This window comes from Chamaea fasciata, unplaced genomic scaffold, assembly GCF_029207755.1.
Source record: "Chamaea fasciata isolate MVZ Bird 193981 ecotype frontalis unplaced genomic scaffold, bChaFas1.0.hap1 SCAF_3, whole genome shotgun sequence".
Taxonomy (NCBI): Eukaryota; Metazoa; Chordata; class Aves; order Passeriformes; family Sylviidae; genus Chamaea; species Chamaea fasciata.
In genome coordinates, this window is record NW_027094088.1 from 113,116,159 (window position 1) to 113,338,185 (window position 222,027).

General features: G+C 53.4%; 8 protein-coding genes across 13 annotated transcripts; 2 read left to right on the forward strand and 6 right to left on the reverse strand.

Annotated features, from left to right (window-relative positions):
* Positions 1 to 30,411: 30,411 nt before the first annotated feature.
* On the reverse strand, positions 30,412 to 43,124 carry LOC136287910 (interferon-induced very large GTPase 1-like). Its single transcript, XM_066180601.1, has 2 exons — positions 43,073 to 43,124; positions 30,412 to 37,715 (listed from the first exon to the last, which is right to left on the reverse strand). Exon 2 carries the CDS (start codon positions 37,711 to 37,713, stop codon positions 30,412 to 30,414), a length of 7,302 nt encoding a protein of 2,433 aa, XP_066036698.1. The 5' UTR covers positions 37,714 to 37,715; positions 43,073 to 43,124.
* Positions 43,125 to 53,299: 10,175 nt separating this feature from the next.
* On the reverse strand, positions 53,300 to 80,574 carry LOC136287430 (interferon-induced very large GTPase 1-like). Of its 4 annotated transcripts, none has more exons than XM_066180178.1 (2): positions 80,513 to 80,574; positions 53,300 to 61,216 (listed from the first exon to the last, which is right to left on the reverse strand). In XM_066180178.1, the coding sequence occupies exon 2, from the start codon at positions 61,212 to 61,214 to the stop codon at positions 53,919 to 53,921; it is 7,296 nt and encodes a 2,431-aa protein (XP_066036275.1). In that variant the 5' UTR covers positions 61,215 to 61,216; positions 80,513 to 80,574; the 3' UTR covers positions 53,300 to 53,918. The 4 variants fall into 4 exon arrangements, 3 of the variants coding, with proteins under 3 accessions (XP_066036275.1, XP_066036274.1, XP_066036273.1); XM_066180177.1 differs by lacking the exon at positions 80,513 to 80,574 and adding an exon at positions 79,086 to 79,186; XM_066180176.1 differs by lacking the exon at positions 80,513 to 80,574 and adding an exon at positions 62,024 to 62,084.
* Positions 80,575 to 86,853: 6,279 nt separating this feature from the next.
* On the reverse strand, positions 86,854 to 90,909 carry LOC136287432 (sterile alpha motif domain-containing protein 10-like). Of its 2 annotated transcripts, XM_066180180.1 has the most exons (4): positions 90,558 to 90,909; positions 89,853 to 89,951; positions 89,068 to 89,320; positions 86,854 to 88,200 (listed from the first exon to the last, which is right to left on the reverse strand). In XM_066180180.1, the coding sequence occupies exons 2-4, from the start codon at positions 89,910 to 89,912 to the stop codon at positions 88,196 to 88,198; spliced, it is 318 nt and encodes a 105-aa protein (XP_066036277.1). In that variant the 5' UTR covers positions 89,913 to 89,951; positions 90,558 to 90,909; the 3' UTR covers positions 86,854 to 88,195. The 2 variants fall into 2 exon arrangements, with proteins under 2 accessions (XP_066036277.1, XP_066036276.1); XM_066180179.1 differs by lacking the exon at positions 90,558 to 90,909 and having other exon boundaries at positions 89,068 to 89,909.
* An 845-nt stretch (positions 90,910 to 91,754) lies between these two features.
* Positions 91,755 to 108,141, reverse strand: HADHB (hydroxyacyl-CoA dehydrogenase trifunctional multienzyme complex subunit beta). 2 transcript variants are annotated; one of them, XM_066180184.1, is made up of 16 exons: positions 108,034 to 108,141; positions 106,125 to 106,199; positions 105,737 to 105,778; positions 104,892 to 104,988; positions 103,844 to 103,888; positions 102,858 to 102,957; positions 101,588 to 101,675; positions 99,127 to 99,314; positions 97,426 to 97,606; positions 96,062 to 96,183; positions 94,359 to 94,438; positions 94,232 to 94,279; positions 93,857 to 93,944; positions 93,701 to 93,775; positions 92,928 to 93,092; positions 91,755 to 92,322 (listed from the first exon to the last, which is right to left on the reverse strand). In XM_066180184.1, exons 2-16 carry the CDS (start codon positions 106,189 to 106,191, stop codon positions 92,287 to 92,289), a joined length of 1,422 nt encoding a protein of 473 aa, XP_066036281.1. In that variant the 5' UTR covers positions 106,192 to 106,199; positions 108,034 to 108,141; the 3' UTR covers positions 91,755 to 92,286. The 2 variants fall into 2 exon arrangements, with proteins under 2 accessions (XP_066036281.1, XP_066036282.1); XM_066180185.1 differs by having other exon boundaries at positions 107,995 to 108,095.
* A 238-nt stretch (positions 108,142 to 108,379) lies between these two features.
* Positions 108,380 to 133,993, forward strand: HADHA (hydroxyacyl-CoA dehydrogenase trifunctional multienzyme complex subunit alpha). The gene is made up of 20 exons (XM_066180183.1): positions 108,380 to 108,492; positions 113,028 to 113,069; positions 113,163 to 113,233; positions 114,299 to 114,432; positions 116,428 to 116,566; positions 117,508 to 117,627; positions 117,710 to 117,812; positions 121,855 to 121,977; positions 122,617 to 122,735; positions 123,453 to 123,509; positions 125,697 to 125,806; positions 126,044 to 126,178; positions 126,714 to 126,885; positions 127,768 to 127,854; positions 129,271 to 129,411; positions 130,489 to 130,557; positions 130,784 to 130,979; positions 131,419 to 131,533; positions 132,356 to 132,501; positions 133,469 to 133,993. Exons 1-20 carry the CDS (start codon positions 108,405 to 108,407, stop codon positions 133,612 to 133,614), a joined length of 2,313 nt encoding a protein of 770 aa, XP_066036280.1. The 5' UTR covers positions 108,380 to 108,404; the 3' UTR covers positions 133,615 to 133,993.
* Positions 133,994 to 134,745: 752 nt separating this feature from the next.
* GAREM2 (GRB2 associated regulator of MAPK1 subtype 2) lies at positions 134,746 to 142,080 on the reverse strand. Its single transcript, XM_066180181.1, has 6 exons — positions 141,964 to 142,080; positions 140,502 to 140,642; positions 138,702 to 138,832; positions 136,890 to 137,996; positions 136,214 to 136,377; positions 134,746 to 135,849 (listed from the first exon to the last, which is right to left on the reverse strand). The coding sequence occupies exons 1-6, from the start codon at positions 142,073 to 142,075 to the stop codon at positions 134,994 to 134,996; spliced, it is 2,511 nt and encodes an 836-aa protein (XP_066036278.1). The 5' UTR covers positions 142,076 to 142,080; the 3' UTR covers positions 134,746 to 134,993.
* Positions 142,081 to 144,925: 2,845 nt separating this feature from the next.
* On the reverse strand, positions 144,926 to 187,180 carry RAB10 (RAB10, member RAS oncogene family). The gene is made up of 6 exons (XM_066180186.1): positions 186,711 to 187,180; positions 160,969 to 161,029; positions 153,222 to 153,360; positions 150,680 to 150,769; positions 149,610 to 149,711; positions 144,926 to 147,869 (listed from the first exon to the last, which is right to left on the reverse strand). The coding sequence occupies exons 1-6, from the start codon at positions 186,835 to 186,837 to the stop codon at positions 147,786 to 147,788; spliced, it is 603 nt and encodes a 200-aa protein (XP_066036283.1). The 5' UTR covers positions 186,838 to 187,180; the 3' UTR covers positions 144,926 to 147,785.
* A 10,918-nt stretch (positions 187,181 to 198,098) lies between these two features.
* KIF3C (kinesin family member 3C) lies at positions 198,099 to 215,574 on the forward strand. The gene is made up of 8 exons (XM_066180188.1): positions 198,099 to 199,526; positions 206,417 to 206,518; positions 206,609 to 206,731; positions 206,822 to 206,940; positions 208,742 to 208,858; positions 210,822 to 210,930; positions 211,856 to 212,031; positions 213,450 to 215,574. Exons 1-8 carry the CDS (start codon positions 198,114 to 198,116, stop codon positions 213,541 to 213,543), a joined length of 2,253 nt encoding a protein of 750 aa, XP_066036285.1. The 5' UTR covers positions 198,099 to 198,113; the 3' UTR covers positions 213,544 to 215,574.
* Positions 215,575 to 222,027: the final 6,453 nt, after the last annotated feature.

Genomic DNA, 222,027 nt, shown 5'->3' on the forward strand with positions numbered 1-222,027 from the left:
ACAGTGGCCTGTGAGCAGCAATCTCCCTCTGGAGGAGGGACACTTCTCAAAGCCAGCAAACCCTCAGGATTGCAATTCTTGGAGGATTACCAAAACACGACGTGTCCTGGGCTGATACCCTCACTCCTGGAGGCCAAATCCTTCACCCACCGGGAGATGCAAAGGCTTCCAAAGTCAGGATTTCAGTGACATCTGGGGGGAATTTTTCACAGATACCTTGCTTGCACTGACTCTTTCTCTCTGGGTGCATAAAGATGCACATTTGCTCTAGCAAATCAGGGAACAATGCGGCTTTCTTGGATCTTGAAGTATCTCAGATATCTAAGTTAGTTAGGCCAGTGGGTAAGGTTAAGTTATATGTAGAAACTTACTTACAAGCTGCTAAGTGTGGTTCTTCTGCTAAGTTGTTGAACATAAGCAAAGTGTTGCTAAGTGTGCTTTTGTTAAGTTGCTAAATTTGACACTGAAGTTATAATTCTAAATTAGGTTAAATGTTAACCGTTATTCCTCTGTTAGATTGTTAACTTGAAGCTATAAATTGATTTACAAGTTAAATGTTTCCCTATGTGAAATGACTAAACTTAAGGTGTAATTTGAGTTAAAGTGCTGTTAGTTTTGAGTGTTGTTAAGCTTTTGGGCCATAATCCTTTTTTATCCTTGTCTGCACTGTCTTTACACACACACACTAGCTCCTAGATAGTTGTCAATTAATTTCTCTTTTGATTGTCTGCATTTGCTTTCCCAGCCTTAGCTGTCCTTTGTAAGTAGAGGGAACCTTGCCAACAAACCTGTTGTGCTTTGTCAGTTAATCTTAAATCTGATTTTTGCTCATACCCTTGTCAGTGATTTTTTAAGCCATCTCAAACACACTAATTCAGGACAATTTGGTGCAGCCCACAGGATGACAAGTAATATCACTAACTACTTACAAAGGCATGGACCAAGTCCAAGTCTCAGTTTCTGGGACAAATGGCTTCAGGATAATTGGCATGACTGGGAAGCTGTGGAAGAACATTTCAACTTTGCTAGAGGCCGTTCAAAGGACAGGAAACATTAAGGAATTTTTTGCAAATGTTAGATGCCTGTCTAGAATCTGCTTACCAATACTAAAGAGATAGTACTGAAGAGAAACAAGATGTGAAAAGTGAAGTGGAAACACAGAAGCAAATGAGTTATTGTTGTCTTCGCAGACAGAACAGATGAGGAAACAGTTGCAGGAGGAACAGGAAGAGGGAAAAAAGCTGGGAGAAAAAGCTGAGCTAGTGCAGACTTATAATTCTGTGTAGGAAGCCAGACCCAGTATAAAAACTAAGGCAACCACTGTGGGAATACAGCTAGAGAGCCGAGCTGGGAGCACTGAGCAGCTCGTGACAGAAATGGACATGTTAGCATGAGTAGGCTGCAGGCCTTGGCAACCGAAAGCTGAAGTTTGAGTAAGGAATGCCAGAGACAGCGATGTGCCTGGTATGATACCTGCTAAGCAAGCAGAACTTAGATATGACAGTACATACCTGTGTTAGTTTGCACAAGGCGTGGCTTAAGCAATGTACTTGGCAATCCTACTTGTTATATAATGAAAAGGTATATAAACTCAGCTGGGTGCATCAATAAATGGCTTCATGTGTGCAACCCATGGAGTCCACGTCTCTGTCAATTGTTGATTAACAGGATTTGAAGAACTGTAAAAAGGTTCAATAGATGCATCTTTCTTGCCCCTGAGCCAATCCCTGTAAGAACAGCAAAGAAGTTTCTGGCTTCTTTTCCTTATAAGAAATGCAAGGGGTGAGTCTTAAACTTTTCCCTAGATGAAAAATATTTGCTGAGTGTGGGAAAGGCATTCCTACAAGAGGGAGCTCTGAGGTGTCCCTGTGAATCCTTCACCAGGAGAACTTCACAAGCTCTCCCAGACTAGCTCCAGAGCAGAGGGATAAGGAAGGGGAGGAGGAAGAAAGCAAAAGGAAGAAGAGAACCTAAGAGTAAAATTGGTGCTCTCAGAGCTCCCCACCTGCCCTTCCATCCCCATCCCAGCTCCTCCCAGCCAGGCACCCCAGTCCTGTGCCCCTCCTTTGCCAGCCCCGTGTTTCCCAGCGTGGGCAGCAGACAGACCCCACTGGAGAGTTCCTGCTCCGCCTTACAGTCACATCCCAACACCAGCAGCTCTCCTTGGGACCCTGCAGGGTGTCAGAGACTGGAAAAGGTTGATCAAATTCCTGAATTTTCTATCTTTTGCCACCAAAGTTCTGGGTAATTTTGACCTCTTGAGAATGTTTGGTCAGTATTTCTCCTGTGTCTCAAGCCAGAGTAAAGGCACCTCAATTTAGCCCCTTACATGTAAATGTTCTGGCTGTTACACAGGGTCACCGCACCCTTAGTCCAAACTGGTGCAGCCTGGGAGAGCTGCTGCATCCCGGTGTCACTGGAAGGCACCGCATCCAAGAATTGTTGAGGTTGGAGAAGACCTTTAAGCTGTTTGTGCTCCTCCCCACAGCAGGGCCTGCAAGGAAAGAGGTGCCAGATGATCCCAGCGAGGGAGACTTTGGCCAAGGGGTCCTGGCAGAGACAGGGAAAGGTGCAGGGAACAGTCTGGCTGTACTGCAGAGGGAGCTGGGACAGCTGGCACAGGTGAGGGACCCTGCAGCCTCCTGATACCCCAGCCCAGGCCTGAGGCCATCCCCCCTTGCTGCACTGGGTCCTCTCCACTGCACCCAGTTGCGTCACTGGGTTCTCCCACTCACTCCAGTGGCTGCACTGGGGCATTCCCCACACAGCCCAGGGGGTGACACCACGGCCAGGGGCACCTCCACTCCCAGTGTGGCTGGGGGATCCAGCCCAAATCCCCTCCCAGCCCAGCTGTCCCCAGTCCCTGGCACTCAGCCCTTGCAGCACACGCTCACACGGCCCAGCTCTGGCTCCTGTCACTGCCTCTGGCTCTGCTTGGCCAGGGCTGGGCTGGGCAGAGTTTGGGCCTGTTCCCCTTTTTTCCCACAGGTTCCCAGCTGAGCAGCTCCAGAGCACAGAACCTGGCTGGGATCAACCTTCTCAGCCCTCTGTGTGTGTGGCAGGCCAGCCTTGGTTCCCAGCGCTGCCTCCCTTGGCACCTGCCACTGACATTGGTTTCCCTGGATGTTGTACTCCATTGGCATCTTGCTCCTTCAGGTTCACGTACTCCTCATGTGCCGCTTCCATTTCCTTGGCCATGTACTGAATTTCTGGGTGTCCAAGGAGGTGCTGGAAAGTGCTGCTTTCCATCTGGTACCCCGTGCTGGTGGCAATCAAGAGCACCAACAGTTCCATGTCCTTCTGAGCCTGTTCCTGGAGAGACTGGAGGAAGGATGAAATGGCGAGGCTGCTGCTCATGGTGGCTTCTATCTTTGCTTCATGAATGGCAGAAGCAGAGCTTCCTGGTGCGTAGGTGACAGCATGGATGTGCTCCTTCATTTGCTTCAGTGTTTTAATGAGCTCTTCAAGGTGAGTGACTTTGGGAGATTTGGGAAGTGGTTGCTCAGCCTGGAAGATGCATTCCACATTGATGGTCACACTTTGTCTGTTATTTTCAGGAGTTTCTGGAGTGTTTTTGTCTCCCGGGGTGCCGTACTTCGCACTCCAGCTTGAGATAGTCTTCGTATTCCAGATGTTGCAGGGCTTCTCTGCACTTTATTCCCAGAATCTGTGATGCTTTGGGCAGCCAGTATCCAGCATCCAGTCCTTCCCTCTGAAATGCCTCTGCCAGGAGCTGTGCCTTTGCATCCCCCTCTTGTGTATCCTCCTGTGAAGCCATGTCTGTGGAGGAAGAAAAGAGACTTTCCCTAAGGTGCTGTCAGAGGCCCCAGCCTCCTGGCAGAGGCTCTGCAGCAGCTGCAGCCCTGGGGATTGCTCCCAGCCGGCTGCTGGAGCCCAGCCTGGGATGGCACAAGAGCCAGGGTCCCATTCCCAGCACACTGGATGTGCCTGTTGCTCACAAGCTCCCCCCACGGGCACCCCACACTCCCCAGACACACTCCCCCCACGCCCGGCATGGCCACACGGGCTCTGAGCTGTGCTCCTGCTCCAGCTGCCAGAGCAGCCCCTCCCTCGCCCCACTCACACCTCTTGCCAGGAGCTGCTTCCTGGCACGCTCAGGGGGCCCAGCCCAGTGCAGGGGGGAAATCCACCTTGTCCCTGCCCACAGCTGTGCCTGGGGCATCCTGCTGGCCCACCAGGAGTGACTGGAGACTTTGGGAGCCCACTCGGAGAGGGGCCCTCCGTGATCTGCTGCTCGTTAGCACAGAGGGTCTCGTCAGCCAAGTGCCCATTGGTGGCCATCTGGGCCACAGCCACCATGGAGCCACGGAGCTCAAAATGTCTGGTGACAGGAGGAAAAGTGCCAGCAAACCTTCAACCCTGGCCTTGAGATGATAGGCAGAAATACCAAAACTCAATGACAAAGTGAGTTCTTAAGTAGTTTTGTAGTTTATTCAGTTTCTGGGCACATGGGGGATTTTTCTCCCAAGGCATGAGCAATCTCTCACTCTCTCGAATACTCTTTTGTCCTCTAAAATGTTACGTATGCATCAGCTTTTGCAATACAGCCATGCATATTCATTCCCTGGCTCCACCCTCCCCTGCTTGATACGCTAATTGTCTTATCAGTCCTTCTTGATACGCTAATTGTCTTATCAGTCCTTTGCGCTTCTGCACTTGTCTCTGGTGGTTGCAGGTGATGAAGTAATGTGGTCTTTCTTGGAGTTGAACTTCTTGCCCCATTTCCTTGCACATGCTCCCTGGTCGTTTGGTCAGAATCCAAACCATCAGGCTGGTTTCATCTGCTTCCAGAGGTCCAAGGAGCCTTGTTATCTCAGTATCCTTGGCAGTTTAGCATACTTGCGTCCTGTTCTGGTGTACATCCTTCTCCTTATCACCTATCCTTGCACTCCTTCATGCTGTTTTTGCATGTACACCCTGTCTTTTCCCTCACAAGCAACTTGCACTGTAAAAAATGCACCAACTATTAAGCAATACACATCATCTAAAGGATTAAATACTGGAATTGTCTGCCCGGGGAGGTGGTGGAGTCACCATCCCTGGATGTGTTTAAAAGGAAACTGGATGTGGCACTCAATGCCATGATCTAGTTGAGGTGTTAGGACTGGGTTGGACTTGATGATCTTGAAGGTCTCTTCCAACCTGTGATTCTGTGATTCTGTCTGTTTCTAATCAATACCTTCTAGTTTCTAACCCTGTGTTTCAGACCTCCTTTTTCAATAAAGCAATAAATTCTTCTACTTAGTATGAAGATTCTTGTTCCCAATCCCTGCAATATGTATCTCTCAATGCCTTGCCATGTACTTGAGATGAGGAGGCTAATATTTCCATTTGTCGCAACGTTTTCCAATTCCAAATGAGTATTGCAAAAGACAGTGCTAAACTTATACCAACTAGTATCAGTAAAACAATAATGGGATGACATAATGTATTCAGGATTCCAGTGGCAGTGGGCGACCATCCAAAAAGTGAATCCCCCCAATTGTGGCTTGCATCTTGTTTAACTCTTTGCAGGACCTTGTTTATTTCTCTTCTGTCATGATAGACAGAAATTAGAGTTTTTTCTCCAGTTTCTTGAATATCTTTCAGAATTTTGGCAAGGTCCTGATGCTTAATTAATTGCCTCACTAAGGTGAGGTTCATTCCAATAGGTGTGGGTGGCAACCTGTGATGCATTGTATTATTCGACTTAATTAGATGGTGGGATACAACTGGTGCTAAATACAAAAAGTCACACCCTACTATCTTAACAAAATTACAAACACAGAAGTTAGAATGATTCTTGCTAAGCAAAGTTACATTATTTTTGTCTATTTCTATAAAAGCACAAGCAGTTCTCAAACACACACAACCTTGACCAATATATACAAGTACAGTTCTTTGACTAGTATTCGGATGAATTTCAAAGTGGCAAATCCCCTGTTCGGTATCGAGACATATATCTTGGGTGTCAATTGTATTACTTTCACAAATAAATCCCTGTTGTTCCCGGGTAACACAAGATTCTAGATTCACAGTTTGCCATTTCTCATCCACTTTCCGTGCCCATGTCCTGTGTTCCATCGGGTAGAGCACTGATCTCCCATGATTTAATCCTAATGATACAATGGGGTGAATAACATAAACTGTGGCATTACGTACAGTGAGCACAAAGGCAGTAGCTATGTTAGCACTTGGATCATAGGTGAAATTTACCAGGGTCCACCAAGATTGAAATTTCCTTTCAAAATCAGTAGCATTGTCCCAGACAGCCTTTCGAATTTCTATCGGAAAGGCTCCTTCACTTCCTTCTCTTATGATTAAGGCAGCTGTTGATTGCAGCCACAATTGTGCCTGTATACAGCTAAAAGCTAGAGACACGTTATTCTGGGCCATACCAAGTGCGTCTATGATTAACCTATGGTCTTGGTCTTCTGCTTTTTCCCACCTTGGCAGTACTTTTGAGACCTGCCACTGACTGGTACTCAGTGCTAATAAAGATGATTGTAAGGGTTGTTTCAATTTTGTTAAGTCACTTGTTGCAGTGGCTAGCTTATTCATTAGTATCTCTGAATCTATTCCGTTCAAAACTCCCAACCCTGTTCCTAATATTCCAGTTAAATTCCTTCGTATTCTGTCCTTTGAGTGTGTTTGTTTTTGCAACCATGTCGTCCAGCCCTCAAAAGATTTTAGGAAAGAGGAGCAGGCCGGTTGAAGTTCGGAAATATTAGTTTGCATTAGCAGTTCAACATGCTTGAGGGACCATTCTGGGTTAAACAGCATTTGCTGTTGGCCTGTTCTCCTCACTACATATGGACCTATCTCATAAATGTTAGATTCAGAATTGGATGCCACGGTTGGGGTTCGGGTGCTTGGGGCTGATTCAATTGTTGTTTCTGTAGTCGTAGTTACGGCAGGTATGGCATTTATCCTAAATTTAAATGAAAGCCCCTTTGTTTCCTGGCCCCAAATACACACTACTGTAACATTTTGTGTCAGCGTGAAATTATGCCAACATTCCAATTCCTTATTACACATCCCATCAGCTGCTGGAGCAGATGAGACATAAATTTCCCTTGCCTTCCTATGAACAGTTCCATTGATCATTCGACATCCCACTTTGATAACCTCCCCCATAGTCCCTTGAAGTGTCCATCCTAGCCACCACCTTAACTCTTCATGCTGCCACTCATGTTTTTCATATACCCGCTCCCCATGCATGACTACAGTTGATAGGTTCAGATCTTTTATATCCATATAGTTTCCCATATACCCAGTAAACTTTTTAAAAGCTTTAGACCAAGGCCATTCAGCATTGTTCTGGCTAGAAATGCTTCCTTGGATTACTACTAGAGTTATAAACAAGGTTAGCATGCCCATCCACAATTTATTCATTTTTTCCGAGCCAGTTTTAGTTTCAGTCCATTATCACCCAGTGTTGCTCTCCAAGGGGCCTCTGGAGCTTTCTTTACTCAACAGTGGTGAATCCAGGCGTTCTGTTCCTTAATCTTAATTGCAGTGCAGGCAGTAAGGAGCACTTGGAACAACCCTTCCCGCTGCAGCTCCAAGGTCTTTTCTGCAAAAGACTTGACATACACATAATCCCTGGGTTGTATGTCATGCACTGGCCCATCTAGCCCTCTGCTCTGAGTTCCAGCCACATACTTTTCAATTTCTCCGAGTTGTTTACCTTGGGCCACTATATAATCAGTCAACCTCTCCTCCCCAATTTGAGTGGATATCCCTTTTTGCACACCATATGGTCTCCCATAATGCATTTCAAAAGGGCTCAGCTTTTCTTTAGTTCTGGGCTTAGTCTGAATTCGTAGCAATGCGAATGGGAGGGACTGGGGCCAAGGCAAATTGACGTCTTGCCCCAGTGTCATAATTTGTTGCTTGATCAAATGATTAATTTTTTCAGCTTGAGCACTTGACTGAGGGCAGTATGGCGTGTGGAGTTCCCAATCTATGCCCAGATGCTGGCTGATCTGCTGTACTATTTTTGAAACAAAATGTGGCCTCCTATCTGAGGATATCGTGGCTGGAACTCCAAAGCGTGGTACTGTTTTTTGCAACAGCACTTTAGTTATCTCCTGGCCTTTGGCAGTTCTGGTGGGGAAAGCCTCTGGCCATCCTGAAAAGGTATCTGTTAGTACCAATAAATATTGATGCCCCCCTTTTCTTGGTTATTCTGAAAAGTCAATTTGCCACTGCTGACCAGGCCCATGACCCTTTCCAACTTGGCCAAGTTGTGATTTAGGACTATTCTTGGGATTAGTCTGGAGGCAAAGATCATGGGGCAGCTTGAGTGACGGTGGCATGTAAGTTCCTGGCAGCAATCCTTTCAATTAAATAATTGTACAAAGAGTCAATTCCCCAGTGTGTTTTCTGATGCTCTTCTCTTACTAATGGCCGTAACAGGTGTGAGGGGACAATTAGTTTCTTCTCTGCAATAAAAACCCATCCCTCCTGGTTATAATGTTTCCTTTTGGTCCTAAATTAGGTTTCTATCCTTTTTATCATACACTGACTTACCTTCTGGGGTTATCTGGCCATCAGGAATTAAGGCTCCCTCTATTGTCACCTCACCTTTTGCTGCTTCTTTTGCCTCTCTGCCTGCCAGTTCATTTCCTTCCTCCAATCCTGAGCTCACCTTCTCATGTGCCTTAATGTGCACGATTGCCACCCTCTCAGGCAGTTGAATTGCTTCCAGCAGTTGTATTATTTCTTGCACGTTTGATGCTTTATCTTGTGAGTTTAGCAGTCCCCTTTCTTTCCAGATGGCCCCAGGAGTGTGCACTACCCCCAATGCCTATCTTGAATGTGTATAAATGCTTACTCTCTTTCCTTCTGATAACTCCAACGCACAGGTTAGGGCAATTATTTCTGCCTTCTGTGCAGAGGTACCTGCGGGTAGTGGTCCTGATTCGATTAAGTCTCGTGACTTAAGATGTGGTAACTGCACGTCCAGCATGTCGTTTTCCATTGATGACATAGCTGCTTCCATTGGTGAACCAGGTTTTTGCATCCTCCAGAGGAGTGTCCTTCAGGTCTGAGTGACTGGAATAAGCTTCAATAGCCTCCAGGCAGCCATGATGAATTGGCTGTCCTTGGTTCCCGCTAAGGAAAGAAGCTGAGTTGACAATCTCTATCATCCACTATCTCTACATCATCTTGTTCTACCATGATAGTTTGGTACTTCAAGGAACCGTTGTGGGGAAAGCCAGTGGCTGTCCTTTGTTTCCAGTACTGTGGATACTGTATGAGACGCTAGCACAGTTATTTTCTGGCCCAAGGTGAACTTATGGGCTTCTTGGATGATCAGCATCACTGCTGCAACTTCTCTGAGACAACCTGGCTATCTTTTACTGTTGCATCCAGCTGCTTGGAAAGATAAGCAACTGCTCTTCTATACAGGCAGTGTCCCGTGCCAGTATCCCCAAAGCAATTCCCTGTTTCTCAAGGGAAAAGGGGAAAAATGGTTTAATCACATCTGCAAGTCCTAAAGCTGGAGCTGACATAAGAGCCTTTTTCAGTTGACCAAAGGCTCATGTGGCTTCCTTTGTCCCCTCAAGGTCTGCAGCACCCCGAAGATGGACTAACCGACTAATTATAGATTCATCAGGTGATTCAGTGTAATCATTTCTTAGGCCACCAAGGAAAAAGGACTCACTAGTGGCTTCTGATCTTGTGCCAGTTGGTTTGGCTTCTGATTTTGTGTCAGGAGTTTCAACTTTTGATTTTGTGTCAGGAGTTTCAACTTTTGATTTTGTGTCAGGAGCTTGCGTTGAGGGTCCTTCATCTGGACCATCGTCCACTGGTCGATCGATTTTGCATGTGTGCTTCTTTCCCGTAGCGACTGCCAGTGTCTAGCCCAGGTAGATCACCTTTTGTGTTACCACCTGAGCCTTTTTCTTTGATACTCTGTACCCCTGAAGATCCAAAAAGTTTAGAAGGCTTACTGTCCAGGCCATGCAGCCTTCCTTTGTCGGGGTAGCTATTAGGATGTCATCTACATACTTCAAGAGTTTCCCTTCTCCTGGTGGAGCTTCCCAGGATTCCAAATGCTTTGCAAGTTGTTCTCCAAACAGGGTAGGGGAGTTTTTAAAACCTTGAGGAAGAACTGTCCATGTGAGCTGAGTTTTGCATCTACTTTTGGGATTCTCCCACTCAAATGCAAAAATTTTCTGGCTGGCTTTGTGGAGAGGGAGGCAAAAGAAGGCATCCTTCAGATCTAAAACAGTGAACCAAGTTAACTCTGGCGTCAGACACGTTAAAAATGTGTATGGGTTAGCCACCATGGGGTAGAGATCTTCAGTGATCTTATCAACAGCTCGTAAATCCTGTACACCTCGGTAGGACCCATCAGTTTTGCAGACAGGCAAGATAGGAGTGTTAAAATCAAACTGACACTCCTTCAGCAACCCTAGCTGTAAGAAATTCTCAATTATTGGGCTAATTGCTTCTCTGTCTTCCTTTCTTAAGGGGTACTGCATGATTCTGGCTGGTTGTTTTCCTTCCTTAAGCTTAATTTGTATTGGAAGAGCATTTTTCACCCTTCCTGGGGCAGTGGAGGCCCATGCTCCTGGAAACACTTGGTTCAGTATTTCCTGGCTAATTTCCTCTTTGGTCTCAAAAGCTGTCAGTATTAAACTGAACACTTCTATGTATTTTTGATCATTCACCTCCAGAGTAATTTCCCCGTTTCTGAATGAAATGATTGCTTGTAATTTCTCCAGTAAGTCTCTCCCTAGGAGTGACTTGGGAGAGTCGGGTATATATAGGAATTAATTGATGCCCCATTGTTTTCCATAGTTGTATTTTAGTGGCTTGCAAAAATGTGCTATTTCAGATTGGCCAGTTGCCCCCCTTACCCTAACGTAATCGTTTCCCACTGGCACCAAAGCATGATTTAAAACTGAAAACGTTGCCCCCCTATCCACTGTAAGTTCCACCTCCTTCCCCCCCTTGCCCAGTTTCACTTCTATAACCAGCGGATCTCCTGGGGTAAGATCCTCTGATCCCCCTCAGTCGCTTTTTTGCATGAGCAAACACCACCTCCCTTCCCCCGTTCCCTTTCCCATTTCTTCTTTGTTCAGGGCACTCATTTTTCCAGTGTCCAAATTTTGTGCAAATTGCACACTGATCTTTGCCCAGCCGGGGTGGTCCCTGCCTAGGTGATTCTTGACCCCATTTTCCTTTCCATTCCTCTTTCACTACTGCAACTAATTTCCTCATCCCTTGCTTGTATCCTTCTTCTTGATTGCTGAAAAGTCTCATGCGTCATCTTATAAGGCCTCTGGGTTCCTTCCTTCTGGTCCCTGGATCTTCTGAAGTTTCCGTCTAATATCTCTGGTAGACTGCCCCAAAAATAAATTTACTAACTGCTGTATCCCTATCTCGCATGCAGGATCTAATGGTGTATGACAGCATATTGCGTCCCTTAGACGATCTAAAAACTCACATGGGGTTTCAGAGGGAGTCTGCTTAATTGTGTACAAAGCTGACCAATTTATCGTTTGGGGGGTAGCCTCTTCCATTCCCTTTACTACCCATTCCTGATACTTTTGTGTCCTAGGGTGACTTTATGATGCTTGTTTCCCCAGCTGTCGGTTCTGTTTATGTTGGATATTATCTCCTGTACCTTTAAGACTGGTTCTGAGAGTGACGCAAGGAGAAGCATGCAGTTTATTTTCAGGAACTGCACTCACTCCTCCACATTCTGCTCCTGGACTGTGTTGTCTGCAGCATGGACAGACAGTGGGACAGGGATCTCCTGTGCCTTTAGTTAGTTCAGCTAGCTGAGGTAGAGAAGTTCCCTGGACTGTTTTGGTTTTTTTCCTTTTTCTTAAGACTTTTTAAACCTGTCCTGGACTGAAAAATCCAGAGAGACACCAGGATCTCATGTCTGCAGCCCACCGGGGCCTGGACCTCATAATTTTTCCAATGCCACAGGGGCTGATAAGAGACTGGGCAAGTTGAGATACACCCGCAAAGCCTTTCTGAGTTTGCCATCTCACTTCAGAGCAACGAGAGGTTTGATTGTTTCATATTCATTTTTGGCGCTTGTGGGCACTTTGTTTGTTAAATGAATAGGTTTTTCCCACTGTTCTCTAAGGAGATTTTTTTTTCCCACACCGACTGGGGAAGGGGCCGTTTGGGTTTGCTTCCCAGAGGCACCCTATTCAGAGGTCTCCTCCCAAATTTGCCCTAAACCAGGACATTTTGTAATTTCACCAATTGCTCTGGTTCCTTCAGATTCCAATTTGGATCCTGGAGAGAGAAAACATCCTTAACATCCTCTCATGTTGTTCTACAGACGCTCTTTGCTAAGTCCCCTGCTGTTTTCAACACCAACTGTTTTTCTGTCTTCATTAATGCTTCCAACAATAGTTGTAAATCAGACCAATCATGTCTATGCTGCTCAATCATGTATCTTAGCCTTTTGGCTGTTCCTATCAGATCACTTCTATACTTTTTAGCAACTCTTTCCCAGCCCTCTAAGTCAATTGTAGAGAAAGGAATTTTCACTAACATTGTTTGCTTCCCAGGTCCTACTGCCTCCCGTAAAGGGGCTTGGTATAACTTTTCATTTGTTTTCTAGTTCAGGATGCTATGGGGCCTCTCGTGCTCATGGAAGGTCCCTCATCATCACTATCACTATCAGGCAAACAGGGATACAACACTGTTTGTAAATTAGGAGGTGGAGGGGCAGCTGGTCTAGCATGTCCCCCTTGCACCTCAGGGGGTGGCTCAAATAGGTCCAGTAACTCTTGCTTTTGTGTCTCTGCTTGATAGACCTTGTCATGATGTGTGCAGCACTGGGTAATTGAACACGTACTGCAGCACTGCTTAGGTTTTCCTCTATTAGATTTACTTTCCTTTTCAAGGGCTAATACCAGAGGATTGGAGTGGGCTCTAATTCCACAATCCCTCTGCCATTTAGGGTGATTTCGGAGGGAGAAAAACATGCCCATGATACTTCAGTCCATTTTCCCTCACGTCTAACAAAAAGCATAAGCTACAATAAGGTGTTATATTCTAAGGTTCCAGTCCGAGGCCATTTGGCTGCGCTTTCCAGGCCGTATAAGGGCCACCACTGGGTGCAGCACTTCACAAGGGTGCATTTGGATCCTGTACCTCCTGGGCCTGCAATCTCCTTCCAGTGGGCTAAAATACAGCCCAGAGGACTTGCCCTAGGGATTTCTTTACTCTCTCTTGATACCATTATTCTCTTCTCCTGTTTCGTTTCCACCCAAATCTCTTCTCACACTTTCATACGGTCTCTTCCCGATCTTTTCCCCTTACACTCTAAATCTCTGGGACTAAGTGTGATCTTCCACAAAAATAATTGAAAATCTCTGGTTCAGGGTCCCCTTCACCCTGTGCCCCACACTGAGCACAAGCACTATGTCTTCTACCCGAGGAGGAATACCACCACTCTCCACAGGACCCACACTGAACCTCACTAGATGCCGCCCTTGCCTGCAAAAACAAATTATCCCACTCCTTCTGTTTGTCTGGATATTCAGATCTTTCAGCGCAGGTTGTTTCAAATCTAGAGCCACCAACGTTCTCGCAGAAGTCCTATATAACCTCTCTAAGCAAACCCATTCATTTTCCCTTATCACCCAATTACTCTCGGGGGTTACGAACTCCCAAGGGTCAAGCCCAAACCACTGGGGGAGAGGGATTCCTTCCACCTGTCTTGCCACGGTTAGAACAACCGTCACCAATGCACTATTCACAGCAAGATGCACTAAACAACTCTAAAAGCAGCACTTCACAGCAAACTAGCCTAAAACAGTATTAGACAAACAGCACTAACTTAAAACAGCACTTACCAAACAAGCCTAGAACAGCACTCACAGCAAAAGCACCAAAGTAAGGCACAAGGGGCTCACAAGGGGCTCGCTCATAGCTCCACTGTGCTGGAGCATGGTGTGGGCTTGAGAGAATTTTAGCCTGCTTGGCAGCTGCTAACATTTTCCCAAGGAAAATTTCTCAGGAAAGTTTTTTCTCAAAACAAGCTTTGGTGTTTTCTGTTTCTGTAGTTTAACCAATGATATTAGAGAGGGGTCGTTTCTATTCACCTATCATGTTAAGTCTGTATCAGAACACCTTATAAAAGGTAGTAAGAATTATACAGTAAAGAGTCTTCTTTTTCTATACTTTTGCCTTCTGAATTATTTGGAGCCTTTCGTGTCCTACAGCGACAGCCTGGTGCCCGTGGGTTCTGCAAAGGGCTACTCAAGCCCGTGTGCTGAGCTGAGTTACGGGGAACGCCGTCCAGTCTCTGGAACCCACAAGTTCTGTACAGAGCCGTGATTTAACACCAGGGGTTCGGGAGTTCCTAAGTAACTAAATAACGACACTTATCTGAAAAGACAGCCACTCACTGACCCCATAGCCCTCACAATCTTTTAAAGAGCAAAAAAAACCCAACAAACCAGTCATCTCCTGATAGCAACAATAAAACAGAATTTTGGTTACACACTTGTGCTGTGCTTTTCAGCACACTTCACTTATAACTTGTGCTTTGCTTTTCTCTAGCCATCCCAGCCACCCAGGTACGGAACCATAGGTAGAGCTCTGCTATCGCTTTGCGCCAAAGGCGCAACTCAGGCACGCACAATCAAAAACACAACATGAGTCCGCACATTTAACACTCGCACACCACCAAAATAGCAGCAATAAACAGGAAAATAGCAGCAATAAAACAAGGAAAAAGTAGAAATAAACCAGGGGTTAGCTCAATTCACCCCTAGAACTGCTACTGGCCACATCACGGTTCAGTGAACCCCCTCTCCAGTGCCTTTTGGTCAGCGAGCCCTACCGCTGGCTGTGCATGTGGCCAATGGATGCTTGCAAGCCCAAAAACCCACCAGAACTGTATCTGTGTTCCAGACGTCTCTACATAGCTTACCAGTCCCTATGGGGCGCCTTTTTAAACAAGATACATACTGTTTCTCCACACTCCGGGAGGTCGTTTTCTGTCCCCACAGTGAGCGACCAAGAAGTGGAATCCCTTTCCAAGGAAAATCCTGACGCGCGCCTTTGGGAGGTCTGCCGCTCAGTAAATCTTTCAGCCGGAAGGAGAACGTCCCATCTGGGTGCCAAACTGATACACGGGAAGACTGTAAACTCAAAGACAAAATGAATTCTTAAGTAGGTATGTAGTTTATTCGGCTGCCGGGCGCACGGGGGATTTTCCTTCAAAGGCATGCGCAATCTCTCGCTCTCTCACATTCTCTTTCATCCTCTAAAATTGACATATGCATCAAGTTCCACAATACACCCATGCATATTCATTCCCTGCCTCCACCTTCCCCCGTTTTGTATGCTAATTGTCTTATCAGTCCTTTGCGCTTCTGCACTTGTCTCTGCTGGTCATCCTGGTGGTTGCAGGTGATGAAGTAATGTGGTCTTCCTCGGAGCTGAACTTCTCACCCCATTTCCTTGCTCATGTTCCCTGGTCGTTTGGTCAGAATCCAAACCATCAGGCTGGTTTCATCTGCTTCCAGAGGTCCAAGGAGCCTTGTTATCTCAGTATCCTTGGCAGTTTAGCATACTTGTGTCCTGTTCTGGTGAACATCCTTCTCCTTATCACCTATCCTTGCATTCCTTCATGCTGTTTTTGCATGTACGCCCCATCTTTTCCCTCACAAGCAACTAACACTGTAAAAAATGCAGCAACTCTTAAGCAATAAACAGCATCTAAACGTCTGTTTCTAATCCATACCTTCTAGGTTCTAACCCTGTGTTTCAGAGGGGAGCAGACTTCAGGCTGCTCAGGGGTGACTTACAGAGAGCCCCTGGGAAACGGCTCTGGAAGGTGCTGGGGTCCTGTCTTGGGGATGGTTCTTATCCCAGAGCCAGTTTGGGTTTGGGTTTGGTTTGTGCCTGGAGCTCCCCTGCCCCTACTCAGGAATATCACAATGGGTAAAGGGTGTCCCAGGATTCTGTGTGGGGCTGGGGGCCAGCGGCTGCTCTTCCTTCCAGCAGGGGTGAACATCACAGGGGCCATGCGGCACAGTGGGTCTGACCTGACATCCTGCTGCCCTATGGTTTTTTCCTTTTTCTCCCCTCTTGGTTTTTTCTTGCTTCAGCACTGTGGCCAGGGCTTGCCAGCTTGCTTCTCTGCTCTTCTGCTCCTTGGGAGCCCGAGCCAGTGCGTGCTGTGCTGAGACCTGAGAGCAGCCCCAGCCCCACCAGGCCTGACCTGAGGAACAGCCATCGCCGGTGAGCTGTTATTATAAATAACTATGTAGTCATTTCCCTATTATCAACATTTGTAAATTATTTTGATAGAGTACATTAGGTAACCTCTTTTTAACTGCTTTTGATATAGTAAAATGTGTCAGCCTTTTACGGTTAATACCCTAATCTCTGTGTAGATTGTATATCTAAGTGTGATAAATATATATTTTAAACTTTTGCAAAATATTAAAATAGAGGATATGTACTGTATATTATAACATTAACTTTTGCAGAAGTAGTAGTAGTTGTGAAATAGTAACGGATGCCTTTATTTCTGTAACTAACTGACAATAGTGAAATAGCTAATGTTGATTGAAAGTGCTTGTAAAAATGCCTAGAACGTCTGTATGATAAGGTGACATTGAAAAAGCCCAGGAAAATACCACCAAAAGAGCAAGGAGGAATCTTCTCCCAACCTTTCAGCAATCAATAACTGTCAAACCACAGACCAGGGAGACTCGAGAGGAAATAAAATAATCTCAAAATCACATCTGCATTGTGGCACATATTATAGGAAGATGAGGTCAAGAGTTGAAGAAAGATAAAGAATTCCGGGAAAATGTAAATTCAAAGAAATGTTTCAATATGTATAATCTTCATAAATATGCACTTGACCAATGCAATGAGAAAGTACATAAGAAGGGTTGTTATAGTTAACTGTGTGTTTTCTGGCAGTTTGCCAGACACTCCAGCATGGGATACTGTTCCTTTTATCGATTATTAAACTTTGAAAAATTTTATAGAGTGAGCTTTGTTTCTCATGCTGTGCAACTGTGGCGACTCCTGGCCCAGCCCCCTCTGCTTCTGCCACTGCTTCGGGGTGTTTTGCTACACTCGGATTCCCCGCCCCGGCTCTGCAGGGGCGCTGAGAGCGGCTGCTCCCCGTGGGCCGTGCAGGGGAAGCCAACTCTCCTCTCCCTGTCCCCGAGCCGCCATTGCCGGCCCAGAGGCGGCCGAGCTCGCGCCACAGCGCCCCCTGCAGCCAAGGAGGAATCATCGCACCCACCCTGCCCGGCCGGGAGCCACCAGCGCCCCTGCTGGCTGTGCCCGGAACTGCACCCAAGGGGCGGTGCCTGACAGGTGAGACAAGGCTGCCATTGGGTGTCTGCCTTTCTTTGGTGCTGCTGCTGCCGCTGTTTGTTTCTCCTGGTAAATATAGATATATCCTCTAGTAAATACTGCTTATTCCTTTTCCCATATCAGACACCGGAAGTCGAGGGCCCCAGCTCAGGGGACACAGCACAACAGCAGTGCCAAGCCTAGGGCACAGGGCACGGTTTTGAGGAGAAGATGGGAAACACCGCAAGAACTCAGGAGTAAGAGCAGCAGGACAGAAAGGCAAAAACTCCTAAAGGAAAAGAGGAGACGGGAAGGAGAAGGCAACCCATGAGCATGGGGGATTCATTCCAGGGAGCACTGGAGGCCAACCCTTTGTCTCCACTGGGGAAAGCAGAAGCAGGAAAAGCCACTGGCTCGAGACAAGGGCAGTTCAGCAGCAGAAGAAAGATGGGCGTGCTGGCAGAGCACAGGAGAGATTCCAAATACCCATTGTTTTCTTTGGGCACATGTCCAGCTGCTCCCTGGACAACAGAGCCTCACTGCAGGACAGCTGCTTGGGAAGGGATCTGCTGGCTCTGGGTCACTGCTGGAGCTTGTCCACTTGAGCCACCTGTCCCAGCCCTGTCCCCACCCAAATTTCCTCCCACAGGAGTACTGCCAGGGCTGGTTCAGCCTCAGGAGCCAGAGGCTGCCCTGGGCAACATTAACTCCAGCCCACCCACTCCCTGAACCTGCCCCCAGGCACCCTTGGCAATCCCTGCACGGCTTCCCGTTGCTGCAGGAATAGGGAAGCAGCAAGGGAGGCAGCAGGACCTGCCATGGGAATGCCTGCACCCCGTTTCATGGGAACAGCCCCCGAGAGTGTTTTCCCAGCCCTGCCCCAGGGAAAGGGGCTCTGGGAACACTGCTACCTCTGTGGGGCTGTCCCAGGGACCAGAGCGCTCTGGGTGCTGGCGCTTGGACTGTAAGAGAGGAGAATCCCACCCTCCCTGCACGGGGAGGAAGAGGAAGAACTGAGCCCCTGGGCTTGGGGACAGAGCAGGATGTGCCGTGCCTGCCCCTCATCACCACGGAGCTGCCCTGCTCCCCAAGGAGCGGCTCGGGGGCCAGGAACCCCCAGCAGCAGTCCCATCGCTCCTGCCTTCAGGGCAGCGCAGCCATCCGGCCCCACCTCTGAGCCCGGCCCCCTCCCAGCTCAGCCCCGCAGCGCACACGGCTCCCCCGAGCTCCCCCAAAGCGGCTGCCAGCAAAGGCGGCTTCCTGCAGCCCACGGAGGAGCACACACCGCCCGCCCGCTGCCCTCGCACCCCTCTTCTCCTGCCCTGCCATCTCCCCAGCCGTGCCCAAACACCGGCAACAGGAGGCACGAGACCCACAAGATCCCGCTGCCTGCTGCTCCCGGCCCCACAGCTCATCCCCAGGGCCCTACCTTCTCCCTGCGTGCCCCGCAGCTCCTGGCATGGGAGAAGCCCAGCACAGCCCCTCCTTATGTAGCCCTGACTGTTAAATGGGTGCGGCTTCATAGTTAATTAGGGCAGCGAGGTAATTCCCGTAAATCAGGCTTTTTACAGCAGCACAGTGGGAAAGTGGAACCACTTTTTGGGAGTTAGCTTATCTGAACTAGAGTCCAATTTCCTCCCCAGCCATGGTTTGAGTTGGTTGAAAGACAACTCACCTCTTTGCACCTTGAACTGCTGTGCTGCTACCTGGAGGGCAGCTGAGGCTCTCAGCCCTTTCTGCAGCTGGTGCTCCATCTGGAAAAGGTGCAGGGGAACCACAGCAGCATTGTTATAGATATATTTATGCATAAATTCATCCTTCATAAGTTTATTTACAGGTACATGATGTAGAAGTTTGCTTCAGCAGTGATAACACTGAGGTGACTGTGGTGGTGCATTCCCCCACCTCCCTCCTTTCCAGGCTGCAGTGGGATCTGAGAAAATGCTTGTTAGGCCTTGGCCTTGAGAACAGCACCTGGCCTCAGCTCTTCCTGAACTTATCAGAAACATTGTCTGCTCCCAGGAACTGCTAACAAGCTCCTGCTTTTCTTATGACCAGCCTTGGAGAATATTCCTCTGGCCTGAATGGCAAAGCATCCCTGGTCTCACACTTTTAGAGAAAATGCCAACAAAAATTCTGGCCACGATGAAAGACTGTTATGACTGAAGCCCGCTGTCTTGTGACCCTCTAAACAGCAGTCCAAAATGAGACCCTTTTGAGCTCTCCTGGGACCACAGTGGGCTGTGAGCAGCAATCTCCCTCTGGGGGAGGGACACTTCTCAAAGCCAGCAAACCCTCAGGATTGCTATTCTTGGAGGATTACCAAAACACGACGTGTCCTGGGCTGATACCCTCACTCCTCCAGGCCCGATCCTTCACCCACCGGGAGATGCAAAGGCTTCCAAAGTCAGGATTTCAATGACCTCTGGGGGGAATTTTTCACAGATACCTTGCTTGCACTGACTCTTTCTCTCTGGGTGCAGAAAGATGCACATTTGCTCCAGCAAATCAGGGAACGATGCGGCTTTCTTAGATGTTGAAGTACCTCAGATATCTGAGTTAGTTAGGCCAGTAAGTAAGGTTTAGTTATATGTGGAAACTTACTTACAAACTGCTATGTGTGGTTCTTCTGCTAAATCGTTGAACATAAGCAAAGTGTTACTAAGTGTGCTTTTGTTAAGTTGCTAAATTTGACACTGAAGTTATAATTCTAAATTAGGTTAAATGTTAACCGTTATTCCTCTGTTAGATTGTTAACTTGAAGCTATAAATTGATTTACAAGTTAAATGTTTCCCTATGTGAAATGACTAAACTTAAGGTGTAAGTTGAGTTAAAGTACTCTTAAATTTGAGTGTTGTTAAGCTTTTGGACCATAATCCTTTTTATCCTTGTCTGCACTGTCTTTACACACACACACACGCCCACCCCCCTAGATAGTTGTCAATTAATTTCTCCTTTGATTGTCTGCATTTGCTTTCCCTTAGCTGTCCTTTGTAAGTAGAGAGAATCTTGCCAACAAACCTTTTGTGCTTTGCCAGTTAGTCTTAAATCTGACTTTTCCTCTTACCCCTGTGAGTGATTTTTTAAGCCATCTCAAACACTCGTCCCTGACAATTTGGTGTAGCCCTCAGGATGACAAGTAATATCACTAACTACTTACAAAGGCATGGACCAAGTCCAAGTTTCAGTTTCTGGGACAAATGGCTTCAGGATAATTGGCATGACTGGGAATCCGTGCAAGAACATTTCAACTTTGCTAGAGTCCATTCAAAGATAAAGAAATTATATGCAAATATTAGTTACCTGTCTAGAAGCTGCTTACCAACACTGAAAAGATAGTATTAAAGAGAAACAAGATGTGAATACTGAAGTGGAAACACAGAAGCAAATGAGTTATTGTTGTCTTCGCAGACAGAACAGATGAGGAAACAGTTACAGGAGGAACAGAAAGAGGGAAAAGAAGCTGGGAGAAAAAGCTGAGCTAGTGCAGACTTACGATTCTGTGCATGAAGCCAGACCCAGTATAAAAACCAAGGCAACCACTGGACCTTGGGGTGGACAGGGAAATGTGACCCAAAAGACAATCCAGCATGATCCGATTCAGGTGGCTGATTTACAAGAATGCTATGGCCATAAGACAGGTGAAACTGAAACTGAATATTTGTGGCATGTTTGTTTAACTGGAGGAGACCGAATCCTGTTAAGTGGTGAAGAAACCAGCAGATTCTGGGGTCCTGGTGTTATTTTATGTTCTAGCCAGCTTCCCCCAAATGATCCCCATTCATTAACAAGCAGGGTGGCATTCTGGGCCGCAGAATGGATGTGCAGGAGAGAGGAGAGCCTCTGCTAACACCTATGAATTCTTTGTCTGAGCTCTCCCCTGCTATTACCAAAGCTGCCTGCATCCAAGCCATGCATGAGCATCGACCTGTGAATGCTCCTATTGCTGCAGCCGTGGACTGTAATATGTTAAATCCACTAATTAAGGGGGGGGGGGGGGGGAGGGGGACGGACGGGGACACTGCTTTACTCAAACCCTACCTTATCACATGTCTTGGTTTGCGAAGACAGGTGTCTGCCAGGTAGTAAAAAAAACAACTGGAGGTTTTTTTGGAACGGAGAGTGTAAACTCCCCTACACTCCTTTTTTTCTTTTTCAATTATAAATTTACAATCAGAGGCTCTTAGGTAAAGATTTGGGAAATAGGAATAGCAGTTCTTTACTAGTATGTATTACAAAGCAAACAAACACAAAAAAACCCACCAAACAACTACAGCATTAATAACAAACAAAAATAGTACCAAGAACCTTGAGGGCTTTGTTTCACAAAACCCAGGGCAGTTTGGTTTCGCTGTCCCTGCAGGATCCTCAGAGCACCAAGCTGAAACAGTGGAAAAGTCCCGGGCTGGTAGCTGGGATGGCAGGGTGTCCCAGCAGGCAGGGGCAGGATGTCTCGGCAGCGCAGGGGGTGCAGGGTCACGCTGTAGCAAGAGGAACAGCGCCGAAGGAGCTGAAGGCGAGGCAGGGCCTGGACCAGCTCCCTGCGGGTGGCCGGGAAAACTCAGGATTCAGGCCGAACCGGTGACAGTAGATTTCCCAGGACTGGATCCCTTCGGCCACAGTGAAACTCTTCCAGCCAGCAACAGCCGTTCTCTCTGTTCTCTCTCTCCCCGAACGCAGGAAAAAGAAGAGCCCGAAGCTGCCTCAAGCTCTGTCTTTTACCTGCGTTATCTCCCCCTTCCAACTTTGTCCACCTCTTTGTTTCGGTTAAGTACTCTCACGTATCCAATACTTGGTCTCCTTGGTAACTCATGGGGAAAAAATTCTTTAGAGAGAGAAGGAACAAACCTAACCCCCAACATCACAAAATGACATGAAATCAAAAAATGAGATGAAATCAAAAGAGACGCAGCCTTTAATGCACAACTGGTCAGAGGTGGAGGAGCAGCCTTAAGCCCTTGGGAAATCCCCACCTGGGCAACATTAATGCATGGTAGAATAAACCATGCCCGAGAGATGGGCTGGAACAATCTCCCCAGCAATACCAAACACACTGGCCATAATTTCAGACAAACCAACTGTTCATAGCAACCAGGACGTACAGACCATCCACCTAGAAGTCAGAGGTGGAAGGAATTATATAGTCATGCTTTGTCAGTAGGGATTCCAAAAGCTGTACTTCAGAGACAGTCTATAAGTAATAGTCAGAGCTTAACAGATGCATTTCTGAAAGGAGATGACAAGAATCAGGGAGAACATACTCTGAACACACAGACACTCACACCAGCACCAGCATCAGCTCCCAGGAGGAATAGTAACCCTTCTTCTTCCCAAAATCAGAACTCAAAAAAGGAATAAAATCCAGATGGCATTTGGACCTCCCAGTCTGGCAAATGGAGGCTTATCAGTGGATAGATAACAATGTCCCCCATGTTTTAATTCCAGTCAGTCCCCATCATAACTTCACTTAATTTCTAATAGATACAGGAGCAAAAATTTCAGTATTCATACAGCAGGATGCCAAAAGGATGGGTGTACATCTCAGATGGCAAAGAGTTAAAATCACTGGAGTATACAGAGCCAGTGTTGTGTGTAAAACCAATAAAGTTAATTTATGGCCACACCCCCCTAGAGGTGAAGCTGTATCAATAGAGAGATGAAATCCTAATTGGGGCAGATTCCCAGGAAAAGCAGCAGCAGCCGTATGGGGAGCATTGCATGAGGCAGCAATTGAAATCCTACCTGAAAAATGTCAGGGACCAAGTCAAGAAGTAAAATGTTGGGGTACTTGGTGGATAGCTGGCAGTGCAGTAGCTCCTCCAGACACTTTAAAGGAAGTTGAACAATGCAGACGCCCCAGCCCAAGAAAGAATTACAACAGTTAATGGGCACTTGAGGATGCTGGAGTAGAGAGGTACCTGGATTTTCTGTCATTGCTCATCCCCTGTACTCACTTTTACACCAAAGAAAGCAGTGGGAATGGAATTCAGAACTTGAGGAGGCAGTCCAAAAGCTGGTACTGGAATTAAAAAACATATCAATCACTGGGACCAGTACATCCCCACCATGCTGTTATAGCAGAATGGAGTTTTGCAGAGCATGGTACCCACTGTGACTTGTTTCAAACCGGCCCTGATGGACCAAAGACTCCTTTGCTGTTTAGTTCTACAGCATTTAAAGTGATAGAACAGAGATATTCTGAATGGGGAAGGAGACTCTTATCCTTAGTTCAAGTAGTGAAAACAACCTGAGAAAATACATCAAGAATAGACTGTACAAACCAGAGGAGCCTTAAATTTGCTGGAGTCTATTTGAAAGCATCTGCTCCCCCAGAAGGAGTTGCACAAAAATCCACCCTCAAGGAAATCCAGTGCCTATCTAATGGCAGTTGCAGAAGGCATGAAATTCACAGAAGAACCCGCTAAAGTTTCTAAATTACGAATGACTATCAATGCAGATCCATTAGCATTACAACAACCTTTCAAACCCTCACCAATTTTAGCTGCACCTCCCCTTACTGAGGGCATGCCAACAGAAGATATTTGGTTCACTGATGCCTCAGCAAAGAGGGTAAGTGGCAAATGGCAATATAAGGCAGTTGCATGAAGCATCAACAAACAAACAAGTAATACAAAACAGTGAAGGTACTGCACAAGTAGGAGAGTTAAGAGCAGCAAACAGCTAAAATTTCTATTTTTAGCAATTCAATCTAACAGCTCAAAATGGAGCCAAAATCATTTATGTGGACTCACATGCTGCTTGAGCTGGTGTTGCCCAGTGGCTCTGCCAATGGGAATCACTAAACTGGGAAGTAAACAAGTCTCCCATCAGGAGATCGCAAGACTGGCAACTATTATATATAGCCAGAAAAACACCATTCAAAACAGGATGGGTCAAAGCCCATGCCAAAGATAACAAACCAGCCACAAACTGGAAGAGAAAGGTGGATGAAGTAACTAGAATCAGGGAAATAAAGATAGAAGACTCCGCAAATGAGGAATGCTATCGACTGGGAGAATGGTTACATCAGGAATTAGGTCACACTGGCAAAGAAGCACTTTGTTTTGCCGCACAGAGTAAAGGCTGCCCCCTAAAGAGGAAAACTTGTGAAACTATTCTTACAGAATGCCCTCAGTGTAGATTAAAATGACAATTGGACCATCCTGCTAAAGCTCCACACCCACACATCAGTACAGGAAAAGCTCTATGGCCCACCAGGCAAATTGTTTACACGGGGCCACTCCAACCCTCTGCAGACACCACCACGTCCTCACTGGGCCACCAGGGGAGAGTGACCTGACCGCGTGTGGCACGAGGAGCCGGCGCCTGGCTTTCCCTGCGCGGAGCTGCATTGTGGTTTGCTGCCGGGGTCTGGGGGGGTTTCTTTGCCATTCCTACCAGATGCCAACATGGACTGCTGCTCAATTGGACCTGCCTGCCTTGACCATTTCTGCCAGCGGCTGCAGAGTGAGGCCGAGGGCCAGTGCTGCGGGATTGGGCCTGCCTGCCCACACTGCTCCAGGGTCATTGCAACACTTTGGTTCATCGCCATGGGTCTGCTCGCCTCTGCTGTTCCAGCCCACTGCTCCGAGGTTCCTGCTTCAGTCCAGCTCACCACCAGGAGCGGCACTGACAACGGCTGCTCCCTACGAGTTTGGCAGGAGGAACCATCTCCCCTCTGCCCTCTGGCCCGAGCTGCCATTGCCGGCGGCAAAGCTGCTGAACTTGCGCCACAGCGCCCCCTGCAGCCGCGGAGGAATCATCGCCCCTGCCCCGCCCCGGCCACCGCCCTCTGCCGGCTGCAAGGAGTCACTGCAGCCATGGTCTTGCCGGGCCCGCCAGTGCCCCTGCTGGTTATGATCACAACTACACTAAAGGGGAAAGAGCTGGACGGCTTTTCTGGTTTTACTGTTGTTGCTGCTGTTGTTCTCTTTGTCTTTATATATACCGATGTATATATATATATAGTGGCTTTTCTGGTTTTATTGTTGTTGCTGCAGTTGTTGTCTGTTTGTCTTCATTTATGTGTGTGTAGATATATTATAGTAAAGAACTGTTATTTCTTTTCCCACATATATGCCTGAAAACCGTGTAATTTTACAGTTGTAATATTTTGGGAAAGGAGATGGGGTCATCTTTTCCCTCCCAGGAAGATTCCTGCTTTCCTTTGCAGACCTGCCTCTCAAACCAAGACAGCCCCCAAGGCCAGAAGGGTCCTGATGGAACAAAGCCATGTGGGGGGACACATGGTGTCCACAAAGAGTGCAGTACCCAGGAGGCAAATCCTCCCTTTTCTCCATCCTTACTGATCATCTTGTGACCTCCAGATAATCGTTCTCAGCTCTGGCCACAAACGGCCACCAGCCCTTGACCCGCTTCTGCTTGAAGATGGAGATCATGGGCAGCTCCGCCTCATTGGTCACCATCTCCAGGCTGCACTGCTTGGACGTCTTGGCTCCCCGGGGAAAGCGGTTCAGATCCAGCTCGATGGCCCCTGGCAGGATAAAGGGGAGAACAGAGGTTGGCATGCCAAAAAGGCCGACTCCTTGGCTGGAGATGGGCTGGACCAGCATCTCCTGTCCTGGGGGGCAGCTGTGAGCCAGCTCTGGGAAGGAGAAATGGGGTGTCTTGGCTACAGGAGCACTTGAGAAATAATATTCATAATTATGAATAAAATCTGGTTACCCTTACTATTCCAATTTGTAAAAACCATTTGCTCCATTGCATAGAAGGGTATGTCCTAAAGACTTCGGGATGGTAATAATCCATGATTCAGGATCTAATCCATCAAACCAGTCTCATGGTTGCAGAGATTGAAACTATTCTCCTGTCTGATCACTTATTTCTCACATTTTAGCTCTTGCCTCCTCAATGGAGGATGAGGCATTGTCAATAAGTTTTCAACATTCTGCTTAAGAGAGTTTTAACATTCCACATACACCTTGTTCTTTCAACAACAACATATCTAGAGCTATCTTATTTTGTAATGTCAATTTGGAAGCCTGATGGACAGGGGTGTTTAGCTCTCCAAACACGTTGTGTCCAGTTGCTTGGCAAATGAAATTGTCAACTAATGTTTTCTAATACAATTTTTAGAATAACTGAAGGGAGTGAGAATGTTTTCAAGCATTAGTGCCATTGTTTATTAAGTGGTATAATAATTTAGAATTTGCCTTTTTGATCTTTGTGTTGCTTCTGAAGAAGGGAAGCTACAATAATTGTGTCTTTTGGATGCTCCAGCAAAAATGAAGATGCACTTGGGACAGAGGGAGGGGATTCTGACTCTACACCTCTGTCCAGCATTCTCTGCTTCCGGAGATAGGTGGGAATAAAATTTTCCATTGGAGCACCCCCAGGCCATTCCTAGGGGAGCTGAGTATTTGATTTCTTTACAACAGGTTTTATCTTTAAAATCAAGAACGGTGATTTTTGGCTCTGTATTTAATAAGGCACCTTGGATTGGGAAACAAGTGGCAGGAATTCTGCATTGGTTAATTAGATGTGAGCTGTAGTGCTCATCCTGATTTTTCCAGCTTTTTGAGGCGTGTCCCCAACAACTACATATGTCCCATGTTAATGTTCGGACTCAGGACAAAAACCTTAAGCGTTTCAATTGCTTTGCCTTCCCCAGTAACCGACATCTCACTTTAACTGTCATTTGGGGTTGTGGGTACCCCCAAAGCATCCCCTACAAATATACCCTTACACAAGGGTACAACACCCGAGGAGGAAGTGTCTGACTTTGAGGGTGGACACTTGTGCCCCAATATCTGTGAAAAAGGTTGTGAGGACTTTGCAGGGACCAACAGCACAAGTGATTGGTAAATCTCCTTTTGAGTTTTTAGTGAGACTTCTGATTAAAAGGGACCCTTTGTCTCCTGGCTCGCCTGCTGGGGATGAAGAACAGGCTTTCCCGACATGTTTTCCTTTTGTGGATCTTCTAAGGGAGGAACTGTAGTGGGGCAGCAACTTCAGCTGGTCCCTCCTTTGTCAGCCACTCCTTTCACTACTAACTCCAGGTTATCACTGGGCTGACCATCCGTAAGTGTTTTCAGAATCTGTTTTGCAAACCAAACATCCAAAGACTATTTCTTTTTTTCTGTTCATCACTCGTGTTTACCCGTCCTCCCTGTCCAGGAGAAAGTGCCACTTTTTTGGATATTGTCAGAGGCATGGTTGTTTTCCATTCACACCCATCACAAGACTGATTTGCAGTCAGCTTTACTGGGAAACAACAGACTGTATTTTCTGTTATAATTCCTAGTCATAATTCATAATCAGTTCTTCTGCCACTGCTCCCCAGGCCCAGATTTTACACTCTCTGTGACTATGGTCAGTGGTTATAGCCCCTTCCAGGGTGGCAGCAGCTCTTTCCCCATTTGTGAGGCTTACTCTGTGACCTTGGAGCTGAACACCCACAGGTTTTAGGGACTCTGGAAGTCCTCTGACAACAGTGCTGAGTCTTTCTTTCAGAATCTACTGGCATCACCTTGGGAGATTCATGTTGAAGTTTTCATTCTTGGTCATGCATCATTTGCAAACAGGCAGCTTTTTGAACATTCTTTGATCAGTAGTTCCTGCTGTCACCAGGGCATTTCCCCTTTCCTGGGGATTTAGTCTGCCAGCCCTGTAAGCTGCTCCCTCTGTAAGAGACCAGGGAGCTTGGTTGTCTCCTGCAGTCAGGAAGACTCTGAATCCCCAGTACCCTTCAACCTTTTTATTTGTCAATATAACGTGATCATCTCCACTGAGGGACACTCCCCAAGATACTTGTTCTCTGACTCCTTAGAGGTTTGACCATATTCTTTTATAATACAGCTAATTCAGTAGCTTTGAGCCGTCATAGACATTTTCAGTTTTAATTAGTGGTCATTGTTACCAAAATCAGCTTGAGAGAAAATTTCTAACACAGTTTTGGTATTAGAAAGCAATCATTCTTTATTGCAGCACTGGTCACTCAGGGGATCCTGCTTCTAATCAAGTGTGCTGAGCATGCAGTGAACAGTTGTTCTCATACACATTGATTGCATATTCATTAGCTGTCACACCTGTTCACCACAGTTCAGCCCCCTTTAACCTTATTTATTTATTTTCTAGAATGTTCTTCTGACCCCTATTGGCCCTGGTTTGCTGCAGTGCTCCAGCCCTGTTACCCTATTGGTTCCCCCAGTTGCCTGCCCCTCCTCTGCACCACTTTTGCCTGTTCCCATTGGCCCTTGACTCTCAGATCCGCCCCTTCTTCCCGCTATGTAACCCTGTGCCCTCAGCCCAAAGTTGCCTTTGTCCTTGGACTCCCTTCGAGGCTCAACAACAAGCTCTGGGATTTCCGTACAAAGACTTGTCCTTCGCCTCTTTCATCAACCATTCCAGCAAGTGTACTCAGGACCTGAAAAGCGCTGATTGCTCTCTGGGACTTATTGAGGTGCACCACTTGAGGTAAACCTAAACACGTAACTGGGACCCCTCCACTCTGGCAGCAGCACAGTGATCTCACTGAGCCCAAGAGCTGACAATCTTGGCACCTCCACTCCCAGTGTGGCTGGGGGATCCAGCCCAAATCCCCTCCCAGCCCAGCTGTCCCCAGTCCCTGGCACTCAGCCCTTGCAGCACACGCTCACACGGCCCAGCTCTGGCTCCTGTCACTGCCTCTGGCTCTGCTTGGCCAGGGTTGGGCTGGGCAGAGTTTGGGCCTGTTCCCCTTTTTTCCCACAGGTTCCCAGCTGAGCAGCTCCAGAGCACAGAACCTGGCTGGGATCAACCTTCTCAACCCTCTGTGTGTGTGGCAGGCCAGCCTTGGTTCCCAGCGCTGCCTCCCTTGGCACCTGCCACTGACATTGGTTTCCCTGGATGTTGTGCTTTGGGGCTCCCTGCCCTCTCTGCTGGCCCTGCAGAGAGTGAAACTCCTCCTGGAGCAGAGACCCTGAATGGAGCAGAGCCTCTGCTGCCACAACTCCTGCCCCAGTGCCACCCCCCTGTCCCCTGCCTGACTGCAGCACACAGAGCTCCAGTCACCCCCAGCTGTGGCTGCCCTGAACACAAAGGAGACACAGCAGCACAGTCCAAATCAACTCCTGTATCAGCAGAGCCTGCAGGGGATGAGGCTGGAGCAGCCCTTCAGCCAGCTCTCCACGAGGGCTTGGCCCTCACATTGCCAGCAGGGTTGCAGCACCTGCACAGCAAAAGCCCCCACAGCTCCCAGGGCAGAGCCAGCTGGTGCCACCTTCTCCAGAGCACGGCTCCGGCGCCACCAGCCTGCCTGGACAGCACCAGCACTGCCCCCAGGGCTGCTGCACAAGGTGCTGGCAGACAGGATTCTCCCCATGGGGCATTCCAAAGGCTTTTGCTCAGCAGAGGGGCCAAGGGCAGGAGCAGCTCCTGCCAGGGCTGAGGGCTGGAGGGAAGGGCAGCAGCCCCACGCACCTGAGCAGGAGCAGCTGCCTGGGACAGAGACACAGCACCTCAGAGTCAGGGAGTGAAAGCACTGTCTGAGCCCCCGGGCAGTCATGTCACTGCTTTCCTGTACCTGGAGGCACAACAGCTCCTGCTGGGAGAACGGCCTCAGTTGATCCAGGAGGCTGCAATGAGGGAGGGAAGGATGATGCCCAAAAGCCAAGCAGCCCAGCTTGCAGCCAGCATGGAGCTGGCCTCAGGTCCTGCAGCCCTTTCTCTGAGCAGGACACCTCCTTGCTGCAGGAAAACTGCCTTTGGGGCACTGTCCATTCTTGTCCCACAGCAGCTGATCCAGGGGGTGCTTGGATTGCTGCCTTTGCCCTGGCCCTGGCCCTTGGGCCCAGGCTTGGCCACGAGGCCGATCACCCCAAAGAGGGGGTTTGGTTTGGCACTAAGACAAAGCAGAGGGAAATGTTTATGGCAAGAAGGCAAGAGGATTCTGGCTTTATCTTGAATAAGGAAATTAATGAGTAAAGGCTGCAGTAAGGTGCCTCATTTCATGAAATCTGGGAGTAATTGGATACCATTGTCTTCATTAAACTTGAGAGAATCATCATTGGAACTGCATTTTGTGGGGAGCCTGGTACGAAGTTTTCCTAAACTGCAAAGCTGATTTGGTTCTTCCTTCCCACGGATGTGGCCTAATGCCTCTCCAGCTCAGACAGTGCTTCCTGCTTAGTAACTCTTTGCCATGCCTCAGGAATTTCTCCTTTGCCCTCAAATTTCCTGTTGTACAAAGCTTCCAGCTCTGTCTTGAAATGAGACACAAACCATTTCCAGTACGCCTGCATGGAAGAATCTGGAAGAATGTTCCAAGTCGAAACAGGAGGTCCTGCATCCCGGTATGTCTTGTACAGGAACCATGGGCCACCATCAAAATGGAACTTGCAGTCACTTGCAACAAGACTGGAACAAATATCAATGCTCAGGTGGTCTGTCCCATGCCACTTCCATCCCGTCACACCTTGTGGGCGATGAAAGATCAGCTGATGGTCTCCGTCATGTTCCTGCATGGTGTTTGTGCAGACAGCCCCACAAAACGGACACTGTTCCCAGCACCCCGAAAAATGCTCTGCCAGGATGGTGTGAGGCTGTGTTGAAAACGAGCTCATGTCAGCACCAGCAAATTCTGTCATGAGCCTGTCCCTCAGGGCAGCAAGAGCTTCTGCCGTGGCACTGCTCAGGAACTCAATGTCTGTGACCTCCTGGTGCTCGATGCCCTTCAGGTCACTTCTGGGCAAGCTGATCACCTCTCTCAGTTCCCTGCAAAATTCATCCAGCCAAAGAGAGACTTTGTCTTCTCTGTCCTTTCTGTCTTTGACAATTTGGGTTGATAAAGAAACAGCTGACTGGATGTTTCCATAGAGAAGACTGAGGGAGGAACCTAAATACTTCTTCAGCCTCCTGCTCCCATCTAAACAGTGACTCTTCACTCGTGTCTCAATGTAACTCTGAAAAAACTCTTTTGGAAACTTAAGGTACTGCTTGAAATACTCAAAATTTTCTTCTTCTGCCAGGTATCTCAGGATGCAAACTTCCAGATTGGCTCTGTTGCCCTGGAAATCTGGGAATTTGCCCTGCATGTCCTCAGCAATGTCTTTAGCCGTCCTCTCATAGACTGCCCGGCGAAGAGCTGGTTCAATCTTGTCACAAAGGAAAACAGCAAAAGTTGTGATCGAAGTGGCTCCTTGGCAGGAAATCTGGAAACACTGGAAGAAATCTTCTCTCTTGCTGCTCAGGTACACGACTGGGTCATTTGCCTTTTGGAATGCTTCATGCATGGCTTTAAACCTCTCTGCTGCCATTTTGCACAGGTACAGAGACAACTCTATGCTGTACTCTCTGTTAAAAGTACATTTTGCATTGCTGGGGACAGAGTTCACACCTTCCTGTACTTCATTGAGTATTCCATGAATAAAACTTTGACTGTAATCACGTTTCTCCCGTTCCCTCTTATCAATGTTTGCCCTCACACTCGCTATGATGTTGTCTGTGATGTGTTGCAAGTTGATCACATCAGCATTGGAAATGCTCCAGCGATCTGGCATAAAGCGATAATACTTTGTCTTTGTGATGTGTTTTTCCTTGTCAAAAGAAAATCCTCTGCCTTTATGAAATGATCTGATCCGTTCATGGAAACCTGGCTCCTTAAAGTGCTCTAGAAGGACATCCTCAATTTCTGCATCGATATTCACCCGTTCTGGAGGAGGAGCAGCATTGGAGACTTCGGCAATCCACTCATTCCAGAGAAAAGTAAAGTTGTCTCTCAGTTCTCTCTCACTGAGGCTCTTCCCTTTCACAGTCACAGCCAGCTCCCTACTCCTTCTCAGGAGCTCATCTTCATATTGCAACTTCCTTGCATCCAGTTTCCTCTGCTCCTTCTGTAGCTCAAGAAGATTCTCACATTTCTTTTTCGTTTCATGAAGAAGAGTCTCTTTTAGTTCTTTCAGCTTCAGCTCTGTGCTTGATTTCCACTGCACCAGTATCTCATGGTCTTTGTCTTCCCTGAAATACTTTTCCACTTCTTTTGCAATGCCATCACTTGTCTCTTGCACCAGCCCTTCAAGCTGTTCTCTGGTCACATTCCACAAGTCCCCATTTCGAATTTTGTTGTCCAGTCTCATCTGGACGTCTAAGATGTGACTCCTCAGCCTCCAGGTCCACTGACAAAAGGCACTTTCCAGTTTCCTGTATGCAGCAATCTCCAGGGAATTCTTGAAGCTGAAAACAAAGTTTTCATCCAGCAAAGCATTCCAGAGGTCACCAATACGAACTTTCAGGCCCGAGAGCCTCAAAATGCTGCGCTGGGACTGCTTCTGGGCAGCCTGGAGGATTTTGCTCTTGAGTTGCTGGACATTCTGGCTGTAGGTGGGGTTGGGTGGTGCCATTGGGGGATTTCCTTCCCACAGGTGAGCAAAGTAGTGAATGTGGGTCTTCACATCAAAGCCAATGACATCGCTGAAGGAGAAGATGTCACAGAATTCCTGCTGAGCAGCTACGACCGTCATTTCATCCAGCTTTTCCTGCAAACGCCTTTGTCCTTCCATGTTCTGCTCCTTGGCAGTTGCTTCTCCCACGTTTTGGTGGACAAAGAGGCAGCTTGGGGAAAGATTGACTTTCTTCATCCTCAGGAAAGCCTGCACAGCGATCTGGAGAACATCTTGCATTTCCGACGGATTTTCTCCAAAGACATTGATCACAGTCAAGTTGCCAACACCAATGACAAAGGTGGCCAACTCATTGTCATGGTTCAGGGACTGTTTATTGGCCATCTCGATGGCACGAAGTCCCTCTGTGTCAACCACCAGCACAAAATCAAAGCCCAAGTCTTGCTGCAGCTCCTCGCCCACTGGGATCAGCTGCATAAAGGCTCCGCGGGTGCATCTCCCCGCGCTGACGTTGAACTGCAGACCAAACATGGCATTCAGCAGGGTGGACTTGCCCGTGCTCTGGATGCCCAGCACGGAGAGCACAAACACTCGTTTGTCCCCCAGCCTCTCAATTAAGCTGTCAAAGATTGCTCCCACCCAGCGCAAGGGCAGGTAAGAAGCGTCCCCATCCATCAGCTCCAAAGGATATCCCAAAACCATCAGCTCTGCTGCAATTTGTGGCAGTTTGGGAAAATTGTAATTCTTTGTCTTCATTAATTCCAGAGCTTCATAAATCTGCCCTACCTCTCTCAGAAGGTGCTCCAGGCTGATGGATGAATCATTAATTTCATCAGAGAGGGCATCTAAACGACTCTGTAATTCAGCATTCACAGTGGGGTTTTCCTTGCTTTTCTTTCCTGTCTGGATTTCAGACCATAACTCGTGATAGTCTCTCCTCAGTTCTTCAAGGGGACCACAAGACAGCTCATCCATAAAGACCTTCATCCACTGCAGGAAGTATTTCTTTGTAGCTGCAGGCTGAGTCGGGAGAAAGCGAAGGAATGATTTCATCAGTGGGTTGAGAGGAAAAGCTTGTTCAAGTTGCTTTTCTCGTATTGCTTTCTTCTCGCTTTCAATTTGGCTGCGATGATGCTCAATGCTCTTGTTCCTCTTCTCCTGCAAGCGAGTGAGTTCTTTGTCCTTTTTGCACCACTGGTACCACAGTTTTCCTTGAAGTGGCAGCAGCTGGGATTTGATCTCAGACAGCTTCTCTTTCTTCAGAAGGTCCACCAGCTCCTTGGCCTTTGCTTTGGCTGTCACACATGCAGGTTGATCTGCATCCACTACGAATCCGTGCTGGCGGGCTTTGTCCACACAGGCGTCCAGGCTAAAATGTGGATTAGAGCCTTCCAGGAGATTCCCAATTGTCTCAGTCAGCTGATCCATCAGTTCTGCTTCATTTCTATTCTTGATCCCTATTTTTATGTTTTTGCTGGCTTGTCCAGCTGCAACATTCTCCTTTTCTGTGAGAAGACAAACCAAAGGCCTTTGTGACTGCCACAAGCCCTGCAGAAGCTCTTTCCCCCAACTGTCCATGTGCTCCAAATCAGACACAAGAGCCACGTTGACAGCAGATATCTCCTGCAGGAACTGCAGCTGTGCTCCGTGATCCCTGGCGTCTCCATGCAGGTTACAGAAAGCCACGCAGCACTCAAAGGTGTCATCGGGGCTCCCGCGGGGGCAGTACCAGGCGATCTCCACCACCCCTTCCATCAGCAAACGCTCTCTGGTGCTGCCCCTGCAGTGGCGGTGGAAGAAAGTGTCGTGTTTGCGTCTGCTCAGCAGAGCGTTCAGCAGCTGAGACTTGGAAGAGGAGGCCGAGCTGCCAATGCGGATGAAGGACACGATGGGTGTCTGGGCCTGAAAGATGAGTTTGTTATTGTAATTCCTTGTTCCGGCCTGCTTTCCTGACTTCCCCGCCTCTTTCCAGCTCCTTTGGATTTGGCTGAGGGCGTAGAGCGGGAACTCGATGTCTGAGGTGCACGGGTTGGGCACCAGCAGAGGCAGCGCCAGTTGGCAGAAGGCCAGCTTGCTTGCAAGGGTCTGTCTCAGGAAGTCATCAGCACAATGGAAAATGGCCATCTGCAGGTCCATGGGGTGCACATGGCTGTCCCTGCTTGCATGTTCAGGGGCTGCTTCTGTAAGATTATCTAGAAAGTTTTCAAAGGAGTCTGAGTGTTGGTCCTCTTGCTCTCTGCTTTGTGGCATGGGTGCAATGCCTGGGTTGTTCTGCTCCCTGCAAGTCAGGTACCTCACCCCATAATCCACGGTTAACAGCTTTTGCAAGTAGTATAATGGCAGTTCTGTGTCCTTGCTGGGCTGGCTGTCCTGCAGAGATGTCTTGTTGATGGTGTGGAAATCTCCCATCCCCATTTTTCTTGGATAGTGACTTTCGAGTCCAAGGCGCTTGAGCAACTGGAGGAACTCCTGCTTTGCAATGGCTTCTTTGGCATTGAATTCACTGCTGTCTGACTTGGACGTGGATTGACTGATGGACTCAGGTGTTGGAAATGTATCTTCCAGGTCACTGACTATGTTTTGCATCCTCTGTTCATCCCATTTTTCATCCAAACAGCCATTGATGAAGGAATGCAAGTCCCCTTCCAGCCTCTCCCAGGCTTCACCTTCACTGAGCTTTTGGAGGAGATTCTTTATCCGTGGGGACCACAAGCCTTCCATGTGATCTTTCATCAAAACTAAACGCTCCCTCTTCTTCTCAGGGGACAGCTCTTGACTTTCAGGTGTCACAGTCAGACCCGTCAGCAGAAGGGAGGCCTCAGCTCTGTCGGCATCTCGCTCCTTCAGGTTCACGTACTCCTCAACTGCCACTTCCATTTCCTTGGCCATGTACTGAATTTCTGGGTGTCCAAGGAGGTGCTGGAAAGTGCTGCTTTCCACCTGGTACCCTGTGCTGGTGGCAATCAAGAGCACCAACAGTTCCATGTCCTTCTGAGCCCGTTCCTGGAGAGACTGGAGGAAGGATGAAATGGCGAGGCTGCTGCTCAAGGTGGCTGATAGCTTTGCTGCATGAATGGCAGAAGCAGAGCTTCCTGGTGCGTAGGTGACAGCATGGATGTGCTCCTTCATTTGCTGTAGTGTTTTGATGAGGTCTCCAAGCTCAGACACTTTGGGAGACCTAGGAAGCAGGTGCCCAGTCTGGGAGACCCATTGCATAATGAAGGAAGCCTCAGGGAAGTCCTTGACAGAGTAGATGTGAGGATCCAGAAGGCTTCTCAACATTACCTTGATAGAGCTGATGTTTTCTGGAGGTGACTCCTGGCAGCTCCGCACGGTGTTCACCAGGAAGTCCTGCAGGGCTTTGTCCGACAGGCACACGTTGATCCACACACTGGGGTTCCTGGTTTTTGCATTCAGATCATCTTTTAGCTGCATCAGCATGAGCAGCTTCCTTTCATCCACTGTCACTTCCCAGGCCTTCACAGTCTCCATGAAGTCTCTGGCCTCTTGCACTGCAATTTCTATTTCCCCTCCAAAAACGGTGCCAACACTCTGATTTGTTAGCTCTTTGTACGCATCCCTGAGGGCTCTGCTCATCTGACCCACGGACTTAAAATCCCCTCTGTGATTGCACAGGATGATGTCCCACACTGGGATCAGCTCAAAGCCACGGTCGATAACGCACCACGTTGTGTTATGAGACACGAGCCCCGTTTTCCACTGAGGAAAAGAAGCTGTGTCTGGTGGGCCTCCTGTGTTGACCACATTGAGCAGAATTACTGTATGGGAACTCTCTCTGGCTCCCCCCAGGACAGAAGGCTTTGAGCTGGATTTAGAAACATCCAAGGCCCACGTAGCACTGGCTCTGAAACCACCCCAGCTGGCCCCAACAAAGCTGTTCAGTGCTTCACATGTTCGTCGCTTCATCTCTTCCCTCTGCTTGGCTCGGAATCCTACTGTTGATGCCTTCCACCAGAATATTCCCCCAAAGTGGAGCGGACCTTGGTTTACGTGGGACCCAAACCTGCTGAAGAACCTCTCACACCTATCCAGCAGGGCAGCCTTGTCTTCCTGAGTGAAGCTCAAGAGCTGCTCCATGTCTTGCAGCTCCTGCAGAGCCACATCCGAGAGGAGAAGCTGATGCCTTTGGAAGTAGCAGGAAGCCAGAGGGATGTACTGGTACATGGTGGTGCAAAAGTAGCTCTGCTCAGAGCGGGACTGGTGGGTGTCCTGGGACTGTGAGGAGGTGCTCTGATCCACACCCGATCCCAGATTAATCCCCAAGAATGAGGCTTTGGCAGAAACGCTCATGCTGAACCCCAGCTGCTCCATGGACTTGGTGAAAGTGGATTCTGCTGCAGAGGATGAGAACTCTTTCCTCTCAAGCAGTGATCCTTGCTCTGGACTGGTGAGCTGGAATCCCTCAGGAACCCTGAGGAGCTGCTCTCGCTTTGCCAGCACATCTTCAGGTCTGCTGGTTCTGTAGATGCCCTGCAGGGCCAGTCCCCCCGACGCCCGCCTCAACACCTCCTTGTCAGGGATGTTCTCTCTCCTGCCTGCTGACAACTCCTGCTGCTCCAGTTGCTTCTGGATGCCCTCCAGCATATCTGCCAAGGGTTTCTTTGGTGGTGGCCAGAACTCTTTGGGAATCTCCATGGCTTGCCACAGAGTCTCTGCTTTCTCCCTCACAGCATCCTGGCTGTGGCTGTGGCTGTTGAGCATTTCTTTTAGATCCTTCAGGGCTAGTTTGGCTACTTTGTGTCTTAGCTTTGTCTTCTCCAAGTGCTTCTTCTGCACCTCTTGAGCAGTTGTTTTGTCATCTGTTATTTTCAGGAGTTTCTGGAGTGCCTTTTTCTCCCAGAGGTGCCGTACCTCACACTCCAATCTGAGGTAGTCTTTATACTGCAGATGTTGCAGGGCTTCTCTGCACTTGATTCCCAGGATCTGTGACAACTTGGGCAGCCAGTATCCAGCATCCAGTCCTTCCCTCTGAAATGCCTCTGCCAGGAGCTGTGCCTTTGCATCCCCCTCTCGTGTGTCCTCCTGTGAAGCCATGTCTGTGGAGGAAGAAAAGAGACTTTCCCTAAGGTGCTGTCAGAGGCCCCAGCCTCCTGGCAGAGGCTCTGCAGCAGCTGCAGCCCTGGGGATTGCTCCCAGCCGGCTGCTGGAGCCCAGCCTGGGATGGCACAAGAGCCAGGGTCCCATTCCCAGCACACTGGATGTGCCTGTTGCTTTCCTGTTTGCAGGATCAACCCTGAAGCTGAGTGTGTATCCCAGAGACAGCACAGACACACAGACAAACAGACAGACACACACACAGAATCTCTGCCACACAACCTGCCCTGGACAAGGTGCTGCCTTCACCATCGCCCACATCCTCCCAGCAGAACTCCTCAGTCCACAAGTGCAGACAGCCAGGGACATTCCTGGCTCCCTGGAGCACTGGCACAGCCCCTGTGCCCATCCAACAGCCCAGCCTGCATCCTGCACCCTCTGCCCAGCCCCACGCCTGCCCTGCTCGCTGCCACACACTCCCCCCACGCCCGGCACGGCCACACGGGCTCTGAGCTGTGCTCCTGCTCCAGCTGCCAGAGCAGCCCCTCCCTCGCCCCACTCACGCCTCTTGCCAGGAGCTGCTTCCTGGCACGCTCAGGGGGCCCAGCCCAGTGCAGGGGGGAAATCCACCTTGTCCCTGCCCACAGCTGTGCCTGGGACATCCTGCTGGCCCACCAGGAGACACTGGAGACTTTGGGAGCCCACTCAGAGAGGTGCCCTCTGATCTGCTGCTCGTTAGCACAGAGGGTCTTGTCAGCCAAGTGCCCATTGGTGGCCATCTGGGCCACAGCCACCATAGAGCCACTGAGCTTAAAATGTCTGGTGACAGGAGGAAAAGTGCCAGCAAACCTTCACCCCTGGCCTTGAGGGGAGCAGACTTCAGGCTGCTCAGGGGTGACTTACAGAGGGCCCCTGGGAAATGGCTCTGGAAGGTGATGGGGTCCTGTGTTGGGGATGGTTCTTATCCCAGAGCCAGTTTGGGTTTGGTTTTGGGTGGTGTCTGGAATTGTAACCATTCCCCCCTCACTACCCCAGAATATCACGATGGCTGAAGGGTGTCCCAGGATTCTGTGTGGGGCTGGGGGCCAGAGGCTGCTCTTCCTTCCAGCAGGGGTGATCATCACAGGGGCCATGCGGCACAGTGGGTCTGACCTGACATTCTGCTGCCCTATGTTTTTTTCCTTTTTTTTCCCCACCGGTTTTTTTCTTGCCTCAGCACTGTGACCAGGACTTGCTGGCCTGCTTCTCTGCTCCTCTGCTCCTTGGGAGCCCAGAGCTGTTTTGTGTGCTGTGCTGAGACCTGGGAGCACCCCTGGCCCCACCAGCCCAACATCAGGCCCAACAATCACCGGCGTGATGTTGTTATAAATAACTATGTAGTGATTGTCTTTCACTATTATTGACTTCTGTAAATTACTTTGATAGAGTACAGTTCATAATCTCTTTTTAAGTGCTTTTGATATAGTATAATTTGCCAGCCTTTTATGGTTAATACCTTAATCCCTGTGCAGATTGTATGTCTTAGTGTGATATATGTATATTATAGTTTAAGCTTTTGTAAAATATTAAAATAGAGGATATGTACTGTGTGTTATGACATTAACTTTTGCAAAAGTAAAAGTAGTTGTGAAATAATAACTGATGCCTTTTTTTCCATAACTCACAGTAGTGAAATAGCTAGTGTTGATTGAAAGTGCTTGTAAAAATGGCCAAAACATCTGCATGATAAGATAATTTAAAAAAAAAAATTTTAAAAAAGGGGCACAGAACACTGAAAGAGCAAGGAGGAATCTACCCCAACCCTTCAGCTATCAATAACTGTCAAACCACAGACCTGGGGGTCTCATGAGGAAATAAAATACAAGACTCAAAATCACATCTGCATTGTGGCAGGTACTGTAAGAAGATGAGGTCATGGGTCAAACTAAGATAAATAATTCCTGGAAAATGTAAACTCAAATGAATGTTTGAATATGTACAATCTTCATGAATAGGCATTTTACCAATGCAATGAGGAAGTACATAAGAAGAGTTTTTGCTGGGATACAAATCCCCTGTCCCCCATCGACACAGGCCCTGGAGTGTCCAGAAATGTGAAGACTGAATTAAAACCTTCAGAGAAATAAATACATAAATCCACACAGACATGTGGAAGACATGCAAGTTTCGTTTTAAATAAGTAGAAAACATTTTAAGTGCTTTAAGCAAATAAGAGACTGAATTAGTAAGGAAAGGACCTAAAACCTAGTTTAAAGTTCAGTAGCTTTACCTTTTATGAAGTTAGCTAGGTTCTAGACATAATGAAAACACTGTAGCCTTGCTAAGTGTTCCTAGATGGAATAGGTAGAGTTATATGTGTAGAAATTACATAAAAATTGCAATTGTTTTCACACATCAATCTTAGCTTGGGAAAGGTCCAACGAGACAGTAGAAATATTGGGTTTGAACCTGACTGGCTGAAAATAGAATAAAATGCACTACTCTGAGAATGCTAGTACGCTCACGGGACACAGATTACGGGTGCTGTTGCTGCTGCTGCTGGTGCTGCTGCTGCTACTACTGATAAGATGCTGCTGCTTCTGCTTGGGACTTAGGGACTCTGTGTTAGAAGGGTTCCTGCATGCTGGCATGGACTGTAACAACTTTGCCTTCATGAGGCTGATTTAGCCATGCAATAGAGGACTTCTGCTTTTACAATTACCCAGCTTTTGGTCTTCAATGAAGACGCACCAACATCTCGATATCAAGTTTTTATAATTAACTGTGTGCTTTCGGGCGGTTTGCCAGACACCCCAGCCCTGAACACTGTCCCTTTTATCCCTTAGTAAACTTTTATTTCAAGAGTCAGCCTTTTTTCTCATGCTGTGCAAAGGAGCAACTCCGTACCCAGCCCCCTCTGCTTCTGCCACTGCTTCGGGGTGTTTTGCTACACTCGGATTCCCCGCCCCGGCTCTGCAGGGGCGCTGAGAGCGGCTGCTCCCCGTGGGCCGTGCAGGGGAAGCCAACTCTCCTCTCCCTGTCCCCGAGCCGCCATTGCCGGCCCAGAGGCGGCCGAGCTCGCGCCACAGCGCCCCCTGCAGCCAAGGAGGAATCATCGCACCCGCCCAGCCCGGCCGGGAGCCACCAGCGCCCCTGCTGGCTGTGCCCGGAACTGCACCCAAGGGGCGGTGCCTGACAGGTGAGACAAGGCTGCCATTGGGTGTCTGCCTTTCTTTGGTGCTGCTGCTGCTGCTGTTTGTTTCTTCTGGAATATATATATATACACTCTAGTAAATGCCCGCTATTCCTTTTCCGGTATCTTTGCCTGAAAGCCCCATAATTTCAAAGCTATTATAATATGGAGAGAAGGTGATCATAGTCTCCATTCCAGGAAGGTTCCCGCCACCCTTGGCAGACACCTGTCTTTTAAACCAGTACAGGTTCATCACTGCTCGTCACTTGTTATTGAAAAACCCCTGAAGGACAAGGCAGTCATGGGTCACAGCCACTAACGACTCAAAATGGAAAGTCCTGATCGTCATCCTAAATTGCCTTCCAGAATACTTTAACCCATGGCGTTGGTCAAAGACAGCCAGTTAATCTGAGCTTTTTGGATTGCAGGAAAGCTTTTGATCCTGCCTCTCCGAGGACCCTGGGTGTGTCCCTTCCAGCTCAGGCCATTCCATCATTCCATGATTCTCACCCTAACAGACCTAGAGCTTTCACTGGACACCTGCCTTTAAACCTTTTGGGGTTTTTGACACTGTCACACAACCCAGAAAATTTTCCCAGTCTCAGTTCAGTCTCAGTTCACTTCATTACTGCAGAGATTTAGTCCTTGCAAAAAATCCTTCGGAGCATCCAGCTTCCATCCCACCAAGGCCACAACACGCTTACCAGCACAGGTATTGATCCCAGGGGCTTAAACTCAGACATAGATCCAAGGTCTCCTGTACCCTTCCAGAGCCTTCAGGGGCAGCTTTGCCTCGGGAATCCCTGCAGATCTGGGCAATCTGTGCAAGGGCTGTGGGCTCTGATTCCCCTCACCCACCTCACAGCAGATGCTCCCGTTGCTCCCAGCCTTGGCTTCCCAGCAGACACCAGCAACCGAGGGCCCAAGCTCAGGGGACACAGCACAGCAGCAGTGGCAGGTCTGGGACACACGGCAGGGTGTGGAGGAGAAGATGGGAACCACCTCAAGAACTCAGGAGGAAGAGCACTAGGAAGGAAAGACCCAAAAACCAAAAGGAGAGCTGACAGTCAGAAGAAGGCAACACATGAGCAGTGAGGATTCATTCCAGGGAGCACTGGAGGCCAGCTCTTCTTCCTCACTGGGGAAAGCAGAAGAAGCAAAAGCCACTGGCTCGAGATAAGGGCAGTTCAGCAGCAGACGAAAGCTGAGCGTGCTGGAAAAGCACAGGAGGGACTTCCAACACCAATTGTTTTCTTTGGGCACATGTCCAGCTGCTCCCTGGCCTGCAGAGCCTAAATTCAGGACAGCTGCTCAGCAAGGGAACTGCTGGCTCAAGGTCACTGCTGGAGCTTGTCCACTTGAGCCACTTGTCCCAGCCCTGTCCCCTCCCAAATCCTCTCCCAATGGAGCAGGCCCATCATTGGTACAGTCTCAGGAGACAGAGACTGCCCTGGACAACATTAACACCAGACCAGCCACACCCTGAACCTGCCCCCAGGCACCCTTGGCAGTCCCTGCACGGCTTCCCATTGCTGCAGGAATAGGGAAGCAGCAAGGGAGGCAGCAGAACTGGCCATGGCAATGCCTGCGCCCCGTTTCATGGGAACAGCCCCCGAGAGTGTTTTCCCAGCCCTGCCCCAGGGAAAGGGGCTCTGGGAACACTGCTACCTCTGTGGGGCTGTCCCAGGGACCAGAGCGCTCTGGGTGCTGGCGCTTGGACTGTAAGAGAGGAGAATCCCACCCTCCCTGCACGGGGAGGAAGAGGAAGAACTGAGCCCCTGGGCTTGGGGACAGAGCAGGATGTGCCGTGCCTGCCCCTCATCAGCACGGAGCTGCCCTGCTCCCCAAGGAGCAGCTCGGGGGCCAGGAACCCCCAGCAGCAGTCCCATCGCTCCTGCCTTCAGGGCAGCGCAGCCATCCGGCCCCACCTCTGAGCCCGGCCCCCCTCCCAGCTCAGCCCCGCAGCGCACACGGCTCCCCCGAGCTCCCCCAAAGCGGCTGCCAGCAAAGGCGGCTTCCTGCAGCCCACGGAGGAGCACACACCGCCCGCCCGCTGCCCTCGCACCCCTCTTCTCCTGCCCTGCCATCTCCCCAGCCGTGCCCCAACACCGGCAACAGGAGGCACGAGACCCACAAGATCCCGCTGCCTGCTGCTCCCGGCCCCACAGCTCATCCCCAGGGCCCTACCTTCTCCCTGCGTGCCCCGCAGCTCCTGGCATGGGAGAAGCCCAGCACAGCCCCTCTTTATGTAGCCCTGACTCTGAACTGGGTGTGTCCTCACCTTAACTGGGGCACGGCATCCAGTAAATCATGTTTTTTACTGTAGCACAGTGGGAAAGTGGAGCCGCACTTCTGGAGTCAGATGATTGAATTACGGTCCAAATTCCACACCAGGTGTGGTTCAGTACGCTCACGGACAATTCTTTCCTGTTATAGATCTCTGGCTCCTAAGTACTATGCTGATTGATAATAATATTGTAAACTGTGATAGTTTGATATGTGTACATATAAAAAAAGCTGGAGAGGGACTTCAGACAAGGACCTGAAGGGACGGGACAAGGAGGAATGGCTTCCCACTGCCAGGGGGCAGGGATACATGGCATATTGGGAAGGAATTGTTCCCAGGGGAGTTGTAAGGGGCTGAGATGGAATTCCCTGAGAGGCAATGGCTGCCCCATTCCAAGACAGGGACACCTTCCACTATCCCTGGTTTCTCCAAGCACCATCCAACCTGGCCTTCTTTGGACATGTTTCCAGCAAGGGAAGCAAAGCAGAAACAGTGCCTGGCTGTAGCTTTCTTGGCAGGGGACATCCCACACCTGACAGAAACAGAGTGCTGGGCTTTGGCAAAAGGACATTCAACACCCAACCAGAGCAGGGTGCCTGGATTGCTTTCCCCTTGGCTTGTGGACACACAAATCCTGCTCCACGGTCTCAAAACAACCACTGGAGTTTGGATATCAAGACCTGCAGTCCGCCAGGACCAGCCATCCCCTGCCCCAGGCTGACAAGTCACAAGGGCTGGAGCAGACACCCCTGGCATTTGTCTGGCCTCAGGGGAAGCCTCAGCAGCTGCCAGGCAGGGCTGGCACACATCACCTACAGAGCATGGATTTGGTCCCTCCCTTCCCAGTTAAGTTTAGCCTGTCTCCAGAGGGACATTTCCTACACCCACAGAATTCCTCTCCCGCTGCAGGAGTGTTACAGGCACAGAATCTCAGCATCACTGAGGCTGGAAAAGCCCTCCCAGACCCTCGAGTCCAACCTGTGACTGATCCCCACCTTGTCACCAGCCCAGAGCACTGAGTGTCACATCCAGGCCTTCCTTGGACACCTCCAGGGATGAGATTCCACCACCTCCTTGGGCAGCCCCTGCCAAGGCCTGACTACTCTTTCCAGCGAAAAATTCCTGCTGCTGTCCCACCTGAGCCTGCCCTGGCCCAGCCCGAGGCCATTTCCCTTTGTCCTGTCCCTGTTCCCTGGGAGCAGAGACCAACCTCCCCTGGCTGTCCCCTCCTGGCCGGGAGTTGTGCAGAGCCACCAGGTCCCCCCTGAGCCTCCTTTTCTCCAGGCTCAGCCCCTTTCCCAGCTCCTCAGCCTCTCCTGGGGCTCCGTTCCCTGCCCTGGACACGCTCCAGCCCCTGCAGGTCTCTGTTGTCAGGAGGGGCCCAGAGCTGCCCCCAGCCCTGGAGGTGCCCCAGCAGTGCCAGCACAGGGGACGGGCACTGCCCTGGCCCTGCTGCCACCCCAGAGCTGGCACAGCCCAGGGGCCAGTGGCCTCTTGCCCACCTGGGCACCCCTGGGCTCCTGTCCAGCTGCTGGCACAGCAGCCCCAGGAAATCTTCTCCAGCACCATTAAACCATGACACCCTCTCTGCCAGCGCTGCACCTGGTGCTGCACGGCTCCCTTGGCCTCAGGAGCTCCTCAGTGTCCCTTCAAGAGCAGCCAGACGACCGTTCCCTCTCCGCCCCTGCCAGCCTGGGACAGCAGGAGCACACTCCTGCCTCACCCCCAGCCGGCAGGAACGTGCACACTGCAAACTGAAACCATCTGGACTCCTGACTCCATGGCAGGAGTGACTCAGCCAGGGATGGACAAAGCCTTATGTACCTAAATAGGTCAACCACGGAAAATAACAACAAACGTGCATCCACTCTGGAAACATGCAAAGATATTCCCAGAAGTAATAAAGGGTGATACATCTCGGGAAAGTTCACTTATGGGAGACACTTCCGTCTTGATTCCCTAATCTAAATTGGTTAACACCTTTATTCATGAGAGTCTTGTTGTTAAGAATTATCATGTTGTGAACATGCATGTTTAGCCAGTGCTTTTTGTGGTCTGTCAGCGAACCACAGTGTCATGATGATTGGAAGATATATAAACTGAAATAGAGAGTAGGAAGAGGAACGCATTTCTGGAGAATAAACACATGAAAATTTGGGAAAGAATTCACAAAAGGAAAAATAAAGGGAGGATTGAAACATAAGTGGCATGTAACAAAAGGTTAACCACAAGTAATATTGTAACAAGACATGCAAATCAATCAAGATAGCAGAGCAAGCAAGATAGCAGGGCAAGGGAGATAACATGTGCCATAAAGTGCAAGATAGCACTTTTTAATGAAACGTGCAAACTGTGAGATAAAAACAAGTTACACTGATAAACAAGAAGCACCAGGCATGTGCTGAAGATAGAGGTTAAATGATCAAACGTGAGGAAGACTACGGGAGCCTTCATCAAGAGACCACCAGAAGACTGACGACCACCACAGAACGAACTGATGCACGCTTGAAAGCAACCAACTGCTATAAAACCATGAAACAGCTTTATGCAATTATGAGTATGCCAACGATATGCTGTAATTGTGACATTGAGTGGAAGGACTTTTAAGATGTAACTGTAGGCTAAAGAAGACTGAGTGAGACTTTGGCCGAGAGATCCCCCTCACTCCCAGCGCTGAATAAACCAACACCTGCTCTGTAGCCATCTGACTATAGAGTTTTATTTTCATGACCAGTTTTGGGTGTCACAAGCAATGATAGAAAATCCAGGTAGCTGTTTTCTCCAGGATCCAAAAGTGCCCATTAACTGTTGTAATTCTTTCTGAGCTAATCATGGCTCCATATGCATGATTCCAGCACTCAGTCCAGACTGAAGACACTGGTGTGGAGGAGCATCGGGGCCAGACTGGGAGGGCTGTGGAGACAGCAGGGAACCGAGGTGCCACAGACAGGGAGCAGCTGCTGCTTTCCCAGCTGTGCTGTGAGGTGGACACGCTCCTCCACACCCTGGAAGAGCTCTGGGAGCAATGGAGCCCTGGGAATCCTCCTCATCTCCTCCCTCTCTGTGACAGACACCAGAGAGCCCACACAGGGGAGTCCCTGCCCAGCTGCCCCCTGGACCAAGGCAAAGGGAAAGGCAGCAGGAATTCTGAGAGGATGTGCCCAGGAAGCAGCAGGACAGAGCAGAGAAGGACAAAAGGGCTGGAAAAGTGGCCAGTGCTGAGGGGTTCCCCTCTGCATTGGGTTTTCCATGGCCTGGTTGCTGGTGGGGAGGGGCCAAAGAGGTAGTTTCTGTGAGAAGCTGCCAGAAGCTTCCACCATGTCCAGCAGAGCCAGTCTCTGATGGCTCTGAAGATGGACATACTGCTGGCCCAATTAGAGACGTTGGTGACACCTCTGTGATGACTGAAACACGACGGAAAGAACTCCACAACTAATAATAGTTGTTAGAGCGGTATGTATTTATTGACGTAGAGATGCGTGGGGAATAATTTCACCAAAGACACACATAACCACCAGAGACCTTGCCCCCCTTATTATTCCCTGAGATCTTACATATGCAGGACATTCCACCGTCCCCCTTCATACATATTCATTCCCTGTCCCCGCCCGTCCTCACTTTGTATGGTAATTAACTCCACGCCCTTCTGGCCATGCTCAGTTCATTGTGGTGGTCTCTAGGGGACTCCAAAGGATGAAGGAACAAATTCTTCCTCAGTTCATCTCTTTACCTTTATCTCTCCCATTTGTGCTTTGGCCCTTTTGGCGTGTTTTCAAGGGAACACACCATCTAAGAGTCTCTGTTCTTTTCTGTATCTGCATTCTTAGTCCTGTTATTCTGCTGTTTAGGCTAGTTCTTCTCATTATCACAGAAGGCTCCTGATACTTGTAGTGCTTAAAAATATGCAAAAGGGTAACAGACACAGCGTTCGGTATTCACTGAATGTCTTCTAAAATGTGATCTCATATATATATTCTAAAGCACTATATGAAAAGCATTCTAACATACAGAGCATGATCTTAAATTTACTGTAAAGGGTCAGCTGGAATTTTCAAATCTCTGTCTCAATGACATATTTAAGAAGAAAATGAAAACAGCACTAGTACAGTTTTTTCCAGGGGCTGGTGAACTGTCCCCCCCCGGGGCATCCCGGAGCAGCTCTTGGCGAAGCAACCCAGCCACTCTTTCGGCATGGCCCACGGGGAGCTCTGTCTGCCTGGCCGCCCTGAGCCAGCCACACCGCGGGCAGAAGGGAAGGGGCAGCTGCAGCTTCTCCTTCCCGGCGCCCTGCAGGAAGAGAGGTGTTAAATAGCAGAGGCCACAGGGCAAGCAGTAGAAATACGGCGAGCGATTCCCCGACACAGAACCTAAATGAAATCAAACCTCTCAGCGCTGCGGGATCCTGCAGGAATCTGAATTAGTGGAACTTGCTGGCAATGGTACCTGTGGGCAGCAATTTTTCTTTTAGATGGAGGAGAGGAGGAAGTGAGGACATGGAAGAGAAAACAACTTGGCAACACCATGATCAGGGGAGAAGGAGGGGGAGGAGTTGCTTCAAGAGAGGGAACCGAAATTCTTCTGCAAGCTGTGGTGAGGACCACAGTGAAAAAAACCTGTCCCCCTATAACCCATGAAGTCCTTGGGGGACGCAGAGATGCACTCACAGCTTGTAAGAAAAGTGCTCACGTTGGAGAGAGTGGATGCCAAAGGAAGGTGTGATCCAGTTGTAGGGGGTTGAGTTGGTTTTTTGGGTTTTCTTTCCTTCTCTCTACTTGTTACCGGTGGAAATTTTTCCCATTGTGTTTCTAAGAAGCACTGATGGCTGGGTGCTTGAGAAAGCTGTGAGGAGGGGAAACTCACACTCATTCAATCTCAGCCTTCGGAGGAGAGCGCTGTAGCCGCTGCCTGGGGAAAAGAACTCACTCCTCCTACAGAAGCCCAGCTTGGTCCTGTTTCTTCTGCTGTGGGGTGAGGGGAAGGCGGGGCGGCCGCAAGGCCCAGCACCATGATGGGGGTGGGGGCGGGGCGAGGGGGGAGTGAGAACTCTCCCCTTCCCCCCCAAAGGTCAGAGGTCATGGGGTCACAGGGACGAAGGAGAGGTCACCAAACCTCCTCCCCTCCCCCCCCCAGACCCCTCCCCTCCTGACCCCCGGCCCAACCCCCCCGATAAATAAAGCGACCCCTCCCCCCCCTTCCCGCGTATAAATGTAAAAAGAGGGAAAAAAAAACCCAAAAAAATCAGAAAAATATAATTTACAAAAAAAAAAAAAAAAAAAATCAAAAAAAACCCCAAAACGAGGCTCGGGGAGGCTCCTGCCGCCCCCCCGTTTTTGGGGTGAGGGGGTAGCACAGGCCCCTCCCCCCTTTGCACCATAGTTTGGGCGGGAGCCCCTCCCCCCCTTAGAGATCTGAGCCCCAGCCCAGGAGGGGGGAGGGGCAGAGGGGGCATCCCTCCCCCTAAAAAATCCCCTCCCCCACCTCGGGCCGCTCCCCCGCCCCCCGAACCCTGCTCTTGGGAGCAGCCACTGAACTGGGACCTTGTTATCTCCTGCCTCGCTGGAGGAGGGGCCTGTCGCCGTGCTGGGAGGGGGTCACTGTTGTTCCGCCCCCCTGCTGCTTCTTGGGCACTGCTCAGAGTCTTTTTGGGGCTCTGTAGCCCACACCCCCTGCCTGCCGAGACCTCTCACATCTTCAGCCTCAGCTCTGGAGTTTCTGATCCATCCCTTCCATCTTTTCCCGTCTCGGGCAAAGCCGCCATCACCGCGTGCTCCCCGAGCCCGCCCCACAGCGCCCCCTGCAGCCGCGGGGGAATCATCGCGCCTGCCCTGCCCGGCCGGGAGCCACCAGCGCCCCTGCTGGCTGTGCCTGGAACTGCAGCAAAGGGCAAAGTGCCTGTGGTCAGGGGAGCTGTTACTGGGTTCCTGGTTCTGTTTATTGTTAATGCTGGAGCTGTTGTTGTTTTGTCGCCTTGCTATACATACTAGTAAAGAACTGTTGTTCCTATCCCCGTATCTTTGCCTGAGAGCCCATTTAATTTTTAAAACTATGATAATTCAGAGGGAGGGCGTTTGAATTCTCCATTCCAAGGGAGGCCCTGCCCTCCCTAGCAGCCACCTGTCTGTCAAACTAAGCCACCAGTGAGAGACCCAAAGGGAGAGAGAGGGCCCTTGCTTCCAAACTACGGCAGCCTGTCCTTAAAAGACTACAGCCCATGGAGCAGTGACCCACGCCATATCAGTTCTGAGAAAACTGCTTTGCCCGTGGGAAGGACCCCACAGGATAGCAAAGAAAAGCCTCCTGTCCCTGAGGGAACTGAATGAGGTCTCAAGTAACGAACTGACCAAAACCCCCCAAGCCCTGTCTCCCTGCGCTGTCAGTGGGAAAGTGTAGAGAGATAAGAAGGAGCTGGGCTCCAGGCTGTGGGACACACCTGCAGAGCACCACGGCAGCGCAGAGAAGCTTGTCTCTGCCTGACCTTGGGGGGAGAAAATGCAACATGGCAGATGCCTTATGGGTGAGGCCTTGAGTGTAAAAAAGTATAAACAGCAGCAGATTGAGGAGAGCAAACTGGGAGGATGGGACTTCATCACCTGAAGCTGTCATTGGACAATTAACCCCAATATGGAAATGGACAAAAACTTACAAAAGTGTGAAAACTCGTGACCTGGGGTCCATCTTGGGTAGAGTTTTGCCCAGGGTTTTGTACTGCCCAAGGTGTATCCTTTGAAGGCCTTTTATAAATACCCACTTTATTGCTTTAACTCTGTCTGGCCTCTGTTCCAGGCAGCCTCTCCCAGCATCACAGAGAGGAGCCTGCTGAAGCCTGCCAGCACATGAGCACCCACGAATAATGACGTTAAGGTGTGTTGGTGACGTGACAAGTGAAGAAATATCTTATAAGGAAACACTGTCTTGAAGAAGTGTTTAAAACCAATTTGTTTCTCACTATAAACGTCTCAGTATCCCCCCTGATCTGTCTGTGCATCAGTCGTTCACAGGGAAGAGAAAGGTGCTGAGGGGGAAAAAGTGTGTTTTAAAAGCTTCTTTTATTTCTCATTATCCTCCTCTGACTCTGTTAATAATAACCTGACCTCATACCTTTAAATTTGAACCTGTTTACTCTTAGAGTGTTTTTCTCCCAATCCTCATCTTAGCTCATCAACCCTTTGCTAATATCTTTTTTCAGGCGGAACAGCTTTTGTAGGTACCTGGCGTTAGGTCCGTGTCAAACCACAACACCCACTACCATGAGAACCCGGACGTGAAAGCTGGTTTTTATTGACTGATTGGAATAGTAATATCCACATTAAAACATCTCTGAGATGTCCTCAGTTCTTCAGTGGGGGTCTTGCACACCGGGAGCTGAGAAAGGCGGCTCTGCAGCAGCTGGATATCACGGAGAGCTGAGGAAAGAGCCATTCCCGAGGACACACGGCCAGAAGGACTCCAGCCACAAGAATTACCAAGCCAAACAAAATACACGGAGAATCCAGAAGGACACTGGGAGCTCACACTGTGGCAGAGGATCTGTGAGCCCGGGGATGTCCAGCCACAGCCACCTCTGGGTGGGTGATCTTGGGAAGACGTTTGAGCTCTGGGACACGTCCCTGTCCCTGCTGGAGCGGTGGGAGGAAAGGGCAGAGCCCAGCCCAGGTCTCTCAGCAGGGCCTGCTGGGGCACCATGTCCAGCATTCCCGAGGTGGGACAGATCCCTGTGCCAGGCAATGTGACCTCCAGAGCTCCGAGTGGAGCAGGACAGCAGTGGGGACAGGCACTGGGGATGCTCTGTGCCCTCACTCTGGTGGGGCTGGCATGTCCCCAGCTGCTCCATCCCAGCTCCCAGCTCCATCCTGGATTCTGAACACCCCTCTGAGGAGCCTTCCTGGAGCACTCCCACAGCTTCCCTCTCCTTCTCCTGATTCCCAGCAAGGCACCAGCCATGACCCCAATGGGCAGAGGCCTTGGAGACTCCCACAGGAGGCAGCTGGGCACCTCTCCCAGCCCCGGTGCGGGATGCAGAGTGTGGGGATCTGTGCTGTGCTCCCGCCCCATTTCCCTGGGACTGAAGGCTGAATGGGACCCACAGAGAAGGAATGCAAAGGGGACACCCAGCAGCAGCAGCAGCAGGGAGGAGATGCCCCCAGGGCTGCCCAGAGGTCACGGGGAGGAGAAGGACATGGAGCTGGGAAGGTCGTGCAGGGGGCTGGGGACACGGGAGAGGCACTAGAAGGAGCTCTTAAGTGTTCCTGGATCCTTCACCAGGTGAACATCCCAGGCTCTCCCAGCCTGGTTACAGAGCAGAGGGATGAAGAAGGAGAGGAGGAAGAGAGCAAAAGGAGGAAGGGAAACTAAGAGTAAAATTGGTGCTCCTAAAACTCCCCACCTGCCCTTCCATCCCCATCCCAGCTCCTCCCAGCATGACACCCCAGCTCTATCCCCCTCCGTTGCCAGCCCTGTCTTTCCCAGTGACTGCAGCAGACAGACCCCACTGGACAGTTCCTGCTCCGCCTTACAGTCACACCCCAACACCAGCAGCTCTCCTCGGGACCCTGCAGGGTGTCAGAGACTGGAAAAGGTTGATCAAATTCCTTGATCTTCTATCTTTTGCCACCAAAGTTCTGTGTAATTCTGACCTCTTGAAAATACCTGGTCAGCATTTTTCCTGTGTGCCAAGCCAGAGAAAAAGAACCTCACTTTAGCCCCTTACATGTAAATGTTCTGGCTGTTACACAGGGTCACCAAACCTTTAGTCCCAACTGGTGCAGCCTGGGAGAGCTGCTGCATCCCGGTGTCACTGGAAGGCATCGCATCCAAGAATTGTTGAGGTTGGAGAAGACCTTTAAGCTGTTTGTGCTCCTCCCCACAGCAGGGCCTCCAAGGAAAGAGGTGCCAGATGATCCCAGCGAGGGAGACTTTGACCAAGGGGTCCTGGCAGCGACAGGGAAAGGTGCAGGGAACAGTCTGGCTGTACTGCAGAGGGAGCTGGGACAGCTGGCACAGGTGAGGGACCCTGCAGCCTCCTGATACCCCAGCCCAGGCCTGAGGCCATCCCCCCTTGCTGCACTGGGTCCTCTCCACTGCACCCAGTTGCGTCACTGGGTTCTCCCACTCACTCCAGTGGCTGCACTGGGGCATTCCCCACACAGCCCAGGGGGTGACACCACGGCCAGGGGCACCTCCACTCCCAGTGTGGCTGGGGGATCCAGCCCAAATCCCCTCCCAGCCCAGCTGTCCCCAGTCCCTGGCACTCAGCCCTTGCAGCACACGCTCACACGGCCCAGCTCTGGCTCCTGTCACTGCCTCTGGCTCTGCTTGGCCAGGGCTGGGCTGGGCAGAGTTTGGGCCTGTTCCCCTTTTGTCCCACAGGTTCCCAGCTGAGCAGCTCCAGAGCACGGAACCTGGCTGGGATCAACCTTCTCAGCCCTCTGTGTGTGTGGCAGGCCAGCCTTGGTTCCCAGCGCTGCCTCCCTTGGCACCTGCCACTGACATTGGTTTCCCTGGATGTTGTGCTTTGGGGCTCCCTGCCCTCTCTGCTGGCCCTGCAGAGAGTGAAACTCCTCCTGGAGCAGAGACCCTGAATGGAGCAGAGCCTCTGCTGCCACAACTCCTGCCCCAGTGCCACCCCCCTGTCCCCTGCCTGACTGCAGCACACAGAGCTCCAGTCACCCCCAGCTGTGGCTGCCCTGAACACAAAGGAGACACAGCAGCACAGTCCAAATCAACTCCTGTATCAGCAGAGCCTGCAGGGGATGAGGCTGGAGCAGCCCTTCAGCCAGCTCTCCACGAGGGCTTGGCCCTCACATTGCCAGCAGGGTTGCAGCACCTGCACAGCAAAAGCCCCCACAGCTCCCAGGGCAGAGCCAGCTGGTGCCACCTTCTCCAGAGCACGGCTCCGGTGCCAGCAGCCTGCCTGGACAGCACCAGCACTGCCCCCAGGGCTGCTGCACAAGGTGCTGGCAGACAGGATTCTCCCCATGGGGCATTCCAAAGGCTTTTGCTCAGCAGAGGGGCCAAGGGCAGGAGCAGCTCCTGCTGGGGCTGAGGGCTGGAGGGAAGGGCAGCAGCCCCACACACCTGAGCAGGAGCAGCTGCCTGGGACAGAGACACAGCACCTCAGAGAAAGGGAGTGAAAGCACTGTCTGAGCCCCCGGGCAGTCATGTCACTGCTTTCCTGTACCTGGAGGCACAACAGCTCCTGCTGGGAGAACGGCCTCAGTTGATCCAGGAGGCTGCAATGAGGGAGGGAAGGATGATGCCCAAAAGCCAAGCAGCCCAGCTTGCAGCCAGCATGGAGCTGGCCTCAGGTCCTGCAGCCCTTTCTCTGAGCAGGACACCTCCTTGCTGCAGGAAAACTGCCTTTGGGGCACTGTCCATTCTTGTCTTAAAGCAGCTGATCCAGGGGGTGCTTGGATTGCTGCCTTTGCCCTGGCCCTGGCCCTTGGGCTCAGGCTTAGCCACGAAGTCAGTCACCCAAAGGAAGGGGTTTGATTTGGCTCTAGGACAAAGCACAGGGAAATGTTTATGGCAAGAAGACAAGAGAATTCTGGCTGTATCATGAAGTGAGGAAATTGATAAGTGACGGCCACAGTAGCGTGCCTTCTTTCACCAAATGTGGGAGCAATTGGATAACACTGTCTTCAATAGGCTTGAGAGCATCATCATTGGAACTGCATTGTGTGGAGAGCCTTGAAAAATGTTCTCCTAAACTGCAAAGCTCTTCTGATTCTTCCTCCACATGGACATGGCCTAATGCCTCTCCAGCTCTGCCAGTGCTTCCTGCTTGGTAATTCTCCGCCATGCCTCAGGGATTTCTCCTTTGCCCTGAAATTTCCTGTTGTACAAAGCTTCCAGCTCTGTCTGGAAATGAGACACAAACCATTTCCAGTACGCCTGCATGGATGGATCAGGAAGAATGTTCCAAGTGGAATAAGGAGGTCCAGCATCACGGTATGTCTTGAAGGGGATTGATACATTGCCATCAATTACAAAACTGCAGTCACTTGCGACATCACTGGAACAAATATCAATGCTCAGGTGGTCTGTCCCATGCCACCTCCATCCCGCCAAAGCTTCTGGGCGATGGAAAATCAGTTGATGATCTCCATCATGTCCCTGCATGGTGTTTGTGCAGACAGCCCCACAAAAGGGACACTGTTCCCAGCACCCCGAAAAATGCTCCGCCAGGATCGTGTGAGGCTGCGTTGAAAACGAGCTCATGTCAGCACCAGCAAATTCTTTTTTGAGCCTTTTCCCCAGGTCTTCCACAGCTTCTGCCATGACACTGCTCAGGAATTCAATGTCTGTGACCTCCTGGTGCTCGATGCCCTTCAGGTCACTTCTGGGCAAGCTGATCACCTCTCTCAGTTCCCTGCAAAATTCATCCAGCCAAAGAGAGACTTTGTCTTCTCTGTCCTTTCTGTCTTTGACAGTTAGGGTTGATAAAGAAACAGCTGACAGGATGTTTCCAAAGAGAAGATTAAGGGAGGAATCTAAAAACTTCTCCAGCCTCCTGCTCCCATCTAAACAGTGACTCTTCACTCGTCTCTCAATGTACCTCTGAAAAAACTCTTTTGGGAACATAAGGTACTGCTTGAAATACTCAAAATTTTCTTCTTCTGCCAGGTATCTCAGGATGGAAACTTCCAGAGTGGCTCTGTTGCCCCGGAAATCTGGGAATCTGCCCTGCATGTCCTCAGCAATGTCTTTAGCCGTCCTCTCATAGACTGCCTGGCGAAGAGCTGGTTCAATCTTGTCACAAAGGAAACCAGCAAAAGTTGTGATTGAAGTGGCTCCTTGGCAGGAAATCTGAAAACACTGGAAGAAATCTTCTCTCTTGCTGCTCAGGTACACGACTGGGTCATTTGCCTTTTGGAATGCTTCGTGCATGGCTTTAAACCTCTCTGCTGCCATTTTGCACAGGTACAGAGACAACTCTATGCTGTACTCTCTGTTAAAAGTACATTTTGCATCGCTGGGAACAGAGTTCACACCGTCCTGTACTTCATTGAGTATTTCATGGATAAAACTTCGACTGTAATCGCGTTTCTCCTGTTCCTTCTTATCAATGTTTGCGTTCACACTTGCTGTGATGTTGTCTGTGATGTGCTGAAAGTTGATCACATCAGCATTGGAAATGCTCCTGGGATCTGGGATAATGCCAAAATACTTTTTCTTCGTGATGTGTTTCTCCTTGTCAAAAGAAAATCCTCTGCCTTTATGAAATGATCTGATCCGTTCATGGAAACCTGGCTCCTTAAACTGCTCTAGAAGGACATCTTCGATTTCTGCATCGATATTCACCCGTTCTGGAGGAGGAGCAGCATTGGAGACTTCGGCAATCCACTCATTCCAGAGAAGAGTAAAGTTGTCTCTCAGTTCTCTCTCACTGAGGCTCTTCCCTTTCACAGTCACAGCCAGCTCCCTACTCCTTCTCAGGAGCTCATCTTCATATTGCAACTTCCTTGCATCCAGTTTCCTCTGCTCCTTCTGTAGCTCAAGAAGATTCTCACATTTCTTTTTCGTTTCATGAAGAAGAGTCTCTTTTAGTTCTTTCAGCTTCAGCTCTGTGCTTGATTTCCACTGCACCACTGTCTCATGGTCGTTGTCTTCCCTGAAATACTTTTCCACTTCTTTCTCAATGGCATCACTTGTCTCTTGCACCAGCCCTTCAAGCTGTTCTCTGGTCACATTCTGCAAGTCCCCATTTCGAATTTTGTTCTCCAGTCTCATCTGTACATCTAAGATGTGACTCCTCAGCCTCCAGGTCCACTGACTAAAGGCACTTTCCAGTTTCCTGTACGCAGCAATCTCCAGGGAATTCTTGAAGCTGAAAACAAAGTTTTCATTCAGCAAAGCATTCCAGAGGTCAGCAATACGAACTTTCAGGCCCGAGAGCCTCAAAATGCTGCCCTGTGAGTCCTTGGCAGCCTGGAGGATTTTGCTCTTGAGTTGCTGGACATTCTGGCTGTAGGTGGGGTTGGGTGGTGCCATTGGGGGATTTCCTTCCCACAGGTGAGCAAAGTAGTGAATGTGGGTCTTCACATCAAAGCCAATGACATCGCCGAAGGAGGAGATGTCACAGAATTCCTGCTGAGCAGCTACCACCGTCATTTCATCCAGCTTTTCCTGCAAACGCCTTTGTCCTTCCATGTTCTGCTCCTTGGCAGTTGCTTCTCCCACATTTTGATGGACAAAGAGGCAGCTTGGAGAAAGATTGACTTTCTTCATCCTCAGGAAAGCCTGCACAGCGATCTGGAGAACATCTTGCATTTCCGACGGATTTTCTCCAAAGATATTGATCACAGTCAAGTTGCCAACACCAATGACAAAGGTGGCCAACTCATTGTCATGGTTCAGGGACTGTTTATTGGCCACCTCGATGGCACGAAGTCCCTCTGTGTCAACCACCAGCACAAAATCAAAGCCCAAGTCTTGCTGCAGCTCCTCGCCCACTGGGATCAGCTGCATAAAGGCTCCGCGGGTGCATCTCCCCGCGCTGACGTTGAACTGCAGACCAAACATGGCATTCAGCAGGGTGGACTTGCCCGTGCTCTGGATGCCCAGCACGGAGAGCACAAACACTCGTTTGTCCCCCAGCCTCTCAATTAAGCTGTCAAAGATTGCTCCCACCCAGCGCAAGGGCAGGTAAGAAGCGTCCCCATCCATCAGCTCCATTGCATACCCCGAAACCATCAACTCTGCGGCAACTTCCGGCAGTTTGACAGAATTGTAAATATTTGTCTTCACTGATTCTAGAGCTTCATAAATCTGCCCTACTTCTCTCAGAAGGTGCCCCAGGCTGATGGATGAATCACTGATTTCATCAGAGAGGGCATCCAAGTGTCTCAGACACTGAGCATTCACACTGGTTTTTTCCTTGTTTTTCTTTTGTGCCAGGATTTCAGACCATAACTCATGATAGTCTCTCCTCAGTTCTTCAAGGCGACCGCATGACAGCTCATCCATAAAGACCTTCATCCACTGCAGGAAGTATTTCTTGGTATCTGCTGGCTTGGCCTGGAGAAAGCTGAGGAATGATTTCATCAGTGGGTTGAGAGGAAAAGCTTGATCAAGTTGCTTTTCTCGTATTGCTTTCTTCTCGCTTTCAATTTGGCTGCGATGATGCTCAATGCTCTTGTTCCCCTTTTCCTGCAAGCGAGTGAGCTCTTTGTCCTTTTTGCACCACTGGTACCACAGTTTTCCTTGAAGTGGCAGCAGCTGGGATTTGATCTCAGACAGCTTCTCTTTCTTCAGAAGGTCCACCAGCTCCTTGGCCTTTGCTTTGGCTGTCACACATGCAGGTTGATCTGCATCCACTATGAATCCGTGCTGACGAGCTTTGTCCACACAGGTGTCGAGGCTAAAATGTGGATTAGACCCTTCCAGGAGATTCCCAATTGTCTCAGTCAGCTGATCCATCAGTTCTGCTTCATTTCTATTCTTGATCCCTATTGTTAGGTTTTTGCTGCCCTGTCCAGATGCAATGTTCTCTTTTTCCGTGAGAAGACAAACCAAAGGCCTTTGTGACTGCCACAAGCCCTGCAGAAGCTCTTTCCCCCGACTGTCCATGTGCTCCAAATCAGACACAAGAGCCACGTTGACAGCAGATATCTCCTGCAGGAACTGCAGCTGTGCTCCGTGATCCCTGGCGTCTCCATGCAGGTTACAGAAAGCCACGCAGCACTCAAAGGTGTCATCGGGGCTCCCGCGGGGGCAGTACCAGGCGATCTCCACCACCCCTTCCATCAGCAAACGCTCTCTGGTGCTGCCCCTGCAGTGGCGGTGGAAGAAAGTGTCGTGTTTGCGTCTGCTCAGCAGAGCGTTCAGCAGCTGAGACTTGGAAGAGGAGGCCGAGCTGCCAATGCGGATGAAGGACACGATGGGTGTCTGGGCCTGAAAGATGAGTTTGTTGTTGTAATTCCTTGTTCCGGCCTGCTTTCCTGACTTCCCCGCCTCTTTCCAGCTCCTTTGGATTTGGCTGAGGGCGTAGAGCGGGAACTCGATGTGTAAAGTGCACGGGTTGGGCACCAGCAGAGGCAGCGCCAGTTGGCAGAAGGCCAGCTTGGTTGCAAGGGTCTGTCTCAGGAAGTCATCAGCACAATGGAAAATGGCCATCTGCAGGTCCATGGGGTGCACATGGCCGTCCCTGCTTGCATGTTCAGGGGCTGCTTTTGTCAGATTATCAAGAAAATTTTCAAAGGAGTCTGAGTGTTGGTCCTTTTGCTCTGTGGTTTGTGGCACGGGTGCAAATTTTGGGTTGCTGTCATCCCAGCAAGTCAGGTACCTCACCTGGTAGTCCACGGTTAACAGCTTTTGCAAGTAGTATAATGGCAGTTCTGTGTCCTTGCTGGGCTGGCTGTCCTGCAGAGATGTCTTGCAGATGGTGTGGAAATCTCCCATCCCCATTTTTCTTGGATAGTGACTTTCGAGTCCAAGGCGCTTGAGCAACTGGAGGAACGCCTGGTTTGCAATGGCTTCATTTGGTTTGGATTGGCTGCTGTCTGACTTGGGCTTGGATTGACGGGGTGGCTCAGGTGTTGGAAAAGTGTCTTCCAGGTCACTGACTATGTTCTGCATCTTCTGTTCATCCCATTTGCCATCCAAGCACCCACTGATCAAGGAACACAAGTCCTGTTCCAGCCTCTCCCAGTTTTTGTCTCCCCTGTGCTTTTGGAGGAGATTCTTTATCCGTGGGGACCACAAGCCTTTCATGTGATCTTCCATGAAATCTAAACGCTCCCTCTTCTGCTCAGGGGACAGCTCTTGCCTTTTGGGTGTCACAGTCAGACCCGTCAGCAGAAGGAAGGCCTCAGCTCTGTCGGCATCTCGCTCCTTCAGGTTCACGTACTCCTCAACTGCCACTTCCATTTCCTTGGCCATGTACTGAATTTCTGGGTGTCCAAGGAGGTGCTGGAAAGTGCTGCTTTCCACCTGGTACCCTGTGCTGGTGGCAATCAAGAGCACCAACAGTTCCATGTCCTTCTGAGCCTGTTCCTGGAGAGACTGGAGGAAGGAATAAATGGCGAGGCTGCTGGTCAGGGTGGCTTTTTTCTTTGCTTCATGAATGGCAGAAGCAGAGCTTCCTGGTGCGTAGGTGACAGCATGGATGTGTTCCTTCATTTGCTTCAGTGTTTTAATGAGGTCTCCAAGCTCAGAGACTTTGGGAGATTTGGGAAGTGCATGCTCAGTCTGGAAGATCCATTGCATAATGAAGGAAGCCTCAGGGAAGTCCTTGACAGAGTAGATGTGAGGATCCAGAAGGCTTCTCAACATTACTTTGATAGAGCTGGTGTTTTCTGGAGGTGACTCCTGGCAGCTCCACACGGTGTTCACCAGGAAGTCCTGCAGGGCTTTGTCCGACAGGCACACGTTGATCCACACACTGGGGTTCCTGGTTTTTGCATTCAGATCATCTTTAAGCTTCATCAGCATGAGCAGCTTCCTTTCATCCACTGCCACCTCCCAGGTCTTCACAGTCCCCAAGAAATCTCTGGCCTCTTGCACTGCAATTTCTATTTCCTCTCCAAAAGTGGTGCCAACACTCTGATTTGTCAGCTCCTTGTACGCATCCCTGAGGGCTCTGCTCATCTGACCCACGGACTTAAAATCCCCGCTGTGATTTCTCATGATGACATCCCACACTGGGATCAGCTCAAAGCCACGGTCGATAACGCACCACGTTGTGTTATCAGACAGGAGCCCCATTTTCCACTGAGGAAAAGAAGCTGTGTCTGGTGGGCCTCCTGTGTTGACCACGGAGAGCTGAATTGCTGTATGAGAACTCTCTCTGGCTCTTCCCAGGATAGAAGCATTTGAGCTGGATTTAGAAACATCCAGGGCCCCTGCAGCACTGGCTCCGAAGCTGCCCCAGCTGGCCCCGACAAAGCTGTTCAGTGCTTCACATGTTTGTCGCTTCATCTCTTCCCTCTGCTCAGCTTGGAATCCTACTGTCGATGCCTTCCACCAGAATATTCCCCCAAAGTGGAGCGGACCTTGGTTTACGTGGGACCCAAACCTGCTGAAGAACCTCTCACACCTATCCAGCAGGGCGGCCTTGTCTTCCTGAGTGAAGCTCAAGAGCTGCTCCATGTCTTGCAGCTCCTGCAGGGCCACATCCGAGAGGAGAAGCTGATGCCTTTGGAAGTAGCAGGAAGCCAGAGGGATGTACTGGTACATGGTGGTGCAAAAGTAGCTCTGCTCAGAGCGGGACTGGTGGGTGTCCTGTGACTGTGAGGAGGTGCCCTGATCCACACCCGATCCCAGATTAATCCCCAAGAATGAGGCTTTGGCAGAAACACTCATGCTGAACCCCAGCTGCTCCATGGACTTGGTGAAAGTGGATTCTGCGGCAGAGGATGAGAACTCCTTCCTCTCAAGCAGTGATCCTTGCTCTGGATCGATGAGCTGGAATCCCTCAGGAACCCTGAGGAGCTGCTCTCGCTTTGCCAGCACATCTTCGGGTCTGCTGGTTCTGTAGATGCCCTGCAGGGCCCGTCCCCCCGACGCCCGCCTCAGCATCTCCATGTCAGGGATGTTCTCCCTCCTGCCTGCTGACAACTCCTGCTGCTCCAGCTGCTTCTGGATGCCCTCCAGTGTATCTGCCAAGGGTTTCTCTCGTGGTGGCCAGAACTCCTTGAGAATCTCCATGGCTTGCCACAGAGTCTCTGCTTTCTCCTTCACAGCATCCTGGCTGTGGCTGCGGCTGTTGAGCATTTCTGTCAGATCCTTCATGGCTTGTCTGGCCACTTCTTGTCTCTCCTTTGTCTTCTCCACGTCATGCTTTTGCAACTCCTCACATGTTTTGTCATCTGTTATTTTCATGAGTTTCTGGAGTGCCTTTTTCTCCCAGCAGTGACGTACTTCACACTCCAGCTTCAGGTAATCTTCATATGCCAGATGTTGCAGGGCTTCTCTGCACTTTATTCCCAGAATCTGTGAAGCTTTGGGCAGCCAGTATCCAGGATCCAATCCTTCCTCCTGAAATGCCTCTGCCAGGAGCTGTGCCTTTGCATCCCCCTCTCGTGTGTCCTCCTGTGAAGCCATGTCTGTGGAGGAAGAAAAGAGACTTTCCCTAAGGTGCTGTCAGAGGCCCCAGCCTCCTGGCAGAGGCTCTGCAGCAGCTGCAGCCCTGGGGATTGCTCCCAGCCGGCTGCTGGAGCCCAGCCTGGGATGGCAAAAGAGCCAGGGTCCCATTCCCAGCACACTGGATGTGCCTGTTGCTTTCCTGTTTGCAGGATCAACCCTAAGTAGAGTGTGTATCCCAGAGACAACACAGACATGCGCCCACACACAGACACACACGAGGCAAGAGGGTTATGAGTTAAACCCTCATAGGTTCACCCAAGCGGTTATAGCTTCGGAGTAGCAGTCCAGACAATGTATCCTGCTTGACATTTACTGTGCTTGCAAAAGCAGGATGAAAGCATGCAAGGCTATCACTGATAAGAAAGAACCTGCTTGTAAAAGCAGGATGAGACAATGCAAGGCTCTGATAAGGAAGACTGCTTGGACCCCTAAACTGGCCAAGAATGGCCTTGAGGCTTAGACTGAGGGCACGAGACCAGGGAATATGCATAAAGAGGCAAGGCGAAGAGTTCAACCCTGAAGAAGACTTCTTACTTCATCCACCATGCGACCACCAGAGAGCCCTGCGCAGGCACAGAAGGAATTTAAGCTCATTGTAATATGAAGCAAGGCTAGGCTAAGCTAGGTAATGAATATGTATAGGTGTGTTGTAATACTTGATGCATATGCAATACTTTTGAGAACAAACAGGAGTATTGCTAGAAGCGCAGATGTCTTTGGAGAAGCTATCCCCCACGCATCTCAGTGCCGAATAAAATCATACCTACTTTACAACTTTCACGAGTTGTGGAGTTTTTCTGCGTATCCTTTGGCGAGCCAGCCAGGAGGCTCTCTGTCCGGCTGCAGGAATAGCAGGCAGGTGGATGTCCCAAAGCACACCCCAGGATTTTCTCCGGAGGAACTCCGCTCCTCAGTTCGCTCGCTGCGGAGGCAGACAACAGCCTTTTGGAACTGTGGATCAATGATATGTTTCAAATCTAAGTAGCCTGTAAGTTGTACGCTTGGCTAGGGCTGCTGATAAGCCGTGAGAGACCCCTTACACACCGCGTAGTCCCTGTTTAGGTAAGGTTTGGGCCTGCAAGCAACCACCGCTGGCAGAGGGATTCATGCTGACGGAAGGATTTGCTGACTGGTAGCACAGTTGCTAGCGATCCTGGGGAGTGGATTGAGTGAATCCTGGGTTTTGTCTGAATTAAACTTTTGTTGCTGCTATTAGAATTGTGATTGTGAGATTGCTGATTTCAGACGTTTTGGTTGTGTGAATGAGTGAGACATACCCTCGGTACGAAGCAAGTGAGGAGCTCTGTCCGTGTTTCCAACCTCAAGTGAGCCAGAGAAAAGCAAAGCCATCAGACTGAGTATGAATGTGAAGAGTGTTGTGTTTGAACACGGTGATCGCATATGTTTTAACTGTGGCTAGACAAATTGAAGGAACCCCTTTCCCCCAGTGGTTTGGACTTGATCCTTGAGAATTTGTGAATCCAGTGAATTGTTGGATAGAAAGAGATGAATGGGTTTATCTAGAAGGAATAGAAAGGATTTCTGTGGGGAAGCTGGTAGTATTAGATTGAGATTAACCTGCGCGAAAAGATTTGAATGTTTCAGAAGAAATAAACAGGATAGCTTGTTTTTGTGAGAATTGTAGAGTTTTCAGTTTGTCTAGAAGGTTGCATCTCATGTGAGTATTGTTACAGTGTAAGATTTGTGCAGGGCATTGGTATTGTTCTTCTGCTAGGTGACACAGTATGTGGACCCAGTGCGAGCAGGAACAACTTTTTAGCCAAATAGACTTTGAACCCGAGATTTTAAAGCTTGTGTGTGTGTTGGGGGTTGGGTTTGTTCCTTCTTTCTCTGGGGAATTTTTTCCCCACGGGTTGCCAAGGGGACCGGGTGTTGGATACTTGAGAGTGCTTGGCTGAAACAAAGAGATGGACAAAAGGTGGAAGGGGGAGATAACGCAGGTAAAAGACACAGCTTGAGGCAGCTGCGGGCTTTTCTGCTTCCGGCGTTCGGGAGACGCGTGTCGGCCGCTCCTCGAGGATCTCAGCCGCCGCAAAGCACTGCCGAGCAGAAGCTGGGCCGCTTTTCTGCCTCGTCTTCAGCTTCTTCGGCGCTGCTCCTCTTGCTGCAGCGTGACCCTGCACTCCCTGCGCTGCCGGGACATCCTGCCCCTGCCTGCCGGGACACCCTGCCATCCCAGCTACCAGCCCGGGACTTTTCCACTGTTCCAGTTTGGTGCTCTGAGGATCCTGCAGGGACACCGAAACCAAACTGCCCTGGGTTTTGTGAAACAAAGCCCTCAAGGTTCTTGGTACTGTTGTCGTTTGTCATTAATGCTGTAGTTGTTTGGTGGGGGGGGAGTTTTTTTTGTGTTTGTTTGCTTTGTATTACATACTAGTAAAGAACTGCTATTCCTATTTCCCAAATCTTTGCCAAAGAGCCTCTGATTGTAATTTTACCTAGCAGATACCTGTCTTCCTAAACCAAGACAGATTTTGGCGCCCAAGTGTGGGGCTTGAGGGCACTGAGAAAAGAAAAGGGAAGAGAAATAGCAGTTCTTAACTAACCTAGTACTTTCTTTTGTGTGCGTTGGATATAAAAACCTCATTAGGCTGCATCATGTGGTCTAACTTAGCCTGGTTTGGGTGGCATGTGGTTGTGGCTGTATTCCTTCCATTTGCAGGCCCTTATCTAAACATGGGCCCTATAACTAAGGCTACTGTGACTGTCATCCAGTTTATTTTATGGCTTAATAAGGTGAAGAACTCATGGATTTTTAATTTCCTCTGGAAGGCAGGCACATGGATTCAAGGCTATCGTACACTAACTGTGTGTTTTTGGAGTTACTTTAACAATGGTACCTACTGTGAGGAAATGACACCGAGGGAAGTTTCTTTTTCCCAACCCTTTACCCATCTCTTTGGGTCTGCCCCACCAGTTTTTGAAGGGTTTAAATCCTCTCTGAATGCTAATGATATCATACAATGGCTGGTGCTGCTAATATGCGTATTCTGTTTAGCATTCAGAGATAAGGGAAGATTGACCTGGATAACCACCCTGATACCTAGCCCACAGAATAGGGATGATACCCCAGAGCCTGACTCTGCCCCACAGCCTGCCTCAGAAAGGACCCACCCGGATTGGGTTGAGGCTCTGGTAAAAGAGATACATGAGATGGGCCAGATGCTGAGGGAGTACATTTCCCCAGCTCATGAAAAACCCTCCCCCTGCCCCGAGAAGGCAGAGACTGATGGTGCAGCAGTGGAACCCACAGATGTTACAACTGTCCAGGTTCCAGCTGAACCACAAGGGCAGCCACAGCCAGCAGCAGTCGCCCCTGTGGAAACAAGGAAGTGTAAAGTGAAATCGTCAGATCCTGATATTAAGGGTAAGAAAGGAGGGTCCTCACAGCCCACAGAAGAGCCACAGGTTGAGATCATCACTGAGTCCCTGACATATGAAAGTCTACGTAATCTGCAAAAAGATATTGCACGACGAGGACGTGAGGCTTATACAGCCTGGCTACTTCGAGTCTGGGACCTTATGGGTACAGGTGTGCAACTGGATAGTGCTGAAGCAAGGAATTTGGGACCCTTGACCCAGGACTCAGGTATAAATCAGGTATTTGTAAGAGAGCAAAGGCCCCTTCCCCTTTGGGAACGACTTCTAATGAGTGTGAGAGAGAGATTTGTCCACAGAGACAGAATGCAAGAGCACAACAATAGAATGCGATGGAAGACCCTTGAGGAAGGAATCCAACAGTTGAGAGAAGTGGCAGTATTGGAAGTACTTTTTGGGAGGACCGGACAGCATGATAATGACCCCGACAAGGTTAAATGCACAGGGCACATGTTGTGGAATCTGGCAACTCATGGACCATCCCAATACGCCACATTCATCGCAACAATTAATGCCGAGGATAACCGAGAGACAGTGGGTTCTGTTGCCAACAAGCTCAGAAATTATGAAAGTATGATCAGTGGCCCAATGCAGGCTCATGTCTCTGCGGTGGTGAAGGAACTCAAAGAGGAGATAAAGGAGGTGAGAGAGGAGATGAGAAGGAACAGTTCCCATGTAGCACCGGTGCGAGTCACAGGCCCCAGAATCAGAGCCCAACATCCCCCAGCAAGAGAGAGAGGGTACACCCCTCGAGCTGACCTGTGGTTTTATCTGCGGGACCATGGGGAGGACATGGGAGCGTGGCATGGGAAACCTACTTCTGTCCTGGCAGCACGGGTACGTGAGCTCAAGGAGAGAAACGCTAACAGAGGGAGTTCCACTAGAATGAAGGTAGCCTCAGCCTCCCATGAGCAAGCTGCCAGGTATTACGGAGGTGGGAATGCTGTGTCAGATTCCCTCGAAGGAACCTCTACCATGTATGTCCAAGAAGGGAATAATAACCAGTGCTAGAGGGGCCCTGCCTCTAGCCAGGAAGAGGCACGGGAAAATCGGGTTTTTTGGACTGTGTGGATTCGGTGGCCTGGGACATCAGAGCCACAAAAATATGAAGCTTTAGTAGATACTGGGTCGCAGTGTACTCTAATGCCATCAGGACATGTGGGGGCAGAACCGATTTCCATTGCCGGGGTGACGGGGGGATCACAGGAACTGACTCTGGTTGAAGCCGAGGTGAGCCTGACCGGGAAGGAGTGGCAGAAACTTCCGATTGTGACCGGCCCAGAGGCTCCATGTATTCTGGGCATAGACTTCCTCAGGAATGGATATTATAAAGACCCTAAAGGACTCAGATGGGCTTTTGGAATAGCTGCTGTGGAGACAGAGAACATTAAGCAGTTGAACACCTTGCCGGGACTATCAGAGAACCCATCTGCAGTGGGACTCCTGAAGGTAGAAGAACAACAAGTACCTGTTGCCACCTCGACAGTGCACCGTCGGCAGTATCGGACAAATCGAGACGCCATGATCCCCATCCACAAGATGATCCGTGAGCTGGAGAGCCAAGGGGTGGTCAGCAAAACCCACTCACCCTTCAACAGCCCCATCTGGCCTGTGCGCAAGTCTAATAGAAAATAGAGACTGACTGTAGACTATCGTGCATTGAATAAAGTGACTCCACCGCTGAGCGCTGCTGTGCCGGACATGCTAGAACTTCAGTACGAGCTAGAGTCCAAGGCAGCGAGGTAGTATGCCACTATTGACATTGCCAATGCATTTTTCTCCATTCCTCTAGCTGCAGAATGCAGGCCTCAGTTTGCTTTCACCTGGAGGGGCGTGCAGTACACCTGGAACCGGCTGCCCCAGGGGTGGAAACACAGCCCCACCATCTGCCATGGGCTGATCCAGGCTGCACTGGAGAAAGGTGAGGCTCCGGAACATCTACAGTACATTGATGACATCATTGTGTGGGGAAAGACTGCAGCTGAAGTGTTCGAGAAAGGAGAGAGGATCATCCAGATTTTGCTGAAAGCCGGGTTTGCCATCAAGAAGAGCAAAGTCAAGGGACCTGCCAGAGAGATCCAGTTCCTGGGAGTAAAGTGGCAAGATGGACGGCGGCAGATCCCCACTGAGGTCATTGATAAGATCACAGCAATGTCTCCACCGACCAGCAAAAAGGAAACACAAGCTTTCCTAGGAGCCATAGGTTTTTGGAGGATGCACATTCCTGAGTACAGTCAGATCGTGAGCCCTCTCTACCTGGTTACCCGCAAGAAAAACAATTTCCACTGGGGCCCTGAACAGCAACAAGCCTTTGCCCAGATCAAGCAGGAGATTGCTCATGCAGTAGCCCTTGGCCCAGTCAGGACGGGACCAGATGTGAAGAATGTGCTTTATTCTGCAGCCGGGAACAACGGTTTGTCCTGGAGCCTTTGGCAGAAGGTGCCAGGGGAGACCCGAGGCCGACCACTGGGATTCTGGAGTCGAAGTTACAGAGGATCTGAAGCCAACTACACTCCCACAGAGAAGGAGATCTTGGCCGCCTATGAAGGAGTTCAAGCCGCCTCAGAAGTGATTGGCACAGAAGTACAACTCCTCTTGGCACCCCGACTACCAGTGCTGGGGTGGATGTTTAAAGGAAAGGCTCCCTCCACGCACCATGCCACCGATGCCACATGGAGCAAATGGACTGCCCTCATCACACAGCGTGCCCGTATTGGAAACCCAAATCGCCCTGGGATTTTGGAGATAATTACAAACTGGCCGGAAGGAGAAAACTTCGGTTTCACGGACGAAGAGGAGCAAGTGACACGAGCTGAAGAAGCTCCTCCATACAACCAACTGCCAGCAGAAGAAACACACTACGCTCTCTTCACTGACGGTTCCTGTCGCATCGTGGGAATGAACCGTAAGTGGAAAGCAGCCGTATGGAGCCCCACACGACAGGTTGCAGAAGCCACTGAAGGAGACGGGGGATCAAGTCAGCTTGCTGAACTCAAAGCTGTTCAATTAGCCCTTGACATTGCTGAAAGAGAGAAGTGGCCAAAGCTCTACCTCTACACTGATTCGTGGATGGTAGCCAATGCTCTGTGGGGCTGGCTGGAAAGGTGGAAAAAGGCCAACTGGCAGCGTAGAGGAAAACCAATCTGGGCTGCTGATGAATGGAAGGACGTTGCCACTCGTGTAGAGAAGCTGCCTGTGAAAGTCCGCCATGTAGATGCCCATGTTCCCAAGAGTCGGGCTAATGAAGAACACCAAAACAACAAGCAGGTAGATCAGGCTGCCAAGATAGAAGTGTCAAAGATAGATTTAGATTGGCAACACAAGGGAGAGTTGTTCCTAGCTCGATGGGCCCATGATGCCTCGGGTCATCAGGGCAGAGATGCCACCTATAAGTGGGCCCGAGACCGAGGGGTGGATTTAACCATGGACAGTATTTCTCAGGTTATCCATGACTGTGAGACATGTGCTGCAATCAAGCAAGCCAAGCGGGTGAAGCCCTTATGGTATGGTGGGCGGTGGTCCAAATATAAATATGGGGAAGCCTGGCAGATTGACTACATCACCCTTCCCCAAACTCGCCAGGGCAAGCGTTATGTGCTAACCATAGTGGAAGCCACCACTGGATGGTTGGAGACCTACCCTGTGCCTCATGCTACTGCCTGGAACACCATCCTGGGCCTGGAAAAACAAGTCCTGTGGAGACATGGCACCCCTGAGAGAATCGAGTCGGACAATGGGACTCATTTCAAGAATAGTCTTATAAGCACCTGGGCTAGAGAACATGGCATTGAGTGGGTGTACCATATTCCTTATCATGCACCAGCGGCCGGGAAAGTTGAACGGTGCAATGGCCTGCTTAAAACTACCTTGAAAGCACTAGGTGAAAGAACCTTTAAAAATTAAGATACTAATTTAGCAAAGGCCACCTGGTTGGTGAACACTCGAGGTTCCACCAACCGAGCAGGTCCTGCCCAATCTGAGCCCTTGCAAAAGACAGACGGAGATAAGGTTCCAGTGGTACACATGAGAGGTATGCTGGGAAAAACTGTTTGGATTAATCCTGCCTCCAGCAAAGACAATCCCATCCGTGGGGTTGTCTTCGCTCAGGGACCAGGTTGCACCTGGTGGGTGATGCAAAAGGATGGAGAGACCCGATGCATACCTCAAGGGGACCTTGTTTTGGGGTGAACTACCCATGACAATGTGGCTGCATCCATATTTGCATATATATATATGTATTTTTAATAGTTAAAACTCAATGTAATATGTTTGTATGGGAAAAAAATTCGGGGTGGATAATGTTGGGGGTTGGGTTTGTTCCTTCTTTCTCTGGGGAATTTTTTCCCCACGGGTTGCCAAGGGGACCGGGTGTTGGATACTTGAGAGTGCTTGGCTGAAACAAAGAGATGGACAAAAGGTGGAAGGGGGAGATAACGCAGGTAAAAGACACAGCTTGAGGCAGCTGCGTGCTTTTCTGCTTCCGGCGTTCGGGAGACGCGTGTCGGCCGCTCCTCGAGGATCTCAGCCGCCGCAAAGCACTGCCGAGCAGAAGCTGGGCCGCTTTTCTGCCTCGTCTTCAGCTTCTTCGGCGCTGCTCCTCTTGCTGCAGCGTGACCCTGCACCCCTGCGCTGCCGGGACATCCTGCCCCTGCCTGCCGGGACACCCTGCCATCCCAGCGACCAGCCCGGGACTTTTCCACTGTTCCAGCTTGGTGCTCTGAGGATCCTGCAGGGACAGCGAAACCAAACTGCCCTGGGTTTTGTGAAACAAAGCCCTCAAGGTTCTTGGTACTGTTGTCGTTTGTCATTAATGCTGTAGTTGTTTGGTGGGGGGGGGAGTTTTTTTTGTGTTTGTTTGCTTTGTATTACATACTAGAAAAGAACTGCTATTCCTATTTCCCAAATCTTTGCCAAAGAGCCTCTGATTGTAATTTTACCTAGCAGATACCTGTCTTCCTAAACCAAGACAGTGTGAAAAGTCACATTTAGTACCTGAAACCAGGGGTATGTGGGAGGAACACTGGGAAAAGACTGTGAAAGGTTGTGAAGAAAGATTTGGGTGGAAACGAGATAGGACAAGAAGAAGGAGATAACAGGGACTGGACAAAGCAAAGAGATTTCTAAAGCCAGCCTGCTGGGCTGTATTTTGGCACATTAGAGGGAGATTGTGGGGACTGAGGGTACAGAGAACAAACAAACTCTTATAAAATACTGTAGTCATTGGTGGCCTCTGTATCGATTGGAAGATGGAGTGAGATGGCCACTTGCTAGAACTTTATAATACAACACCTTGTTACAGTCAATGTTGTTTTTGAGACAGGAAGGGAAATGGGAGACAACGTTTCTTATGCAGATATGTTTTTCTCCCTTCAAAATCACCCTGAATGGCAAAGAGACTGTGGAATTAGGGCCCCCTCTGATCCTTTGGTACTTGCCCTTGAAAGCAGAATAAGGCAAATAAAAGAAAGCTTAAGAGGTGCTGTACAGCATGCAGTATAGGAGAAAGATGCACAAAACTAGATAAAGTTCATTGTACTGTAACCCAAGAATAAGATTTAACAGACTTATTTAAGCCTCCCCCTAGCAGACAGGAGGAGGATGCAGACTCAGAAGGAACATCAATTCCAGCCCACTCCTCTCCTAGTAGTCTAATTTCATCTCAGACTAGAAAGCATGTATTGCAAGCACCCCTACAGGACATAGCAAGGTCAGAGGGAGAAAAAGTATTAGTTAAAGTACCCTTTTCCACAATTGACCTAGAAGCATGGCAAAAGATTGCTTAAAATTACTGAAGCAAGACAGTAAGCACGGCTAAACATTTAAGAGATATAATAAAGCAACATAATTCAGATTGGAGTGATATGCAGTTACTATTAGATGCGCTGACTGAAACAGAAAAGCAATCAATTTCAAAAACAGCAGGGGATTTAGAAGAAGACTATTATAAAACCCAACAACTGGATGTAAAAGATTATTTCCCACTTCAAAATCCACAGTGAGACCCAAATAAAACAGCTGAAATGAAAAAGTTGAAAAGCTGTCAAGAATGGATAGCAAAAGGGATGGAGAGAGCCATTCCCAAAACTATTAACTGGTCAGCCTTGCATGCAGTTAAACAAGGTCCCTCTGAGTCACCATTCGAATTCCTGGACCACTTCAGAGACGCAATGTGCCGTCACACATCACTGGGCCTTGGGTCTGAGGTAAGAATACAACAGCTAGTCTATTTATTTTTGGGGCAGTCCATAGGAGACCTTAGATGTAAACTTCAGAAGCTTTGAGGGGCAGATGGGAGGAACCTAGAAGCCCTATTAGATGAGGCATGGAGAGATTTTAGCAGTGGAGAAGAGGGTTACAGGCAAGGAATGAGAAAACTGGTGGCAGTTGTAAGTGAAGAAGGGAGAGGTAGACAGACAGAGACCACCCAGACAAGACCCATCTTTGTTGGGTAAAGAACAGTGTGCAATTTGCAAGAAATTTGGTCTCTGAAAAAATCAGTGCCCAGAAAGGAGGCGAAATAACTGACAAGAAAAAGGGAACCGGGGAAGAGAGGGCGTGGTCGCACACGTGAAAGAAGATTGAAGAAGACTGAGGGATTCTACCCCAGTGGATTCACTGGTTATAACAATAAAGCTGGGAGAAAAAAGGAAAAAGGTGAAATTTTTGATCGATACAGGAGCGACATGTTCAATTTTAAATAAAGCTTTAGTGCCTGTGGGGAATGATTATGTTGTGGTGCAAGGGGCAACTAGTCAATCTGAAAAGGCGTATTTTTGCAAACCATTGAACTACAAGCTTGGGAAACAATGGGGCATTCGTAAGTTCTTCTATATGCCCAATTCTCTGAAAACACTTTTGGGTAGAGATTTATTAGAACCATTACAAGCAACCATTACTTTTAAAAAAGGGGAAATTACTCTGGAGGTAAATGATCAACAGTAGGTGGAAGTGTTGGGTTTAATGTTAACAACTATTGAAACAAAAGAGGAAATTAGTGAAGAAATAATTAGCCACGTGTTTCCTGGGGTGTGGGCTTCCAGTGTATCAGGGAGAGCGAAAAACGCAGCTCTTTTAGTAATTAAACTTAAAGAGGGGAAACAACAAGTTAGAATTAAACAGTACCCCTTGAAGAAGGAATCTAGGGAAGGAATTAGCCCAGTAATTGAGAACTTTTTGCAATTAGAGTTGTTAAAAGATTGTCAATCTGACTTCTACGTTCCCATTTTACCTGTTCCAAAACCCAATGGGTCATATCAAGTGGTGCAGGACTTACAGGCTGTCAATAGGATAACTGAAGATCTCTACCCCATAGTGGCAAACCCAGCTACTTTGTTAACGTGCTTAACACCAAAGCTAACTTGGTTTACCATTTTAGATCTGAAGGACACCTTCTTTTGCCTTCCTCTCCATTAAGCCAGCCAGAAAATTTTTGCATTTGAACAGGAGAGCCCTAAAAGTAGGCATAAAACTCATCTCACAATGCACAGTTTTGCCTCAGGAATTCAAGAACTCACCCACTTTATTTGGAGAACAACTTGCAAAAAACTTAGTCCTGGGAAGCTCCACCAGAGGAAGGAAAGCTGTTGCAGTACGTAGACAATCTCCTCGTAGCCACCTGGGCAAAAGTGACGTGTGTGGCATAGACAGTAAGCCTCTTAAACTTTCTAGGACTCCAGGGGTACAGGGTATTCAAGAAAAAGGCTCAAGTAGTAAAGCAGAAATTGATCTACCTAAGTTATGAGGTTAGTGCTAGACAACAGACTTTGAGGCAAGACCGTAAAGAAGCGATATATCGAACCCCAAAACCTCAGACAGTAAAGGAACGGCAAACCTTTTTGGGAATGACTGGATAGTGTAGGTTGTGGATACACAACTATACATTGCTTGTAAAATCTCTGTATGTGCTCATTACAAATGGAAACAGAGACCTTCAGTGGACAAAGGGGGGCCACATGAGCTTTTCACCAGCTGAAGAAGGCTCCCGTGTTAGCTCCAGCTCTAGGACTTCCACACATGAGTAAACCATTGTTTCTGTTTTCCCATGAGAAACAGGGAATTGCCCTGGGGATACTAGCACAGGACCTAAGCCCATCTCAAAGGGCAGTTGCATGCTTTTCTAAGATGCAGCAACTGAGGGATGTACAGGGTGCCTCAGAGCCATCGCAGCAGATGTGCTAAATATCCAAGAGGCATGCAAATTCACCTTGGGCCAGAAAATGACTGTACTAGTGTCTCACACAGTGTCCGCAGTGCTGGAAGTGAAAGGTGGACATTAGATTTCCCTACAAAGGTTCCTGAAATACCAAGCCATCATGGGAGAATAAGATGATGTAGAAATAGTGGTAACTAACATTGTCAACCCAGCTTCTTTTCTCAGCGGGAATCAAGGGGAGCCAGTATACCGCGACTGCCTAGGGACCATCGAAGCCACCTACTCCAGCCATCCAGATCTGAAAGACACCTATTTGGATGATGCAAAAACCTGGTTCACTGATGGAAGCAGCTCCCTCATCAGTGGAAAATGACATGTTAGGTATGCAGTTACCACCTGCAGAGAGGTAATAGCATCTGGGCTTTTGCCAACCGATACCTCTGCACAAAAGGCCAAGATAATTGCTTTAACCCGTGCCTTAGATACAGCAAAAGGAAATAAACACTTATACAGACTCAAGATATGCATTTGGAGTTGTACATGCACATGGAGCCATTTGGGAAAAAAGGGGATTGTTGAACTCCCAAGGAAAGACCATCAAACATGCACAAGAGATAATGTGACTACTAGAAACAGTGCAGCTGCCTGAGAAGGTAGCAATTATGCACGTTAAGGCACACCAGAAGGTGAGCTCAGAATTGGAGGAAGGAAACGAGCTGGCAGACAGAGAGGCAAAAGAAGCAGCAAAAGGTGAGACAGCAGTTGAAGGAGCCTTGATTCCAGACTGCCAGATCTCCCTTGAAGGTAAACCTTCATTATATACTTCAAATCTTGAAATATATAATAAACAAGATAGAAAACTAATTAAAGACCAAGAGGGAACATATAACCAAGAGGGCTGGGCTGTTATTGCAGTAGGGAAGCTGGTCATCCCCTCCCATTTCTTATGGCCACTAGTAACGGAGGAACATCAGAATACACACTGGAAAATAGATGCCTTGTATAGCTATCTAATTGAAAAGATTACTGCCAGGGATTTATATGCTACCATTATTCAAGTGACCCAGCAGTGTGACCTTTGCCTCCAGACTAACCCCAAGAATGCCCCCAGCCCAAAACTTGGTCAAATTGGAAAGGGCCAGGGGCCCTGGCAACAGTGGCAAATTGATTTTTCAGAACTTCCAAGAAAGGGGGGTATCAATATTTGCTGGTGTTAACAGATACATTTTCCGGGTGGCCAGAAGCTTTCCCCACCAAGACTGACAAAGCCCAGGAGGTTACTGGAGTATTGTTGCAAGAGATAATACCACGCTTTGGAGTTCCAGCCACAGTATCCTCAGATAGAGAAATACATTTTATTTCAAAAATAGTACAGCAAATTATCTGTCACTTGGGCACAGATTGGGAACTCCGCACTCCGTACCACCCTAAGTCGAGGGGCCAAGTGGAGAAAATGAACCATTTAATTAAACAGCAAATTGTGAGGCTAGGACAAGATGCTAATTTACCCTGACCCCAATCTCTCCCACTGGCATTACTACAGATCCGGACTAAACCCAGAATTAAAAAAGAGTTAAGTCCTTTTGAAATGCTTTATGGTAGACCATGTGGGCTGCAAAAGGGAATGTCTACCCAAGCTGGGGAAGAAATGCTGGCCAGCTACATGGTGGCCATGAGTAAACAACTCAGAAAAATTGAAAAGCATGTAGCTAGAACTCAGAGCAGAGGATTAGATGGGCCAGTGCATGACATGCAGCCTAGAGATTATGTATACATTAAGTCTCTTGCAGAAAAAACTTTGGAACCACAGTGAGAAAGACCATTCCAGGAGCTTCTCACCACCTTCACCATGATTAAGATCAAAGAACAGAGCTCTTGGATCCACCACACTCGAGTAAAGAAGGTTCCAGAGGCCCCTTGGAAAGTAACACTGAATAATAGTGAACTAAAACTAAAACTTACCCAAGTAAAATGAATGCATTGTGGACGGGAATATTTAGCAATTTAGCTTGCAGAAGTTTAATCAAGTTTGTTCAAGGCTGTGTATGTTTAAACACTGCTTGTGTTTTTGTAAAAATTGGTGACAATGTAATGTTGCCTGTTAAGGATCATTCTACTTTTTGTATTTGTAATTTTGTTGAGATTGTTAAGCATGATTTTTCATATTTGGCACCAATTATAGCCCACCAGTTGATAAAGTCCAACAACACAATGTATCACAGGTTGTCACCTACACCTATAGGGATGAACTTTACATTAGTAAAGTGATTAATAAAACCTCAAGACCTGATAAAATTTTGAGAGAAATTCAGGAAAATGGAGAGAAAACTCTAATTACTATTCATAATGGTGCAAAGAAAATAAGCCGAGTTTCACAAATAAAACAAGATGCAAGCCGTCACTGGTGAGATGTGCTCTTTGGATAGTTGCCAACTGGAACTAGAATTTTAAATACATTATGTCACCCCATAATTGTTTTATTGATATTAGTTAGTGCATATCTAGTATTGTCTATTATAATACTGTTTAGAATTAGAGAATGTTGCAACGAATGGCAATATATTACCTTCCTTGTCGAAAGTACATAGTAAGGCATTGAAAAATACATATCGTAAGAATTGCGGAAAAGAATCTTTGTATTAAGTAAAAGAATTTACTAATTTTCTAGAAAAGATTTTACTAATTATCTGAGGCAAGAAAGTTAGGAGTCAAGGGGTGATTGATTAGGAGTAGCAGTCCAGACAATATATCTTGCTTAACAAAAAAAGCAGGCATGCAAGGCTATCACTGATAAGAAAGAAACTGCTTGCAAAAGCAGGATGAGACAATGCAAGGCTGTGATAAGGAAGGCTACTTGGACCCCTAAACCAGCCAAGACCAGCCTTGAGGCTTGGAACGAGGGCATGAGACCAGGGAGCATGCGAAAAGAGGCAAGGTGAAGAGTTCAACCCTGAAGAAGACTTCTTACTTCCACATCCACCACATGACCACCAGGCAACCACCAGACAACCACCAGACAGCCCCGAGCAAGCGCAGAAGGACTTTAGGCTCATTGTCCTAGGGTGACTTTATGATGCCTGTGTTCCCAGTCGTCTGTTCTGTTTATGTTGGATATTGTGTTCTGTACCTTTAAGACTGGTTCCGAGACTGAGGGCAGGGGAAGAGAGACACGCAGTTGGTTTTCAAAAACTGCTCTGACTCCTCCACATTCCGGCTCCTGGACTGTGCTGTCTGCAGCAGAGATGGACAGCAGGACAGAGATCTCCTGTGCTTTTAGTTAGTTTAATTGCTGAGGCAGAGAAGTTCCCTGGACTTTTTTTTTTTCTCTTTTTCTTGGGGCTGTTTAAACCTGTCCTGGACTGAAAAACCCAGAGAAACACTGGGATCGCACACCTGTGGCCCACCAGGGCCTGGACCTTGGTGTTTTTCCAGAACTGGAAGGACTGATAAGAGACTGAGCGAGCTGAGCTACCCACAGCAAAGACTTTCTGAATTTGCCATCTCACTTGAGAACAACAAGAGCTTTTATTGGTTTGTGCTATTCATTTTTTTCATCCTTGTTGGCACTTTGTTTGTTAAATGAATAGCTTTTTCCACTTTTCCCTAAGGAGATTTTTTCCCAGACCAGCTGGGGGAGGAGCTGTTTGGGTTTTCTTCTCCCTGAGGGACCCTATTCAGAGGTTTCCTCCCAAATCTGCCCTAAACCAGAACACTCATTATAATACAAAGCAAAGCTAGGTGGAGCTATGTGATGAATATGTGTAGGCATATTGTAAAACTTAATGTGCATGTAATACTTTAGAGAATAAAGAGAAGGACGAGTAACGTTAGAAGCGCACGTGCCTTTGGAAGAGCTATCCGCCATGCATCTCAGCGCTGAATAAAAACATACCTGCTTTACAACGTTCATGAATTGTGAAGGTTTTCCAGGTATCAGACACAGACACGCAACGACACACACTCAGACACACACACAGATACACACATAGTCTCACTCAGCCACACAACCTGCCCTGGACAAGGTGCTGCCTTCACCGTCACCCACATCCTCCCAGCAGAACTCCTCGGCCCACAAATGCAGACAGCCAGGGACATTCCTGGCTCCCTGGAGCACTGGCACAGCCCCTGTGCCCATCCAACAGCCCAGCCTGCATCCTGCACCCTCTGCCCAGCCCCACGCCTGCCCTGCTCGCTGCCTGGCCCAGCCTGCTGCTCCCAGCACCCGCAGGCAGCGCTCACACGCTCCCCCCACGGGCACCCCACACTCCCCAGACACACTCCCCCCACGCCCGGCACGGCCACACGGGCTCTGAGCTGTGCTCCTGCTCCAGCTGCCAGAGCAGCCCCTCCCTCGCCCCACTCACGCCTCTTGCCAGGAGCTGCTTCCTGGCACGCTCAGGGGGCCCAGCCCAGTGCAGGGGGGAAATCCACCTTGTCCCTGTCCACAGCTGTGCCTGGGGCATCCTGCTGGCCCACCAGGAGTGACTGGAGACTTTGGGAGCCCACTCGGAGAGGGGCCCTCCATGATCTGCTGCTTGTCAGCACAGAGGGTCTTGTCGGCCAAATGCCCATTGCAGAAGTAATAGTTGTTGTGAAATAATACCGGATGCCTTTATTTCTGCAACTAACTGACAGCAGTGAAACAGCTAACGTTGATTGAAAGTGCTTGTAAAAATGCCTAGAACACCTATAGGATAACATTGAAAAGAAAAAAAAAAACAACAAAACAAACCAGGCAAGTAACACCAAAAGAGCAAGGAGGAATCTACCTCTGACCCTTCAGCTATCAATAACTGTCAAACACCAGACGAAGGGGCCATGTGAGGAAATAAAATACAGGACTCTGAAGATCACACCTCTATTGTGGCACCTACGGTAAGAAGATGAGGTCAGGGTTTGAACTAAGATAGACAATTACTAGAAAATGTAAACGTAAAGGAATGCATGAATATGTACAACCTGTACAAATATGCATTTGACCAATGCAATGAGAAAGTACGTAAGAAAAGCTGATATAGTTAACTGCGCTCTTTTTGGCAGTTTGCCAGACACCCCAGCCCTGGACACTGTACTTTTTATCTCTTATTAAACTTCGAAAAATTTTAAAGTGAGCCTTGTTTCTCATACTGTGTAAAGGAGTGATCCCCAGCCCAGGCCTCTCTGCTTCTGCCACTGCTTCGGGGTGTTTTGCTACACTCGGATTCCCCGCCCTGGCTCTGCAGGGGCGCTGAGAGCGGCTGCTCCCCGTGGGCCGTGCAGGGGAAGCCAACTCTCCTCTCCCTGTCCCCGAGCCGCCATTGCTGGCCCAGAGGTGGCCGAGCTCGCGCCACAGCGCCCCCTGCAGCCAAGGAGGAATCATCGCACCCACCCAGCCCGGCCGGGAGCCACCAGCGCCCCTGCTGGCTGTGCCCGGAACTGCACCCAAGGGGCGGTGCCTGACAGGTGAGACAAGGCTGCCATTGGGTGTCTGCCTTTCTTTGGTGCTGCTGCCGCCGCTGTTTGTTTCTCCTGGTGTATATATATATCCTCTAGTAAATACCTGTTATTCCTATTCCTATATCATTGACTGAAAGCCCCATAATTTCAAAGCTATAATAATACGGAGAGAAGTGGGTCATATTCTCTTTTCCAGGAAGCTTCCCACCTTTTTTGGCAGACACCTGTCTTTTAAACCAGTACAGGTCCATCACTGCTGGTCACTTGTTATTGAAAAACCCCTGAAGGACAAGGCACTCATGGGTCAAAGCCACTATAGACTCAAGAGGCAAAGTCCTGCTTCTCACTCTAAAATTCTTTTCACATCGCATTAACACGTGGAGTTGATCAAGGACAGCCAGTTAATCTGAGCTTTTTGGATTTCAGGAAAGCTTTCAATCCTGCCTCTCCCAGGCCCCCGGTGTATCCCTTCCAAATCAGGCCATTCCATCATTCCACAATTCTGACCCTAACAGACCTGGCACTTTCACTGGACATCTACCTTTAAACCTTTGGGGGTTTTGATACTGTCACACAACCCTGAAAACTGTCCAGTCTCAGTTCACTTGGATACTGCAGAGATTTATTCCTTGCAAAAAATCCTTCTGAGCATCCAGCTTCCATCCCACCAAGGTCACAACACGCTTACCAGCACAGGTATTGATCCCAGGGGCTTAAACTCAGACATAGATCCAAGGTCTCCTGTACCCTTCCAGAGCCTCGAGGGGCAGCTTTCCCTCGGGAATCCCTGCAGATCTGGGCAATCTGTGCAAGGGCTGTGGGCTCTGATTCCCCTCACCCACCTCACAGCAGGTGCTCCCGTTGCTCCCAGCCTTGGCTTCCCAGCAGACACCAGCAACCGAGGGCCCCAGCTCAGGGGACACAGCACAGCAGCAGTGGCAGGCCTGGGACACACGGCAGGGTGTGGAGGAGAGGATGAGAACCACCTCAATAATTCAGGAGGAAGGGCACCAGGAAGGAAAGGCCCAAAATCCTAAAGGAGAGAAGTAGACAGTGAGAAGAAGGCAACCCATGAGCAGTGAGGATTCATTCCAGGGAGCACTGGAGGTCAACACTTCTCCTCCACTGGGGAAAGCAGAAGCAGGAAAAGCCACTGGCTCGAGATAAGGGCAGTTCAGCAGCACGGGAAAGCTGGGTGTGCTCGCAGAGCACAGGAGGGACTTCCAACACCAATTGTTTTCTTTGGGCACATGTCCAGCTGCTCCCTGGACGGCAGAGCCTCAGTGCAGGACAGCTGCTTGGGAAGGGATCTGCTGGCTCTGGGTCACTGCTGGAGCTTGTCCACTTGAGCCACCTGTCCCAGCCCTGTCCCCTCGGAGATTCTCTCCCACCGGAGCGCTTCCAGCACTGATTCGGTCTCAGGAGCCAGAGACTGCCCTGAACATTAACTCCAGCCCAGGCACCCCCTGAACCTGCCCCCAGGCACCCTTGGCAGTCCCTACACGGCTTCCCATTGCTGCAGGAATAGGGAAAGGGCCACAAGCGACAGTGTCAGTGCCCGCAGAGAGGCACTAAGCACATTCAGGGCATAACTCTGGATCGACTTTCTCCTTGGAAGCAAACACGGGAAGCAGCAAGGCTGGCAGCAGAACCTGCCATGGCAATGCCTGCACCCCGTTTCATGGGAACAGCCCCCGAGAGTGTCTTCCCCAGCCCTGCCCCAGGGAAAGGGGCTCTGGGAACACTGCTACCTCTGTGGGGCTGTCCCAGGAACCAGAGCGCTCTGGGTGCTGGCGCTTGGACTGTAAGAGAGGAGAATCCCACCCTCCCTGCACGGGGAGGAAGAGGAAGAACTGAGCCCCTGGGCTTGGGGACAGAGCAGGATGTGCCGTGCCTGCCCCTCATCAGCACGGAGCTGCCCTGCTCCCCAAGGAGCGGCTCGGGGGCCAGGAACCCCCAGCAGCAGTCCCATCGCTCCTGCCTTCAGGGCAGCGCAGCCATCCGGCCCCACCTCTGAGCCCGGCCCCCTCCCAGCTCAGCCCCGCAGCGCACACGGCTCCCCCGAGCTCCCCCAAAGCGGCTGCCAGCAAAGGCGGCTTCCTGCAGCCCACGGAGGAGCACACACCGCCCGCCCGCTGCCCTCGCACCCCTCTTCTCCTGCCCTGCCATCTCCCCAGCCGTGCCCCAACACCGGCAACAGGAGGCACGAGACCCACAAGATCCCGCTGCCTGCTGCTCCCGGCCCCACAGCTCATCCCCAGGGCCCTACCTTCTCCCTGCGTGCCCCGCAGCTCCTGGCATGGGAGAAGCCCAGCACAGCCCCTCTTTATGTAGCCCTCTGAACTGGGTGCGGCTTCCCCTTGAACAGGTGCAGGGGGGTAATTCCAGTAAATCATGTTTTTTACTGTACCCCAGTGTGAAAGTGAAACCACTCTTTTGGAATCCGCTTATTTGAACAAGAGCCAAAATTCCTCCCCAGTCATGGTTTGAGTTGGCTCACAGCCAGCTCTCAGCGCTGTGCACAGACCTTTCACCTTGAACTGTGTGCTGCTACCTGGAGGGCAGCTGAGGCTCTCAGCCCTTCCTGGCGCTGGTGCTCCATCAGGAATATAGCAGCGGGGGGCACACCAGCATTGTTATAGATATATTTATGCATAAATTCATCCTTCATAAGTTTATTTACAGGTACATGATGTAGAAGTTTGCTTCAGCAGTGATAACACTGAGGTGACTGTGGTGGTGCATTCCCCCAGCTCCCTCCTTTCCAGGCTGCAGTGGGATCTGAGAAAATGCTTGTTAGGCCTTGGCCTTGAGAGCAGCACCTGGCCTCAGCTCCTCTGAGCTTATCAGAAACATTGTCTGCTCCCAGGAACTGCTAACAAGCTCCTGCTTTTCTTATGACCAGCCTTGGGAATATATTCCTCTGGCCTGAATGGCAAAGCATCCCTGGTCTCACACTTTTAGAGAAAATGCCAACACAAACTCTGGCCAGGATGAAACATTGTTATGACTGAACCTGTCACTCTTGCAACCCTTTAAACAGCAAAATGAGACCCTTTTGAGCTGTCCTGGGACCACAGTGGGATGTCACCAGCCTGCTCCCAGCCCCACAGCTCATCCCCAGGGCCTTGCCTTCTCCCTCCGTGCCCCACAGCTCCTGGGGTGGGAGAAATCCAGCTGAGCTCACCCAGCCTCGCTCTTTTGGAGGGAGCTGTTTCCCCTTTATTGGGGTCTTTCAGGGAGCAACCACTGCTTTCCTCTAAGTCGTATGTTTTCCTGCAGCAGTACAAGAGTGAAACTGCTGCTGCCTGGTTTGGAGTGAAAAATTTTCTTGGTGAGAGGCAGACTCAAGTATGTTCAAGGTCTTTTCCAACCTTAATGATTCTACTTTTCCATGAAAGGCAGCAAGAGCTGGGCAGAGCCTGGGGCTCCTGGCTGGAAACCACCCACCCTGCTCCCCTTAGCCTGGATCATGGAATCCCAGAACTGGACATCCTGTGCCAGGGCCTGTCCATCCTTACAGGGAGGAAATTCTTCCCAATATCCCCTCCATCCCTGTCCTCTGGCACTGGGAAGCCATTCTCTGTGTCCTGACCCTCCATGCCTTATCCCAAGTCCCTCTCCAGCTCTCCTGGAGCTCCTTTAGGCCCTGCAAGGGGCTCTGAGCTCTCCCTGGAGCCTTCTCTTCTCCAGGTGAGCAGCCCCAGCTCTGAGGAGAGGAGGGATGTGGGGAGATGCTTGTTGGTGCCATCCCATCAGCTCTGTGCTCTGAACAACCCAGGGACACCAGAGACAACCTCCAAAGCCTTCAGCCCCTGAGCTCGTGCAGGCTGGGGAGATTCCCTGGGCTGGAGCAAGGCCAAAAGAAGGAAGATGGGAAACAGGGAGCCCCAGCACAGCTCCTGCAGCCAGAGCCATCCTGGCAAACCCACAGAGGATCCATTCAGAATACCCAGGGGACAACCAGGTCCAGTCCCTTGGCTCAGGGGTTGCCACCAGCAGCTCCCATCGTGTTTTCCAGAACAGGAAGGGGGCACAGATGGTGCCAGCAGCCAGGATCTGGGGTGCCAGGCCATGGGGCCAGGCTGCTCCCAAAATCTCCCTCTGCTTTTGGCACAGAAGAAACACTGATGCTCTGGGGGTGGGTTTTCTCCCTCAGCACTGGCACAAGGCTGTGGGACCACCTGGAGCAGGAAGCCACAGGGCAGGAGGGAAATGCCCTGGCTTTGGGGGATTAGAGCAACACCAGGAATGGGGTGTTCCAGTTGGAAATTATACAAAATTTTGTGTAACTTAAATCAGGGGTTTTGTTCACCTTTGCCCTGCAGGACAAAGAGCTGAAGTTTCTTTTCAAAGGACTGTTTGAGCACTGGAGGCCTGAGGAGCTTAACATCTCCACAAACTGGAGTAGCACAGAAGACACACAAAAGATAAGGACCAGCACAGAGCATCAACTCCACACAGCACCCCTGGCATGGTCAGACACACCTGGTCCAGACAAGACTGAGAAGAGAACCAAGGAATGAGGACCAAATTGGCATTGAGGCAAAGAAATCTGTAACCAGTAGGAAATCGAATTTCTACGGGTTTTGACTGTATAAAGTTTTGGGGGAAAAATCTACTCAAGATCATGTGGGATGGAATGATATTTTATGCGCAAGCCAGGCTGTGTGTGGCTGAAAAAAATTCTGTTGCAAATCCTGGCCAGAACATCATCCTAGCCATAATAAAGCCATGCCTTGATTCTCTAAAACTAAGAATGTTGTTGGAGAGCTTTTGTTTTTCCCACAGTCAGGTGATATTCCCAGGAGTTGCAGCAGTCTGAGCACAGAGCCAGCAGTGGGGCAGGGCACAGCCTCCCCCTTGCACACTCACAGACATGTGCACATGTGAAAGCACACACAGACACTGAGGTGCATACCACGTGCTCACACACTTCGGCACAAAAACTGGAAAGGCTCTTTTCCCAGTGTCCTGTTTTCAGCAAAACTGCAGGAGAAACAAAAACTCTCCAACAACATCTTTTTACTGTTAGAGAATCGGGGCATTGCTTTATTATGGCCAGGATGCTGTTCTGGCCGGGATGTGCAACAGGAATCTTGTCAGCCACACATTGCCCAGCTTGTGCAGAGAAAATCATTCCATCACACATGATCTTTACTAGATTTTTCCCGTACTTAGACAGAGTATAAGAAAACAAAGAGAAAGTACAGAAATACAGTATACAGAAAACCCAGAGAAATTCATTGGTTCAATGTTCATTGACTTAGAAAGTTACAGAGTTTTTATTATTTGGTTTCCGATTGGTTATTGATCCCTTTGCCTTCCATGTTAATTAGGTTCTCATTCCTCCTCCTTTTATCTCTCTTTTCCCAGACCAGGGCTCTCTTCTTTATCTTCTGTGCTACTCCCAGGTTGTTGAGATGTTAAGCTCATCAGGCCTCGAGTGGTGAAACAGTCCCTTGAAAACAAACTTCTTTTCTTCATTGAGAAAAGTGGCCACAAAATACTACCTTCGACTGTAACACTGTTAAAACTGATGTTATTCTTGCATTGAGGGCAAAAATGGGATGAAGTGATGTTTGCTGAAATGTTTTCCCCTTGGGAAATCACCCTGAATAGCCAAAAGAATTGTAGAGTTAATTGTGCACCTTTGGACCCTTCGGTTTTGGCTTTAGAGAAGGAAAATAAGAAGAAAAGGATTCAATGTTGTTGTTTAACGTGTAGCATGGGACACGTCTGCTCCAAGCATTTTTGTTGAGAGAAAGAAGGTTTAAATTTAGCTGCAAGTCCAGTGCATGGAGGATTAAGAAGGTGCGCTGGTTTTGCACTGATTGAAGAAAGCTGTGGAAAAAAAACCAATTAGTGGTTAACTTTGAATATTGCCAACCTGTGGAACCAATTTGAGAGCTAGAAACGCCCTGAGAAACGCTACCAAGACCCCTTGCAGAGGGAGTGTCAAATTTCTGGGGTGTCCTCGCTGAAGACAAAGACGATGGGTAATTGTAAAACCAAAGTCTTTTATTGCATCGTTAGATCAGTCCCCTGAAGGCAAAATTATTAGAGTCCTGGTAACATAAAGTCTCAAAGTCCCCAACAAAAGCAGCAGCCACAGCAGCAGCAGAGGCCTCAGTAGTCAGTGTCCTGTGAGCGTTTTATCAGTAGCAGTCAAGGCAGTAGCAACAACAGCAGCATAGGTGTTTTTGTGAGCCCTGTGTGTGTGTCTTCTCAGAGTAGTGCATTTTTATTCTATTTTTAGCCAATTAGGTACATACATGAATTTTCTACATCCTTGCTGGACCTATCCTAAACTAAAATCGATGTACGAAGGCAAAAGCAAATTCTTACACAAATTCTACGCCTGTAGCTCTATCTGTTCTATCTAAGAATGAATAGCAAGGTTATATTATTTTCATTATGTCTAGAGTTTATCCGTCTTTGCAAAAGGCAATGCCACTGAACTTTAAACTAGATCTTGGGGCTTCTCTTACTAGCTAATTCAGGCACATAAAATCCTCCATTTATTTGAAACTAAACTCGCATTTCTACTTCATGTCTGTGTGGATTTATGTATTTTAGATTTTCTGAAGGTTCTGATTCAATTTCGCACATCTCTGGGCACTCCTGGGCCTGCCTGGATTCAGCCCAGGGGAGATTCAGATTCCCACAAGGGAGGGAGCAGCCACTTGAGAGATCCTGGCTCCAGCCCCAGTGAGGTCTGATTTTAACACCTTCAGCCACTGCCCAGAAGAACCTCTGCAGACCTGGGAGAATGTTAACTCTCTCCTTGCACAGATGAAACTTGCAAAACGTTAAGTTCTCTCTGAATGAGGGAAAAGAGACAGAGGGGAGACATATGGAGAGACAATTTGAAGGCACCAAAGTCAGTGAAGGAAGAGTTACACCTTAGACAGAAGAGGAGGAGAAGACGCCTTAGTTTTAGGCTGAAAGTCTTTCGTGAGCCATGGTAATGCACTGTAATATGCTAGACTATCCCTTTAAATTGTGGGAATATGTATTGGGGAGATGATAAGAGTATTTAGATTGCAGATATAAACAAAGTCATTTGTGGTGGAGTAAGTAAATATTGTAGTAGATGTGGTCTTACGAGAAGTTTGAACAGAGAGATGTGAGATGAAGATGAAAATCTGCCCCCAGAGAGAGAAAAGATCTCTGCTCCTAGAGATGAAGAATATCCTTGCTTTTGGAAGCATTCATCTTTAAAATGATACCCCAGGAGTGTCCATGGCCTATATGCAGCTGTGGGAGGCTGTGTAGATGGGAGGGACTTCAAAACTGGTGATTCACAGGTGGCTGCTTTTGTGAGAGTTAAAGCCACAAGCGGACTGTTCTTGTCTTGTGGAAAGTCCATGGCAGACCAAAAGAGACTTCTCTCTCTAAATGAAGTGATGAAAGACAATTTTATAAGTGGCAAATCGACCTAGAGTTCCAAGTTTTGTCTCTAAATGTTGTCCATGAAAAGGGAAAGGAAAATTTGTGAGGGAGGGAAAGTGTTCTGAAGGTTTTATTCTGATTCTTATTAATTTCTTTTCTCTCTTGTAGTTTTGTTAATAAACCTATCTTTATACCCTTTTAAGTTTTGAGCCTGCTTTGCTTCTCTCCTAATCCTCCCTCAGAGCAGAAAAAGAGTAAATTATTCTAGTAGGCACTCAAAACCACTACACGAATTTTGGGTAACAGAAATGGGCAAACTTGAAACCACTACAGGAATCGGTGTTTCTGCCCAGTTACGAACTGAAACTCTCACAGAAGGACAGCTGCAGCCATGGGTAAGAAAGCAATAAATCTAAGAGAAAGTTCAGGACAAAGGTAAAAATTGCATATTGCAAGAAGGATGGACATTAGAAGCGGGAGTGTCCTCAGCTAAAACCCAGGAGTTCTCTGATCCCTCTCCTGGCAATTGCAGAGGACTTGTGAAGGGGACCAGAGGCTTCCTCCTCAGCAGAGCCTCTGGTAACAGCCACACTGGGAAATGAAAAATGAGAGGTTTTGGTAGACACAGGAGCTGTTATTCAGTATTAAATACCCTGCAAGGGAAGATAAGTGATGACTCCATCACACTTGTCGGTGCCAGTGGTGTCACCGGGACTTGAAACACTCCCCTTTTACAAGCCAATTAAGTTCTAACTGGGGAAATTATGGATAGCCTATCAATTTTTGTACCTGCCTTACTCTTCAAAACCATTATTAGGATGAAACTCACTGGAAAAAATGGGTGCAGAAATCAAGTTTCAGGAATGGGACTCTCAAAGTAAAAGACTTAAGAGCAATCAATAAAATAGCAAAGTAGTTAACCCATACACACTCTTAACCATGCTAAAAGAAAATTGTGACTTCTGATGTGAAGACGTTCTCACCCTGTCATGACAGAATGAGAAAATAAGAATAGTAAATCATCCTATTAACACGTCTCTCAGTGGTCCGCAATACAGCTGGGTACCCACAAGGGAAATTTGTTTCCAAATTTCTTCAAATCCCCAGGAGGTGGCATCTTGAGCTGTGCCTTGTAAAATTTGGATTTGTTTCCACATTTCCTGGACATCTGTAGACACTCTCCCACTTTGATCAATGAATACACAGCAACTGGAGTCAATGAAGTGCATATTCCTCCTTGGGATGCTAAAACAAGGTCTAGTGCCATTTGGTTTTGTAAAACAGCTTGTGACAAGCTCTTGACTTCTTCCCAGAGGGCTCAGGCCCTTTTAATTCTGTTGTAATTCTGGAACAATGCAGCCATGATTTTACTGTGTCCAGTTTCAAGGCAGTAAAAGGTGTCAGCAGTACTTGGAAAGGTCCCTCCCACTTTCGCTGCAGTGGAGCAGTTCCCCAGTCATTCAAGCAGACCCAATCTCCTGGCTGGAATTCATGCCCTGGTGTGACCCGTCACGTCAGTCCAGAGATCACCACTGCTCCCTGCAAATCCTGTAAGGTTTCACTGAGAGAAATGAGGTAATTATTCAAACCCACCCCTCCTTTGAACATGTGTGTTTCCTGGAGTGCGGCACTTGGTAGGGTCGACCACAGCGCAGCTCACAGGGGTTGATTTTGCTGGTGCCCCACAGCTGAATTCTGCTTTGAAACGGAGCAACAGGTGAGGCCTGGGCCCAGGTCAAAGAAGTTTCCTGACATATTTTACCCAACTGCAATTCGATTGTAGAATTCACTCACTCCACCTGGCCACTGGTTTGGGTCCTATAAGGAGTGTGAAGATCCCAAACTATTCCCAAGGCTTTCCTAAGCTGCTGTATCACTTCTGCAGCAGTGTGGGAATCTCTGTGTGATGACATTCCCAAAAGTACCCCCAATCCGGGTATTATTGGATTCGACAGTACTTTAGTCACTTCCCTAACCTGGTTGGTGTGACAAGGGAAGGTTTCTGGCCACCCAGAAAAGGTATCCACCAGAACCAGGAGGGATTTATACCCCCCTCCATGTCTGGGCAATTCAGTAAAATCAACCTGCCAACGTTCACCCAGAACATTCCCAGATTTTATGACTCCCAGCGTTATTATGTCAGCCTTGTCAGGGTTGTTTCTTAAACAAACTACACTTCATTGGATTCTTGATTGCACAGTCTGAGCCATTTTAGACCCAATTATCGATTTTTGCAAACGTTTCCGAAGTTTTTCAGCACTCCAATGAGTGCCTTGGTGTTTGTCATCCCCTGTTTCACACAAGATCAGTTCTAGAACTTCTTTCTGCCTGGCTGGGCTAACTGCCCAGCCTCTTGGATCAAATTTGGCTTCTAAGCTTCTGCTGTCCTTATCAGCTCCTGCACCAGGCAGGCTCTGCATTTTTCGGAGGGTCACAGTGATCTTGGGGCTCCTCCAGCGCCAATTCCTGGATGTGTTGCTCAGTCCCAGCTGCGTTGTCCTCAAACACCATCTCCTGTGCTCCCACAGGCTCCAGGACATCCACAGGGACATCATCTTCACTCTGGGGAGAGGGAGGAAGGTGACACTGTTAGAAATAACTATGCAGTTGTTGGCGTTTGCTATTATATTGGCTTTTGCTAATTATTTTGATATAGAACAGTTTGTAATCACCTTTGAACTGCTTTTGATAGAGTATAACTTGTCAGCCTTTTATACTTAATCCCCTAATCCCTGTATAGATTATTTATTTTAGTGTGATAAATACATTATAGTTTAGGCTTTTGCAGAACATTAAAATAGAGACTGTGTCCTGTGCATTAGAACATTTGCTTTTGCAGAAGTAATTGTAGTCATGAAATAATAACTGATGCCTTTATAACTAACTAACAATAGCGAAATAGCTAATGTTGATTGAAAGTGGTTGTAAAAATGGTTAGGACATCTGTAGGATAAAATAACGTTGAAAAGAACCAGGCAAATAACACGGAAAGAGCAGAAGGAAACCACCACTGACCCTTCAGCTATCAATAACTGTCAAACCACAGACCAGGGCGCCTCGTGAGGAAATAAAATACAAGACTCTCAAAATCACTTCTGCATTGTGACAGGTACTATAAGAAGATGAGGTCAAGGGTGGAGCTACGACAAAGAATTCCCGGAAAACCGTAAACTCAAAGGAATGTTTGAATATGTATAATTTTCATGAGTGTGCATTTGACCAATGCAATGAAAAAGTATCTAAGAAGAGTCGTTATAATTAACCGTGTGCATCTGGCTCCAGCTGCGCACCCAGCGCTGTTACTTTTGTTTTACCCCTTACTAAACTTTAAAAAACTTTAAAGAGTGACCCTCATTTCTCACACCACCATCCCCCGAGGGGTGCAGCCCACCCTCAGCCGAGGCCCCCCCGGGCGCGGGGGATTCTCACCTCCAGCGATGCTCCGCAGCTCCTGCATCTCCTGCTGCAGCCGCAGCCGCAGCAACTCCCGCAGCAGCTCCCGGCGCCGGCTCCGCGGGGTGACCCCCATGCGCCGCAGGGACCCCTCGGTCAGGCGCAGCAGCGTTCGGCCCGTCAGGGCGTGTTCCCGAGCCAGCTCCGCGGCCCCGCCGTGCGCCGCCAGCCAGGAGCCCACCTCGGGCCCCGACCACCGCCCCGCCGGGTGCCGCGGCCCCCCGGACCCCTGTGCGGGAGGACAGGGGGAGCGGCTGTCCCGTGGGAACCCCATGGAAGTCACAGGGGACACCTCTGTGCCGCGGTGACCCGTCCCAGCCTGGGGATAGCCCTCGGTCGCATCCCTGCGCTGATGCTGGTGGCTGCAACCTTGTCCCTGTCCTCGGCCCATGGGGGTCCCAAAATCCCTGCCTGTGTGGGTCCCCCGTGCTCCACCCCCAAGATCCACTGACGACTACCCATAGGAATCCCCCATCCTTCACCAGTGGGATGCCCCCATCCCCTGTCCATGGGGGTCCCTTAAATCCCCACCCATGGGGGTCCCCAAACCTCCTCCTGTGGGGTTTCACATCCCCCCAAGGGGTCTCCCATCCTCCCCTTGTGGGTATCCCACATCCTTCATTCATGGAGGGTCCCCAAACCTCCACCTGTGGGGGTCTCACATCCCCATCCATGGATGTCCCCCCCTCCTCCACTACTGGGGTTCGCTGGGACCCCAGTGCAGTTGTCCGGGGGGGTCCCCAGCCCCTGCCCACTCTCACCTCAGCCTCAGGACTCTTTTCCAGGAGTGCCTCAGCCCCATCCTGCGCCGGGAGGTCCATGTGGGGCCGGGGACGGGGCACGGGGGCAGTTCTGGCTCCCTGCAAACGGGGCTCCATCAGCGGGGGGATCCCCCAGACCAGCCCCCCAGCCGCCCACCCTGGCAAACCCCCACCCCACGGTCCCTCCTGGGGACACACAGTCGGGGGCTGTCGCGCTCCTCGATGCCACCCACCCCGTGCCCCCCCCAGCACAAGGGGCTGCTCCTGGGGGTCGCGGTTCCGCTGCCGGTCCCGCTGTGACACGCCGGTGACACCAGCCCCGGTTCTCTCGTTCCCTGAGCCCGCAGGGGACACCGACACCGCCCGGCTCCCCCTACCTCTGACCCTCTCCTTCTTATTCCTCCTTCCTCCTACCTCGCTCCGGGTCCGTGCCCGGCACCAGGAGAGCGAAGGGAACCTTTGCCCCGGCTCTGGCTGCACAGGCACAGCTCTGGGCGTGCCCCGACAGCCCCGAGTGCCGCCCCACAAACGGCCCTGTGGGGAAAAAGGGACCCCCTGGGCATCCCGGGGATCCGAGGCACAGAGCCGGGTTCGAGTGGGTTCCATCCACACTCTGCCGAGGCTCCCTCAGCCCTCCCGGATCGCTGCCACCAGCCCAGCCCGACACCCCGAGCACCTTCCACGCCGCACGGGCACGGGACTCACCGGAGCGGCTTCAGCCACGATGGTGCCGGTGGCAGCGAGGGTCGCACAGGCGATGGGGACACGGGAGAGGCACCGGCGGAGCCGGGGAGGAGCGGGATGAACCTCCAGGGTGAGTCACATCCGACGGGCTGCAGCCCTGCCCGGCCCGGCGTGTGCGGACCAGCCCCGGCCTGCAGCTCCTCAGGGCGCTGCTCTGCCCCCGCAGCCTGGAGGGGGAGAAACCCCCAAAAAACACCTGCCCAGGGCAGGGCTGGAGTGTCCGTCCCGGCAGGGATTTAACAGCCGCGGGGATGTGGAACTTGAGTACGCGGGTCAGCGGCAGCACTGGGGGTGTGGCTGGACTCGATGACGATCCCCGTTTCCTTTTCCACGCGGAGCGATTCTGTGATTCTAAACCAATCCTGGCCCTTCTCTGGCCCTGGCAGTTACCCTCTCCTCCTGGAGCGGTGCTCTGGTGCAAGATTTCCAATGAAGAATAAACAGGACGGCCCGGGTGTTGCACCATCCCTTATCTCAGCCGAGCCCCGGAGCGGGGCCGGGCAGCAGCTGGTGGGTGGCAGAAACTGCTCCTGTCATAAAAAGGACTCGAAAGTGTTTGCGAGGTGCTTTAGGAGAAACTCTGCTCCCTGCCAGGTAACAGCAGCCGCCCTCAGCATCACGAAGCCGTGAGGAACTAATGAAGAAAATAATGATATGAAACAAAAGAACAACTGTCTCATCTTCCCCAATGCGTGGGAGAAAGACAGGTCTGCACTTGGAAGTTTATCAACACCTCCGAGCCCCTGGCAGGGCCTGAAGGGGCTCCAGGAGAGCTGGAGAGAGACTGGGGACAAGGCCTGGGGGGACAGGACACAGGGAATGACTTCCCACTGCCACAGGGCAGGGCTGGATGGGATTTTGGGCAGGAATTGTTCCCTGGGAGGGTGGGCAGGCCCTGGCACCAGGTGCCCAGAGCAGCTCTGGCTGCCCCTGGATGCTTGGCAGTGCCCAGGGCTGGGAACCACCTGGGACAATGGAAGGTGTCCCTGCCCATGGCAGGGGGTGGGTTAGGTGACCTTTAAAAGCCCCTGCCCACTCACAGCAGCTGTGATTCTGTGATTTCAGAGAGCCAACACCTGGTGTCAGCTCACAGCCACCACCACAGGAACGGTCCCCAAAGCATTTCAGGTGAAGGGAGGGAAAGAAAACAGCCAGAACTGGGTTTTGTCCTGATTTATTGCAGTTCCATCAGCGACATTCATTCATCAGATGCAATTTGCTCATTCCAACAGCATTTGGACAGCATGGAGCAAACCGCCCCTTCAGAGCCCAGCTCAGCCCCTGGGACTGAACCTGCTGCCCCAAAGAACTGCTCCTCTCCACAGCATTACCTCCCCTCTCAGCCCACCCACCTCCACACTGCTTCACGTTCTCCTGATCTCCAAACACAATTCTCCACACAGAGCTTTGGAATAATTTTTGTTCCCCAGTGGGAGAAATCCTGAAGAGTTACCAGAGGGATCAGACAGTTACAAGGAGCCTGCAGAGACTCAGAGCCACATTAACTGTTCCTCTCTCCTGGAAGTGGAATAGAGCGTGCTCATTAGATAAAAATTACTGGCTGAGTAGATAAAAAGGGATTGACAAAGGCCACAAATCCCCTCTCCAAGAAGGATGGGGTGTAGGATTTATTAGTGCATTGAAATGGCATCACCAGGCACAGGACGGAGGGGCCACACTACCAGCGCCGTTACTGGGGGTAAAGCTCCACGATCATCGCGTGTCCCTGGATCAGAGAGAGACAAAACATCACAGAAATGGCTCATTAACACAGATGAGACTAATTACTACAGACACACACCCAGGCTCCCAGGCACAGCATCAAGGATGTGAGGCACAGCAGCTGGACAGGAGCCCAGGTGTGCCCAGGTGGGCAAAGAGGCCCCTGGGCGGTGCCAGCTCTGGGGTGGCAGCAGGGCCAGGGCAGTGCCCGTCCCCTGTGCTGGCACTGCTGGGGCACCTCCAGGGCTGGGGGCAGCTCTGGGCCCCTCCTGACAACAGAGACCTGCAGGGGCTGGAGCGTGTCCAGGGCAGGGAACGGAGCCCCAGGAGAGGCTGAGGAGCTGGGAAAGGGGCTGAGCCTGGAGAAAAGGAGGCTCAGGGGGGACCTGGTGGCTCCGCACAACTCCCTGCCAGGAGGGGACAGCCAGGGGAGTCGGGCTCTGCTCCCAGGGAACAGGGCTGAGTGGTGATGGAGGGCAGCCAGAGGGAGTTATGAACACCCAGCACGCAGAGCTGGGGTAACCAGACAGGATTGCAGAGTCCCAGCAGGATCAGCCCTGCCATTCCTGCCCTCTCCCAAGGGCACAGGCTGGAGCACAGCACCATTACCTGCCCTCCTGCAGCACAGGCAGCCACCAGGCCGTACTGTCCCCCCTCCTTCTTCAGCCTGTGGGCAGCAGTGATGACCAGGCGGCAGCCGGTGGCCCCAAAGGGGTGTCCCAGGGACAGGGAGCCCCCCCAGGTGTTGAACTTGTCCAGGGGAGGGGCTCCAACCTGCGGGGACACAGAGGGACATGGTGAGGGACACATCCCATCATCGCCTGGCTGGAAGGGGGGCATCCCACCTAACCCCAAGCCTGCAGAGGTTCAGGATGGCACATCCAGGTGGCTGATGAGGGGATAAAACCACCCCAAAGGAGCTCCTGCTTCACCTGCAGCCTCTCAGGGAAGCCCTGCACTGTTCTTAACACCCTCCTCTACAAGGATCGTGGCTCTGGATCTCCACCTCCTGCCGACGACGGGAATAGCATCCCAAAGAAATTTCATTTCCCAAAGAAACCGCATAAATTGGGATTTGCTAACCCGAGCTCAAGGAGCATCACTGCTCCTCACAGGACACAGCCAGAGCCCAGCTGTGCAGCACCAGCACCTGCCAGGAAGGAGCCCAGAAACCCCGAAGTTGAACTGAACTGGAGAGAAAAGGGGGTCCAGAGGAGGTCACAGAGCTGCTCTGGAGCCGGGCTGGGAGAGCTGGGGATGCTCACCTGGAGAAGGCTCCAAGGAGAGCTCAGAGCCCCTTCCACGGCCTAAAGGGGCTCCAGGAGAGCTGGAGAGGTGACAAGGACCTGGAGGGGCAGGACAAGGAGGAAAATGTGCCTTACCTTTGACTTCCTGCCCATGTAGTTCTGTGCAAACCAATCCGAATCCATGGCTTTCAGGTTAGCCAGGATCTGCCCCTGCAAGGGAGGAGAGGGTGGCATTGGTGATAACCCAAAGCAGATGGCTGCAGGGAGCCAGCCCAGATTTCCAGCACTTACAGCAAAAGCCTCGTGGAACTCAAACACATCGATGTCACTCAGGGAGAGCCCGGCCTTCTCCAGAACTTTGGGAGTGGCATAGGTGGGGCTGGAGGAGGGAAGACACGCAAATCTTGCATCCGTGTTCCCTGTCAGCACCATCCCCCCCTTTTTCCAGAGTCACATCCTTCTCTCTGGGCTCGTGGCCCAGCTCTGCCCATCCCCACAACTACTGCTGAGGTGCCCCAGCAATCCTGGGATGTTCCTGCCACGGCTGCTCTCCCATCTCATGAAGGCCTGGAGAGATGCAACATCTCCTGAGGCACTTCCCAAAAAACACAGCCTGGCTGTTGTGGGAGCAGGGGCTGTGGGGGGATGCTCTCCATCTCCACCTACCCCAGGAGCAGCTGGTCCTTGGGATCCTGGGACACGTAGACGAAATCCCTGTGCAGGAAAAGGGCTGTCAGTGCCAGGGAGAGGAGAAGGAAGAGGGAGCAGAGGCCACTGGAGCAGCCCCACCTACCTTAGGTAGGCCTTTGGTTTGTATCCCATGGCCAGGGCCTTCTCCTCAGACATGATGAGCATCGCCGACGCTCCGTCGGTCTGGAACGGGCAGGGAGAAGGGTGAGGGGTGAAGGACCTGCACACCCTGAGCCCCACAGCCCTCACCAAGAGAGGAGCTGAACATCACCAGAGCCTCCAGGACACCCCAGCATGATAGGGGCCAAAAGACAAGGCTGCTGCATTGAGTGGATGGAGGGAGGGATGATCACTAGTGACGCCAGCACACAAACTGCTGAAGTATTTTCTCACAGCCCACAGGCACAATCCCCCCTGGTTTCACCCAGGACAGAGGTGCCTAAAAGCCCTGCTAGGCCTGGGACGAGTTGGTTATCCCAAACACTCAGCTGTCCTCCCAGTTCCATCCCAAAAATGAGAATAATTCTGGGATGACACAAGCCACAGGCTCACCACATGACAAAAATGAGCACTGTGGGTTTGGCACATCAAATCGTGGAGTGGTTTGGGTTGGAAGGGACCTTAAATCACAACCAGTTCCACCCCCTGCCATGGGCAGGGACTCCTCCATTACTCCAGGTTGCTCCCAGTGTTCAAAGTTTTTGGCTTTTATATATTCTTCGTATATTTGTAGCTTTGTAGACTGTTGAAAGCTTAGGTATAACCTCCAGTGCTTTTCCAGCTTTCTTTCTCACAGTGAACAAACTCTTATCCATGCATTCCTAAAATATTGTTTAGCCTTGCCTGTTACTTCTCCAAGGACTTTTTATTTTGCAGCATGTAATCACAGACATGATAAAAGGCAGGATAGGAGATGGGGAGGAGAGCTGCCATGGGGCAGAAGCCAGAGGAGAATTACTGAACCAACTGCTCCTCTAATTGGATAATATTGGCTGGATGTTCTAATTGCCCAATCTTGTATTAAATGGTACAAATCTAATTCAGGATGTGGATTTGTGCCATATTCTGTACCTGAAGGCTTTCAAGGAAAGGTTTGCTTTTATATTGTCATTCTAACGTTGTCTGGAAAAGTTTGTGTTCTATTTCCAGGCATCACAAACCCCATCCAGCCTGGCCTTGGGCACTGCCAGGGATCCAGGGGCAGCCACAGCTGCTCTGGGCACCCTGTGCCAGGGCCTGCCCACCCTCCCAGGGAGGAATTCCTTCCCAATATCCCATCTAACGCTGGCAGTGGGAAGCCATTCCCTGTGCCCTGTCTCTCCAGAGCTGTGGCTGCCCTTGGATCCTCGGAAGTGTCCACGGCCAGGTTGGACAGGGCTTGGAGAAACTTAGGAGAGTGGAAGGTGTCCCTGTCCATGACTGGATGAGATTTAAGGTCCCTTCCAACGCAAACCATTCCACGATTCTGTGAAGTTCAGACAAAACCCACAGACTTCAGTTGTACAACGTGACCAATCCCATCCTGGGACAGAATCCCTCCATGAAGGCTTGACCCTTGTGAAGCAGCTACAGAGAAGCAAACAGGTCAGACATCCCAAAACTTCAGGGGTTTTGTGAATGGACTTCAAAATGAAACAATCCAACGCTCAAATTCACCAGATTACAACGGAGTTCCAAGTCACACCTGGAAAATCCGGGAACAGTCCATTTCAAAAAGCTCATTCCCAAGTGATGCCAGCTAAGGGAGGCACAGGGTCAGGTGGACAGCTCTCCCCTCTGGCTGACAGCGTTGGGAATGGGAATTACCAGGAAGGAGGAGTTGGCTGCTGTGACTGTTCCATAGGGCTTGACAAAGGCTGGCTTCAGTTTTCCCATCTGCTCCATGGAGGACGGCCGGATCCCGTTATCTTTGGTGACTGTGTCTTTGCCTGGTGAGGGAAAAAAGTACATTTAAACTCCAAAAAAAAAAAAAAGTCAGGAAAGCACAAGAATTTCATCATCAGGACTCCAGGGGGGGAAAAAAATCAGAAAATCGTGGGGTTCAGAACAAACGTGAGGAGGGGAAAAAAGAAAATCTGTTGGTGGCATCAGGATACTTAACATGGCTAAAAACAGCACTTAAAAATTGAAGCTACCTCACTTTTCCTCAAAAGACAGCAAACACAAAGTGCTGCCATCTGTTTACTGGAAGGAAAAATTACCACATGGGAAACCCAGTTGAGAAAAGAATTTAAATTTAAGTTAAGAAGCCTAAATGGAGAACTGAGCTTAAAGCAGTTTACATTCACGTGCTGAGTTAGAGGAATAAAGAGCACTGGGAAAACCCAAATAGATCCATCTGCAACTATGCTAACTGCTAAATAAGCCTGTTAAGAAAAAGTGCCAATTGTACAAAAAAGAGCACATGGAACTGGGGATCTACAAGGAAAATTTCTCCAGGATACCAGTTAGAGTTCCTAAATGAACAGGTATTGCAGCAAGATGTGTCCCCTGGCTCCTGGGGGGTGAGAGGACAGCTTAAAGGTTCTCCCCAGACTGTTTCACCTCCCAGTGAGGAGTGTGAGGCCTGATGAACTGGAACCTGCCACATTCCAGCTCTCCCTATCCAGCACTGAGTTAGCACAGTGGGATTTTGTTGGGATTGTGTTTGTTGTTGATATTCTGGGATAGAAAGGTGGTTTCTCTTGCCTGGTGGAAGAGCAGGGGGATTCCATGTCCAACTGTCCTGATTTTCCTTGCTCTGTCACCTCATTAGCACAGATGTGGGGTTGGCAAGAAAAAATTTAGATATGTGAAGGTATGACAAAGGGCAGGGTTAGATGAGATATTGGGAGGGAACTCTTTTTTGTGAGGGCGAGGAGGGGCTGGGATGAAATTCCCAGAAAAGCTGTGGCTGCCCCTGAATCCCTGGAAGTGTCCAAGGCCAGGCTGGATGGAGTTTGGAACACCCGGGGACAGTGGAAGATGTCAGAGCTGGAACTGGGTGATCTTTAATGTCCCTTCCCACCCAAACCACCCCACAGTTCTCTGCTGACACATTCAGAAACCCCCTTTTACAAACACATCCCTACGCCAGCGCCCTTCCAGGGACCAACAGATCCCGCTAAAACCCACCCAGACCCCCAGAACTCCCTGGAGCAGCGAGTCGTGGTGGCTGTGGCCACTGTCACCTGGCACTTTGAACGGCACCACGTCCTGCAGCAGCCCCTCATCCTGGGCTTTCTTTGCCAACGTGTGTGAGCGCAGGGCGTACTCGTCCTGCTCCAGGCGGGAGATGCTGAAGGCGGCGGCCAGGCGGTCAGCAGAGTGTCCCATGGTCTCGCTGGTGGAGAACTCTGCCACAGCTGGCAGCTGCAGCCAGGGAGGGAAAAGTCAGCACAGGTTAAAGGAGGAAAAAAAAAACCAAAACCCTCCTGAAAGCACACAGAGCTGTGTGGTCAGAGGGAGGCCCTTCCCTTCGTTAATTCAGATTAACACACAATTAACACGCAGCAACCAGACCACAACAGACTCTGGCAAATGTGTCACAGAAACCATCCCTTTCCAAAAATTTGGAAAAAAAACCAAGGTCCAGGCTGCTGCTTGTTGGGATGCAAATCCCTCTGGGCCCTATTTTACAAAGTACTCAGAAATATAAGGGCTGAATTAAAACCTTCCGAGAAACCAAAATACATAAATCTACACAAACATGAAGTAGAAATGTAAGTTTTCATTTTAAATAAGTGAAGAATATTTTAAGTGCCTTAAGCAAATTTATTATTATTTTATTATTATTTAGTTAATTAAAAAAGCTCCAAAGCTTAGTTTGAAGTTCAGTAGCAAAGTTAACCAAACCCCTACACATAACGAAAACATAATGCAGCATAGCTAGCACTCCTAGACAGAACAGATAAAACTACATACTTAGATTTTGTGTAAGAAATTACTCCAGGGGTTCCAGAACTGTGTTGAGAGCAGCTGCTTGTGCATTTAACAGGGAATCCATAACAAAGGGTGACCAAGCCTTTTGGGTTCAGCTCCAAACACCACAACCTGAGACCTCAAAACTCCTTGTCACACACCTCCTCACCCAAAAGTAGAGCCCAGAGGTGATTTTGGCTTGGTTTTAGTTCTTCCAGCAGCACTCAGGAAACCCCTGTATGCATTCAAGTCTGGAATTTTCACATCTTATGCTTATCTCAGCTCTGCCACACTTAACCTGGGCCTTGCTGCACTCACACTCAAGGGAATGACACGAATGCAGCTTCCTTGTGAAGAGCTCAGGGTGGGAAGGAGGGAAGTGCTGCCCCTTTCCATCCTCACCACATTGCAACTCCCTCCCCAGTGACCCCCCAGGACAGAGCAGTGGCTCACTCTGCTCCTGACATGGCCCTGTGGATGCTCTTCAGGGGAGCTGAACACATCCAGCCCCTGGCAGCAATCCTAAGGCCTATTTAAGATGCATTAATCAAATTCATATACTGAGGATATTCCTGTCCAATACTAAGGGGGTTACTTCTGTTATCCAGTAAAATTCCTCTGACCCTAGAATTCTTCTGATACTTCAGAATAACCTTTATATTTATAAGAAAAAAAAACTTCTAGTTCTGTCATCTGCAGCAGTTTGTCCAAGAGTTGCAGAAGGAGGTTTTGCACTAAGTTAGGTTTGCCGAGGGTGAACACTTGGGAAGAAAAAGCAGAGTCTCAAATGCTGTGAGATGCATAAATCAATGTTTTAACCCAAAGCAGAGGACAGAGATCAATCATGGTGACCCCCAAGAGCCACCTCATCCATCTTAAACCCTCTCCACCAAGGCCAAAAAAAAATTCCCTGTTCACACCTTCTAAACCAATTTCCTGAAATACCTAAAATGCCCGAAAACCAAAAATACCTCGGGAGCAAAGTAGTCAGGGCGGATTTTGGAAAGGAGGGAGAGCTTCTGGCCCAGGCTCTTGGCTCGGTTCAGGGTCAGCATGGTCTTCCTCATCTTCCTGCTGTGGCGGATGGGGACGTCGGACATGAGCTCCACGCCGCCGGCCACCACCACGTCGCACTGCCCGGCCGCGATCATCCCCACGCCTGCAAGGACAGGGGGAGGAAAAGGTTTTCTTACAGAAAGGGTTAAAAAAAAAAAGTATTGGAATGGTCTGCCTGGGGAGGTGGTGGATTCCCCGTCTCTGGATGTGTTTTAAGAGAAGACTGGATGTGGTACTTGGTGCCATGGTTTAGTTGAGGTTGGACTTGATGATCTCGGAGGTCTTTTCCAACCTAATGATTCTGTGTGAAGGAATGCACCCCACACCCCAGCAGGTGTTTCCATATAGGGAAAGGTTTAACGCTCACCCCTTGCTGTTCTTTATAAGGTGAAAGGAGCCAGAAACTTCTTTGCTCTCCTGTGTCTTGGGTAGCAATATGTAACCAAAAATACGTGTTCTCTGTTCCATCTGTTGAAACCAGCTGGGGAGATGGGTTTATTTTTCTTTTTTTTCTTGTATAACCCATTCCTCATAACTCCAGGGGGGAGGGATGCGTGTCTTCTGTTACTGGGCCAGCTGTTAAACCAGGTGGGGCAGTGTTCTTATCTCTTCCAGGACCATGGGGGATATCTGCTGTTCATGGGCCATCCAGGCTTACTGCAGGGCTGATACAATTCCATCATCCCACTGGGAGATGCTCCACCCAGGGGGAGGAGCCCAGCATTCCTACCTGGATAAAAATCTGAGATCTGAAACACCAGCACAGCCTGTGTGCACTGGATTCCCAGAGGAAGACCAGACTCATCTCAGCACCACTGGATCCTTCTCCAGGATCATCTCTGCTCCCACAGAACCACAGCTGGCACCGCAGGAGGATTTATTTGGACTATGTCCAACACCCTGAGCAACAGAGTGTCAGGTTGTTTTCTAGCTCTGTCAAGTGTTCCTAGGACTTTTTTTTTTCTTGTTCGCTTGGTTTTTCTTCTGTACTAATACATTTTTATTTTTAACATTCCTAGCAAAGAACTGTTATCCCTGTTCCCGTATCTTTGCCTGAAAGCCCCCTTAATTTCAAAATTAGAATAATTTGGAGGGAGGGGGTTTACATTCTGCATTCCAAAGGAAGCTCCAGCTTTCCCTGATGGACACCTGTCTTTCCAAACCAAGACATCCCCAGTAATTGGCTCAATGCCAAGACAAAAACACTGATAGGTCTCTTTAGCTGTTCCTCAGAAATGAAATTATTCTCTGTTGGGCTGTTTGCCAAAAAAAACCACCTAAATCCTTCAATACTTAAGGGAGAGCACGAGGCTTCTCAGTGCATTTTCAGGGTGTTGCAGCAGGTGTGTGGGACCTGTCCCTACACTCTGAATGCCTTTGCTCTTCTGTTTTGTATTGTTTTCTTCTTTTATTAAAACCTTTTTGATTTTCAAGACACACTCAACCACGCCAGCTCACTCATTGTTTTAAGCCATTTTCTGTGAGGTGCTGGACACCTTCAGAGGTGTTGAACCCTCACAGAGCTAAATACATCTGGCTCTTTGAGAAATTCAATAGAGGCACTGCCAGGAACTCCTGCATTCCTTCTCCAGCCCCTGGAGGAGGCTGGAAGCTCACACAATGTGAGCTTCTGTCACTTGGCTGTCACTTGTCCTTGTCACACAGAGCAGGGAGGGAAGGACAGCCCCAGCAGTTTGAGCTGTAGCTCCATTTCTTAGCCCTGTTTAGGCTAAGCCAAAGATAAAAGGAGCAACTTTCTCACCATGGTCAGTCTTTACCTCCCAAATAAACACGGGCAAGGGGCAGAGATGCTGCTGCAGGCCTACAGCAGACACTCAGTTCATGTTGTATTTTGTTGGCTAAAAAACTTCCACAGAATCACTGAGGCTGGGAAAGACCTTCCAGAGCATCAAATCCAACCTGTGACTGATCCCCACCTTGTCACCAGCCTAGAGCACTGAGTGCCACATCCAGGAATTCCTTGGACACTTCCAGGGATGGGGACTCCACCATTCCCTGGACAGCCCCTTCCAAGGCCTGACCACCCTTTCCAGGGAGAAATTCCTGCTGATGTCCAGTCTGAACCTCCCCTGGCACAGCTTGAGGCCATTCCCTCTCATCCTCTCCCTGTTCCCTGGGAGCAGAGCCCAACAACCTCTGGCTGCCTCCTCCTGTCAGGGAGTTGTGCAGAGCCACAAGGTCCCCCTGAGCTTCCTTTTCCCCTTTATTATTCCTAAATAATTCCATTTTTCCTTCCACTCCAGCATTTCTTCAGTTGGCTTTTTACATTCACGAGCAGTGCAAGTTGAATAAGGGCTGTACAAGAATTCCCAAGCTCCTTTTCAACCCCACAGCTCATCCTTCCAGCCCACATACCTGTGGTCATGGCCTGGTTTGAGGAAATGCAGGCCATGGTGACGGTGTGGGCCGGAGTTTTGTCGGAGAATCCAGCTCCCAAGGCAGCCTACAACAACAAGAGTGGCTGTTAAACCTAGAGCTGCTGCTCCCAGGCCAGAGCTGCCCATCCAGCACACCTTGCCAGGTGGAGCTGAAGACAAAGACATGGAGTTTTCACCCAGGTAATTATGGCTGCAGCTCTTCCCCTCCCCAGACCCTGGAGGAGGAGCTGAGGCTGCTGCTGAGGCTCTCAGCCACAATGAGAACAGCCACTGCCCCTCCACGTTTTTTAATAAAGACACAAACTAATCACACCGCTCACTTTTAAAAAAATCACATCAAAAGAGCCTCCAACTACTCAGCATTCTTTCTGCTTCACCTTATTGGCAAAGGCAACACATGAAAAGGGTGATTTAGACCACTCAGCACAAGGCGCTGTGGCTTCACAGAGAGCAGCAAACTGCAGAGCAGTGACTCATCTGAGCAGCCCAGAGCAGCTCCCAGAGCCCTTCCCTACTTGGGATGTGGCCAACTGGTTGAAAGTTCAGCAGTTGTTCCCGAGTTAAAATTACCCTGCAGCCCCATCTGACTGGCAGGTGACCAAAGCCAGGCCTTGCCATTCACGAGGCTGAGGCTGCACAGCGAGCCCAGGTTACATCATGGATTTATCCAGGTGTAGAACACAGCAGAGGCTCCAGGTTAGCAAAGATCAGGCTGCCTGTCCCATGACTCCAGAGGATCAGCTGCTCTGGGGACAACACAGGAATTGTGTTTTCTGGCTGTTGGAACAAAGGGCAGCAAAGCTGCTCCGCTTCAAATCCTGAGAACGCCGTGTCGCAGCAGCCAACGCGAGGAAATAAATAAATACCACAACAAAGCAAAGCCTCAGAGCACCCTCTGCTCCTCCCCAGGACATTGGGCAAGGCAGCATTCAAGTCCAGCTGGTATTTAGGAGCTGAGGGATCAGCAGTTTGCAGGGGAAGAGTCAAGCAGAGGCCTCGCAACATTGAAATATGAACATCTGACAAAAAACGAAATCCGTGGCAGATTTTACCACGAGGCAGAGAATCACAAAATCTTTTTCCTTGTAGTCCCAGGAACTCATTTAACAGACAACACAACTACTTCATACTCTCAAATCATATACAAACAAACAACAATCCTGGGAATTCATTTTTAGCAAGGATTTGTCATCTCCAGAGCAGTTGCAGAGGTCAGACTGCCAGGGAAATGGCTGCACAGAACTCACCTCTCTGGCAACATTACTGGTTTTCACCTCCTGGATAACTGTGCCATAAACAATGTAATCAACAACATCCCTTGGGACACTGGTCCGGGTCAGCAGGCCCCTAGGGAGAGGATCAAAACAAAGGGAATTTGCATCACATAAATAATAACCTCTCCAACATCCTCTTCCTGCTAGCTTGGCTGGAGAACAAGGCAACAAGAGAGCCACAGCTTCTGTCCACCCCTCAGAAGAAATCTCATGTGCCTGTGGGAAGCGGAGCTGATTATGGGCTGCAAACAATCATGGTGATAATTTCACTATAAATTATTACAGACCTTCATTAAAGCAACTATTTTATAGCCCTTTCATCCCTCTTTCCACAAAATGGCTGGCAGAATCATCAAATCCCAGAATGGTTTGGGTGGGAAGGGACCTCAAAGCCCATCCAGTGCCACCCCTGCCATGGGCAGGGACACCTTTCACTATCCCAGGGTGCTGCAAACCACATCCATCCTGGCCTTGGACACTGCCAGGGATGGGGCAGCCATCTCCAGGCCTTCTCTCTTCTCCACAGCACTTTGCTTTGCCTCTCAACAAAAAAAAAAACCCTTTCTAATGAAGCTCAGGACAGAAGGGACAGGAGGGTTACAGAATGAGCTCAATATCCTTGTTGTCTCTTCCTCCGTGTTGCCCAGGTTGTTCTTCCCACCAGATGTGAGCACACCTCCACAGCAGCTCTGATCTCTGCGTGTGGAAAACTACAGCTGGGAATCAAATCCACTAAAATTTGTCACCACCACCATCTCTCTGCATCAACACCAACCTATCGAAAACCCCAACAACAACACAAACCCCACTGAATAATCCATCCACTACTGTGGAGGGAGGCCAGGAAAAATAAAGCACCTGAGCTTCTCAGAGCCAAGCCCAGAGCCTTGGCTCTGCAACCCTGAAACCCCAGCAGTTTAACAAGAATTCTGAGCCCTTCCAGTGTTCCATTTACTTACTGCAGTGCTGCTCTGGCTAAGTCATGTGGCATCAGATCAGCATACCTGGAAGGTGAAGAAGAGAGGAAGTAACTCAGAGGTGAGAGAAATCAGTGCAGAATCCTCAGTACAAAAAATCAGAACAGAACTTTCCTGTGAGCACTGAGCAGGAGCAAGAGCTGGGGATGGACCAGAAATGCTCCACTGAGCTTCTGAGCAAACAGTTCAAGGAATCACAGATTGGGTTGGGTTGGAAGAGACACTAAAGCTCATCCAGTGTCCCCCCTGCCATGGGCAGGGACACCTCCCACTGTCCCAGGGTGCTCCAAGCCCCAATGTCCAACCTGGCCTTGGGCACTGCCAGGGATCCAGGGGCAGCCACAGCTGTGCCAGGGCCTGCCCACCCTGCCAGGGAACAATTCCTGCCCAGGATCCCATCCAGCCCTGCCCTCTGACAGTGGGAAGCCATTCCCTGTGTCCTGTCCCTCCATCCCTTGTCCCCAGTTGCTCTCCTGGAGCCCCTTTAAGCCCTGCCAGGGGCTCTTGAGTTCTCCCTGGATCCTTCCCTTCTCCAGGTGAGCAGCCTGGCTCCAATGACGGCACTAAACCCACAGAAAAGCAGCAGTGATCCCATAAAGAAATCCCGTTTCCATCCCGGCAGTCAGGTGTGGCTCTAGTTCAGCTGTGGATTTGGTGGCACAGCAATCCAGGAAGAAGAGCCTACAGCAGATTCTTGGTCCCTGTCCTGCCAGTTTTGTGAAACTTGTTGCTTCATCTGCTATAGATTCTCGAACTGCTTCCTCTAGACACACTCCATAAATCCTTACCCTTCCCAGGATTCAGACACATGGCCAACCTTCTTCAAACCACATTTTTGCACTAAATAAAAAAGCTGGAATAACTAAATAAAGCTGGAGTAACTGCAGCAGCCCAACTCAGGGCACCTTCTCAGCCTTTAGAACCAAGAATAACTACATTAAAATGAACAAGTGTGATTTTTCCCAGAAAGAGCTGAGTATTAACCAACTCAGGGGGTGTTTTCTGTGTTTTCCTCCTCTCTGATACTCACGAGGTGCCAGACTGCAGAAAGGGAATGCGGACACCCTCCACCACCACCACATTCTTCACGCCAGTTTTGGCCAAGGTCTTCTTAGTCTTGGGCTGGGCTGTGAAGAGAGAAGTGATGGTGACAAGAATATCAGCAGTTTTAATGTAGATCCTGCAGAAACTTCTAGAAAACAAAGAAAATTGTCCCCTTTCAGTGCGTAAGTGAAAAGCAGGACACCTGAGTTGGAATCTTGGAATGCCACCCCTGCCATGGGCAGGGACAACTTCCACTATCCCAGGGTGCTCCAAACTCCATCCAAGCAGGCCTGGAACACCTCCAGGGATGGGGCCTGTGCCTCATCACCCTCACAGCCAAGAATTTCCTCCTAATGGCAAGAAATTCTTCCCTCAGTGGGAGAGGTTCAAGACAAGGGATGTCATGATCCAGCATCATTCCACAGGCCAGTGCCAGGCTGAAACCCCAGCACTGCCTGGAGATTCCCCTTCAGGCTCTTCCCAAAGCCCAGGGGATGATGGGGAGCTGCTGCCCAGGCCTGTTCCCAAAATCCCAAAGCTTGAGCAACCCCCACAATGAACCCAGAGCATGGATCACCCCAATCACTCACTGTGGACTATGACTACAAACTGGGAATGGCTGCCAGGAGCCAGGGCATTCAGAGGATGAGAGGATTCCGCTGCAAACACCTGCCTGAAGTTTTCCTTGCTTGCAGCTTTTTGGGTACACCTGAACCACTCTGCACCATTTTTAAGATTTAAGTGGAACAGGAACTCTGGGAAAGGGAGGCAGCTCCCAAAAGAGCCTTGTCTAGCACAGAGCCACTGAGATTCCTGGTGTTTGCCCCTTACCTGAGGCTTGGAACTGCGAGGAGCAGCTGAACGATCGAGCAACTGGAAAACAAGAAAGGGAAAAAAAAAAGCCCAACAAAGTATCAGAAACAGTTCTGGTCTCTGCAAGAAGGGTTAAAAAAAGCAACTGATGTCACTGTAAGACACCTGACCACCTGAGGGGTGTTGGGCAGTTCACTCTGCTCAGAAACTTGACACACTTTCTGTCAAGTCAAGACTCCTCCCAGTATGACAGGGGAAGGGACAACCAAGGCAACAATGTAATTAGGAATTAAAAAATAAACATTGTCAGCCTTTTAAAGGTGAGATTGAGATCCCGGGGTCCCCTCCAAACCCAACACTTCAACCAGAAGTTTATGGCCCAGCAATGAAAGCTAAAGATACTCACAGGCCCCGGCAGCCCAGGCTGAGGACACGGGGAGGTTCCGCAGGGCAGAGCTCAGCATGGAACTCATTTTGGAATCTAGGGAAAGGCTGGGGTCAGTCCGAGCTGCTCTGTCCACAACAATCCCAAGGGAAGAGACCTGCCTGCCTCACACAGAGCCACAAAGGTGAGGGGCAGACACTCCAAGGGCAGCAGCAGCACAGGGAATCACCTCCCACCACGCTCTGTGAGCAGAGTCAGACCAGGAGGAGCCTGGCTTGTGCCCGGGGCTGCAAATGTGCCCGTGAATAAATACTGCCCAGTGAGCTTCTCAATTCCCCTCCCAGGAACTGCTCCACCACTTCCCACTGGAAAATTGTCCCAGTGCCCAGGCAGCCCTGCTGCCAGCAGCACCTCCTGACGCAGTGTCCTTGGCACCCCTGCCCCTTGTCCGCCCCTGGTGCCAGCCTGAGGAGCTTGTGCTGTGCATCCCCACGGAAAACAGAGCAAGATCATGTCCTCCACCCCAAAAAATCCCTCTGCAGCTGTCCCAAAGCTCATTCCAAAATCGGGTTTCCCTATAAGCAAACCCCCATCTGCAGGTTTTATTGCCCAGGGCTCACAGCTCCAGGTTTTTGGTTGATCCACGCCAATATTCACCACTTTCTGTCACACTTTAGGGGATCAAATCCTAGCAGTTTCTCTCCCAAACACTAAGTTTTTCCATGGAGGGACAAAGGAACACCCACAGCCCTCTGCAGCTCCCCAAAACTCAGCACAAACTGCCAGTCACCCCCCTCGGACACCTCCCAGCTGCAGCTCCACACCTGGAATGTGCCCCGCAGCATTCCTCCCTTTCTATCCCACACACCAGGCTCCATCCTGCCAACAAAGATCCCCAAACCAGACCTTTCCAAGGCATCCCGCTCCTCCTCCACCTGTACCGACCTCCCTCCCCACACCTGATTGAGGCTTTTCCCGGAATTTTCCCTGCTCAGCTGACAGAAGTTTCTCCCAGATGTAACCTCCCCCTCCCTCCTGCACTACACAGCCGTCTCCTCCCGATGCTGCCCCCCAAAAGGCCCCCAACCCCCTCATTTTCGGCATTCTCCCCCGGCCCCCCAAGAGCTCAGCCCTGCCCGCACAAATCACCAGGGCAAAGCTCCTTCCAGAGCCTGCAGGATTTGCCTGGATTCCACAGCTGAGCAGGACTCCCTGATCCTCATGGGTCTCTTCCAACTCAGGATAATCCATAATTCCACAAACAGCCTTTATTCCGTCTCCACACACCCCTGACCGTCAGCACCGTCATCACCACCCCGGGACTCCCCAGCGCCCACCGGCCGCACGCCAAAAACACACCCACGCTTCTCTCAGCCGCCCCCAGACCCCCTCGTCCATCCAGGACCGAGTCCCGACCCTTCCCGTCCAATCTCTCGGCCCCTTCATCCATCCGGGACCGACCTCCCCCCCCCCCCCCCTTTCCCAGAGCCCCTCGTCCATCCAGAACGAACCCTCGGATTCCCCTCACTTGTCCCCGGTTCAACCGGAACGAGCCCCCGGATTCCCCTCACTCTCCCCGGTCCATCTGGGACCGACCCCCGAATTCCCCTCACTCTCCCCGGTCCATCTGGGACCGACCCCCGAATTCCCCTCACTCTCCCCGGTCCATCTGGGACCGACCCCCGGATTCCCCTCACTCTCCCCGGTCCATCTGGGACCGACCCCCGGATTCCCCTCACTCTCCCCGGTCCATCTGGGACCGACCCCCGGACTCCCCTCACATTTCCCCGCCCTCTGAGGGCCGACCGCCGGTACTCCGCTCCATCCCGGACCGAGCCACCTATCCCTAACCCCACCTCTTTCCCCGGGACCGACTCGCGGCTCCTCTCACCCTTCCTGCACCGCTGTCCGTGCAGGGCAGAGCTCTCACCTCGCTGTCCGCCCCGGGCCGCCGCCGCCGCTCACCTCGGCCCTCACCCCGCTCTGCCGCCGCTCACCGAGGCCCCCGCGCCCTCTCCACCCTCCGGGCTGCCCTCCGCGCGCCTGACCCACACCGCCCCACCGCAACCGCTCCGAAACCCCTCCCCGGCTTCTCCCGCAATCCGCTCCCGCTGGGCGCGGATAAAAAACACTCGAGACACCGCGGAGAGCGGAGGAGAGGGAAGGAGCAGCGTGCTGGCGGCGGTGAAGCGCGCGGGCAGCGCGGCGGGCGGGCGCGGGGCACGGGCGGGACGGTGTGGGCGGGGCGGGCGCGGTCAGGCCCCCCCCCGGCGGCCTCTCCCTCATTCGACCTCGGTGAAGATGGCGGCGGCGGTGCGGGCCATCGGCAGCCTGGGCCGTCTCCCGGCCGCCGCCAGGGCCGGCCCGACGCGGCGCACCCCGCCCCGGGGTGAGCGGGGGGACGGCGGGGGAGCGGGAGCGGCTGGCGTGCGGCGTCCCCCACGCTTGAGGGGAGCACTGAGGGGTGGGGGCAGTGAGCGGTGACGGACGGAGATACTGAGGGGACACTGAGGGAAGGGGAGGACCGGCGGGCAGGGCGACAGGGAAGGGTTGGGGGAGCGCTGAGAGAGCGAGGACTGGGGTGGGATGGGGCGTGCTGAGGAGTTAATTCTGGAGGGGATGGTGAGGGGTCGCTGAGAGGTGGGGAAACACCGACAGGGCACTAAGTGGGCGAGGACTGGGGTGGCCTTGAGGGGATGAGAGACGGGGTGTCACAGAGAGGATTTCCTGGTGTCCCGAAGGGTTTTTCAGGTGGTGTGACCGTGCGGGGCTGTGAGAAATGTTCCCAGGGAAGGGTCTGTGAGGACCGGGGGGATCCCCGGGGGAGTTGTAGGGTGGGAGGTGTCCCCACGTGTGTCAGTGCCCCGTGTGAGGGGTTTGTCCCCACGGCCTGTGAGTCACCCGGGGGGGTCCCCAGCATCCCCCCCCGAGGTCTGTCCCCCATGTCCTGAGGTCCCTGGGGGTTGTGTGCCCTCCTAGGGGACATCCACGGGGACATACTGTGGGAATCTCTCTGCGGTCCTGGGGGGTCGCTGTGAGCTGGCACTGAAGGGGGACACACCCTCCAGTCACCGTGGTCCCTGCCCGTGAGCTGAGCCGCAGGGAGAGAGTGTCCTTGTGCCCTGACACATGTGCCTGTCCCCAGCGCCTGCTCGGGAAGGAGAGGGTGTCCCCGTGTGTCCTTGGGTGTCCAAATCCTGTGACTGCCCTCCAGGCGTGCAGGGGTATCCATGGGAAAGGGGCATCCCTGTAATCCCACGGGGGGGGGGGGGGATGGTGTGCCCAGGTTCTGTCTCCATGTGCTCCAGGATCCCTCAGTTGAGGGAATTGGGATTGTTCAGCCTGGAGAAGAGGAGGAGAGCTCAGAGCCCCTGGCAGGGCCTAAGGGGACTCCAGGAGAGCTGGAGAGGGACTGGGGACAAGGGATGGAGGGACAGGACACAGGGAATGGCTTCCCACTGCTGGATGGGATGTTGGGCAGGAATTGTTCCCTGGCAGGGTGGGCAGGCCCTGGCACAGCTGTGGCTGCCCCTGGATCCCTGGCAGTGCCCAAGGCCGGATTGGACACTGGGGCTTGGAGCGGCCTGGGACACTGGGAGGTGTCCCTGCCCATGGCAGGGGGTGGCACTGGGTGGGCTTTGAGGTCCCTTCCCACCCAAACCATCCTGGCATTCAGTGATTCCATGATTCTGTGTGAGGCATCTCTCTTGCCTGTTCACAGAGCTGGCTTGGTGCTTCCTGGCTGCCAAGGCAGGGAATCCCCAGGAGCCCTGGGAAGGCTGAAGGGCCTGGCTGGGAAGCTCTGGAAACCTCATATTTGAGCACTTTGAAGGGCCCCAGAGCCTGGTGTTGATGTCGAGCCAAAGTCCAGCTGTGTTTCATTTAAACCCAAGGCTGGGCTCGCAGCTCTGAGCGCTCTTTTCCAACGTGAGCAATTCCACGATTCTGCAGCCTTGGAGCAAGTTTGTACGTGACAGGAGGTGCTGCAATCACTGATGAGCAGACTCCAGGGAGCTCTCAGGCTGTTGCTGGTTGGAATTCTTGTTGTAACTGGTGAAGCTCTTCACAACAAACAGCCCTGGAGCTGCTCCGAGGACGCTGTCGCTTTTCATAATTAATTAATGCCCTCGCTCTGCCTTGCAAAGATTTTGGGGAGTGGATGCAAAACTCTCCAGGGCAGCCCAAAGGCAGGGAGCAGTCAGGTGAGCTCCAGGGCTGGCTGTACCTGCTGGGCCACATCCCTGAGCTCCCAGGTTCCCAGAGTGGATTGGGAAGCTCAGTCTGCCTGGAGTTTCCCATCTCACGGGTCACAGCTCCGTGCTTAGGTGGCCTGAGCTTCATCCCAGCCATCCTGCTGGGGCTTGGGGTGCTCCGGGACTGGAAAAAGGCTTTTTCCCCTGAGCCATGGAGACAGCTCCCAGTTCCAGTGGTGTGCCACGTCCGGGTGAGTGGAAGGGCAGGAAGGGGAAATGCTGGGCAGGGAAGGAGATGAGGCAGCAACTGGGAAAAGAGAAAGTGGGAAAGGAGCAGGCTGGGCTGTGGGATGGGTGTTGTCCATCCTCTGGTGCATCCAAGTCCTGGGCAAAGTCCTGAGGGCAGCTGAAGTGTTGGTGTCCTGGTGTTGGACAGTGTTTGAGCTGGAGTGAGACTGGAACCGATTTTCAGGGATTTAACTCTGGAATGAATGATGGGACATGGTGGAAGTCTGAAGCTGGGCTGCTGCTTCCTGCAGCATTTTGGAGGTTTTTTGTGGCTCTCAGTTCCCATTGCAGTGCTGAAGGGATCAGCACCCAAAGCAGGGACCAGGACCAAGGAGCTGCTTTTGCTTCCTGGCAAAAGATGTTTTCACAACTGTTTTAAATGTTTTAAACCACTGCCAGGCTACAGAAACGTCACTCCAGTGTTAACCGGCTGGTACACTGCTGACAGCACCTCTCCCAAAAGAGTTTATGTTCAAGTGGAGTGAGATTTGTCCACTCGTGCCCTTGATTTTTATTTTTTTCCTACTTCATCTCCTTTTTTTGTGAGAGTGGAATGGAAGTCTGAAGGTTTTCACGGAAGGGATCTCTTTGAGAACTGATAAGGAAAAGGAAAACCATGTAAAGAGCAAAAAACATGGAATCCCAGACTGGTTTGGCTGGGAGGGATCTTAAAGCTCATCTTGTTCCACACCCCTGCCCTGGGCAGGGACACCTTGCACTGTCCCAGCTTGCTGCAGGGATTGAATGAATGAATTCAGGGACACAGTTCAGCCTTTGCCTTCTCTCTAAAGAGGTTGCATAGCTTTTATTGCGGATAAAGGTGCATGGTGTTCTGCTGGGCAGCATCTCTCTCCCCAGAGGAATCATTGTCAGCCCACACTTGGTTTGTGGGAATTGAATGCTGGGGCTTATTTTCAGGAGGACCTGACACAGAGAGTTTAGGGAAATTGCTTTTGGATGGAGCAATCCCATGTGAGTATTAAATATTGCTGAGGAGCTTAGGGGTGGGAAACCAGTTCACTCTTTGTTTATAAAATGCTGCTGTGGGCACATGACACACACACGCACCCCAGACCTGTTTGCTGGGACAGCCTGACGCTGAATTTCCATCTCCACGGCATCACACTGCATATCCTGGGCTCAGGAATGGGAGCAAAGGTCAGTCCCCACTGCCAGCAGCCCAGACAAGGTGGAAATGAGGCCAAAGTGCAGCAGGGCCCCAGCCCTGAGCCCGTGTCACGGGGCTGTGGCAGGGGGAGACACCTGTTGGGGAGTTTATTCTCCCGGTGTTGGATTATTCTCCCATCTTGCTGCTGGGAATGGGAATGTTTCGTTCCTGGAGCTTTTATCAGTGTTGAGCAGAACCTTCCCCTGGCTAATTGCCTGTGTGTGGGCTGGTAGATACGTGTGAAAGTAACACTTTTACTGGAATTCAGACTTAGAGCAGCTTTGGCAGGGATTCAGCCTGGATCCGAGTTAGGGGATCCTCAGGGTTGTTTGAGTGGAGCTGGGGTTCATTCATGTGCTGGGAGATTGTGGGCTCAAAACACAATTTCTGGGCAGAAGAAGGAGATTTGCGAGTCAGAAATGGGCATGAATTTGTTCATCTCGTGGTCAGAATTTTCTGAGGGCTCTGAAATGTCTTCACATGTTTGTGTGTTTTGTGTGTCATTAGTAGAGGTGGATCCAGGAGCTGGAGAGGGACAGGACACAGGGAATGGCTTTCCACTGCCAGATGGGATTTTGGGCAGGAATTGTTCCCTGGGAGGGTGGGCAGGCCCTGGCACACCTGTGACTGCCCCTGGATCCCTGGCAGTGCCCAAGGCCAGCTTGGACAGGGCTGGGAACCACCTGGGACAATGGAAAGTGTCCCTGCCCATGGCAGGGGGTGGCACTGGGTGGCCTTTGAGGTTCCTTCCCACCCAAACCACTTTGTGATTCTGAGTATTTTGTTGATAGATGGAGGCAAAGAATAAATATTTTGTGAGCCCTTTGTGGCCCTCCAGTTGTGCCCCCTGGGATCTGTGTGGTCACACTTGGACTGGCCCCATTTGCTGGCACCAGAGTGTGTTTTTACAGAAACACCCTGGACAGTTGTGTTTGCTTTGCTGGGAATTCACCTTGAAGCTCCCCAAAGTGCAGGAAGGTCCCTGGTTTAGCACGTGAAGAGGTTGGAACGAGGATGATAAAGGCAAAACTCCCTGTGCCAGCTGCTCCATCCAAGAAGGATTTCATTTTTACTGCTCTGGGTTGGGCACTGCAGTGTGGGGTCTGTGCTGGGAAGGGACCTGCTGGACTCTGGTGGGGGCACAGGTCAGGCTGTCAGGGGAGGGACTGGCTGGTTCCCAAGATTTCCAAAAGCTCGGCAGGTGAGGAGAGCTGGAAAAGATTGAGGCTGACACTGCTGAGAATTCCTTTAACACCTGTGAAATCTTTTCCTTAGGCTATGCCTGCTGTAACATCTCCACCTCCAGTGCCCTCCAGAGTAAGTGTGAAGCTTTTCTGTAAATCCATTTTTTTTTTCTCCATAAAATCCCCTGGAGCAGGAGCTGACCCCCAGCCTTGTGTTTGTTTGCAGACAGAACCCACGTCAGCTGTGATATCAAAGGGGATGTTGCTGTCGTGCGCTTCAACACACCAAATTCCAAGGTATTGGAAATTCCCGTGGAAGGCTGCAGAACTTGCCTAAGCTGCAGCCTTACAAAGCTGGGAGCAAAGAAGTAGGAAAAAGAAGATTTGGGGATTTTTATGAGACATCTGGAGATGCCTCTTAGAGTAGTGTGTGGTAAAGATTTGTCTCTCTCCCAGGCACAGGGTCTTAAGTTCCAAATCTTAAGGAAAACTTAAAAAATAACTTAAATCTTGCTTAGTTCTTGTATTCAAGCCAGTTGAAGAACGTGTCCATACTTCAGTAACTTTGAATCCATAAATGCTTTTGATTCTATTATCATGAATACAAAATAAATAGAAGCTAATTCTCATTTTTCAGGTCAATGCAGCTGCAGTTGTTCTTCAGGTATCAGGAGGCAGGAACTCTGTAAATGGCATCTGAGGAATACATCTAAAAATGCATTTTGGAGTCCCATAAGCAGCAGTGAATTTCAGATGTCATCTCACAGATAGAAATGCTCTCTAGGAGCAAAGGTAGAGCTTCCAATAAAAACCTGGTTTTTAAACCAAAGCAGCTGAGCTGCTCTGATATTATACAAGATATAAAGATTGAACTACTGCTGCTATGAAAAATCTTGTATTAATTGTAGCAGACCAGAAGCGGTGTTTTTTTATACACTCCTTTCCTTTAAGCAGCAGCAGCAGTCTCAGGTTTGAAATATTCTATTTTATGTGAGGATTTGGTGGTAGCTAAAGAACCCAGGCTGGATTTGTCCTGCTTGTTGCAGCCTTTCAGTAAAGCTGGAGGGATGTTGTCACCCTGGTTTGGGGAAGGGGAAGGAACCCCTCATTTCAGGGGGTTGGATGAGATGATCATGAAACCCATTCCAAACCATTCTGTGATCCTCTGATTATATGGGGAAAAAAAGAAAAACAGTTTACGAGTTCATAAAATCAACATTTGCGCCCACAAACCCACAAAGAGGAACTTCCTAATTAAAGAAGAGTTTTATCCTGGGGTGGGCTTTGTGCTAGGCTGATGCTGAAGTAACTTGCAGCAGGTGTGGGCTCCAGCTGAGCTGCTGCTGCTGCCTTTTCCCCCAGGTGAACACACTGTCCAGGCAGCTGAGCGCCGAGTTCAACGATGTCATGAACGAGATCTGGGCCAACGAGGCCGTGAAGAGCGCCGTGCTCATCTCCTCCAAGCCAGGCTCCTTCATCGCTGGGGCAGATCTCAAGTAAGCACAGTGTCTGGGTTTGCAAAGGCAGGTGTCTGCCAGGGAACAGCCAGAGCTTCCCCTGGAATGGAGAGTGTAAACCGCTTCCCTTTGAATTATTGTAATTTTGAAATTTAGGGGCTCTCAGGCAAAGATCTGCTCCTTCATTGTTGGAGCAGATCTCAAGTAAGCACAGTGTCTGGGTTTGCAAAGGCAGGTATCTGCCAGGGAAAAGTCAGAGCTTCCCTTGGAATGGAGGATGTAAACCCCCTCCCTCTGAATTATTATGATTTTGAAATTAAGGAGCTTTCAGGCAAAGATATGGGAATAGGGATAACAGTTCTTTACTGGGAATGTTAAAAATGTAGTAGTACAAAAAAAACCCAAACGAACAAAAAAGAAAAACCTTGACAGAATCAGAATACAGCCTGACATCCTGTTGCTCAGGGTGTTGCTCAGGAGATAAACCCTCCTGCAGCGCCAGCTGTGGTTCTGTGGGAGCAGAGATGATCCTGGAGAAGGGCCCAGTGGTGCTGAGATGGGTCCGGGCTCCCTCGGGGAATCCAGTGCACACAGGCTGTGCTGCTGTTCTGAATGCCAGGGGTGATCCAGGTGGGAATGCTGGGCTCCTCCCCCTGGGTGGAGCCTCTCCCCGTGGGATGATGGGATTGTATCAGCCCTGCACTGAGCCTCGGTGGCCCATGGACAGCAGATATCCCCCATGGATCCTGGAAGAGATAAAGAAACACCTGGTTTTAACAGCGGCCCAGTGACAGAAGACACCCACTCCCTCCCCATCCCAGGGCAGTGAGGAATGGATCATATAAGAGATAAAGAAAAAAAACACTTCCCCAACCTGTTTACACTGATGGGAGTAGAATACATCTTGCATTGAACTCAAGACAGCACAGGGCTTCAGGAGCTGATGGAGCTGTCCCTAAAATCCAGCAGTTTGTCCCTGATATCTCTCTGGGGTGAGGCATAGGCTGGGAGTGAAATGCCCATGCTCAGGATTTCAGAGTTGCTGGAATGAAGTGAGGATCTTGGCAGAGAGGGATGTGGTGGGTCCTGGCTGTGACACTTGGTCACTCCTTCCTGCAGCCAAGGAAACCCATCCTGGCTCTGGGGTGGGCATTGTCCTTCGGCCTGGGGTACAACAAGAGTGGGTAATTCACATGCAGGACTCCTTTAAGCTGGGTTGGAGAGCCTGGCAGCCTTCCAGCCTGGCCCCTCCTTTGGGCAAGGGTTTGGCACTCTGCCCTGTGCTGAGCAGCCTCCCAGGCTCCCTGGGGAACTTTTCCAGGCTGTAGGATGATCCTGTGGGTGCCCCCTGGGACCTGGAATGCCATTGGCTCCTACTGCTGACACTGACAGGACAGAATAGTTGCTTAAAGACATTAAAAGCCAGAAGGCTCTGAGGAAGGAAGGTAAATTAAAAATAGACTCTCCAAAACCAGTGTTATATTTTTGCCTGGCTTTGTCCAGCGACAGAGACTCACTCCCTGTTCAGGAGGGAAGGAGGTGAGCAGAGACAAAGGCCAGGCTGTGGTAAAGAGGTGTCTCCTGGCCTCAGCACCTCCAGCATCCCAAATTACTCCTGCCTGGCAAAGGCCACGAGCCTCCAGGAGAATAATTGGCGCAGGGAGTCTCTAATTGGCAGTGTGGCATCAGAGCAATGGCCATCTGCTCCTCTGAAGAGTGATTCTCCTCCACCCTTCCTGGCAAGTGCTTTGAGGTTTCCTGTGACCCTTCCTCCTCTCCCAAAGGCTTCCAGAGCCCTGGCACGAGGGATCCCATTCAGTGCCTCAGGCACAGCCCCTGTCAGCCTGCAGGGCCTGACCCTGCTGGGTTTAGTCTCCCTGTGTTGTCTAATCCAAAACTGGGGCCTAAACAGCTCTTGCCTGCCTGTCAGGCACTGGAGATTGTAGGAGAAAAGGGACAAACTCATGAAAACCTCTCATTTTCCTGTTCTGTCGGTGCTTTTCCCATCCTGATCCACCTCTCTCCTCCCCTCAGCATGCTTCAAGCCTGCAAGACTGCTCAGGAAGTGACTCAGCTCTCTCAGGATGGACAGAAGATGCTGGAAAAGATCGAGCACTCTCCAAAGCCCGTGGTGGCTGCCATCAGTGGCAGCTGCCTGGGAGGAGGGCTGGAGGTACTGGACAATGCTGGGGCTCACAGCAGGACTGGGAGCTGGCTCTGCTGGTTCTCTGGTTACCCAAATGATGCTGGCAGAGCTGGTACTGTGAGACGAATTTGGGAGCTGATGAGGGCTCGTTACATCATGTAAATGAGTTTGTGGCGAGTTAATGGCTTGGTTGTGCTTCAGGGCTCTGCCACGTGAGTTCTGCTGCTGCTGTGGAAAGAGAGCAAATCAAATCTGAACCTGTGTGGGCCAGGCTAATATTTAGATGAGCGTCCAAGGGAAAACTGGCTGTTTCCAGCAGGCATTGGGTCTATATCAATGCTGCTGGCAGAGTTCAGCCTGGGAAGTGTTGCTTTTCAGCTGAAGTGAGCCTTGTATCCCAGCAACTTCTATTCTTTGTAGGGCTGCTGTGAGAGGGGTGAATGTGGGGACCCAGCCAGGCTCCACCCCTGCAGCACCTTGGCTGGATCTTCTGCCTTGTCATCTCCATGCGGGGTTTTGTAAACTGCAAGGCTCTGCTGATTCTTGGAGCAGAGTTGTTACTAAAGCAGTGTAATCTTGGAATGGAGGCTCTTCAGTTTGTGCCGATTTCTCAAGCTTTTTACACTCACTGTGTTGACTCATCTGGACTTGGCAGTCCAGGGGTAAACCAGGGATCGTGGCTGATCCGTAGAGGGGACTGTGCTCTTGGTGTAGTGAATTAATCAAGCTCTTGATGGTCTAGGTGAGATTTAAAATCAGCTCGGGAGTTTGATGTTCATCTCCTACTTGCTGTCATCCCCCAGAAGAAGCCATCAGGGCACAGAGAGAATTTGGGTGGTTGGATTAAGAAATTAGAGCAGGGTCATGAGGAAAGCTGAGGCAGTGTGTGGGAGAGAGTTGTCTGATAGGTGCCCAGTTCTTCTGTTGTCTCTCACAGGGAAACCTTTCCTTTTCTCTTCCATTTTAAGGTTGCCATTGCCTGTCACTACAGAGTAGCAACAAAGGACAGGAAAACAGTCTTGGGAACACCTGAAGTGTTGCTGGGTCTCCTGCCCGGTGCAGGGGGTACTCAAAGGCTGCCAAAGATGGTGAGTAAGAGGAAAAACTTGACCCCACAGCCCCTTCTGCCTGGCAAACTCCCACTGTGGAATCCTCTTTGTGCCCTTCTAGGTGGGACTTCCTGCTGCCTTTGATATGATGCTGACTGGGAGGAACATCCGTGCAGACAGAGCCAAGAAGATGGGGCTGGTTGACCAGCTGGTGGAACCACTAGGTCAGACACGGTGTCCCCTCAGTCCCTTGATGTGCTGCTGCCTGTCAGGGAACCTCTCCCCTCACCAAAATGTGTGCAGAGGCCTTGTCCTGGTCTGCAGGGAGGTCCCTGTTCCCACCTTACAAGCGTAAGGGACCTTGAAATGTGAGGCTGCTGCAGCAGCTGAGTGAGCAGGAGAGGTCAGCGTGGAGGGCAGGCCTGCTGGCTCTCCTCCTTAAGCTAATTACCCAGATAAGAGCCCACATTGCTCATTTATCATGTCAGAGGACAGATTGCAGCCCCTAATGGAAGGACAATAGATGACTGATGGTGTGTTTCTGCAGCCTGCAGATGGTAACCCCTGACAGGAGCTGGAGCAGGCAGCCCCCATGGCTTAGGCACTCAGAATTGCCTGCTGGCTGTCAGCTGGGTGCAGAAATTCCCTGCAAACTGCAGGATTCCAAGTGCTGAAGGAACTGCAGGATTCCAAGGCTGCTGAATCATGTCTTGCTCCCGAAGTTCTTTCACTAGGGCAGCTTCCTTGGAAGGTGACTAAATCAGGAGTTGGAATGGAAGCCACTGCTCCAGCTGGCACTGCCATGAAGCTGGAGGGTGCTGAGCATGGTTTCCCCAGGCAGAGCATAGGCAGCACACACTGGGGGTGCTGAAGAAAATAAAATTATTTAAAAGCTGCTGCTGCCCACCCTGAGCAGTGCCAGGGAAGCCCTGGTGTCCATGCTGTCCCATGGCATGGGCAGGGACACATCCCACTGTCCCAGGCTGCTCCAAGCCCCAATGTCCAACCTGGCCTTGGGCACTGCCAGGGATCCAGGGGCAGCCACAGCTGTGCCAGGGCCTGCCCACCCTGCCAGGGAACAATTCCTGCCCAACATCCCATCCAGCCCTGCCCTCTGGCAGTGGGATGCCATTCCCTGTGTCCTGTCCCTCCAGGCCTTGTCCCAGGTCTCTCTCCATCTTTCCTGTCAGCTCCTCCAGGCCCTGCAAGGCCACAGTGAGGTCACCCCAGAGCCTTCTCTTCTCCAGGCTGAACAGTCCCAAGTCTCTCAGTCTTTCCTTACAGCAGAGCTGCTCCATCCCTGTGATCCCCTCAGTGCCTCCTCTGGACTCTCTCCAGCAGCTCCAGGTGCTGGTGCTGTTGTCCCCAGGGCTGGGGCAGCTCTGCAGGTGGGGTCTCACCTGAGCACAGGGGGCACAATCTCCCCTTCCCTGCTGCCCACACTGGGGTGATCAGCCCAGGATACACAAGATACCCTGAGCTTATCTTTAGCTGTTTTCACTCTTACAAAACAGATCGGTGCTTTTCAGGTTAGAGTTAAAACTGCCTGGATAAACTTTCCCACTTGATACTTGCTTAGAAGTGAATTTTAACAGCTAGCAAACCACCCACAATTTTTATACCCACAATTACCCCAAGCTGCTGAAAGGAAACATGAGCTTTCTGAGGAGCTGCTGGGAATCCTGGCTCAGCCCAGAGAAGCACGTAGGAGGAACACAGAAATACAAATTAGATGCAAACGTCGGATGTGTTCCTTGTTATCCAAAGAGCAGCCAGCGCCAGGAGGGCTCCTGTTGTGCCTGGGGAAAGCAGCTCTACCTGGGGTGATGCTTTAACTGGTGACAGAAAGCTTGGAAGGAGACAGACACCATCAATCAGGAGGCATTTTCAGGGCATGCAGTCAGTTCTCCTTCAGCAGGGAGCTCTGCAGTGTTCCCTGGATCCAGTTCTGGCATGTGCCATTTATAAAAGAAAGCAGATGGAGGTGGGCAGCTCAGAGCTCCTGGGTTAGGACATAACAAAACACTGGGAATTAACTGCAGGTAAAGTAAACCCACATATGTGGGGTCAGCCACTTCCTGTGGATGGTTCTCAGAGCTCAGACTTGGGAACAAACAGCAGTTTTCTTCAGCTGGTGTGTCAGAATCCAGCACTTGTTAATGTATCCAAGCTGCTGGAAGCCTGAAATCAGGGATTGACATCTTGTAGCACATCAGGTTATAAAGCTGAAGGTCTCAGCCTTGTATGGTGAGAATTTGGAAGCTGCTGAAGTCTGTGCTCTCAACTCCCAAATGCTCTCTGGTTTCCAGTGAATTCTCTAAAACCCACTGGGCATTGCTGAAATGTAAATTATGCAGCAGCTCTGAGCTGTATTTTGTCTGCTGCCTGTAAAATCAGCTATGTTGTTTTGTTTGGCCTCGTTTTCCTTGGACTGGCTCTGACATTCTGCCAGGGCAGGAGGAAGACTTCCACAGGGAGCTTCCCTGAGCTGTCAGAGAGCGTTTGTGCTCCTTTATCTCCTTCTTGCTAAGAGACTCCCTCAGCAGGGAGCAGCTTCTCGGGTCTGCTGGGTGAAAACCCTCAAGGTGTTACACAGAGAGGTGAAACAAAGGGGTCACAGGTTGGACATTGGGGCTTGGAACTCTCTGGGATAGTGGAAGGTGTCCCTGCCATGGCTGGGGGAGGATTATATGACCTCTAACATTCCCTTCCCAACCAAACAATTCTGAGTTTCTGTGAATAAAACCTTACAGCTGAGGGCCTCAGCCTTCTGTGGAGGAGGAGGCGAAACAGGAGGGAGTTTCTGATTTTGGATTTTACCTGTGTCCTCTGCTGGGATGTCTGGGGGTGTTTCCTTAGCTCTGAGGACTCTGCAGTGTCTGGGTGTGTTTGGAGCAGGCTGTATGAACGCTCTGCCCAGTTGCAGGGTTGTAATGTCACCAGGTTTGTTCAGCCCAAAGTTGCACATTTAGCTCCAGGCTCTACTCTGTGCAGCTTCACCAGGCACTGCTCTGTCATTAATGACTCAGAGTTTGCCTCTGGCAGCATCTCACAGCTTCCTGATCAGCCCTGTGCTGTGTCCTCCTGTCCTGATGATACAATTGTCTGGAAATGAGGATTCCTGTGCTTGGAAATTGTGCAACCCCCCCCTCAGAGGCTGCTAATACTGGTTTTGTCATGGCTTGCTTCATTGTGGGAGAGCTTAAAGTCGGGCCAGGTGTTGCAGGGTGTTGCAGCAGCCAAATCAATTGAGAGGTTTCCTGCACTGAGTTCAAAGGTTGGGCTTGGTTGGACATTGGCTCCAGGACAGGGATTTCCAGGGATTCAGCACTGCCAAAGTGCTGTCTGTGTATTTAACTGCTCTGTGTTAGCACAGTGGGGCAGGAGAGGAGAGGAGAGGAGAGGAGAGGAGAGGAGAGGAGAGGAGAGGAGAGGAGAGGAGAGGAGAGGAGAGGAGAGGAGAGGAGAGGAGAGGAGAGGAGAGGAGAGGAGAGGAGAGGAGAGGAGAGGAGAGGAGAGGAGAGGAGAGGAGAGGAGAGGAGAGGAGAGGAGAGGAGAGGAGAGGAGAGGAGAGGAGAGGAGAGGAGAGGAGAGGAGAGGAGAGGAGAGGAGAGGAGAGGAGAGGAGAGGAGAGGAGAGGAGAGGAGAGGAGAGGAGAGGAGAGGAGAGGAGAGGAGAGGAGAGGAGAGGAGAGGAGAGGAGAGGAGAGGAGAGGAGAGGAGAGGAGAGGAGAGGAGAGGAGAGGAGAGGAGAGGAGAGGAGAGGAGAGGAGAGGAGAGGAGAGGAGAGGAGAGGAGAGGAGAGGAGGACAGGCAGAACACCTCAGTTCCCTCAGGATTCTGGGTGCCTGCAGTTATGTGAAGTGGAAGGTTTGAGGAATATAGGGCACAAGTGGCAAAAAGATGGTCAGGAGCTGAAGACACCTCCAGAGAGGTCATGGAGCCTCTATCCTTGGAGATGTCCAGGGGCTGGTAGAAGGTCCCTGAGCGACTGATCTGATTGCAGAGTTGGATGTAACTTGGCCCTGCTCCCACAGGGAGCTGGAGTTCCAGCATTTCTGCACAATGTCCTCAATATAAATCCCTTGGGGCCTTCCTATGGTCCCTGCTGAGCTTTTCCACTGTTGGTCATAACCAAGGAAAGCTGAACAGGAGCGGGGAATGGAGTGGGAGCAGTTCAAAGGCCCATCAGGTTGTGTCTGGTCCAGGTTTCCCTGCAGCCTCATCCCTCAGGGATAACTTGTGCTGTGCTCTCTGCTCTCCCCAGGGCCAGGAGTGAAGACTCCCGAAGCAAGAACAATCGAGTACCTGGAGGAGGTGGCCATTGGCTTTGCCAGGGGTCTGGCCAACAAGACTGTGTCTGCCAAGAGATCCAGAGGGCTCATGCAGAGTAAGTCAGCATGGACAAACCCCAGGGGTCAGCAGTGAGTGAAATCCAGCCTGGCTTCTCCAGAGTGTGTTTCTGCTCCTACTTAATTCCATTTCAAACCCAAGTTATTTCGTGTTGGAGTCATCTTTTGAGCAATGATGGGTGGTAGAGAAATCATTGCCCTGCAGATCCAGGCTTTGGCAGATCTGGATGTGGTGGCTCCTGAGGTTGCTGGAAGGGAGCCAGGCCCTAAGGAGTAAGAGGGAGCAGGGACCTTCAGGGATCGTCCATCTGCAAAGTTTTAGTGGCAAGTTTTGTACTAAACTCATTAACTCAAGTGGGAAGAGGTACATGGGGCTGCTCCATGCTGATCCTCCGTAGCGCAGCCCAGAAATGGGAACATCTCTCTGGGAATGCTGCTTCCCGAGGCTCAGTCTGCCACCAGTTGTGTTTGGAGCACACTTCAGCCCTCTAATGAAACTTGTCCATGGAATAATCCATGGAATCCCTTTGAGCAGCCCCTGCTGCCTGTGCCTGGGTTTCAGGAGCACATTTCTAGTGCAGATACTCACATTTGTATTCCCTTACCTCTGCAGTCCATCCTGGCAGGCTGGCTGTGCTGCAGCACTGCGCTGAGCCCTGTTCTGTCCCACCTTGCAGGGCTGACAGACTATGCCATGGCTCTTCCCTTCGTGAGGCAGCAAGTTTACAAGACAGTGGAGAGCAAAGTTCAAAAGCAAACCAAAGGGCTCTACCCTGCTCCTCTGAAGATCATCGAGGTAACCCCCCTGCTGCAGGGCAGCTGGATCTGTGGGATGATGTGGGACAGGCAGAGGGAAGGTGATCTTTCCTCTGAGTCAAGCCAACACCCTGCTCCTCACAGAGATCAGTCCTTGGGACAGAATTCAGAATCACTGCCCAAAATATGATCACCAGTTTATGGGTACTGGTACCAGTGAGGGGTAGAGCAGGAATCCCAACTGAGGGAAGGGAGTATTTTGTCCATGAGACTTTCAGCTGCAGTTTTATCAGGTTTTCTTCACAATCTCTGAAGAGATCAGGAAACCTGTTCAACACCATTAAAATAGAAATTGCTGTTAATTTTCACAGCACTAAATACATAATGTACTAACTGCATTAGTCCCTTCTGTTACACAGACATCCTGTTACAGACACTGTGAATGAATCCTTATTGTAAAATGACTTTTCACTACTAAAGTTGTTGCCAAGACTTCTCTAAAGCTCGTGCACATTGCAGGAGCACAGTTCCTAAAACCACAGGGAATGGCTAAAAATGTACCTGGTGGTAAACTCCTCACCTGTCCTGTGCTAGAAGGAAAGGGTGACACAGCTCTGCTAAGAGCAGCAGGGACAGGACTCAGGGAGTCTGAAACGTGCCTTGAATGTTGGGAAGGAGTCACTGGAGACAACAGGGAATCCTGTTAGTGTTTGCAGCATGACTGAACTGTGGTGTGTCTTTACTGCTTTTGGATTAGGTCGTAAAAACTGGCCTGGATCAGGGCAATGATGCTGGATACCTCATTGAAGCCCAGGTAAGGAGAGGAGATCAGGCACTGGTGTGGTCAGGGATTCCCACACAAAGGGCTCATCACAGCCTGCTGCTTATCCCATTCCTCCCCCTGTGACAGGCAGGACACCTTCCCCTACCCCAGGCTGCTCCAGGCCCCATCCAGCCTGGCCTTGGGCACTTCCAGGGATGGGCAGCCTCAAGACAAAGCACTCACAGGCAGGGCCACTGTGGGGGATTGGTGCTGTTCCTCCTGGATGAGGGAGCAGAGCTGAGCTTCCACACCACCCTCTTTATCTGGCTGTAGATGTTTCTTCTGTCACTCATCTGACCGTGCTGACACATGGGCCTCATGTCCTAAACACCATCCAGTCCTGCCTGGGCTTTGCTGGGACACAGGGGAAACTGGAATAGAGTTTAATTGAGGGTGTAGGACAGACTGTGGTGGGCAGCTCCAGGGCTGGAGTAGGCAAGTGTCCTCCCCAGCAGCTTGTGTGTGACCTGTTTATTCCACACCCAGACACACACAGAGTCTTTGTTTTCCTCAGCCATCCTCATCCCTCCATTCCTCTGCCATAATAAACAGCCCATCCCTAATTATTTTTTCCTCACCAGTCCTGTTTTTGCCACAGCTGTGCTCAAATTTGTTATTTCTGGTGCCACAGAGGCAGTTCAGGCTGTGCACCGTCACAGGTGAGGTTACCTGGGCACTGCCAGCTCTGCAAGATTGAGTCCCCAGCAGCCCCACATTTCCAACAGATTATCTCTGTATTTGGGTCATCCCCAAGGTCGTTGCCCCTTAAATGCTGATGAAATCCCATCCATCCCTGCTTCCCTGATGTGCTTTGTAACTCCTTTTTTTTTTTCCTTTGTGGTGCCAAGGCCTGTAGCTGTAGCTGTCACCTTACCAGTGCCCTCCTGGCTGTGCCCCATCCCTGCTGGTTGTGCATTCCACCCACGTTTGGTCTGGTGCTGAATAAAAGCCTCGGGATACTCTGTTCCTTACAGCAAAGAATGAATGGGTTTTTTTCCCCCAGAACAGCAGCAGGATGGAGATCTTCCCAGAACCCATGAAGAATAATAAGTGTCAGTGTTGTGGATTTTTTTTTACTGCCTCCCTCTCTGCCCCCCCAGGACAGGAGTTTGCAGATTCTTTTCTAGGCTTTGTTTTGGGTATTTTAACTCGCGGGGCAGTGGTGAAGGAAGGTACAGCCTGCTCCAAACCTCATTCCCTGCTTTTCCTTGGCAGACTTGGCTCTGACAACCTTTGTTTCGTGTGTGTTCATGCTTTGTGTTCCTCAGAAGATTCATGCTGAGTGCTGGGAGGTTATGCAGGCCTTAGATTTTCTTGCCTGTGATCCTCTGAAAATAGGATCAAGGCTGCTGCTGTCAGAGAGAGCTGACCTGTTTGTGAGGATTTTTGTCAAAGCCTGAGGACACGGTGCTTCCACCTGGACCTGTGGGGACAGTGCCCCAGTTAATGTGGGATGCGTGTGGGGGAGGAAGGGTCTCACGTCAGGGAAATCCAGCCCTGTCACTGAGGAACTGGAATCATCAAATCCCAGAGTGGTTTGGGCTGGAAGGGACCTCAAAGCTCATCCCATCCCACCCTTGCCATGGGCAGGGACACCTCCCACTGTCCCAGGCTGCTCCAAGCCCCAGTGTCCAACCTGGCCTTGGGCACTGCCAGGGATCCAGGGGCAGCCACAACTGTGCCAGGGCCTGCCCACCCTGCCAGGGGACAATTCCTGCCCAACATCCCATCCAGCCCTGCCCTCTGGCAGTGGGATGCCATTCCCCCTTGTCCTGTCCCTGCAACCCTTGTCCCCAGTCCCTCTGCAGCTCTCCTGGAGCCCCTTTAGGCCCTGCCAGGGGCTCTGAGCTCTCCCTGGAGCTTCTCCTGTCCAGGTGAGCACCCCCAGCTCTCCCAGCCTGGCTCCAGCCCTGGAGCAGCTCCGTGCCTCCTCTGGACTCTCTCCAGCTCCAGGCCCTTGTGCTGTTGGGGAGGAGGAGGTGGTGCAGGGTGGGCCGTGCTGAGCCCAGAAGGTGCCTCTCCTCAGAGGTGACCTTGTCCCTTGTCCCTTTTCTCTCCAGGTTGCTCACCTGTGCAGTCACACAGTGCCTGTCCTCCCCACTTGCCCTGTTTTTGATGTGCTGGCTCTGAGGCAGCTCTTTCATGCCAAACTCTGCTTCCCTCTTCCCTTTCTTCCAGAGCTTCGGCCAACTTGCAGTGACCAAGGAATCCAAGGCGCTGATGGGGCTCTACCACGGGCAGGTGCACTGCAAGAAGAACAAGTTTGGGACACCTCAGAAAGAGGTCAAGTAAGTGCCAGTGTGGAGATGCCTGAAGGAGCAGTTGGAGAACCTCTGAAAGGCTCCTGGGGTTGAGTGGGAAAGAGAGCTGTTACATCAGAGCAGAGGTTTCCAGCCTCCAGAGGCTGTCCCCTGCAGCTTGGAGGGCTCTCTCAAGTGGTGACAGGAGCTGTGTGAGTCTGCCAGCAGCGATGGGAGTTGAGCCATGTGCAGCTTTGAGTGTGTCCCCTTGGTCCTTCCCTGCAGGACTCTGGCTGTGCTGGGAGCAGGGCTCATGGGAGCCGGGATCGCCCAGGTTTCCGTGGATAAAGGCATCAAGACCATTCTGAAGGACACGGCACAGAAGGGTCTGGACAGAGGCCAGCAGCAGGTCTACAAGGGGTATGTGAGTTCAGCAGGATTTGTTCTGGTGGCTGTGCTGCCTTTAGTTATGGTTCTCCTCTGCTGTCAGCAGCAGGAGCTCCTGACACTGCTGTTCTGCTGGAGGAGCCGCTGGCTGTCACAGAAAAGCTTTGTTTTGATGTTGTCCTCTGGAGTGTGCTGGGATATTGCTGTGGGATGGGCCCAGTGGCTCAGCCTTAGCTCCTTAGAGACCTAAGGTTCAGCAGTAACTTCTAGAGCTAAGGAAAGAGTGATTCTGGCTGCCTAAAGGCCCATGTCAGGGAAGGCATTCCAGGGTTTTCTTCTTGAGTTTCTTTCCATGTTCTCCTCACTCTGCAGTAATAATACTCAGCTGTGTGTCATCAGGAGTATCAGTGACTGACTCTCAGCTGAGCTGTGGGAGCAGGACTCTCCTGCTTCCACATGGAGGGAGGGCTCAGAACACAGAGTGACAGTCCTGCAGGGTTGGAGATGGAGTTTTGGGTGCCAGCTCTGGGAGGCAGACAGGAGCTGTGACAGAGCTGTCCCTCCCTAGGCTGAGCAGCAAGGTGAAGAAGAAGAGCCTGACATCCTTTGAGAGGGACTCCATCCTCAGCAACCTGATGGGCCAGCTGGACTACAAGGGCTTTGAGAAGGCAGACATGGTCATCGAGGCCGTGTTCGAGGACATCAACGTCAAACACAAAGTGCTGAAGGAGGTGGAGGCTGTGAGTATCAGTCCTGAGCAGCCCCTGGGTGGTGGAGGGTCCTGGGCTGTGCTGCTGGGCCTGTCCCCTCCCCTTTGGGCTGCACTTGGGCTCTTAGTACAAATCAGTTACCCCAGGACATGGGTGACATCAAGGGCAGCCCTTCTGTTCACTGGGGACATTCCCAATTAGGAATTGGTAGCTGAATGCGCAGTTCTGACATTCCCTGATTCCTGGGAGTGCTCCAATGAAAGTTTCCTTTTGTCTGAGGACGTTGATGTGACGGTGATGTCCTGTGGTATCTCCACACCTTGCAGTCCTTCCCCTGCTGTCCCTGTGTTCTGTTCAAGGGCACACTGGGGAAAGGGCTGTCCTCTGCGGTGTTTCCTGTGGCTGCAGAGGCCTGGCACAAACATGGAAGCTCTGGGAGTGATATTGCAGACCTGGGGAGAGTTCAGGGCATGTCAGAGCTGGCTGACTTGAACTACTGCTTTCCAATTAGCTTCTAATGAGCAAACCCAGTTTGCCTCCTTGGCCAGGGTTCCCTGATCTCCCAGGGCTCTGCATGTCACACTCTGGATCTGACTGTGCTGACACAGCCCCTTCCACCCCTCCCAGGTGATCCCTGCTCACTGTGTGCTGTCCCTTGTCCCCTCCAGGTGATCCCTGCTCACTGTGTTCTGTCCCTTGTCCCCTCCAGGTGATCCCTGCTCACTGTGTCCTGCCCCTTGTCCCCTCCAGGTGATCCCAGCTCACTGTATCCTGTCCCTTGTCCCCTCCAGGTGATCCCAGCCCACTGTATCCTGTCCCTTGTCCCCTCCAGGTGATCCCTGCTCACTGTGTCCTGTCCCTTGTCCCCTCCAGGTGATCCCTGCTCACTGTGTGCTCCCTTGTCCCCTCCAGGTGATCCCTGCTCACTGTATCTTTGCCAGTAACACCTCTGCCCTCCCCATCAGCCAGATTGCTGCTGCCAGCAAGAGGCCTGAGAAGGTGAGTCCCCAGGGCCACGTGCCCTGCACAGAGCTGTCCATGGCGAGGTGGCTTTGCTCTAGAGACCTTCTGCTCCCTCCTCAGGACATGGCACAGCTCATCCTCTGCTCCCAGTGCAAGCTTTGAGCGAAGAGCTCATGATCTGGGGGGCAGGTGGGAGGGAGGGGAAGGTGGATTCATCCCAAGGGTGGTGTTGGTGGGGCAGGTCAGCGCACATCACAAAGTGTTGTTGCACGTGGGGGCAGAGAAGCTGTAGAAGGTTGGAGCCAGGTGGGGCTTGGGCTCTGCTGCCAGGGGACAGGGACAGGATGAGAGGAAATGGCTTCAGCTTGGGTATCAGGAGGAATTTCTTCCTGGAAAGAGTAGTCAGGCATTGGAAGGGGCTGCCCACGGGAGTCCTCATCCCTGGAGGTGTCCAGGGAATTCCTGGATGTGGCACTCAGTGCTCTGGGCTGGTGAAAAGGTGGGGATCAGGCACAGCTTGGACTCCATGATCTTGGAGGGCTTTTCCAGCCTCAATCCACGTGAACAGGAGCTCTCATTCCCACAGCCCTGAGGCAGCAGTGACTGCCCTGCCAGGGGTTCCTGTGGTGCCTGAGTGTGAGGTGACCTGCTGGAGGTTCCTGTCACCCTGCTGAGCCTCTTCCTCATTTGCTCAGAGACCTCTGGTGCATCCAGATTGCCAACTGAGCCTCATTTGTTCATCCTTGCAAATAACATCCTCTCGCTGTTTAAATTGCCTGTGCAACGGCTCTTATGGGGAAACTCATAGGAAGTCAGTTAACTAATTAGCGCATTTTCTTTAATTAGTTTTGCAGCCTGCAACTCAGCAAGGTGCCTCTGACTTAACACAGGGCTCGATGCCAAGTGTGGCTGCCAAGGAGGCATGAAGGTGACACGCTGATGGCATGGTCACATTCAGAAAGTGAATGATCTCCACTGAAACGCTGCTCCCGGGGGAAGGCTGCACTTCCCTGTGTAATGAGTTTCTGGATAGAAGCCTTCTCATCCTTAAATTCCCTTCCTCACCAAAGACATTGACAGGGAACTCCCCGAGTGCTGCTCCAGTCTGAGCCCAGCAGACACAGCAGCTGGGTGGGGCTGCCCTGCCAGCTCAGGTGCCCCTCCAGGTCACACCATGCCCATCATTTCCCTGGGGATGAGCCCAGGGATTCCCAGGCAGATTTGCCTGCCAGACTGTGAAGTGGTCCTGTAAAAACTGTACCTTAATCCTCGAAGGCAGGAGCTCCTGGGCACGTGCTGTGAGAAAACCAAGGAGAGAAGGGAATTGGAGAGCAGCCTTGTCAAAGAGGGATACAGTGTGTGCTCATGCTGGCCTTCCCTCTGCGCTCAGCTTGCCCAGCTGATCCCTCTGGGAGTCAGAATCCATCTGAACCCAGCTCTTCTGTCTGCCAGGTGATTGGGATGCACTACTTCTCCCCTGTAGACAAGATGCAGCTGCTGGAAATCATCACCACGGACAAAACCTCCCAGGACACGGCGGCTTCTGCTGTTGCTGTTGGCCTCAAACAGGGCAAAGTGGTCATCGTGGTGAAGGTGAGGGGACGCTGCGCACAGCAGGGGCTGGGTGATAAATGAAAGGGTTTGTGCACTCTGGGGAGGGTGAAATGTGTCTGGGGACACACTGGCATTGGCTACTCCTCTGAGAAAGGGAAAGGGAGGTCAGAAAGGGGCAAGGGCCCAGATGATCTTCAGATATCCCACAAAGCAGCCATGGAAAGCCACGAGGAGCTGGCATTCCTGCCCCACACAGCTTCCAGGGCAACACAGACAGAGCAGTCTGGACAGGACTGCCACCACCTCAGCTCCCTGGCAGGCTGCAAGGACAGAGGGTCAGTGGGCAAGCAGGAGCCCTCCTCTGCCTGGGTTAAATCTTGAGGGAGAGGGGCAGGAATACATGGAAAAGTGGATTTAGATTGGATTTTAGGGAGAAATTCTTCCCTGTGAGGGTGGGGAGGGCCTGGCGTAGGTTGCCCAGAGGAGGCATGGCTGCCCCATTCCTGGAATTGTCCAAGGCCAGGTTGGACAGGGCTTGGAGCAACCTGGGGCAGAGGAAGGCGTCCCTGTCTTTTTCCTGATTCCTGAGGTTGCCAGCAATGCTGAGGATGTCTCTCCTGTAGTGCTGGGAAAACTGGCTTGTCAGAAAGTGCTCTGGGCATCTCCAAACACCAGTGGGGACACAGTGCTGCTTCCCTGAGCCTCATCCCACCTCAGCTGCCTCCCTGAAGGGCAGTTTGCAGCTCCTCTGGGGCTTCCTGACTTTGTGGGGAGCAGCAGAGGTGGAACAACTGGCTTGTGCTGGTTTCCCTTGTGCTGAGCACCTTTTCCCTCAGCAGCCTGTTGGGCTTGGTGAGGCAGCGGCCTGCTCTGGACCTGCAAGCACTAGTTCAAATAATAACACTGGGATGGGAGCTCCCAGGGAGTAAGTTCACGGAAGCCTGCAAACACTGCTGAGCTCTACAGGGAAAAAACAAACCCAAACCTGTTCTAGTAGTCAGTACCATAGTGTAGGAGATGGGGTTTGGGGTGTCTGAACTGCAGCCTGGGCTATGAACCACAGCTGTGGTGCTGCCAAGAGCTCACCTGGCTCCCTGCTGCTCTGCTTTTCCCCAGGATGGGCCTGGATTCTACACCACCAGGTGCTTGGGGCCAATGCTGTCCGAGGTGGTCCGAGTTCTCCAGGTGAGTGTCCCATCAGCTCCTGAGCCTCCCCCAAACAATCATGGAATTCCCTTCTGCTTTGGGCGTGGACAGGAGAGGATGTGGGTCACCAGCCCTGGGTCTTGTGCTTGTCCCCAGCCTGCTCTTGGCTCCTGTTTGCAGTCAGTTAATGGGGCTGGGCTCTGCCCCTCGCTGGCTTTTCAGGAGCTCATCCTGAGATCCCATGGCTTCCCTTCCTCTCCTGCAGGAGGGCGTTGACCCAAAGAAAGTGGATGCCATCTCCACAGCCTTCGGCTTCCCGGTGGGTGCAGCCACACTGATTGACGAGGTGGGCGTGGATGTGGCCACACACGTGGCCGAGGACCTGGGCAAGGCCTTTGGCCAGCGCTTCGGAGGGGGCAGCATCGACCTCTTCAAGCTCATGGTGCAGAAAGGCTTCTTAGGTGAGCTGCTGAGGTGTTTCCAGCTAAAGGGTTTCCAGCTAAAGGGTTTTCAGCTAAAGGGTTTTCAGCTTTTCTTCTACTCCAGGGAAAGCGTCAGCATCCATCAGCCTCTCCTGCCCCAGGCAAGAGCAGTGGGAGAACAGCCCTGGGAATGGGGCAGGACTCCCTCCCACAGAAGCAGTGGTGCTGTGGGTCCTTTGGAATTGAGAAGGCATTTAGGGGCTGGCACAGTGGCAGCATCTTGCCAAGGGGTCAGTCAGGTGGAGCTGGATCCCTCTGCCCCTGCTGGGGCAGCGCATCTGTGCTCTGAGGTGCAGAGTGCTGGGAGGATCTGCTCCTGGAGCTTTTTGTGACAGCAGGCACAAAACAAGATCCAAGGTGTCAGGAGGAAACGGGACACGTGGCAGGAGTTGACTTGTCTGCTTTGATCCCCTTGCAGGTCGCAAGGCAGGGAAAGGCTTCTATGTGTACCAGGAGGGAGTGAAGAACAGGAGCGTGAATTCCGGCATGGATGAGATCTTGGAAAAGTTCAGGGTGCCAGCGAATCCTGATGTGTGAGTACCTGTGTGTGAGGGAAGGCTGGGGCTGGCTCGGGCCCTGCCCAGCTCCTTGTGCTCTGAGCAGCAGCACGAGGTGCAGCAGGTGGTGTTGAGGGACGTGGAGCTTCAAGGGCTGGAGTCTCTCTGCCGTAGAGCCAGGCTGGGAGAGCTGGGGGTGCTCACCTGGAGAGGAGAAGCTCCAGGGAGAGCTCAGAGCCCCTGGCAGGGACTAAAGGTGCTCCAGGAGAGGGACTGAGGACAAGGCATGGGGGCACAGGACACAGGGAATGGCTTCCCGCTGCCACAGGGCAGGGCTGGGTGGGATATTTGGCTGGGATTGCACCCTGGGAGGGTGGGCAGGCCCTGGCACAGGTGCCCGGAGCAGCTGTGGCTGCCCCTGGATCCCTGGCAGTGCCCAAGGCCAAGTTGGACACTGGGGCTTGGAGCAGCCTGGGACAGTGGAAGGTGTCCCCACCTGTAGCAGGAGGTGGAACTGGATGAGCTTTGAGGTCCCTTCCCACCCAAACCATTCTAGGGTTCCGTAACATTGCTGAACACAGAGGCTGATCAAGCCTTTACTTTTACTCCAAATCCATCTGGACACAATCCTGAGTGCCATAACTCCAGGAAGCTCTGCTTGGGCACAGAGGCTGGACTAGAGGAGCCCCAGAGGTCCCTTCCAAACTCCACCATTGCCTGATTCTTACTGCCTGCTTCAGGATATGTCACAGAGCTTAGCCCTGATCCCTACATGGATTGGGACACCCCTGGCCTGGCTCTGTGTCCCAGCTGAGGTGCTGTCCCTGCCCAACCCTCCCTGTGTCCTGTGTCCTGCAGCTGCTCCGACGAGGACATCCAGATGCGCCTGGTGACACGGTTTGTGAACGAGGCCGCCATGTGCCTGCAGGAGGGGATCCTCAGCAACCCCGTGGAGGGGGACATCGGGGCTGTCTTTGGCCTGGGCTTCCCACCCTGCCTGGGAGGTGAGTGCTCTGGGCTGCCCTTGGGGCTCCAAAGCTCCCCATGGGCAACGCAGGAGTGAAGGTTTGAGCTGCAGCCTGAGGAAATGGCCTCAGGCTACATCAGAGAAGGGTGTAGGTTGGATATTGGGAATAATTTCTTTATGGAAAGGGCTGTCCAGCCCTGACACACGGCTGTGATTTTAGATCCCTGTGCCTGGAGAGATTTAAAAGCCCTGGAGAGATTTAAAAGCTTATGGCACTTGGGGACATGGGTTGGTGGTAGTCTCGGCACTGCTGGGGAATGTTTGGGCTCAATAGTCTCAAAGGGCTTTTCCACCCTGAATAATTCCATGGTTCTGATGCTGTCTCTTGCCACTGCTGCTGGAGTTCACCAAGGGCTCTTGGAGCTGAGGTGGTGCTTCTGGCATGTGCCTGGTGCTTTCCCTCCTTCAGCCAAGTTCAGGCTGAGGGAGCAGCCCCAAGGGACTTCTTGCAAAGGCCTGGAGGGACAGGATAATGAGGAATGGCTTCCCATGGATAGACAGGATATTGGGAAGGAATTCTTGGCTGTGAGGGTGGGCAGGCCCTGGCACAGAGTGCCCAGAGAAGCTGTGACTGCCCCTGGCTCCCTGGGAAGTGTCCAGGCCCAGGTTGGACAGGGCTTGGAGCACCCTGGGATAGTGGAAGGTGTCCCTTGGCAGGGGTGAGGCTGGATGAGCTTTGAGGTCCCTTCCCACCCAAACCATCCATGATTCCATGATTATCCATGTCCCAGCTTGTCCCCAGCACTGGAGTGCCCCTGCCCAGCTCAGGTGAGCAGGGAGCAGAATCCTGCCTTACCCTGTTGAGAGACTGGGAGGGGAATCTCTTGTGGAGAAGCATAAATGGGACAAAGCCATTGCTTCTGGATGCTGGGACCCTTCCAGGCACCGTGGTGCTTCTCCTTCCCTGTCCCTGCTGCGTCCCTACCGTGTCCCTGTCCCCACAGGTCCCTTCAGGTTCGCCGACTCCTACGGCGCCCGGCAGCTCGTGGACAAACTGCGCAAGTACGAGGCCGTGTACGGCAGCCAGTTCACACCCTGCCAGCTCCTGCTGGACCACGCCAACAGCCCCAGCAAGAAATTCCACCAGTGAGGTGACCTGGTGACACCCTGAGAGCTCCTCCAGCCCGGGCCCCGGCTCCCCGCAACACCCCGTTCTCCGTTAGGTTAATCTCCAAAGCTCCCGGGGGAGGGAGGGAAGGAAGGAAAGAAGAAAAGAAGGAAGGAGAGGGGGGCAGCAGGTTGCCTCATGGCTTGTAGTCATTTCAAGTGCCTTATCAGCCACTGTGTGTTGGGCACATCCGTCCCGTGCCAGCCTGGGCCTGGGGGCTTCGTGCTGGGGGAGGGAATTCCTGCTGCCGTGGCCTCCAGAGCTCCCAGTCTGGCCAGTAGCATCCAGCTTGTGGCTGGAGCCGAGGCCTTGCCTTTCCATCAACATCCACCAAAAAATAAAGCCCCATCTCCTGGGTTTGGACTCCTGCTTCTCCCATTTCCCTGAGGGAACGGCTCGGGTCGGGATTGACTGGTTCAGGCAGTGCCCTGGGGTCCTGTCCATGGTGTGCTGGGTCCCGCGGAGGGGCCAGGATGGCAGCAGTGCAGGACAAAGCACTGTCACCTCTGCCATCACTCGGGGCTGTGAGGAGCCTCCCTCTGCCTCGGGGTGATCCTGGCAGGTGATCCTGGCAGATGGACCCGCCTGTAATTGCAGATCGAGCAGCCAAAGGCCAGAAGGGCCCCCCGTGGGGAGAGATCAAGTTAAACTAAAAGGCTTTAAATCTCCGGGCACCTGTCACTGGCCTGGCCCCCCCCCTCTTCCTTTCCTGCTTCCTGGCGGGCCTTGGGCCAGGAGCTGAATGCTGTTGCTCTTCATATCACCTCTCCCTGTCTTTCAAAGCTCCCAGACCAAAATTGGGCCAAGACATCATCTCATCTGCCTCTGCTGAGTGCTGGGGGAGGCACGGGGCTGCTAACATTCCTTCAGCCCTCCTGGGGAGTTCAGGGAGCTGCAGGGATGTGCCTGGGGATCCCTCAGGCCAAGGGGGCTTCGCTGCAGGCCCCGGGATCCCCCCAGGAACAGCTGTGACAGCAGCATCTGCCCTTGGAGGGGGACAGGAATCCCTTCCCAAGAGCTGGGAAGGGTCTGCAAGGAGGGGAGAGACCCCTCAGTGCCTCCATCCTCCCCTCTCCCCCTCCTCCCCGAGCAAAGGGCCTTCTCCGGGGGCTCATTACTCTCCCGTACATTTATTATGCTAATCCACAAGGATTAAGTTAAACCAGCCGACGCAAACTCCAGTGTTTTCCAGCCAGCTGGGGCCAAAATTACTGTCCAGTGTTAAAACGGGAAGGAGGGCAGGGCTTGGGCAACGGGGGAGGAGAACCTGCAGCATCAGAGAGGGACGGGGGAGCGAGGCCACCCCGAGCCGTGGTCCGGGCGACTCGGGGGGCCCAGGGGGGGATCCCCCGGGCGTGGCACTAGATCTTGGGGCGCCAGCCCTTGATGAACTGCATGATCTTCTTCACCTGGAGCTTGGTGAGGCGGAAATCGTCGGCCAGGATCTCCTCGCTGAGCTGCACGAAGATGCTGCCGTCGATGCGCTCGCGGGCGAAGAAGCTCACCACGTCCTCGGAGAGGCCGATGAAGCGCAGGCACTTGGACACCTCCTCCAGCGACAGCGCCGAGAGGTCGGCGGGGGGCAGCCAGGCCGGGCCGTCCCCGCCGGGCCGGGGGGCGGCTGTGGGGGCCGCCCCATCGCCCCGAGCCGCCGGCGGCACCTCGATGACCCCCTGGGCCAGGTACAGGCGGGTGACGCCCTCGGCCCCGCGCAGGACGGCGGGGGACAGCGGGGCCGCCCCCCGGATGACGATGCCGTCCCCGTCCAAACCCTTGGGGGGACGAGGGGGAGCCGCCGGCTCCTCGGCGGGGGCGAAGGGCTCCGGCGAGGAGGAGGAGGAGGGGGCGGCCGGGGCCGAAGGCGCTTTGGACCACTCGGGGTTCTCCGGCCACTCGGCCGGGCCGGCGAAGGGGTTGAGCGCCCCGAAGGGGGCAAAGCGCTTTTGGGGGTGCGGGGGCTTGAGGCGGGGGCAGCTGCGGAAGGGCTTCAAGGGAGGGGGCTCGGCTCCCAGCAGCGGCGTGGAGCTGCCGCTGCCCGCCCCGGCGCCCGGCTCGGGGAACGGCCAGGGGTCGGACCAGGAGCTGGGCGCGGGCTGGGCGGGGGGCAGCGGCCGGCCGGGGGGCTCGGCAGCCTTGCAGTCGGCCCAGGTGCAGGGGTAGCAGTACAGCGAGTAGGCGTCGGGCGAGGGCGAGGCGCTGCCGCTCCGCGGGGCCGACCTGGCGGGGCGAGAGCGGGGTCACCATCACCCCGGCGAAGTGTCCCCATGACCCCGGCGAGGTGTCCCCATCACCCCGGCGAGGTGTCACCATCACCCCGGCGAGGTGTCCCCATCACCCCGGCGAAGTGTCCCCATGACCCCGGCGAGGTGTCACCATCACCCCGGCGAGGTGTCCCCATCACCCCGGCGAAGTGTCCCCATGACCCCGGCGAGGTGTCACCATCACCCCGGCGAGGTGTCCCCATCACCCCGGCGAGGTGTCACTATCACCCCGGCGAGGTGTCCCCATCACCCCGGCGAGGTGTCCCCATCACCCCGGCGAGGTGTCCCCACCCAGCCCGGTTGTCCCCGGAGCCACTCACCCGTCGTGGAGCCCCGAGGAGTAGTAGGAGAGGCTGGGGCTGGGCGAGGGCACGGGCGCCAGCTTCGGGCAGCGCAGGGAGGCCGGGGGGCTGCAGGGGACCGGGGGGCGGCTGCCCCGGGGCGGCACCGGGGGCGCGTTCAGCAGCCGGCATTCCTCCTTCACCTGCAACGGGGGCAGAGCCGTCAGGGCCGCGGGGGGAGCTGGGGATCCCCGCGGCTGGAGGGGGCGATGGGGGGCTCGGGGACAGCCGGTGCTGCCGAGCCACGAAACCCTGGGTGCAAGGGGGGAGACTTGGGGCCCTCCTACCCCATAGCGCGAAGAGACCGAAATATTGGGGTACCCCGTGCTGAAGGGAGGCGTGAAATTTTGGGTACCCCGTTGTGTAGGGGAGCCCAGGCACCCCGCGGTTGCGGGCAGCCCAGGAGCTGCAGGTGCTCCATGGTGCAGAGAGCCCTGGGGAACCGGGGGTGTCCCTGGGGGTCTGGCGATGGGCAGCCCTGGGGAACTGAGGTCTGAAAGTTTGGGTGCCCGAGCAGAGTTGGGGAGGGACCCCAGGGCTAGGGGACACGGATGGGGTCAGGCTGCCCTGCCGTGGGGCTGGCCTTGCCTCGGCGTGCCTGACAGGACCCCAGCGATGCCATTCCCCATCCCTGGGGCCTGCACCGGGCTCTTACCGCCTCCGATTTGGGTGGCACGGGGGGCGGGGTGTCCCCGCGGGGCTCGTCCCCGGGGCGGTGCGTGGAGCCCAGCGGGTTGACAGCCGCGAAGGACACGAGGTCGGGCCGCCCGCCGGTGCTGCCCAGCTCGCAGCAGCCCTCCGGGCTGGGATTGCTCCACAGCTCCTCGTAGGGAATCTCCAGCGGCTCCTGAGTCCTGAACTCGGGCTCGGCCCAGTCGGGCGTCATGTACTCCCGCTCGGGGTCGGGGAAATCGGGCAGCGGCGGGCGCGGCGCGCCCCCGCCGAGACCCCGCGGTCCCTGGCAGCGGGCGGGGGGCTCCCGGGGACCCCCGGAGCCGCAGGCACAGAGCGACAGGCGCTGCAGGGGCTGGCTGAGCTCCTCGCGGCCGCAGGCGGGCAGGCAGAGCCGCAGGCGCCGCGGGCTGGCACATTCCTCCAAGAAGTCCGGCTTGGCCTCCCGCACGGCCCGCGAGTACTCGTCGGGGTTGAAACGATCGTGGCAATACGCGGCGCTGTCCCGCAGCAGCTTCTCCAGCTGCGGGTCCCCGGCCAGCAGCCCCTCGGGCAGCTGGAAGCGCGGCATGTCGGTGAGCAGCAGGAAATGGAAAGGCACCAGCTCCTCCCGCCGCAGGATGCAGCACAGCACCACCGTCTTGGAGATGATGCTGACCAGCTTGTAGCAGTGGCCCTCGCGGATGGCGTGCAGGTCGTAGGGGTTGCGGGCGGGCCGGCTGGGCACGGCCACGTTCACGGGCAGCCGCACCTTCTCGATGATGCTGCGGATGGTGTGCTCGCCCTCCTGCAGCCGCAGCTCCAGCGGGCTGCGCGTGCTGAAGCGGCCCTTGCACTGGAAGGGCAGGCTCAGGCTCTCGTTGGTGCGGTGGTTCATGCAGATCAGGCACGGCATCTTGCCCTTCACCTGCCGCGCCCCCGCCGCCGGCGCCGCCTTGCCCAGCTTGCGCAGGAGGGTGTTGAAGCGCGACTTCTCCTTCACCGTCTTGGCGCACAGGATCTCGGCTTGCCCCATCAGCGTCAGCTCGTCCCCGGCGTTCAGCGTGAAGTTGTAAACCTCGCTGTCCTCGCTGAACTCCCCCGACACCACCTGCCCGCGACAGCCCCAAGGTGGCACCCCGCTGCCCTGCCCTGGGCCACCGACACGGCAACACCACCCCTGATGTCCCACCGCCATCCCTGACTTCCCACCACCATCCCTGAAATTCCACCACTGCCCCTGAAATTCCACCACCCTTCCTGATGTCCCATGACCATCCCTGACATCCCACCACTGTCCCTGATGTTCCACCACCATCCCAAAGTCCCACCACCGTCCTTGACACTCCAGCACCACTCCCTGAAATTCCACCATCATCCCTGACATCCCTGGGCCCCCGACACCCCAACATCATCCCTGATGTCCCACCACCATCCCAAAGTCCCACCACCGTCCTTGACACTCCAGCACCACTCCCTGAAATTCCACCATCATCCCTGACATCCCTGGGCCCCCGACACCCCAACATCATCCCTGATGTCCCACCACCACCCCTGACTTCCCACCACCATCCCTGAAATTCCACCACTACTCATGTCCCACCACCATCCCTGACATCCCACCACTATCCCTGATGTCCCACCACCCTCCCCTGATGTCCCACCACCATCCCTGATGCTCCAGCACCACTCCCTGCTGTCCCACTGTCCTCTCCTGATGTCCCACCAACCCGCCACACCCCTGTCCTCGGTGTCCCCTGACATCCCACCACCCCCCCCCGCTGTCCCCCCAGTGTCCCCTGCTGTCCCCCAGGACCTTGACGCTGAAGGTGATGGCCTCCATGACGAAGATGCGGTCTGGGAAGATGCTGGCCACCTCCTCCACGCTGTTGAAATACTGCACCGGCTCCCGGAGGTCCCGGTCCTGGTCCAGCAGCTTGAACTTCCCTGCGGGGACCCCCGAGCCCACCGAGGTGAGAGGAGGAGCCCGACCCCTCGCAGGAGGTGACCTGCTGTCACCTCCCCTGGGGCCAGCACAGCCCTTCCCGGGGGGCAGCCACCCCTGAGTCCCCCCCACATCTTTGTGGGCTTTGCCAGTGTCCAAGTGGGGACCCCCGAGCATCCCCCGGCCCTGCACCCCCTCCCCGGCAGCGCCTGGGGGGTCTCTGGGTGGGACAAGGCACAAGGGGATGTCTCGGCAACGCCACTCGGCACCCCCAGAGCTGCAGGGGCTCCCCCAAAAGCGTTCCTGTGAGTGGATGAACGCGCCCAGAGCAGCCCAGATTGCGCGGGGCGCCCACTGCTCCCCCAAAATCCCCTCCCAGCCCTGCCAGGGCGCAGTGACGCCACGCCTGGGGTGGGCGAGGAGCCGGGCCAGGGGAGCGGGGAAAGGCAGGAACGGGAGCGGGGCAGCCGCAGCCACGGCAGAGCCGCCAGCGGCATCGGCTGCCGGGGACGGACCTGAGGGGAATATTAATCCCCGGGACACCAGAGCCGCTCGCTCGGCTCTGCGGGCAGCCGAGGCTGGAGCCGGCTCTGCCCCACACCCCGGGGCACCGCTGGGCACGGCCGAGCCCCCGGACGCTGTTAACACAGTGCCCAGCCCCCCTCCATCCCCCGTGGGACGGGTGATTAACCCCCTCCCCCCGCTCCATTTCCCATGATTTATTTATTAGCAGGACTCATTACCGCCATGGAGCACTTAGAGGGGTCATTAAGGCTCTGGCGGCTGCCGGCAGAGGCAGCTCAGCACCTTCGTCTGCGCTGCCGGCCCCAACCCAGCCCCTTCCTCATCCTCATCCTCAGCCCAGCCCCAGCTCCTCCCCAGCCCAGCCCAGCCCATCCTCATCACTCTCCCGGTACCCATCCCTTCCTCTTCCCATCCCAGCTCACCCCTGTCCCTTTTCCCCATCCCATTCTCATCTCTCTCCCATTCCCAGCTCTATCCCATCCTACCTCATCCTCATCACCGTCCTTGTCTGCGTCCCATCTCATCCACCCCATCCCATCCCCATTCCCATCCCATTCCCATCCCATCCCATCCCACCCCATCCCATCCCCATTCCCATCCCATTCCCATTCCCATCCCATCCCATCCCATCCCATCCCATCCCATCCCATCCCATCCAATCCAATCCAATCCAATCCAATCCATCCCATCCCATCCCATCCCATCCCATCCCATCCCATCCTATCCCATCCTATCCCATTCCCATTCCCATTCCCATTCCCATCCCCATCCCCATCCCATCCCATCCCATCCCACCCCATCCCATCCCATCCCATCTCATCCCATCCCATCCCATCCCATCTCATCCCATCCCATCTCATCCCATCCCATCCCATCCCATCCCATCCCATCCCATCCCATCCCATCCCATCCCATCCCATCTCATCCCATCCCATCCCATCCCTCTGCAGCTGTGCCAGGGGTGGGGGCAGCCCCAATCCAGAGCATCTCTGACCCCAGACTGGACTTTACTGGAGCAGCCCCAGCGGGTGGGGAGAGGGGCAGGTCCCGGCTCTGCTGCTGGCCCAGGGACACCATTCCCGTTGTCCCCGTTGTCCCCGTTGTCCCCGTTGTCCCCGTTGTCCCCATTGTCCCCAGCCCCCCCACCTGGGTACTGGAGCGGGATGTCGATTTGGGGCCCGATGACGTAGTGTCCCTCCTCCAGGCTGTGCGCTGTCACCGTGGTCCACTGCCGGCACGAGTGGACCAGCAGCACGTCCTGGGCTGTCACCCCCTCCACGCGCTCACCTGCGGGGGGGACAGCGATGTCACCACCCCCTGCCAGCCCCCCCCATGTCCCCCCCCAGCCCCCCGGCGCCGCCGGCCGGCCGGCCGGAGCGAGGGATGAGCAGGTGCCGCTGCCAAGAGCCGCCAGTTGCCCAGGAAACAATTTCTTTGTCCCCCCTGAAAAAGCTGCAGCCGCCGCAAACAAGAAGTTTATTGAGTCGGGGCCGGCGCAGCCCACCCCCCCCCGGGAGCCCTCCAGACCCGCGACCCCCCCCAGGGCCCCCGGCACCCCCCTGCACCCGGGATGGGCCCTGAGAGGGGACACGGCCACGCCGGGGGTCCCCTGCACCCCCCGCTCCCCACTCGGCCTGGGCGGGGGTCACAGCCAGGCCCCCCCAGCCAAGCCGTGTCCCAGGGAGGGTGGGGAGGGGACACGGTGGCTCCCAGCCCCTCCAGGCTGGTGCCAGCACCTCCAGAGTGTCACCCGGGAAGGTGACAGGGGGGAAAAGTGCTGGGCCATGGCTGGGGGCAGTGGGAGCAGCCACAACTTCCCCACTCACATCCCCGCGGGGACCCCCCTGAGGGGCAGCCCCCGGCCCCGCAGCCGGGAGGATCCGAGCAGAGCAGCCCCGGAGCCGGGACAGCAGCTTGGTGTCACCTGGCCCCGGCCTTCCTCCCTCCCTCCTCCTCCTCAGCACTCCAGATTCCTTCTCCTGGTGCCTCCAGGCTTTCTCCTCCTCATCCCTTCAGCCTCCTCCAGCCTCTCCTTGCACCTCCTCCTCACTTCTCCGGTCACCATTCCTTCTCCTCACCTCTCCATCTTTCCGATCTTCCTCTTCATCCCTCCACTCTCCAGCCCTCCCTCCAAGCATTCCTCCCTTCCTCCTCCTCACTCTCAAGCCTTCCTCCCCTTCCCCATCCCTCTGCCCTCCACCGCTCCCTGCTCCTCATCACTCCGGTCTCCCTCCCTCCTCTTCGTTCCCCCAGCCTTCCTCCCTCCCTCTTCCTGGTCCCTTCATCCTTCGTCTCTCCCTTTCCCTCATCACTCCAACCTCCCTCCCTCCTCGTCCTCACTCCCCAGCCTTCCTCCCTCCCTCCCCATCCCTCCGCCTTCCACCCCTCCCTCCTCCTCATCACTCCATCCTTTCTCCCTCCTCCTCATCACTCCAGCCTCACTCTCTGTCCCTCCATCCTCCCTCCCTCCCCTGGTCCCTCCAGCCTTCCTCCCACCCTCCTCCTCCTCCTCCTCCCCATCACTCCAACCTCCCTCCTCCTCCTCCTCCTTCTCGTCCCTCCAGACTTCATCCCCCCCCCGCCTCGCGTCCTCCCCGGCCGGGCTCACCCTGCCCGAGGCAGACGAGGGTGGGCAGGCGGCACTGGCTGACGATGGCGTCGAGGGGCAGCGCCGCGGGGCTCCAGCGGAGCCGGGCCAGCCCCGCCGCCAGCTTCTCCATCGCATCGCGGCTCAGGCCGGCCCCGGGCCGGGCTCCATCGCCGCCACCGCCGGGCCGGGGCCGGGGCCGGGGGGCGGCGGGAGCGGGGCAGGAGGAGCCGCCCCCCGCCCGCCCCCGGCCCCTCCTGCCCGCCCGCCCCGGCAGGCGGAACCCCCCCGGCAAGGGGCGGAGGAGGCGGCGGCGGGCGGGGACCCCCGTGCGGGACCGGGCATCCCCTCCCGGGCCGGGCATCCCCCCAGGACCGGTTATCCCCCCCAGGGCCGGTTATCCCCCCCCAGGACCGGTTATCCCCCCCCGGACCGCGCATCTCCCCCAGGACAGGGCATCCCCCCCAGGACCGGGCATCCACTCCTGCCAGGTTATCCCCCCCCAGGCCGGTTATCCCGCCCAGGACCGGGCATCCCCCTCAGGACCGAGCATCCCCCCCGGGCCGGGCATCGCCCCCCAGGACCGGTCATCCACTCCCCGGACCGGTTATCCTCCCCCAGGACCGCGCATCCCCTCCCGCCCGGTTATCCCCCCCCAGGACCGGTTATCCCCCCCCAGGGCCGGGCATCCCCCGTCTCGCTCCGGGGGTGTCCCGGGGGTTCGTCTCTCTCTGCCCGCCGGGGGAAGGGGGCCGGGGACGCCCCGGGATCTCTCCCCCCTCCCGTGCCGCTGCTGGAGCTGCCGGGGGTCCCAAGCGGGGGCTGCGGGGAGCACAAGGGACCCGCGCGGGGCGGGGGGACCCCGATACCGCCCCACAGCCCGATGTCCCGGCCGGGATCCCCCGGTCCGGCGCTGCTGCACGGCCGCAGAGAACAAACGGCACCGGGAGAGGGGGACAGCGACATCGCGGTCAGGGGGGACCCTCGGCAGGGACGTCGCCGTCACCCCGAGAGGGGACTCCGCACCCCGGGGCCACCCTGAGCTGGGGCACGGGACCCGGAGTGTCCCCGCGCCCCCTGGTTCAGCTCCGGAGCGCCCCGTCAGGACCCCCCGCCCCGCTCCGTGTCTGGCTGCATCCCCACTCCCTGAGCCGGCTGAGGAGGATGAAGGAGTGGAGGAAGCAGCAAGTGCCTGCAGGGCCAGTGCCCGGCCTTGGGGACGTGTCACCGTGCGCTGTCCCCTTGTCCCCCGGGCCAAGCACAAGGGGAGGCCGCTGGACAGGGCGGAGCAGGGATCGGGTGGAGCAGAGGGGGAACAGGGAAAGGGATGAAGCAGGAGCAGGGATGGGGAAGGAACAGGGAAAACCATGGAGCGGCTGTGGGGAAGGAAAAGGGAAAGGAGGAGCTGTAGGAAAGGAGAAGGGACAGGGAAGGGCACGTGTGGAACAGAGCAGGGACAGGATAGAGACGGGACGGGGATGGAGCCGGGGTGGGGACAGCGAGGAGGAGGATGCAGGAGGAGGAGGAGGAGGATGGGGAGAAGCCCAAGCCTCCCTGCCGGGGGTGACACGGCCCAGCAGGACCCTGGGAGCTGCGGGATGGTGTCCCGGTGGGACATGTCCCTGGGAGCTCCCCCCCAAAATCCCCCGCCCACGGGTGGGGAGGATTTGGGGTCGCTGAGCTGCTCCCCGCCGCCTCGTCCCCTCGCAGGGACTGCCCGGGACCGGCCGTGACACACTCGCAGCTTTTATTGTCACCAGGGCACGAAAACAGCCGGATACCGGCGCCATGGGAACGGGGACACCGCGGCAACGGGGACACCGCGGCAGCAGGGACACTGTGGGAACAGGGACACGCTGGCATCGGGGACACTGTGGGACACAGACACTGGGGGACATGGACACCGAGGCATTGGGGACACCGTAGTGCAGGGACACTGTGGCATCGGGGACACTGTGGGACAGGGACACCATGGCAGTGGGGACACTGGCACTGGGGACACTGTGGGACAGGGACACTGTGGCAGTGGGGACACTGTGGGAACAGGGCCACCATGGCAGTGGGACACCGTGGCATTGGGGACGCTGTGGTGTAGGGACACTGTGGCATTGGGGACACTGAGGGACAGGGACACTGTGGGACAGGGACACCATGGCACTGGGGACACTGTGGCATTGAGACACTGAGGGACAGGGACACTGTGGCAGCCCGTGGCAGTGGGGACACCACAGCACTGGGGACACTGTAGCAGTGGGGACACCGTGGCATTGGGGACACTGTGGGACAGGGACACTGAGGGACAGGGACACCGTGGCAGTGGGGACACTGTGGGACAGGGACACTGAGGGACAGGGACACCGTGGCAGTGGGGACACTGTGGGACAGGGACACTGAGGGACAGGGACACCGTGGCAGTGGGGACACCGTGGCAGTGGTGGCACTGCGGGACACCGTGGCAGCGGGAGGACAGCAGCTGAAATGCGTCCTCTGCTGTCACCGTCCCCCACTGGGCTCAGTGGGAGGGGACATCCCGGGTCCCCAGAGGGTCCCCAGAGGGTCCCCAGAGGGTCCCCAGAGGCTGCAGGAGAGCCGCGAACTCCCGGCTCCGGGCTGGGGAAGGGGCAGAGGGGACTGACAAGGGCGGCTGGGGAAGGACAGTGACACAGCCCACACCGCTTCCAGCTGCTTCCCAAAAAACGCCGGCAAAGGCCTTGTCCCAGCAGGACAAAGGACACCCCCCACACCCCCCCGGGGGACGGGGCAGCCCCGGAGCCTCCCCTGCGCTTCCCACCCTCGTGCCCTCGGAAAAACGCCGCCGGCAGCTTTGGGAAAAGCAGGAGGAGCAGCTCCAGCCCCAACCAAACCGGCCCTGGTGGCCTGGAGGTTTGGGAGGGGACACATCCCACCTCCTGCGAGGGCAGCCAGGGCTGGGCTCGCTCCCAGCGGAGCCACAGGGGATTCAAGGGGCCCAGGAAGTCACCACTGCAAGTTTATAAAAGCTTTTATTTGCTCTTGGTACGACCAAGAAATGGGACAGTGATCTTTTTTTTTTGTTGTTTTTTTTTTTATACAATTTTGATACAGTTAAGTGGTACAAAAAGAATGTGTTTTAAATAAAAAGCCAGAGTGGAGTAGCAAAAATATTAAAAGATTAAGTAAAAAATTGTCGGCGTGGGAATTAATCCGAGACCTTGATGCTGTTTTTATTCCACCGTCCGAGTCCGAGGGCACGGCGACCCCGGCGAGTGACACGGCCGTGGGACAGAGCCAAGCTCAGGTTTGGTTTAGCGGGACCGATTTCATCGTTTAACACATTTTTTTTTGTTTGTTTGGGGTTTTTTTTTTTTGGTGACAAAAGGGCAGCGCTGAGCTCCCCCCGCGGGCACGGAGGGGCTGCGACACCTCCCGCTGCCCTTCTCTACTCCACAGGGCTGGGCTGGGCAGTCAGTCTGGACTAACTTCGTTTGCAAATAGCGCGGAGTCGAGATTCCAGCAGACATCGAGTTGCTGCAAACTCCTCCGACATCATCATTATTATTATTAATAGTTTTTAGGGGTTTTTTTTTGTTTTATCTGTTTCAGCATCGGCACCGAGTCGTGCTGCTCCCTGCCCCGCCTGAGCCCGCGGGCGCAGCTCGAGCTTGGACAGAACAGAAATAGACCCGAGAGAAAACAGCTCAGTTTTATTGACGGGGAGGGAGCGGGGGGACAGCGAGTGGCACCAGCGAGTGGCCTGGGCTCTACCTGCGCCTGCAACGGGCACAGCGTCTACAAAGGGGTCACACGCAGGGAGCCGAGCCCCTGCAAGCGAATAAAAAAGCTCACGTTTAAAACAAGGATTATACAAAAAAAAAAAAAAAAAAAAAAAAAAAAAAAAAAAACCCAAAACCAACGACCAAACCAAAACACCCCTTAATGTAGATTTCGCCTTTTTTTTTTTCTTCCCTTTTTGATCACGTTAGAAAGTGCAGATTTAGCCAAAAGTAGCCGGACTCTGTGCAAACGCCGAGCCCGAGCCTCAGCAGCCACTCGCCTGGGAAGGGTTAACACACAACAGGGACAAACTGCCGAATACAGAGGGACAGGGCACGGGAAGGAGCCGCTCCGGCCCCCGGGAATTCCATGTTAAAAACACCGTCATTTCATTAAAATTCACTCAGCGTTAGCGGCGGCGGCCGGGAGCGCAGCGGGGCCGGTGCCGATGGCGAGGCCGGGAGCGCAGCGGGGCCGGGCTGGGATTCACCGCCGGGGATCCACGGGATGTCCCGAGCTCCTCCTGCGGCAGGACAGCGCCAGCAGGGCCGGGGACAGCGGCACGACAGCGCCAGCAGGGCCGGGGACAGCGGCAATTTCTCCCCGGCGAGATCCCGCTCGCACTGCCGGGATCACCCGCCGGGATCCCGCGGCTGTGGACACTGGAAAGCGGAAAGTTTTTCCAGGGAGGTAATAAATTAAAACTGTCCCAACCGGCTGGTTCGTTTTGTTGTTTTTTCTTTGTGGTTTTTTTTTGTTTGTTTGTTTGTTTTTCCTTTCCTTTCCTTCTGTTTCCATCCAGTTCCGCTGAGCCCGGCCCCGCAGCGCTCGGAGCGGCCGGCGGGGACAGGAGCTGGGAGGGAGCTCGTGTTAATAATGAACTGCTGTCAGTTTTGGGGAGGGGGGAGAGATCCATGTTATATTCATACACAGAAAGTAGACAACCACATCACCCTCCATAGAAACTAGTGCATGCAAATAACTCTTCCGTATGGGAAAGGCCGGGGCTAGAGGGGAGGAGGGAATCGCTAGTGACGGACAGGCCTAGGGGGGGTTAGTAGGAATCTCAACGGTTTGTTGGTTTGTTGTTTTTTTTCTTTACCTCGGAAGCTAAAATCAGTGCTTTGTATTAAAATTTTTTGGCAAACACACCGCGTTGCCATCCTTTCCATTAACACATCACACCGTGGAGAAATGCAAATCAAAGCAGCATGCAGGCAAAAAAAAAAAAAAGAAAGAAAGAAAAAAAAAAAGAAAAAAAAGGAGGAAAAAAAAAAAAGGAAAGAGTGGCAAAGTGAGAAGAAAAAAAAAAATGGCAGCAGGAAGAGTTGGGAACGGCGGGATTGCCAAGAGGAGACACAGCAGGTTACATGGAGTTTGCTTTTGTTTTGCACCACCCTTTGTCCTCGATGCATGACACCAACATTACAGAAAGCAACCACTACAGAGGTCAGGACTCAATGGCACGGGGGGGATGGGATGTCTCCTGCACATGCTTCCACCAGAAAAAAAAAAAGAGAAAAGAAAGTGAAAATCAAAGTTCCTTTTTCCACATAAGGCACAGGACAAAGAAACCCCACTCACGGACTCAAGGCGAAAAATGAGTTTTTTTTCCTGGCTCTTTTGCCTGATGCGTCTAAAGAACACGGTGACTCGAGCACATGATCCATGACAATGAAAATTCCACTGTCGTACAAAATCAATTGTTAATTCTAACCTTTATTCTTATACAATTCGCAGAAGAGAGAGAGTTGAGTATGATTTGCTCTGGGGGGGTTTAATGGCAGGAGGGGACGGGGCTATAATACAACCCAAACGTAGTGGTGAGTTGAGCAGGGGGACACGGAAATGAAGTCACGGAGATGAATTTCCTATACAACGTGTCGAGAAAACTTGGGAGTAGGCAAAGCTGTCCTAGCCGGAAAAACCAAGGGGGAGGCAGGAGCTCGTTAAGATGAGGAACAAAAAAAAAAAAACCAAAAACAATCGGTTTCGGGTTAAAAAAACCAAAAAAAACCGGGCAGAGTGGTTTTGTTTTGCAGCGAGAAAAAAGGGGGCGGTGGATGGCGATTGGTGAGAGAGGAGAAGGTTCAGCAGCACTTGCTCTTCCAGCCCGTCACCCCACCGCCACTGCTGATATCTACATTTTCACTGTTGGGCTCTTTTACAGGGGTCTGCAAGGGAAACAAGTGAACACACAGTTAGACGGCTCCAGAGAACACTCAGAGCTGGGGAGAACAGCAGCTCCGAAAGGACTGACGTCAGCCCACGGGACTGGGGATCCACCGTGCAACAAAGGGCTCCACAGTTGGGAGATCCTGCACAAAGATTCCCACAGAGACGCAGGGAATCCTCCTCCCCCCGCTCCAGCACAAATGGGCAAAAGCAATTTAAGGAGATTTTTCTTGTTGTTGCTGTTTTTGGGGTTTTTTCTCCTTTCTGTTGGTTTGTTTTAAATAAACTGGAAAGCTGGGGAAAAAAAATCCAGTGCTTGAACTGGGACCACCCCGAAGTCAACGGGAAGTATTTTAGGGCCTGCACACAGAGCTGACACTGGGTTTGGTGGAGTAAGGAAATCCCAGCCTACAAACAACACAAGCTGAACTCAGATTACGTGACCTAATGACCTCCAAACCCCACAGTTTTTCGGGATAAACTGGGCTTGTTCCCAACCTCTGCTCCCGAGGAAGAGGACACACGGGATCGTCCTTGTCACAGCACAAAACCTGGTGACACCAAAACCCCACTCCAGTGGGTTTGGTCCAACGTCAACATCTCCTTCCAGCTGGTTGGAAAGGAACCCAAACCCTCACCACACTTCAGTCTCCACATCCCTTTTTTAACTCTCCTTGTCACAGCCTTGCAAAAGAACCCCCGAGGCCAAAAATGAACATTTAAGGCCCAAAGGTTGGGATGGTTTGTAGCCCGACCTCCTGCTCACCAAAGGCCGGGGTGCTCACCCCGTTTATCACACAAAGCTTGGCAAAAACTGATTCAGGCATGACTGAGAACTGCAGTGACTGGGAACGGAGCCCCAGGAGAGGCTGAGGAGCTGGGCAAGGGGCTGAGCCTGGAGAAAAGGAGGCTCAGGGGGGACCTGGTGGCTCTGCACAACTCCCGGACAGGAGGGGACAGCCGGGGGGGGTCGGGCTCTGCTCCCAGGGAACAGGGACAGGACAAGGGGAAATGGCCTCGGGCTGGGCCAGCAGGGTTTAGATTGGATACAGGGAACAGTTTCTTCCTGGAAAGGTTGTGGCACAGCTCTGGCACAGCTGCCCATCCCTGGAGGGATTTAAAAGCCCTGTGGATGTGGCACTTGGGGACACAGATCAGTGGTGGCTCTGGCAGTGCTGGGGGATGATTTGACTCGGTGCTCTCAGAGAGCTTTTCCAACCTCACTGATTCCATGGTTCCACGGTGCACTGCACCTCTCAGGAAGGGGAGCCAACCCCCAGATGATGTTGAGCAATAAAATCCCCAAGGAAACGCCACGGCCGGGGAAATGATTCCCGGGAGCACAGCTGGGAATGCAGAGCTCCTTCCTGTCCCACCCTGCGCACCTGAGCTCTGCCCAACAGCCCCCAGGAGCTGTCAGTGCATCCCCAGAGATGGTGGCAGGAGAGGACAAATCTCTCCAGGCCAACGGAAATGGCTGAACTCCAGCACAGGCACAACAACCACGAGTGTAAGGGCCAAACGAACGGGAATTTCAGTTCCTTGGCTCTGATGGGTGTTACTCCCTACAACAACAACACAGCAAAACAAGCTGGAGCAGCTCAGCCCTGCTCCTTCAGGGACTCCTTTGCCTCAGCACAGCAAAACCAAACGCTTCAACACCACCACAGGTGAACATCACAACCACGAGAGGTGGGATTTCAGGGTATTTGCTCCACAGGAGTGCTGGCAGCACCTACCTTTCGAAGAATGTCTTCTGCTAATGTGAGGAATGCCTTCTCAATGTTTATATTTGCTTTTGCACTAGTTTCAAAAAACCTAATACCGTGCTCCCTGGCAATCTGCAGCAAACAGAGAGAGGGAGATTAGAGATCCTGGGGATAGTCCAGTGGTGCCACCATCACTTTGGGGTCAGCAGCGTTTATAAAGCAGGGAATACTGGACTGGATATGAGCCCAGGGGTGCCCAGGTGGGCAAGAGGCCCCTGGGGCAGCTCTGGGCCCCTCCTGACAAGAGAGACCTGCAGGGGCTGGAGCGTGTCCAGGGCAGGGAACGGAGCCCCAGGAGAGGCTGAGGAGCTGGGCAAGGGGCTGAGCCTGGAGAAAAGGAGGCTCAGGGGGGACCTGGTGGCTCTGCACAACTCCCGGACAGGAGGGGACAGCCGGGGGGGGTCGGGCTCTGCTCCCAGGGAACAGGGACAGGACAAGGGGAAATGGCCTCGGGCTGGGCCAGGGAAGGCTCCGGTGGGGCAGCAGCAGGAATTTCCCCAGGGAAAGGCTGCTCAGGCCTTGGCAGTGCCCGGGGAGGGTTGGAGTGCCCATCCCTGGAGGTGTCCCAGGAATTCCTGCATGTGGCACTCGGTGACAAGGTGGGGACCAGGCACAGGCTGGATGCGATGCTCTGTAAGCTCTTTCCCAGCCTCAGGGATTCTGGGATTCTGGGATTCCCTCAGCCCCAACGGGCACCAGCAGCACCAGGCAGGTGAGGTGGCTCACAAGATTCAGCCCCTCACAATTCAGAACAATTAAAATCCACTAAATAATCCCAAATTTGTGTCTGGGCCCAAGAGGACAGACACCACACACTGTCACAGGGTGAGGAACTTCAGGGACATCTGGGAATTTGTAGTTACCAAAGGAAGCAGAAACTGCAGCTGAACTCATGCCATTCCCAGGATTCACATCCATCAGCTCCTGCATTCATTGCCCGGCACACCCCACTGGGGCACCCCAACCCCCTGGAGCAGGCAGAGGTCTTGGCAGGCATTTGCTGACTTGGATAAAGAAGTTTTTGTTTGTTTGAGGCTCACCTGTTCACCTTTTGCTTTAGGGACAACTCTTTTATCTTCCATGTCACACTTGTTTCCTAACAGCATCCTCTCCACATCCTCGTTGGCGTGCTGGAAGGACACAGGGACAGGGTTACAGGGTCACACACCTCCCTCCCCCAGCACACCCCAAATCCCAAATCTTTGGGACATTTACAGCTGCCCACAGCGGGGCTTCGTGCACTGCAGTGGCAGAGGAACAAGCTGGTAATTAATCCCAGGCTCCTAATGACTTCCTAGCGCTGGTTAATGGTTTTCTCCTCCCTGCTTTGGATGTGAGGAATGAGCCAGGGCAGAGAGAGGGACTGGAGAGGAAAACAGGGGACAGAGGAATGAGGGAGAGAAGGGAAACAGAACCCAGGGAGTGGGGCAGGGTCTCCAAAGGGAGCAGGGAGGGTCGGGTCGGTGTTTCCTGCATGGAGGATGCAGAGTCAGCCTGGGCAGGGATGAGGAATCCCAGAGCCAGCCCATTCCCTGCAGCACAGGCCTCTCTGGAGGGGCAATCTGGATCATTTCTCCTCAGTCCTGATGAACTGGGAAGCTCCTGTCACGCTGGAGGCTGGCCAGGGTGATGCCAGGCTCCAAGGAGCACTGAAGGAGCTTCTCCCACACCAAAAGCAGCTCCCCAAGGTGTCAAACATCCCTTTTGCAGCCTCCACAATGCACCTGGAATCACCTGCCCGGTTTGTGTGGCCCAGACTGAAAACACCAGGGCACCAAAAGCCCTGATGGTACCAGTGACATCCATCACTCACCTGGGACACCTCTGGGATTTTCCACAAAGCAGCTGCTGAACCCAAAGGTCTCAGTTTCAAGTTTATTCCAGCTCATGGCTGAGTCTCCTCCTGTGCTGCCTTACCCCCTCCCCTGTTCCCACCGCACAGGGCACTTCTCCATAAACACCATCGTGGCTCACGCTGGGGGATTCAAATCCCAACATCCCATTTTTGCTTTCTGCAGCCTCAGGGCTCCACTGAGCAGTGCCTGACAGCCCTCACCTGTGCTCAGTTCTACAGGGCCATATCTCGGGCGCTCTCTAGGAAAATCCAAACGTTCGTTCCACTTGGGAAGAGCGTAACAAAGCCAGCTGCGCTGCTCTCTTGCCATCTCAGAACTCCTGGAGGATGAACATCCAGGCACTTTAATGCTTCCACATCACTTTCTTCTGCTTCACTTGACCTTGCCTGAAGGTTCCCAGCCTCCCTGGCCTGGTTCTCCTGTGCCAAGGGCAACCATCAGCTACCCAAACGCTGCAGCAGCCACGAGAAACCTCCGAATAGTTCATGACACGATTAGGAGGGAGTGGAGGTGGTGATGTTTAATTACCACGGAGGATTTCCAGGCTCACACTCAGGAAGCAGCTGCTGTGAGTAGTAACACACAGCGTGGCTACTCTGCAGCTCCTGGCCTCACTGTGAGCTGCTCCCAGAGCTGCTCCTCCCCTCCCAGCCTCCTCCAGCACAGGCAAAGTTTGCTCATGTGCACGGTGGGTATTTCAGGACACCACAGGCTCTGTGGGGTGGAGAAAAGGAGACGCAGAGGTGACCTGGTCACTCCCCACGGCTCCCTGAAAGGTGGCTGTGCTCAGCTGGGGTCGGTCTCTCTCCCCAGGCAGCGCTGACAGAACCAGAGGACACAGCCTCAGGCTGAGCCAAGGGGAATCTGGGTTGGGTGTCAGGGAGAAGTTTTGCACAGGAAGAATAACAAAGCACTGGGATGGTCTGGAGTGGTGGAGCCACTGTCCCTGGGGGTGTCTAAAGCAGACTGGATGTGGCACTCGGGGCCAGGGTTTAGCTGAGGTGTCGGGGCTGGGTTGGACTCGAGGATCTCGGGGATCTCTTCCAACCTGGTCATTCTGTGATTCTCCTGTTTAAAGACACAACCTTCCTGGCAGAGCAGAAGGGAGAGCTGAGTTCTGGGGATGTTGGAATCCTGGGCACTGAGAATTTCAGACTTTCTGTTCTAACAAGCACTGATCCTCATGCAAACGCTGCATTGGACCTGAGGCCGTGGAAAAGGCTCCCAAAATGGAGCGACAGTTCTGGGATTGTGGGTGTGGGGTTTGGATAGAAGGGTGTGAGGTCACAGGGTGGAAAACTTGGATTTTAAGGCTTTAGTATATGGTAATAGAGATATAAAGCAAGATGGAGGTTTTAGGGCAGAGGCCGAGTCCTTTTTCACCTTCTTCTTCATGGGTCTGGGTGGGATTTTGTAACTGGGTAGAAAAATCCACATTTCGGGCCACAGGTGGCTGGTTATTGGGTTAAAAGTAAAAATAATTCAAGTGTCATCTCATAATTGGTCAGTTTGTCCTTAAAAGACCTTACAGAGAGATAGAGACAGAGCCGCTTTTCACCTTTCCAACCGGAACTCACACCTCGTGAGATTAATAAACATCGGGAACACCAAAACGGCGTCTCCCGAGGGTTTAATCCCGGCTCTGAGGGGAGAAAAGAAGACAAAAACCCCACATGGGGCTCCTCTGGGTGAGCACGGGCACTCAGGCCCGGGCTGCGGCGCTCACCTCGTCGATGTTCCGCAGCCACTTGCTGATGTTCTCGAAGCTCTTGGCGTTGGTGATGTCGTACACCAGCATGATGCCCATGGCCCCGCGGTAGTAGGAGGTGGTGATGGTGTGGAAACGTTCCTGCCCCGCCGTGTCCCTGGGGAGACACCACACTGCTCCTGAGAAACCGGGCTTTTTATGGACAATTATTCAGGTTTTGGTCATGAGGTTTAAGTTTATAGGAGTATTGGAAGGTATCGGGTCTGAATTTCATTGGTTCGTAATTTATTGGATTATTAACTGGTTAGTAATTTATTGAAACTTGGTTTATTGGTTGGTAATGGTTAGTGTATACACTTATTAAACTTTTCTTTTAGACAGTTTACGTTTTTTGGGAAGGGTTTTACACATGGTTGATGTTTACAGGAATATTAGAAGGGATTGTGTTTGAATTTCATTGGTTGGTAATTTATTGGATTATTAATTGGTTAGTGATTGATTGAAACTCAGTTTATTGGTTGGTAATGGCTAGTGTATAGTTTATTAAACTTCTTTTTAAAGATAGTTCACATGTTTTCTTTTTGGGGGAGTGAGTGTTTTACACATGGGTAATATTTATAGGCATATTAGAAGTCATCATGTTTCAATTTCACCGGTTAGTAATTTATTGGTTTAATAACTGATTAGTAATTTATTGAAACTTAGTTTATTGGTTGGTAATGGCTAGTGTAAATGCTTATTAGCTTTTCTTTTAGACAGTTTACATTTTTTGGGTTTTTGGGAAGTGAGTGCTTTACACACGGTTAATATTTACAGGTATATTAGAAGATACTGTGAATTCCATCGGTTAGTGATTTTTTGAATTATTAATTGTTGGTAATTTACTGAAACTTATTTTATTGGTAGGTAATGGTTAGTGCATAGTTTATTAAACTTTTTTAGATAGTTCAGATTTTTTGGTTTTTCTGGGAAGTCAGTGTTTTACACATGGTTAATATTTACAGGAATATTAGAAGGCATTGTGTTTGAATTTCACTGGTTAGTATTTTATTGAGTTATTAACTGGTAATTTATTGAAACTTAGTTTATTGGCTGATAATGTCCAGTGTATAGTTTATTAAACTTTTTTTAAAGATAGTTCACATTTTTGGTTTTTTGGGGAGTGAGTGTTTTGCATGGGTAGAGGTTTCTTTTTTGTAGGTGTGAGTCGGTTTTTTCAACAAGAATAGATTGCTCTGTGAAGTGATTTTTATTATTTTTTAGGGGAGCTTTTTAGGTTAGTTGTTAGTTTAGCTGAAATTGTAAGGCTTGATTTTATAAGTGTCCTGGTTTAGGACTCTGGAACTCCAACTTAACCCTGGGAGGAATTTTTTTTCTCTGACCAATCTTAAAAAGCTTTTACTTGATCTTGCAAATGCATATTCCTGACATTTCTGATCAAATCCTATGGAGCATCGATCAGGCTGTGCTGTTAAACGGTGAAAACTGATCACAAAACATCAGTGACAGCCTGGATTTTCCCATCTCCTTCTGGGATCTTGGGTGGGACGGATGAGATGTGGTTAAACCAACCCGCATGGCAGCAAGGTGGGAATTAGCTGTACGCTGAGAATTAATTTGAAAATCATAAATGAAGAATTAACTGCACATCCTGCAGTGTCTTTCAGAGGGCATAAAGGCCAGAGATTGTCGGTTTCCAGGGTCTAAAGGGGCTCCAGGAGAGCTGGAGAGAGACTGGCGACAAGGGCTAGAAGGACAGGACACAGGGAATGGCTTCCCGCTGCCACAGGGCAGGGCTGGGTGGGAGATTGAGCAGGAATTCCTGGCTGGGCTGGAATTCCCAGAGCAGCTGTGGCTGCCCCTGGATCCCTGGCAGTGCCCAAGGCCAGGCTGGGATGGGGTTTGGAGCACAAACAGTGGGAGGTGTCCCTGCCCGTGGCAGGGGGTGGCACTGGATGAGCTTTAAGGTCCCTTCCCACTCAAACCATTCTGGGATTCAGCTCAGTAGAACCAAAGGTGTCTCCAAATTTAAACTGGTTTCACACTCCATAGCCCCTCCAGAAAGGCCCAGTGTCTCCTCACCCACAGCTCCAGCACACTCAGCAACTGATCTCCACCTGCTCCTGCAGCTGGCGACCCCAGGACGAGGGCAAGGGGCAGAGGAGGAGCCAGGCAGGTCCCAAACTCCAGCACCCTCTGCCAGGGATGCCCTGACAGGCCTGGAGGTCTCAGAAAAACCCAGCCCACCCCCAGCCCCACCCTGGGATATTTCCAGGCATTCCTGTTGACCCATCCCACGCCCTGGCCTCAGCACGAGCGCACTGCTCGGACACCCCACGCTGAACCCCAGGACTTGGCATTTGGCTGCGCTCAATTTCACAGGACTTTTTCCAGTGACGTTTTTCCAGCAGCTGGAATTATATCCGCGATTGGATTTCAACGTTACAGCTTCACCTTTTCTGGTTTATCTTTCATACAAGAGCCACAGTGTGTCTGTCCCCTTATCCCAGCTGTTAACTCTTCCCTGGGAGGGTGGGCAGGCCCTGGCTGTCCCCGGATCCCTGGAAGTGTCCATGGACAGGCCCTGGAGCACCCTGGGACAGTGGAAGGTGTCCCTGTCCCTGGCACGGGGTGGGAATGGGATGAACTTTAAGACTCCATCCCACCCAAACCATTCTGGGATTCTATGAAGTAATTTTGGGGAAGTTTAATCCTTTAATTGATGGTTTTCCTAGTGTGTCCCGGAGAGAGAGGGACAAATTCCTGCCAAGTATCTCCAGAGATCTCCACTCACACCCTCATCATTTTCCCTCTCCCCAAGCTGTTTATGCACTTCCCGCAGGTCACTCCCTCCCAGTGGCTCCCACCAAAAGCTTTCCCAAGCCCAGTAGACATTGGGGATCTGCGATTCCTCCTCCCTGCCACGGCCAGCAGCTGTCACAGGAGCAATTCTGAGTGGTTTTACACTCACTGCTTGTCACATCCTACAGCTGACTCGCCTGGTTAACTCCTCCACTGTTTTCTCTGGCAACTGGAGCTCAGCTAATGGAAGAGAAAAAAAAAAACGCTGGGGAGGGAAGGAGAAGCGAAGAACCTGGATTGTTTCTCTCTTTTTTTTTTTTAATAAATACTCTAGCTGCCCTTTCCCTTGGTTAATGGATTCTCCATTCATTATTCAGAGATAACTCCTAATGGACGGGAGATTACAGCTGGCTGAGGCAAACAGAGGAAATGAGTCCTGGCACACAGAGGGCTGGATCCACCCTGGGCAAACGGCAGGAGACCCCGGGAGCACGCAGCTCCTGTTCGCTGCCCTTTGTTCCAACCTCTGGGTGGAGGAACACACGTGGGCTCACTCTCCCAGCTCGCATTATTGGAAACGGCCAAGGAAAATGAAACAGGGCAGGAAAAGGAGAGAGCTTGGATGTGGAAGACGAAGGAGGTCGTCCTGTGGGACTGGGGGGAAAGGAGACGCTCAAGGAAAGTGAAAGATCTGTTGGAATTATCCTCGTGCCAACATGAAAACATGCAGAAGCTGTGTCACGTTAGAGGTTTAACCTGGAGAGAAAGGAATTTCTGGGACAGCTTTCCAGCTGACCTGGCAGAGACTAAAGAAACCCTCCAATGTGTTATGATTTATTGATGGAAGATTTACACAGCTGCAGCAGCAAGCAGAGATTAGATCTGGGAGCATCCTCAAAAGGAAGGTCTTCAACACATTAAACCAAATAATTCCTGGCAAAATAATCCCACTAATTTTATAAATTATTATTTACTAAATAGGACTGGGGTGAGGAAAGGTGTCCCTGTCCAACTCAGCACTCCTGATAATAAACTGAATATGCTAATAATAATAATGAATATAATAATATGATAATAATATCCTGGGATAAACCTGGGGCCAGGGAGAGCTGGGGATGGGCACCAGTGGGCTCAGGGCTGGGTTACTCCTGTCCAACACCCCCTTGGACTGTGAGGATGGCTCTGCACAGGGCTCAGGACAGGCTGGATCCATGGAAAGGAGGGTCAGCCATCCCTGGAGGTGTCCAAGGAATTCCTGGAGGTGGCACTCAGAGTTCTGGGATGGTGACAAGGTGGGGATCAGGCATTTTCCCGCCTCGGTGATCCTGGGATTCTGTGCTCTGCTCATTGCTGAATTAACCAGGATGCTGAGGATCTGGCCATGTGAGTGTGTTGCCAGCAGAAAAATGTGATTTTACAGTCCTCCACACGGCTAGGAGCTGCACACTAAAATCATAAAGCTGTTCCTCCGATTTGGAATCAGTCAGGAAGACTGTAGGAAAACAGGCTGACACACAAATGTCATTAAAGATAGGAGGAGAGCTGGAGGAGCAGCTAAGTAGGAAAAAACGGAAAAAAATTACACTTTTAGCAGACAGTTACATTCCTTTGAGCCTGTGCTTTGCCTGGATGACAAACCCAGCTCTGCTCTTTGTGCCTCCCGCAGCTGGGCAGCCCAGAGGTTTTCCAGCTCCCATTTCCCAGTGGTGAAGGAACTGTGGAACCAGGGATCCCCTCGGTGGATTCAGGAGTCCAAAGCTGACTGTGCTCTTGTGAAATCCCCTGTGAACCCATCCAGGGACACCTGCAGCTACCGCTACACCCCATCAGGAGTCCCCCAGCGAAACTTCATTTCCTGATGTTTTCCACGTGCCACTTTCCAGCCTCGGGCCAGAACTGATGTTCTGGTGGTGGAAAAAGGCAGCAAGTTTCCATCAGAACCGCTCAGGATTTTAAAGATGTGCTCTGACATCCTGAGGAACCCTCATCTTTGCAGCTGCTGTTCCTCAGAAAGTCCCTTTCTCCCCAGGCAGTGCTGTGGGACTGCCACACTGCCTTCCTGCCCACGCCATCATGAAAACCCCGTTTCACTTCTCAATGGCTCCACTCTGTTCATGAGTTCTGGGAACTCCAGGATGCCAAAGCCTTTTGGTTTCTGTTTCAAAGCAGCTCTACCCTGAATGTGTGAGATGACCCTCAATTTTTCAGTTCTTCTACCCTGTCCCTTTGAAGGCTTCCAGCGTTTTCCCAAAGGCAGCACCATCTTTTCCTGGATCTCTCACTCTGGTCCTTCATTCTTTCTCTGCACCAGGTGTCTTGGGTTGCAATCCAAGCTGTAACCAGCAGTGTGTATTCTATTGCCGGCTGTTAAACCAGCTGGGGCAGTGTTCTTTATCCCTTCCAGGACCCATCCATGGGGATATCTGCTGTCCATGGGCCACCGAGGCTCACTGCAGGGCTGATACAATCCCATCATCCCACGGGGAGAGGCTCCACCCAGGGGGAGGAGCCCAGCATTCCCACCTGGATCACCCCTGGCATTCAGAACAGCAGCACAGCCTGTGTGCACTGGATTCCCCGAGGGAGCCCGGACCCATCTCAGCACCACTGGGCCCTTCTCCAGGATCATCTCTGCTCCCACAGAACCACAGCTGGCGCTGCAGGAGGGTTTATCTGGGCTGACACCAACGCCCCGACCAACAGGGGCTCGGCTCCTCTTCTGACTCTGTCTTTCTTTTTTGTTTGTTTGCTTTTTTGGTACTTCTACATTTTTATTTTAATTTTCCTAGTAAAAAACCGTTATTCCTATTCCCATATCTTTGTCTGAAAGCCCCTTAATTTCAAAATTATAATAATAGGGGGGAGGGGGGGGTTTACATCTTCAAGGGAGGCTCCTGCCTTCCTTAGCAGACACCCCTCTTTCCAAACCCAGACACCATGACAATGTTAACGTTCTTCCAGACATCCAGCACTGCAAACCCCTCCAGGTCCCACCCTCTCTAAGTGTTTCCACTCCCAAATGTGTATTAAATTCCTTTCTCCCACATCCTGGACCTGTCCCAGCAGCAATTCTCCCAAAGAGGAGCAGGACAACAACCCAAGGAGACCCTGAGCTCCTGGATGTGCTTCCACCCCAAAAACTGACACACAGAGGTTCTCCTGATGGATCAAAGCTCATTCCTTTGGAAAGCCAGCCCAGGGCTGTGTCCCATCCTGCTCCTGGCAGGCACATTCACATTTGGAGCAGCAGGAGAAGGCTCTAATCCTGATCCTCACACAGCAGCACCCCCAGCATGAACAGCTACTGAGTATCGAGTTGCTCCTCACCCCAGGCAGGGTTTATTTAATTCAGCCTGACCTTTGTGCTCCTGCTTTAGCCCTAAATATAAATTTCAGAGGTCAGGCCACGGTGACTGTCACGAGGACACTTTTTCCATACCCAGGAGGAGGTAAGGAGCTGTCCTGCTGTGTGCTCTGCTGTGCCTGTCACACCTGGAAGTCCAGAGGGACTTGGACGAGCTCCAGAGGCGGCCCATGGGAATCTCATGAGGTTTGTTAAGATCCAGATCTATACTCTGCATGGGAAATGTTCCCCTAAATCCATGCCCTGCTGCCTTGGATTGTTCTGGGAATGTTGCAGAGCTCCTGCGAGTGTGGAGAGAGTTCCAAGGCAGGAAGCAGTGGGGAAATAGAGATCCAGTGCACAAAACACCTCCACGAGACACTGAGGCGCTGCTGGGCAAAACTCCCGCTACAGGAAAAGCTGAGATTTTATTTATTTGGATTTTTTTTTTCTGTAAGAGCTTCGTTTTCTGCTTTCCAAGGTTCATTTCAAATGTGCAATCTGAACCTGGCAGGAACAAGCAGCAGACCCAGGCCACAACTTCCCAATTTTGTGACATTGAGAAGCTGCCACGGTATAAATCTCAGCTCAGCCAAATCAACTTCCCTAAACCCCACAACCTGCACGGCTTCATTACATCTCACTCTTTACACACATATTAATTATCCCCCTTTTTCCATTTTTCTTGTTTTCACATTTCATGATGGTTTTGTTCTTCAGTTTAATCACAGAGCCATGGAATGGTTGGGGTTGGAAAGGACCTTCAAGCTCACCCTGTGTCCACCCCTGCCATGGCAGGGACACCTCCCACTGTCCCAGGTTGTTCCAAGCCTTGTCCAGCCTGGCCTTGGAACTTCCAAGGATCCAGGGCCTGCCCACCCTCCCAGAGAACAATTCCTGCCCAAAATCCCACCCAAACCTGCTCCCTGTCATCTCTAACACTCCCTCAGGCTGCTGGTGACAAGAGGGCTCCAGATGTCCTGGTTAGGAAGGATAATCACTCATGATTTTCCTGGAATGAGTGGAAACCCACCCGCACCTACAGACACCAACGTTATGAAGCCATGAGATTGCTCTGAGTGGCCAAAAGGGACAAATCCCAGCTCAGAGCCCCTCAGGGAAGCTGCAGGATGCAGGGAAAAGCCACTCCTGACCTGGTGAAAAGCACAGCAGCTCAAAGGAAGGAGCTGAGGCTTTGCCTCTTGTCAGACATTCCCACAGAGCAGCCGTGCTCCAGCCAGCTGAGCATGGAAAATTCCAGCCCAAGTGCAGCAGCCCCGGATTGCATTTTCTTGCTGACACAAAGCAAGGCTACGAGTCAATTTATAGCCACGGGCTGGAGGCAACTCCTAATTTAAAAAAAAAACCAAAAAAAAAGAAGATTCCGGTTTTAAACCGCTTTTCCCACTAAATCCCAGCCTGTGAGGATGCTCTCCCCACCAGCAGGAGCTTTGCCAGCAGCCAGGCCCAGCGGTTCCAAACCCTGCCACTGCTCCAGACACACACGTGGAGTGTCAGCGCTGTGCAAACACAGAGCACAGCTGCAAAACCCGCATCCCTGAACGCGATTTGGGAGCAGCAAACCCTCCCGGCTGCTGAGGGAAGCTGAGCGTCACTCACCAGATCTGTAGCTTGATCTTCTTGCCTTGCAATTCGACGGTTTTAATCTTGAAGTCTATCCCTAAAATAAACACATAAATAAGTGATTAGTGTTTATTTCTCCAAAAAAAAAAAAAAAGGAAAAAAAAATCAATTCTGAAGAGCTGAGACAGAACAGCAGCTTTTTCCTTCTTTCACTGAACCGCCAGGTAAAGCAGGGATGTGCAGGGACACTGAAATGGGAAAGGAGACACAAGGATCACCCAGTCCCTGCCCAGGACACCCCGAGGATTCCCTCAGTGCCTGAGAGAGTTGTCCAGAGGCTCCTGGAGCTGTGGCATTCCCTGGGGAGCTGCTCCAGGGAGCCCTGCCCCACCTCTCCCAGCGCACACAGGGATGCAGAACGGTTCAAACCACTGGGAGCTTGAACCAGCAAGGAAAGGAGAATTATCGGAGCTCAGCCTCCTCGTCCAGCCCCATCCCTGCTTCAGCCTTGGCTACGGGACAGCCAAAGTCAGTCACCAAGACTCTGAGAGCTCAGCCAAGCACAGACCATCCCCACAGACCACGAAAAAGGTTTTTCCTTTCAATACAGGAAGTCCCCAAGTGCCACATCCACCCAGATGTTAAACCCCTCCCGGGGATGGGGACTTCACCACTGCCCTGGGCAGCCTTTTCCATGAAAGAATTGCTCCCAACATCCAACCTCACCCTGCCCTGGCACAGCTTGAGGACATTTCCTCTCCTCCTGTCCCTGTTCCTTGGGAGCAGAGCCCGACCTCTCTTCAAGTCTCTCTTGTCAGGAGTCTCCCAGAGCTGCCCCAGGATTCAACCTTCTCTTTTCCCAAAGCTGCCCACGAGAATTACAGCAGAGGCTACACCAGAGCAGCAGGAAAAACCACTCCAAACCATCCCCTCCAGCTGCTCTGACACTAACGAGACGCCACCGTTGTGACTTTCAGTTCCAATCCCAGAACGCCACTGATCATCCCTCACGCTTTCCAAAAACCTGTTTATATTTAGACCTTTTTTTTTAAAAAAAAGGCAGCAGCTGCAAGCCCAAAGTTCCCTCCCCAAATCTCCAAGGTCACTTTACACCCAAGGAAGATGAAAGAGAATTTCTGAAATGCACTGTTACATAAGAAGTTTGCACAGGAGCTCTGCTTTGAACTCCTTTCAGCCAACACCCGGCACACAGAATTTCTTGGGCTGAGAGCTGGACAGGACCTTGGTTTTCCATCAGCCCCGGCACTGCTGCATCCCTCACATTAATGGATCAATGTATTAACCATCAAACCAACGGGACTGGAAATAGAAATCTGCTGAATGAGTGATTGCCAAGACACAAACCTGCCCCAAATCCACCCAAGCCTGTGGTTTCTTTTCAGCATTTCAGGGAGTTGTTTGCTGCCGTGTCGTGTCCCCAGCAACACAAACCAAACAAATGGACACCAAACATGGGAAATTAAATATTTTATAAGGTGACAGTTATGCCTGGGCTGAGCCCAGGTGCAGCAGAACGTTTGAGAGTCATTTTTGATGTGTTAAGACAAAGTAAATTATTAACCCAGCCAAGGAAATTAACTCTTCTCTGCACTGTGAGGGAATTTGGCCAACTCCAGGATTTGGGGATGAAATCAATCTCTAATCCCGTGTCATACTCAATATAACACCAGTTCAGCCTTCAGGACTGAAAGGTTGTTGTAAACAGCAATGGATTTCCCTGGAAACACTTCCAAAAGAGTTCCAGCTGACTGGGAAGAGGAAACTCCTGCCTGTGCAGTCTGAGGCTGTTGACAATAAACACCAGAAACACAAAAGGCTTCCCAGAAAACAGATATGGGGGAGGTTTCCAGGAAAACTCAGTTCAGGAAAGAGCTGAAGAGGGTATAAAACCTGACTGGCTGAAGAACAGACATCTCGTCATCACGAGGGGGATAATGAAAGAGCTCATGAATTAAAGATGAGCACGAAATTACTCCCTCATTAAGTGTCCAGGAGATATTTATCACCTTCAGCAGGACAAGCCGGAATTCACAGGGAAAACCTGGAAGAACGTGGCCAGGCTTACACAAACCTTCTCAATTCCAGATGCTCCAATTGAGGAAATGTTCACTAGCCTTCAGCACAGCTCTCAACAGGCACATCCTCACAGCTCCCAGCCCACTTCTGCATTTCCTTCCCATTCCCAGTTTTCCACCTGTGGCTTGGAGCAGCTCTGGGGGTGTTGGTGGGTGAGAGGCTGGAAATGAGAGCCCCAGAGATGAGCTGGAGCTGAAAGGGGGGATTGTGCCCCCGAGCTCAGGTGAGACCCCACCTGCCCTGGGGACAACAGCACAAGGGCCTGGAGCTGCTCCAGGGCTGGAGCCACTCTGGAGCCAGGCTGGGAGAGCTGGGGGGGCTCACCTGGACAGGAGAAGCTCCAGGGACAGCTCAGAGCCCCTCCAGGGCCTAAAGGGGCTCCAGGAGAGCTGCAGAGGGACTGGGGACAAGGGATGGAGGGACAGGACACAGGGAATGGCTTTAAGATAGAAATGGGGAGATTTAGACGGGATTTTGGGCAGGAATTGTTCCCTGGCAGGGTGGGCAGGCCCTGGATCCCCTGACAGGGTTTGGAGCAGCCTGGGACAGTGGCAGGTGTCCCTGCCATGGCAGGGGTGGCACTGGGTGGGATTTAACATCCCTTCCCACTCAAACCAGTCCGTGCAGGTTTAAACTTTGAATGTCCTGGTGGATCCACAGCTCTTGGCTCAAGGGATTTGTGTTCTCAGCTCTCTCAGATATAAGACGGTCACCAAGAGCCAGGAGCTGCATCAGCAGAACAGCTCTAAGCCCAGAATCATTTCCAGATCATTTTACACCTCCCCAAGCCTCCCAAGATCCCTCTTCTGCCACTAAATCACAAAGTGACAAGTGACAGACCCCAAGCCACCGGTAGGAGAGGGAGGGAGAAAAAAAAAGCTCTTTTCTAGTCCGCTGCAGAGCTACAAATGATGAGCTGGCCCTTTTCACACAGCCCGAATTTTGTTTGCATTCCTTCCAAACAAAGCCCCCATTGAGCACGGGGAGGACGCTGGGCGGGAGGAAGCGGAATGTAGGGCAGGAGGAGGGCAGGGCTGGGTGACAGGCATCCCACAGGAACATCCCACCCTGCAGCGACATCCCACCCCACAGGGACATCCCATCCCTGCAGGGACATCCCACCCCGCAGGGACATCTCATCCCACAGGGACATCCCATCCCAAAGGGACATCCCACCCTGCAGGGACATCCCATCCCACAGGGACATCCCACCCTGCAGCGACATCCCACCCCACAGGGACATCCCATCCCTGCAGGGATATCCCACCCTGCAGGGACATCCCACCCTGCAGGGACATCCCATCCCTGCAGGGACATCTCATCCCACAGGGACATCCCATCCCACAGGGACATCCCACCCTGCAGGGACATCCCACCCCACAGGGACATCTCATCCCACAGGGACATCCCATCCCACAGGGACATCCCACCCTGCAGGGACATCCCACCCCACAGGGACATCCCACCCCACAGGGACATCCCACCCTGCAGGGACATCCCACCCCACAGGGACATCCCACCCCACAGGGACATCTCATCCCACACGGACATCCCATCCCACAGGGACATCCCACCCTGCAGGGACATCCCACCCCACAGGGACATCTCATCCCACAGGGACATCCCATCCCACAGGGACATCCCACCCTGCAGGGACATCCCACCCCACAGGGACATCCCATCCCACAGGGACATCCCACCCCGCAGGGATATCCCACCCTGCAGGGACATCCCATCCAATCCTGCAGACACATCCCACCTATTCCGTCACCCTTCAGTGGAGCATCAGCTGCATTTTGTCCGTAATTCATTAATAATTGCTGTGCACACCCTGCACCAGCACCACGCGGACCAAACGTGCACAAATTCATCCTCAGGCTCATCAGGGAACGGAGCTGGGGAAGGGAACGGAGCCCCAGGAGAGGCTGAGGAGCTGGGCAAGGGGCTGAGCCTGGAGAAAAGGAGGCTCAGGGGGGACCTGGTGGCTCCGCACAACTCCCGGACAGGAGGGGACAGCCGGGGGGGTCGGGCTCTGCTCCCAGGGAACGGGGACAGGACAAGGGGAAATGGCCTCGGGCTAGGCCAGGGCAGGCTCCGGTGGGACAGCAGCAGGAATTTCCCCAGGGAAAGGCTGCTCAGGCCTTGGCAGTGCCCGGGGAGCTTTGGGCTGCCCATCCCTGGAGGGATTTCAAAGCCCTGTGCACGTGGCACTTGGGGACATGGGGCAGTGGTGGCCTTGGCAGTGCTGGGGATGTTCCGAGAGCTCCTCTCCCATCTCACCCACTCTATAATCCAAATCCTGTGTGTTCAAGCTGCTCAGGCTGACAGCAGCCAGGATTTCTAAGCGAGGACTCAAAGAACAGCTCTCAACACCCGAATTCCCACAGCAGAACCCAGGGCACACACTCCCCTCTCCTGAGGAGCAGCGGCAGGTGTCTGCATGGCCGTGCCCCTCCCAGGGCTGGGTCACCCGGAGGAAGGTGAAGCTCTCAGTCAGAGCCACTGCACCTTCTCCAAGAGCCTCAGCTGACTATAAAATCATGGAATGCTTTGGGCTGGAACTTTAGAGCTCATCCTGTCCCACACCTCCCCTAGCCCAGGTTGCTCCAAGCCCCATTCACTGGACACTTTCAGGGATGGGGATGGAGATTATTGTTGGATTATCTAGTCTGGAAATTTATCTATATATCTATTGAATCCATATCAATTTCTATTTATCAATCTAAATTTATTGTTGGATTATCTAGTCTGTAAATTCATCTATATAAATTTATCAATATATATTTAATCAGTATCAATACCAATTTCTATTTATCAATATAAATTTATTGTGGGATTATCTAGTCTGTAAATTCATCTCTATAAATTTATCTAATTTAATCAGTACCAACATCAATTTCTATTTATCAATCTAAATTTATTGTTGGAGTATCTAGTCTGTAAATTCATCTCTATAAATTTATCTATATATACATTTAAGCAATATCAATTTCTATTTATCAATCTAAATTTCTTGTTGGATTATCTAGTCTGTAAATTCATCTACAGTTGTATCTATAACTACAGATAAATTTATCCAGTCTGTAAATTTATTTATAAATGAAGCCACTGTACCACCAAAACAAGAGTTCAGGTTTTGTTTGGGTTTTAGTTTTTAATAAGGTGAGGAGTTAAGGCTTTTGTCTACCAGGTGTGCATGTTTGTGCAATCCACAGGTATCCACAGAGCTGGAATCCAGCAGTGCCCGGCCTGGGGTCTGCTCTTGCCACTCCAAAATTAAACCCTCCTGTCTGAGCTTGTGCTCCCAAATCCTCTCACACCAAGTGGAATCGCTGTCCCAGCCAAATCCCAGCGCTGGGGACAACACCTGGAAAAACTGACACCTTGCTCTGTGCTGAAGGGTGAAGGAGGGAGCAAACAGCTCCTAGAAAACCTCTGGAAAGGATCTGGAAATCCTCTTAAAAACGATCCCAAAAGAAGTGCCAGCACGGAGGATATTGAGCGTGGTTTGGGCTGGTGTTCACCGCGCAGCTCCGAATCCCTCACAGAAGAAATGTTTCGCAAGACTTAAGTAGTAACTGAGATCATTAAGAGCTTAATTAAAAGCAGAACTCTCAGCTCTCGCCTGATGAGCTTGTGCTGGGCTTTCCTCGGAAAGAGAAAGTGGATTTCCTGCTGAAAGCTTTCTTACGAAATAACTAATAATTATCTTAACTGATAACCAAGGTTAAGGGCTGCCCGCTCTGGTAAATGACACCCTGAAGCTTCTTTGGCAGAACTGCACTGTCCGGCAAGAGTTTCCAGTTCTGGACTTGAAATATTTGGGAAGTTGGGTACTGGGAGGGTTTGGAGGAGAGCAAGAGGGATTTCTTCCTGGAAAAGGTGCTCAGGCTGCCCATGGGAGTGCCCGTCCCTGGAGGTGGCCCAGGAATTCTGGATGTGGCACTGAGTGCTCCAGGCGGGGGACAAGGTGGCCATTCCGTGCTCTTGGGGCTCTTTTCCAACCCCAGGGATCGTGGCACTCTGCACCAAGGTTAACACAGCCCCCTCGAGCCTCGGGGGACCCCAGGGTGAAATTGCTGTGTTTATAGAGACCTGACAAAGCTCTCCACCCCCAAAATAACTTGGTAATTTTAAAATCCCCCAGGTTTAATTGTTGCTGCTGCTGTCAGTTGCCTTTTGTTGCGTTTTTTGTTCTTTAAACAAAGGCGTTTGGGGGCTCCTTCCTGGGCCCTGGGTGAGCTCTGAGCACACCTGGAGGATCCCAGCTCCACCCTGACTGCAGGGACAGCTCAGCCTGTGCTCCTGGGAGTCCTGAGGCCTCCTTCCTTCACACTCGGTGACTGGGAGAGTTGTTAATGCAGTGGAGACAGCAGCAGTCTCCTTCTGCCTGCCCAGGCTCTTTGTTCACTCCAAAGCGAGGCAGTAAAGACAAGGTTTGCACCTTCCTGGGGCTCTTAAAGCACTTGCTGGAGTTGGAAAAGGTGCAGGGAGGTGTTCCAGGACAGGTTGGACAGGCCTTGAAGCAACCTGGGCTAGTGGAAGGTGTCCCTGCCCATGGCATGGAGCTTTAAGGTCCCTTCCAACCCAAACCAATCCATTCTATGATTGCACAGCTCAACCTCAATTCCTGCAGCCCCTCTCAGCCCCTTGGGGTGTCTCCTTTCCCCCATCCATGGGAGATCAGAAAGGAACAGGCCTCCATCAACAAGTGCCACTTGTAAGACTCGCAGCTCCCTGAGAAGGGTGTTCAGGAAAGAGGAACTGAAGCTGCTTCTGGCCTCATCCTTTGGCAAAGGTTTGAGTGAAAGGCTGAGTTTTCTTAGGGAGCCAAACTAAGCCTTGGCACTCGTGGCAATTCCTCCTGCAGCGAGGCTTTGCCACCTCTGGCAGCCAGCACAGCAACTGCAGAGAGGAGGAACCACCACAGCTGACGCCTGGAGTTTGAGTCTTTGGGTTTTTCACGTTCTGAGCTGCCCAGGGGTGCAGCTCTGAGCTCACGTTCAGTGTCACTGGGCTCTGCACACAGCGGGGACACAAAACAAATCCTTCTCCTGCTGCACACCAAAGACAATGGTTACAAGTTTTCAGGCCCAAAAGCACAAACAAAAGTGGGCTGAGGAGAGAAAACAAGGATGGGACTTCACAATCTGAAGAATTAGACAATTAAACCCCAATGTGCAAATGGACCAAATTATGAAAGTGTGAGACCCCGTGACTATTTGCCCATTTTGTGACCATTTTGTGTCCATTTTGTGACCATTCTGTGTCCATTCTGTGTCCATTCTGTGTCCATTCTGTGACCATTCTGTGTCCATTCTGTGACCATTCTGTGACCATTCTGTGTCCATTCTGTGACCATTTTGTGACCATTCTGTGACCATTCTGTGTCCATTCTGTGTCCACTCTGTGTCCACTCTGTGTCCATTCTGTGTCCACTCTGTGTCCATTCTGTGACCATTCTGTGTCCATTTTGTGACCATTTTGTGTCCATTCTGTGACCATTCTGTGTCCATTCTGTGACCATTTTGTGACCATTCTGTGACCATTCTGTGTCCATTCTGTGTCCACTCTGTGTCCACTCTGTGTCCATTCTGTGTCCACTCTGTGTCCATTCTGTGACCATTCTATGTCCATTTTGTGACCATTTTGTGTCCATTCTGTGACCATTCTGTGTCCATTCTGTGACCATTTTGTGACCATTCTGTGACCATTCTGTGTCCATTCTGTGTCCACTCTGTGTCCACTCTGTGTCCATTCTGTGTCCACTCTGTGTCCATTCTGTGACCATTCTATGTCCATTTTGTGACCATTTTGTGTCCATTCTGTGACCATTCTGTGTCCATTCTGTGACCATTCTGTGTCCATTCTGTGACCATTCTGTGGCCATTCTGTGTCCATTGTGTCCATTCTGTGTCCATTGTGTCCATTCTGTGTCCATTTTGTGTCCATTCTGTGTCCATTTTGTGACCATTCTGTGTCCATTCTGTGACCATTCTGTGTCCATTCTGTGACCATTCTGTGACCATTCTGTGTCCATTCTGTGGCCATTCTGTGTCCATTCTGTGTCCATTCTGTGTCCATTGTGTCCATTCTGTGTCCATTTTGTGTCCATTCTGTGTCCATTCTGTGTCCATTCTGTGGCCATTCTGTGTCCATTCTGTGTCCATTCTGTGTCCATTGTGTCCATTCTGTGTCCATTTTGTGTCCATTCTGTGTCCATTCTGTGTCCATTCTGTGTCCATTCTGTGTCCACTCTGTGTCCATTTTGTGACCATTCTGTGTCCATTCTGTGACCATTCTGTGACCATTCTGTGTCCATTCTGTGTCTACTCTGTGTCCATTCTGTGTCCATTCTGTGACCATTCTGTGTCCATTCTGTGTCCATTGTGTCCATTCTGTGTCCATTCTGTGTCCATTCTGTGTCCATTCTGTGTCCATTCTGTGACCATTCTGTGTCCATTCTGTGACCACTTTGTGCCCACCTTGGGTGCAGCCCTGGCCAGGCTCTTGTCCTGCCCAAGGTGGATCCTTCAAGGCCTTTGAATAAATCTCTACTTTATTCTCCAGCTCTGCCCAGTCTCTGTTCCAAGGCATCAGAACAAGGCTCCAAAGGGAGATGGAACAAACCCACACCGTCCTCCCCCAGCCCCAACAAGTTCTCTGACATGAGGATCTGTGACCATCGGTGCTTGGGGAGTTGTTCTTTCTCAGGAGAAAGCTTCAATAAAACAGCACCAGGGGTCACTAGGCAAAGTGTCAAAACTCACTCCCTGACAATGAAATTATCAGAGAGATGGCAATGAGGAAAGCTGAAAACTTGGGACCACCTGCCTTCTCTTAAACACCGCCCGGAACTTCCAGATGCAGGTGAGGAACTGACACTCCTGGCCGTGGCTACTCTTAAAAAACATTTAACAGAACATCTATTCATCAGGAGTGAGGGACTGCCCCGCACTGGAACTCCTCCTTGTGTGCAGCATGCTCAGGTACACGGGGAGGACAGTGGGCAGAGGGAAAGGCAGCAACAAAAACCCAGGGATGGAAGCCAAACAAGAAGCCTGTGGATGCTCTGGGGCTGATAAACCACGGTGCTCCTGGTTTCAACCCAGCAGGCAGCACGAATTGTGCTCGTGCCTGTGCAGGAGGATGCCTCAACCCCACAGCCCAGCCCACACCCTGCTCACAGAGCTCAAACACACTTAATCCCCTGAGTAAATAGCAGAGTAACTCAGTAAATCCTCCTCCTGCAGCTCACCTGCTGGGGTGTGTGTGTGTGTGTGCGCACAGAATCCTCTGCTTCCCACACACATCCCTGGGTGAGCACCCGTTCCTACACTTCCATGCGGCCAGGAATTCTTGGAGGAAATAGGAAAAAAAAAAAAAAAAAGGCATTTTTCCAAACCCAGAATGGTTTGGGTGGGAAGGGACATGAAAATTCACTGTCCCAGGTAGGAAAGTTTGTGTTCTAGCCTCGGGAATCAAAACTTCATCCAAGCTGGCCTTGGGCACTGCCAGGGATCCAGGGCCTTCCCAAGGGGAATTTCTGGATTCCTTCCCAATATCCCTGTCCTTTGCCCAGGGGAAGCCACTCCCTGTGTGCCTGTGTAACCCAGGCATGGAGAGCAGAGAAGCCACCAGGAACCTGCAGCCCCTCAACACCTGGATCAGACAATCCAAGCGCTGCTGCTGCTGCTGCTGCTGCTGCCCTAAGACAAGACACAAAGAGCTGCTCTGAGCCAGGTTATAAATAATGCAGGGCTGCACACTCCCAGCTCTCTCCACCACAGGCTACTCCCACAGCACCCAGAGCCAGGGAAAACGCCCTCCAAAGGACTCCAGCTCACGGTACAAACTGCCAGGGGAGCTCCCTCCCAGCCTCCCAAGCTGCAGTGACTCAGGACTCCAAGGGTAGGATGGGGAGGACCTGCCTGACTTGTTGGGACACAGAGCCCAGAGCTTGGCACAGCGAGCCAAAGGGCCCCAGGCAATGACCAGAGGCAGGGCAGGACTCCCAGAGACCCTGGGTGCCACAAAAAGCCTTTTTCTGACTTAGGCACAAGGCACCTGAGAGCATTTTAAAGACTTTTATTCCATTTTCAGTCTCATGAGAAGGGTGAGACTCCATCGCAATCAGAAGCCAAACTATTTCCTAATTCCAATACATTGTAAGTGGTTTTTTGGCCAATGCTGCTAATGCTTCTAAGCCAATCATCCACTAAAACTCCCCTCGTGGATCCTACTACAACACATCTTCCGTAGTTTTATTTCTCCAAAATATCTGGTCTATTTGCAAGGTCATCATTTAAAAGCTGTTCCTAGTTCAGTTTCTCTCCCAACAATGCACAGAAGAGAACCCCTACAGGAGGAGACTCTACAGGATTCTCTCCAAATGCATTTCCCAGCCCTGGGAACAGCCCAGGGAGGCTCAGTCATCGCAGTGACACTGGAACGGCCTCCTGGCTGTCTTTGCTCTCCTCTTCCACACCTCCAGCTCCATCATTTCTGACATCACACCACCAGGAGCCTAACAAAGAACTCGAGGTATGAGCAAAGCCACGGATTGATGTGTTGGCAAAGCAGAAATCCAGTGAAATCAGGTGCAGGGAGTTTGTTTTTTTTCCCAGCACAGGGTGTGCAAACCAGGAGCTGCAGCAGCAGGAACTCACTGGTCCTGCTCTGCAAGGTTTCAAGTCGTGACAGCTCAGCACTGACTGAGCAGCTGAATAAAGTCAGCACACAGCTCCCATGAAGTAAAAGAACACACAGCTTTAGCTGAAACCTTGGGGGATGTGCCCTAGAACAGAATCACAGAATTGGAAGGAGAAATTCCCTTCTGAAGGTGAAGGTTCTACCTGGAGCCTGGTTTGGATCAAGCTGGGCTTGGAACAGACTCAAGAGATTTAATGACTCCAATTCCAGCAGCCACAACTGATGACATGATCAGTGTGAAGAGTTTTTTTCTCCCCCACATCCAGTCCCTTGGAGCCAACCCTCCCAATCTCAGTCCATCACCCCAAAAGCTCTCCCATCACCCACTCACCCTGAATTATCACCTGGGCAAACATTCCCTGCTCTATCCCGAGGTCAGCAGCCTCCCTCCATCCACACAAAACTGCTTTTCTGGGTGACATTCACAGCAACAGCAGAGAAACTCCCACAGGAATAGCTGGGGATCCACAGGACCTGCGGGATCCTGGAAATTGCTATTTTGTAGAGCAGGAATTAGGACTAGATGTCACTCTGTAAAGATAACTTTAAGACTCTTACCCAGTGATATTTGACAGCATGAGAGTGTGTATCTTAAAAAAAAAACCTTATTTAATTCCAGCATCTATTTTTAGGGATGCAGTAGATTCCCCAAAATCCAAAGGAAGCACTTCAGCTTTTAACACAGTGCTTTCTAAATTACAGATTTGTTCTTAAACCCAAGTGTGTTTCCTTTCCAAGAGGCTGCTCAAGCTCCACCTGGCTGTGTCCTGAATCCCCCAGTTCTTTACAGAATTACCCTTCCAGGCTGAGTTTTCCCCAGCCCCACACCAATCCAGAGGCATTCCAAGGCTGGTGATGTCAGGCAGGACATGGGACGGCAGCAGCAGCAGCAGTGCCAGATCATCTCCTCCCAATTAATCTATTCTTAACGAAGCAGATGACAGTCCTGTGAGACAGCAGCTCCTTGGGGTGACCTACATTCCCCTCCTGGTGGCATCTGTGGGCCTCAGCCACACATCCCCAGCAGGGCACAGGGAGATCTCATTGATTCCAACCAGCCCTGAGCTGGGACTGCCTGAATATTCATTTTGGTGACAAATCCAGGAGCCTGGCTCCTATCCCCCTGACAAATCCCAGGTTTAATCCCCCCCAAACAACAGGAGGCTGTTGTTATCCAGCCTGACCTGGCGTCTGGGAATTCACCCACATCTCCACTGCTGGAAGAATTTGGGGATCCTCCAAATATTTCCCTTACAACACCAACCAATTCAGAGATGAACAGCATTTCCCAGCCGCAGGATTCCCAGCTCCAGGAGTCAGTTCCAAACTGGAAGCGCTCCTGTTGCCATCAAAGCAGCAAAGGAGCTGTGAGAAGTGAGATCTCCTTTCCAGGGATGCACAGCAAATGTAGGGCACCAAAACTGTCTCACCTGGAACTTCCTCCGTGACAAGTTTTTGAGATTTGGATTGAAAAAATCACAAATTGACACCTGAGGTAAGTCACTGCAAAAGGCCAGGCTGCTGCCAAGAATTCTTTTAAGAGCATTTGGCAGCAATATTTAAAAAAAAAAAATTAAAAATATGAAGTGGTGGGAGCTGTGTGTTGCCCACACTGGGGATCTTCACCTCCCCACAGCTCATCACTTAAATTAAAATACTAATCACTTCCAGGAACAATCCTTGAGATCTCCTTGGTTCCATTTAATTCCCTCCAACAAGAAGTCCATTACTCTGGACTGTAACACACTGGATCCTTGCAGATGTGAATCCTTTTATCAGCTGAACGTGAGTTTTTTTCTTCTAAGAAATACAGATTTTATGCACACATTTAGGTCTGGGAAGGCACAGGGCTGTAAGGAAGCAGAGTATCAATAAATCCATCAGGGATTCCCCAGAGCTGCTGCAGCACTGGGCATGTTTGATGGATGGATTAGGATTTCCAAATGTCTCTTCCTCATTCCATGATGACACACAGGGTCTTCCCAAGAGCTCCACACCACCCTCAAGGTCCAGGTTCCTTTAGGTATTGAAATACTGACCTGGACACCAACTGCCAGGCAGGAATTTGGCACTAACCTTTGCAAATAAATCTCAATTTTTCTGTAAAGTGAAGGTGACAGCTCCTCCAAGGGAGGAACTAAGGTGTGTGGGCTTAAAACCATCATTTGGAGGTGGCAGCCCTGGGGGGAAAAGACACTCAGGGGACTGAAGTTAAATCCCCCAACAGCTCAAACCAACCTGCTCACAAGGAAGGGACAGCAGCACACACAGCCACACCCGAGAAACTCAGCACAGAGTCATTTGGGTTGGAAAAGGCCTCCAGGACCACTGAGTCCAGCTGGGCCCAATGCCCACCTTGTCACTGAGTGCCACCTCCAGGAATTCCTGGGACACCTCCAGGGATGGGCACCCCAAACCTCCCCGGGCAGCCCCTGCCAAGGCTGATTTTTGGGTTGGAAGGGACCTTAAAGCTCCGTGCCATGGGCAGGGACACCTTCCACTAGCCCAGGTTGCTTCAAGGCCTGTCCAACCTGTCCTGGAACACCTCCCTGCACCTTTTCCAACTCCAGCAAGTGCTTTAAGAGCTCCAGGAAGGTGCAAACCTTGTCTTTACTGCCTCATTCTGGAGTGAACAAAGAGCCTGGGCAGGCAGAAGGAGACTGCTGCTGCCTCCACTGCATTAACAACTCTCCCAGTCACCGAGTGTGAAGGAAGGAGGCCTCAGGACTCCCAGGAGCACAGGCTGAGCCGCCCCCGCAGTCAGGGTGGAGCTGGGATCCTCCAGGTGTGCTCAGAGCTCACCCAGGGCCCAGGAAAGAGCCCCCAAACGCCTTTATTTAAAGAACAAAAAACGCAACAAAAGGCAACTGACAGCAGCAGCAACAATTAAACCTGGGGGATTTTAAAATCACCAAGTTATTTTGGGGGTGGAGAGCTTTGTCAGGTCTCTGTAAACACAGCAATTTCACCCTGGTGGTTTGATTCCCGAGCCAGCACTCTGTATCAGCAGCTGGACAAAGTTCAGGAGATAGCCAGGTTGAGGAGCATTTCCCATCAAATGGAGCATCTCCCAAAAGCTGTGACAGCCACTTCCAGCAGCTCAGAATCCAACATGTTTGACTTCAGATGTGTTCAAGGCACAGCTGCCACCAGTTTGGTACCCCAGCCATGCAGGTGAACACCTCCAAAACTACTGAGGTTCAGAAAGAATTCCAGAATTGTTGGAGTTGGAAGGGACCTCTGGAGTTCCTCCAGCCCAAGCAGAGCCACCTGAAACATCTCCAGAGAGGGAAACTCCACGGCCTCCCTGGACAGAAGTTCTTCCCCAGGTGGAGGAGGAACTCCTTGTGTTCCTTGTCCTGTCGCTGGCACCATCCAGCCCCCTTGGGAATATCTGTGTGCACAATCACAGGGATTGGGGCCCTTCCTGAGGCCAGAACCTCGTCATCCTCTCCTCCCCAGCTCACCAACATCAGCACAGCTTTCCTCCAGGGAGGTCTGATTTATCCACTCTCCCTCACCCAGGGAAGGAGCTTCAGAAGTCACAGTTCAAACCTCTGAATTTTCCAACTCAAAACCAACCTCTGCGCACAAAGGAGGCTGCAGGGTCCTGCTGACACCACCTACGCTGTCACTGAGGTCCCCCAGACCACAGCTTCAACACAAGCAGTTATTTCTTCCACAAAAAAAAAAAAAAAAGAGAGAAATTGGATCGTTTTGTTATTCCTTCCACGAGGCTCCCACAAACCAAACAAAAGGAAAGGAACAAAGGAACTGTTTTAGTGATGTTTGATGCATACCAAGAGACAAGGGAGACAATGAGGTTTTTATTCATAAGGTACTAAGGGGGGAAAAAAAGGAAATGAAGCTCTAGCAAGAACCAGAACTTCCTTCGGAGCTGTTCCCATGCAGCAGTAACCTCTGCTTGGTGTCAGTTCATTCCAGCTTTGAGGGCTGATTTCATTCCCTGCCACTACAACTTTCATTTTTCCAATATATTCAATTATTTCTGCTCCAGGCACCTTCACCGGCCCCTATTTTTTTTTTTTTAAATTTTTTTAGGTCCTACACCCCAAATCACAGCAGGGCAAAAAAGTCTGGACTCCAGACTTGCCCAGCCTGCAATTGGAATTCTACTCTAAACCACCAAGGGCATGAATTAAATATGTTCAAGTTCAATTACAGCCAATTAAATCAGTTTTCATGCATGTCTCGCCCTACTTGAGCTATATTTGTTAGCTAGAAAAATAAACACAGCCCATGAATCTGCTTTGACATAGATTGCTATTTCTGCAACACGAGAATTTGTCACTGCTTGCTGCAATGGCAATTCTGCCCTCGAATCACATCGAAATAAAATTCCAGTTAACGCCTCTCCTGACTAATTTATACTCAGCAGATGGACAAGACAGATAATGCAGCAAGGAAGGGAAGTGAATCCATTCAGGAAAAGCATCAGCTTTCCCAAAGAGGAGGCGCTGTGTTTGGGAAGGTCGTGAAGGGATTCCGCCACTCAGGCCCATCGTTATGATACTGCCCCAAAGCATCACGTTTAGCAGGAAGTTTTATCACCTTTTTTTAGCTGCCATTGATACTGCAGCAGTCTCGCTGTAAACACAGAAAAAAACCCCCAAAAACAACAAAAAACCACAACAAAAACAAACAAACAAACAACCCCCCTGAGAAACAAGAATCACGTGCCTTTGAAAAATGTGGCAACAACTGGAAGAATGTCACACAACACACCTGGAATCAAAATTTATTGCTACCCAAAACATCTCCTGAGGCAGCACTTGAGGCTGAGACTCATTGGGATTTTTTTTTTTTTTAAGCTTTGCAAGAAGGTTCACAGAACCCCAGAATGGTTTGGGTGGGAAGGGACCTTAAAAATCATCCAATTCCATCAGCAGGGACACCTGCCACTGTCCCAGGTTGCTCCAAACCCTGGCCAGGGGATGCAGGGGCAGCCACAGCTGTGCCAGGGCCTGCCCACCCTGCCAGGGAACAATTCCTGCCCAACATCCCATCTCAATCTTCCCTTTTCCAGTTTAAAGCCATTCCCTGTGTCCTGTCCCTCTGTCCTTGTCCCCAGTCCCTCTGCAGCTCTCCTGGAGCCCCTTCAGGCCCTGGGTGTCCCCACTGCTGAACCTGCTGCTGGTGCTGGGAGCCAGGACAGGAGCTGAGCTGGGTATCCCATTTCCCAGTGTCACAGCTGCTCTGGAGCCCATCAAAAGCCCTGAAGTCAGGGGAGATTGCTGCTGGGTGAGGTCTCCTTATGATCCTCAGAGCTTCTGACCCTGCAGGTGGGCAAGAGGCAGAGCAGGGGACAGAGGTGGGGTGACATGTCCCGCTCTGAGCAGTGCAGGTGGTGGCAGAGGTGACACAAGGACTGCCAGCGCTGTGGTTTGGCACCCTGGGGCTGCTCTGCTGCAACCTCAGCTCTTTCCCTGAAAATCCTGACGTTCTCTCCATGGTTGGACTGGAGCTTGGAACAACCTGGGACAGGGGAAGGTGTCCCTGCTCATGGCAGGGGGTGGAATAAAATGAACTTAAATGTTCCTTCTGACCCGATCCATTCCGTCATAACCCAAACCCAGGCAGCTCCACCTCCTGCTCTAGGGCTGGGACAAGGTCTCAAGCACACTGGGACACTTCCCTGAGTGAGGGGACACCTCCCTGAGGCTGGGGACACCTCAGCTGAGCAGACAGTGCCAGTCTAATGCTGCTGCAGGTGGAGTTTCTGAGCCCCTCTGATGGAACACACAGCATTTCTGCTCACTCAAACAGGAATGAGATGCAGCAGAGGACTCTCACTCCTGGTCCATGCTGCCCTGGACACACCAAGAAGAAGTACAAATCCCAAAGAACTAGACAGGAGTTGCCTTTTTTTCCACCAGACATTTGTGCAACTAAAAGAACTAACTAAGTAACTAACTTTGTTGTTTACTGGGAAGATCAAAAAGTTCTGTGGAGATGAAACACTCCAGGAATCAAGTGCAGTGGAGGGACTCCTCTAAGCAGCAATTAGCTGTGCTGAGGCTCCACAGCTCAAGGGACAGTCCTGCCACGTGCCCAGAGATGGAGGTGACACCTTCTGCCCCAGCGATCCCACCTGGAGAAGGAAGAGGAGGGGAGGGATGGGACAGCATCCCTTGGGGAGGTGTGAAATCAGCGCTGCCACCTGAGGGACCGGACACTTGTAGGGACTGCCAGCAGCACTGCAATGACCCAAGCTGAGAGATTTATTCCAGATCTGCAGTAAGGAAAGGAAAGTCACCTCCCATGGGGGTTTGGTGTGAGGAAGAACAGGAACAGAAGGGCAGGAGGTGACACCTGGCACAGAAATACATCACACCGACAGGTGAGCTCCTATGTCCAGGTGCCCAAAGTTCAGCACCTGAAGGGAAATGGAAAATCACATTTACTGTACAAGATTACAATGCTGGTGAGACCCACTCAAGACAAAACCAGCCCAGGGGCAGAAAAACTTCTTTGGGACCAGGGACAACGTGTTGTCAGGAAACAGAGGCGAGAGTTTCCTCTTGTAAGGTGCACATGAGCCAGGACAGAGCCCAGCTTTCCTGAACTTCTCCTAAATCCAGTGGGTGGATTTCTGGAAAGCTGGATTTACCCATCCACCTGGACACGCTGAGATGACACCTAAACTTGAGGAGAAAGCTGTACAGGTACGGATATCACTGGAGAAATTCCATACCCACGAGCTCTCCAGCAAGCAGGAACATTAAGCCAGATTTTGGAAATGCAAGACACAAACGAGCGTTTCTCCCCCAGGTTACAGAGAACACTCACAATCCCAGTGGGAGAGAAAAGCCTGGAGTTGTTTTAGCTCCACAACAGAAGCAAAACATGCAGAGAACTTTAGTTAAACCCACACGAGGCTTGTAGTGAAACCCACGCGGGGAGGAAAACCCACACAGCTGAGCTGTATGAAACACCAGACGCTCCAGACAAGTCGGGTCTCTTCCCTGTTCTCCAGGGCCACACAGGGAATTCCCTCAGCACCGGGAATTTGACAAGCTGGTTTTTCACAAAGCATTTCTGAAGCAGCTTACCCCCCCCCCTCACAAAAGTTACACAAAAAAAACCAAAAAAAACCCCTTCTTTACTCTGTGCCATCAAAAAGTCACGGAGCAAACCGGGCACTGTGTGGGCGTTTCTCAAGCTCAGGTGGGATGAATCCTCCTGGCAGGGCAGCTCTCTGTGAGCCACCATCCTTGTGGAGGTTCTGCAGCTCAGGAACAAGCAGGGACACGCTGCCTTTCCCTGCTCCAGGGAGCTGTGGGCACTCAAGGTGGAGAAGGAGAGCCCACGCCCTGCTCCAGGGTTGCCAAGGCAAAACCCCTCAGAGAACCAGCCTCTGCCCAAAACCCTCCCAGTTAGGGTGGATTCTTCCTGCCCCCTGATGAGGTTTTCATCAATAAGCTCTCAGTCGATCCTGTAATTAATTCTCAGTATTGATTGGCTCGAAGAGTGGGGAGGATCAAGTGTTTTCCTCGGGATAAAGAGAATCGTTGAATCGCGGGATGGTTTGGGTGGGAAGGGACCTCAAAGCTCGTCCCATTTCACATCCTGCTATGTGCAGGAACACCTTTTACTGTCCCAGGGTGCTCCAAGTCCAGCCTGGCCTTGGATAGTTCCAGGGATGCAGGGGCAGCCTGTGCCAGGCCCTACCCACCCTCACAGGGAAGAAAATCTTCTGCAAGAGCCAACAAACTTTCTTTTGAAAGACATAAACCAAGGAGTCAAGAGGAAATCACTTCTGTGCACCTCCCAGTTGTGTTTATCACTCAACAAGACACTAAAAACTAATCCATGGCTACTTAAAACAAAGCGTTCCTGCTTCGGAGTCCATGGACAAGTCTCTACCAACACCAGCAGACATTTTGTTTGGCCTCTGAAAATTTACAGATTGTCACAAGGAGCTACAGGCCTGTAGTGATTTCCCAACTCTTCATCAGTGCTGCTGTTGAAGTGAGAGCTCAGTCCCCTCCTGGAAACCTGGAGCAGCCAAGCTGAGAAATCTCCTCCCCCCTGCAGGGCTCCTGAGGGTGCTGAGCACATTTGGGGAGCAGCTGCCCCCTGAGCTGGAGCTGCACATCAGCGGGTGATTAAAAAATTCAAAATGAAAACGAGTGTCAGCGCAAGGACACGGAGCAGCAGGGCTGCCAGCACAGGGCTGTGCCCAGGGAAGCAGCTCTGCCCGAGGCACCCACAGCACCAGGAGAGGAGCCAGCCCAGTTTGGGGTTTGTCTCATGCTGGGAGCAGGGGAGGCCAGGCTGGAACTGCTGCCAAGGGGGCTGTTAATGTGGAACTGCAACCACCAAGGGAAATTTTCACGGGGAACCTCTCAGGCCCAGGGGCAGCTCTGGAGATGACAGAGACCTGCAGGGGTTGGAGCGTGTCCAGGGCAGGGAACGGAGCCCCAGGAGAGGCTGAGGAGCTGGGCAAGGGGCTGAGCCTGGAGAAAAGGAGGCTCAGGGGGGACCTGGTGGCTCTGCACAACTCCCAGACAGGAGGGGACAGCCGGGGGGGTCGGGCTCTGCTCCCAGGGAACAGGGACAGGACAAGGGGAAATGGCCTCGGGCTGGGCCAGGGCAGGCTCCGGTGGGACAGCAGCAGGAATTTCCCCAGGGAAAGGCTGCTCAGGCCTTGGAAGGGCCCAGGGAGGGTTGGGCTGCCCATCCCTGGAGAAATCCCTGCATGTGGCACTCGGTGACAAGGTGGGATCAGTCACACCTTGGACTGGCTGGGCTGGGAGAGCTTTTCCAGCCTCCCTGATCCTGGAATTCTGAGTACAAGCACCACCTACTCTGCTGTTTCCACACATCCCCTGCTGCCCCTATCCCTCCAGCAGCACAGATCTGGAGGGTAAGGAAGGAGCCCCAGCAGGGAACTGATCCAGCTCAGCTGAAAAAACAGCCACGTTCCACAAAGAAGTTTCCAGCCAGCTCAGTTCCTCACCACAGCCATCCCCAGCTTCTCATCAGCTTCTGGGAGGCGTGTGCAAAAACTGCTGCTCGTTCTTCGCTGCCCCTAGACGGGGAAAAAAAAAAATCCCCAAAACACCCTAGCAAACAAAAGCAAAAGCAAAGCACCCTCCTGGTACAGCATCACCCTTGTCCCGGGTGTCCCAGCAGGCAGAGGAGAGGACAAACCCCATCTCCAGGCCAAAAAATATTTGTCCAACCTCCAGCAGCCAAGAGATTCCCGAGCTCCAGCCTGCTACAGCTCCACTTCCATTTTCTACTTTCATTCTGACCCCAGGCATCTTTTCCCCTCCAGAATTCCCCTGTTCTGCAGCCAGTCCTGCAAGTGGGAATGGCTGTGGCCTCTCCTGCTGCCTGAGGGGTTCAGGTCACGGGAATGACTGAGCAGGAGTTGGGATCAGGGTTTATTGGGATTTTTCCTTGCTTAATTCATCTGATCTGTATCAGGAGTCAGAAGCAGACTGAGCTCACAGCCTGGGCACAACATGAACACAAGTTTGCTGCTCCTGTAGGGAGGATACAAAAAAAGGGATTTAATCATGGAATGCTTTGGGTTGGAAAAGCTTATCCCTCAAAGCTCTTCCCATTTCAGCCCCTGCCATGGGCAGGGAGATCTTCCACCAGACCACAGTGCTCCAAGTCCTGCCCAGCCTGGCCTGGAACTCTGCCAGGGATGGGACATCCAAAACTTGTGGGAACAGGGAAACCAGCACTTCCAGCTGTTGTTGTGACCTTTTTTTCATTTGAATCCTGAAATCACTTGTTTTACAAACTTCACTGCAACAGCATCTTCACCATTCAAACCATCATTTGTTTCCTAAAATCTGCCAAGTTTTTCCTCGTTCTTTACCTGGGGGATCCTTCCTTCCTTCTGACATTAATGTATCACAATTCTGAGGGAACAAATCCTCCCAGGATGCACAAACAAACTTGGATTTATTACTTGAGGACTAATTTTAAAAGCTTCACTGCTTCCACGTGCCAATATGAAGCCACTTCAAATTTCAAAATTTCAAAGCGGCTCCAACTCAAACCCACTTCTAATAAAGGCAAAAGAAATAATTAAAATATAATAATTCATCCAAGTAGTTTTTCTATGCTTCCACATTTAAAATAACAGTTTTGCAGGCTCCCAGCACAGCTTTGGTTGTGCTCAAAATAAAACAAACCTCGAGAATCACTGGGTTTTGATCTCTGGATTTGTAGACTCGCAGCCAGGTGAGTAAAGCTCAGGAATACCAAATACAGCTGCACTTCCAGGAGGAATTAAGATCAAGTTTTACCTCCATCAGGGGAATCTCCCAATACTCACACACCCTTTGTTCACCTGAGCTGTTCCAGGAGATTTCATGGGAAAACATTTCTTTGTGACTCACCTTCATATTTGCATTGGGCTTAGTCAGACAACAGTGATTACATGCTCAGGCTCAGTCCTGGCATTCAGATTTTTCGGCCCTCCCTGTTCCCAGGAACCAAAGGCTGGACCCTGAGGAGCTCCACAAAGTTCCTGTGCATCCTTTATCCACAGCTCACTTCAAACCACCAACAACCTGACACGCTGAACGCCGAGAAAAAAGATATTAAAAATTAACATATCGAGGATATGCTGCCTGGAAGTTACTCACCCTAACATTTTTAACGTTCAAAATAAAGACAATCTGCTGGTAGCAGGGAGAGCACTGAGATGAGGAGGAGCATCACCACTGCCAGAGGGGCAGCTCCAGCCAGGAGCATCCTTAGAGCACGACTGAGAAATCCCCACGGTTCACAAAACCAAAAATACCATGAAAATGGCTGAAGAACAGTGAAAATTTAAATTTATTTGTGAAGGATTAAACCTTCCAAGACTGATCCCTTTCTGTACCTGCAAGCAGCAGGGCAGCGCTGGAGGCTGAGGCCCCTTCTCCAGGGAGGTGACCATGACTCGGGGATTTCTGGCAGAAATGCCAGCTGCAATATTTATAGTGCCTGAGACGGGGGGCAGTGAAATCACTCATGTTGGCACCTGAGCACAGGCAGGAGCTTAACTGCTGCTTTAGCAGGAAATATTAGATTGGAGACACTCAAAGGCAAAGTGAGAGTGTGAGGGACAGCAGGGACAGTGAGCTACATCCCACTGGCCAGGATTAGCCAATGTGCAAAGATGAAATGTGGAGTGGATAAAGGTTACTAATGTCAAGCAGGAACGTTCCGTTAGTGTGTCTTCCCTTGCGTGTGCACACAGATCTTTGGGGTTAGAGAATTCAAACCTTTTCCCCGTTTATCCTCCTCAGACAGGGGCCACTTTCAAAATCTCCTGAGATATTTCTTTTCCTGACAAACTAAAGACTTCCAGGGCTTGAAGGGAAGCTACAGAAGGGCTCAGAGGGACTTTGGACACAGCCTGGAGGGACAGGACAAAGGGGATGGCTTGAAGGGAGATTGAGATGGGATTTTGGGGCAGGAATTGTTCCCTGGGAGGGTGGGAAGGGGCTGGGATGGAATTCCCAGAGAAGCTGTGGCTGCCCCTGGATCCCTGGCTGTGCCCAAGGCCGGGTTGGACATTGGGACAGTCCAAGGTGTCCCTGCCATGGCTGGGGTGGCACTGGGTGGGTTTTGATGCCCCTTCCCACCCAAACCATTCCAGGATTCCACGAACCAAAACACTCCAGGACATTTTTCCGTGTATCCCAAGCTGCTGGTGGAGCCCTGAGCAAAGGCAGGGGCAGGGATCAGAGCTGCTGGGGTTATTCAAACACAGCAGAGCCACAGCCAAGGCTCCAGTCACCCTCTGTGTACACAAGGGCTTTGCAAACCGCACTTCCTTGTTGCTACAGGTCAAACACTCCATCGGAGGTTTTCCTGCTGAAACTCTTCTGCTCTTCCAGCTGCTAAACCAAGCAGGAATGCAGGGCTGGGATTTCCCAGAGCAGGGATGCCCATGGAAAGTCCTTTTCCAGGTTCCTGAACTGCCACTGCTGCTGCAGGGCCAGCCTGGGGAAGTGTCAGAGCTGCTGTCACCTCTGGGAATTTGAAATCCCATTTTCAGCCACTGCAGAACTGAGAGGAGCTGGGTAACTCAGGTATTTGGATTTTCCCCTCATGGATGGGCTGTTTTCCCAAGGTGCTCATGGAGAGTTTCCCTTTCAGCTGAGCACAGGACACCTCCCTCCAGGTTTACACATCAATTTATGGAAGGAGTATGGAAACAAAGCATTTAAGGCATCTTTGGGCAGTTAAACACCAGAGAGAAAATGGATTTGCACCACAACACCTGCCAAATTCCACTGGGAATTCCACAAACCTGACACACCAAAGACACACCAAAGGTCACCAGAACCATCACCAGAAGGTCAGCTCAGAGTTCAGGGAATAAAACACCTCTGCCTTCTAGATCAGCCACTCCAGACACAAACAGCTCAGAATTCAGGGAATAAAACACCTCTGCCTTCCAGATCAGCCACTCCAGACACAAACAGCTCAGAGTTCAGGGAATAAAACACCTCTGCCTTCCAGTGCAGCCACTCCAGAAACAGACAGGTCAGAGTTCAGGGAATAAAACACCTCTGCCTTCTAGATCAGGCACTCCAGACACAAACAGCTCAGAATTCAGGGAATAAAACACCTCTGCCTTCCAGATCAGCCACTCCAGACACAAACAGCTCAGAATTCAGGGAATAAAACACCTCTGCCTTCCAGATCAGCCACTCCAGACACAAACAGCTCAGAGTTCAGGGAATAAAACACCTCTGCCTTCCAGTGCAGCCACTCCAGAAACAGACAGGTCAGAGTTCAGGGAATAAAACACCTCTGCCTTCTAGATCAGGCACTCCAGACACAAACAGCTCAGAATTCAGGGAATAAAACACCTCTGCCTTCCAGATCAGCCACTCCAGACACAAACAGCTCAGAATTCAGGGAATAAAACACCTCTGCCTTCCAGATCAGCCACTCCAGACACAAACAGCTCAGAGTTCAGGGAATAAAACACCTCTGCCTTCTAGATCAGGCACTCCAGAAACAGACAGGTCAGAATTCAGGGAGTAAAACATCTCTGCTTCCCAGTTCAGGCACTCCAAACACAACCAGCCACTGGTCTGACTGGAAACACTCCCAAAATCAGCACGTGCACATTTCCTACTCAGCTTGGTGACATTCCTCTTGGAGGCCCCAAAACTGCAGAGTCAGACCAACAACTAATGCTAATCACTAAATTCCTAATTATTAAAAGCAGGAGTTGTCTGGAGCCACCGTGTGCCCGCTGACTTCTCAACTACGACGTCGCCTATTTTTAACTTTGGGGATTGGAATAAACCTTCCCAACGAACTCCAAAGGCAAGGAATGTCATGTGATCCCAGCCAGGATCTGCCAAAATACACCCTGGCCACAGCAGCAACCCCACGTGGCCTCCCAGAGCCAGGGGGTGCCACGGGAAGGGACAACATTAACAGCTGTCACACAGTCACCCCCCCAAAAAAACTGAGCAAACCCAGGAGTTGAGGCCCTAAGAGGTTTCAGGCAATGACACTTAGTTGGCACAAAGATACTTTCTTTCACTTTAAACTTCCCAAGCCTCGCTTAAGAGAGCGTTTTGAAGTGTCAATAGTCAAAAGGTGCAATTTCGGCGTGATGTTTCAACACAGATGAGGAAGTGCAGGGGGGTGAATTTAGGCCCAGCCCTACGATCTAGGCAGACACTCCACGTTCCCTCAGTGAACAGCTGCAGGACCAGTGATTTAAGGGATTGAGAGCAAACAGATCCAGTTCAAAGCCCTCAAACCAACTTTCTTTTTTTTTTTTTTTTATTCAGGTGTGGGTATCAGCACGTGTCACACCAGTGGGTGCTGCAAGAAAGCTGAGACAGGAATCACCCTGAATTTCCAGAGCCAGTCACCAAGAAGGTGAGAAGCTGCTGACCTGAACTCTTCATCTGCAAAACAAGACGTCCAGGAGAAGGCAAACAAAATACACCTGGGGTGGAAGGATTTTGGGTACCAGGGCTGCCCCACGGCACAGACACATCCCTTTTTCATGTCACAGCAGCTCTACCTCGGTCACTCTGCGAGGAAAGGCTTTGCCAGGAGCCAAAGGGGGGGAAGGAAGGATATCTTTGCTGGGCGAGAAAACAGACCCCACCCACGAGCGCGACGGTTCGCGGTGCAAACGGGGATCCCGGCGGCCCGCTGCCCGCGGGGCCGGGGATTAACGCTGATGGAAAGGGCCAGGTGGGCTCCGGCCGCTGCCACGGGGCGTGGGGGGCCAGCTGCCAGCAGGCCAGGGTCGCCCAGGGTCACCCAGAGCGGAGGGAGGAACCCAACCCAACCCTGCCCTGCCCTGCGGCGGCGTCGGGGCGGCTCTGCCGGGGCTCCCTCCGCCGCCGGGGTGGGGACAGAAGGGGTGACACAGGAAGGTCCTGGAGGGACAAAGGGTGTCCCTGGGGGGGATACAGAAACGGGGCTGGGGGGTCCCTGGGAGGGAGAAGAGATTCTTGACGGGTGACACAAGGGGGTCCCCGAGGGGCTGGAGATAACACAGGAGATCCCCGGGGGTGACACAATAACGGGGCCAAGGGGAACACCGGGGGTCCCACATGGGGTGACACAATAACGGGGCCAGGGGGAACACCGGGGGTCCCACATGGGGTGACACAATAACGGGGCCAGGGGGAACACCGGGGGTCCCACATGGGGTGACACAATAACGGGGCCAGGGGGAACACCGGGGGTCCCACATGGGGTGACACAATAACGGGGCCAGGGGGAACACCGGGGGTCCCACATGGGGTGACACTGGGGGTCCCCGGGGGGGTCCCACAATAACGGGGCCAGGGGGAACACTGAGGGTCCCACATGGGGTGACACTGGGGGTCCCCGGGGGGGGAGGGTGACATAATAACGGGGCCGGGGGAAACACCGGGGGTGACACAAGAACGGAGCTGGGGGGTCACGGCGGTGGGGGGGATCCGCAATAAAGCACTGACCAATGGTGGAGATGAAGGTGGTGTTGAAGGCATCGTCGGAGAAGCGGAAGAGCACGCAGGTCTTGCCGACCCCCGAGTCCCCGATGAGCAGCAGCTTGAAGAGCAGGTCGTAGGTTTTCTTCGCCATGGGGGAGGGCGCGGCGGCCGCCGCCGCCCCTCCTCGCCGCCTCCTTCAGCGGGCCCGGCCGCTCCCGAGGGCGGCGGCGACGGCGGAGGACGAGGAGGAGGAGGAGGAGGAAGAGGACGAGAGCGAAGAGGAGGAGGAGGAGGGGGCCCACAAAATGGCTTCCTGTGGCGGGGCGGCCTCGCGCGCTCCCCGCGGCTCCTCACGGGGAGGCGGCGGCGCCCGCCCTCATAACCCCGCGCTCCGCCCGGCTCGGCTCGGCTCGATGGGGGCCCCCCCGGTTGTGGCCGGCCCTTCCCGGTTCTCCCTCCCCCGGGGCTGGCGGCGGCTCCTCCGAGGCGCTGCCGAGGCTGCGCGCGCCGCCTCCCCCGCCTCACGCACCGCGCAGGCCCGGCGGGGGCGCGCGCGCGCACGCCGCTGTGACGTCACCGGGCGGTGCGGCGGCGCGGGTGACGTCACCGCCCCCCCCCACACCCCGGTTTATCCTGCGGGGTTCGCGCTTGGCTCCGCGGCCTCGGGGATGGACGAGCCCCAGGAGCGAGAATGTCGTGGGGTAAAACGGCATCGAGTGCTGGTGCTGCACTGGAATCGGGACAAACCCTCGGATCCATCCACACCGGGGATGAGCAGAGGGAGAGAGAGCAGCTCTGGGGAGGACTTGGGGTGTTGGTGGGTGAGGGGCTGGACGTGCCCTGGCCCTGAAACCCCTCGTATGCTGACCTGATCCCCCAGCAGGGATGGGGGGAACCTGCACCTTTGCCCTGTGCTCAGGTGAGACCCCACCTGCAGAACTGCCCCAGCCCTGGGGACGACAGCACCAGGACCTGGAGCTGCTGGAGTCTCCAGGCTGGAGCCAGGCTGGGAGAGCTGGCGGTGCTCACCTGGACAGGAGAAGGACCCAGGGAGAGCTCAGAGCCCCTGGCAGGGCCTAAAGGGGCTCCAGGAGCGCTGGAGAGGGGCTGGGGACAAGGGACAGGACACAGGGAATGGCTTCCCACGGCCAGAGAGCAGGGCTGGATGGGATTTTTGGAACCAATCCTCGGACATTTCCCGCTCTGCCCCGCTCAGGTGCGATCCCTCCCCGCGGGTCCGCAGAGCCCCCGGGTGATGACGTCACAGGCGGCCGCGCGGACGGGCTGCCGGCCCCCGCCCCTGCGCTGGCCAAAGCCCCGCCCACTCCCGGCTCTCCCGCGCTCCCATTGGCTGCGCTCGCCCCCTCCCCCCAGGGGTAGGAGTGACGTCATGACGGGGAGGGCGGAGCGCGGACGGGGCGGGAGGCGCCCCCTGGCGGCGCAGGCGTGAGGGGGCAGAGAGCGCTGAGGGGATTCCGGCGGGAGCGGCGCTGGGAGCCGGAGACTGCCGCGATCGTGGAAAGATTTGGGTGGGGAAGGGCCATCAAAGCCCAGCCAGTGCCACCCCCTGCCACGGCAGGGACACCGCCACTGCCCCGGGGCGCTCCAAGCTCTGTCCAACCTGGCCTTGGGCACTGCAGGGATCCAGGGGCAGCCACAGCTGTGCCAGGGCCTGCCCACCTTCCCAGGGAGCAATTCCTGCCCAACATCCCGTCTAAATCTTCCCTTTTCCAGTTTAAAGCCATTCCCTGTGTCCTGTCCTCCATCCCTTGTCCCCAGTCCCTCTGCAGCTCTCCTGGAGCCCCTTCAGGCGCCTGCCAGGGGCTCTGAGCTCTCCCTGGAGCTTCTCCTGTCCAGGTGAGCACCCCCAGCTCTCCCAGCCTGGCTCCAGCCCTGCAGCAGCTCCGTGCCTCCTCTGGACTCTCTCCAGCAGCTCCAGGCCCTTGTGCTGTTGTCCCCAGGGCAGGTGGGGTCTCACCTGAGCTCGGGGGCACAATCCCCCCTCCCTGCTGCCCGGACTGGGGGTTTTCCAGGTGCCAGCACACACGGCCAGGGCGTGTCCAGCCTCTCATCCACCAGCATTCCCAGGATGAGCTGGAGGGGATGGCTCAGGAGCTGACCCAGCACAGGGGAGCCCAAGGACCTCCTGCACCTGGTGTGTTTGCAATGGAGCCTGTGGGAACCTGGACATGGGGGATTCCCTCACAGCTCCTCCTCTTCCCACACAGGAGAGCAAACTTTCTTGCAAGAAACCACCACTGAAGGCACTGGAAATGCTGGAGACGCCCCATCACAGGTTCTGCACAGACCCAGCGCTCCTCTCACGTGGAATCCCAAGCTGTCCCATGGTATGATCCAGCACGCTGCCAACTGCAATTTGCTGTCATAATTAACTATCCTGTTCTCAGTAATTTCCCACTGTTTGCAGGATGAGTTAACTCATAAGGGGATGGAAGGCTGGAAAAGGCTCTGGGGGGGAGGGCTGGATATGAGCCCAGGGGTGCCAGGTGGGCAAGAGGCCCCTGGGCGGTGCCAGCTCTGGGGTGGCAGCAGGGCCAGGGCAGTGCCCGTCCCCTGTGCTGCCACTGCTGGGGCACCTCCAGGGCTGGGGGCAGCTCTGGGCCCCTCCTGACAACAGAGACCTGCAGGGGCTGGAGCGTGTCCAGGGCAGGGAACGGAGCCCCAGGAGAGGCTGAGGAGCTGGGAAAGGGGCTGAGCCTGGAGAAAAGGAGGCTCAGGGGGGACTTGGTGGCTCTGCACAACTCCCGGACAGGAGGGGACAGCCAGGGGGGGTCGGGCTCTGCTCCCAGGGAACAGGGACAGGACAAGGGGAAATGGCCTCGGGCTGGGCCAGGGCAGGCTCAGGTGGGACAGCAGCAGGAATTTCCCCAGGGAAAGGCTGCTCAGCCTTGGCAGTGCCCAGGGAGGTGGAGGTATCCCAGGAATTCCTGCATGTGGCACTCAGTGCTCTGGGCTGGGGACGAGGAGGGGATTGGGCACAGCTTGGACTGGAAGCTCTGGGAGCTCTTTCCTACCCTCAGGGATTCTGTGGAAAGCTTTCCCACAGCCCGTTGCCCATCCCCAGGCCCAGTTCTGAGCCACAGGGCGGCGTGCATGTCCTGGGTGCTGTGGCCGTGCCGGGTGTGCAGGCAGAGCTGTCCCCGCTGGCAGGGGGGCACAGTGGCCTGTGTCCCTGCAGCCTGTCCCTGTCCCTGCCCCGGGCAGCAGCTCCAGCGCTGACACAGCACACGCAGACTCTGCGGCCTCACAGCGCCGGGTTATTTTTAGCGCTTTTGCTCCAGCCGCACAAACGCTCCCTCTGTGACTGTGCAGGGAGAAGGGGAAAGCTCCAGTGCCCGTGGAGGGCTGCATGGCACTGCCACTGCCCCCGGGAATCACGGGCAGGTGGCTGCAGACACTGCTGGCAGGTTTGTCAGCTCTGGGTGTTCACAGGAACCTCTTGTCACGTGGACTCCGACGCTTCAAGGGAGGTGATCTTTGGGATCCTGGAGAGGAAGTGGAGCCACATAGAATCCGTGAGGTTGGAAAAGCTCTCCCAGACCTCCCAGTCCAAGCTGTGCCCTGTGCCCACCTTGTCACGGCCCAGGGTGCTGAGTGACACATCCAGGCCTGCCTTGGACACCTCCAGGGATGGGGGACTCCAAACCTCCTTGGGCAGCCCCTGCCAAGGCCTGACCACCCTTTCCAGGGAGAATTTCCTCCTGAGAATCTCAGATATCCCTCTGCAAGCAGGACAAAGTGTTTTCTGTCCGTTGTGTAAGGCTGGCCCTGGTGTCAAATTGTTAAATGTTATCCTGGGAGGGAAGCAATCCCTCAGGAGATGCCTGACCAAGGACAAAGACACCTTTGGTGGCTCAGTCAGGAGACCGTGGCTGCAGGACTGGGAGATTTGGAGACATCCAGGCAGAGGTGGAACAGCTCCCACATCTTTCCCAGGATCTTCTGTCCTGATCAGAGGACACTGATCTGTCAGAGGAGGAGAAATTACCAAATTAGGAGGAACGAGGTGCAAAGGGAGAGCCAGCAGGACCTGGCAGCCTCTTCCTGGGCTTTGCAGGGACAGCTGAGCAGCAGGAATTGCAACACCAACGCTGCAGAGGCGCCCTGAGGCTCTCTGGGGCAGAGCTGTGATTCACCAGCCCGTTGTGCAACAGGAGCAGGGCTCGGGGAGGTTGGCCCAGCAGGGCAGTGACACGCTGGCCTGGCTGGTTACTCACTCACAGCCTCACAGGGCAGGGCCAGCCGGGATGGAAGAGCCTTTGTCACCCAGGAGCCACGGGGAACAAGCTGCTCTGTGTTCTCCAGCTCCTCCCCCGGCCAAGGCACAGCCATCTGGGGAGGTTCTGAGACCACCATTCCTGGCTGCTCACCTCCGAGGATGAGCTCCCACAGAGCACAGACCCTCCCAGGCCATGGGCACCTCCAGCTCCCCAACCTTCAGCAGTGTCTGGATCCCAGACTGTGTAAGGACAAGGGTCCCAAGGGAGCTGTTAAACAGCCCCAGGTGCTCAGGGCGTGGTCTGAGGAGGAGCAGAGAAGGTTGGATTTGCTCCACCTGCTGCCATGCAATGTTGTCCTCTTAGCAGTGTGCCCACAGCACCCCGGACACCAGAGCAGAGGCTCTGAACTCCAGACACTTCATTAAAGTCATCATCAGGGTGGGAGAACTCAAATACACAGAATCCTTCAGGTTGGAAAAGAGCTCCGGGACCACTGAGGCCAACCTGTGCCCCATCCCCACCTTGTCCCCAGCCCAGAGCACTGAGTGCCACATCCAGGCCTTCCCTGGGCACTGCCAGGGCCTGAGCAGCCTTTCCCTGGGGAAATTCCTGCTGCTGTTCCACCGGAGCCTGCCCTGGCCAGCCCGAGGCCATTTCCCCTTGTCCTGTCCCTGTTCCCTGGGAGCAGAGCCCGACCCCCCCCGGCTGTCCCCTCCTGTCCGGGAGTTGTGCAGAGCCACCAGGTCCCCCCTGAGCCTCCTTTTCTCAGGCTCAGCCCCCTTCCCCAGCTCCAGTGAATTTATTGAAATGCCCCAGTGTAAGAAATAAGCTTTGTCAGAATGTGGAATCCTGACAGCGCAGCAACAAGGGTCCCCCACACAGATTTTCTCTTTTGCAGACGTGTTGCTGGATCTCACCAGGCCTCCAGCCTCCCCTCCTGCCCCCAGCTGACCCACAGCCACACCAAGTGGCTCCTGCTGAGGCTTTTTGGGCAGTGGCAGCAAGGGCGGTGTTTCCAGCAGCTCCCGGCACTGCTGCCAGCCTCTCACCACTTTGGATTTCACCTCCTGCCCTCACCCACCTCGCAGGCAGGTGGACAGAGAGCACGTGGGGGGAACAGGGAAAGGCAGCTCCGTGATCCTGAAATGGGGACTTTCCCCCGGTTCTGCTGCTGCCAGCCCTTTGGACCCCAGGTGGCAGGGAGGGCACAAAGGGCACACGGAGCCCAGTGCCTTTGGCAGCAGCTCTGTGGGCCAGGCACGGCTCTGATTTCTGCACAGTCACCTCAGCTGGGCTCTGCCAGCCTGCCTGGGTGCATCCAGGAGCTCCCTGCACAGGACCTCCTTCCCAGCTTGTTTTCCCATGCCTCTGCCCCTCCAGGACAGCCTTTCCCCCTCCACAGCCCCTGTGTCTGCAGCCAAAAATCCCTGTCTCTGGCCAGGGCATTCACTTCTTGTGCTGCGTCCTGGTTCTGCCCTGCCCGGTGGGGGAAGAAGCCCAGCATTGTTGTCAGTGCTTTGCAGAGCCAGTCCCCGGCCTTGTTTCCTGCACTTGGGAATCAGGGATGGGACAAGGGACTGAGGAAATGGTGGTGGATGGATCCCCACTGCTGCTGGAGGAGGCTTTGAGCCCCAGCTCCCCTCAGCACCACACCACGTCCCCGGAAGTCACGGATCACGGGATCATTGATGTTGGAAAAGCCCCTGAGAGCACCAAACCCAGCAGCTCCCACCACTATTATTAATACACTTTATTAGTGTCCCCACGTGCCACATCCACACGTACCCTGCACGGAGGCAGAGCCACTTTCAGCTCTTTATTCTCTCTGGAGCAGCTCGAGGTGCAGAGGAGAAGCTCCCTCTGGCAGCTCGTTACTGAGAAATCAGCAGTTACCTGTGCAGGAAGGTGAGGTGTTAGTCCCCTGGATCCGTGGAGAACGGGGCCTGCCCCACACACACTGGGATTTACTGCGCTTGCCAGAGGGTTTGGAGGGATGTGGGGAGCGTGGGAATGCCCTGGTGCATCAGCTGAGTTGCTGCACAGCCAGAGCTCTGCCTTTTCCAATTACACCTTGCCAGCAGATTATTAAATCCTTTAATCCGAGCGCAGCGATGCCGAGCTGCTGCCTCACAGACACCGCTCACTCCACATCTGCTGGAAAGCTCCATCCAAGATAAAAGCCTGCAGCCTCCCACACAACTCCCAGCCGTCCCTTCTCCCAGCTCCCGTGTGAGATTGATGGCAGAGGTGGGAAGAGGGATGGTGGGGGCACAGCCGGAGCTGCGAGACCTTGGGAAGCAGACGTAGAATTCCCCAGCTCACACAGGAGCTGGGACACGGCTCAGGAGCCCCAGAGCAGGGGCATGGAGTTCCTGTGGGCTCCCAGCCTGAAGCCAGGCAGGGCTGCAGCTCCTTCCAGCCCCTGGGGTGTAGCTGGTGGGTGGTGATGTGGGACAAGATGCTGCTCAGCCATCCAGCTCACATCCCAGCAGGATTCATCCTCTGGGGCTGAATCTTCTCCTCGGGGGCAGCCTGAGGGCCTGCAGGAGAAGCAGCACTTTGCAGCAGCTTTCATTCCTCGTGTCCCTGTTAGTGAGGAGACACAGCTCATCCCTCCTGTGGCTGTTTACACATCCCGGGGTCATGTGGAATGCCTGCGCCTGTGGATGGGGAGATGTTGGAGCTCTGGCTCCCGTTCCACTGCTGCCGTCTAAGTTATAGAGGAGTCAGCTGCTGGCAAACTGATCCATCCTAAATCCAGGCTTAGTGTGAGCTGTGCTGGCCCCTCCAGCTCCCCCACTTTGGCTATGGGGTGAATCCTGCCCTGGAGCGATTCCCTTCCTGCCTTCCCCGTGTGGCTGTGGGAGCTCCCCTTCCCCAGCCCTCCTGGGCAGTTCCTGCTCAGTTCACAGGCTGAAAAACCACAAAACCTCTGATCTCAGCCCAAAAAGGTGGCTTGGAGCCCGAGGCCCTGCTGCTTCCCAAGCTCCCCCACCAGCAATCTGGCACGTGGAGATGGGGACGGCAGGAGGGAAGCCAGGAGCATGGGGAGGATGAGGAGTGCCACAAATAGCTGGGCTGAGCCACAGAACTGCCACAGAGCAGGGAAATGGGAGATCAACGCTCCGGATCTCTGGGAATGCTGGCAAGCTGGTTTAGAGGGAAAGCAGCCAAATGCCTGCTGGACCCTCAGCATCCCTTTCCCCCTGGAGAAGCCAAGAGAGTGAGAGGGTGAAGGGCCAGCAGTGGGGGAAAATGAGAGGATCCACCCTCTGAGCTGGGAACATCACACTGGGATGTGTCCTGTCCTTTTCCCCACCAGGGAGGACAGGCTCTTCTCCAGGGCTGCTCCAGCCAACACCACTACCACCTGGCCAAACACCAAGAAAAAGCCTCAGGAATGTCAATTCAACCCTGCCAACATGGAGACTGATTTCCATGTTCCCAATGTATGTGCTTCCATCTGTCTCCACAGAGGGAAGACGTCCTCCCTGGGGGCAGGGGTGCCTCCTGTGACCCTGGGAACAGAGGATGTTGGTGAGCTCCAGCACAATTTCCTGGTGACAGTGAAGGTGAGAAGGTTTTGGCGGCTGTGGAAGTGCTCCTGTTCTGACCTTGGTTTGGACTAAGTGAAAGTGCTCCAGGGCTGAGCATTGGCACCAGGATCTGGGAAAGAGGGACTGCCCCTGGCCGTGAGTGCAGGCTGCAGTGAGAGCAGCTCCAGGACAATCTCAGAGGGGCTTTGGGAGGGGGCAGCTGGTCCCCAGTCCCACAGTCCCGCACCAGGTACAGCCGGGGGCTGAGCACCCCCTGCCCCAGGGGGAAGAGCGCCTGCGTGTCCCTGGCAGCCTTTCCCCTTTATTAGTGTCCCCTTTAGAAGCCTTTCCCCTGGAATGCCACAGGGATGGCAGTGCTGAAGGAGATGGGAGAGGGTCCCCTGGGTGGGAGAGCATCTTCCCAGCACTGAGCATCCCTTCCCTCCCATGTCTGCCTGGCTCTGGCTGATGCTGCTGCCCGACGGCCAAGAGGCTGGGGAGGGAGGGAGGGAGGGAGGGAGGGAGGGAGGGAGGGAAGGAAGGAAGGAAGGAAGGAAGGAAGGAAGGAAGGAAGGAAGGAAGGAAGGAAGGAAGGAAGGAAGGAAGGAAGGAAGGAAGGAAGGAAGGAAGGAAGGAAGGAAGGAAGGAAGGAAGGAAGGAAGGAAGGAAGGAAGTCAGTCCCAAGGTCTCATGTCACCCTCACTGCCAGCCAAGGGTGTCAAGTGTCCCAGTGACTACGGGGTACCTGGGGCCACAGCCCCTCCAGGATCCCCCCAGTCACCCACAAGAGCTGGGAACTGAGGTGGCCACAGTAGCCAGGGATGGCTGCAGTGTCCCTGAGGTAACTGTGCTGTCCAGGGATACCCTTGGTGGCCCAGGTCTGGCCACCAAAAGTGGCCATGGTGTCCCGGTGTTGGCTGTGGTGTCCCAGGGGTGGCTGCAGTACCGAAAGCCAACCAGACTTCCAGGGGCTGGGTACTCTCAGGGGTGTCTGAGCTGTCCTGGCAGCAGCCACAATGCTCAAGGGACAGCTGGGATGTCCCAGGGTGGCTGTAGGAGGTGGGAACCTGTGCTGGGGAGGAACAGGAAAACCAAGGTCACAGGAACTGGGATCCCCTGGCTCTGCCGAAGCACTTTGGGATAGATGGAGGCCCCGAATGTCATCCCACCCTGTGTGGCACCCAGCCCATGTCCCCTGGCCCAGCCAGCTCATCGTCAGCCCTGGCTCAGGATCTAGCACTCCATCCCTGCAGGTGCTCAGTTCTCGTGTGCCATCCCATGCCAACAGCTGCACTGGGATGTCACCAGCCGTGCCACCAGGGCCCTCCATAGACACCGTGTCCCCAGGGACACCATACACACCCCGTACCCCTCCCATACACACAGGGGGCTCAGGGCTCTGCTCTGGGGGATTCTGTGGGGTGGTTGCCCCATAGTCTCCTTGCCCAGGCATCCCAGGATGGCCACCAGGAGGGTTCATTGTCCCCTCGGCCCCACCGCCCCAGGAACAGTCCCAGGGGTCAGCCCCGAGGCCAGAGGCCACCACCAGCACACTCTGGGCAAAGGACTGTCCTCATGTGTCACCGTGCCCCACCTGGCACTGTGTCCCTACTGTCATCTTGCCCATACATGTCACCTCACCCTCCCTATGTCACCGTGTCCCTGTGGGTTACCCCAGGTGACATGTCACACTGTCCTCACCCATCACACCGTCCCTGCTCCTGCCATGTCCCCTCTGTCTCTTTGCCATGTCTCATGCCCTCCCTGAACATCCTCCTGTTCCTGTGTGTCACCCACATGCGTGGATCCTTCCCTGGGAAAGGGCAGGCGAGGAAAGGTGGCCCTAGCAGTGACCCCTTCACAGCCTCTATTGTCCCCCCATCCCATTCTCTACCTCCTCCATCACTCCCTTCATCCCTCTCCACCATCCCTCCATCCCTCCTCCACCCTCCTGTACTGTCCCCTCTATTTGTCACCCTCCCCATCGCCTCCATCCATCCGTCCATCCCTCTGCATCATCCCTGTCATCCTCCCTCCATCCCTCCTTCCATCCACGCTGCCTCCCCCCTCCCACCCTGCCTCCCCTGAAGCTTCCACCCCCTCCATCCCCCTCCACCCTCCCCGTCACCTTCTCCATCCTCCACTTGCCCCCTCCATTGTCCCTCCATCTCCCCTCCATCCCCCCTCCATCCCTGCTGCACCTCCCTCCCACTCTCCTCCCTCACACCCTCCTTTGTCCCCTTGTCCCCCGTCCATGGCCGGGGCTGTGCCTTTGGGGAGGGGACTGTCCCCTCTGGGAGCTCCTCCTGGAGCCAGAGGACCGGGATAGCGCCAGGCAGGCCTGTGGATGGCAGCAAATACCCTAATTAATTGATAATGGGATAATCTCTGGTGCCGGGGAAGGAACGGGTGGCTGCTCACACTCGATTAACCACAAGAATGTTTAATCTCCCCTCGCAGCCCCGTGAGGCGCTGGGATTATTCCCACTGGGCTGGGCAGGGATGCAGCAGCCTCGCCTGGCCGTGAGGGGACACAGAGCCTGGGACTGCCCAGGGACCCCCAAACACCACAGGGTGACCCTGCCCCAGCCCCACAGCATGGGGTGGGATGGGATGGGATGGGATGGGATGGGATGGGATGGGATGGGATGGGATGGGATGGGATGGGATGGGATGGGGGGTTATCCCTGTGCTGCCTGCCAGGTCTGAGGAAAGAGTGAGCATCCCCTGCTTCTCCTGCCCTGCATCCCGATCCCACATCCCTGCACCCTGCTTCCCACATCCCAGTCCTGCATCCCTCATCCTCAGTCCTTCATCTGGAATCCTTCATCCTGCATTCCAATGCAGCATCCCAGCCCCGAATCTCAGCCCTGCATTCCAGTGCCGCATGCCAGCACTGGACCCCAGTACTGCATCCTTCATCCCACATCCCAGTCCTGCATTCCAGTGCAGCATCGCAGTCCTACATTCCAACCCTTTGTCCTACATCCCAATCGTGTATCCTCCATCCCCCATCCCAGCCCTGCATCCTGCATCCCATTCCTGCATTTGTGGTCCCATACCCCAATCCTGCATTCTGTATCCCCTCTCCTATTCCCGCCTCGCAGCCCTGCCCGGCATTCCTCCATCCTCCATCCTAATCCCGCATTCCAACGCCGCGTCCTTCAGCCCGCATCCCGATCCCACATGCCGGTTCTGCATTCCACCGCAGCATCCCGGTCCTGCATCCTTCCTCCCCCGCCCCCGAGCCCTGGCTCGGCACAAAGGCCGCACTACAGCTCCCGGCGTGCCCGAGGGGGGGCCCGGCGGCGCTCCCGCCCGCGGCTGCGTGTGCGCGGCTGCGGGAGCGCGCTCGGGGGGCGCGGGCGCGGGCGGGAGCGCGCACCAATCGCGGCGCGGCCGCGCCCCGGCCCGGCCCGCCCCGCCCGCCCCATCCCCGCACCGGGCGGGGCGCAGCGGCCGCGCTGCCATGAGCCAGCGCCCGGCGGGGCCGCCCCGCCGCGCCCCGGCCGCCCGCGCCCCCCGCCCCGGCCCCGCCCGCTCCGCCCCGGCCCCGGCCCCGGCCCCGGCCTCGGCCCCGGGGATGCCGCGGGGGCGGCGCGGCTGAGCCCCCCAGCCCCGCTGCGCCGCCGGCCCCGCCCGCCGCCGCCATGGCCGGTAAGCCCCGCAGCGGCTGCGAGGCGCTCCGGGTGGTGGCCCGGTGCCGGCCCATGAGCCGGCGGGAGGAGGCGGCGGGATACGAGCGCGTCCTGGAGCTGGACGTGAAGCTGGGCCAGGTGAGCATCCGCAACCCCCGCGCCGCTCCCGGGGAGCTGCCCAAGACCTTCACCTTCGACGCCGTGTACGACGCCAGCTCCAAGCAGGCCGACCTCTACGATGAGACGGTGCGGCCGCTCATCGACTCGGTGCTGCAGGGCTTCAACGGCACCGTCTTCGCCTACGGCCAGACCGGCACGGGCAAGACCTACACCATGCAGGGCGCCTGGGCGGAGCCGGAGAAGCGCGGCATCATCCCCAGCGCCTTCGAGCACATCTTCACCCACATCTCCCGCTCCCAGAACCAGCAGTACCTGGTGAGGGCCTCCTACCTGGAGATCTACCAGGAGGAGATCAGGGACCTCCTCGCCAAGGACCAGAGCAAGAAGCTGGAGCTGAAGGAGAACCCCGAGACCGGGGTGTACATCAAGGACCTCTCCTCCTTCGTGACCAAGAACGTCAAGGAGATCGAGCACGTGATGAACCTGGGCAGCCAGACGCGCTCCGTGGGCAGCACCAACATGAACGAGCACAGCTCGCGCTCCCACGCCATCTTCCTGATCACCATCGAGTGCAGCGAGACGGGCCCGGACGGCGAGGAGCACATCCGCGTGGGCAAGCTCAACCTCGTGGACCTGGCCGGCAGCGAGCGCCAGAACAAAATGGGGGCCCAGGGAGAGCGCCCCAAGGAAGCCTCCAAGATCAACCTCTCCCTCTCGGCCCTGGGCAACGTCATCTCGGCGCTGGTGGACGGCCGGAGCACGCACATCCCCTACCGGGACTCCAAGCTCACCCGCCTGCTGCAGGACTCCCTCGGCGGCAACGCCAAGACAATCATGGTGGCCACCTTGGGCCCGGCCTCCCACAGCTACGACGAGAGCCTCTCCACCCTGAGGTTCGCCAACAGGGCCAAGAACATCAAGAACAAGCCCCGGGTGAACGAGGACCCCAAGGACACGTTGCTGCGGGAGTTTCAGGAGGAGATCGTCCGGCTGAAAGCCCAGCTGGAGAAACGCGGCATGCTGGGGAAGAAGAGGAGGAGGAGCAGCAGGAGGAAGAAAGCCGTGGATGGAGAGGGCACCGTGGACAATGAAGGGGAGGATGACAATGAGGACGGCCTGGAGAAGAACATGGAGAATTACTTGAAGGAGCAGAAGGAGAGGCTGGAAGAGGAGAAAGCCGCTATCCAGGATGACCACAGCCTGGTGAGTGAGGAGAAGCAGAAGCTGCTCCAGGAGAAGGAGAAGATGATAGAGGACCTGCGGAAGGAGCAGGAGGCCACGGAGCTGCTGGCCATCAAGTACAAGGTGCGTGTTGCCACACGTGGTCACAACCGGGGCCGGGGGCAGCCGCGTCCCCAGCCCCTGGCGTGCAGCGGGAATGGATCCCGAGCACGGATCCTGGGGACCTTCCCAAGCAGGGTGTCCCCAAGGGCAGCCCCGGGCTCTGGTGTGGGGCTGGGGTGGCCCTCAGACACGGGCCCGTGTGGGGACACTGCGTGGGGACCTGTGTGGGAGCCGCAGGGGCTGGGAGGGAAGGGCCGTGAGGGGCTGGGTCACCGGTGGCACGAGTGTGCCGTGCTCAGCTCTCGTCCCCTTCGGCACAACAAAGCAGCCTGTGTGGGAACGGGGAGCGACGAGAGTGATGCTGCACATTCGTCCCTGGTGGCCTCGGGAGTGAGCCCAGGGCTGGGGCTGGGGACACGGTGCACCTGCCCCCGGCTCCCAGTGGGCTCTGTGGGGACAGGCAGGGCCTGGCAGGGACCCCCCATCCCCCTGCCCACCCCAAATCCTTCCCTGGCACACCCCAAACCAGAGCAGGGTGCACGGGGGCACCACCGCTGGCTCAGGGATGCTCCGGGATGTGGTGCTGAGGGTGAGAGGGGCCACGGCAGCCTCAGCTGTGCTGGGGGGTCTGGGGCTGCACCTCCTCCTGCCCCACTGAGCTGGGGGATCCTCACCCCTCCCCTCTGCCCGTGGTGGCCACGGGGACGGGACCCCTCCTCGGCAGGGGGGGACACGCCCGGGGTGCCATGGCTGGGCGGGGGGCTGGACCCCCTTGCACGGCCAGGGTCGTGTTTGTTGCAGCCCCAGGGACACGTGGCCGTGCCCAGGGCTGTGTGATCATGCCCAGGGCAGCGTGGCCGTGCCTGGGTGCCTGCACAGAGGCCGTGGCATCCCACTGGGCCGTGCCACCCGGGCCAGAGGCGTGGGCTGCTGGCTGGCACGGCGCGTGTCCCGTGCTGGGTGTCCCGTGCTGGGTGTCCTGGCAGGGCAGGCTGCCTGGCACGGGGGCTCTGCAGCCATGCCCCCACGGTGCAGGTTGTGGGGTGCCGGCTGGGCCGGCAGCTGTCCGGCACTGTCTCTCCCTGTCTGGCACAGCAGGGTTGGCTCGGGGCCCACTGTGTGTCCTGGAACTGCTGAGTAACAAGGCAGGGCCGGAGGCGAGGTGACACCATGTCCCTTTGGGTGGCCTTTGGAGCTGCTGCGCACACAGGCACCCTCTGGCTCTGGGGGTACAGCACGGTGACAGCAGAGAGGTGTCACCTCAGCGAGCAGAAATGCCGGAGGGGCGCAGCCTGCTGCGACACTCACCCCAGTGGGCACTGCCCACGGGACGCTGCGGGGACGCTGGGTGGCCTCACGGTGCTCACGGGCAGCTTTGCCACTCCGGGGGGCCAGGCGAGGAGCAAAGGCAGCTGAGGTGACAGGGGGACAACGGCGTGCCGCGCTGCACCCCATCTTGCTGTCACACTCGTGGGTGTGGGCTCTGCCACGCAGCTGGGACGTGTGGGACGACGAGCTCGGAGAGGTGGGGTCAGCCTGCCCCAGCAGATGTGCTCCTGGACGCCCAGATGTGCTCCTGGACGCCCAGATGTGCTCCTGGACGCCCAGATGTGCTCCTGGACGCCCAGATGTGCGCCCAGGCAGAGGGGCTGTGCCAAGGGGAGCTGGGGCTGGACTGTGGGTGCTCCCAGTGCCGTGCCAGGGGCCGAGGTCAGCGGGAGGGAAAGTGCTGGGAAGTTCTTTGGGTGCCGGAAATGAGTTCCTGGGAGAGGCTTAGCGCTAAAGGAGATTGGGAGTCTCTTCCTTAGAGGGAATAAATGCCCTGGCAGGGAGAAAACGGCGGCGCTGAGAAACCTCTTCGTCTGCAGGGGGGGGCTCTGTGGGAGGGGGTGGCAGCGGGGCCGTCGTCACAGCACCTCCCCAGGGGACACTCAGCCTCAAGGGGAGCAGGTGGCACCAAGATCTGGGTTTGGAGGAGAAGGGCCGAGGGGCCTGTGGCACCCCAGTGCCCCCAGCACTGGCAGGGGATGGCACAGGATGGGGTGGGGGTCTGAGCCCCCAGCAGGACATCCAGCCCTGGGACACCCATCCGGAGGGATCCCCGGGGTCAGGGGGGCTGGGCGGGGCACCCACGGGGGGCCGTGTCCCCACAACACTGAGTGTGGGGCTGCGGGGGTCTCACTGGGTGGGAAAGGTGGGAAGGCACAGTTGTGGGGTTCCCCCAGACCCCACAGTGTGCCCCCTGCAGCCAGAAGGGGAAAAATGGGGGGAGAATCGTGGCAATAGAGCCTTGCCCCAAGCAGCTGTCAGTGGGGACGGGGGACAGAGGTTTGCCACAGCCCCCCACCCTGCCCGGGGACATGTGACAGCAGCGCCGTGGCCACTGTGTGTGCCCCCCCCAGTGCTGGCAGTGCCCTTGGCGTGGCCTGGTGGCCCCCCTGCCCCTCAGGGCCACCACCGTGGGGTGGAGCAGGGACAGAGGGACCTCAGGGGCAGATGCCCAGGGGGTGAGGGGGGCAGAGGGGACATTTCCGAGGTGGTGGCCGAGCTGTCCCTGCGTCTGGGAGATGGATTTGGTGTCCCGGGGACATCTGGCCCTGCTGAGGCCCCTGAGGTGCAGCTGTGGTGGGCGCAGGGTGTGCCCTGCTCACCCCCCATGGACACCCTGACACGGGAGCAGGGCTGCAGGGCACAGACACGCACACGGTGTGCAAATACACACACACAAACACACACACAGTGTGCAAATGCACACACAGAGTGTGCAAATACACACACATACACAAACACACACACAGTGTGCAAATACACAGAGTGTGCAAATACACACACACATATACACAAACACACACACAGCGTGCAAATACACACAGTGTGCAAATACACACATGGTGTGAAAATACAGTGTGCAAATACACACACATACAAACACAGTGTGCACATACACACAGTGTGCAAATACACACATACAAACACAGTGTGCACATATACACAGTGTGCAAATACACACAAACACAGTGTGCACATGCACACAGTGTGCAAATACACACATATACACACACAGTGTGCACATACACACAGTGTGCAAATACACGCAGAGTGTGCAAATACACACACATATACAAACACACACAGTGTGCACATATGCACAGCGTGCAAATATGCACAGCGTGCAAATACACACATACACAAACACAGTGTGCACATACACACAGTGCGCAAATACACACACGGTGTGAAAATACACACAGTGTGCAAATACACACACATACAAACACACAGTGTGCACATACAGTGTGCAAATACACACAGAGTGTGCAAATACACATGGTGTGCAAATACACACGCATACACACACAGTGTGCACATATACACAGTGGGCAGATACACACACATACAGTGTGTGCACACAGTCTGCGCTCACAAACACACAGTATGTACACATGCACAGTGCACACGCAGTGTGCACACACAGTGTACACACACACAGTGCACACACACACAGTGCACACACACACACAGTGTGCTCACCGTCTCACACGTGTGCACAGACACCCGGTGTTCCTACACATATCCATGTGGTGTGACCGTGTTCAGCCTGGCACAGGATGTGCTCCCTGTGTGTGTGTGTGTGTGCGCACATCCTGCACACCTGTGTGTCTGTTTGTGTGTGCACAGCCCCTGTGTATTTGTGTAAGCACAGCCTCTGTGTGTGTGTGTTTGCGTGTTTGTGGATTTCTGTGTGCACAGCCCGTGTGTGTTTGTGTGTGTATTTATTTGTGTGTTTGACTTCCTGTGTGCACAGCCCCTGTGCATGTGTGTTTGTGTGCATTTGTGTTTGTGTGTGTGTTTATCTGTGTGCGTGTGCATTTCTGTGCGCACAGCCCATGTGTATTTGTGTGTGTGTGTGTATTTATTTGTGTGTTTGTGTGTGTATTTGTGTTTGTGCGTGTCTGTGTGCACAGCCCCTGTGTGTATGTTTGTGTGTGTTTATCTGTGTGTTTGTGCATTTGTGTGCACATCTCTGTGTGTGTGCATTTCTGTGTGCACAGCCCGTGTGTTTGTGTGTGTGTTCATTTCTGTGTTCACATTTCTCTGTGCGTGTGTGGTTTTATTTGTGTGTTTGTGCATTTCTCTGTGCACATTTCTGTGTGTGCACAGCCCTGTGTGTGTTTGTGTGTGTGTATCCGTGTGTTTGTGCATTTCTGGGTGTGCACCGCCCCTGTGTGTGTTTGTGTGTGTGTTTGTGTGTGTGTATCCGTGTGTTTGTGCATTTCTGTGCGCGCACAGCCCCTGTGTGTGTTTGTGTGTGTGTGTTTGTGTGTGTGTTTGTGTGTGTGTATCCGTGTGTTTGTGCATTTCTGTGCGCGCACAGCCCCTGTGTGTGTTTGTGTGTGTGTGTTTGTGTGTGTGTTTGTGTGTGTGTTTGTGTGTGTGTATCCGTGTGTTTGTGCATTTCTGTGCGCGCACAGCCCCTGTGTGTGTTTGTGTTTGTGTGTGTGTGTGTTTGTGTGTGTGTGTTTGTGTGTGTGTTTGTGTGTGTGTGTTTGTGTGTGTGTTTGTGTGTGTGTATCCGTGCGTTTGTGCATTTCTGTGCGCGCACAGCCCCTGCGGGGGCGGGGGCCGGGCTGCAGCTGTTGCCCATCCCCGGGATCGCAGCTGTGCGGAAGGAAGCGCGCCCGGAGCAGCCCGGGCTGGGAGCCAGCGGCCCCCTGGAGGGGACAGGGGACACCAGGGGACACGTCACCCACAGCCCCGTGGTGCTGAACCAGCCCCGGGCTGCCGGCTGTCCGTGGGGTGATGGAATTGTGGGAAAAGCCCTTCAAGGATCACCGAGCCCAGCCGTCCCCAGCACGGCCACCTCTGACCCCTGTCACATCCACAGGGCTTTTCAACCCCTCCAGGGATGGGGACCCCAAACCTCCCTGGGCAGGACAGCCCTTTCCAGGAAGGAATTGTTCCCAATATCCAGTCTAGTCGTGCGGGGCTCCGGCACATGAGCACTGAACTCTTCCACCTCCCAGAGAGCAGGGGTGGGGACAGGGGGTCAGGGGTGGGGACAGGGGGTCAGGGATGGGGACAGGGTCAGGGATGGGGACAGGGTCAGAGATGGGGACAGGGGGTCAGAGATGGGGACAGGGCTCAGGAATGGGGACAGGGGGTCAGGGGTGGGGACAGGGCTCAGGGGTGGGGACAGGGCTCAGGAATGGGGACAGGGGGTCAGGGGTGGGGACAGGGGGTCAGGGGTGGGGACAGGGCTCAGGAATGGGGACAGGGGGTCAGGGGTGGGGACAGGGGGTCAGGGATGGGGACGGGGGTCAGGAATGGGGACAGGGTCAGGGATGGGGACAGGGTCAGAGATGGGGACAGGGCTCAGGGATGGGGACAGGTGGTCAGGGGTGGGGACAGGGCTCACAGGTGGGGACAGGGCTCAGGGGTGGGGACAGGGCTCAGGGATGGGGTCAGGGGGTCAGGGGTGGGGTCAGGGGGTCAGGGGTGGGGACAGGGGGTCAGGGATGGGGACAGGGGGTCAGGGGTGGGGACAGGGGGTCAGGGATGGGGACAGGGCTCAGGGATGGGGACAGGGGGTCAGAGATGGGGACAGGGCTCAGGGGTGGGGACAGGGGGTCAGGGATGGGGACAGGGGGTCAGGGGTGGGGACAGGGGTCAGGAATGGGGACAGGGGGTCAGAGATGGGGACAGGGCTCAGGGGTGGGGACAGGGGGTCAGGAGTGGGGACAGGGGGTCAGAGATGGGGACAGGGCTCAGGGGTGGGGACAGGGCTCAGGAATGGGGACAGGGGGTCAGGGATGGGGACAGGGCTCAGGGATGGGGACAGGGGGTCAGAGATGGGGACAGGGCTCGGGTGGGGACAGGGGGTCAGGGATGGGGACAGGGGCTCAGGGGTGGGGACAGGGGGTCAGGGGTGGGGACAGGGGGTCAGGGATGGGGACAGGGCTCAGGGGTGGGGACAGGGGGTCAGGGGTGGGGACAGGGGCTCAGGGGTGGGGACAGGGGTCAGGGATGGGGACAGGGTCAGAGATGGGGACAGGGGTCAGGAATGGGGACAGGGGCTCAGGGGTGGGGAACAGGGCTCAGGGGTGGGGACAGGGGGTCGGGTGGGGACAGGGGGTCAGGGGTGGGGACAGGGGGTCAGGGGTGGGGACAGGGGGTCAGGGGTGGGGACAGGGCTCAGGGGTGGGGACAGGGGGTCAGGGGTGGGGACAGGGCTCAGGGGTGGGGACAGGGCTCAGGAATGGGGACAGGGGGTCAGGGGTGGGGACAGGGGCTCAGGGGTGGGGACAGGGGGTCAGGGGTGGGGACAGGGGGTCAGGGATGGGGACAGGGCTCAGGGGTGGGGACAGGGGGTCAGGGGTGGGGACAGGGGCTCAGGGGTGGGGACAGGGCTCAGGGGTGGGGACAGGGGGTCAGGGGTGGGGACAGGGGTCAGGGATGGGGACAGGGTCAGAGATGGGGACAGGGGTCAGGAATGGGGACAGGGGCTCAGGGGTGGGGAACAGGGCTCAGGGGTGGGGACAGGGGGTCGGGTGGGGACAGGGGGTCAGGGGTGGGGACAGGGGGTCAGGGGTGGGGACAGGGGGTCAGGGGTGGGGACAGGGCTCAGGGGTGGGGACAGGGGGTCAGGGGTGGGGACAGGGCTCAGGGGTGGGGACAGGGCTCAGGGATGGGGACAGGGGGTCAGGGGTGGGGACAGGGCTCAGGGGTGGGGACAGGGCTCAGGGATGGGGACAGGGGGTCAGGGGTGGGGACAGGGCTCAGGGGTGGGGACAGGGGGTCAGGGGTGGGGACAGCGCTCAGGGGTGGGGACAGCACCCAGTGAGGCTGGCGTGGGCCCACGCCCGTGGCTGGCATTGGGGCGCCCTGCCCTGACCCCCCCCCGTGCCCTCCAGGCCATGGAGAGCAAGCTGCTCATCGGGGGCAGGACCATCGTGGACCACACCAACGAGCAGCAGAAGATGCTGGAGCTGAGGCGGCAGGAGATCGCCGAGCAGGTACCAGGGGGGTGACAGGGAGGTGACAGCGCTGTCCCAAGGCCTGTCCCCGCGCCCGACCCCACCTCCAACCGTGTCCCCGCGCCACAGAAACGCCGGGAGCGCGAGATGCAGCAGGAGATGCTGCTGAGGGACGAGGAGACCATGGAGCTGCGGGAGACCTACACGTCCCTGCAGCAGGAGGTGGAGATCAAAACCAAGAAGCTCAAGAAGGTGAGGGCCCGGCAGGTGGGGACAGGGACGGGGATGTCCCTGCCCAGGGCGCCCCGGGCGCAGGGCTGAGGCGCTGCTCCCCTCTCCCAGCTCTATGCCAAGCTCCAGGCCGTGAAGGCCGAGATCCAGGACCAGCACGACGAGTACATCCGTGTGCGCCAGGACCTGGAGGAGGCCCAGAACGAGCAGACGCGCGAGCTGAAGCTCAAGTAGGTGTTTTGGGAGGTGCTTGGGGGGGTTCCCCTGGGCCCGGGGGGGCCCTGAAGAAATGGGGGTGCAGAGCAGAGGTGGGGTGCTCAGAGCAGGGTTGGGGTGTTCTGAGCAGGACTGGGGGGCTCGGAGCAGGGCTGGGGGGCTCAGAGCAGGACTCGGGGGCTCAGAGCTGTATTGGGGTGCTCAGGGCAGGGTTGGGGTGCTCAGGGCAGGGTTGGGGGGCTCAGAGCAGGGGTGAGGGTCTCAGTGCAGGGTTGGGGAGTTCAGGGCAGGATTGGGGGTCTCAGAGCAGGGTGGGGGGCACAGAGCAGGACTCGGGGGTCTCAGAGCAGGGCTGGAGTGCTCAGAGCAAGATTGGGGTGCTCAGAGTCGGGTTGGGGGGCTCAGAGCCGGGTTGGGGGGCTCAGAGTCGGGTTGGGGGGCTCAGAGCCAGGTTGGGGAGCTCAGAGCAGGGGTGAGGGGCTCAGAGCCAGGTTGGGGGGCTCAGAGTCGGGTTGGGGGGCTCAGAGCAGGGGTGAGGGGCTCAGAGTCGGGTTGGGGGGCTCAGAGCCAGGTTGGGGAGCTCAGAGCAGGGGTGAGGGGCTCAGAGTCGGGTTGGGGGGCTCAGAGCCAGGCTGGGGGGCTCAGAGTCGGGTTGGGGGGCTCAGAGTCAGGTTGGGGGGCTCAGAGCAGGGGTGAGGGGCTCAGAGTCGGGTTGGGGGGCTCAGAGCCAGGCTGGGGGGCTCAGAGTCGGGTTGGGGGGCTCAGAGTCAGGTTGGGGGGCTCAGAGCAGGGTTGGGGGCTCAGAGCCAGGTTGGGGGGCTCAGAGTCGGGTTGGGGGGCTCAGAGTCGGGTTGGGGGCTCAGAGCAGGGTTGGGGGCTCAGAGCCAGGTTGGGGGGCTCAGAGCAGGGGTGAGGGGCTCAGAGCCAGGTTGGGGGGCTCAGAGTTGGGTTGGGGGGCTCAGAGCCAGGCTGGGGGGCTCAGAGCAGGGCTGGGGTGTTCGAGAAGGGCTCAGGGGCTCAGAGCGGGTGCAGAAGTGGAGGGATTGACCCCCCCCAGAGACAAGGGACAGCCCAGCCCTGCCCAGCTGTGGGTGGTGGCACAAGGTGTGGCCGCCGGGAGCTGTGGAGAAGGCGGAAAACCAGGAAATGTTCCAGCAGAACCCCTGGCAGTGGCCGAAGGTGGTGGGTGGCAAGTTGGTGACCTGCTCTGGCCCCCAGGGCGCCCTCAGAGGGACGGCAGCTCTGGGGGACTCGGGGTGACCCCAGCTCCCCGGAGCTCCCTGGGCAGAGTTTTCCCTCCGGGAGCCCCCCACAGCTGCAGCTGCTGCTCCTCTGCCCCCCGGGGGGGGTTTGTTCTCACTCCAAACACTCTTTCCGTGTCAGCCCTGCAGCATTTTCGGGGTGAAACAGTTTCCCTACAAACAGAATTCCACCTCCAGCTTTGCCCCCTCTCTCCTCTGCCACGGTTCCGCCTGCAAGCCGCGGCTCCCTGGTGCAACTCGTTGCCTCCAAGCAGTTTTTGACATCTGCCCCAAAAAACACGGGAGAAAAGGTTCCCTCTGGGGTGCGCTTGGCCCCTTCTTGAGCTTTCCTTGGTTTTGCGGTCGGGCAGTGGGAAGCAGACGTGGGAGGGAGGGAGTCCCGGTGCTGCCTGGAGCTCCCCGGGGTCTGGGCTCCTCTCCTGCCTCTCCCCTCTCTGTGGCTGCAGCTTCAACCTCTGCACTTCCATCACAATTCATCCTCTGGACGTCTCCTCTTCCCGCCTTTCCTGTCTCCTGTCGCACTAACCCCTTCCTCTCCCGCCCCGTCCCTCAGGTACCTGATCATCGAGAACTTCATCCCTCCCGAGGAGAAGAACAAGATCATGAACCGCCTGTACTTCGACAGCGACGAGGACCAGTGGAAATTCCAGCCGCTGGTTCCCGCCGGAGGGTGCGTCCCTGTGTCCCTGTCCCCAGGGTACAGTCCCTGTCCCCATCCCCATCCCTGTGTCCCCATCCCTGTGTCCCCATCCCTGTGTCCCCATCCCTGTCCCTGTGTCCCTGTCCCTGTGTCCCTGTCCCTGTGTCCCCGTCCCTGTCCCTGTGTCCCCGTCCCTGTCCCTGTGTCCCCATCCCTGTCCCTGTGTCCCTGTCCCTGTGTCCCTGTCCCTGTGTCCCTGTCCCTGTGTCCCCATCCCTGTGTCCCCATCCCTGTCCCTGTGTCCCTGTCCCTGTGTCCCCATCCCTGTCCCTGTGTCCCCATCCCTGTCCCTGTGTCCCCATCCCTGTGTCCCCATCCCTGTGTCCCCATCCCTGTCCCTGTGTCCCCATCCCTGTCCCTGTGTCCCCATCCCCGTCCCTGTGTCCCTGTCCCTGTGTCCCTGTCCCTGTGTCCCTGTCCCTGTGTCCCCATCCCTGTCCCTGTGTCCCTGTCCCTGTGTCCCCGTCCCTGTGTTCCCATCCCTGTCCCTGTGTCCCCATCCCCGTCCCTGTGTCCCCATCCCTGTGTCCCTGTCCCTGTGTCCCTATCCCTGTCCCTGTGTCCCTGTCCCTGTGTCCCCATTCCTGTGTCCCCATCCCTGTCCCTGTGTCCCCATCCCTGTCCCTGTGTCCCTGTCCCTGTGTCCCCATCCCTGTGTCCCCATCCCTGTCCCTGTGTCCCCATCCCTGTGTCCCCATCCCTGTGTCCCCATCCCTGTGTCCCCATCCCTGTCCCTGTGTCCCCATCCCTGTGTCCCCATCCCTGTGTCCCCATCCCTGTCCCTGTGTCCCTGTCCCTGTCCCTGTGTCCCCATCTCTGTCCCTGTGTCCCTGTCCCTGTGTCCCCATCCCTGTGTCCCCATCCCTGTCCCTGTGTCCCCATCCCTGTGTCCCCATCCCTGTGTCCCCATCCCTGTCCCTGTGTCCCCATCCCTGTGTCCCCATCCCTGTCCCTGTGTCCCCATCCCCGTCCCTGTGTCCCCATCCCTGTCCCTGTGTCCCTGTCCCTGTGTCCCCATCCCTGTCCCTGTGTCCCTGTCCCTGTGTCCCCGTCCCTGTCCCTGTGTCCCCGTCCCTGTCCCTGTGTCCCTGTCCCTGTGTCCCCGTCCCTGTCCCTGTGTCCCCATCCCCGTCCCTGTGTCCCCATCCCTGTCCCTGTGTCCCTGTCCCTGTGTCCCCATCCCTGTCCCTGTGTCCCCATCCCCGTCCCTGTGTCCCCATCTCTGTCCCTGTGTCCCTGTCCCTGTGTCCCCATCTCTGTCCCTGTGTCCCTGTCCCTGTGTCCCCATCCCTGTCCCTGTGTCCCCATCCCCGTCCCTGTGTCCCCATCCCTGTCCCTGTGTCCCTGTCCCTGTGTCCCCATCCCTGTCCCTGTGTCCCTGTCCCTGTGTCCCCGTCCCTGTCCCTGTGTCCCCGTCCCTGTCCCTGTGTCCCCATCCCCGTCCCTGTGTCCCCATCCCTGTCCCTGTGTCCCTGTCCCTGTGTCCCCGTCCCTGTCCCTGTGTCCCCATCCCCGTCCCTGTGTCCCCATCTCTGTCCCTGTGTCCCTGTCCCTGTGTCCCCATCTCTGTCCCTGTGTCCCTGTCCCTGTGTCCCCATCCCTGTGTCCCCATCCCTGTCCCTGTGTCCCCATCCCTGTCCCTGTGTCCCCATCTCTGTCCCTGTGTCCCTGTCCCTGTGTCCCCATCTCTGTCCCTGTGTCCCTGTCCCTGTGTCCCCGTCCCTGTGTCCCCATCCCCGTCCCTGTGTCCCCATCCCCGTCCCTGCCAATGCACGCGGATGGCCCCGGGGCTGGAGTGACCAGGGGCTGGTGCCCGTGGGTGGGAATCCCTCCAGGCCCATCCCACGGGCAGGGCCGCCCTTCCCTCGCTGGCGCAGCTCCCCGGGTGGCCCGGGCACGGCTCCCGGTGACGTTCGCGCTCCGTGTGCCCCAGGAACAGCTCCCAGATGAAGAGACGCCCCACATCGGCCGTGGGCTACAAGAGGCCCATCAGCCAGTACGCCCGGGTGGCCATGGCCAGGAGAGCCCACCCCCGCTTCCGGGTACGGCACGGGACGCTGCGCTGGGCTGGGGTAAACGGGGGGATGGATGGATGGATCCGTGGATGGATGGATCTGTGGGTGGATATGGATGGATGGATGGATGATGAATGGATGGACATGGAGGGATGGACATGGATGAATGGATGTGGATGGATGGATGGATGGATGGATGAATGGACATGGAGGGATGGAATGGATCCATGGATAGATGGGAGTGTGTGAATGGGTGGATGGATGGATCCGTGGATGGATGTGTGGGTGGAGGTGGATGGAGGGATGGATGGATGGACATGGATGGATGTGGATGGAAGGACATGGATGGATGGAAGGATGGATGTAGATGGATGGATGGATGGATGGATGGATGGACATGAATGGATGGATGGACATGGAGGGATGGATGGATGTGAATGGAAGGACATGGATGGATGGAAGGATGGATGTAGATGGATGTGGATGGATGGACATGGATGGATGTGGATGGATGTAGGGATGGATGGACATGGATGGAGGTGTATGAATATGCGGACGGAGATATGTGAATGCGTGGATGGATGGATGGATGGATGGATGGATGGATGGATGGAGGTTCATGGAGAGCTAGAGGTGGATGGATGAAGGCAGGTAGTGAGTGGATGGGTGGAGGGGTGGGTAACACTGGGAGAGAAGACGGAGCAAAGCTCACGAGGATCTGGGATACGCCAATTCAAGCTCCCAGCTTTATCCTCATGGCTCCAGTCCTGGAGCTCCTGCCATTGGACAGGACAGGGCTGCTCAGCCCTGGGAGAGGCTGGGAGGGCCGCAGCAGAGCCTCGAGCCCACAGCCCAGCGTGGCCGTGCCGGGGCAGGATCCCACTGGGTGCCGGCAGCGTGCGTTACCGGAGCTCTCCGCGCTCTGACCCGCACGTTGGCTGTCCCTGCGCAGGCTGAGAACATCATGTTCCTGGAGCTGGACCTGTCCCCCCCGGCCATCTTTGAGTTCGAGCGCAGCAGGGACGCGGCGGAGCAGGACCCGCGGGCGCTGCACCTGGAGCGCCTGATGCGCCTGGACAGTCTCCTGGAGCGGCCGGCGGCCTCCCGCCTGCGCAAGTCCCGCTCCTGGTGGGTGATGCAGCCGGGAACCAGGAGGGAGCGGGGGGAAAGGTGTTGGAGGAGTTGACAGATGGGTCCTTTCTGTGGTGTGGGGTCAGGTGTGTCCACAGGTAGCCCCACCCCGCAGCCAGGGGTGTCCGAGGGCAGCCCCCGGAGCCAGCTGGCCCTGTGAAACCAGCCAGCAAGGCCAGGCTGGACATTGGGGCTTGGAGGTGTCCCTGCCCGTGGCACTGGATGACCTTTAAAGTCCCTTGCAGCCCAAACCAGTCTGTGCTTCCCCCATCCTATGAAACACAGCGCTTGGGAGGGCTGCTTCCTGATTTCATTTCCAGGAAAGCGTCTGGGAGTCAGGGTCAGGAAGCAGAGACTCGGAATGAGGAGTAGCAGGTTCTGAGGGGGTCCAGCACTTCCCAGGACGGTTTAGGATAATGGTGAGATGGCTCCTCAGGAGTGTTTTGGAAAAGCAAAAGGTTTTAACTAATGATAAAATAACAAATGATACAAGAACAAAACAAAAGCCGTGCCCAGATGTAGGAAAGCCCCTCACACCTGGCTAAGACACCCCAACGAGCACCTGAGCACCTCTGTGCTCCTTCTTAAGTACTTAATGTTTTAGGAGGGCTTTTGGCTTGCTGCCCAATAGAAGCCAGCTCCGTTCCTGAGGAGCAGCTCTAGAAGGTCCAACAGGTGCTCCTGTCCTGGCCCTGAGCCGGTCACGGTGTGAAGATCACAGAAGATTCCAGTCCAGTTTCCTTTTCAGTTCAGAAGTAAAGCAAAGCTCTTTTCCTTAGATATAGAATCACTTGCTTGGGTGGGGGAAATGCACTGCAGCACGTGGGGACACGGCCAGGACCTTCTGTGGGGACACACTGAGGGCTTGGGACGGGGGGGAGTCACAGCACAAGGACCTGGAGCCAGGCTGGGAGAGTTGGGGGTGCTCACCTGGACAGGAGAAGGATCCAGGGAGAGCTCAGAGCCCCTGGCAGGGCCTAAAGGGGCTCCAGGAGAGCTGCAGAGGGACTGGGGACAAGGGATGGAGGGCCAGGACACAGGGAATGGCTTTAAGATGGAAAAGGGGAGATTTAGATGGGATTTTGGGCAGGAATTGTTCCCTGGCAGGGTGGGCAGGCCCTGGCACAGCTGTGGCTGCCCCTGGATCCCTGGCAGTGCCCAAGGCCAGGGTGGACATTGGGGACAGTGGCAGGTGTCCCTGCCGCGGCAGGGGTGGCACTGGACGGGCTGTACGGTCTCCCCAACCCAAACCATTCCATGATTCCACGATACTCCTCCATCCCGGACCCAAGGTGTCCTCCCACCCAGCACCCTTTGGGTGCTGCCTGCACAGAGATGACCAGGAGAGGGGCTGGATTTTGGGATGGGGGGTGTGAAGGGCAGCAGAGCCAGAGTGTCCCCGTGTGTGTCCCCAGGTGCCAGACGCCGCGGTCGCTGCCCTCCTCCACCACCCACGTGTCGCTGGCCTCCAGCTCGCCGTGCGCCGCCCCGCTGCCGGCCCAGGAGTGACGGCCCCGGCCCGGACTGAGCCCCCGAGGGCCGAGGGAGGCCTCGCCCGGCGGCTCGTCCTTGTCCTCAGCTACTTCGTGTGTGTTTGTGCGAGAGACGAACGGCCCCGGGCCAGGGCGGCTGCCCCTCCCTCCCTCCTTCCCTCCCTCCCTCCCTCCTCCCTTCCCTCCGCCCCTCCGATCCGGATCTGTCACTTTATTTATTTAACCTATTTATTTATGGAGCGGGTGAGGATTTGCGCTCGGACTGATGGACACCCAGGGGCCGGCGGTGGCACCGCCCCGGCTCTGCCCGGCTCCCTGCAGTGCCTGGCACGGGGCTGGGCACGGGGACGCTGCTCCATCCAGGCACGGATCCCTCTCCAGGGGCTTTGGCAGAAGCTGAGGCTGCCCCGGCCCCTGGGCTTTGCTGGAGGCCGGGGAGTTTGGAGATTTCTGCACGGATTGGGAGGCTCCGTGGCGGTGGCAGCGCCTTGGCAGAGTCCCCCAGCGGGACTCCCCGGCCTGCACCAACGCCGGGGGCAGCGGGGACACCTCAGTGACTGCGGGCACGGCTGTCGCTGCTGGAGCACCAGCTCCATCCGCAGGGGTTTGCAGAGTCACCGGAACGAGTCACCAAAGCCCGGGGCTTTCTCTGGAGTCAGCCCCGCTGGATTCCCAACGCCTGGCTCGCTCCCACCCCGGGGTGTGCAGCTCCTGGCAAGAGCAAGAGGCGGAAATCTCCAGCCCCTTCCAGCTCCCCTGCGAGCTCAGCGCTCGGAGAGGCTCCATCCTGCAGCTGAAGGCACCAGAGAAATGTGGGGCAAGGAGGTGACACCCAGGCCACCGGTGGCATCGCTGTCCCCTGGGCGATGGCACAGACGGAGGTCACCTCTGTCACCTCCTGCTTGGGACAGACTTCCTGGCGGGGTGTGGAGTGGTGATGGGGGAGAGGGGGAAGCCACGAGGGCTCTGGGGGTTGGATCGTGCCCCAGGTGCAGGGACGGCGCTCGGTGTTCCTGCAGGACGCGGCTTTGGCGTGGAGGGAGGGTGGTGAAGTGCCAGGCCAGCAGCTGCGGTGTCGCCGGGATGGTGGAGGTGGGGACATCCCTGGGTTTGGTGGCATCCCTGTGGATGAGGGAGTGACCCCTGGCTCTCCTGGGAGCTGATGGGTCAGCAAAGGGCCGGACGGGGAGGGCAGCTCGGAGAGGATTGCAGGTAGGGGATGTCCTCTGGCACCAAAGAGAATTCCTTCACGGGATGGGTGAGGTTGGGAGGGACCCTGGAGCTCACCCCGTCCGTCCCCTGGAGCGCGTTGACTCAGGGTTGTGTCCAGGTGGGTTTGGAGTGTCCCCAGGGAAGGGCGCTCGGGGACCGTTCTGGGCGGGCTGATCTTTGCCGTTTGACTGGTCCCTGCTGCCCCCAGGACGGGGCTGAGGGAGGGCAAGGCAGCGGCGTGGGATGGGAATGTGCAGAGGGAACCAGGGGCTGTGCCGAGCCCAGAGCCAGGCAGGTGTCCCATCCACACCTGGCTGTGCCGGGCCGTCCTCTGCCCTTCCTCTGTCCCTGCCACGGGATCTTCTCCCCTTCCCACCCAACGCTGAGCCCTCCATCACTGCCCTCTGCCCCCTTCCCTTTCCCGTCTATGCCCCGCGGCACCCCCTGTCCCTCCGAGGTCCTCGTCCCCTTCTCCCCCGGCCCAGCACCTGCCTCGGGGACACCTTGGGGAGCTGTGGCTCGCTCTAGGACTGAGCTCCCTCCCTGTGCAGCAGGCTGGGCTCAGCCTGGGCAGGAGGGAGCGGGGGAAGGTGTTTGAGGGGTGACAGGGGGGTCCCCTCGGTGGTGTGGGCTCAGGTGTGTCCACAGGTGCCCCCCACAGCCAGGGGTGTCCGAGGGCAGCCCCCGGAGCCAGCTGGCCGGGTGAAACCAGGCTGGGCAGGGCTTGGAGCAGCCTGGGACGGGGGAAGGTGTCCCTGCCCGTGGCTCTGTGAGGTCCCTTCAGCCCAAACCAGTCTGTGCTTCCCCGATCCTATGAAACACAGCGCTTGGGAGAGCTGCTTCCTGATTTCATTTCCAGGAGAACATCTGGGAGTCAGGGTCAGGAAGCACAGGCTCAGAATCAGGAGAAGCCTGGAGGGACCTGCAGGAGTAGAATTTCCTCCCTCCCTCGTTTTCCAGCAGTCCCGGTTCCCCCTCAGTGGATCAGCGGCTCCTGGAGCCCCGAAGGGATGAACCAGAGACCATCCCTGGCCTGTGCTCACACCCGGGCAGTGGGAAACAGCCCAGGAGCTGAGGGAGCGCTCCTCGCCCGGCCTGCCCCGGGCCACGGAGCATCCCGGGACGGGTGCCTGTCCCCAGGGAGGGTGGCTGTCCCCAGGGAAGGTGCCTGTCCCCTGGGAGGGGTGGCTGTCCCTAAGAAGGGTGGCTGTCCCTAAGAGGGGTGGCTGTCCCCAGGGAGGGTTGGCTGTCCCCAGGGAAGGTGGCTGTCCCCAGGGAAGGTGGCTGTCCCCAGGGAAGGGTGGCTGTCCCTAAGAAGGGTGGCTGTCCCCAGGGAAGGGTGGCTGTCCCCAGAGATGGGTGGCTGTCCCCAGAGATGGGTGGCTGTCCCCCAGGCCACTTTCCCCCGCGCCCAGCTCGGGCAGCGCCGCGCTCACGGTGGATCCTGGGATCCCGCCGAGCTCCGGGGGCTGCGGGAGCGGCGCGGGGCAGGGCGGGGATGGGACGGGGCACCTGCAGCAGCCCCGGGCCGCTCGTCCCTCCCTCCCTCCGCCTCCGAGGGCCTTTCCCCGCGCGGAGCGGAGCGCTGGGGCTGTGGCCGGTGTCCGTGTCCCCTTTTGTTGTTGTTGAACTGTTTCTTTTTGGGGGGTTCAGGTTTGGCCGGTTTTGTTTTTTCCGCGGGGAGGGGGGTGCGGGTCTGTTGCGGGTTCATGGACAAGGCGAGGGCCTCGATTAGGACCAAATTTTTTTCGTGCCTGTTGCTCTGGTGATTTATTTAGAAATCAAAACAAGTTTTCCTGTCTTGGTGGCCCATCCTCGTCACTCTATACATAGGAATATACAGGACATCTTATAAATATATATATATTATACATAGTGTCCGGAGAGAGGCCGTTCCCGGCGGGACGGACGCTCCTCACGGTGCTGTAATGTAGCTTCGAGCCCAGGGAGCGCCAGCGCCCTCCAGGATCACGGCGACGACACAAATAAAGGAATGAGCATCACCGCGCGGGCTCCGCAGCCTCCTTAGCCCGGCCCGCAGCCAGGGTTCCTTCCCAGAAAATCCTGGGATTGGGGCACGGCTTTGTGTTCGCGGAGGGACGGAGCGCGGGGACGCGGCCAGCGGGAAAGGGCGCGGGGCAGTCGGGGCATCGCACGGACACTGCGGGTGGGGAGGGAAAAGGGGAGGTGGGAAATGGGGAGCTGGGAATGGGAAAAGGGGGAGACGGAAAATGGGAAAGGGGGAGGTGGAAAAGGGAAAAGGGGGAGGTGGAAAAGGGAAAGGAGAGATGGAAAAGGGAAAAGGGGGAGGTGGAAAAGGAAAAGGGAGCAGGAAAAGGGAAAGGGGAGCTGGAAAAGGGAAAGGGGAGATGGAAAAGGGAAAAGGGGGAGATGGAAAAGAGAAAAGGGGGAGCTGGAAAAGGGGAGGTGGAAAAGGGAAAAGGGGAGGTGGAAATGGGAAAAGGGGGAGCTGGAAAAGGGGAGGTGGAAAAGGGAAAGGGGAGTGGGAAAAGGGAAAAGGGGAGGTGGAAAAGGGAAAAGGGGAGGTGGAAATGGGAAAAGGGGGAGCTGGAAAAGGGGAGGTGGAAAAGGGAAAAGGGGAGGTGGAAAGGGAAAAGGGGGAGGTGGAAAAGGAAAAGGGGGAGCTGGAAAAGGGGGAGCTGGAAAAGGGAAAGGAGAGCTGGAAAAGGGAGCAGGAAAAAGGAAAAGGGGAGCTGGAAAAGGAAAAGGGAGCAGGAAAAGGGGGAGCTGGCCCGGAACCGCCCCAGCGGGGGAGAGCAGCTCTTGCACAGGGAGGAGAGAAGAGCCCGGGGGTAAAAGCAGGAATGAAATCCAACAGGGACATCCACAGCCCACAGGGAACGCAAGGAAGGAGCAGGGACGTCCAGGCGGGTCCAAGCTGGAACGGGAGCTGCTGTGGCCTCAGGAGCTGCAGTTTGGGGCGGGGAAGGGCCAGGTCGCCTCCCAAGGGCTTCAGGATGTTTCCCTTCCATTGCAAATGGGGAAATTCCCTGGCCCGGGCATTGGAGCAGCTCCAAGAAAACATTACAAAGGCATAGAAAGGCTTGGGAGGGACCTTAAATCCCATCCCACGGCAGGGCCACCTCCCACTGTCCCAGGCTGCTCCGAGCCCCAGTGTCCAGCCTGGCCCTGGGATCCAGGGGCAGCCACGGCTGCTCTGGGAATTCCAGCCCAGCCCCTGCCCACCCTCCCAGGGAACAATTCCTGCCCCCTAATCCCAGCCAGCCCTGGCAGGTGAATTCCCAGCTCTGTCCACAGCGGAGGGAGTTAAAAGCCCTGTGGATGTGGCACTTGGGGACAGTTCTGGGGGACTGGTTGGGCTCAGGGGTCCCCCAGGGCTTTTCCAACCCAAACTGGATTGGAATTTGGAATCTGTGATTCCAGGCAGGCAGAGATTCGTTCTGTCTCAGACATCGTGGAAAAGGTCACTTGTGATCAGGTGAGTCACAGCAAATGCCACTGACAAGGGACTGAGGCTGAAGTCAGGAAAGATTAAAGGTTCTCTCAGAGATTCGGGTGTCCCCAAATCAGCCAGGTCAGGTTTTATCCGTGCAGTTTTTGGAGTTTGGTGAAGTGGCCTCGGAGCTGCCGGTGAGGGCTTTGGGATCTCACAGAGGAAAGGCTGAGTGTCCAAACAGGAACAGGAGCAGCTTTAAAATGGGGAAAGGGCAGCTTGGGTGAGGGGTTCTCTCCTCAGTTTAACTTAAATTTCCTGAAGGGACTGAATGGGATCAACAAAATCCATCTGAAAACCCTGCCAGGGGAACACGTGAAGGTGACAAATGCCACCAGAGCAGCTTCATGCTCTGCAGGAATGAGTCCCTGCAGGTGTGAGGGGCACAAGCTGGGATGGAGTGAGGGATTTTGGGGAACCCTCCCTGAGGAGAGGCCCAAGTGGAGTCAACAGTGGGAGTTTCCCAAGAGAAACAGCTCCCAGGGAGGCAGAGACCAATCGGGATTTGTCTCTGTGGGGTTTCCTGCTTTCCAGCCAGGGATGGGACCTTTTGTGGTGGGTTTGTAAAAATCAACAGGAATGATGTGAAAACATGAGGGAAACGGGGTGATTTCCACCTGGGAACACCGTGGGGAGCAGCAGTCATGGTCTGCCAGGAGCAGAAATGCAGCTGCAAGAGGAAAGGATCATCCCATTGCTGCTGCCAGGAGCAGAGAGGACAGGAATTCCTGGTCCTGGAACACAGCAGGGAATATTCCGGGATAACATCACTGGGGTGACATTGGGACATCCCTCCCAGTCCTTCTGGAGCGACAGCCTGTGGGCACGAGGCCCCTGAGGGACAGGGACACAGCAGAGTGTGGCCACAGCAGGAGCTGTGTGCAGCCAAAGGACTCCGGGGATCAGGCACTGACAGCCAGGAAAGGATTTCCCCACCCCAAAGGCGTTCTGAAATGGAGCTTTGGCCAAGTTCAGGCACATCCCCTGGGGATCCAGGGTGAGCTGGGGCAGGTAACAGTGCTCCAATCCAAAAATCTCCACTCAGGTTCTGCAATATGTGCTCCAATCCAACAATTCCCATCCAAATTCTGCAATATCTGCTCCAATCCAAAAATCTCCACTCAAATTCTGCAATATCTGCTCCAATCCAACAATTCCCATTCAAATTCTGCAAGATCTGCTCCAATCCAACAATCCAACAATTCAAATTCTGCAAGATCTGCTCCAATCCAAAATTCCCACTCAAATTTTGCAACATCTGCTCCAATCCAACAATTCAAATTCTGCAAGATCTGCTCCAATCCCACAATTTGCAGGGTTATGTCCCACCTGCTGACAGCTCAGAATAAATTGTAGCTTTTATTGAAATCTAGAAAATTTAGGACAAATTCACTACGACAATTTTTGTTTCTTTCTCAGGACAACTCACAGTAGCTTTTTCTGCCATTGATATAAAATTTATGCCTGAGGTTGCCCAGGAAAGCTGTGCCTGGAAGTGTGCCAGGGCAGCCTGGATGAAGCTTAGTTTAGGCGGGATTTTTAGGGAAAGGTTCTGCCCAGGGAATTCCCCAGGGACAGAGCTCCAGGGTGGGATTTTTGGGGTGTCTGTGACACAGAAGGATCCCTTTGTGTCCCTTCCAGCTCGGGACAACCCATGATTCCCATTGGTAAAGCTTTATTATCATCTTTGCAAAGTGCTCTGGGGGGATTTGTTGCTTATCAAGAATTTCTGAAGGGCCAGATGTTTTCACTGCTCAGTAGATTTCCAAGCAGGGAGGGAGCCACAGCCACCAGGAATGTTCTGTGTGCACTTCCCAGGGGAGCAGCTGTGTGGGAAGCCTTTGGTGCACGGAGGGTCTGGGGATTATTTTGGGGTTGTTTTTGTCGTTCCCTGACGCTCTCATGACACCCTGTGGGCTTCCCCCGGCACTGCTGTAGCTCTAACACCCAGGAGTTCCATTCTTTTCCTCCCTGATGGCTTTTCACTTCTGTCCCTGATTTTTTTGTGTTTTTTTTTTTTCCTCCAGGCTGTACCTCTGACTTTCAGCAAAGGGAATCTTGTCACTGATGTGGCTGGCAGGAAATATTCCCAAGAAAATCCAACCAGGGTTCAGTGTGAATCTCAGCTGGGCAGAGCACCAACTGTTCTCTTCATGGCAGCACAGAATCCTGGAGTGGTTTGGGTGGGAAGGGAGCTTAAAAACCATCCAGTGCCACCGCTGGCATGGCAGGGACACCTCCCACTGTCCCAGGCTGTCCCAGTGTCCAGCCTGGCCTGGGACACTGCCAGGGATCCAGGGGCTGCCCACCCTCCCAGGGAACAACTCCTGCCCAAAATCTCAATTATTTACCACCTAAGTAATTGCAGCCCCTGTGGTGAGGTGTCCACCGGGATGTTTTCTGCTTGGAAGAGCTGAGCTGTCAGGAGAGGGAGATGGGCTGGGCTGAATAAACTGGGCTCAGCTGGGCTGGGCTCTCAGGCAGCTCTGGTGATGCCAGCCCCAAGGGATTGGGGACGCTTTGCCCTGTGGGAAAAGACATCCCTGCACTTTCTGTTCCCTTGGGAAAGCCATGGAGCCTGGCCTTGGGGACTGCCCTTCCTCTGGGGGTGAGGGAGGGCAGGAAAGCTGCAGCTCCAGGAATCCAGCTGCAGAAATCCCCAGCTGGTGCCCAGGGAAAGGGAAGTGCAGTCTGCATCCTTTTGGGTGATCTCAGTGTTTGTCATCGTGCCTGACACCCCTGGGCTGGAGGGAAAGGCCAGAGCTGCTGGGGAGGGGAGGGCACAGTGCTCCCCTCTTGGGAATCATCAATCCTGACTCTTCATGAGGTCACAGCCAATTCCATGGCTTTTGTGAGGATCCTGGACACCGGGAACTGACAAAACCACCCCCACTGAAGGGAAGAGAAATCCCCCTGGCAGGGAGCAGATAATCCTGGGGTTGTCCTTGGCAAATCAACCCCGACTCAGGGAATTTCCCTTTCCTCACCCACTGCTGTTTGTTGCTGTTCCACGCGGCTGAGTTTATCGGTAATTTTTTACGCCTGGCTTATCCCCACAGCACTGACCTGTCACAGGCACCTCCCGCGGCACCTTGCAGTGTTTTCTCCCGATCTGTGCTGGAGTTGTGGCCTTCCACGTGCTGTCCTTGCTTCCTCCCTCATTCCACTCCTCCTGTGCCCCAGAATCAGCCAGAGAAACCTGCAATGACAGCCCCGATCGGGTATTAAATACCTGGTTGACTCTGCATTAAATATCAGCTTTAATAACACAGCTGCCAGGGTGTCCCTGCCCAAGGCAGGGGGTGGAACTGGATGGCTTTGAGGTCCTTTCCCACCCCAAACCAGGCTGGGACGCCGCGATTTCAGAAAAGAAACCCCCTCAATCCTCTCTAAGTTAATCATTTCTGAGACTATTCCAGCACTATCCCACTTTGTGGGGATGTCTTGGTTTGGAAAGACAGGAGAATGTGAAACCCTTTCCCTCCAAATTATTCCAAGTTTTGAAATTAAGGGGCTTTCAGGCAAAGATTTGGGGAGAAGAATAACAGCTCTTTACTGGGAATATTAAAAATAAAAATGTAGCAGTACAAAAAAAGCAAAGAAAAAAAGACAGAGTCAGAACACAACCTGACAGCGTTGACATGAATACTCTATGTATAATTGTGCTGCGTTATGTTTTATTAATGGAGTTCGGAAGGGTAAAATGAATGTGTATTTTCTGATTGTACCAGAGGGTTAACAGTAAAAAGACTGGGTTGGTTGGTTTTTTTCCTCTCTTCTTTATAACATCTAAACTGACCAAGACAGAAGGTG

Excerpts from the sequence above, each read along its gene's own strand:
- LOC136287910 (XM_066180601.1), bottom strand. The coding sequence starts at position 37,713 with ATGGCTTCACAGGAGGACACACGAGAGGGGGATGCAAAGGCACAGCTC.
- LOC136287430 (XM_066180178.1), bottom strand. The coding sequence starts at position 61,214 with ATGGCTTCACAGGAGGACACACGAGAGGGGGATGCAAAGGCACAGCTC.
- LOC136287432 (XM_066180179.1), bottom strand. The coding sequence starts at position 89,482 with ATGGGCCGAGGACAGGGACAAGGTTGCAGCCACCAGCATCAGCGCAGG.
- HADHB (XM_066180184.1), bottom strand. The coding sequence starts at position 106,191 with ATGAGTTCCATGCTGAGCTCTGCCCTGCGGAACCTCCCCGTGTCCTCA. Across the intron at positions 93,945-94,231 it reads AAGGACCAGCTGCTCCTGGG|CCCCACCTATGCCACTCCCA; the intron begins GTAGGTGGAGAT and ends TCCCTCCTCCAG. Across the intron at positions 92,323-92,927 it reads CCTGTGCTGCAGGAGGGCAG|GGACACGCGATGATCGTGGA; the intron begins GTAATGGTGCTG and ends TCTCTGATCCAG.
- HADHA (XM_066180183.1), top strand. The coding sequence starts at position 108,405 with ATGGCGGCGGCGGTGCGGGCCATCGGCAGCCTGGGCCGTCTCCCGGCC. Across the intron at positions 129,412-130,488 it reads AAGTGGTCATCGTGGTGAAG|GATGGGCCTGGATTCTACAC; the intron begins GTGAGGGGACGC and ends GCTTTTCCCCAG. Across the intron at positions 131,534-132,355 it reads GTGCCAGCGAATCCTGATGT|CTGCTCCGACGAGGACATCC; the intron begins GTGAGTACCTGT and ends TGTGTCCTGCAG.
- GAREM2 (XM_066180181.1), bottom strand. The coding sequence starts at position 142,075 with ATGGAGAAGCTGGCGGCGGGGCTGGCCCGGCTCCGCTGGAGCCCCGCG. Across the intron at positions 140,643-141,963 it reads CCTCGTCTGCCTCGGGCAGG|GTGAGCGCGTGGAGGGGGTG; the intron begins GTGAGCCCGGCC and ends TCCCCCCCGCAG. Across the intron at positions 136,378-136,889 it reads TGCCACCCAAATCGGAGGCG|GTGAAGGAGGAATGCCGGCT; the intron begins GTAAGAGCCCGG and ends CCCCCGTTGCAG.
- RAB10 (XM_066180186.1), bottom strand. The coding sequence starts at position 186,837 with ATGGCGAAGAAAACCTACGACCTGCTCTTCAAGCTGCTGCTCATCGGG. Across the intron at positions 161,030-186,710 it reads CACCTTCATCTCCACCATTG|GGATAGACTTCAAGATTAAA; the intron begins GTCAGTGCTTTA and ends TGTTTATTTTAG. Across the intron at positions 147,870-149,609 it reads CAGAAGACATTCTTCGAAAG|ACCCCTGTAAAAGAGCCCAA; the intron begins GTAGGTGCTGCC and ends TTTCCCTTGCAG.
- KIF3C (XM_066180188.1), top strand. The coding sequence starts at position 198,114 with ATGGCCGGTAAGCCCCGCAGCGGCTGCGAGGCGCTCCGGGTGGTGGCC. Across the intron at positions 206,732-206,821 it reads AAACCAAGAAGCTCAAGAAG|CTCTATGCCAAGCTCCAGGC; the intron begins GTGAGGGCCCGG and ends CCCCTCTCCCAG. Across the intron at positions 206,941-208,741 it reads ACGCGCGAGCTGAAGCTCAA|GTACCTGATCATCGAGAACT; the intron begins GTAGGTGTTTTG and ends CCCGTCCCTCAG.